The sequence below is a fragment of the Mustela putorius genome, unplaced genomic scaffold, assembly GCF_011764305.1.
Source record: "Mustela putorius furo isolate JIRA1106 unplaced genomic scaffold, ASM1176430v1.1 tig00000407_pilon_pilon_pilon, whole genome shotgun sequence".
Lineage (NCBI taxonomy): Eukaryota > Metazoa > Chordata > Mammalia > Carnivora > Mustelidae > Mustela > Mustela putorius.
In genome coordinates, this window is record NW_025421373.1 from 22,053,211 (window position 1) to 22,337,641 (window position 284,431).

Sequence of the window (284,431 nt, forward strand, 5' to 3'; positions counted from 1 at the left end):
TTATGCATTCGAAGGGGAAAAAAGTCACCACCAATAAAATGAAAAGGCAATTAATGGAATGGGAGAAAATATTTGCAAATCATGTATCTGATAAAGGGTTATTATCCAAAATATATTTTTTTAAAACCTCATACAACTCAATAGCAAACACACACACACACACACACACACAAACAAGATTCTGATTAAAAAATCAGCAAAGGAACAGAACAGATATTTTTCCAAAGACAGACATTTGGCCAACAGGTACATGAAAAGGTCCTCAACAACACTAATCATGAGATTAACACAAATCCAAAACCATAATGAGATATCACCTCACACCTGTTAGAATGGCTGTTAGCAAAAAGATAAGAGATAACAAGTGTTGGCAAGGATGTATAGAAAAAGAAGCTCTTGGGCACTGTTGGTGGGAATGTAAATTGGTACAGCCACTACAGAAAACAGTATGTAAGTTTCTCAACAAATTAAAAATAGAACTACCAGCAATATGATCCAGCAATTCCGCTTCTGGGTATTTACCTGAAGTAAATGAAATCCCTCCTTAGAGAGAGATCTACACCCCATGTTCACTGCAGAATTATTTACAAGAGCAAAGACGTGGAAACAACTTCAGTGTCCATGGGCAGATGACTGGATAAAGAAAACGAGAGGCATAAATATATATAAAGAAAATGTAAGATACATATGTGAGATATATATAAATAACAATATTAGCTAATGTACATATTTAAATATCTATTTTTTAATGGAATAATATTTAGCCATTAAAAAAGAAGGATATCCTGGGGCGCCTGGGTGGCTCAGTGGGTTCAGCCCCTGCCTTCGGCTAGGGTCATGGTCTCAGGGTCCTGGGATCGAGCCCCACATTGGGCTGTCTGCTTGGCAGGGAACCTGCCTCCCGCAGTCTCTCTCTGCCTGCCTCTCTGCTTACTTGTTGTCTCTCTCTCTCTCTGTCAAATAAATAAATAAAATCTTTAAAAAAAAAAAAAGAAGAAGCAGCAACATTTGTTGCAAATGGTCACTCAAAGAAAGACAAATACTGCACAATGTCACCTATGTGTGGAATCTACAAAAACCAAATTCATAGAAACAGAGAACAAATTGGTGGTTGCCAGAGGCAGGAGGAGGGGTGTAGGAGAAACGGGTGAAGGTGTTCAAACAATACATTCTTCCAGTTACAAGATAAGTAAGTCCTTGGGAAATGACACACAGCATGGTGACTATAATTAGCAACAATCTATTGTACATTCAAAAGTTGCCAAGAGAGTAGTTCTTAAAACTTCTCATCACAAGAAAGAAAATATTTAACTACCTGAGCCGATGGATGTTAACTGAGCTTATTATGGTAATCATTTTGCAATATATACATATAACACATCATTATGTTGTGCACCTAGAACTCATACAAAGTTATATGTCAATTATATCTCAATAAAGCTGGAAACGAAAGTAATAAAAGATAAAAGAATATAGGAACTGTGAGATTTAAATACGAACACATACTTATAAATACCTACTTTGTGGTGTAGGTGCTCTTGAAGGCACTAGGGATAGAGAAGTGAATAGAGCACAGACCGAGATCTGTGCTCCTGGGGAGCTTTCAGAGGAAGCATTACCAGCTCTAGCAAAGACCCACCTGGCAAATAGGTCCCTCTTGGAGACTCACCTACAGCCCTCGTCCAAGAGTTTCTTACCTCCCCACCCACTTTCTACTCCAGCCTCTGCATCAAGTCTCCCAGATGCCAGCTTTTGGGGTTTTATAACTAACCTTTTATTTCAGATTTTATATTTTCATGATGAGAAAATATATGGGCTTTTTATGTTATATGAATTCGCTGGAATTAATGTTCTGTCAACAAAGAAAAAAGCAAAGGGAAAAAAATAAAAAGAACTTTCTTTGAATCCTTACAACACTCCATCAAAGCTATATTAACATTATCCCCAGTTGAAAGACAAGGAAACAGGAGTCTGAGTCAGTGGCCCCAGGTGACCCAGCTGATAAGGCACAGCAGGGGTCGGGGTTCCAGCCTGGGCAGTGGGACTGCAGGGCTTCGTCCTTACCACTCTCGTTAGTGCTTGTCACTCTGGCAAGAAGAGCCAAGCAGAGTCTGTGGCCGGGTAGCCCTCAGAAGATGGCCGATTACCAGGCCACGCGTGGGGTTGGTGTTCTCCAGGCTTCCCTCTGCACAGATGCAAATCATGCCCTTGCCAAGGAGCAGGGGAGGAACTGGCTGCCGCAGCTCCGGGAAAGGTGGGGCTGCTGACCTGCTGACCGGGTAGAGGTCACCAGGGGCCGGCTCTGACCTCACCCGGGAGCAGCTGACGTTCTTTCAACATGTCAGTGTCCTATTTCTTGGCTCCCACATCCAACCTGGGGTCAAGGGAGGGCGACCGAAGCCTCACCCTGGAAGGCTGGCCGTGCAAGTGTCCGCTCCTAGTCATTCTCCTCCCAACCCAGTTTAAGGAGGAAGAAACTGAGGCTCAGAAAGAATGGATCATCTCTTCAACACTTTTAGGTAATTTTTTGGCAAAGCCTATATTAGAACTCAGACCTCAGGACCCTCAGTTCAGTGTGCTTCCATAGGATATGCTAACACTCACCAGCTCAGGTTTTAAAATTAGGTTCCCTAGTGAGCAGGCTGGGATAAGATGGTGTGTGTGTGTGTGTGTGTGTGTGTGCACGCATGTGAGTGTTTTGGCCAAGCGCAGGACATGAGCCCAGGACGGACACTCGCCAAGCTTGTGTTTCAGGGAGATTCAGGTTTGCAGTCTTCGGACCCAGTGAAAGGCATGGGAAGGACCGCCACCAGCGGTCCATGTCAGGTGTCTTTCCTGGGGACACCTGTATCTGGGCAAGAGGCCTGGGCAAGCAGCACGGCTGGACATAGTGCAAAACAGAAGGAACTTCGACACCATCCATATGGGATCCATCACACAACGGCGGTGTATTTAGTCAGTGGTGTGTGTCCAGATATCAGCCACGGGAAGATCCCCAAGGTATACTACGAGCAAAAAGTAAAGACACGTGCCTACAGTGTGAACCCATATATGTACAAAAGTAGACTATCTCTAGGACTTTGAATGTGTATGAAAGGAGCACATCAACCTGACAGTGGCTGTCCCTTTATTCACTCCACAGATGCTCCAAGTGCCCTCTCTGTGCCCTGGGACCTTTGCTGGGTAAGGGCGTCAGCAAGGGGAGCAGAGTCACCAACACCACAGCCTGCCCTTCTGTAGCCCAGTAGGGAGGGGGAACGGAAAGGAAAGCGCTCTCTTTTTTTAATGACTCTGTTACTTGAAATTTTTAACAACAGTAATTCACTTGTGAATTTGTAATTATAAAGGCGTAAATACAGAAATAAACAAAAGAAGAAGGTGTGGGGAGAAGAGAATTTCATGCTAAGTGCGGCGCGTGTAAGGCGCCTTAACCAGCAGGGGGCAGCACAGACAGAGTGTCTGCGCTCCTGGGACCATCCGCGGTGAGCTTTTTTATTCTTTGCAGGTACAGTGACCACAACTAACGGCCCATGATCATACAGGAGGTCCTTGCTTATAGAGCTCATCCAAAGTCATCGACTCCTTCCGTGCTCGCTCCGTGCCTGTGAAGCCCACTTCGTGTACGCGAGGAAAATATCCGCTGGTTTCTCTGAGGTCTGATTCCTATGATTCATAGGAATCATCCCACATACATCCCACAGCACAAACCTCACGTCCATCTTCATCAATTCTGCTGAATACTAAAGTCTCGATGCTTCTAACCTACCCAAAACCACTTTCCTGTAGTAGTGATGCAAACAAGCAAAACAGACTTATCATCCACACACGCTGATGCACCGACAGCAAAAGTGAGAGCGAGAGGACCTTTTACATGGAGAGGCGAGGTCTTATCAGTTCTTAAAGTGTATCTTAATACCAGAGCCTACTATTTCTCAAACATGAAAATGCCACCAAGCCACTTGGGGATCTTAATAAAATGCAGATTCTGATTCTGTAGGACTGAAGGAGGCCCCAAGTGTCTGCATTTTCTAGCAAGCTCCCCGGGGTTCGATGGCTGCTGGTCTACGGACCACACTGTAAGTTGTAAGGTCAGAGCCCCAGTCACCCACTGCCCTTTCTCTCCCGCCAGTTAGCATGAGATGGGAGCAAGGGAGCTCCCAACCCCAGTTCCCTGCCTTTCACTGTGTGAGCATCTCTCCCCACTGAGAGTAATTCCAGTGTTTTGTTTTGTTTTGTTTTGTCTTGCTTAATTCTAGTGCTTAAAGACACGTTTCACTCATACATGACTCTTAGACCAAGCCCATCAATTAACCTCAGCTTCACCTGAAGAAACCTATCATAGCTCCAGGCTCCCAAGTCACCCTAAGGATTACCTTCACCACTATGAGATTTTGAGGTTCGGTCCTGTGACATGATGCGAGTCCCATGAAGGCAACACTGCATTGAATTAAAGCCAAGAAAGAATTTTTGTTTTATTGTCCCTCGGTTCCCATGGTTCTTCTCCACCAGGGGCAATTTGCCTCCTGACAATGTTTGGTAATATCAGGAGACATTTTTGGTTGTAGCAACCGGCTACTACATTCTTGGGGGGTCAGAGGTCAGAGAGGCTATTGAACATCCTCCAATGCAGGACAGTCCCTACTACCAAGAATTATCCAGCCCAAATATCAATGGGTCAAGAAACCCAGCCCTATACAATCCACTCATACTGATCCTTATCTTTGGCAACTTCTTGAAGGATGCCTTGAATTCTGCCACAGATTCAGGGAAAGAAAAAGATCACAGGCGGCCTTTCATAATCGGACCTTTGAGGTCTTGCTCTCTATTACACCAGGAAGTTGAGTTCCTGTGGGGTCCCGGGTTGGCTTGCATTCCAGTTCTGCCACAGACAAGCTGGATAGAATGGAGTTACACAAAATCTCTCAGCTTTAACTCCCTCAGTTGTCAAACGACCAAAAGACTCATGAGGGCAGGGGTCTCTATAGAAGGGTCTCTATTTGGGATAGCAGAGTATATACATTCTCCTTGCATACACTAAGCCCTTGTATACTTCTTGAAGCAATGAATGATACCTGACCTGCTTATAACATAATCTTTTTTCAGAACTCTGATGTTGACTGCTACTTTTTCAATCTTGATGAGAGACTTGACTGTTAGGGATTACTATTATTAGCTGCACCTTCTCTTGGCAGAGCCAGACAGGTACTCCAGGATCCCATACTGTGTGCGGACAGCACTGGCAGTAGGAAAGACAGAGGCTTCTAGAATCAGACGGCCCAGGTGCAAATCTTAGCTCCCCTTCATGAGCTTAGACATTTGATCTACCCTCTCTATGCCTCAGTTTCTCCATTTAAAAAATGGAGGTGATAACGATTCCTACATCACAGGGCACTTGGAAGAATTAAAGTTAAATGAGCATAGCACCAGGCACCCAGGCACCTCTCCATAAAAGGAGTCTTTATCGTGCTTTTGGCCTCTTGCCTCCAAATCAAGGGCATCTGCTCAGTTACTTCTCCAAACAGAAGGAGAGACACTGCACTAAAATCAGAACCGGGCCCTAGAGACCAAGCTGACCCAGCTCCTTTCTGCTGCATGGAAAGTCAGGAGCTCAGCCTCCTCAGCTCCCATTCCACATGCCTGAATGAGGGGCTCTGGCACAAACATTCCCTACTCGTCTGCATGCCCACTTGGCCATGTTCAGAATACAGCCCAATGGCTAGACACACCACACTCTCATTCTGCTAAAAGGCCAAAGGACATTAACAAAGATGTCAAAGCTCAAAATTACTTGGAGAGTGAAGAACAAATGAGGAGAGAAAGCTACAGACTTTGATTCAATAATGAATTTTACATCACGGGCTCGGGATTACTTCTCACCAGAGACCACAGTACCACACACATGACATTCCATTTTTTATGAAAAAGGAAAATGGGGGGAGGGACACAAACTGATATTAAAGGCATATTAAAGAAAGTGTATTCAAGCATATATCTTGATTTGAGCCTGTGAACCCAAACCATCTATATTTTATAGCATAGTAAAAGCTTGGAGCCAGAAAGAAGCATGTAGTCCAATCTCTTGTCTTCTAGATGAGCAAATTAAACCATCTGGGTGTTAAGGAAAAGGCCTCACACTTTCAGCCTTGCAGCAGCTGACTTGAGAAGAAGACCCATGGGGTCTGTTCCTTCAGCCACTCCTGCCTTACTCAATGACTTGACTCTTGACTGGAAGGGACTGGAAGGAACCTTGGAATCCTTCTTCTCCCGGTGCACTGTTTTCACTGGGCTTGCAAAAGTCATACATTCATTCACATGCTTTTTACTGAGCACTTACTATATGCCACGTGCCATTCGTGGTTCTTGGGCTCCAGAGAAGGATAGGGCGGGTGCCCGCTCCCCAAGCACCTGCCTTCCAGGGAACCACACAGTTCATAAGAGTGCACAAATCAGTTAGACAACATAATTCTGGTGGTGTTTCCTGCTCTCAGAGAAGTAAAATAGCATGGATTGGTGGAGAAGAACTGACAGGGAGGGCACAACTCAGAAGAACCCTCTACGAGGCAGCATCACTGGAGAGGAGATCTGACTTCTGAGACGTAACCAGGCTTGTGAAAGTCAGAGGGAAGAGGGCTCTGATGGAAAGAAACAGCAACCACAAACACCAGAGGCAAGCGAGGGAGGCAGAGTGAGCAGACAGGAGGTCAGTGTGTCTAGAACAGAAGGAACAAGGAGGAGGTGGTAGGAGAGAGAGGTCAGAGCCTGCTGCGCTGCAAGCACTTGCCCAAGGACGCTGGGTGGTGGAAGCAGGACTGAGTTCAGACTGGAGGCTCCAGGCTCACAATTTTTATGGGTCTATGTTGACTATATGGCACAAACCTTTTCTGTCATGTTGAGTCACATTACAGGTCAGTTACAGGAGGAACCTGACCACGCTCTGCTCACACTCAGCACCTGGCATGGGACAGGCTTCCAAAGGCCAAAGGAGCCCCCCGGACCAGCCAGCACAGAGAAGGAAAGTGAACCTTCCTTCACCGTTAGGCACCGTGACTCATACACGTTTAATTAGTCATGAACCAGACAGCCCGGAGAAGGGGCTCAAGAGAGCCTAAGGCTAAATTTTTAAATCACTATTATTAATTTCTAATCACACAAGAACTCATGAATACATTTCCCTTATTTTATTTTTTTAAAGAATTTTTATCTCTTTATTTGACAAAGAGAAAGAGAGAGCACAAGCAGGCAGAGTAGCAGGTAGAGGGAGAGGCAGGTTCCCCAAAGAGCGAGGAGCCAGATATGGGGCTCGATCCCAGGACACCGGAAACATGATCCGAGCCAAAGGCAGTTGCCCAACCAAGGGAGCCCCCCAGGTACCCCCACTTCCCTTATTTTAAAAATATGAAATGAAACATGGTCCCCCTAGGACACCTCTCCCCCAATCCTGGCCATCTGTCAGCAGCCCATGTCTCTCCCACCCAGAGTTAAATACTATCATTATTCCAGACCACATCTAACGTCCTTAAATTTACTCCTAGGGAAGACAGGGACGTTCTAAGTGTTTGTTGTCATCACGTGTGGCGCAGAGTACGTGCGGGTCTGCAGCTTGCCCGGGCTCCCACCAGACACTAGGTCTCCGCAGCTCTGCAGGTTATGACATCATCGGCACCCACCCCATTTTGCTAATTGCTGCCTCCTATTCCTTAGGATGGCAGGCCCCTGTTCACGCTCCCTGCAGTGTCATTTACACTTTCTGATTCTCTTCCCATTACAAATACAATCCCAGGGCAATGCAACGTCTCCGCCCGCCTTGTGAGGATTCCTGAATGGCGGAAGGAGGCCTTCACTCTTAGATGCAATTTTATTTCTTTCTTTTTTTTTTTTTAAGATTTTTTATTTATTTATTTGACAGAGAGAGATGACAAGCAGGCAGAGAGGCAGGCAGAGAGAGAGAGGAGGAAGCAGGCTCCCTGCTGAGCAGAGAGCCCAATGCGGGGCTCGATCCAAGGACCCTGGGACCATGACCTGAGCCGAAGGCAGCGGCTTAACCCACTGAGCCACCCAGGCGCCCCTTAGATGCAATTTTCAAATGCAAGCAGAATGGGTCATGGGAATTTCTAAGCATCTGGTGATCCCCTAGACAGCCCCCTCCCCCAGACCTTGTTTTACCGTTACTGCCCTACCGTTACTGCCCCCACTGGGGCTCCGTGGGAGGGACTTCTCTTCAATAAGCTCCAATGCTAACGCATTAGGACAACCTAAAACACGGGATGCCCAAGAGTCCACGGTGGGATTCTCTCTCAAACAGAGGTTTGCTGCCATTTCAGGGGTCACCAGGTGTTTGCAGGAGGTGTGTAGATTGCAATGCCATGCCAAGAAGAGCAATGTCTATTAACGGTGTTCCCAGGGAAATGACGAGCACATCCATACCACAGCCTTCTGCTCGCCCTTTATTTACCATGGCCTTCCTGGGGATCGAGGGACAGGAGATTACCTCCTACAAATTCTGTGTAAATAACTGAGCTTGAATGGCTCATTTGTAACGAGATGAGGGAAAAATAATCACCACCTACTTTGCATAGACTTTCGTTCACAAAGCACACCGTTTTTCACTGCATTCCCAGAACAACCCTGAGGTAGACACAGGACGGGGACAGTTATAATATGTATTAGAATAATGTTTAAAGGCAACTGTTACTCCTGACTGAATAGCGGAGTAGATTCAGGCAACAAGAATTAATTGGTCGCTCAAGGTCACTTAGCGAGGAAGTGAGGGCAAACCCGAAACTCGTGTCCTCCAATTGCTGATGCTTTTCTCTTGCGCAGGACAGCTCTGGACGTTCCCGTTGCCCCACCATGAAGACCCACTCATAATTTTTAATACCTATGAAAGAGGTGCGCCCACAGCAGATCCTAAAGGATATACTGGAAGCTCATATCCAGAGATAGAAGTTAGGTCTTAAAGAGCCAAGAGAATAACAAGGGAAGCGAGCCAGCTCAGGGTAGGAGCGCATGGGAGTTAATTCAACTGAACTCTGAGATGAGTAAGTCCGTGTTGTCTGAGAGGCTTTCACTCCACCCATTAATTAAAGATTCTCTCGGGATACTTTAGCTAGCTGGTCATGCAAGGCTTCTCTAGGGAGGTAACAATTAAGCAAAGACCTAGAGGGAGAGGAGTTTCCAGCTTTGCAAAGTAACAGGGGCAGAGCAAAGCAGGTGTAGGGAACAGCCTGTGCAAAGTTCCAAGATGGACAATCTCACTGCAAGGCCAGGGACTCCTTCTGTGCAGGGGGCCCAATGGAGGGATGGGCAGAAGATACTGACTGGCCTGGGCGGTCAGTGCTCGAGGAGCTCAGAGGAGGGCTTCCAGGAGAAGACAGGGCTTGAGGGAATCCTGAAGAAATGACTGGCTGTTCGAGGAAGGCACAGCAGGGAGGGCGCTGGGAGGCAGAACTGTAGGCAGAAGAGAGATGATTGGTGAGTAATGAGTAAGGCAAGGTCTCTTACGTTGAGTAGGTTAGAAGACTTGCTGACCTCCCTTTTAAATTCCAATAAGGAAACTGAGCCCAGGGAAGCTTGACCAAGGGAACCGCAGGACTGAGTCCAGCTCCTGGGTCTCCCAGACTCCCAACCAGTGCTGGCCCCACCCCAGCTCCTGGCTTCTGCTGGCAGGTGCCCATCAGGAAAGAGGCTCGGGCTATGGTCGGATGTGAGTTCGAGGCCTCAGCAGAACCCTGTGGTGCGACCATGGGCCCTGGGCTCCCTGCAGTCAACACAGCAGCCCCCAACACTCTGATCTCGAAGCCAGTTCCTTTGTTCCTCCCCCCACCCCCCGCCCCAGAAGCTTCCCAAAGACCTCGGGAACTGCTTTGATTTTTTTAAAAAACATTTCTGTACAAAACAATGTAAGGAACAAGAAGAAAAGCATGGCTCCATCACCAACCTGTTTGGGCCAGAAAAACAGGCCTATCTCCTGCCAATTCCACCCGTTTGGGACACCCCCACCCCGCGCCCCAGGGAGGTAAGGGGCACAAACATGGAGTCAGGGAGCACCATGCAAAGCACCATTTCCTGGTGGGAAGTCTGTTCTTTGCTCAGGGCTGGGGGCTCTGCACAAACTCTAGTGGAACCCCTGGGGGATCAAAGGTCTCTACCTCAGCCGGGAACATGGTCAGATCTTCTGCCAGACTCCAACCACAGCACACCCAGACGCTTAGATCCAAGAACGCTAGAGTGAAAGGTACGGCCGGACTCACCTGGTCCAATCCTCCATTTCTAGATGTGGCAACGCGGGCCCAGACAGGCACCTCCAAGTTGGTCAGGTTCTCCCAAGGCAAACAATAGCCAAGTATATGAGCAACACTAGATGCCTGGCACAGGGTAAGCCCTTCCACCTGTCACCGCCCCTGATATAAACAGTAAGCTAGCCATTACTATGACCCCCGCTTTACATGCAAAGAACCTATGGCCGAGACAGCTTATGTCACTTGTCTGAGGTCACACTGCAATGAAGACTAGAGCTAGGACTCTAGTCCAGACCATTTTATCCCACTGTCTCAGGCTTCTTCACACCCCACTATGTCAGGATTGTAAGCAGGATCCCTCTCTTCCCAGGCGAGGAGGGCTTTCCCATCGCAGGTTCCTTCATCTAGAATGTGGTCTTGACCACCGGCACCCCCACTCAGCTCTTCACAAAGAAGCCTTTAGACTCATCATCTGCATCAGGTTCTGCCTCCCCTTGGACCTGTGGTTCTCTCTTTTGCCACTTAGTTCTGTACCCTCTCCTTCCCCAAGGCCCTATGCCAAATCAGGATGGTTGTTCCTTCTTCAGCTGAGCTCAAATGTCAACTGTTGAGAGAGACACCCCTCATTTTGTGTCAATTACTGCCCTTTCTTTGCTTGCTTTACACTGTAATCCTAGGTCTGTGTGTTTATTTATGTATTGTCTCCTCCCTTGTGTTTCTGGCAGGCAAAGCTCCTGGCATGGATAGACACTGCATTCAAAGTTGTAGAATAAATGAATGAATGAATGAACTAGAAAACAGAAGAATACCTCAGTTGTTCCTCAAATAAATGTGTGCCCAAAAGTTTACACTTGCCCAAGTGATTTTGTTAAAACTACATAATCCAAAACTTTACTTTGATCCAAGAGCCAGATACATGTATATGTGGTATCTCTATCTCTCTCCCACTTTGATTTAACTATTTTATATGATATGTATATTCTATATGGTCTCTATATTATATGATACATATGTACATTACCCCCAAAAAAATACTGATTATATTTTTCTGCGATTTTCTGATTTAACCACATGCCATGAATGTCTTTCCCTGCTACCACATGTCTTACGTTGTTAACAATTACATACTATTTTTCAAAAATAAAAATAAAAGTACTCACTCCTGGTGAGATACTCAAATAGTCGAGGGATGGCAAGCAGAAGCCATTGGATCACAAGTGCCTCTTCCCACCATTGCCACACCTCAGAGGCCAGAAGGATTTTGTGCCCAGATGAAGGCGAGTCAGGGGGTATTCCTGAATGGGCCGGGGGGCACAGGAGTGGGGTGGCGTGGGACAGGCTCCCGCAGAAGCAAGAAAAATGGGATGCAGCTGGATGGGCTGGAGAGGAAGGCAGCTGGGAGGAAAAGCCGGGGAGACTAAGGCTGGGTTAGTCAGGGAGAGCACTGAGAGGGTCAGAAAATGGAGACAAGAGCTAGAAAGCACCCCCGTCCGGGACCGGAAGTCAGGAGACTAGGGGCCTCTTGGAGCAGAAGAGAAGCATAAGGGAGGCAGCCCATTCACCCCTAGAAGAAGATGGAAAATCTGTCTCCCAATGGTTTTCCCACCTGGTTTTCCAACACCCAGGAGCATTTGCCTGTTTCCGAGTGAGACGTGTTTATCTCCCTTCTGGAGTCTCAAAGTTCAAAACAAACTTCCAAACAAAGGGACCCTCCGCTCTGCGGTTTTCAGCTTCATTCTCTTGCAAGGACAGAGCCAAGATTCTACTTTCCTGATGACTTTCACAGCCAGTTCCACCGAACATCCCACCCCCAGCTTCCTTCTGCGTCTTTCCTGGCTGCCTCCAATTGTTGTGGACATCCTCATGGGTATAGTTTTTTTAGCTCCTTTTAACTATTTTCTTCCTATCTTTATAATTATGCAGGGAAAATAAGATAATTTTCCCAAAAGATGTAATTTGGGGCTTTTAGAGTGGACCAAAGTTCTCTCCCAAGAGCTGAATTCATCAGCATCAAGCTGTAGATATTATTACAAAGAACCTTAGATGAGAAGAAGCTATCTGTTAAGCTAGCTGCAGTTGGAAAATTCTGAGACATATTTTTATGGCCATCACCCTACGGAAAAACCCACCAGATTTACATAAATAGAAAATGACAAGACTGTCTCTGAGGGTAGGTGTAAGTGAGGGATGATATTAACAATCTGCACACATCATCTTCTTTTGCTAAGCCTTACACTAAGTATTTTAATACACACAATAATCCATGAGGCAGGTACCATATTATACCCATTCTACAGATGAAGAATTTGAGGCTCATAGAGTATCTCACCCAAGGTCACACAGACACTAACTGATGGAGCTGAGACTGAAAACCAGCCAGGCTGCAAATAGCTTCTGGGATCTTAACCAAGCCACCACTGGGTTTCCCTAATTCATGTTTTGCTAACTCAATTCTTGTCTACCACTCCTTCCCCAAGTAGGAGTTACACTCCAGGAGAGCAGGTCCTTGTCTGTCCTGTTGTATCCCCAGCTGCCAGCACAGGACCTAGCCCAAAGTAGACCCTCATAAATGATTACTGAGTGAATGAATTAATGAATGAATTTTATGTTTTTATTGGACTATGTCCTGTAATCTGAAAAATTCTGAACACTGAGGTTTTGGGTGAGCTTAAATATGTTCATCCAACAGCCCTATTTCTTTTACCCATTTAACTTACTTGAGCTTTCTCCCAGAAAAAGAAATATCTCTTTCCAAGCATTAGAACCTAGCAAGTTACATGAAATGTAGGAATTGAGTAAGAAATCCCAATCTGAAAATGTAAAGAGAAAATGTAAATTTAAAGAGATCATTTGTTAATCACTTACAAAGCTGTTCTAGGCCCCTGCCTTTTTCAGTAGCCAAAGTGGTCTCTGAATCACCTGGGATACTTATTTAAAGGCAGAGCAAGGGCTCCTGGGTGGCTCAGTCGGTTAAGCATCTTCCTTCTGTTCAGGTCATGATCCCAGGGTCCTGGAATTGAGCCCCGCATTGGGCTTCCTGCTCAGCGGGGAGTCTGCTTCTCCCTCTCTCTCTGCTGCTGCTCCCCCTGCTCATGTGTGCTCTCTCTCTCACTCTATGTCAAATAAATAAATAAAGTGTTTAAGAAAAAAAAATGCAGAGCAAGAAAACCAAGAGCCTGGGAATCTACCTTGTGCAGTCATCTCCCTTGAAACAGAAACAAAACTTCAACGCCCACTGTGAGGAGGTGAAGGTTATTCCTGATCCACAAAAAAAAAAAAAAAAAAACAACCCTAACAAGCTATCAAAATGTGTTTCAGAACCAGTGACCCTCCCCTGTATCAGAGGATTCCTGAAGCCTGTCACATTTAGGGGTCATGAGCCATAGCTATTTTTTGAACCCTGTATAAGGCAGAAACATTGTATTTACCTATAAGATATTCTTTCCCTGTTTTTAAGAAGGTGGTTACCTGCCATGGCCCTACCATACCACCTGTGCACTGAGTCACTCTCATATCTGCCACGACACACGGTGTGTCCAAAGGCAGGCAGCTGGGCCTCTGTGACCAACTGTTTCCCTGTCCGGACGTCAAGGGTGGGAGCGTTCACAACATTTTGATTCTACGCGTGCTCAAACCAGAGTCATTCTAAGGGCAGGGATCATGGAATCTCTCGGTCTTGGGTTGCTATACTCAGAAGTCATGCTTCTGTGACCGTGAATTAGGTTCCGAAGGAGAGAGGATAAGTAGTCAGGAGCCCCACCCCACTGAATTCATCGTGACCAAAAGATCAGAATATAGGTTTCTGTAATACACACCTACAAGAACTAATTACAAAAATAATAATACTTTGGACAAGAGTCAGTCAGCCGGACGAAAACTGGATGAACCAGTGAGGGTGAGTCATGAGGCCATACACCAGCCTTTGCCTCAGTTGGGGAAATAGCTCAAGGTGGGGATTCCTAGACTTTCCACTCTGAGGGCGACACGATACTAGATCCACAGAAGACCTGGGGCATTCTATCAGCAATTGTTTATTGATACCTACTGTGTGCAAGGCACTGTTCTAGGTATGGGGGGCCCTGTGGTGAACCCTACTGAGGAGACCCATACTTTCACTGAGCCAGCGTTCTAACTGGTTAAGGAAATGAGAAACGATTGTCCCCAGTGAAGCAATGATAAGGGGTATAAAGAGGGAGGTAACGATTCAAGTGAGGATGCTAAAGGAACCCCTAACGTCTCACCCACTTGGTCCAGCAGCCACCTTAGACACATGAGGAAAATGAGGCAGAGACAGCAATGACCTGCTCAAGACCAGAGTAAAGGGCCCTGTTCAAAAGTAGAGTTGGAAGAGAGAATTGGCTTCCTGCAAAGCCCATCCTTCCCTCACAGGCCCTCCCGCTGACGGCTTTATCTACCTAAAACTGTTTAGCCCAGAGACCCCAGCACCGAGGGAGGGGAAAGCAGCGCTCGAGCACCCTCTGGCCGGCCCCTGGGCACAAGGGACCCCTCCGTCCCGCCATCACACCCCAGGACCCCGGGAGAAGCCCGGCGGGGCGGGGCCTGGCCACGCGCCGGCGCGTCCAGCAGGTGGCGGCAGCGAGCGGCCGCGCCCCCCGCGCTGCCACCCCGCGAGCCCGCATCATGGATGTCGAGCTCTCCTATTTCGCTTTGCTCGCCTTGGAATTCGAGACTCCAGACGAGGACCAGGATTCATGAGCCGGTCGCAGGGGCCCAGGCAGGGGCCTCTGGCTCCCGACGCCGGCCGAAAGGTGGGTCCCGGGGGCGGTGGCTGCTCCCGAGGCCGGGCGGGGACGCGCTGCCCCCGCCCTGCCTCCCCGTGGTCCACACCCCCTTTGGGCTCCGGAGCCGCGGGGCTGGAGTAGTCGGGGGTGCGCTTGGGCCGGCGCTGCCAGCCCCGCTTCTGCCGGGCACCGGGGGCCGAGGGGCCGCGGGACCCGGTGCGCGTGTCCTCCCGCCGCCGCCGCCTTCTCCCTGCTCTCACCTGCGCCTGTTAGTCCACTTGCCTTCAAGGCCGGTGGCTGCAGCCCAGACTGCCGAGTGGACGGCAGAGGGAGAGAGAGCACCTGAGGATACAGAGCTGGCACTGGACTGCCTTTTCGCCCCCCAGGTGATGAGTGAGGTCGGAAGATCGCAAGATTTAAAAAGCAACCGGGTCCTCCGTATCGAATGAAAGACCCAGTGCAAAGGCATCACCATGAACACGAGCAGTAAGTGGGTCCTCCTCTCCTTTGCCATGGGAACAGGGTGGGGGCGGGAGGTGCAGGAGCCTGCGCTGGGGCTGCCTGGAAGGAGGAAGGAAGCCTGGCATCGGGGTGGACACATGGCCTCCAGACTCCTTCTTGGTCCTTTCTGTGCTCCCCAGAAGAGGGATGGGGGGGTCCGGCTTTTCATGACAATTTTGCTCATGTTTTATTGGCAGCAACACTTGCCTCTGCAGGGAAGGCTGCTTGTCTCCTTCTAGCCATGTCTGGGAAGGCCTAGGAAGCACTAACGAACGTGGCCATTGTCTGACTGTGGGGGCTCTGAGGAGACCTCCCTGCACACAGCTGGAAAGCCGTGGACAGCCTGGCTTGTCCTGAAGCAGGGAGGAGGAGGCAGGCCAGCCCGGGCCGGTGGTGGGTGGGTGTGGGCAGGCAGTGGGCTGGAAGCGAGCAGTTTGATAAACAAATCATCAGGAAGCCACCTTTGGGTCTAGAGATTGTGAAATATCCTGATCTCATGCCTGCAGCCCCATGGGCCTGGGGCTGATTTCTCCACACACCTACAGGCTGTGTAGCCATCCTGAGAAGAGAGGAGAGGGACAAGCCCTTTGGCCAAGATCGCTAACAGGCCAGAGGCAGCAACTGCTGTGCAGAGACAGGACCAGACATTTTGCTGCTAGGCTGGGCCTTAGCTGCTGAGAAATGCAGGCAAAAATACAAGGAGGCCCCATTCGTTTCTCTTCAGTGTAGTCCCTTGGACCATGGGCACCCACTGTGACCACCACCCTGGAGAGGAGGTCTGGGTTCAAGTCTTCCCCCACCCCGCCCCCCTCTCCCGGCCTCCTCGTCAGCTCAGCTGGTCTGGGTCCTTTCAGTAGCAGGTGAGATGGTTGAAGCAGAGAACCCTAGGAACATTCCGTTCCCTGGGTCTGTGACTTTCCCATCACTCTCCTCTCTGGATCCCAGATTGCTGATCTGTAAAATGAGAACGGCTGGATCTAAATCTGTAAGTTTCTTCTTAAAAAGCTGGAGCTGAAAAGCAAGGCCAGAAAAATCAGCCCCTTCTGAGGCTGTGTCCAGACCAAAGCCACTGTTTCTCCAGCCTCCCTCCATTTCAAGGCTGTTGGCATGGAGGAGAGGAAAACAAAGCAAAGCCAGGGAGATGGAAATGAAATATATTTATTTACTATGTATTTGTATGACTCATCTCTCTGCTGTCTTCCTTTGTGTATTGCATAGCTCTGCTGAGCAAGGACGGCTGAACTCCCCCTGCCTCTTCCAGCCAGAGAATTTTGCCTCTTGGTTTTGACAGTCAGGAACAGTGCTTTGGCTTCATACCAGGCTCCAGAAAAAAGCCAAATTCCATAGACCTGGTCACCCAAGTGGGCGACATGTTTGCCTCTGACTGTTTTCAGAGAAGTAAAGATGTGAGCTGTCTGTCACTGTCTCTCACTGTCGCCAGGGGAAAGACATATTTATGGGAGTCCTTTCTCATCAAATGATAGGAGAGAAAGACGGCTCATCTATTTTTCAAGAAACTTAGAATTAAGTTCCCAAGCCGCTGGCCCTCTGCCCTTTTCTCTTGTCCCATTAGCAACACTGAATATTCCTGAAAAAAGGAAACAGCTTTTACTTTTTTTTTTTTTTTTTAAGAAATAACAACCAATAGAGTTGAATGCTGAGGACTAACAAAAATGTGATACCAGCTTCATATACTTTTTCTAAATAGGGAAAGTGTGTTTATTTTCTAGGAGTAGTGGAAAATAAACAGAGTAGAATGACTTGGGCAGCCACTGAGGGCCCTGTAAGAAGTGCCTCTCTATAAAAAAAAAAAAATTAAAATTAAAAAAAAAAAAGTGCTTCTCTAAGGGCTACCCCAGGGAACACTTTGGCCACTCCAGCTCAGGGCTCGGGGGAGGGGCTCCATCATCCCTGCGGCCGCTCCCAGCCCTGAGAGTCTGCGAGTAGAGAAGAGAAATCAGACTTCACATGAGTGAAGCCAAGGTCATAAGGTTACAGGCACTGGGCATTGGCAGAAGCCCTTGAGGTGACCCGATGTCAACAAAAATGCTCTCTCCCCTTTGGAATGTAAATTCCTTACTTAACCCTTGTGCCTGAAACTGAACCTAAGAGATAGTCTTACCCAGTTTTTCTCTCCCTTCCATGTTTTGGGTCCTCACCCTCTACCGGTCCCTGTGCCCAGCATCGCACCTGTATGATCTCCCCAACTGCTACCCTGACCCTGGGAGATGGCATGACTGCTCCAGTTTCATGGGGGATACCTTGTAGCTAATAACATTCACTAACGTCTTCAAGCCATGCGGTTAGCTTGGGGCTTATGAGAGGTGTTTGGACGCGTTGCGTTTTGATCGCTCGTTCGGATGGCCCCACTGAAGTGAGGTTAAAGTGGGATGAGAACAAAGGGCCGATCACTTCATCTGGGCAAGAGGAGTTCGAGGCCGAGGGCTTGGGGCAGCGGGTGAGAGCTGACAGAGCTCAGGCTCTGGGCTCAGCTGGTCCCAGGTTCTGGTCCTCGTGTTTTGCGTCTTAGCTGTGTGGTCTTCACCATGGTTGTCTCGCCTGCAAAGTGGAGATGATAGGACATACCTCATGTGGGATGGAAGGAAATAGTAACATGGCATTAACACGGCCAGAGTGTGGGGCCTGAGCCATTCGCAGGCCTCGTATCAGCAATGGCGGTCAGGCCATTCTTGTCACCACCGTGGTCATTGTGGTGGTTGTCGTGGGCTCCGTGTCGTCAGCCAGCAGGTCCCTCAGCCTCTCTGATGTCACACCGCGGTCATGAATAGAGGCTACCAGAAGGTTTTTGAGGATTAAGTGGGATCAGGAGAAAATGCTTTGTACACGTATGTGAACTGTTTTTATTCATAAATGAGACACGCGTGGCTCAGATGGTAACACCGGGGGACCTTAGGGCTCTGTTAGCGATCTCTCAATGCACGTCTAGTGTCTTCCGAATCCCTTCCTCCAAAATCTAGCTGAGCTCCTGTACACTGCAGAGCAGGAATTTGAAAGAAGGGGTAATTCCGGGGAGGATGGAGTCAGGTGGTGGTACCGACGTGGCGGACTGCCCTTACCAGCCCTGCAGCCAGGGGGGCGTCCCCCTGAGGTACGCTGTGGCTTTCAGAGGCCCAGAGCTGAACAGCAGCCCATGCTCCAGGTTGGGGGGCCTCATGAGCACCATACACAGTTAGGCCAAGAACCATCCTCCTTTAGCTCATTGGCAGTTCCTGTCCTCTGATCCTTTCCTTGGTCTCTGTCATGGAAAGGTTACAGTTTTGGAGCGGACTGTTTTGCTAAAAAGAGCATCGAAGATTCCTAGCGCCCATGTCATGAGATAAGCAGACACCATCCTGGGGCTGTAAGAACCAGCGCTCGGGGGTATGGATTCCTGACTTCAAATGCAGGATCTGCGGCGGACTCTGTGATCTCAGACCAGACAGCTTACGTCGTTGAACCTGAACTTTATCATGTATAAGAGGCGAACAGTAATGCTAAAGGGCAGGGTTGTCAAGAGGTTGAGAGAAGTAACGTGAGAGGCTCGCTGGCCTCGGGTCCTGGGGGATGAAGTCGAATCTGAAGTTGAATTGGCCACGGAGCAAAGTTCTGGAATGACAGGATCAGAAGAACCAAACCCTCTGGTGGAAAATGAGCATGTTTTGCTGCTGTGGTAGCTAGCACTAGGTCCTGTTCATAGGAAAGCCATAGCTTCCTGAAGGAAACCTCTGGGAAGATTATTAACCTGGTGTTGTATAGGGCATGGGTTGAAAAGTGCAAGACGGTAAGTTAGGATCCTAGCTGAGAGGCAATCACCCTAGTTCAGAAAAGGTCTGAGGGCCAGGATTTTGATGGTGGTAAGAATAAAAGTCAGGGGAAAGAGCTTTTAGAAAATAAAATCTGCATGGCCTCAAAGCTGTTGGATTATAGAGGAGATTATAATATAATTAAAGAGGAGGGAAGGTGTCTATTAGTTAGGGTCCTAGAAGGGAACACATGGGCAGTTTGAAGGTTAAATAGAAGTTAAAGTTAAATAGAGTTAAATAGAAAGAGTCTATGCGAGTGTGTGAGAAGGCTGTAGAGAAACAAACAAGAAGCCGGGATGGCCCAGTACTAGAAGGCTGGGAACTGCCTGACCGCCCTCTCCTCCCTTCCTCCATCTCCTACGATGCTCCCCATTGGCCCAATCCAACCAGGGACCAGAGGGCAGGGAGTGCAGTTGATGGGCCCATAATATTCAGCCTCTCACAGTGCAGAGTACAGAAGGCAGTAGAGTGGGTGTGGAGACGCATGGGAGCTCAGAATTGAAGACACCCAGCGTAAGGAGCGAGATGACCATCCTCTGCCAGGCCAGGAACTCCCAGAGTTCTTTACAAGAAGGATCCACTACAAACACTAACTTGGTAGGCTGCCCTCTAAAGCAATTTTACATTTGCAAAATTCAGATAAAATAGAGATGATTATATGCTTTATAAGGGTGGAGTTTTGTTTGTTTTTTTTTAAACCATGCTTCTCAAATGAATGAAGCAGTTGTCGACAAATGAATCTTGGAGGCTAGGAGCAGGGTTGAGGAATAACGTAAGGAACAATTTTAAAACCATCCGAAATGAGGGTGCCGGGGTGGCTGGGTCAGTTAAGCATCTGCCTTTGGCTTAGGTCATAATCCCAAGGTTCTGGGATGGAGACCCGCAGAGGGCTCCCTGCTCCACAGGGAGTCTGCTTCTCCTTTTTGCCTCTCCTCCCACGCATTGTCTCAATCTCTCTCTCTCAAATAAATGAATAAAAATCTGTAAAAAAAAAAAATCCAAAATGAGTATAACACAGCTCTGAAAATCACAATGTGATTTCAAGAGTATTTGTAGGGACGCCTGGGTGGCTCAGTGGGTTAAGCCGCTGCCTTCGGCTCAGGTCATGATCTCATGGTCCTGGGATCGAGCCCCGCATCCGGCTCTCTGCTCAGCAGGGAGCCTGCTTTCCTCTCTCTCTCTCTCTCTCTCTGCCTGCCTCTCCATCTACTTGTGATTTCTCTCTGTAAAAAGTAAATAAATAAAATCTTAAAAAAAAAAAAAAAGAGTATTTGTATTGCACAAAGGAAGTGATACCAATTCTGACCTCCAGCTTTCCTATCTGGCAAAGGCTTTATCTTGCTGAGATAACATCTGGCGTGGTGAATGGTCAGCCCCTGGCGGACCCCCAACAGTGGCCGGATACCATTGTACTAGAACAGAAAACAACCCAAAGTGTGGAAGCACCTCTGACTTTTTGAATATTTCGCCAGTGAAATCTTTCTCCTTTAGTCCTCACGGTACAGACTGGAACTTACCCTTTACTGGCTGTGTGTCCTTGAGCAAGTCGCTTACCTTCTCTGTACATCACTTCCTCCTCTGATCACAGGGGAGCTCATGATAGTTCCTGTCTCACAGAGCTATTGGAAAGAATACGTGAGCTAATAGCTCTGAATTGCTTTACAAGCTGCCCGGGCCATGCAAATGTTTATAAAACAAATAAAAACAGCGTGTATCAGTTTGCTAGAGCTGCCATAACAAAGCAGCACAGATTGGGGGTCTTAAATGACAGAAGTGTATTGTCTCCCAGTTCTGGAGGCTGAAAGTCCAAAATCAGGGTGTTGGCAGGGTGGGGTCCTTCTGAGGGCCTTGGAAACAATCTTTTCTAGCCTCTGTCCTTGGTTGTGAATGGCCGTCTTCTACCTGTGTCCTTCCTTCTGTCTGTCTCTGTGTCCAAATTTCCCCTTTTGATAAGGACACCAGTCACGTTGGATTGGGGCCCATTCTAATGACCTCACTGTAACTTGCTTACCTTTATAAAGACCATTATCTCCAGACAAGTCACATTCTGGGGAACTGGGGGGTAAGGAGTCTAACATAGGAACACAATCCATAATGCAGTGTTTGTTACTTAAATGACTCATTAAGAAGATTTTTCTTTGGGTGGGTTTCCCCTGAATATCATCCACTCCCCAGGGCTCATGGAGGAGGCTGACCTCTGACCAGCGGGAATGGAGCCTCTCCTTGAGAACTGGAACCATAACGCTCACACGTAGGCGGTCCCCAAAAGGGAAGACCAGGGCAACTTAGTATTCCACACTCCGTCTGTCTGCAGCAAACGCAACTCCCACTCCACCCCCTCTCCAGGTCATTATGCACAACAGTAGCATCTCGGTGGTGTAACAGAATTTATAGTCATGGTATTGGTTTTCAATTGACCTCGTTCCTGGGAATGTCCAACATGGGGAATAAGAATTGGATTGCTCATTTATTCACTCAACAAGTATTTACTGACCACCAACTCTGCACCAGGTGGGATGCTGGGGACATGGCAGTAAATCTAAAAGACAGTGGGGTTCTTGCCTTTGTGGGTCACACAGGCCCTGAAAGATGGGCCACCTGGTGACTAGCATAATAGGACAGGTTTTATTTGCCCTACATGAGGTTTTCAGTCAATTTGAATTTTTAGCCAACAGTGAGAAATGGGGAAATTGAGATATAAAAATGAGAATTTCTAGCTTCTCTTAAAAAGCTGGACAGTGGGGGTACCTGGGTGGCCCAGTCTTTAAGCATGTGCCTTCAGCTCAGGTCATGATCTCAGGGTCCTGGGGTGGAGCCCTGCCTTGGGAACTCCCTGCTCAGCGGGGAGTCTGCTTCCCCCTCTCCCTCTGCCCGGACCCCTGCTCATCTCTCTCTCTCTCTTTCTCTCTCTCTCTCTCTCTCTCATAAATAAATAAATAAACAATCTTAAAAAGTGGGGGTTGGGCAGGGAAGATTTTGCATCCCAGCTCCCGTTTTCCTGCATGACGACAGCACTAGGACTGCCCGCTTTCCGTGGGGCATGTTCTGGTCTCCAGGCTGCCCACTTGCAACACTGTCCTCGTAAACTGCACAAGGACAGCTTTGTATTTTTATGTTCCCTTGCTGCTGGAGGCATTTTAATTTTTAACCCCCAGTCTAGTAGATGATCAATATAACGTCAAACATGGGGAAGAGTGTTTACCCCGAGATGCAGAAACTGCAACGTTATCTGCTCGTTTTTACTGGAGAAAGTTCTATCTAGACTTAGCCACTGATTAACAGCGCCATGCTATAAAAGTCCTCTTGAAGTGAGCAGAATCCTGCTGCATAAATAAGGATTTCCCCAGCTGACCCGTTCCCAGAAGGGTGATATCATATCCTGTCTGATACAGTTGGGCAAACATGCCTGCCCCCGTCTCCTAGAGGTCAGTTTTGTTTCCAGGGGAACCTAGTTGTAGGGGGTGGGGCATAGACCAAAGGAAGGCAATTCTGGATAACTGATCCCAGCCCAGGGTTACTTTTTCTAGACCAAAGGAAGCTACTGTGCCAGACTGAACTGTTCCAGGGATTGTTCTGACCTATGGGGCACACCTGGCCCATTTGAGGACAACTGGTCAGCGGCATTAGCTCTGGGTTGGAAAGGTCGGTGTATCCCAGCTAAGGAGTGATTCATGAAAGGTAATCACTGAACTTGACCCCAGACAGCATTGATCCCATTTGGCTCTTCAAGATTTCTCCTCTATCAGTATGAGGTTCTCCTCCTTGGGAAAGATAGGTACGAGTGAGTGGATAATGTCAACTTAATTTCCACAGCTGGGAGAAGATTTTTCTTCATTCCTCTGGAAGAAATAGAGAGGCAGATAATTCACAAAAAGCAAAGCACATTGCCTAGCCCACTGTAGGTGCTCAGAAGATATTTGATGAATCCATTTGGACGAAAAACCTGCTCTCTTTGTCTTTATGATAAAGGTCTCTCTACTGAGCTCTAGGTTCATCTTTCTGACCATCTGTTAAGTTGCCCACTTGGATATCCCAGGGTATTTCAAATCCAACCCATTCTCCCTAAAAGAAAAAAAGAGAAAAATGACTTCAACTCTATGGTCCCAGTTGATGGCTAGAAGAGTCACTGAAGGTAGTCATTAGAAAGTAGTCCTCGTCTCCTTCACGCTTTTGTGTTCAGTCTGTGTCCACCTCTGGTCACCCCCATGTCCCAACTGGACCTCTTCCATTCCTCTGTTCCCATTACTTCCCTTTGTTCATGACACCAGGCATGGCGGCCACTGGAGTAGAAGGTTGGGGGAGGGGACACGTTGGTCTCAAGTTCAGTAGGAAGCAATGGAGCGATGCGGGTTGCTGGACAATGTAATTCTAGGTTGCGTGGACAGGCAAGGTCATAACATCGCTTCTCAGAACCCTGCTGAAGCTGCATCTAAAGTGTGGCATTCAGGCACCCTGGAGCGTGCCCAGGAAAGGGCAGCCAGAATAGTAGAGAAAGGGCATTAAAGGAGTAGTAGGGAGATGATGCAAGAGTCAGCCCCACACATTGGTTTTGTGTCCCCTAAAGAGTATGACCCCTTGACAATTTCACACAGCGCTGCTGGGATGTGCCCTGCCGCCCGGAAGTATCTAGCTTCTTTTCTATGTTTATCACCAGCCAGACAAGGGGTCTAGACAGACTGTACTTGGCAGTTCCCATTGCTCCTGGTGCTGTGGTTATGGCTGTGTGCTCCCGCAACCATCCCCACCCCCTCTCTTGGCAGAATTCCACTCTCTCCTGCCTGTATCACTTCCAGACCTTCTTCCTCGCATCTGCTTAATTTTGTGCAAAGCGCAGGTCTTTCTCCATGGGCTGTTATCTCTTGCCCTCACCAGCACCAGCAGGGCCAATGAAACAAGTGCTTTGCGATAGTCTGTCTAATGACACAGTTGATCTATTTTAAGCACCTGAAGCACACTCCACCAAGTGAGAATCTTCCCACAGCAAGCTGCTCTCAGCCTGTAGGGGAAGAGGCAGCCCGAGGTCTTCTCCTGCTCTTTGAAATCTGGGGAAACAGCCCAGGGATCCGGACTCTGCCCATGCAAGGATGATCTAAGGCAACCGTAAAATTAGATATTTTTACGGTCAGCATGAGTTATTCTGGAAGGAGAATTGTCTGTGATGCCAGGATTATATGGGGCAAGCACCTCAATTGAAGAAAAATCCCTCCTTCAAGGGGACAGAGACAGAGCCTGGACCCATCACACATGGGGAGAAGGGACCTAGGGAGGCAGCATTTCAGGAACAAAAAGAAGCCCAATGCCCATCAGAGATTTCTTAGCCCCTGACCACTTTTTTAATCTCCTTCCTAATCAAGATATGTTCTTTTCCAGATACAGCCTGAGTGCAAATCTTTTATATATACAATTTAGTTAATCCTTGCAACAGTCCTCCCTGAGCCTTCCCTGTATTCTGTACCTAAGACAGGTCCCTGTGTTATGTTGGCTCTCGCCATCCTCCATGGAACTTACCACAGTCAGTAATTGCTTCATCTGTGAGCACGTTTCCTTTGTTTCTGTCTCTTACTGTCTTTTGACTGTAAACCACATGATGACCATATGACAAGCTTGTCTGTTTCATTCACTGCCCAGTCCTCCAAACTCATCACAGTGCTTGACCCAGAGGGACGAAGGCTTAAAATGGTTCACGTTTGTTGAGCATTTACTATGTACCAGACACAGTGTTAAGTTCTTTGCAGACACAAGCTCACTTAATCTTCATGAAGGTTGTGGGAGATAGGTAGTAATAGTACCCTCATTTTCTAAAGGAGGAAACTAAGGCTCCAGGACTAGGTCATTGGCCACAAAGTTAGTCAACACTTCTTATCATCTGGGAAAGGCAAATGAAAGCCACCATGATCTATCACCTCTCCCTTCTCAGAATGGCTAGGATCAAAAAGATAGGAGATAGCAAGTGTTGGCTAGGATGTGAAGGAAAAGGAACACTCATGCACTGTTGGTGGGAATGTGGATACGGGCAGCCACTGCGAAAAACAGTGTGGCGGTCCCTCAACAGTTAGAAATATCATCTGATCCAGTAATTCCAAAGAAAACAAAAACACCAATTTGAAAAGATCCATGAGCCCCTATGTGTATTGAAGCATGCTTTATAATAGCCAAGATGTGGAAGCAAACTAAGTGTCCACTGATAGATGAATGGATAACGAAGATATGGCATACACACACACACACACACACATCTCTATATATGATGGCGTATTGCTCGGTCATAAAAAAGAATGTGATCTTGTCATTTGCAACAACATGGATCAACATACAGAGTATTATGTTAAATGAAACAAGTCAGACAGAGAAAGATAAATGCCATGTGGTTTCACTTATCTGTGGAATCTAAAAAACAAAAACAAACAACATTGAAAAAACAAAGACAAACAAACATTGAAAAAGCAGAAACAACCCCACAGATACCTCTGCTGGTTCCCAGAAAGGAGGGGGTTTGGGGGATGAGCGAAGTGGGTGAAGGGGAGTGGGAGGCGCTGGCTTCCCGTTATGCGATGGGTAGGTGACGGGGATGAAAGGCACAGCATGGGGAACATGGCCAATGACACGGTAACAGCGGTGTGTGGGGACAGATGGGAGCTACCCTCGTGCTGCGTGCGTACAGTGTAAGGCATAGAGTTGTTGAGTCGCTATTGTACGCCTGAGACTGATGTAACAGTGTGTGTCAGCTACACTGTAGTTTAAAAAAAAAAAGTAATGGAACCTTGAATGTATATGTGAATGGGTGGATTTAACGAGGAATATTTAATACTCCATTTTGCATGAAAGGGCACTGAGGTTCAAAGGCGAAGTCATCTGGCCACCCTCATACGAGCAGGAAGCTTCAGGCAGAAGTTCAAAACCATGTCCATGAGACTCTGAGCTCCTTTCACTCCTTCCTGCTCCCTTCTTTTTACCTTTTTTCCTCATTTTACACTGATGAACATCACAGTCCGTCTCCTGTTCGATGTCCCAGCACTGCTGTCCCCTTCACTGGGACCATGACACAAATCCGTGCTTTGGATTTGGCAGTGGACCAGGTGCCGTAGGACCGGAGTCACACCGGACAGAGAACGTGACCCCGGATTGCCTCCTTCTGGTGTGGCGGAGGAGTGGACACGAGATGTGGCTAAAATGCTGGAGAAGCCCATGAGTGTTGAGAGGGAAGGAGTGAAAGGGAAGCCAGGCCAAATTCCTCTGGAAGACCTGGGACCTTCTTTGTAGAGAGGACTTTGAGATGTGAATAAACTTTCGTTAGGCAGATCATAAGAGAAAGCTGGGGCATCCCAGATGGGCTTACTCAGTCCTTCTCCAGCAAGATTCCACAGTCCGCGTTGCACAACGCCTGCGTCCTGAGCCCTTGGCTAGAGTGAGGGTGAAATAAACAAATGCAGAGTATTCCGGGAAATATCAGGATGTCCAGTTGGTCTGTACTCTATAGAGCGTGACTAGGTGGCCAGTGAGGAAATATGGCTGGGCCGTTGGTGAGGATCAGATCTTGGAGAGTTTTAAAAGCCGTTCTGGAAGGTGTTTGTTACAGTCTATGGCCACTGAGAAGCTGTGAGAGGTTTTGAGCCAAGCAGTGATCCGACCAGAGCCGTGCATTATTTAGGACGATCTCCCTGGCAACACATACCTGATGGATGGGAGAGTCCAAGGACAGTGGGAGGCAGATTAAGGGCAGTGGTGTGGTGGGAGTGGCAGGGAGGGGAGGCGCGGGGAGCAGAGAGGGTGGCACCGGTTCTATATCCTGCGCTACGTTACTGTTCTTATACCCACAGGTGGACATGTTATCTGATTCTGATTTCTGGGACTGTGAACTGATACTTTGAAAACAAGGTTACTAACCAAATCGAGCTGCCTAGATAGTGTGTTCGATAAACTCTTGAGCTGTGGAGTCAGACAGCCTGGGTTCAAATTCCAGCCTGGCCACTCACTAGCTGTGCAGGTTTCAGTGCCTTGCTTTATCTCCAAAGTAGCATTTTTTTTCTCTCAAGATGGGAATATTGGGCAGTGGGTTAAAGCCTCTGCCTTTGGCTCAGGTCATGATCCCAGGGTCCTGGGATAGAGCTCCACATCGGACTCTCTGCTCAGCAAGGAGCCTGCTTCCTCCTCTCTCTGACTGCCTCTCTGCCTACTTGTGATCTCTGTCTGTCAAATAAATAAATAACATCTTTTTAAAAAGGGGGGGGGCGCCTGGGTGGCTCAGTGGGTTAAAGATGGGAATATTGGGGAAGCACTGAGTGAGGGAATGGATGTGTGATGCTGAATGCAGGGCCTGGCTCGTGAGAACACCCAGCAGTGGTTAATAACAGTGTAGTAATGAAATACAAATACATTGACTGTGTTAGGGAAACTCCCTTTAAATAAGAAATTAATCAACACATAATTAATTGTGTTGTTACAACACAGTCACCTCTTGGTCATTCCATTGGGAAAGGGGAACGGAAGTATATATTGATATCCCATCATTCTGTTTAGCTGACATTTAAGGAGTACGTTCTTGTACGTCAGACTACATTCTAAACTGTCCGTGGATTGTCTCTTTTCATCTTAGGCATGAGTCAGAAATAAAATTAATGTTGTAGAGGATAATCCTGACTGAGTAAGGAGCATGTCCTACTAGACCAGGGGTTGACACTTCTTCTGTAAAGGGCTGGGTGGTAAAAGATTTGGAGCTTTGTAGGTCCCACAGTCTCTGCAGCCTGAAAGGAGGCCCAGACAGTGTGTCATCAAATGGACAAGGCTTCAGCCCAGTCAAAACTGATTTACAAAAATAAAGATGGAGAATGATCTGACCCATGAGCCAGAGTTTGCTGCCCCCAATGCTACATGACCTCTACTGTCTCTTCCAGCTTTGACATTGCTCTCCAAAACGATGACACAGAAATGCCTAATCCTCAGTTAGTTCATCCTTTTAATTCCAAGAGGAATTTACTCCAAGTATGACAGACAAGATGCACTGGAAAGATAGACACAGAAAGGCCTGTACGCAGCTGTCTTCAGTCTTCATACTCCCTTCATACTCCTCTTCTCTATGGGCCACTAAACATCAGGCTGCCCAGGCTGCTCTGGGATCCGCTCAGTAATGGCTCTTGGGCTGCAGAGAATGACACTGGGGCAAGACACCCGGGTGATGTTCCATGTCCGTGCTTCATGTCTAAAGCAGAGTCCCCTCCTGCTTTGCTCCCCATTCACATTTCCTACTCAAAGCCCACGTTCCCTTGTAATGAAATACAGCAGCTGATGGTCTGCTCAATTATCATCCCTTCTCTGATTCTTTCCCACCAATACCACGTAGTACTAAGAGACTGTCATGTGTGGGGTTCTGCATCTCCCCCAAATGATCACCCATGACCTAGACTGGTTGGCCAGAGTTCTCATCTACTTTGGCCACAAGGATTGGTATCATGAGTTCCTGATATGAGACCCAAGAGAAGCCAACCAGAGTATTCCCTGAAATTGAATAAGGTGATGTTGGGAAGGAGAAGTGGTCATTTCATTGAGGTTGTGCAGCTGAGGAGATTCTGGGAGGGTCTAGGGATTCCAGTGGCCCTTCTTGTCCAATATGTGGAAGTAAGAAGCTGTCTGAAAAATAAAGAAAGTCATAGCTCTGACCCTGTAGCAAAGGCCCTGAATCTAGTCAAGACCTAAAGCCAGAGACTACCTACCATTCCCCCTCACAGACCCCGTCCTCACAAGAACCAACACATTTATTTTTTGCTCAAAGTAATTTCAGCTGGGTTTCCGTAAATTACAACCAAAAGGATCCTAACTAAGGCACCTCTTTTTTAACTGTTCTTCCCATTGGCAGCTACCCCCTACAATTATTCCCATCTGTCAAAATCCTAGTCATCTTTAGGCTACAAGACTCTTCCATTCCCCCTTCCTCTCATGTACTCTTGAAGTGATGTTACTCCCTCTTCTGAAGCCCCCGGCCCTTGATTTAAAAGGTCCTAAAGGTCATTTGCTCTAGGTCCACGTGGTTTATTTATGCGCATTTCCTAGCTTTCTTCTTAGATTATAAGCTCCTTGAGGACAGGAGCCATATGTCAGTAGGGTATATAGTATATTTGCTCCCTAACTACATGCCACAGACCAGTGGCGAGCCAGAGAAATCATGCCGGGGCTTGTAAACCCACGTGTGCTCTCAGCCTCGAATGCATAGCAGTCCGCCAAGTGCATGTGTTTGAGAAAATTCAATATGGCAAAAAGCAACTGTAACTATTACTTAACTGTGAGACTGATACAGAGAGGCTAGCAAATATTTCTGATATTAAGAACAAGTCCTCTGGGCTCCTGGGTGGCTCGGTCGGTTAAGCGTCTGGATGCATACGCGGATGGGCACGTATGTGAAAAACTTTTGAGTTTTACACTCAACATCTGTGCACTTCATGCGAGGCATGCCATGATAAAAAGTAAAACTAAAATAAAAGTAAAGGAGGGGCGCCTGGGTGGCTCCGTTGGTTGAGCGTCTGCCTTCGATTCAGGTCATGATCCCAAGGTCCTGGGATCCAGCCCCGCATCACATCCAGGTCCCTGCTCAGCAGGACACCATCTTCTCCCTCTGCCCCTCCCCCATCATGCTTGCTCACTCCCTCTCTCTCTCTCTCTCAAATAAATAAAATCTTTTTAAAAATTAAAAAAATAAATAAAAGTAAAGGAATCCTCATATTTGACAAACTTGTCCATCACTCGTCAATACACAAACATTCATCTGTAATAGGTCAGGGACCTAAATAAATTGAATGCCAAAACTTTACAGCTTCCAGAAGAAAATAGAGGGGAATATCTTATGACCTTGAGGTAGGCAATAACTTCTTAGAGCAGTGAAAGCAGCCAAAATGGGCAAGCAATTCTAACAGACTCTTCACAAAAGAGCATATACACATGGTCAGTCAGCACACAAAACATGTTCAACATCATTACTCATCAAGGAACTGCAAATTAAAACCACCAATTGACACCCACTAAAATGGCTAAAATTCCTCATACCTTATTGGTGGGAATAGAAACTAGAACTGGGGAAAACTGTGACTTTCATAAAAACCCAACCTACGCCTACCTACCATTCAGCACCTCCACCCCCTGGGTATTTATGGGTGAGAGAGGAAGACATGTATCTGCAGAGAGGTTTGTGCAGGAATGTTCCTGGCAGCTTGATTCGTACCATCCCAGAGCTGAAAACAACCCAAATGCTCATCTACAGGCAGATAGATAAGCAAATTGTGTTACATTTTACACAGTGGAATACTACGCACCAAAAAAAGTAAAAAAAAAAAAAAAACCAACAAGTGGTACAGGCCTCAGCACGAATGAATCTCAGAAGCCTTAGTCAAAAGCCGAGAAAAGGTAGCCAGGCATAAAAGAGCACATACTGGGGCGCCTGGGTGGCTCAGTGGGTTAAGCCGCTGCCTTCGGCTCAGGTCATGATCTCAGGGTCCTGGGATCGAGTCCTGCATCGGGCTCTCTGCTCGGTGGGGAGCCTGCTTCCCTCTCTCTCTCTCTCTCTCTCTCTGCCTGCCTCTCCATCTACTTGTGATTTCTCTCTGTCAAAGAAATAAATAAAATCTTTAAAATAAATAAATAAATAAATAAAAAATAAAAGAGCACATACTGTAGGATTCCATTATATGAACTTCAAGAACCTGCAAAACTAATCTGTGTGGGTAGAAATTATAATAGGGTTTGCCTCTGGTTGAGGGAAGAGTGACTGATTACAGATTATCAGAGGTGGTAGAAACCACCCTATCTTAATTGAGATGCTGTTTACACAGGTTTCTACGTTTGTCAAAACTCACTGTTTTTAAGATCCACATATTTCATTATTTATAATTCATACCCAATTTTCTATATATGCATATATATTTTATGCTCTATATTTCAGATATAAATAAATATGAGTATGTAACAGGTATATATGAGTATATAATAGGTATATAAATATATAGGTGTATAAATAAATAGATATAAATATAAATAGGTATATAAATATATAGGTGTATAATACTTATTATATATGTAAATATATAATTACATAAATACAACTTATACTTATATAGATAGCAAGAGGAGACCTTCTAAAAGATTCCTAAGCTTAGGAACAGAAGAACTGATGCCAAATCTCGGGTCTCCCACTAACTCTGTGATATCTGCTAGTGTCCTCATCAATTCAATGGACCCATCCTATCAGGCTCGCTTACTTCAAAGAGCTGTTTCAACTATAATAACTTCTGGGAAATGTTTGGAAATCTTTTAATTGTGTATTTTAAGAGCCTTCTCTCATGTAGCCCTCTCCCTGGCCCTGATGTTCTAGCTACACTTGCCCCCTTGAACTTGCCTTGTGTTTTCTAGCCTCAGGACCTTTGCACATGCTGCTTCTCTACCCACATGGTTCTTCTCCCTGGTCTTCCATGGCTGTCTTCCTTGAATTCTTGCAGCATCATCAGAAATGTGTTATGTATCCCCACGCCGTACTCATTTCCTTCATTCTACTTGTCCTACTTTGTAGTTATTTGTTTATTTACTTACCATCTATCTTTCCCATACAAACTTTCCCATATCTTTCACATACAAACTTGGGGAGTTTGTGAACTCCCGATGAATAGGAAACATACTGGTTTTATTCACTGATGTATCCCGAGTCCTTAGCACGTAGAAATTACCCATCCACAGAAGATGACACAAACTTGTTGCCAAATAAATGACTATACCAACAAACATGAGCTTTAGTGTGCGGACTTTAAAATCTGTTTGTGCTGACTTGGGACTTGGAGCCAGCTCTTCCCTGGGGCTTGGTGGGTGCCAGAAGAGTGACACCAGAATAATGCTAGTGTCACTATAGTGTGCTCATGTGGGAAAAGCTTTCTGTGTCAAAGAACTCGAGGAAACCTTAGGACATCTTGTCCTTAGGAAGGCTGAGACAGCCTCTCTTCTTAGTTATGCTTTATAGTCCATCTGTTGTGCTACAACTCAGGGTTCTGCATGCACCTTGTGTTCAGAAGAATCTGAACACAAATAAGCTAGTGATCCAACATGCAGGGATTGTCCTCCAACTCTAAGAGGACAACGTGGAGTGTGTCCTCCGCATCCCACACTCAGCACAGGGACCAGGAGAAAATGGAATGAATGCCTGTGTCCATCTCCTTTTTTGGCACTTTTCAGACCTCTGGTTTTTCTCCTGGGTCTTTTAGGCCTAATCCCCTCGCTCTCTCTCCCACTAATAATCGAACCACTATCTTCTTTCAGTTTTCCAGATCAGAATGCCATTGCTGTTACTGAGACCATCTCTCTTCCTGGATTTAGCCCCAAGCTGAGCGGGACACCCCCCAAGCCCAGGGCACCTGAGCATCACGCATAGCTAATCTGTCTGTAGAAACTCTCTGCGACCTTCTGTTTTACAACTGGAATGCATTGGCTGGCCCAGATTATTTTGGCTTCTGTGATATCAGTGCTATGGGGAAATGCTTGTTAGCCAGTTACAAAGTCCACGTGAGTGTATGAACATAGAGAAAGCTCTGCTAAAAATGTAGGCATTTTGAAATCGGGAAGAAGTCCTCCCTCTGCCCCCCACCTACTTTCTCTGTAGCCAAAATTCTACTTTCTCTCTGCCTAAGTCCCTTGAAATCTGTATTCTTTTCAACAGATAATGTCAATAAGCCCTTTATGTGAGTGGGATTTGGGGCTTCTCTGTTTCTCATCTGAGAATCTGTCCTGTGCCAATGAGTTTGGGCCTCTGGCCCACATGTTAATTATTGTACCAGGGTTCCTGGAGTCGACTGGGGACAGAATGGCTTTTTGGCTAGAAGAGAGGTAGTCCGGTAGGATTTTTTTTTTCCCTTAAAGCATTAATCTAGCTTAGAGAGGCTGAGAGAGTGAAAATGCTTGTTATGTTTCATTGATGTTTGCTCCTTCTTGTCTGAGCAACACATTTAACTGGGGTTTGAGAACCAAATGTGAATGAATCTCTAGGATTTCTTGAACTTATATTGATGATCATCATTTTTGCTGACGTTAATGCCAGGAAATTTTTAAAAAAGTATTATAAGATGCAAAAGGCGGGAAGGGAATCTAGCGGTGTGTGTGTGTGCGTGCGCGTGCTCCTGGGCACAAACACAGAAAAGAAACCTCACTGGACTAGGGTCAGAAGGCATGTGTAGAAGTCTGGGCACATCTCTCCAGTTCCCTAAGCCTCAAGTTTTTCATCCATAAAACAGGCTACATGACCCTCGCCTCTCCTAACTCCCATGTTGGGTGACTATCAAATGAAGCAGCGAATGAGAAAGCCTTTGAGTTAGCCTCTGTTTTGCTAGCTTCTTCCTTAGCTAGTCTTTGAAAGAGAAGCGAGCATATATTTGGCGTTTTTTTTATTATTATTATTGTTACTTTTGGTTGCTGGCCATGTTTCTTTTCATCATTAAAATTTAATACAATTCTGCACAGCAGTTGAGCACAAGGCAAATCGAGCTTTATTTGGGTTATAGGTAAATGGGGCAGGGTAAAAAGAGTCGGTCCATTGTGGGTCTAGTGTCCTTATGTACAACTGTCCTCATTGGAAATATTTCATCCCATTGTTAGACCACACATCCAACCGTGCATTTCGGTCTCTCATTCAGAAAGCACAGTCTCTGTAATTAAGTGATGATAAAAAGAGGACACAGGACAGTGAGCACAGGATAGAAGCTTTGCTCTTCTCTTTGTGTCTGGAAGGACAGTGGGCAAGCCAGACCAAAAAGAAAGAGCGCTTTCATCATGCCCATGAAAGCAGGTGACTTGTTTTGGCCAACAGGCTCAGAATTTCACCCTTTAGCTCCTTTTACAATTCCCAGGTGAGTGGTGACGCCCGGGTCTAGTTTGGGAAGGACATCCTGTGTCCATCTCTGTAGGCCTCACCTTTTACTGCACCCTCGCTTCAAGTTCTGACACTTTTCAGCTGCTCTTTGGACAATTTCTGCTGGTGACTAGGCTGACGAGGGCAGTGGGGCAAGAGTAGTGAAGACTTCTTCCTGCTGGAAGCCATCTGCCTCCAGACGCATTTTTCCAGGACCTGCCACCCGTTTGAATGTGGAAATGCCCCCTGGCATGTCCGTTTCCAACTGGAAAGTCTGGTGTGGAGAGAGCAGGATGCATTTGAGGAAAAGGAAAGCCAGCCAGGGTGGCTGTCAGGTGCTGCTGGAGGGGGCGAGGGGTCTGGGGTAAGATGGAAAGCTGGCAGGGACCAGGCCACACAGGGCTTTGCAGATCATGGCAAGGAGCCTGGCTTTATCCCAACAGCCAAGTGAAACCACTGAATGGCTTTAAATGCCATGGGTGGTGATGGGAGTCAAGGTTAAACATCGCCAGATTTGCATTTTGAAAACATCACTGTGGTTCCTGAGTAGAGAGTGAGTCAGGGAAAGGTCCAGTCTAGACCTACTAGCATCTTCCAGGCAAGAGATGTTAGGGCTCAGATGGTGCAAGGCATCTTCTCCTCCCAGGGCATTACATGGTCTTGATTCTCTGACAGCTTTTATACCCTTTAGACTATCTAAAATACTGCTTGCTTTGGAGCCTGAATTACTTTTCTAGGGCTACCATAACAAAACACTACACGTGAGTGGCTTAAGCAGAAGAAATTATTTTATGATAGTTCTGGAGGCTGGAAGTCTGAGATCAAGGGGTCATCAAGGTTAGATTCTTCCGAGACCTCTCTCCTTGGCTTATCGATGACAGTCTTCTCCCTGTGTCTTCACTCAGTCTTCTCTTAGGCATGCTTACGTCCTGATCTCCTCTTCTTATAAGGACATCAAGTCATATTAGATGAGAGCTCACACTGATAATGTCATTTTTAACTTCATCATTTCTTTAAAGTCCCTGACTTCAGATACAGCCACATTCTGATACCCAATGTACTTTTATTTTGGGATTCCTTATAAAGGGTACTGAGATAAACTTTAGTGTTTCTAGTATTTGTCATTGTTTGCCCCCCTCCCAGGGCCTCCCACACACACCCAGTAACCACATTGTGTATAAGAAGAGTTGTATAACCACTTGATGGATTCCATTTGGGTTTTGGTCTTCCACCAGAATATTGAACTTGACTATGTTGTGATTTCTGTTACAGCGTGGTTTAGCCACAGAAATTTCCTGTACTGGCTACAGGTTACTCCTTGGGAGCCAGTCTGTTGCATTTGCTTCTTTTGTGGGTTCCAGAAATACCTGTTGTAGGAAACAGCTGTCAAGTTCGTCCTGACCAGAAACGTAACTCCTCATCTCATTCCATGGGTCTGTCTAAACGTTTGTCCAGGGGACCCACAAGAATCCTCCAGACTGTAGCATTTCTCCTCAAGTAATTTCCAAGCTGCTGGGGGAAATAAAGCAAGCACAAAAGTGACGTGGTTATAGGGTAGAACATGGTCTGGGTCCGTGGTTCTCCCCACATCAGTAGCAGGAGCATCACGGGGAGATCTTGTTAGAAATGCAAATTCTCAGCCCCCAGCCCAGACCTATTCAATAGAAAATCCTGGGGGTGGGGCCCAGCAATCTGTTTTGACAAGACATTTAGGGATTCTGATGCAGGCTCAAGTTTGAGAACCACTGCTTAGTCATAAAAAGTACATGCCATGAGTTTTTAAAGAAGGGAGCTCATATTTAGAGGAGAGTGAGGGGAGAATCTGGAAATAGTTCTAAAAGTATGTTGCATACCAGATAGGCCTTGAGGAGTGGGTTGGATTTTTATATTTATATGTAGATGATCGTATTTACTACAATTGCCATCTGCATGTTTATGTATTTCTTTTACAAAAGTAATTAACAGCCTGGACTCTAACTGGAAAGATCTGCTAGCTGTCCCTTCCTTGCATTTTAACTGGCTCGCTTTGAATTGAAGCTTCCACCAACATATGCTCAGTTATAGAACTGGCAGTTACGATTGGAGGCATTTTGTTGGAGGATAATTTCCATTCCAAACATAGCTTGAATTGGAGGTGGAGATTCTACCTCTCTATCCTTGAGGTAAAATCAGGCCAAATGAGCCTTGAATCTCATAGTGGGTAGGGATCTTTTAAATCATCTAGTCTAAGACCCAGCCAGAGCGCCTCTGAGCTGGCCTAGAAAGATGGGCGGCATCAGGACACTGAGCACAGACACACACACTTCTGCTAGCCCGCTGAACGATTCTATATAGCAGGGCTGGGCAAATGAGGGCTCAAAAGTCAGCTCTGGCCCACTGCGTATCTTTGTAAATAAAGTATTATTGGAACACGGCCATGCCCATTCATTTACCTGTTGTCTCTGGCTTGCTTTTGCACTACAGTGGTGCAAAATTTTAATCCCCTTCTTAAGACTGTATCTGCAAGAACCCTTAGATTGCAAGTTCCAATTAGCTCAAGTTCAGCAGGAATCTGTTGGCTCCTGACCTTTGAGTGGCTGCTCACGAGATCCGAATGGACTGTGCTCTCTCTGTGAGCTGCTCCGGTCTGGTTGACTACACCCCCTATTGCCCCCCTGGTCAGCTTGACTCTCCTGCCAGTGCTGCCCATTTCCATTTCATTCCACCCAATCCATTCTCCTCTAAGTTCAGATCCTTTTCTTCTGGTGCAGCAGATCCTGCTACCGTAGTATGAGCACTAAACGTGGCACCAGAAGTCCTGAGTTCTGGTCCAAACTATGCTACTAAAAACAAAAACATGAGATAAGATGTCAAGATGCTGAAATGACTACCAGTGGGTAGGGTCAGGGGGATCGGGGAATGGCCCCTCCTTGAGATCGAGAAAAGATGTGTGGTAGGAAGGTCACGGAGGTCGTCTAGGTGAGAGAAGTTTATGGCTAGGATGGGGCTGGTAGAGATGGAGAGAAAAGGCTAAAGTGGGGAGCTCAGTAAGGGATCTATCTCTATGCCTTGATAATGGATGGACCATGTGAGTTTCAACAAACCCACGAATTTCAGGGTTCATCATGTGGAAGAATAGAGTCAGGTTTCAACAAATGACACCATCTGAAGCTGGCTCTGAGACCCCAAAGTGCATTCCTCAGAACACACTGGGAGAGAGAGGAAACCCCTTTGCTCATGTCTCTGCCCACACAACCACCACCGTTCATCTCTGCCTGGTGGGGGGTGGCTCTAATCACAGACCAGAAACAGCTCTTCCTAAAAGAAATGACAACTTGAGAAAAGAAAGGGGCTGAGTAAATTAAATGGATGTTTAATCTACTTGTATTAGGACATTATTTCATTGCCAGATGACTTAAACATTTGTGAAGATTGGCAAACACATCGGAAAAAATATACTTTGTAATGCTCAGAAGGATATTGGCATCAAGTCATCTGTGACAACACTTTTGATATGCACTACTATCAGATATCAAGATTTCTAAAATTCTCATCTTGATGCCAGAGAGTACATGTGTCTTCTAGTCATTAACCCAAGGGTTCTCAGCCTTTCATGAAGGAAAGACTCTTCAGAGGAGCTTGTTTTAAAATGTAAAGTCTGATTCAGCAGGTATGGGGGAAAGCCCAGGAATCTGCATTTTGACAATCCATAACAACCCCTCCCCCGGTGACTCTGAAGCAGGTGGTTAGCTGATCACTTTGAGAAACACTCAGACAGTAAAAAGCACCACCATGATGAAATTTGTTCCCATTTCACTTCCATCACTGACTTCCACTCTACAACCACCTTGTCTCACCCCACCTCTGCTCAGTTAACTTTTTCACCTCCAGAGTGGCTCCAGAAATTTTTTCCTGACTGCTTGGATGCTCCGTAGTATAGCCCTCTTGGCTACACAGAGTGTCCACAGCAATAAGTGACAGTGCCCCATCTAAAAGTAGCTTAAAGAGTGTAGCCATGTCTATTTCGTAGACTAGAAAAGCCAACGAGGAGCTGAACCAAGGCAGGTTGATTTGGAGGCTCAGCATCATCCTCAAGCACCTGGATTCTTTACAATTCCAGAATCCCTCAGAATCCATCATGGGCAGCAGGGCTGTGGTTCCAGCATCCAAAGTGAACAAAAACCTCCAAAGGCAGAGAAGAGCAAAAACAACCCTTCCCTTCTACCTGTCCTCCCTTTGTGTCTCCTTGGCAAGGAGTATATCACATGCCTTTGCCTAAGCCAGTCAGCTGGCAAAAGAATCTGTTTCCCCAATCAAGATTCCCTCCCCAGGTGAAGACTGGAAGACATGGCTGCTCAGGGAAGGTAAACAGAAGCAGGTTTCCTCCAGGAGAGAAAAGTTCTGTTAGCAGACAAAGAGAGGTATGGCTATGGAGCCAGCAACAGACTCCTCTTCCTCTCTTGGAGCGCTTTGCCTGCCATTTTCCAGGCTGGAGTGTGTCACATGAGGAGAGGGACCTGTCCACCTCATCTGTCCTTGTGTCTTCAGCTAGATGCTGTGAGTCGTGTTAGATCCATGAGGTCCAGCATGAAATGGTCCTGGAATGTGCTTAACTTAAATTGATAACAGATTATGATTTAAAAGGAAAACTGTGATTAATTAAGACATAAAGTAGTCAACTAAAAGTGACAAAACTACAACTCAAACTAACTCATATTTTTTTTAGAAAGGGACTGTGCTATATTTGTTCATATAATTTGGAAGTTCAAAAATGCCAGTGACTTCAGGCCCATATGGAGCCACAGACACAAGTGATGAGTTCAGCACCTGTTCATTCTCTTTTTCCATCTCTAGTAGGCTCTCCCAACATGGGAGTGGGGGGGGGGGGTTGGCCAAGATGGGCAAGATGGCAGCAGGAGCCCCAGACCACCTCCTCCCACCGTATCCACCCAGATGGCTCCTCCAAGAGCTCCTGTAGAAAAACCCCAGAGATGACATGGTCACGTGCCTGCCAAGCATGTGGAAGAGAATAGGGGTCCTCTGATTGGCCAGGCCCAGGCTGCTTTCCGAACCCGCGTTGGAAGAGGGTCAGCCCACCGGAACTCCACCGAGCGCGTGCCCCACGGGAAAAAGAAGTTGTGTTGCCAGAAGAAGCTGAGCAGATGCTGAGCAGGCAAAACAACAGATGTCCACTACACTTACGGATGGAAAAATCTGTTTGCAGGGCACTCTCCACAGGCCAAATGATAATTGAGAACTACTTGCTGATACACACAGAAAGCAAACATTTCCCCCTCATCCCCCAGATGAAACAGGTTCAGTTTTCAACCTGGGAACAATGGTTTATTTCCTGAAGGCAAAAAGCAGCTGTTGCCTGTTGATTTTGGGGTGGGGGGAGATCTTTATTTCTATAAAATCTTTTCTCTCCAGAGGAAGTGTAGTCTTCATCTTCCCTCCTAATTATCTGTTAGTCTTTTTATTCTCCTTCTTGGTTTTGTCTCACTTCTTGACTTCATCCCAGGTACCATGTGTTGACAGCCTACGGGCAAATACAAAATGGTGTCTCCTCCAGTTGTGTTCTTTGTCTCTCCTCCCCTTTTCCATTAGAAATAATTTGCTCGTGCCTGGTTGGCTCAGTCGGTTGAGGCAGGGACTCTTGATTTCCACTCAGGTCATAATCTCAGGGTCCCTGGATGGAGCCCCGCCTTGGGCACTGCACTCAGTGGGGAGTCTGCTTGTGAATTCTCTCTCCCTCTCCCTCAGCCCCTCCCCCCACTAGTGTTTTTTTCTCTCTCTCTCTCATAAATGAATCTCTAAAAAAAAAAAAAAAAGAATTCTTAAAAATGTTACTCCGTTTTTGGACCTCTCTGATTCTCTTACCAAACTCTCCCTGAGACTGTAGCACTTAGGGACTATGTGTTACCACTATTCATTCATTTGGCAAGTATGAATGAAGCACTTACTAGTCCCAGGACTGGGTGGAACATTAAAAAGGTAATTAAAAAAAAATCTTCCCTCCTCCATCCTGGAATTTCCTTTGGAGTGGGAGGTGTATTTAGTTTAGTCTTACATTGCCACAATAGTTAGCTTCATTTTGTTATCATTACTGCTGCTACCATTATCATGATCATGTCATTACAACGGGCTCAGGCTTAGCACTTGCACTTCCTTGAAGAAAGGCATTATATCGGGGCACCTGGGTGGTTCAGTCGGTTAAGCATCTGCCTTTAGCTCAGGTGATGATCCCAGCATCCTGGGATGGAGCCCTGCATCAGGCTTTGTGCTCAGAGGGGAGTCTCCTTCTCCCTTTCCCTCTCCCCCGCTTATGCTCTGCCTCTCTCAAATAAATAAATAAAACGTGAAAAAGTAAAGAAAAGCACTATGTGTACACCACTTCTGTCCCATGCAGAATTTCTAAAAGGCAAATATATTATTCCCATTTTACAGATCGGGAAGCTAAGGCCAGTGACATGGCATTCAGCTCAATCTCATACAGCCTATGAGAGAAAATATGGATTTGAGCCCAGATTTGACAGGTTCCATAACTGGTTCTCTCTCCAGTTCCCAGAACCCACTCCATAAATTTCATGGATGGCAGTGAAAATTTGCTTTTGTTTTTCTGTGAGGGTTAAGGTTCTGATCCACAACCTTGGGTGTAGACTGAAGGATGTGGCCTTTGAGTTGTGGGTCTTGTCATGAGGGGCCACTCTTCATCCTAATTCCTCTTGTGACATTGGCAGACATCTAGGAGGCTACAACCATTTGGCCCCAACCCTTTCATCCACAATTTCAAATGCATCTCTCTGAAGGGCCGTGGGCCTTGGTCTCCTCAGTGGCAAAACTGTGAGGCTTTTTGTAGATGAGGATGTCTAATAGAGTTTTCTGCACTAATGAAAATGTTTTATTTCTGCGCTATCCAATATAATTGCCACTTGCCACATGCTGGCCGTCGAGGTCTTGAAATGTGGCTAGTGAGATTGAGACATGGGATTTTTAATTTTACTTAATTTTAATTTGAATAGCCACATATAAAGAATGACGACTGTATGGGGCAGGGCAAACCTAGAAGGATCTTTATCATTCTTTCCCCTTTTGATCTTATACGTATCATTGGGTTGCAGACAACATTTTTTAATGAAATGGCATGAGCTATTAAAGAGAATAGAAATAGAAAAAATATCAGGACACATCATGCCTACTAAAAAGAAGTTTTGTCTGGGAAACTTTTGTTTCACGTATTAGTGTCCTGGGTCATTCTGCAAAATTAATTTCGCCTAGTGATTCATGGGGCGCCTGGGTGGCTCCGTGGGTTAAAGCCTCTGCCTTCGGCTCAGGTCACGATCCCAGGGTCCTGGGATCGAGCCCCGCATGGGGCTCTCTGCTCTGTGGGGAGCCTGCTAACTCCTCTCTCTCTCTGCCTGCCTCTCTGCCTACTTGTGATCTCTGTCTGTAAAATAAATAAATAAAAATCTTTAAAAAAAATAAAAAAAAAAAAAAAAACCTTGAAAACCTTTGCCTGTCCCTGAGTAATGTCACAGAGACCTTGAGAGTGACAGGCTTCTGTGGTGCTCCTTTATGCAGCCTGGGGCTCTGCAAGACCTCATTTTAGGAATATTCTATTCTTCCAGATCCTACAGGCATATGGTGAGCATGTGACTTCTCAGATGGTAATTGGACGTGACTTTGTGGTCATCTATCTGTCTGGATGCAGAAATCCCAAACTGGTGGCCCACGGGTAGAATATGCTCCCACAGACAAGCCTTTTGGGGACCTTAACGTGCCTTTGCAGGACAGAAATGCCCTGGGGCCCAGCAGCTTCCTCTTCCTTTAGGTGAGCCAGCCTCCTTAGTTTTGTCCCCTTGGATTGATTATACTAACATTACCTGCCTGGCCCCTGAAGGCATTTTGTGTCGCAACCTTGTTTAGTATGCATAGATTATTGGATCTGAAAGCAAAGTGAGAGATCCAAGAATGCAAGCCTTTTCCTTTGTAGGTAGGAAAACAGTGACCCAGGAATGGGGTGTGTCCTGCCTGAGGACTCCCACCTCCCTCTCTCAGGGAAGAGCCCAGGTTAACAGAAATCCTGGTAGGACAGAGGAGGGAAAGGAGGGGAGAAAGGGAAAAGGAAAGAGGGAGAGAGCAAGACAGAAGGAGGGAGGGAGGAGATGGGACACAGTGATACGATGTGAGCCATCCCGTCAGCCTGGGGAGAGGAGGACCTGACTGATAACGCTGATTTCGGGTTGGGGGGTGCTCTTGGAGCAGTCATGCCTGCAGGTGAATGGACAGGGCAAAGGTCATCCAGGAGATTCCCTATAGAACATGGAGCAATGGAACAAGCACTCTGGACACCAAAGAGGGATCTCTGGGGGACCTCTGCCCTCTGAGTGCTGAGGCTGCTTGGAATGACTTTGAGAGTTTCCTAACTTGTGTCACTTGGCCGTCGTTCTGGCGTCCTCTTAGGCAACCTGCCCAATCCGATCTGAAGCTAGAGCATTTCCCTCCTGGTCCTGGTGTGGCCAGCATGGCAGGGACGCTGAGCAGGTTCAGCCCCTCTCTGCACCTCAGGGCTGTAAAGGTGTGCTTGTGTGGGAGAGGGAGCTGGGGGCCAGCTTGGAAAGAGAGGGTCATAAGTAGGTCTGTATCAGGCCCTCCACCTCTTCAATTATAGAAGCTTTATGGGCCCCAGGTGGGGACCATGACACCCGTGCCTTCAGGTGCCTGGCTGTGAGGGAGAGCAGTTGGCCAGGGGTGAGGCAGAAAGGAAGAAGTAGGAACCATGGTGTTCTGGAAGGCTCAGGAACAAACACCAGGCTGCCCAAGTAAAGCGTGTCTGGGAGCCCCATGCAGTGCAAGCATCCGCTGGTCTGGCGGCGGTCCCCGAATGCCCACCAGGTGACCGGATGTTTGCATTCTGTGCATGGTTTACAATGGAATCTGTACAACCTGGAGGCCATTTCAGCATTTCAAGGAAACGTTTGAAGCTTCCAAAAAAACCAAAAAGGAAAACGAAAAAGAAACCTCTAGATGAGATGTTTTCTGTGTGTCTTCCGCTAAAAACCCATAAGTCAAGGGGAGCCGGGGTGACAGCTGATGCTTCTTGCATTTCTCAATGGTGTCTCAGAGCCTGATGGCCTGCCAGCCTTGGGAAGCAAATATTGTATAAGTGTTCAAACCTCCGGCTCACAGGCCAAGGGATGGAGTCACTCAGAGCACAGACAATCACTGGCTTCCTGGAGTCCCTCTACTTCCAACATGGCATCCAGGACCTCAGAAGAAACCCAAATTGTGTTCCCAAAAAGCTGTAGAGATGCTGGAAAAGGTGTGTCAAGGCCCCAGTGCAAGGCAGCCCCATGCTGCCTGCTGGCGCTGCTTGGGCAGGTCCCCCTCTTTCCCTCAGGATACACAGGGCAGAAGGAGGCCCAGCTGGAAATACCCCCTGGGAGGGAAAATCAAATCTCTTCTAGATCTACGGTGCCTGCCTCAACCCTAGCTCCAACCTTGACATGTGGTGGGACTTCAGGCAAATTAATGAACCTCCCTGGGCCTCAGATTGCCCATAGATAGAAGAGGGATCCCATGGTATCTGTCTCCTGGGGCTGAGAGAATTCAGTGAGTTGGGAGGTATGAAGCCCAAGGGGCAGGGCACAAATTGCCCAATTTGTGTTCGTGTTGGGCTCCTCTTATAGCCCCTCAGTGTCCCTGACTGGGGACTTGGTAAAGGTAGTGAGGAAGAGAGTCAGCAGTGTGGCAAGAGACTTGGTGTTTGCTGACAGGAGGCAACCCCGGTGGGAAAAATGCCAGATTCACTAGGGAGTTTCCCCTTCTCCGTCAGGGCTCAACAGACCCTCAGTCATTCGTACCGAGGTCTCTAGATTAGATTTTCAAAACTCATGGCCCCAGTGTAGCGAGATGATATTCTTGAAATATTAACTGGTATTTCCTTCAGCCGCCCGTCTTCATCCTTCCCCCTCTATTCAGGGAGGGAGGCCTCAGGGCCAGGATGGGCAGCAGAAGGCAGAGACAAAAAGAGGTCGCTTCCTGGCTTTTGAGTTTCAAGTCTGTGCCCTCCAAACAGGAAGGATCCATTACAAAGCTAAATATTCTAGAGAAAGTATAAATTAGATAGGGCAGAAAGGGCTCCTTTACCCCCAGCTAACAAAACATGATTCCCTGGCCCAGAGGTGGGGAAGAGAATCTCAGGGAACGAAATGAGAACACAGATCTATTTGAGTCCTTAGAAAAGAGGCCCGTGCTGCCCCCGCTGGGCTGAGCCCTGGACCAGACCCCCCGGTGAAGAGGGGAACAGAGGTGCAGACTGCCTGCCACTTAGTTTCTGCTTATCTTGAAAGAGGAACCACGCTGACTTATAGAATTGAGGGCTTTTCTTATTTTGTTTTGTTTTTAATCGTACAGTGTTTTATTGACTTCAATCAGAAGTCTCTTCTTTTTTTTCTTATCTTTTTTTTTTCTTTTTTTACAATCACAAGATGAACATAGAAATAAGGGGAAACCTAATTCTTTGACTCTGGATATGGGCCAGCTTTCTGAATTCACCAAATCAATAACAAGTATGCTGTTCCCATTTCAGTGAGGCACCACACTCTCACAGGAAGAATAACTTCCAGCCGCAGCTGCGGGTCAGGCCTCGCCCCTCCCTGCCCCTCCAGGGCCCTGGCTGTGCTAAGGGGCCCGGCTGGGTCTAGCAAGTCTGTCTGTTCGAGCCCTGCTGCCAGCCGCACTCCCTGACCGCGGAGCACGCTGCCGAGCCTGGCAGAGAGAGAGTCTGGGAAAGGGTTTCTGTGGCGGCGAAGGTTTGACAAGAGCGTCTTGGGGTCACAGGCTGTGTTACTGACGTTCCTGACCTGCTGACACCGGAAAGTGTGGCCAAGCCAGGCCACCTGAGCAGGAACCCGGGGATCCCCAGAGGGGTCCACCTCTGCCCGGCGCCAGCTGCTAGCACCTGCTGAGCTGCCCCTCCGGGGAGCCCCACACACACACCTGCCAGGCCGTCCGTCCTGAGCCACAGAAGTGGCTCCAGGTGGCCATCCCCTCGCCCTGGGGGCAGCCATCACGGCTCCTTCATCCACAGACGCTCAGTCACTGCGCCCAGTTTCCTGGTCTGTACCCCACAAACATCATTCCTCAACCTGTGTGGAATTTATGTACCTATCTTAAGTCAGCCAGGTAATGGATGGATGATTACTGGAGAGGGATAGTAGATCCCTTGTAGCCTCCCCCAAGCCCATTCCCTCCCCAGAGGGAACCCCTCTTGGCCCTTCTGCGTGGCCGGCAATAGGGCTTCATGGTGAGAGCTGCCTAAGTTCAGGTCCTTCTGCCATTTACTAATGATATGGCTGTGGGTAAGTGACCTCAGCTCTTTGGGTCTCCATTTCCCCATCTATAAAATAGGGATCATAATATCACCCCCTCCCCGAATTATGAGAACTCAATGAGACAGCATATGTACACTGCTGAGCCCAGTTCCTGACAGAGTAGTCACTCCGCAAATACGCTCTCTTAACCTTCCGGACCTTTCCGTGGGCATTCGACCCTGCTGTTTCTTCGTGCATGGCTTCATTCCGAGCTCCCTCCTCATCCTTCTGCATCTTGGACCTCGGACGCCCCACCCCCACTCCCAGCCCACCTAGGCTAATGCTAAGCCTCAGCATGACTCTAGATTGATGGAAGCATATTCTACTGTGAACTCCCTCCCCTACCTGTCTGTTCCCCTTGGGCCACGCTGCAGGTTGCGCTCTCTTTTATCCTGTTATCCTAGAACACACACCCTCAGACACTGACACGCGGCACACCTAAGTTCTCTCCATCTCCCTCCGGGCCTCAGCCTTCTCATTTCCTAAATGAAACCATGGGACTCATCTTACTCGCTCTTGTATTTACCCATCAAGTAGTTACTGAGCCTTTACAGACCTGGCACGGACAGTGCAGACAGGACACCGTGGTCCCTGCCCTCATGAGGCTCACAATCTCTGTATTAGGTGACCTCCCAGCCCAGGGAGCTCTGATGGGTTCCAGGGATTCGCACGATGAACATAGATGTCATGACACAATGAGATGATACATGCGGGGCCCTTAGGGGTTACCAAAAGCAGCTCTCACGGTCTCCCTAGCAGAGTTTTCAGAAAACAAATCACCCATCTCTTCTAAGTATGCACACACAACTGAAACGCCAACACATCCCCCTGGAAACAGCAGATGTGCCCAAAATACACCGCCCCAGGAAAACATAGATCATAGCCTCTGTTTCCCACAACAGGAAACACCCAATTCACACATTCCTCAGCAGGATACATCAAAAGCATGTCAGCCACCCACCTCTGCAGCCCACAGAAACCCATCAACAGAAAGCTCAAGGATGGGGGCAGAAAGAAGAGGTTGCTTTAAGGGGGGGAACCGGCTGCAGCTGGGGCTTCTCTTCCTGAGCGGCAGCAGGGAGGGACAACCAGAAAACCTTTGCCCAAGTTGGGCTGGCCCCAAAACGGATTTGACAATATTTGAGCCAAACCCGGGGCAAGTGGTAAGGGGCAATTCAGAAAGAATTCCTGCACTGAGTTGAGGTGGGGGTGCATGACTTCAGAGAGCCTTTAATATTAATTTTTGCTTACATTCGTTAAGCCCAAGCAGTGTCCCAAGCACTTTTATGTAACTGATGCGATTTAATACTCACAGCTGACCTGAGTTGTTCCCACTCTAGAGATGAGCAAACTGAGACAGGCGTCATCATGCACTTAACTTGTTCAAGGTCACACAGCCGGCAGGCAGTAGAGCTAGAATACCAACACAGCCCCCTGACTCCAGCATCCGCACCCCGAACCCCTGCACCCGGTGCCTATCAACGCAGGGATCCCCTGTCACTGCCGCCTTTTCCCAGGAGACGGGATCAGGGCTGCAGGCCCTGGTTCAACTCCAAAACCAAACTCAAGGTCATGTTGTAAAGGACCAGACTATTATCCACAGACCCCACCCTAACCTGTCAGGCAGACTGCTTTCTACCAGTGAAATGCCTGGATCCACAGTCGGGTCTCCTCCTCCGTGCTTAGGAAATACCTGTGAACACACTCAGGGTACTTTGGGCCCTAATGAAGCCGTGAGTTGCCGACGTGTGACAGCTGCGGCGCCCGGCTGCTTCCCGGGGCCCGGGGCGGTTGTGAGCTCATTTTGGAGTTGGTTGATTCTCTCTACTTGATGTTGCACTGTTCAGGCAGAAGCCGCACTGTTTCTATTACACTTCCAGCCATTTTTCACAGTGGTTTTGTTGTCTCCAAGAGAGCTTTGTCACTCTTTTAATTACGCCCCAGGACACCATAGGTGCTTCTACCTCCTAAAGACGAGTTTAAAGATGATGCGATTAGAATGGAGGCACGTCTCTTTCTACAAGGTCAGGCCACTCTCAGAGGGGGAAGGACCAACCGTGCAGGCACCACATCGGTGAGGGGAGCATAACTTAGGTCACGTTGTCTGTGAGAGGGGAAGCATGGCGTGACCGGCTCTTAAAAGAGAGTAATCTAATGGCAGCGCTGGGGAGTTGAAGAGTGAGACCGGTTAATGGAGAGAAGAGAGTGTGTAGAGGGCAGAAGAGGCACAGAGAAGGACACAAAGAGCCAGAACCAGCTTTTAATTGGAGGGGATTTCATAAATCATTTTGTCCCCTCTCCTCAGTGACTACAGAGGGAGGGTGCGTCCAAGATGGTCAAAGCAGGTAACAGCGGAGAGAGAACCGGAACTCAGGCCGCCTGGGGCTCGTGGATGAGAAACTCCTGAGACAGGAACAACAGCCCCCCGGAGAGGAGGAGGAAAGCGGGTGCGGGAATTGGGTGTCGAGCTTACTTCTAGCATCTCTGACTCACGCGCTCTCTTTAACTTACCGGGAGGCCAGCTGCCCCTCCCCTTCTAATTTGTGGCTGTGCTCCCACACTTTTAAATTATCTCTGTCACACTTGGGAAGAGCTTTACTTGCAAATTTAGTTGTGGAATTAAGTTGTATTTTCTCTTAGAACTAAAGGTCTGCTGGGTGTCTATTTCAGACCCTTCACTTTCCTTTTTTTTAACCTGCACAAATAACATTTTTATTTTTATTTTTTTAATTTTATTTTTTCAGTGTTCCAAGATTCATTGTTTCTGCACCACACCCAGTGCTCCATGCAATATGAGTCCTCCATAATACCCACCACCAGGCTCACCTAACACCCCCCTCCTCCCCTCGAAAACCCTCAGTTTGTTTCTCAGAGTCCACAGACTCTCATGGTTCATCTCCCCCTCTGATTTCCCCCAATTCACTTTTCCTGTCCTTCTCCCAATGTCCTCCGTGTTATTCCTTATGGTCCACAAGTAAGCGAAACCCTATGATAATTGACTCTCTCTGCTTGACTTATTTTATTCAGCATAATCTCTTCCAGTCCTGTCCATGTTGATACAAAAGTTGGGTATTCATCCTTTCTGATGGAGGCATAATACTCCATTGTATATATGGACCACATCTTCTTCATCCATTTGTCCGTTGAAGGGCATCTTGGTTCTTTCCAGTTTGGTGACTGTGGCCATTGCTGCTATGAACATTGGGGTTCAGATGACCCTTCTTTTCATTGCATCTGTATCTTTGGGGTAAATACCCATTAGTGCAATTGCAACCAACCCTTCATTTTTCATCTCAAAGGTGCTGACTGGGCTGATTTTCTGTCTTAAGAAAGTATACTGATAGCCATTGCCAATTGACCTCTTTGCTTCTAGTCTTGGAAAAATTAAGATTGTTCAGTCTCGCAGTACCTGGAAAATTGTGACTTTTTAAAAAATTAATATTTATCGCATTGCTCGGAATCTTTTGTTTCTAGGTCAAATTCAGGATGGGTGAATGTGTGTGTAATTGGTTCTGATTGCAAGCTGCTTTTGAGTACAACTTTAAAACTCTTCAAGGATGAAAAGGAATAATTTAAGTCTGAGGTGGTATACCCGAATTAATTTGCACATGTTATTTTTATTTAAGTAGGGTTCCAGCAGAGTTCATTTCTTCTTTCCCCAGTCTCAGTGCCTGGTTTTCTCTTTATGGATTTATAAAGTTGAAATGTCCAGTAATGGTACCACTAGCCACATGTGGCTACTTAAATGTAAATTTATATTAATTAAAATGAGATAAAATTAAAAATTCAGTCCCTCAGTCACACTAGCCATTTTTCGAATGTTCAGCAGCCACATAGGGCTAGTAATTATTATTTTGGACAGTGTAAATATTGAACATTTCTGTACTCAGATATCTGTTGGACAGCACTCCTTACAGACTGGATATTGCCAATGTCCCTCCTATGTGCCCTTTCCTGGCCATGTTTTAGAAACATATCCCATGATCCAGGTCTCTAAACTTTATAACTTCATGGATTATTTCACAAGTCATCCGAGCTAAAGTCCTTTGAGGCTCATGTCTTCTCTAAAATGTTGCTGTCAAGGACAGGTAGTTCAAAATACAAGTACAAGTCAATCTGGAATTAGACATTAGTACATAAGACAAATGTTATAAATCATGTGACTAGCTTCTAGTTCTTTCTGAGATTAAAATTCGTGGAAATAATAACCAGCAGAAAATCAGCAATAAAATACCAGTGCTTTGGGGGAGTGTGGGTAGAGATTGGTGGGAAGAAATGGCACCTTCCACACACACAGAGTATGGTTTGATTATGTCATTGACTTAATTACCCAAAGATACAAGATCTTGTTGGGAATGAGGTAGCTTTCAGGGCAAGAGCTGATATGGCACAGCTCAGCCTAACTTCCCCTGACCCCTAGAGCTCCTGTTGGCACTATCTAGAAAAGGAAAATCTTCACACGTCTGTAAACTCGAATCTTGCTACACTGCTGCCCTTTTATAATCACAGTTTACATCAGCAATCTGGAAGAACTCACACAAATGAGGCCTGCATTTCTATTTGTGGGATGATTTACAAACATCAGACGCTTGTGGGTTTCCAGCCATAGTCAGCAGCACCAAAAGAGCATCCTCATCCTGAGGAAAGCATCAGAGTTAGGGGTGGGGGGGTCATCACTAACTCTGCGCCCAGAAAACCCATTTTCCTAATCTGTCCCCTCCCCCAGATTTTACATCTTTTTATCTGAGTGGGTCAAAGACTGAGTCTTGGGGCATCTGGGTGGCTCAGTGGGTTAAGCCTCTGCCTTCAGCTCAGGCCATGATCCCAGGGTCCTGAGATCAAACCCCGAGTCGGGCTCTCTGCTCAGGGGGGAACCTGCTTCTTCCCCTGCCTCTCTGCCTACTTGTGATTTCTGTCTGTCAAATAAATAAATAAAATCTTATGAAAAAAAAAAAAAAAGACTGAATCTTGACTGAAAACCATGATCCCAAGTCAATTTCCCCCAGAAAATCAAATCAGGGGAAAATCTAATTGATCGTGGAAGTTGGTTCTCAAGCAATAAGGCAGGTTAAATTAGAAAAGGTAAATGAGAATTCGGGCAGTGATTCTGTGGGGGGGCTTTTGGGTACTTTTCAGACTTCTCATTGCTGTCGGTGATGATTATCCTGTTAGTTCTTACTTGATTTTCAGACTCACAGTTTTGTTTCCCTCAACAACTGTTGAGGCACACTGTTCGGATACCTTTCTCGCGAACTGGTGGAAGAGGGGAGAGTGAAATGTTTTCCAGGGGTGGTGTGCACAAAGCAAAGAAAGAAGAAGGGGAGATGGGATGAATGGTTATGGACCTTCTGGGGGTGGGGAAGGATTGCTCCGAGCTGTGGGGCAGGTATGATGGTCATGGTACCGGTGAACATTTGTGGAACACTTCATGCACTTTTTTAAATGCTTCGTGTGTATTAACCCATTTAGTGAGTTAATTAATGATTTAGTTAACTAGCTAGCTCACTACATTTTGTCTTAAATTTAAGACAGCAGAAAAGTTGAATAAGGGGCAGGGACTCCTCGAGACAAAGATTCTGAGAAGGATATTATTCTCCCGCCTCAGACAGCAAAGTTGTCAGATGCAACACTTTCAGGGCTCAGTAACCAGCTTCTTGCCCTATAGCACAAGGGGGATTCGGGAGACCTGTAAGTGGAAGATAATTGAAAGTCCATGGTGCCTGGGTGGCCCAGTCAGTTAAGTGTCTGCCTTCGGCTCAAGTCATGATCTCAGGGTCTTGGGATCAAGTTCCATATCCTGCTTCTCCCTCTGCCCCTCATCCCACTCGTTCTCTCAATCTCTCTCTCTCTCCCAAATAAATAAAATCCTTAAAAAAAAAAAAAAGAAAGAAAGAAAAAGGAAATCCTGCTTTCCTGTTACTTGTCTTTAAAAGGAGGAAGGCAGCTAAGATCAGTTTTGGAGGCCATCTTTGAGAATCTGAAGAGAGCTGTAGCATAATGCACATAATACCAAATTTTATATTTAATTAGAAATATTAGATCCCAGGCATATCCATCCAGATACGCTGTAGTAACAAGGTCATGACAACAAAAATTACTCCCTGCTCACCATAGATGTTCGTCCTGGGTTAGTCTTGGATCTGCACTCTAGGGCTCAATCAGGGATCTGAGCTGATGCACCCGGCACACCATCTGGGATATCCCTGGTTGCTGGGTTATGGAAAAGGCAATATGGCAGATCACAAACTGGCTGGCTCCGGTTGAAAATGACACACATGATTTCCACTCACTTTTCATTGCCAAGCAAGACACCATGTGCCATCCTTCCTTGTGCCTAGAATAAATGATTCAAATTTCAGTGAACACCCATTAACCATGACCACACAAGGTCAAGAAGCCCCGAAGCAAGTATTTTGTAAATTCCTTTGCAGTTCAAGGTTCATGTGAGTCCAGATTAATTTATAATAAGCTTATTCAAAATTTAGGTAGTAAGCCTGCATGTCTAAATGGTAAACATCAATCCCCCTCCAATCAGGTGGTCATCTTTATAGTCAGGACAAGAGTGAGCTTTCTCCTAATAGAGTATGAGCAAAAGATTTGGGACTGTTGCTGCAACTTGGAGAATTGAGGAATTGAGAAGATCTCTCCCGATCTCCCCAGGGGCTTCTTACAAGAGAGAAGATCTGGTTCCTCATTGGCAAAGTTATCTCAGTAGCTTATACATAATGAGGTTGGACCTGAGAGCTGGCAGTATCCCTCCCAACCCTGAATTTTTTTATTCTAAGCAGGTGCCTACTAATATTAAATACCAGAGGCCAGATTTTAGAGTGGCCAAGCAAAGTATATCTCAGGGACAGGAGTTCTGGAAACATGGCCATGGAGAGTCTGGGCAAGATCATAGATCTATAAGGTAGTAGCTCTATTCAGTATCGTCAAGTGCCCAACCTCCGTGACCGTAGGCCCTTCATAATCTCTACCAGATTTTTTTCTTAATTATATACTTTTGACATTTTCTCAGTGTTATGGAAAGTGCCACTCAGATGAGTCCTCTCACCAACCTCCTTCCAACTAGAGTGCCACCCTTTATGCCTCCTTTGTACAAAACCCATACTACCATTGACCACCCTCATTTTATAGATGTCAAAACTAGAGGCCCAGAGAGGGGAATGTCACTTGCTTTGCTCCAAGCCCGTTGGAGGTAGGGTCAGTCGCCCCTTTCTTTGAGACCCGTGTCAACTGCAAGAACCAAATTCTCTTGAGAAGTCTGGGACCTGAGAAGTCTGGCACCTTGAGAAGAAATTCTCTTGAGAAGTCCTGGTTTTGATCCAGAATCACCCAAGAACTGTTATTTCTGAATCATTTACCTTGAAATACTCTACTTCTTTTACTTTACTTTTAGTTCTTCTTTACTGTACTTTAGTACTTTACTTTGATTCTTCTATAAATTTGACCTCTATTATGGCAAGGAAAGCTTATGCTCACTCATAAGTCTTTGCCTGCTTAAGGAGATTCATGGACTCACATCTCCATGATGACTTAGCTTGGCATATGTGACCTGCTGATGTATTGAAGGTACTTGGCTAATTACCTGCACGTGTTCTACTTTTTCTCCCAGTTAGGATTATGATAATGTCTTGTAACAGAGTTTGTAAAGGAGACAAGCCTTCTAGAAAGTGATCTCTTTGTTTCTTCCTACAGTTCCTTATCAACAGAATCCTTACAATCCCCGAGGCAGCTCCAATGTCATCCAGTGCTACCGCTGTGGAGACACCTGCAAAGGAGAAGTGGTCCGTGTCCACAACAACCACTTTCACATCAGATGCTTCACCTGCCAAGGTAGGAAGCCCAGGCTCCCAGCTCCCTTGTCAGATGGCAGGACATGCACGGGGGAGACAGAAAAAACACAGGCAGTTAAGCTACTTCTATAGCCCTAGAGAAACTCTCCTTGAGCCTTTATGAGAATTCTCCCTTGGGCAGTATGGAGGGAAGTGGGAGGGAAAATTCTAGACGTGGGGGAGGGAGGGAAGCTGGGGACCTCAGAATGGCAGTGCTGACCCAGAAGGAAAAAGGCAATCCTGCAAGTTTTACCTAAACATCTGGAAAGACTCCTGGCTCGTGCCTCTAAACCAATTTGAGAATGAATGAAAGAGTGGGGCTCTGAGATGAGCCCCTCTTCTATGACCAGTCCTCAAACAGGGGAGAAGGTACATTATGACTTCACTGAGGTCTGTAATTTGGGAGCAGATGGATGTCGGGTTACCTCTTAAAAACTACAAGTTCCTAAACAAGCAGGATAACTAGCAGCAAGAAGAAAGTAGGACTCTGCTGAAAGAGCCTGGGAGCCCTCTGGCCTGGGCAGGGCAACCATCCCTCCGCCGTGGTCCCTGACAGATGCCTCTCCAGTGTCCACCTTGAACTCCTCATCCAGGCTTTCTCTTCCCTAGAGCAGCCATTTTGAGGTTGGATGGCCCCGTGGGTTTGGGAAATGTTTGAGCCCAAACCAGTAACTTGCACCTGCAGTTTCTAGATTTGTTCTCATGAAGTGTGATGAGTCCTTCATGTGTGCTGTTCCCTGGGGCTGGCGCTCACATATTTGCAGCCACGTCTCCCTGGCCCTGATGACCCTGTGGGTCCTCACCTTGAGCTTCATCTGAAATGATTCCAACTTGTATCATCTTGGAGTCTTCTTCCTTGATCCATTCTGGTCTGTCACTGTCATTCTTAAAGCATGGTGCCCAGAACAGACCACGGTTCTCAAAGTCTGGCAGACAGAGTAGGGACACTGTTTCTGTTAACACGATTGATGCTGAATTGACCTCCGGAGGAGTCGCTTCATGGCATTAACATATATTGGATTTAAGATCAATTGAAACCTCAGATCTTTTCATTTTAATAACTGTTTCCAACCTCAGTCTTATGTGTCTGAGATTGACTTCCCCTGCCACTGAGAAAAATTCTGGATTTCTTTCTCAGGATCTCAATAGACTCTGCATTGAGCAAATAAATGACATATTCATATGTCCTAATGTTTTTAGTGGAAGCATATATGGAATATATTTTAATTGATGTGATTTGAATTCCAGATTGAGGCTTGGCACACCACTTTAGTGTAAGCTGACTTGCAAAAGTGTCCTGGCGAGTGACCATTTCTACATCCCCAGAAGCTGGGGCAGGACAAAGGGTAAAAACAGTAAAATTGTTCTAAGGAGGCCTGAGCTAGGACTGTATGATCATATTCTTAAGGAATTCTATTAGTTACCCTTTGCTTAGACCAAAATTTAATAGTTTTAGGTAATTTTTTGTTTAGCTCATGATTCTCTGGGTTGGCAGGGCAGCTCTCCCAGGCTAAGCTGGCTCTCCTTGTCTCCACTCGCCTCATCATGATGCTATTGCTGGGTCAGCTGGCAGTGGTTTGCAGGCTGTCAGGCTGAGTGTCTGCATCTGGCTTCTCATCCTCCAGTAGCCTGGCTTGGACTCATTTGCATGGTGGTCTCAGAGTTCCAAGCATAACCAGGGAGCAAGCTTCGGAAAGCAAGACCTTTTTAAGCCTCAGCTTATGTCATACCTGCCAATGTCCCATTGGCCAAAATGAGTCAAGGGGCCGACCCAGGTTCAAGATCATGGAGAAATAAACCTTGCCCTGGGTGGGAGGATTTGCAGACTTCAAGGGTGTGAATACAGAGAAAGGAAGAATTTGGACATTTTGACAATCAACCACAAGGAGGTTGGAAAACATCTTTTCACAGAGATTTTAAGGGAAAAAAATAGATTTACTTTTCTGACTGTTTTCAATGTCAACTTGCTTAGAAGTGAAAGAAATGAAAGAATTTTTTTTCCAAGCAGTAACAGTTATAGTTACCTTAAATAGCTTCATTTGAAAAAGTTAAAATCTCTATGACTATTTCTTACAGTTCTTTTACCATGCACTACTGTGCTGACATGAAATGAAAGAACCTGCAGAGGTAAAAAAAAAAAACAAAAGTAAAAGCAGAAATCCTTGTGTGCCTGCCAGCACAAGATTTAATCCTGATGGTTTATGCTCAACCTTGGCAACCTTGAGCTTTTGCCTTGATGGCTGCATAGATGACGGAGACATAGGAAGTAGAGGCTAGAGCCTGGTCTAAGTAGGAATCTAATAGGAGACCTCTGAGTAAAGCTGAGATTTTCCCCTATGAAAATCTTACTTTCAATGTATGGATGGGTGAGAAATAAACTGGAGGAGGAGACCGCAAGGAACCTTTTCTGTACCAACTTTGGCACTTGTATCAAAATGTCTACCCATAATCCACCCTTAACATGGATTCACGTTCTATATTCATGCTATATATTTGGCATAAATATTTAAAAAGGTGAAACAGAATTTAAAAGAAAGTCATCTTATACTTGGCAAATGGCAGAAACAAGTGATATTCCTCTTTGGAGGAATTCAGCTTTACTCCAGGACTCAAAGAACTCCCACAGGTAACATTATTAGCCAGATGAGTAACTCACAGTCAAAAACACACAAATCATACTGGGGGTAGAACGCCACAAAAACAAAGAAGAGAAGAATCAGAACCTCAAAGACTTCATAAGTTGGCATTTTCTGACATTATATAATGACTACATACAATACATTTAAATAAGTAAGAAGAGCCATTTTAAAAAAAGAACAAGAACAGAAACATTATAGCAAGTAGCACAGCAGATTTGAAAAAGAAACAAAATTTTAGAAATAAAAATAAATAATATTTGAAATTTAAAAGTCAGTGTATGGATTATATAGCAGATTAGATGTTACTGAAGAAAGAATTAATGAACTGTAGGATTTAGCCAAGAAATAGATATATACATTTGGTTCAGAAATATAAGAAGGAGGTAAAAATAAAAGAGAAATTTATGCATGGAGAAAATAGTGGAAAGGTTTGACATATATTCAATCAGAGTTCTAGAGATATGTAATTGAATACATGAGTGGGAGGATATTTGGAGACATGACAGCTGTGAATGTTCTAGAACCACTCAAAGACACAAATCATTGGATCCAGAAACTTAATAAATCCCAGTAGAAAAATATAAAAGAACTCCACTTATATACATCATCAGAGTGAAACCGCAGATCACCAAAGACAAAAGACAATTTTAAGAACAGCCAGAGAGAAGAAATAGATCATCTGCCTATGAATGGTAAGTAGATTGACCGCTGACATGTTAGTAGCAACAAGGAAGCCAGAGACGAGTGGGGTAATAGCTGTATATACTAAAAGAAATAACTGTAAATTTAGAATTATGTGTTCAGCAAAAATATTTCTCAAGAACCAAACAAACCTATAGCTAACATCATATTTAATGGTGAAAGACTGCCTGCCTGCCTGCCTGCCTGCCTTCCTGTAAAGTCAAAAGTAGCAAAAGGATGTTTGCTCTTACTACTTCCATTCAACTCTGTACCATAGGCTTCTATTGGGTCAGTTACACAAGAAAATGAAGTGAAAGACATCCATATTGAAAAAGTAAGAGGAAAGTTATTTCTATATGCACATGACATGATCTCATAAATAGCAAATCCTAAGGAATGCACTAAAAAGCTATTAGAAATAACAACTAAGTTCATCAGGGTTTGGGGATGAAATATCAATTGAATTTCTATACATTTACAATGAATGATCTGAAAATAAAATTAGAAATGATTTATTTGTAATAGCATCAAAAATAAAATACATAGGAATAAATTTAACAAAAGTATAAAATTTATACTCTGAAAAGAAATATTAAAGAAGATCTAAATAAATGAAATCTCGTGTTCATGGATCGGAAGTCTTAATATTGTCAAGATGGCAGTATTCTTCAGACTAACCCACAGATCTGATGCTCTCTTACTCAGCTCAGGTTTCCACAGTAAAATACTATAAGTTGAGTGGCTTAAACAGAAATTTATCTTGTCACAGTTCCAGAGGCCGGAAGTCCAAGATCAAGGTGCCAGCATGGTTGGGTTCTGGTGAGAGCTCCCTTCTTGGCTTGCAGATAGCCATCTTCTTTCTGTGCTCTCACATGTCAGAAAGAGAGAGAGAGAGATGGCAAGCTGGCTGGTGTCTCTTCTAAAAAGGGCACTAATCTCATAATAAGGGTCCCACCCTTATAACCTCATCTAAACCTAAGTATCTCTTCAAGGCTCCTACACAAATACCATGACACTGGGAGTTAGGGCTTCAAAATACAAATCTGGGGCAGAATAATATTCTGTTCATAGCGAATACAATGCCCATAAAAATCCCAGCTGACTTCCTTGAAGAAATTGACAAGCTGATTGTGAGATTAATATGGAATTGCAGAAGACATAGAATAGCCAAAACATTTCTGGGGAAAAAAAAAAAAAAGAACAAAGCTGGAGGACTCAAACTTCCCATTTTCAAAACTTACTACAAAGCTACAGTAGATAAGACAATATGGTATTAGCACATGAATAGACATATAGATCAATAGAATTGAGAGAGCAGAAATAAACCCTTAGGTTTATGGTCAGGTGATTGTCAGCAAAGCTACCAAGACAATTCTATGGGGAAAGAAGAGTCTTCAACAAATGGTGCTAGGAAAACTGGACATACATATGCAAAAAAACAACCAAAAAACATGAAGTTGGACTCCTTCCTCACACCATACATAATAATTAGCTCAAAATAAGTCAAAAAACCTACCTGTAAGAGCAGAAACTATAAAACTTTCAGGAGAAAATACAAGAGTAAGTCTTTGTGACCTTGAGTTAGTCAAAGACTTCTTGGCGTGGATACCAGAAGTACAAACAACAGAAGAAAAATAGATGAATTAGGTGTCATCAAAATTAAACACTTCCCTGTGCTTCAAATATACCATCAAGAATGTAAAAAGGCAACCCACTGAATGGGAAAGGAAATTTGCAAAACATACATCTGGTAAAGAACTTGTATCTAAACTATATAAAATATTCTTACAACTTACAAATAATCCGATTTTGAAATGGGCAAAGGATCCAAAGAGACTTTTCTCCAAAGAAGTTCTACACACGTCCAGCAAACACATGGGAAAAATGCTCGATATCATTAGCCATCTGAGAATGCACATCAAACCACAAGGAGGCACATGTCATACCCACAAGATCGGCCATCTTCAAAAAGACAGAATCCGGCAAGTGTTGTCAAGAATGTGGAGAAATTGGAACCCTCACCCGCTGCGGGTGGGAATGCAAAGTGCACAGCTGCTGTGGAAAACCGTCTTGCAGTTCCTCTAGGAGTTCAATGTAGAGTAACCCTATGACTTAACAATTTCAAAGTCATAAGATGTATGCTTAAGAGAAATGAAAACATATGTCCACGCAAACACTTGTGCATGACTGTTCACGGCACTATTATTCATCAAGTCAAAAATTGGAAACAAATCAAATATCCATCAACCAATGAACAGATAAATAAAATACAGTGGAATATTTTGTAGCAATACATCTGCATAGATGAACCCTGAAAACACAAATGGCCCATAAACATATAAGAAGATTCTCAATTTCATTAATAAGCAGGGAAGTGAAATTTAAAATCACAATAAGATGGGGAGCCTGGGTGACTCAGTCAGTTGAGCGGCTGACTCTTGATTTCAGCTTGGGTCATGGTCTCAGAGTCGTGAGATTGAGCCCCAAGTAGGGCTCGCACTAGGCATGGAGGCTGCTTGGGTTTCTCTCTTTCCCTCTCCCTCTTTCCCTACCTTCGCCCCCTGGCACCCTGCTTGTGCACATGCACACAAGTGTGCTCCCACTTGGAAGGAAGGAAGGAAGGAAAGGAGGGAGAGAGAGAGAGAAAGAAAAGAAGAAAAGGAAAGGGAAGGGGAGGGGAGGGGAGGGAGAAAAGAAAGAGTGTGTTTTTAAAAATTAATTAATTAATTACATAAAATCACAATAAGATGACATTTTACAGCCACTATGTCAACGCATATATTATCAGCTTCCAATGGTGATATGGATCGGTGGAAACTGCTGGTGGGAAAGCAAATGGGAAAAACTCTTTGGAAAACTACGAGGCTTCACCTCACAGGTACAAGAATGCCCAAAGCAGCATTTCCATAAAAGAAAAAAAAATTGCAAACAGCTCAAATGTCCTTCGGCAGTGGAGTAGATCGCTTGTGATACAGACCGTAGGATACAGCAGAAAAACCCAGTTACGGGCGTCGACCTGGACGCATCTCCAGCACATCATCCTCAAAGTACGAAGCAAGCGCAGAAGAATAAATGCAGTGGGGTTCCACGAACATAAAGTTCAAAAAAGGCAAAACTAAACAAGGCATTATTTGTGGATACATCAGAGGTGGTTAAAGTAGAAAGAAAAGCAAGAGAATAACAAACAACAGTTAGGGACAACATGGGGAAGGGAATGCTTTCGGGAGATGCAAACAGGCTTCCGAGGCACCGGGAATGTTCTGTTTCATCGAGTGGGAAGCGGGTAGCTGGGAGTGTATTTTATTCTTCTTCTTTAAACCGTGTTTGTATATTTACTCCTTTTTCTGTATGTATAATGTAGTTCACATTTAAACATTTAAATGTTAAATAGATCGCCCTCAGGAACCCTTCTAAAGCTTGGGTTTTGAAAACTCTGTCTTGTTTGCAAAGTTGAAAACCAACAGAATCCTATGGGAAACCCGTGTACTCACAGGTCTCCGTGCGTTCTCAGTTTCTTCTTCATTTCACAAATGAGGCAGCTGAGCTTGAAAGAGGTAGGGTAACCTTTTCAAAGCCACACGGCACCTGAGTGGTAGAACAGAAACATGGACCCCGGTCCAGTGACCCGCAACACAGTCAGTCCATTTTCCCCTGAAATGCACTATGACTGTGGGCAAGGTCTCTTTCTGGGCATCTTTTAACAATGAGCACTCATTCTAGATTTTCTCAAAGTGATTCTAACTTCTCATATTCCGTCCCACTGTCAAACCCATTGATCTGCTTTTTTTTTTTTTCTCGTTAATAGACTTCACTTTTTTGATTCACAGAATAACGTCTGCCCTGAGTGTGTTCACTTCCGCAGCAGTTGCATGCTGCGGACCCTCTCCAAGGCCTTTCCTGTTATTTGGATGTCAGGCTCTGCTCAGCCTCAGACACATCTGTCGTGCTGTCCAGCTTGCCTTCCATCCCCGTGCTCCCCACTGTATTTCCAGGAACCCCCTGAGATTCTTATCAACCTTTACATCCTTTCTACCAAAAACTTCCTCCTGCAGCTCCTTGGGGGAAATGGAGGAACCGATTGTTCCAAGTTTTCTTACCGCCTCCTGGGTTTGTCCACTGGGAGAGGTGGCTCTAGGGGTGGAGCTGACGGGGGAAACAAAGGGGAGAAAAGAAGGAAAAAAACAGGAGCTGTTTCCAATGAGGTCGTAGGCCATGACCTCACTAATTCCACAGCCGTGAAGTCAATCGATCTGCCACCTGCACGCCCCAGAACGCCCTGTACTCTGGCCTGGCCTGCTCTTGAGGCATTGTTTGCTGTGATGAATTTTCACGAAGCCTGGTAGAAGATCAACCCTCCCGCCATCAACTACCACCACCCCCTGTGCGAATAGGCCCTGCTTCTCTGCAGGCAGGGGTGGGCTCCAGGGCCCGCCAGCCCCACCTCGTACTGAGTTTAAAATGTTTAGGACCCTGGTAGACCCCGAATGGAGCAATGCTTCTCCTAGACTCATGGCATGCTGGTGTCAGAAGAAAAGCTCAGGTCACTTTTTAATCCACCTTCTTCATTATACATGCATGTGAACAGGGACCAAGTTCATTGTCAGCCAGAGAGTTAGCGGCAGTGACAAACCCAGAGCCCAGGTGGTCCAGTTCACAGACTATCATGACTCCCACTGTGCTACACGGTCCCCCCAATGCTGTGACCTCTGGGGCTGCCCTCTGGCTCACTCATCCTGGCCCCATAAGCCTGCCTCTGGCCTGCAAGATGAACACACACTTGTGCCATGTGTCTCTCTTTAAACTGACTGCTTTTGCATGACAAGTTTCCCTATGAGCAAGGAGACAGTATTTGCTGGGATAGCCTCACCCAATCCAAGCCAGGTCCCCACAATTACAGGCTTGGAATTCTTATCTTATTGGTTTCCACACCATTGATCATGCCTCAGAAAGCTGATCCATGCTCACCAAGACCTCAGGAAACCAATGTATAAAATCAGAGTGCCCTTTTATTGATGGAAGGATGTCATTCTCTGTTATAGTAGTTTGCATTGCCCTGACCAGCTTCTTCTCTCCCAAAAGTCTACCTAGTAAGTCAAACTGTAAGTCACATAGTGAATACAGACTCAGAACAAGGGGGCTGGTCAAAGGGTTGGAATGGGCTCCCCAATGGCCTTCCCTTGATGGCTGGTCAGCCTCTTGTGGGCTGCCACCCCTGCTTTAGCCAGATCAATACATTCAGCAGTTCTGGTGGCCCTAAGAGCCATTTGATCTCTTGGAAGAAACTTTGCCTCTTTCTGTCTTTCCCATTAGGTGTGGATTTTGTAACTTAACCCTTGGAGGGAAATCTCACTTCCCACGTTTCTAAGTCCTTTGGAGGTAGGGAGTCCCACATGATTCGGTCGTTAAAGCACCTATAACTACCTCTACCTACTCCTCTGTTATCGGCCCTATGCATCTTTGTATTGTCCGCAAGGATATCCCATAAGACCTGGTGACATACGTTGTCTGTCTGTGCAAAAGCTAGCAATGCAATTAGTCATTTTTGCAACTGAGTGATGGGACATCCTTATAACCTTCTCTCTTCTTTTGGTTATGTCAGAGAGTTTCAAAATATTTTTTTAAGGTTTTAAAAAACTAGGAGAAAAACCATCCATGGCTCCTCAATATCCCACAAAGCCTAAACTTCTTAAGCTGGACTCAGGCTCTCCTCCAACTGGCCTGTCAATGTCTTCCTGTTATTACTGCCCTTCACACCCTAAAAATACCATACCACCACACAGATATCACTTGCAACTTCCTGCTTGTGTGCTTTAGCTCATTTTCCACCTTCAGGGTTCAACTTAAGTGCCGCCTCCTCCAAGAAGCCTACCATGATCCCTCCCCCACAACTTTGCTCCCTTTTCCTCCCCACTCCTGGCACTTGCTACCCACTCCAGCCCATGGCCTGTTGTCCATGATGTATGTTCTATAAGGTCGTCTTTGGGCGTATACTGTTAGCTCTTCATGGTTCAGGGATTGTGTTTTATCATTCTTGCCTTGGAACAGACCAACTCTTTATGTCTATGGTGAGAGCAGATTATAAATTTCCAACCATTCATCCCATTTCCATCCTAAATTGTCTTCACCTTGCACAGAATCATACACAGGGAAAGTACCCAGGGACATTTTTACTGATCTTATCCAATTCATGAGATAGTATGGCCTTGTGTGGGCCACGCAGCCCTAAACTTCCATCCATGCATGAGAGGGGGGTACGACGTCAGTGGTCTCATCTGAATCAGCTGGGGAGTGCACCAAAATGCAAATCCCTGGGGCCTTGCCCCCAGGGGGTCTGATTCAGGCCCAGGCATCAGCATCTTAAGGAGCCTGTGGTTGCTTCCAATGCAAAGGGTCTTCAGGACACACTTTAAGGAACACTAGCCCCCACAAGGTCCTATGTGCCACCATTTTGGGGCCACTTATGACCAAGTCACATGCCAGCCTTGTCCCCTGCGAGAACCTCATGCTGGTCAACCTTCCCTGGACTCACCCTGCCCTCGATCTTCTCCTTGTGCCCCGCAGTATGTGGCTGCGGCCTGGCCCAGTCGGGCTTCTTCTTCAAGAACCAGGAGTACATCTGCACCCAGGACTACCAGCAGCTCTACGGCACCCGCTGCGACAGCTGTAGGGACTTCATCACCGGCGAGGTCATCTCCGCCCTGGGCCGCACCTACCATCCCAAGTGCTTCGTGTGCAGCTTGTGCAGGTGAGCAGGTGGGGGAGGCCAGCCCCTCCACCTGGGCCCCGTGGCGATCTGGGGGCTCCCAGGGCTGGATGCTGGACACTTGGATTTCTAGACTGTCCTGGGCAGAAGGATGTGACAGCAGCCGCCGAATCCCGTCTGTCAAAGGTGATCTCCTGCGAAACACTAGTTTGCCTAGAGATCCAGACAGAGCGAGGACCTGAGCCCCCGCCCTCAGCCTCCCATTTCCCATCAGAAGTCCTCAGAGGAACTACCGAGTACCCTGAACCCATTCTGGAAATGGGGCAACTGGGCCAGCTCCTACCCCCTCAGCCACATGTAGTGTAGAGATATGTTTGTAGCCTTCCCCCATGACCCTGACAAGTGATGCCCTCTCTGTAAGCCTCAGCATTTTCATCAGTAAAACGGGCATCAAAACCACTGCCGCATTATTGGCTTTTCTTGAAAAATGATGAGATGGTATTTGCAAAGACTGTAGCTCAGTAACGGGGATGTAATTGTGTCTGCTTTTGCTGTTCTTGTCATTATATGACAACCATCTAGCCTCTCAGGCAAGCTGGTAGGCGATGGGAAGTTCACCCTTCCCTCCCCCTCATGCCCTGGGCCCCGGTTCCTTGTTACCTCAGCAGACATGTGTGAAGGGTCTACCGTGTGCCAAGCACTGCATTAAGGAGATGCAAAAAATAAAGGAGGCCTCAGCCTTGCCCACAAATGCATTAAAATTTAATGGACTGTTCTGATTAAGTCATATGTAGAAACGTGGTTTGGAATAAATGTATGCTTTTTTTAATTAGGAAAGGAATTTATGGATTATTCTCCCCATAGAATAACTACCTGTTAGTTACCAGTTAGGGTTCCTGCTGAGACTAATGACACAGTGTACAAGAAAATAAAATCACCCAGTGGGATCCATTCACTCATCCATCTCCTAAAACCTGGGTGCTGGGTCCCAGAATCCCAGACCCACTCAAGGCTAGCACAGTAAGGTCCATATGTTGGGGTTTTTTTTGTTTTGGTTTTGGTTTTTTTTGAGGAATTTATTTAGTTATTTGACAGACAGAGAGAGAGAGGAAGGAGAAAGAGGCTCCCCACTGAGCAGGGAGCCCGATGTAGGACTCAATCCCAGGACCCCGAGATCATGACCTGAACCAAATGCAGTTGCTTAACCAACTGAGCCACCCAGGTCTCCCAGGTCCAGACAGTTTAGAGTGAAGTTTCTGTCAAGCCCCACACAGAGGCAGTGCCTCCCCCAGCATCATGCTGTGTCCTTTACCAGAAGTCAGTGTCTGGGCCTCGATGAGAACCCAGCTCCCCCAAATCACCCCAGCACTCCCTCCCATGCCCCACGTTGCAAATACAAGGGCCGGGGAGCCCCCGGAAGCCTATGTCCAGGGCTGCCCTCAAAGTCTGTGTAATGGGGTCTCCCAGACTTCATGCGTGAGAGCCCCTGAACAATGGACTCGACGTTGCCAGGGACTCGATGTACAGTTCATCTTTGTTAGTGAGGCAGGACACGGACAAGTTCAAGACCTCTGAACTCTGAAACCCAAACTGCACAATGGCAGAGGAGAGGAAGAGGTTATTGGTGGCTTTCTAAAGGTCCTGGCCAGTGAAAGGAAGACATTTTGGTGAATTTAGGAGTTGAATGAGTTCTTCTTGATATTGGGGGATAGAGGAGATTGGGATGGAAAAAGTCTTTCTGGGAAGAAGGGGAAACTCTGGGAGGAATTATTAACCAATTCGTTCACAGATGAGAAATGTGAGCTTCACGAAGTGTCACGATTGGCCTGGTGTTCGTCATACCAGTGGTCCAAGTGGGCCTCCAGTTCCAGTCGTGGTCCCAACTGAGTTGATTCAGCCAGTCTGGCACTGTGAACAGCACTTGAATTTACCTTGTCTAATAGAAGGCAGGCTGCGTGTGGTGCCAGTGAGCTTCGAACCCATCTTCTGTCAGCTCACCAATAGACATGGAATCCCTCAAAAGAAGAGGTGTTGAATTTCTCTTCTATCTCCCTTGCAGGAAGCCTTTCCCCATTGGAGACAAGGTGACCTTCAGCGGGAAGGAATGCGTGTGTCAAACATGCTCCCAGTCCATGACCAGCAGTAAGCCCATCAAGATCCGTGGACCAAGCCGTGAGTGCTCCCCCCAGGCACCTCCGTCTCTGCGGGCCATGCGTCCTAGGGCTCCCTGTCCCGGCTCCGGCATCCGTTCCTGCAGGCCTGGAGGGAAGTGGGGGAGGTTTCCACACTGGAGGACTCCTGAAGCCTGACCCAGTTGGCATTCAGCCCAGACTCACCAGCTTCCTTAAGCAGAAATGCAGGGAAAGCAGGCTGTTGACTAGAAACAGTGACAGCCTGTACCATGCTTGGCCACTTGGGTGGGGCTCTTCTGGGATGAGCTAGGCTCCCCATCTCATCTCCCTTCTGGATCTGTGTTCCTCAGGGCACCCGAACAGGGCTGAAGAAGCCACCAAGGGTTCTCAATTTCTATAAATGCCACTAAAAAGTATACACAGACACATCTTAAAAAGGAGAAATATGGGAGCAAACCACAAGGGATGGGCTAGTGTCTCTTAGAAAGTGTCCCAGGGAAACCTTCACTGCATAATGCTAAACATACAAATTTTTAGGCCCACTTTGGACTTCTTTTTTTTAATTTTCTTTAATCTTTTTTTTAAGATTTTATTTATTTACTTGACAGAGAGCAAGAGAGAGAGAGAGAGAGAGAGCATGAGCCGGGGCAGGGGGGTAGGGAGGGGCAGAGGGAAAAGCAGAAAAGCAGACTCCCTGCTGAGCAGGGAACCTGATGTGGGGCTCGCCCCCAGGCCTCTGAGATCATGACCTGAACTGAAGACAGACCTTAACCCACTGAGCCACCCAGGCAACCCCTCCGCACTTTGGACTTCTAAGAAAGGAACCTAGAAGTCTGCATTCTTAATAAGCTTCCTGGGTGATGCACATTTGCTGCTCCTAAGACTGAGAACCAGTGTTTAGAGATGAAGCGAACATCTATAACACCAGAGTGAATATAATATTTCATCACCAAACTGGAGATTTGGGGGGAAACTGAGGCTCAGGAGTACACTTCGGAACAGTCATTTGAATTCGTGGAACATCCATTCCACTCAAGTGTATCTAGTGGTAAGATGTCTAAATCACTGGTCCCAGATGCCCTCGATGGGCTGCTGACAGCAGGTGCCCACCCACACAAGCCCCTGGATCCGGGGGCTTGCTGCAAGCCACACTGGGCTCAGGGGTTCTTTCCCATTACATGACAGCCCAACCGGCCCCACAGCAAAATCAATGAAAGTCCATTAACTGCCTGCATGCGGCCGCGGGCACCGAGAGAGTCAGCAGGCCGGGGCTGCATCCTTCCAAGGGGCTGAGACAGAACACCCTGAGTCAGCAGGGCTGGGCCCCAAGGGGCTCCATCAGAGCCTGCCATGGGAAACTGGGGAGAAAGACGATGGGAAGGCTTCCTCCTTCGCCATTCCTTCCTCCCAATCTAATCAGATCTGCTTGCAAAATACACAGAACACTTCCTTCGGTGTCCTTGGTGACATTCAAGAAGACTTTGCTGGTCTGAGCAGGTTCCCATCTCAAGGTGCCTGAGTGCACACACTGTTCTACTTCATGATTCCTTGAAAGCCTAGTGCAGGATGACAGCAGGGCTGGAGGGCTGGGATGGGGGGCCACGACCCTGTGACTGATGCTGTGAAGGCCCCCAGAGACCAGCAGGATGGCGTGTGAGGCAGTAGAGAGAGGCAGGCTGGGGCCGGGAGCGTGAGACTTTCCCAGCTCTGTGGAAAGCAAATGTGTCAGTATCCAGGAGCCAGACTAGCATACGCCGTGGTGTGTAATATGTTCTCTGAATATAAAGTGAGGATGCTGTGGACTTGGAGATTTAATCTGGAAAGCACACCAAAGAGAGAGTATGATTCCTGAATCTGTTACTTCTCTTGGCTCGTGCGCGTTACTACACGCATCAGGGACCTCGGAGAGGTAGGACAGTTCCTTGGCTGAGTGTGGGAATCCTGTATGCGAGCGTGTCCTTGAGGAGAGGTGCTAAATGTCTCCACCATAATTCTGCAAGTCCAAAAACAGAGGAAGGTGAAGAAGAGTGAATAATGAGAAGCAAGTATGCAAATAAGCAGTCTCCACGTGGAGGGCCCGGGATCGTGGCTCATCTTGTTACTCACAAAGCAAAGACTGCAAAGTGTGGATCTATGGGGAATATGTTTCATGGAAGTGTTTTCTCCCGAAAGGTGGTCACCGTCCATGTTAAAGATAACTAGAGAGGTTGCTGGGAGGTGTGCTGAGTTCCCAAAGGAGAGACGGAACCAAAACCAGATTCAAAAGAGGACTGAGATGAAGAATGTATCATGGAAAAAGAAAAAAGAGGAAGAAAAAACCTGATGTATTTTTATCTATAGGGGTGTGACCTTTCACTCCTGGAGGGTGAATAAAGACGTTCTGGAACAGCAGGAGCAGTTATCTACTCAAAATAGATCAAGAAGAAGACTCGGGAACTATCAAGAGAAAAAATAACTTTTTATAAAAATAAGTGTTTCCTCACCATCCTCACTAAGAGGAATCAACAGTGGGAACAACATCAGCTTCACGGTCACAACTGTCACCACCACCACCATCACCACTGTCACCATCACCAATGTCACCACCATCACTCCCAACACCAACACTACCATCACAGTTGTCACCACCACCACAACCATCAACATCACCGCTGTCACCACCATCATTACCAACACCAACACCACCATCAACATCACAACTGTCAACACCACTACCACCATCCCCATCACCACCACCACCATCACAACTGTCACCACCATCACCACCAACACCAACACCACCATCATAATTGTCACCATCACTACCAACACCACCATTACCATCACAGCTGTCACCATCATCACCACCTCTACCATCACAACTGTCATCATCACCACCACCATCATCATCACAACTGTAATCACCATCACTACGAACCATCACCACTGTCACCATCACCATCACAACTGTCACTATCACCACCACCATCACCATCACAACTGTCACCACCATCACCACCACCACCATCACCATCACTCCCAACACCAACAGTACCATCACAATCAAGAGAAAAAATAACTTTTTATAAAAATAAGTGTTTCCTCACCATCCTCCATGGTGTCACCACCACCACCACCATCACCATCACATCTGTCACTGCCATTACCACCACCACCACCAATACCACCATCACCATCATCACCACTGCTAACACTGATTGACTATTACTATTGTCAGGCAATGCATTAAGTTTTCTGTACATAATGTCTATACATAATATCTCATTATACTTCGATGAGGGAGAGAAAAGTAATTGTTTTATAGATGAGAAAACTGAGACCCAAAGAGTGTAAATGACTTTCCCAGAGTCACACAAATAGTAAGTAATGAAACCGGAATGTGGGACCAGGCATTCTGGCCATGGGGCCTCTTCCCTTCACACCCTGTACCAGAGATATGACTGGCTAACAGGGAAGGGTCATGTCTTCCTGGACTCGTTATCTAAAGCAAGGAATGCTTTGACTTGCTATGACTCACAAAACCCACTCGTTTTCATTGATCTAGATGGAATGTATGACACAGTCAAGAAAAGCTAAAAATGACTGCCTGCAGTCTCTAGAGACCTCAGGAGACTGAGGGACTTGGGGGAACAGGTGGTGGACTCCCACTTTCTGCCAGCTGAAGGTTGTAATCTTGGAAGAGAGAGGAGCATACGAGGAGCGGACAGCTGGCTGCACAGCAACCACCTCGGGGCAGGGGGTCGCTCTCCTGACTGTGCCTGTTTGTTGTACCAGACTCACGGGCTCCCGACTGGCGCCTGAAGCTCCACCGGGGGTCAAGGCTCAGAGGAGGAGGAAGAAGAAGGAGAAAAGGGTCTTGATCAATCTGAGGACCCGAGGTATAACATGAAAAGGAAAACCACCTAGAGGAGGCATCCCAGAATCCTCAGGGAATCCACAGGCCTTTCCGGCAACAGGAAAATTCTCCTGGCCTCAGACCAGAGACAGGACCGAGCACAGAATATGGGTTAGAAACATAAGAACATCAAGTAAGGATGACAGCGACCATTCGTCGAGCTCGCGTGTTGAGTCCTTACAGGCCCGAAAGTAGCACATCTTCACACCAGTGCGGTAAGGGAGCCGGTCAGATGAGGAAGCCCGGGCTTTGAGGTCACACAACCAGTCCGTGAGGGGGCTGGGCTTGTGCCCTCAGGCCGCCTCTCACCATTCACTCTGTCCTCCTGGCCCAGCCTCTAACCACGCCCCCGCGCGGCCTCCTGAATTTTGACTCAAGGTACCACGTCCATTGCAGACACATCACAGCAACTTAAGGAGATGGGACTCGGGACTAGAATGCGGCCACATAGGATGCGTATTCAAATGAGATCTATTGGAGAGGCGGGGCTTTGTGTTGTTGGCTCTAATACACCAAGTCCATGGAGTCAACAATGAAGTTGGTGGGAGAATGACCCCATCAAGCAAGGAAAAGTGAGGTGTAAGGAAGGAGGGAGAAGAGAGAAACTGCAGTTGTCTCTAAATATTTGAAGGTGATGTCAGGAGGCAAAGGAGGTAGTTCTTATTGCATAAAATAAGGGACATCAGAAAGAGTCAGGTCTCAGCTCCATATAAAGAAGGCAGTCATGGGGCCCTTGCATGGCTCTGTCAGTTAAGGTCTGGCTCTTCTTTTCAGCTCAAGCCATGATTTCAGGGCTGTGAGCTCAAATCCCATACCCAGCATGGAACTTGCTTGGGATTCTCTCTCCCTTTCCCTCTAACCCTCCCCCACACCCACACATGCTCTCTCTCACTCTCTCTCTCTCTAAAAAAAAAAAAAGGGCAGTCAGGACAAGAAATGACAAGTGTTGGTGAGGATGTGGATTGGTGCAGCTCGTGTGGGAAACAGTATGAAGGTTCCTAAAAAAAAAAAAAAACTAAAAATAGGGGCGCCTGGGTGGCTCGGTGGGTTAAAGCCTCTGCCTTTGGCTCTGGTCAAGATCCCAGGGTCCTGGGATAGAGCCCCACATTGGGCTCTCTGCTCAGTGGGGAGCCTGCTTCCCCCTCTCTCTCCCTCTGCCTGCCTCTCTGCCTACTTGTGATCTCTGTCTGTCAAATAAATAAATAAAATCTTAAAAAAAAAATAGATATGTCATATAATCCAGTAATTCCACTGTTGGGCATTTTCCCAAAGAAAACAAAAATCCTAATTTAAAAAGACATAGGCACCCGTATGTTTATTGCAGTATTGTTTACAATAGCCAAGATATTGAAATGACCCAAATACCTATCAATTGATGAATGGATAAAGATGTGGCAGATATATACACTGGAATATTACTCAGTCAGGAATTATGCTAAGTGAAATAAGTCAGACAGAGAGAGAAAAATACTGCATGATTTCCCATATATGCAGAATCTCAAAAACAAAATAAATGAACAAACAAACCAAAAAAAAAAAAAACAGAAACAGGCCCACAAATACAGAGAACGGACTGATGGTTGCCAGAGGTGAAGGGGAGGAGGGATGGGCAAAAATGGGTGAAGGGGAGTGGGAGGCGCAGGCTTCCAGTTATGCGATGGGTAGGTGATGGGGATGAAAGGCACAGCATGGGGAACGTGGCCAGTGACACGGTAACAGTGGTGTCTGGGGGCAGATGGGAGCTACCCTTATGCTGAGTACAGTGTAAGGTGTAGAGTTTTGGAGTCACTATCGTATGCCTGAGACTGATGTAATAGTGTATGTCAGCGACACTTCAGTTAAAAAAAAAAGTCAAATAGGAAATTAAAAATGGAGTTACAAAACAAAACAAAAAAGAGTAAGCCTTTATAGGATACATATTTTTAAAAATGAAAATGAAAAAAAATAAAGAATGCACTTGTGACTATTTTGTCTGTCCAAAGACAAAGGAAGCTTCCTCCATAGGGGGTGAGCTTCCTACCCCTGGAGGCGGTTAAGCAGAGGACGGTGCCCGCCTGTCAAGAATGCTGTAGGTTCCTGCATTAGGTGGGACTGTGACTAAGGGTTCTGTGAACACTGTGCCCCTGTGGAATTATCTAAGTCTATCAAGGAGGCCCTGGACACAGGTTCAGTATGCAGGGTTCAGTCCTTGACCCCTGAGCCCTCCAGTTCTTCGGTGCTGAGCATGCACGAGTCATGTCTATAAAAGGAGAGGGGGTGCCTGATAATCTCTAAACGATTACATTCTAAAGGCTGCGATTATTGGGATGCAGGTGGGTAGACTTTTTCCGGAGGAGTGAGGAAGGAAAAGAAATCCCAAAGCTGTTCTCCCAGCCCCCATCTGAAGGCCTGGGGCTCGAAGCATTTTGCAATGGGAGCCCCTCCCGCCCAGCCTGTGCTAAGGGATGTTCAAAAGGTGCTAGGGAGGGGTGCCTGGGTGGCTCAGTGGTTAAACCACTACCTTTAGCCTGGGTCGTGATCCCAGGGTCCTAGGATCAAACCCTGCGTGGGAGAGCCTGCTTCTCCCTCTCCCTCTGCCTGTTGCTCTGCCTACTTGTACCCTTTCTCTGTCTGTCAAATAAATAATAAAGTGTTTTTTAAGAAAAGAAAGAAAGGCTAGGGAGCCAAGGGGCGGGAACCATGGGAGCTGCCTCCTCCAAGCACTTCAGTGGGGCTCAGACCCTCCCCGCAGTCAGCTGGGCACACCCCCTTCCTCGATAGGCCCCTTCATCTTCTCTCCCAGGCCTGGCTCCCAGCTGGACACGAGGGCTTCTGGCCAGCCTCTCCCAACTTGATCTGCAGTTTCTCTTCCCCCCACCGCTCCGAAGTACGCATCTGTCTGGTGGTGCCAATAGAGAGGCTCGTCCTCTGGTAAACTTTGTCCCATGACCCTTACCCCCTCCAGAGTGGGCCTGCATTCCCAGCATCTCCCAAACACCTTGGATGCTGACTCCCTTTCCTGCCCCCGCAGACAGGGCTTGAGCAACAGGCAGAGGGCCAGCCGCCACGTTCTGGGGCCCTGGCGCGCGTTCCAGGGTGATGAGGATGGGGAGTGAGAACAGCCCCTGGTTGGGGTCAGTCTTACCAGACTCTAACCCTTGGCGAGGGGAATGTTCCGCATACTATAAGCATGTTGGGGGAGGGGCAGGCACAGGAAGCTCTGTCCTCCTGGGCCTACGAGGTCCTCTCCTTCATGCTCATCCAGCTCCTACTATGTGTTGAGCACAGCACAGAGAGTGCATTTACGCACAATACACAGACAGGGTCCTTGTCATGGAGCATCCGGTCCAAGAGCAGGAAAAAATTAAGATACTGAGCTTATCCCCTGCAGCTGTGCTGCTCGACTTGACTCTGCTTGGAGACCTTCAGTAGGTCTGCAGGCTCCCAGGTGCTGCTGATGCGACCGGTGCCCAGGCCACAAACTAAGTGCACTTAGTTAGCTGTTTGAGGGCAGGCCAGACGCGGGACAGGGTCTCTCTGTGAGGGATGAAGAGCGGCCAGGATGACAGAGAGCTTTCTGGAGGAATCCTAGCATGTCTTTCTTTCTCCCTCACATCCAGTCCTCCTGTCCGGCAGCCCGGGCTCCGGGGTCCTTGCTTCCACCTGGTAGAGCTCGGGCAGGTGCCCGGGCCAAGCTGGGAGCTGCTATGGGAAGGCCAATTTTCAGGGAGGGGCTTCCATCCCCGGGACTGAGAGGACAGCAGAGGTCAGGGGCCCTGGGATGTTCTTCTCCGTGGCGTCCCCTTGTCTTTGCAGACTGCGCTGGGTGCAAAGAGGAGATCAAGCATGGCCAGTCACTCCTGGCGCTGGACAAGCAATGGCACGTCAGCTGCTTCAAGTGCCAGACCTGCGGCGTGATCCTTACCGGGGAGTACATCAGCAAGTGGGTGTCTCCCCCTCCCCCATCCCTGCCGGGCTTCCAGGACCCCTGCATTCCACCGGCCTGCCCCAGGGGACCTTCACCTGGATCTCCCGGGCCACCTCCTTCCACTTGGCCTCCAGCCACCACACTCCCACAGCCACAAAGAACAGCTCTCCAGCCTGCGGGCCCTTCCCTGCCGCCTCCTCTCCCTGAGATGCTCTTCTTGCCGAGTTCGCTCCTCCCCTCCCTCTGGTCTCTGTCTGCAGCCATCCGCTTCCCCGGAGATCTCCTACGGTCCCCGCTGCCTCCGCTCCCCCAACCCCAGCCTTCCCGGGCTCTGTTCCCTTCACGCAGGCTCACACCGTTGGCAATCATACTCTCATCCATGTTAACTTCTGACAATGACGATAACCCTAGCTACCGTTCACCAAGGTTTTATGACGTACAAAGGATATGCTAATGGCCGTGGAAGGGTTATCACATTAAACCCCACAACTCCCCCCATGAGGCGTCTGCCCCCATTTCCCCATTTTAAAAACGATAAAAGCAGAGGCTTGAGGAAGTAAGTAACTTGCTCTGTGATGATATTTAATGTCATCCTCGCCTAGGCGGGGTGTGTCTTTTTTACTGCTGTTGCCTTTAGCGCAATGCCCGTCCCCTGGCCAACAATACAGTTGTTGAATGAATTGAATTGAGATGAGATACAGGGGACATGGGAAGCTATCAGCAGAGAGGACCCCACCCCCAGGGGCCGCACTGGGTCCCACAGGAGGAGCCCCGCCCCACCCCCTTACCTCCAGACTCTAATGACCACATTCCCAAAATCAGGCACCGGAAAGAAGTTGATGGCCACAGCCCCTCACAGCGCTGATGTTGTCTGAGCCAGACACTGCTGGGGTGCGGGCTGACCCACTGCCAGGATAGGGCAAGCACGTAAAACCGTAGCGTGTCTGGGTTTCTCCGTCAGGAGAGCTATTGTCTAACAAGGGAGATAAACTAGATACATAAAAAAATGACGGCACCAGGACTTAGGTGATGGGGAGCTCAAGAGTTTTGTTCTTTTAGACCCTTTGGATTATAAGCAACAGAAAACCCAGTTCAAACCCACTTAAGCAAAAATGAGTTTATTGGCTCAGAAATGGGAAGGCCAGAGGCCTGCTAACTTCCAGCACAGCTGAATTTAGGGGCTTAAAGATGTTACTGGCACTACGGCGGTCTCTTTCTCTCTCACCCCCCTCCTACCCCCCCTCAGCTCTCCCTTCCTCTGTGTTGGATTTATTCTCAATAAGCCCTCTCCCAAGGGTATTAAAGAGGATCACCGGCATCTCAGGGCTTCATTCTACCAGCGTAGCAAGCCCAGCGGAGAGACGGAGGCCCCTTTCCCAAGGACCCTAGCAAGAGTCCCATGGTTGTCCCTGATGTGGCCACCCTTGGGTCATACTCCCATTCCTGACCAATCACTGGCCAGGAGGACGTGACTCCTAGAGCCAGAGAGTAGCCCTCTGTGACTCACAGTAACTGTGAGTGGAAGGGAAAACCAGGAGAGGCTATGGGCAGAAAGGGGACACTGTCAGTCAGCACTGTCTGGGTCAGAGGTCCAAGTGACAGTCTCAGATTATTCTGAGAAAGAAAGGAGCACTTCTAACTAGCAAGGAGTGAAATCTGGAATCTGGGAGAGCTTCATGGAAGACAGCATTCTTTGAGCCAGACCTTGAAAACGAGGGTAAGATTTGAAAACACACAGAAGGAAAGCTTGTAGGCGGAATGCCCAGCCTGGGCAAGGGCGGGCTGGTGCCTGACACACCCATTGTGTCTGCCCGGAGCTCCAACGTGTGCGCAGGTGCACCATGGTCCCAGGCTGCAGAGGGGAGCTGAGGTCACGGCACCGAGAGCTTTGAAGGCCATGCTAGGAGGAGGTTGGCATCTCGCTCCGTGCCTGCCAAGTAAGAAGTGCCCTTACTGAGTCTCCGGCCTGGAGTCCTTGAGTCTGTGAGCCTCAGCCAGAGGTGTGGGGTTCATGCAGAGCTCCTCTCAAGAAGGCCCAGCACTCCTAAGGCCTCTGCAGCCTGGCGCTGGGCTCCTCATCTGGCTGCTGGCATGGTGGCAGGCACCAGAGAGACACCGCCTCCGGGTTTGATGCCTGGGTCAGCAGCCCGGCCTGGGTGATCTTGGAAAGGGACTTAACCCTTTGGAGTCTGTTTCCTCATTTATAAAAACAGGGATAGGAAGACCTACCTCACAGGGTGGTGCCAAGGCTGAGACAGAGACAGCAGCCTTATAAGTGTCTAGTGAATACGAATTGGACCATCTCCGTCTTTTTAGAATCAGGGCTATTTCAAATTCCCCAAGGTCTCCTGACCCCGGGTCCAAACAAGGCAGGATTGGCATGCATACACAAATTTTGCTGGCTCATTGTACCCACCTCCTGACCAATGACTTTCTCCCTGAGCCGAGTCACCCTCCCACACCCACGGAGGGCAGAGGATTGGCAGGGGTGGGAGGAGGCTTGTCTCGGGGGCCTTCAAACAACAGTCTGACCACTGGCCTTTGCAGGGCCCTCTCCTTCAGGAGAACACACGCTCCCTGCCTCTTGGGGTGGCCTCCAGCAATCCCATCATGGCAACAACTTAGAGATAAAACAAGGACATGTCTGTCCTTCGGGCGTCTCTGAGTCAGCCAGTTCTGTTACACCCAAAAGTGGGGGAAGCGTCCCTCTCTCTTCAGGGACGCGTTAGCACCACAGAACCGTGTCGTCAGATCCAGTCCTTAGAGTCAGGCAGGGCCCAGAGCTGGGGTGAGCTGTCTGATGCCCCCAGCTACCTCCACGTCCACCTTGAAGGCCCCTCTCTGCCATCGCGGGGGTTCTTCTGGCAGCCATTTGGTGTGTGGTCATGACAGGCCGGGCCCTGAGCCTGAGCGTGAGCCCCGGGGCATATGGCAGCCGTGTCCTTCAGGCCATATGACCACCTGGGGGTGGGGGAGGGGGGGAACAGAGTGCCTGGGTTTGAATCCAGCTTTAGGTCCTCTGAGTTGAGTTTTCTCATCAACACGATAGAGGGAGAGGGATAGTTCTGACCTCCCAGGGCCGTGACAATTCAATGAAATAATCTATGTAAAACCTCATCCGAGGGCCCGCCATACACCTGACCATCCATGTCAGTGGCTGTTAGTAGCAGGGGGCAGTGTAAGAATGACTCACAATAATCTTATTACTGCTTGATAAGCACATGGGAAGGGGTTAGGGTAGGTTCCTCTTATCTCCTGACCCGGAGCAGTCAGATGATTCACTACAGGCAAAATTTTTTTTATCAGGTGAGGAGCCCTGAAGGCTATGCCCAAAATTTGACCCCATCGATGACCTCCTGGAAGGGGCTGGGAAGAGGGAGAAGACTTCTCCCTTTATGTCTTTATAAGGTGCCAAATGCAAATACTACCTATTCTACATAAAATAAAACATCATCCATTTTTACAATGCATTTTAAAAAGAGTCCTTGGAGATAAAGAGAAGAAAGTGGATATGAAGAACTTATGGGAGAGAAATAGAAGGGGACTAGAAGAGAGATCTTCTAGTCTTCTAGATCTTCTAGATCTTCTTCTGCCTTCTAGAAGGCAGATTCCTGGGCCCCCTCCCAAGGGTTCTGATTCCATAGATCTGAGGGGTATCTGGGGAGTTTGCATTTTTAACAAGCTCCCCCAGTTTTTCTAATCTCGATCCAGTCATCACTGGCTGCAGGTCCAGGAACTTGCCTGTGACACCCCCCATGGACCACCCCCCCAGCCTCCTCTCCCTGTGTGCATTTCCTCTCGCAGGGATGGCGTTCCGTACTGCGAGTCCGACTACCATTCCCAGTTTGGCATCAAATGCGAGACTTGTGACCGGTACATCAGCGGCAGGGTCTTGGAGGTGAGTGGGTTCAAGTAACTGGGAAGGTGTTTGTGCGGGATGGCCTATGACTCCAAAAGGTCATCACTGAGGACGCCTCCTTCAGTAGCCTACCCCACCCCCGCTGCCATGACCTCAGCTGAGTTTACTCCCTGACTTGAATAGATAGTTTTGCCTCTCTGGGCACCCCCAAAATGAGAAGCTGGACAAAATTATTCCTGGATCCAAAAATGCTGTGCTGGGACTATCAGTGTCGTCTCTGGACTCAGACCCAAATAGATCACCACGGAGGGACAATTGTGGTTTTCTTCCCAGCCCTTCTAAAGGGTGGAAGCCATTTTTAAGTTTTAAGCATTTGGTAAGGTGCTGATCTAAGAACCAGCTTGTCTAGCGGTTGGCTCCTTAGCTGGTCCATTGCCATGACAACGGCTGTCCCCTGCCTCTGATGACCAGCTCGCTCTGCCTTTAACAGGAGACGCGCAGCTGAGCCCCTGCCCTGGACCCCTGTCTGCTGCCCTTCCAGGCCTTCCTTCCACACCCTGTGGGTCCAGAAAGCTTCCTATGCTTTGGGACCACCTATCTTGAGGAATTAAAAACAGGAAAGAGTTTGATACAACAGACGAACAATAGCCTAAGAGCAGGAACAATTGGGGTTGGATATTGACTCAAGGGCTAACTCATGCTCAGATTCACAGTGAGTGTCTTTGCCTCTCCAGGCCTCAGTGTTCCCTTCTGGCTGGTGGTGGCTGGGGGACGGCAGACTGGGACAGCTCTTGTGGGGGGGCTCATCAATCATGTTACAGCTGGCCAGTTGATGGCGGTCACCTGCAGTAAGCCCTGTGTTGAGAAGGATTCTGCAGTCACCTCTGGGCCCAGCAGGAGAGAGTGTCACAACCAGGGAAGGAGTTGCCCAGGAGATGCACTGAAGCTGAGCCCCAAGGACGAGAAGGAGACTGTCTGGTGATGCGCTAGGAAAAGAATAGAACTTGACCCCTTCGGGGAACAGAGAAAAAAGCCAGTGTGGCTGAATTATGTAAACTGAGGCTCAGGAAGGTTGGTCTAGCACACGGGGCTTACCCCATAGGGCTTTGCAGCCGTTTAGGAGTTGGATTTTGTAGTAAGTGCAATGAAAAGGTATTGGAGAGTTTGCAACCGAGGAGCAACAGTGTTAAGATTGTAGGGATTCCGGGGTGCCTGGGTGGCTCAGTGTGTTAAAGCCTCTGCCTTCGGCTCAGGTCATGATCCCAGGGTCCTAGGATCGAGCCCCGAGTCGGGCTCTCTGCTCAGCAGGGAGCCTGCTTCCTCCTCTCTCTCTGCCTGCCTCTCTGCCTACTTGTGATCTATCTGTCAAATAAAATAAATAAAATCTTAAAAAAAAAAAAAAGATTGTAGGGATTCTGAATAAGATAAAGGCACAGAGCTGATAAACCATGAAAGCTTCCCAGGGAGCAGTAGGAGTGCGGAGTGGAGGAGAAAGCAAGCTACAGGAGCACAGCTAAGGTGTTGGCCCCGGTTTCCCAGGGCCCCATTCCAGGGTGAGGAGTTTGTTTGGAATTCACTGGGCAACAGAGTGTGTGGAAAGACTGAGCTGCTCCTCAGAGGGGGATGGTGTGATAGACAGAGGTTACCTTTGGAGGAAAGAACCCGGAAGTGGGAGACCAGCGAGAAGGCCATGACGCCGCGGGCAGGACTGGAGACCTGTAGTGGCAGCAGACAGAGAACTCACCTGCCTCCCGCGTGATGGCAGTGGGATTCCCACAGCTTTGCTCTGGGGCCACCAAGTAGACATGGGGTCTGAAGGAAAAGAAGTCAAAAGTTGTACCAGAGCATCAAGCCTGGATGGGAGGAAGCCTGGTGCTGCCCCCTGGGGAACTGGGGGCGGCCAGGAAAGGAGCTGATCTGGACAGAAACATCGAGTTCCATCGGAGACAAGTTGTGATTGAAATTCCAGGAAACCTTCGAGAAGGCGGTCAGAAATGTGGAGCAGCAGAGCTCAGGAACACAGCTCAGGCGTGGATGGCATAATCTCAGGCTAGGATTTGAGGAAGCGGCAGCACCAGGGGAGTCACCCAGGATTGAGAGGGAAACAGAGAGGAAGGGAGAGAGGAGTGAGCTGAAGGCACCCTGGGGAACAGGTGGCACAAGGAAGCCGAGGGGTTGTCAGAGAAAGAGGAAGAGCAGTCAGGGCTGTGGGGTGAGAATGGGGGCCAGGCCACAAGTGCTTCAGAAAGGAGGGCAAGGTCCACCAGCCTTGGCCAGATTCTGTGGAGCAGGTGAGGTCTATGTGGGCTGAGGAAAAGCCAGGAAGGGGGGAGGCCTTCCAGAAAGTTTCAAGTCTGCAGGATTAGAGAGGAGAGGCATCTACACCGTAGTGGGGGTAAAGGGTCTATGGGATGAGAGGTCATAAAAGAAGACTTTTTTTTAAGATTTTATTTATTTGAGAGAAAGAGAGAGAAAATGAGCAGCTCCCTGCTGAGCAGGGAGCCCCAGGCAGGACTTGGTGGAACTTGATCCTGGGACTCTGGGATCATGACCTGAGCCCAAGGCAGATGCCCAACAGACTGAGCCACCCAGGCGCCCCAAAGCAGACTCTTCTTTGGAAAAGGAGGAAATCTGGATTACATGCAGGGCTCCAGACGAGAATTCATCGTGGCATTTCCAGGTGGCTTTGAAACTATGTCTGCAGTGGCTGTCCTCTCCCTCATGTTATTGGGTTTAGCATCATGGGAGCCTCCTCTCGGGCTACTGTTGTAACCAGCTTTTGATTGATTCCATTTGTATGAGGCTCCATTAGCATCGTGGACTTATTGATTTTTTTTTCCTTAGCGCTGGAAGAGACTTTTAGCTATCAGCTAGTTAACCCTCCTCGTTTTACAGATGAGAAAAGTGAGCCCTAAGACCTGTGATGTTATTCCAAGGTCATACACAGCGTTTCTGGTAAAGCAAAAACGAAAAATCTAGAACTCGAGATTCCTATATCCCATGACACGTGCCCACAGCTCTCAGCCACTCAGGAGTTGGTCTTTGAGGTTCCATGATGTCATGAGATACATGGTTGGAATGAAACAGGTTTGGATTCCAATTTCACCACTTCTAGCCATGAAACCGGAAGCAAGTCACTTTCTCTGAGACTTAGAGTCTTTCTCTATCCTGTCAAATTCTACTGTCATTCAACTTCTCACGGATATGTTAATGTGAAATAATAGAAAGTAAAGCTATTGGTCTCTGTCCCCAGTTCGTGGCACAGCACTCCTAAAATCTCTGCAATTTCCTAAGTGTTAAGAGCACTAGGAGCATCTATTGTTTTAAAATTAGTCTTTGACCCTGGTTCCTGATGCAGAGTTCCTAAATCTCCTGGAATTTCCTGGGTGGGTGGTGATAGGAGTGTCTTTTGTGAATGAGGTGGCTGGATGGGGTCCTGGAGAGATTCAAGATGGGAGCTGGTCACCAGGAAGACCAAGCCATGATTGGAAGCTTGGAACTTCCAGCCCCATCTCCCATCTTCCAGGAGGGGCAGAGGGAGGGGCTGGAGCCTGAGGTAAAGGGGGATCACGCCTATGTGATGAAGCCTCCGTAGCAGTCCCCAAAGGATGGGGTCTGGAGAGCTTCCGGGTGGCGGAACCTGTGGAGGTTCTGGGAGAGTGGTGGGTCAGGAGGGGACATGGAAGCTCCGAGCCTCTTCCCACACACCCTGTCCTACGAATCTCCTCCAGCTGGATGCTCATCTCTAACCTTTATTGTAGGTAAATGTGTTTCCCTGAGTTCCATGAGCTATTCTAGTGAATTATTGAACCCAGCTTGGGGGGCATGGGGACCCCAATTTATAGCCAGTTGGTCAGAAGCAACCTGGGTCTGACAACCTGGGACTTGGGTTGGCATCTGAAGAGGCAGCCTCGTGAGACTGAGGGCTTAACCTGTGGGGTCTGACGATCTTTCCAGGTAAATAGTTTCAGAACTGAAGTAAGCTGTAGGACACCCAGCTGATGTCTCAGAGAATTGCTTGGTGTGGAAATTCAGCCCCCAACACACATCTAGTGTCAGATGTCTTGTGAGTAGGGTAGTCATGTGAGAGTAAAGGACACATACAGGAGTATCTTTATAGGTAGTCAGAACCTTTTTGGTTGCAAGTGCAGAAATTATACTGAAATGGCTCAAGCCAAAACAGAAATTTATCAGCTCCCATAATAAAACACCCAGATGGAGGGCTTGCTTCAGGCCCAGCTGAATCCAGGCCTCAGATGAATGCATTTGGAGTATCCTGCCATCCTGGCTCCACTTCGTCCTGTGTTGGTTTTATTCTCAGGAAGGCTGTCCTTCCTGATGGGAGAGCTGGACACCAGCTGCTTTAGGATATAAGTCTATCAGACAGCATCTCCAGGGGAAGGAGAGCTTCTCTTTTCTCATAGCTCAGCTTGGGACTGGTTCTCCCTGGACAATCTCAGAGGAATCGGCAAACCAATAGCTGTGACCATAGAATTGGAATATAGTTATTGGTGGGGTCAGCCCTGCTTAACCACATGGACTGATGTGAGGAATATGTAGGACCACCTGGGTAAACCCTGGTGTTGTTTCTGGAAGAAGAGGAAAGAATATTGGCCAGGCAAAAAACACTTGCCCACTACAGGGTCCAGGGCATTTGTAGAGACACAACAGTACGTAAGGAAATTTCATTTCCCCTTTCCCATTTCCTCCCTAGACCACCCCACCAGCCCTTCCTCAGTGACAGAGCTCAACACGCTGAATGACAGTCACACTCCCTCCTTCCTTGTCTGTGTCCTCTCCAAGGAGAGCCAGACTGCCCAGAACAGCCTCTCCTGACCTTGCTCTGATTCTCAGCCTCTCCGATATGCCCCGTTTTTCTGCACTATTTTCTTGATTTCTGTTTCTTAACAGATTGTCCCATCTTAACCTCACTGACTTGGTTTCCCTTAATCTGGTGCCAGCTGGTCTGGCAGCCTCCCTCCCAACTTGCTTCCAAGTTGTCACTGTGATAGTGCACAGCGTCTCTCGGCCTGGATGGAGTGATGGGGCGCGACATTGAGGAAGATGCCAAGCTCGGTTTTGCCAAGGCGCTGTTGCCTCCCTGGAAAACAGGTCTATAATTGAAATGAAAAAGAGACACAAAGTAGGAAGAGGCTACTAATTAAACCGATTGTCCTTGTCATGGTAGGAGAGGTTCAGTCCCATGACATACCAGCTTGGGAAAATAGCAGGCTCCTCCCAGAGTTTGAACACAGTTTGCTTTGGTGATGATAAGGGCATTTCATCATTGCTGGAAGCCACACAAACCAGAGCAAATAAGGAACACTGGAGATTTTTTTTTTCCTTTTTGAAAAGGAACTTGCTAAGTTTTTAGAATAAATCAAGTATTTTTCAGAATAGAGAAGCCCAGGCCTACCCATCAACCACCCCCTCAAAAAAGATTCAGAAATAAGCCTTTGGCGTTATTCAATTATAATTTTTGAACTGGAAAAGGAACCCATTAGCATCCCACCAGACTGGGAAGGGGCCTATAACAATTTTCCAATATCCATTAATTTTCTGCAGGCATATCCCACCCCCCCCAAATTAACCTTGCCCTAACATGCAGAATATACACTTGACTCTTAAACAACACGGGGTTAGGAGCACTGACCCCACACAGCTGAAAACCCACGTAGCCTTTTGACTCTCCAAAAACTTAACTACTAATAGCCTACTGTTGACTGGAAACCTCACCCATCACATAACATCGATTAGCACGTATTTGTGTGAGGTATGTGTGGTATACAGTATTCTTAAAATAAAGTAAGCTAGGGAGAAGAAAATGCTATTAAGAAAATCATAAGGAAAAGAAAGTACAATTACAATGCTGTCTATAGAAAAATATAGTCACCTGTAAATGGACCTATGCAGTTCAAATCCATGCTGTACAAGGGTCAGGTGTACCTTCAAAACAGGCCCCGCCTTCCCACCCCATCGCTGAGCTGAATTCCTCCATATGAAGAGTCTGGAACCACCACTGAAGGACCCCTACATGCCAAGTCCTCTGGGCTTGGATTGTAGTATCAGAACAGTCAGCACAGAAGCGAGTGCTACACGGGGGACCTGCACCCCAACACCCCCACCTCCATGACCTCTCTTCCTGGGGCCAGTATTTTTTTTTTTTTAAGATTTTATTTATTTATTTGACAGACAGAGATCACAAGTAGGCAGAGAGGCAGGCAGAGAGAGAGGAGGGAGCAGGTTCCCTGCTGAGCAGAGAGCCCGATGCGGAGCTTGATCCCAGGACCCTGGGATCATGACCTGAGTCAAAGGCAGAGGCTTTAACCCACTGAGCCACCCAGGCACCCCTGGGGCCAGTATTGATACCAGTTTCCAGTGACACTTAGAGATGTAACCTTCTCTGAGGCTCTTTCTTCCCCCATAGAAGAATTTGCACTGCTATGGTTGGAGGGGAGCGCCTGGGTGGCTCAGTGGGTTGAGCCTCTGCCTTCCGCTCAGGTCATGATCCCGGGGTCCTGGGATCGAGCCCTGCATCGGGCTCTCTGCTGAGCAGGGAGCCTGCTTCCTCCTCTCCCTCTGCCTGCCTCTCTGCCTACTTGTGATCTCTGTCTGTCAAATGGATAAATAAAATCTTAAAAAAATTTTTTTTAATAAAGTAGTTGGAGGAAAGGAAAGTGGGGATAGTCAAGGGGGCGCACCAAAACAAGACTGGGGTGAGCTGGGGGATGGGGCAGAGACACTGGGGTGCAGCCGTCACAGGCCTGGAGCCTCAGTGTCAGCAGGTCCTGCCTTTGTGGGGCCCATTATTTGTCCACTGAGCCCTAAAAGCCTGTCCTTCATGTGCCACTCTCAGAAGTTTTGCCATGTCTAGGGACCTTACCTAATACTTCCTTACCTAATATTTTCATTGGCTTTAAGTTGGCTCACTTACAAATAATAAATAAATAAACAAACAAACATGCTATAGGAAAACCAAGATCGCTTCCTATAGTGCCAGTAACCAAAATAAATATATATATAATATATATGTATATATATATATCCTCTATTCTCTCTCTCTCTCTCTCTCACACACATACACCCACACCCACACACACTCACACAGCTCTAACTGGATTCTACCGCTTATGGAGGTGCCAAGCCTCAAACCTATTCTCATTCTGAGAAAGGTAGGTTAGTAAGTTTCCGACAAATGTTAAAGACACAGTAGCACCAACTGGTTCTCTCGATTCCGCTGACTCGGTTAGAAAAGCATATGACTTGATCTCAGGGTTGTGAATCCATGCCCCATGTTGGGTGTCGAGATTGCCTAAGTAAATTCAATTTTTTAAAAAATGGAAGCATTGAAAAAGGATTGAAAAGAGGTCCTGTTCTTCATTGATCCAATGTAGGTCCCAGGTCCCTGTACCACTCAGAGTCACTCAGGTACAGCCAGTGATAAGGGCCCCATTCTTGGGGAAGTAATGAGATGTCCTCCAAACAAGATTGTTTCCTCATCTAGAAATGAGGAGGTGGGACCAGTGGACTCCAAGGGGTCCTTCCACTGCCAAAATAGAAGTGCGGGTGTCCGGGGAAGTCCCCTGAACTACCTTCGGGGTCCCACGCATAGAATCACCAAGCTTCCTGGGTGGGTGTTTAGATGGTTCTGGGCTCCTCTGGGTAGACTCCCAACCAACCTTAGAGTCACAAAGGCACCAACAATGCTAATGTGCCTAGGAGATGTTCAAATCCGACCTGCCCTGTGGACAGCAGCCCCAGCTCTGACCTCCTCTTTCCTCTCTCGATCTCCACAGGCAGGAGGGAAGCACTACCACCCTACGTGTGCCCGGTGTGTCCGCTGCCACCAGATGTTCACGGAAGGCGAGGAGATGTACCTCACAGGTAAGAAAACCAGACCTTCTGGAAGCCATCCCTGTCCAGCCATGTTTGTAAAGGAGAGACCATCTCCTTCATTTCGGTGTTATCTTTGTTTTTGGCTTGTCCTCAAGACTGCAATTAATTCGCCCCACTCTGGGTGGTTTGGGAGAGTTGCCCTTGTGGCTAATGTGAAGTGACATGTAATCTGCCTTCCGTCCCTGTGCGCCTCCACCCGCTGCTCAGCTGGCCTGCTTCCCGGGACTGTGCTCTGAGCAGACTCTCCTGGCTCCGCCCGGGGGGCGGGAGCGGGAGCAGAACCAGGCTGAAGGGTCAGAGAACCCCACAAAGATGGCTGTGTTGTGGGACATCTGCAGCATCACGGCCTCTCCCCCCTACCTCCCTCTCCTGCCCCGCACAACTCAGAGCACCACAGCAGACTGCCTGGGGCTTCCCGCAGACTCTCGGGGTACACCAAAAGGAATGGAAAGGAACCAGCAGTCTCCAAGAAGTAAAGAGGGACTGGTCCCCCTCTGCCCCCTTCCAAGGCCTAGCCCTCTGGCCCCAGGCTTCTTGCAAGTCGGCCTGTTAGTCCCCAGGCTCTGTTTTCTGCTCCAGCCTCAGCCCGGTCCATCCTCCCAGAATCTCGTAGTGTTCTCGGCAGATCCCTGTCTTCAGGGCCCCTTGCTGCCCACCACTGCAGGTACCCTCTCACCGAGGTCTTGGACTGCCTTTCCACTTCTAGCCCTGAATAAACCCAACACGTCGGCTGCGAGAGCCCACCTGCAAGTGCTTCTCTGTCCACTCAGCAACCATTTCCTGAGACGCTACCGTGCACGGGCTCTGCCCCAGGGCCCCTAGCGAGTTCCAGCCCCAGCCCCTTGCAGCAGAAGGGGCCACAGTCAGGAATCCCACAGATAACCGACCATGGCGATAAGCTTCATGAAGAGGGGAGGTACGGGACTCTGAGAGCCCTAATGTGTGGAGTGGGCATTGGGGAAGATGCCCTGAAGAAGGGCCAGGAGCTGGGACCCAAAGGATGTGGAGCTAAGAATCGCCCCGTGAGGGGACAGAATCTGCCAGGCTCTAAGGCAGGTAAAGAAAGCACAGGTGTGGGGGCCATAGCGGGGGCGGGGGGTGAGGCCCAGTGGGGGGCAGAGGCAGACAGGGAGCCCATTCCAGGCTGCATCCTCATCCTCATTGCTGCGCTTTGCTCTCCTGCCTGCTGGCTCACTCCAGTCTCCCACGCCCTCCTCTGGAAGTCCTGCCATTCTAGGCTGAGGTGGGTCACTCTGGACTTCAGGACCCCCTCTGGTGCCCCCGACGCCGCCCACAACTTACACACTCCCTCCTTCCTGGTCCCTCCAGCTTCCGGTGGAGTCTGTTTGCTCCTGGAGCCTTCTCCAGGAGACTGTTTGCTCCTGACATGGACCCCACTAAGTCCTCACTCTACAGGGGATCATTGTTGGCTGATGCGTGGGCTAGGAGAGCCCTTCCTCCACATTTCCCCTCAAAGCAGGACTGAGGCCAGGGAAGCAGTCACAGAGCGTGTGTCTTCCTGTCACGCTAGGCAGTGCATGCTTTGCCTAGAACAGGGTTTCTCAACCTTTGCACTGTTGACACTTTGGGCCAGTAAAGTCTTTGGCGTAGGGACTGTCCTAGGCCATGCACGGTGTTTAGAGGCACACCTGACCTCTACTCGCTCAATCCCAACAACATACTCCTTCCGGTTGTGACAACCCAAAATATCCCAGACATCTGCCCTGGGGAGGCAAAACTGTTCTCGGTTGAGAACCTCTGGCCCAAAGATAGTCAAGAGAATCTCATATCTTCTACTGGGAATGCTGGAGCAGGAATTCTTGGTTGGGTTGGACTAGGTGTCCATTTCTAAGATGCTATGAGCTTACAACTACCTACTTATATGTACAGTCAGAGAGGTAGCACAGATGGAAGGTCCCAGAGGTCACTCTAGACTAGTCGAACAGCCCTCCTTGTATAAATAGGAGCTATGAGGCGCAGAGGAGTGTAGAGCATGTAGGGGCCGACTGGCTTTATGATGCCCCCCCCCAGGGGCTCTTTCCACCTCACCTCCTGGGACCCAGGCTCTGCCTGCTACTTAGGTCCCAACAAGGACTGGGCCTTCCTCTTCCATCAGTGCTGATCCCTAGTGCTTCCTGCTGCAGGACACTGGGTTACGTGCGGGGAGTCCCCCTGAGTCTCAGAATCCTGCATGATGTCTTTGTGCACCCCGACCACCAGGAATCTGGACTGTGCACTTAGTTTGGAAATTCTTTGCATGGTGTTCCTCTCCCCCTTTCCTGGTAAGCACATTTCCTAGTGTTGGAACTGCTCTCTCACTCACATCTCTAGAATCATCAACATCTTTTTCTACCTGCCCGAATTCCCAATCCTGATCTCCCCATTGAATGGCTGGCTGCACTGCTTACCAAGTTTTTGACCTTGGGCAGGTCTCTTCACACTGAACCTCAGTTACCTAGCCTGTAAAATAGGCTAATAACAGTCCCTATAACATATGGTAGGTTTGTGACACATGGAAAGTTCTTAGTTCTTTCATTCATTCAGTAAATATCTATTGAGCACTGCCTGTGTGTGCCCAGTGCTCCCTTAACAACTGGAGATGTAGCAGCGAGCAGGTCTGATAAGTTCACTGCCCTCACGGAGCTCACGTCCTCGTGTATCCAGAATCTCCAAGCCTTGCTTCTGGCCAGAACGTCACAGAATGCTGAAAGGGTTAAGTGATGAGGGGAACAGTTTGGTGATCATTCGAGAGAATGTGCAATCAAACCTACGAGAGAGAGAGGCCTGCGGGAGGTGGGAGATATTTTTGGTGATGAAGAAGGGCCTGTCACCCTCCTCCTTAATTATCTCCATTCCTACCCTCCTGGCTCCTAGGAGAGTGGGAGTAATTGCAGGGCGTTCAAGGACCTGCCTCAAGGGATGCTGTGTGATTGTACAGTGAGGGGGGCCAGGCCTTCCCATGCTGGAGTCATGCTGACTCTGGCTGTGGGAGTCTTAGGGGATGCTGCCACCTGGAGGTTCTGCTACCCCTGAGAGCCCCGGGCCTCTGATTGTCTAGGACATCCGCCCCGGGGGCCGTGGGAGGGGTAACTAGCCCTCAGAATGATATTCCCCAGAAATGGCAAGAAAACTCTCCGCATAGACAGCACAGAAGTGAAGAGAGCTGGGAGTCCTGGGTTCAAGGACCAACACGTCTGCAGATGGGCTGTGACCTTGAGAAATGACTTCCTTCTCTGGGTCTCTTCCCTCACCTGCAAAATGAGAATAATTGTTCTCCCTCGTTCATACATTCAAACCGGGGCCATGCTATGTGCCAGGCTCTCTGTGATGTGCTGGGAGCTCAGACATGAGCAAAGCAGCAGTGCTTGCTTCCTCGGGGGAGTGTGTTCTCAGGAGGGGAGTCTGACTTCAGTCAAATAGAAGCATAGATATAACGACCAGCTGTGATAAATGCAGAGAAGGGAAAGTTTGGGAGCCATGGGAGTGTGCTTAGAAGGCTCCTGATCTAGTCTGGGAGGTCAGAGAAGGCTCTGCTGAAGCGGGGAAATTTCAAGCCAAGATCTTGGAAATGAGTAGGAGGTGGGAGGGTGAAGAGGGGAGGAACGATGGTGGAGGCGGGGGGAGCAGCAGGTGCAAAGGCCCGCTGTGGGAGGAAGCATCCTGTGGTAGAGAAACTGAGGCAGGCTCCCACACCCCCCTCCCACCCGCCTACAGAGAGCAGGTGTGCTCCACAAGGCCCTCATGAATATCAGAGACTGAATGCAAAAGTGCAAAGTGCCCCGTGCAGAAGCAACATACGAGACAGAAACAGAGAGCAAGCGAGCGAGCATTAGGAAGGTTGCAAAGTTTAAAAACCCAGTCTCGTCAGTTCTGGAGCGGCACACAACGAGGCATTGGCAGCGGGCCTCAGGAGGTTCTTCCGGTCAGTTTGTTTGTGTTTTAATTACGGTGTGATGGCTTTCTGATGAGCTCTAATTGGGAGAAGGCTGACGTCTGTTGAGGGGAGAACTTCTGGGGTCCCCCCGGAAACCAAAGCACGTTTTCTTCTATTTGTTTTAAGTTTTGTTGTGCATTCAGTCTTTTAACTGCTTCTGTAAAGATGCCAGATTTCTAAACTGTTTGTTGTCCAAACCCTTCATTTGGGTTTCACCAGGAAATCACGTCATTGATTTCGTGCAGCGGAATAATAGCCAAGATGCTACAGGTTCAGGCAAAACACACCAAAATCACAAAGCTTACAGCTGCTGGGTTGGCAGGAGTTTTTCTAAACCCAAAATGTGGCTCATCAGATAGAATCTGGCTTTATTCTGAAAACATCTGGACCAGGGGAAAAGGAGAGATAGACTTTGTTCCTGTCCGTCTTTCTACACTGCATACACCCCTGCTCTGAGGGTCTGAGAGAGAAGGACGCTGGGAACCCAGGAGCTCGGCTGCGGAGTTTTAAACGGGTCTCTGTTATCATTCGTATAGTGAACTACACAGGCAGGAAATCCTGACAAACCTGGCTCTGCTAAAGGAAGAAATGTAACAAATTGTAGGTCCTGCTAATAATAATAATGGCCCATCAGCTGATACTGGTGGAGTACTTAGTATGTGCCAAGCACCGTACTATAAGTTTTAAATGCAGTCTCCTGTTGTATCCTCCCAACAGCTCTGTGAGTTAAGAGCCATGAATATCCCCCACGTAGAGAAGAAGAAGGTTAGAGAGGTTACGTCCCTGGGCCAAGGTTAGCTGGCCTATCTTCCTAGGCTTTGTTTAAGGCACTTTCTCCCATTTCTTTTCAGAATCCTTTTCTTTTTAAAGATTTTATTTATTTATTTATTTGAGAGAGAGAGAGAACGAGCAGAGGGAGGGACAGAGGGAGAAGGAGAGGAAGAGGAACAAGCAGACTCTCCCGAACTCAAACTCGGGGCTCAATCCCAAGACCCCGAGATCACGACCTGAGCTGAAGTCAGACCCTGAATTGACTGAGCCGCCCAGGAGCCCCCATTTTCAGAATTATTAACCTGTAGTTTGTAGTTGGCCTTCTGAATCCAATGAATCTCTTAGAAATTGCTTGCTGAAGTTTGCATGTAGGTATATTTCTTGAAGGAGAGGGTCTGTAGCTTTTCTCAAATTTTCAGAGCTGTCCAGGGCCCAACATCAAGTCACGAGTCCCAGTTCTGTGTTAACGCAAATCCAAAACAGAACCCTGAATGCTTGCTTTGGTAATTACCCCCAAACCTTCTCTTCTATAAGGTAGTCTATTTCAGATCACTTTTTTTTTAGTTCAGATGATAGAAGGTTCTGGCACCAGGAGGTGTGTATTTCTGGCACAGCTGGGGATGCCACTGACATATAGAAGGGCTTCTTTTTCCTCTGACAAGTACCTTAAAAGAGGTGCATGGAGCAAACAGATGTTCAGGGCAGGTGCCTCCCATTATTATGGCTTTGGAGAACACCAGCCCTCTGTCATATCTACGTGTCTCATCAAACCACACTTTAAAAGGCACCAACGTACTATTGGTTGCTATAAGCTAGTAGTTTAGCATTGTTACTTTAAATTGGATCTCTCTACTGACAGCTTAGCTTGTAGGAGTAATGCTTCAAAACTTTAAATCTCATGTTTCCCCAATCCTGCTACATAATTTTAGACTCTTCAAACATATCCTGTTACTGTACTAAATTGATACCTCCTAACGTCTGAATCTACTAAGCCTATTTCACTTGAAATAGACTACATTTTCATTTTGGATGAGCTGCGATTTTTTTTTTTAGACTTTTAGGGTTACCAAACATCTTGCAGCCTATAGAAAATATTATAGCGTAGTAGTTTGAAGTTGATATTTTAAAGTCTGTTTGCAACTTGCTTCTTCTCTCCGGTAACCTCAAACTCGAGACGATGTGGCTATTTTCTCGAGAGTTACATGTCACATCTACTTCTCCAGCCAATTTGTCCGTGTTGGTCAGAATTAGGTCCTGAGTAGCAATTTCCCTGGCGGCTTCCTCTATTTCCTGAGAAACAAAATTGCCCGCTGGGCAAGTCAAGAACTTGTCAGATACTCGGGTTTTCACTCAATGAGAAATTTTATTAGTCTGGACTTTTTAGGTGGCAGAAACAACATTAGGTAAAAGGGGATTGATCATCCCACAGAACTGAGAAACATCTAGAAGCAGCACGATGGGGTTTAGGAGCCCAGAGGGGTCGGCAGGTGGTTCTGCTCCTTGCTTCCTTCAGCGCGCGACCACCCAGTGTCCAGCCCTGCACCGGCTGCCTCGGTGTCAGGGAAGGAGGGCTCCGTGACCCCAGAGGGGCAGTATTCCATGCCAAGTTCAGCACAGAAGTCCCAGAGAGACTCTGTGGAGCCTGAGTCGGTCATATGTGCCTACCCAGGTCAGGGCGAGGACACCATGCTGGACAGAGCGAGACACCCCAATGTCCCCATCTGAAAACAGGGATAGCACTAGGCCCACCTCCCCAGGCTGTGGGATTAAGTGAGCCAACTGCAGGAGGAAGGCTTTGCACTGAGCCTGGCCCTCCCAGGTCCGCCCATCTGAGCTCATGTAAACATCCGGGAATGTAGAAATGGCCACGCCCCTGACGCATGCGCTCAAAAATGCCGGCTATCGTCAACATTACCGTCCTTAGTAATAACCCTTAGCGTACGGCTTAGCCTGTATGGTCAGTAAACGTTAATTATCGTGGTGGGCCTTGACTTAAGTACCACTGTTCTAAGGTATGTAGCGTAAGGCCTGGCATAGGCGCTTTCTCAATGTTAGTTATAATACTAACAATAAGGAAGCTTAGTGGGTGACCCGTAGTAAGCACTCCTTGCAGTGCAATTGCCAGCCTCGCGCTCGTGATCAGCAGTTAGTATTTCCCGGGAGCCTCTGCACCTGGGTGCTGCCACACTCCTTCCTTCATCCCGCCTCCTAGCCGGCATGCTAACCAGCTTCCTGGGAGCTGAGCACTTTCTCCCTCCACCTCTTTATTAAGCGTCAAGCCCACTTGATCCTCTCAGCGCGAGGCAAATGAGGCTTTTGCATGTCTCCTGAGCTGCCCTCGTCCCTGGGCCCAAGCCCAGGCTCCCCGAGGGGTGTGCTGGCAGCCAAGCCCGGCTTCTGTTCACTCCACCCACACAGCCAGCCCTGTGCTTGCGGCAGGCCCCTCACTCCCCCGGGGCCAAGGTTCCCCGGAGTAGAAGAGTGAACTCTACACACCCTGCCCTCAGGTGTCTCCGGTACTCCTTTCCCCTTCCCCACACTGGATCCTGGCAAAGAGGGATTTTTGGTAGGGGAGGGTAGATGATGGTAATTACAACAGCTAACACTTGCATGGTACCCACGCTAACAGACCTTGTGCTATGTGCTCTAGGAACATGAACTCACTAAAGCTCACAACAGACAGGCAGATAGTGTTATCATTCCCATTTTATCAGTGGGGAGACTGAGGCACAGAGAAGTAACTGGCTTGCTCTAGACGAGGCAGGTAAGCAGTGACGTAACTGGCCTTCAGACCCCAGAAGAATATTATGACAAACAAGGCATAGATTGCCCAATACACGGTAAAGACTTACCAGGGCCCAAGATTATACTTGGGCTGTTATTGTGAGTCAGATTTGACAGAAAGGCTCACTTGTCTCCCTATTGCGGAGTTTGGGACCCTTCAGTAATAAGTGAAGAGTCAAGTATCCTGTGGTCTACAGAAGCCATCCACCTGCTGGGGGCAGGGAGTGGAGATTTTCAGGTTCGAGGTAAAATTCATGTATCATAAAAGTAACCATTTTCCAGTGTAACAGTTCAGTAGCTTTTAGGATATTGACAAGGCTGTACAACGACCTCCTCTATCTAGTTACAAAACATTTTTACCTCAAAAGGAAACGCATACCCACTGAACACTTCCCATTCCCACTCCCGCTAGAGCCTGGCAACTACGAATGTGCCATCTGTCTCTATAGTTTACCTATTTGAGCAATTTCATGTAGACGGAATCCTACAATACATAGGCTTTTATGTCTGGCTTCTTTCACTTAGCACAGCATTTTTTCTAAATCCATCCGTGTTGTCACACGTATCAGTGTTTCCTTCCTTTTTATGGCTGAATGCTATTCCACTGTGTGGATACAGCATGTCTGTGTGTCCAGACAGGGATTTTAAAAGAGCCATTCCATATGGTGAGTGCTGTGAAATGTGTAAACCTGGTGATTCACAGACCTGTACCCCTGGGGATAAAAATACATTATATATTTATTTTAAAAATTAAAAAATTAAAAAAAAAAAAAAGAGCCAGTCTGAGTCACAGAGGTTGTCCGGCTGACATACAGGCAGAACTTTGAGAAACCTCATCCTGCAACGCTCAAGAGAAGTCCGGGGAAGAAAGCTGCTGTGAGAGTACATCCTGGCTTGGATCCAGGCTTGAAAATCTAACCGCCTACTGAAATGGAAGAGAAGTGCCAGGAGGCAGACAGCAGGGAGGGTCACTGACCACCTGCCAGGTCGAAAAGCATTCAGATACCGAAAAACAAAAAAACGCTGTGCTGGGCAAATAGAACCTTTGGGTGAGCTGGGTTCCTTCACTGCTCTGTTCATAAGCCTGACTGGGTGGTCTGGAAGACTATGGGACCAGGTCTGGCTTGGGCCTTAAAATCTCCACTAATGCAGAGAAAAAAAAAAAGAAGTTTGGCAAATTGCATTTCAATGTCCCGCGGAGAGACGGGTGGGTTCCCAAACGTTAAGTAACCCAAAAGAATAACCCAAATGTGGGGTGTGCCATCACCGGTTGGAGAGACAAGGCTGATGTTTCCTGTTCTGGGGATTAGGAAGAGCCTTACCATCGGCCGAGGGACAGCTTTGGAGATTCCAATCTTGGCCTCTGAGTCAGCTCACAAGGAAATAGCTAATCCCTCCACTCTGTAACTTCTACACGAGGTTTGAACTGCAGGACCTGTACTGTCTGGGACAGTGTCTGAGGACAAGGGTATGACTCATGGAACCAGGAGTCTAACCAGCAAAAGGTGTTAACTTCCTACAAGAAGTCAAGACATTCCTCTGTCTTATACAACTGGTTCTTTATCCCATCACATTCCAAAGGAACAGAGTTGGAGTGTCAAGGAGTACTCAGCCCTATGGTTCTCCACTTTGGAATCCTAAATTCCTGGGGAGCTTGTCACAGATTATCAGGCCCCACCCCCAGGAGCTGACTTCAGGGGCCTCCCGGGAGCCCAGGAATCTGCATTTTACCAGGCTTCTGGACAACTGGGCCACAGCTCCCTCTTGGGCAAACCCCAGTCTAGTGAGTATTCTGATAGAAACTCACTCTGGAATTGTAGCTGTCAAATCAGAGTCTAAATTATACTGTTTGTCTAAATCTTGGAGCCCAGTTTGGAGAACTTAACTGGCCTAAAACAGAATAATATGTTTCTTTTGTTTTATTAATTCACTCCATGAGTATTTAATGAGACTCTGCAGTCCCTGCAGCTGTATCTACAGATAAGACAGATGTGAATCCCGCTCCTGGTAGAACTTACATTCCAGTCTACTTCACTGGATAGGAGCAAATAATTCATTTTTTCTATACAGAGAAATCTGTGAAGATGAAAACACAGACTCCCCAAGGGATGGGAGGGAAAGTAAACATCCACTAGGGTAACTACCTCATTATATGTCTCCTCTATAATATCCTTGCTGAGCATGTACCCACCCAATGTGTACTTACATACTTCTAGGGACAGGGAACTCACACTCAGAATGGACCCATTCAGTCCTCAGACAATGGATTTTCTTTCCCTGAAACTTCTGCCCTTGGTCCTTGTTCTACGTTACAAGACGTGCAGAACAAGTTCATTGCTCTTCATTAAAATACTCAAAACTCTTTTCCACCATTCTGCTAAGTCTTCTCTTCTCCACAAGGAAGACCCTGCCTTATGGCCTAATTTTGGGTCCCCTCTCTGTCCTGGTTACCATCATCTTCGGGGTGCCTTTCATCCTGTGTCTCATTTTAAAACACAGAGGTGGGGGCACCTGAGTGGCTCAGTCTGTTAAGCATCTGACTCGGTTTCAGCTTGGGTCATGATCTCATGGTCGTGAGATCGAGCCCCACATCAGGCTCCATGCTAGTGCAGAGTCTGCCTGAGACTCTCTCTCTCTCTCTCAAATAAATAAATAAAATACTAAAATAATAATAATAATAAAATAAAATAGAGAGGTGGAATCCAACCAGTCATTCATTTATGTCTTTATGAAACACACATGAGCCAGGTGCTGTTTTAAGCCCTGGGGAGAAAGCCCATGGAAGAGAGTAATGGCCTTCTTCACTCAGGATGCTGTCTTTCTGTCTGTATCACGTCATTGAGCTCAGCCAACCACCACTTCCTAGGGGTCTTCATGAACAGATCACTTTTCTTACTATAATTTACCTAAGTCTGTTGCTCACAACCAACAAATATCTTCCCTCTTTAGATGCTATCTCGCCAACTCCCAAACTTCTGATTCCTTTCCATCTCTAATATTTCCTTTCTCCCTTTTGATTCTCCCCTTTCACTTCTTCTAAAAACCAGCTTTCCTATGAGATGAATACTGAAGTCATTTGTGGCTCAGCTCTATTTCAGAACAGATTATGTGAGCGACGTGGAGAGACCATTGAGTCTAACCTCCTCTCTTAACTCATCATTGCCCCCCCCTTAAGGACTTCTGCCCGACCTTTTCCCTTCATATGCCTCTTTCCCTTCATCTCACCACCTTCTGAGACATCCGTATCCCCCTCACCCATTTCCTGCAGTGACCTGTGACATAGGCTTCCTGCCGGAGCCCCAGGGGTAAACAGCTCCTAGTGGATTCCACAGTATCCCAGGACCGGAAATGCTCTCTTGAATAACTCCCCAAAGCAAGCATCCCCACCCACCACTGGCAGCAGACACACCCTGTGATGACCAGGCTTGGTTGAGCCACAGACCGGGAGTCCCTCTACTGGGCTCCAGGAGCCATTGCACCTTACGTTAGCAAGAATTAAACGGCTATTGAATTACTAAGAACCCACAAGAAAAATCAGCAAACGAAACTGAAAGATCCTGATCTATCTCATAAATAACAAACTGGGCCTAGAATGAAAAGCTTGGAGATGAAAACAATCTCCAGAACCATCCAAATCTCACCTCATTGTTATATTCCGATGAAGAAACCGGAAGGGAAGAGAGAACGTGTTAGGAGCCAAGCAGAGACAAGAATCCAGGCTGAGAAACAAGATCCCAGGATCCTTACCTCAGGCCTATCCTCTCTCCATTTGGGGGGCTAATTTTTCAACTTCACACCACCCGCCTGTCGCTTGGCCAGCATTCCAGTCCTGGGGGTTCCAGGCAACAAACCATAATGGAAAGCGTATCCTAAAAACAAAGTCAGACAAACAAATGCCATCTGGGTGCCCAGGAATCCAGCTATTTGCTGGCCCCCTTCCTTTCTGGGCTGGTGATAAGAGCAATGGCACCAGAGGGATAATATGTTCCTACTTTTCCTTCTAATCCACGACACCTGTTTCTTCTTTGGGGAATGTGTAATATTTGGGGCTTCTTCTCAACATGTGACAAGCCACCTGTTGTTCATGCCTTTCCAAATTGGCCTCTCGAGTTTGGGGCTGGCCAACTGGACAGCCCCCCACACAATAAAATGCAGGCATTTGCAATATACTAAATTTGCAGAGTCTGGGGCCTCTTAGGAATTAGCAGCCATCCTCCAAAGCCAACTCCGCGTCACGGCCCCACCCCCCCACTTCCGGCGATAGCTCTCAGACCCTGTCCGATGTCTTTGAAGACAAAGGAAGGTTGGAGGTCACCATGGTCGGCGCTTTATTTCACCTCCACTGCCATTCATTCATTCAACGAGTATTCACCGAGCACCTGCTGTGTGTCACTCACTGCCAATCATGCACTCACCCGTTCACCCCGCAAACATGGATGGGGCCTCTGCCGAGAGCTAGATCCCATGCTGCCTGCTGCAGGAGGGCCAGCAATGAATAAAACTGAGCCCTGCCCGGAAGCGCTTCTAATTTAGTTAGGGCCCTGAATGCACAGGCCACTGTGATTTGAGGTCGTGTGTGTTAGGAAAGATACCAGGAACTATGGACCGAAACGAAGAGAGAAGTCAGTCCCAGCTGGCAGGTAAGAAAGTTTGCAAGAAGATGCTGTGTGAGACCTGGACCTTGAGGCATGGGTAGGATTTGGACAGGTGGAAAGAGTGGGAGTGGCTGATCCATGGAGCTGCAAAGAGCCTGGTTCCCCAGGGGGTCCTCCTGCCTGCTGCGTAGGGGAGGTGTGCTGCCAACAAAATAAAGGGAGGTGAGGGGTGGCAAGAGAACTCAAGGGGTGAAAGGTCTGAACCTTTGTTATTTTGTTGGTCCCCTTAGGTTCTGAGGTTTGGCACCCCATCTGCAAACAGGCAGCCCGGGCAGAGAAGAAGTTAAAGGTAAGCAAGCTGGTAGAAATACCAGACCACACTTCCTGCCTCTGGTTGGGGGCACTGTACTTTAGAGGGGGTCTTTCCTTAATACGCACCCTCCCAGATGCATGCCTATATCACTAGATTTCCTTCATGGGAACACCTGCCTCATGGCGCATTTGAGGGGATAAAGACATGGGAGGTGAGAGCACTTTGAAAACTGTCAAATTGTGAGGTTTTAGCATTTCTGGGGCCAGGCCTTCGACTTAGCATTGCTCATCAGGACAGTGGCCTTGTTGAAGCCAGCGTGGAGACATGCTGGGGGTTTTCCCCAGCCTCAGGTCATGTATTAGGAAGAATAGAGTTGACAGGGCGCCTGGGGGCTCAGTGGGTTAAGCCGCAGCCTTCGGCTCAGGTCATGATCTCAGGGTCCTGGGATGGAGTCCCGCATCGGGCTCTCTGCTCAGCAGGGAGCCTGTTTCCTCCTCTCTCTCTCTCTCTGCCTGCCTCTCTGCCTACTTGTGATCTCTCTCTGTCAAATAAATAAATAAAATCTTTAAAAAAATAAAAAAGAATAGAGTTGACAGTGGGAACTGACAGTTTGTAAAGCATCTTCACAGCCACTGTCTGATTTGCTTCCTTTAACCCTGTGGATCAGACGGCACAAGGCATTGTATGTTCTCTTTGCTGGTATGAAAGTCACAGTCTAACAAGGGTGGTGGTTTGCCCATAGTAACGCAGCAGGCAGAAACACTGCCAGTGTCCCCAGGCACGCGCCAGGCCACCTGCGGTCCTATGTCCCTCTGAATTACTGTGCTCTGACTAGTCCCAGGAAGTCCTGTGAATTCGGGGTTCTTGATCCAAGGAACGTAGGGAGGAACCCAGCTCCTGAGTCCTTGATGCTGTGGGGCAGAAAGCCGGGTGCATGCTGGGGGACAGGCACTTGACGACATCAGAAGTGCCTCTACCTTTTGCACTTTTTGCACATCAATAGATGTGCAAATTATACATCAATAGATGTATAATTGATGTATAATTGGGTCTCAGCCGTATGTTTTTTCCCCCTGTTTCTTCCAAATCCTCTCCATTGAAGATGTAAAAAGACCTAACTGCCCTTTCCTTCCTCAATTTCCTTCCTACCTTTTTGGTGGCATTTCTCAAATTCCGTTATCTTTCTATAACCCCGATGCTTTTGCTACATCCGTGCACCACCTGTATCATTACAGACTTAATATTCTTCCTGAAATCAACCCACCACTCTTCACTTAAAGGAGCTTATTTTAATGTAAATCTTGATATCGCCAAGTGGAAACCCAGTATTACTTACTCTAAATAGAAGGTAACCATAAAATACCTCCCATGAAAATAAAATGTTTTTTAAAAACAAATCTTAGAAATTCCAGCTGGATGGTGTTGCCTCTACTCTCTTTGTTTAAAAAAAAAAAAAAAAGGGAAATGAACAACAGTGGAGACAGTTGCTGAAATACATCAGCACTAAGTTAAGACCTCCTCCTTGATGTGCGGAAGATGAATGAAATACAATTTTACATTTTACTCTCCCATTCTGCAACTCAGTATCATCAAATGCTCCCCCTAAATTCATCTTGCCAGAGTCACCACCCGTTCAGGAGGCAGTTTGGGAGACGCTGCTGTAAAGCCCCAGGTAGAATGCTTCCATTCTAAACTGTGGCCTGAGACATCTGGCAGGCAATGTTGCAGTCCCTCAGACCAGCCCCTTCATGTTACAGATCTCGAATCTGGGATCTCTGAAATCACATAGTTCATTCACTAGGGACTCAGTTCCCCATCTGTTTTTGTTTGTTTGTTTGTTTTTTAATTTTTAATGATTATTCCGTAATTTTTTTATGTTCTGTTCATCCCCATACAGTACATCATTAGTATTTGATGTAGTGACTACATCATAGCCCCTCCTTCTGCCGAGGGAGCCATTAACACCTCATTGTCTTTGTTCAGGGAAAGATTTTTTTAAGCTTATCACTAAGGCTGATGTCAGTTTGCAATGGATACACTGTGAAGAATCAGTACTTTCTGCAAATTACAGGAAGTTGAACGTGCTTGTACATTTCACATAAACAAACTCCTAAGGAATGAGTCCCAACCAATTTTATTCAGTTAAAGTAAATACAATATTGGCAGGATAACCCCAAATGAAAAGTTTTATGAATAAATACTTACCTAAAAGGTCAATTACAAATATGTTTAAAAAAAAATACACAAATCCAAATTCTGTCCAGCAGCCTGAAGTCCTGCACATTTCCCATTTCATGCACACTCAGACATTGATTACAAAGGCAGAAAATAAAGAGAAAGTACAGAAAGCTGGCAAGTGTATTTAACCGCGTTGTTGCTGTTCCCTAAAGAGCAGCCTTCTTCCTCCCTGCCCGTCCTCCCCTCCCCACTGGTGGGAGATGAGGCTTCTCACTCCTTCTATATCATCTCTCCCACAGCATAGGCGGACGTCCGAAACTTCCATCTCACCCCCCGGATCCAGCATTGGGTCACCCAACCGAGTCATCTGCGTACGTATCGCTTTTCAGCCCCCCAGAGGTCTTTGTTATCCGCAGGTCTGGTAATCTAAAGAGTTTCTAAGGATAGCCGAAGACAGCTGTCAGGTTTTCATCCAACTAACATCTCGTGTGCACCTGTCATGTGCTAGAGACTCTGTGCTAGGTCCCGAGACACAGCAGGGCACAGGGAGGGCCTTGCCGGCATGGAGCACAGAGCCTAGTAAACACAGTGTTATGGGGGATAAGGTCAACTTCAGCTGGAGCACAGGAAAGTCAAAGACAGAAGAGCCCTTGGTGAGCTCTAAAACCACCACAGTGGCCTCCTTCCCCACTGCTTAAGTGAGCTAAGAGTGGGACAAAAATCTGGGGTCAGAGTGGTATGCAGAGTGGGGAGTAGGGGGAGATATGGCTGTGTGATAAGGAGGCAAGCACAAGCAGGCATCTGTACCCCCCATCCTCAGAGACACTGAAACAGAGACACTCATCATTGCAGAGACATGGAAGAAAGGACAAGAGTGGAGGTAGATGATGTCAGAGGTCCTTTGGCTATATCATTCATCCATTCAATCATTCATTCATTCATTCATTCAACAAATGTGTGCTAAGTGTCTCCTCTGGGCTAAATTCTGGCTTCTGTGCTGGAAAACCGTGGTGAACCGCACCAACCTGATGCCCATCCTCATGACCTTGAATATATAACCCCAAGGAGAAGCAGTCGCAGTTCTGGTATGTGCTAGGAAGGAAAAGTACAGGGTGCTCTAATGATGCTGCAGAGGGACAGAGGGACAGAAGGACAGGCCATCTAGGGCCACCTGGAAAAAGAGGAAGAAACATTTAAGTTCAGGCCTGACAGAGAAACAGAAGTAACTTAAAGCAGGTGAGGGAGGCAGGGCCAGAGAGGACAGAGACGAGCCAAGGAGATGAGCCATCTGACTGTGGACTGTTCCAGCCTTCCCCAAGCCCCCAAGTTGGAAGGGCCAAGAAGACCAAAGCTGGGGAGAGAGGATGGAGGGAGAAGAATGATCTAGAGCAGGAAGACGGCTCCTGATTAAAAGTTTTAGATACAGTCCCCAAACCAGCCAGCTCTGGGTGGGCCCTGACCACCATCGCTCCATTATTATTTTACCCCAAATCCACATCTAGTTTCCTCCTTGATCCCTGGATAATGCTCACTAATGGAGCTGTTTCCTTTCTTCCTCTGTTCAAATGAAAATCAGACATAAGAGTTATCACTGACAGCAACTTCCATGTGGTCAATACTGCCTTGCGGCTCCCACAGAAGAAAATCTCTTTGATCACAGGCCGTCCTCATTGAAGATTCCTGTCCAGAACAAGACAGATGATTATCGCTCCCCCTCCCGACCCGGTGCTATGAATGGGGCCAGACACAGCAGGATTAATGAGCTAGATTTCAGGGTCTACACAGTGGAGAAGGTTATTAACAAACTGATCGTGTCTCCAGGAGAGTTACTAGGATATGCAAACTTGGGAGATATAGATAGATGATGATAGATAGATAGATAGATAGATAGATATGGCAGGTCTCTAAGATCAGCTCCATAGAGACGAACAAGGGCAGCCGAGCACACCTGCCACTGGGCCGTCCATCTGGGGCTCGCACACCAAGCTCAGCGACCCGCGCATGCGGGCAGAGGCATGCGTCTCCCCTCTCATACTCTCCTTTCTTGCCTGTTATAACGCCTCACCTTCAGCCGCTCTGGGGAATGACCCCACAGGTCACGGGGGCCGTATTTTAAATCAAACCATTCTAAAGGTGGCTTCCCAACTCAGGGAAGAAACCAACCGACCACTTTCGGGGCACGCAATAACAGGCAAAGAGAGAGAGTGTGTGTGTGTGTGTGTGTGTGTGTGTGTGTGTGTGTCTGATTTTCATAAATGCTGAGGTTTGGTGTTAAAATAGAATCATCAGTGAATGGGGTGGGGGGCAGGTCTCTCAGACTTTGCCCCACCCCCCACTGATGGCTAGAACCATCTTCGGGAGGTCTGACCTCGACCAGTTCCACGTGTTCTCTTCCTTCCTGCCTGCCTAATTATGTCAGGAAGCCTCTGTCCAGTCATTATGCCTCCAAACCTGAGGCTCATTTATAACCCCATGAACACAGTGGCTATAAGAGGAAATATAAATATAGTATTTGAGAGGTTTGGACTGAAGCGCCTGAGATGACTATTGATGGGTCAAGACAAGTTTGCAAGATGCTAAGAGCTCTCAAGGTCAAGATCTAACATCCCACGACAAAAGGCAGCAAGGGGACCATCCTAATAAAGCTCCCTTGACCCACACACCCCCAAATTGGCACAGACATGATGTCTAACCCGGGCAGGCTCTGGCAGAAATGAGATAGCACCCTTCTAAGGGTTTTACTGAAGATGGTTTTGTGAGGCGACCACTTACAGAGGTGTAGGTAGGGTTAGGGGACCCACAAGACATCGTGTGGCATCCAGAGTCTACAAAAGCAGGAGCTGTCACCACCCTAGGCCTAAAGAGAATGTCCAGTGAAAGCCGGAGCTGTGAAAGGCAGCCCCGGATGGGAGCTATGCCCACCGTAGCTGCTGACGGCAGGACAGTGTAAGGGGACATTGTCTCTCTCTATCACTCCCAGTATGCAGGTGCTCCCCACTGGCCCAGCCCAGCAGAAAGCCAGGGAGCCTCTGAAGCAGTCCATGGGGCCTCAGAGCCCAAATCAGGGAGAGGAGGAATGGATGGTGGATCTAGGAGCAACGGAGAATGAGCATCACAGTGTCTAAACAACAGGGGGCTGGGACAGGGACAGAATGGTGGAAGGACCTTGGAATATGTTTCGAATAGCAATGCTTGTAAGGGCTTTATGAAAGTTACTCTCTCTACAGTAGTTTTGGACTTGAGACTCACCTGAGCCCCCACGCACCGGAAGAATGTTATTTGGATAAATACAGTTTCCTTGGAGTCTCTGTCTAGTGGCCTCTCAGTTTCTCTCACATCAAGATCTTGAAAGTCACAGCAGTGGCGACAGATCCTGGCTGACCACAGCAGAAGCCAGGCACAGCAGGAGCAGCTGGAGGGTGCTGACATGGAAAGGACAGGGCTTCGGGAGCCCTGAGAAGTGGTCTGCCCCATGCAAGGGAAACTGTCTCTTAATCCATGCTATTCTAGAGGACTGGGCTCAGCCAAGGTCAGGTAAAACAGCTAGAGGCTTGTCTCAGTTCGATATAGGGTCTGCTTTCTGAGGGCAGCCCTCTGCCAGCTGTAGACAGTGAGCTCCCCACCCTGTAAAGCCAACAGAGGCAGCTGGGAAGGCAAGTCCTAAGGCTAGACGGGCTGGGCTTGAATTCTGATTTTGCTACTTATTAGTTATGTAACTATGGGCAAGTTCATTGACTTCTCTGTGCCTGTTTCCTTATTCAGAAAAGAAAATGGTATTAGTGCCTGCTAGTGGCACTGTGAGTTATATGAGCTAAGGGAGTTAAGCCCTACCAGGGACTTCAGAGTCTGGCTCATCATAAGTGCTCACCAAACATGAGCTCAGGTTTCACTCTCTGTCTTCACCATCACCTTCAAGGAGCTGTGAGTGAGGATGTCCTCCCCACATGGGTTCGGAAGGCAGTCCCCACCAAGGCTGGGTAGGTTCAGACAGATTCAGACCTACTGGCTAAGGGGCACCAAGCCCAGAACCGTCTGAGCTTCACCTGGAAAACAGTAATAACATTGACACGGACCTCACCAGAGCCATCAGGACACTTGGAGGAGATAATTCCTGCAAAGTGCAGGGTCTCACACATAAAATGCACTCAACCAGTGTGAGCCCCCTTGGAAAGGAGGGCCTCTAAGACCTGCCGGGTTCTAATATTCTGTGCCTCTTCCATCCTAATATTCTGTTTTTAGTGGAAACTGGAGAAGCTTGTTTCCCCTGTGCCTGGTTTTTGTTTCCTCTCCTTTCCCTCTTATCTCTCTGCCTCTTTCCTGTACCTCTCCTCCTCCCCAGGCTAAAGTGGATAATGAGATCCTTAATTACAAAGACCTGGCAGCTCTCCCCAAGGTTAAGTCCATCTACGAGGTACAACGCCCCGACCTCATTTCCTACGAGCCTCATTCCAGATACACGTCCGACGAGATGCTGGAGAGATGTGGCTATGGAGAGGTATGGCGTCTCGCCCCTCTCTCCGGGGCGGTTGGAGGAGAGAAGGCCCACACGGTCCCCATCACTCCATCACACACACTTTGGCCTCCACAGTGTCAGCCCCTGCACTCTTTTAAACAGGAAGTTAGAGTCATCATTTAAAAATCGAGTGATTTCATCCAAAAATCTGGCTTTTCTTAAAAAATCAGAGCAGGTGTCTTTCCATTATTTGGAGTGGGGGGAAGAGCGCCTCCTATAGGCAGGAAATGGGCTCCCCATTTCTCCCTAGTTGCCACCACCCCGAGAACCCCAGCATTGAAGCCACAAACCTGTGACTGCTTATCCCTTGAATTACTGTTTGTCTCCTAGTGGAGTAATTTTATACGTGGCCCACGGCTTTCATCCCTGACAGGCTCAGTGGCCACTTAGGTTTATAATCCCTGGTGCGTAGGTTCTCTGGGTTTTGCACCTGGCCTTAAGCCCCTATGCTCAAAGCAACAGATGCTTTTTAAGAACTCAGCAGTTCTGAGTTCTTCTGAGTTGTCAAAAGCCACCTTTTGAAAGAACTACGTGGTTGATGGACAAGAGAAAGTGTTCTTTGGAGAAGGCAGGTGACCATTACCCTGAAGGTCCTGGCAGGCTATATCACAGGTGAGTCCTCACCCCATTCAGGGCCCCGGAGCAGAGACTGATGAGAGAGGAGCCCTGGCCTGGGGAGCAGGGACCTGGGTTCTTTTCCCCACTCCACCGCTGTCCCCTTCCTTTCTAAAGGAGTTAGCATTCTTTTGGTTGGAGAGCCCAAGGCTGAGAGTCTCGGGGCTCTGGCCCCTGAAATAGACCAGGGACGGGGGACCAGCTAGAGACTGATGTCCCTGAAGCCAGAAATGGCACAGTGGGCCCACAGGCCAAAGCCAACTCCCAGATTTGTTTTGTTTCACTATCTTTTCTTTCAAAAATGTAAATTTTTGTAAATCTTTTCTTTCAAAAATGTAAATTAGTTGCCAACATTTAAACATGCAGAGATTTCACATAAGAACCTGCATTTCTCACTTGTCTTGGAAACGGAAAGAGTGGGGTTAACATGGGGGGCTGAGCAGCCACTGCCCTCTGCAGACAGGATGCTCCACCTCCAGCCCACCACACCGCCCACTGGCCCAACTCCCACGTGGAAGGCAGCAGCCCAGACCTTGGTTGGCCCAACCTTTGTGTCCCCAGCCCTGCACGTTGTCCTCATGAACCACAGAGTAGTCACGAACTGGTAGACAGGACAGGATCACGAAATGGGTTTGTGATAGATAATATGAGTTTGTGATAGATAATCCTGGGTCCAAGTGGAGACCCCACCACATTGTACCCAAGAGTCCCCAAGACACCCCGTTCCCTCTCTGGGCTTCGGTTTCCCATTGGTACATGAAGGGTGTGATTTCAGGTCTCCCTGCTACGTGTCAGCACTGCTGGTGTTCCAGCACGCTCAGCGCGACTGCTGTCTGGGGAGGGAGGCCCCAAGCAGCTGCTGGCCCATCTCCGCTCGGCTGCCTAACCCCTCTTCCTCTCTCCCTCCTCTCTCTCCTCTGCTCCTTTCACGATGGCCTTCCAACTCTTCGCTTCTTAAGTCGCTGGGAACATTATCTCCCTACTCCCAGGTAACTGGATTAGTTTGGGGAGGGCTTTTCTATACTTGGGTCCCTTTAGGCAGACCGAGCAGACCCCCAGTTTCACTGCTCCCACCAAGCGCCCCAGGGTGCTCCTGACCAGGTCACAGACAGCAGAATTAGGAGCATAACCTGGAGGAAGTAGCTGTAACATAAACAAACGGTAGAGGAAGTGCCTTTTCTACCCAAAGGGATCCTCCCTGGCGCTCCTGGAATCCTTGACCCACGGGTTCTATTCAAGAGACTCGGAGTGATGGGCGAAGGCCCCAAAACTTGTCTGCAGCTTTCCTCGGGCTATGTGTGTAACCCAGGGAGGGGGCCTTGGTATTCGGAAAGGCAGCACCATGAATTTTGGATCCTCAGCCCCCCTGAATCCTGGATTCCACATCACTGTCCCACCTGCCTGCTAGACACTTGGGCCACAGGCTTGCTTAATTGCCGGCCTGGCTCATGGCCCACTTCTCTCCCAGGACATCTACGAGAACCTGGACCTCCGACAGAGAAGGGCCTCCAGCCCAGGATACATCGACTCTCCCACCTACAGCCGGCAGGGCATGTCCCCCACCTTTTCCCGCTCGCCTCACCACTACTACCGCTCCGGTAAGGAAGGGGGAAGCCCCCAAAGGAACAAGAGGAACCAGGGGGACCATGCAGTGGCTGACTGTTGCCCACAGCAGAGACAGCCCAGGGCTTCCCCCAGGATCTCCATCACAGCTCGGCCCTTTGGAGGCCGGTGACCACCCAGATGACCAGTCAGGCCTAACTGACATGCCCCTGGCGGGGGGAGAGAAGGGGCACCTGGAGTTGAGAAGCAGCAGGAAGGTGGGCGGTAAGCAGCCAGGAGAGGAGAGTGGCGGACAGCCCAGCAGCCCTGGCTGGAAGAAGCCTCCTCTGTCCTTGTCCCTTGGTCTGTCCCATCCAGAGGGCTGGAGGACTGGGCACAGGCCCAGCCTTAGCCCATTTGGTCAGGTCCTCCACAGCCACATGGAGGTCAGGGGTGAAGCAGGTGTTTGGGTGGAGGAAAGAAGCAATTGAAGGGGGTAGGGGAGCCAAGGGGTCCAAAGGCACCTTCCTGAAGCCCAGTGGAGTAAACGCTTATGGCCCACGAGCACTGACTTTTGGGGTGAGGCCAAAAAAGAAGGTCGAGCTTGTATCCGCAGACATGGTGCATGAGAGCACAGCCCCTCCCTGCCATCCCTGCTGTCATCACGTCACTGCTGCCTTAACTGCCACCGCGGTAATGCCTGTTTTCTCTGTGCCTCTGTTCTCTCTGGGGACCACTGCCTGCGCGCTCCAGGGCCCGAGAGTGGCCGGAGCTCTCCATACCATAGCCAGTTAGATGTGAGGTCCTCCACTCCGACCTCTTACCAGGCTCCCAAGCACTTTCACATCCCAGGTAGGCTGTCAGCCCGCAATTCCCGGCATGGGTGCATGCTAAATGGGGTCGCCGGGTGCCGGCACCGGCAGCGAGGAGAAGCCAGTTCCTGGGACCCTCCCTAACCAGTCTCCCACACTAACCCTCCCCTCGGTCCCCACGCCCATGGGCTTTAGTCTACCCACTTGACACAGCCAGCCCTGACCAAGCCTGCCAGGAAGCAGCCAGAGAAGGGCCTTGAATGTCTGAAAGCCTTGATGGGACGCAGCAGTAACCATGCTGAAAGTCACGTACTTTTGCATCAAAACTCTTGGGACAAAATCCCCATTCCCCCACTTGGAAGCCTGCGACCTTAAGGAATTCCTTAAATTCCCTGAGGCTTTCTGTTCTCTCTGTATAGCCCAGCACTGTTCTGGGTCCTGAGGCTGCAAATGTGCTCAGACTAGCCCAGATCCCTGCCTTCATGGTGTTTACACATCGGGAGAAAGTTAATAAATGAGTACACAAACAAGTAAAAGGGTAATTTCAGGTAAATGATGTGGGCAGTAAATATAACAAAACAAGGCATGTGATAGAGTGATTGGGGTGGGGAGGCTGGGCTAGGCAGGGTGGTCAGGAAGGGCTTCTTGGAGGAGGTGACATTGAGGCGGAAAGATGAGAAGGAGCCAGCCATGTGAAGATCCTGGGAAAACATCCTGGACAGAGGGCATATCAAGGGCAAAGGCCCTGGAACACTGAGCTGGTAGCAATCCAGCATGGCTGGAAGTGGTGAGCAGGAGGGCTGGTGATAGGAGAGAAGGGAAAGGCAGGAGCTCAGTGACACTGTAGATGGTCTGGACAAGGTCTCACCCTGAGTTCACTAGAGCTGGGTCTGGAACCTGGTCTTCCAACTCTGAGCTCAGAATTTCACTCCCCACTCACTTTTCCCCAGGATGGCATCCTGCTGTTTCATCCGTACCTTTCTCAACTGCCCCAGAAAGGTCCCATCCTGTCTGTTTTTGAGGGAGGGGGCGGCGGATCATGCGGAATGGGCGGCTGCAGCATTCTGGGGACTTCCTTGTGGAATGAGGCGTGGCTGCTGGGTGGAAGCAGGGGGCACCTTCGTGCATGGGGTCCTGCTGAGCGCGCACCTCCTCGTGCATGCATGCCCACCATTCACGCCCGAGTCCCTTCCTCATCACAGTTAGAAGCCATCCATTCCTCTCCCCTCACCTTTCTTAGAACCTCACGTGTTGAGGTGGGAAGTTGAGTTTTGGAAGAGCGTGTCCACCAAGGAAAATAGTGGACCCTCGGGAAAGATGGGGACAGCCTCTCTTTCTGAGATCAGCTGACCAACTCCTGTCTCCTTCCTCTTCTCTCTCTCTGTTCCTCTCTGTCTCCTCCCCATCGTCAATTCCTTGCCTGCCTGGCAGCTGGAGAAAGTAACATCTACCGGAAACCCCCGATCTACAAACGGCATGGTACGGTCTGGGCAGAGAGGGCGTGGCCAGACAGGGGGCGGGGCCATTAGCCACCTGTGCGGATGGTCAGCTGGGGTCACCAAGAGGGACGCCTGCAAGGCTGCAATTATGTCTCTCTTGGGGGCTCTGCCCCAATCACTTGAGGTGACACTGGAGAGGCGTTTGGTGTCACTTCAAAGGAGCAAGGAAGGCCTCGTGTCCCCTAAATGTTTCCCCACCTCCTTTCCAACTGCCCTTCCCTGCTGTCTGGTGTCCTAAATTCCAGGTGCAGAGCAACACGTGTCAAATGCGCGGACCACTGGGAGCACTCCCAGGCGTGGCTGCTCAAACTTTGATGGTCTTTGGAATCATGTGGGATGCGTACAGGTTCCTGCGCCCCAGCCCAGACCTACTGAATTGCAATTTTGTGTTTGTAACAGTTTCTCCGTGTGATTCCAAAGCCCGCCCCGGCTTGGAAACCGCTGCTTTAAGCTATTCTCAGTCACAGTGTCCTGAGAATAAATGAAGGCTTGGGAAGGAGACATGGATAAGAAAGGAGTGGGGCTTCGATAAGGGTGCCTTCATTCTTCCATTCATTCATTCAGTGTTTCGTCGAGAATGGTCTATCGACCCCCTGTACCTGAGAGACTTAAAAAGCAGGTGCCCTGGCCCCTGCTCTGCCCTAGACTTTCATATTAGAAATACTGGGAGTGTGAGCTAGGAATCTACACGGGAACTGGCCTCATTCATGATTCCTACCTGCACTCCATATGAGAAGCACCAAGTCAGGCAGCACCAAGACCCCTGGTTCCTTCTTGCAAAGGCACTTACTGAGCCTCAGCAGACAAAGCACACCCCTTGCCTCTGGGATGCAGAGAGGCGGGGGCTACCCTGTGTTGCCCTCCCTGCAGGTTACCTGGGCAACCAAGGGGAGCACACAATGGGAGAAGCACAGAAACACGGGTGGAAACAGTCCAGGACTGGGATCTGAGCTCACTGAGCTGATTTGGGGGGGTGGGGGGGGAGTTCTACCAATATAAATGATGGCTCTGGCTTAAGACCTGACAATTTAGACAAACGTCCTCAGTTTCAGAGGGGCCCAGGCTGGGCTCCAGGTGAGTCTGTGAGCACATGCATATCTCTGTGTGGCTGTGGGGTACAAGCCATGCACCCCGAGGGGTCACAGAAAGGTACTGACCCTGACAAAGCCAATTTGTCCCGGAGAAGCCCCCCAGGTCTGCTACGCCTCAGGAATGTGTGTGAATTCTCCAGATGGGCTCTGAGGGGCAGCACCGGAGCAGGCTCAGGACAAGTTTGGAGTGGGGGTAGACTGCATGGATCAGTGGGCACATGAAAAGGCTGAATGGCATCCATTGGGGTGGGCAGAACCACCCAAGACCCCGGTCTAAGAGAATCTGCAAGCTCTAGAAGTTTTGGAAGCCAGTGCTGCAGGGGAAGGGTGCAGAGGCAGGAGCTGGCAAAGGGCCAAACCCAGACCCCTCTGCTGCTCTGGCAGTACAGGGTGTGGGACTGTCACTTCTCTCCTGAGAAACGTCAGGGGCCTGCTTGTTTCCCCAGCCCTCTCTCAGCCCTAGTCATCCTCTTGCCTGGCTTTGGGCAGGGCTAAAGTCGCTGCCCTGTCAAGATTGTGTCTGCACTAGGCCTGATGGTCCATGTGGTGGAAGCTTGAAGCTGGGTGGCACCGGATCCAGCAGGCCGGTTCAGACACTTACAGATAAGGAAACTGAGGCCGAGAAGGGTGGGATGTGTCCAGTGTTACAACCAAGTTCAGTGGCAGAGCAGGGGCCAGAACCCAGCACTGCTGATTCCCTGTCCAATGCTCCTTTCTTTGGGACGTATTGTCTCCCTAGGCAAGGTCTGGCATTTCAGTGTGAGGAGAAAGTTGAGAGGCCACATGGCTCTCCTTGGCAGTTTCCACCCTAGGTACTGCTCAAATCCCAGACGAGGCAGGCTTTTAGAGGCTGAGGAAGCTAAGGGCCCAGGATCACCTGGGACCCATCCCATCTTACTTAGAGGAGCCATGGCCCTAATGTTCATTGGGAACAGACCTGGGAGTCCATGGGATGTGGTAGCAGGAGCCCTGAGCTGGGGTCTCATTCAAGTCTCGTCTACTTGCTGTGTGGGCTTCAGCAAGCCCCTACCCCTCTCTGGCAACCAGAGTCCCAGCTGTAACATGAGGGGCTGGGCCTCGGGGCTTTTCCAGCCCTGATGCTCTGAGGCCCCAAAGTGTCCTCACCCCCCTGCGCCACAGCTTGGCCGGGACAGTTAAACAGTGTTCAGCACGCTTTTCTAGGACACTCTGCTTCCCTGAAGCTCTTCCCTTGTTTCCTTTGCAGGTGATCTGTCAATAGCAACCAAGAGCAAAACGAGTGAAGACGTCAGCCAGGCCTCCAAGTACAGTCCAGCCTACTCCCCGGACCCCTACTATGCTGCAGAGTCCGAGTACTGGACCTACCATGGGTCCCCCAAAGGTAACGTGCCCCACAGAGGAGCCTGGACCCGAGCCTTGTCACCCACGCCAGGGACACAGGGTTAGGACGGCAGCCCCCTCCTTCCACGATCATTGATTTATTCATTCATTTAGCAAACATGTACTGAGGGCCAGCCTTGGGCTCTAGGGAATCACTCGAAAGCAAAATAGACCAGGTCCCTGCCCTTGTGGAGGAGATCTAGGTTCCGGCTGGAGAGGGAGGTAAGGTGCCGGAAGGAGGTGACACACGAGAGGTGGGAGACGATGGCAGGGGCGTGCTGTCTAGCCTGCAATGTGCCGAAAGCTTCTCAAAGTAGAGACTCAGCTGTCCCAGGAAGAGTGGTGCAGAGGTAGGTCAGCAGAGGACAGAATCACACCTGCAAAGCCCCCAGGTGGGAGGGTAGCTTCCCCTGGAGGAAGGAAAGACTGTCAGCTTAACAGGGGGCCAGAGAGAGGGGGAAGCAGGTGAGGGATAAGGGGCCAGATCCCACGAGGCTTCGTGCCCTAAAGCAAGGATTTGGGTCTCTCTCCTGAACAGTAGGAAGCCACTGAAGGTGACAGGGTCAGGTGTGGGGGTTTAAGACCTCACTTTGGCCATGGGGTGGAAAGCGGTTTGGAAGATAGAAAAGGCAGTTTGTATGAATGGAAGACTTTCGTAGACACCCTGCTGGGGTCTTCATGGTCCTTGGGAGGCCATCCCACCCAGTTGGGCATCTCGAGCTGCTTCTTTCAAGCACAGGGAGTGCATTTCCATCAAGCTCCTTTTTGATTCAGCACAAAACCCTTCCTAAATGAATGTTCATTCTGAGCAAATCTTCACAGGAGCTCAGAGACGGTCCCTTCCTTGCCCTCAGAAGAGTCTGCATTGGGAAAAGGAGCTAAGACACAAGCACAGCTACCCCCGAGGTAGACAGTCTGTCCCTGGGGTGGCTCCTTTCTCAGCCTGGCCCTGCCCCAGTCATGGCAAGATGAGCTCCAGCCCATCTAGGCTTCTGTCTTACCTAGGACAAAAAGAGGACGTCTCTATCCCACCAGCAGCAGCCAGAGGCCCAACATCGAAACTCATGAGCCATGTTGGGGCAATCAGTTTCACCTGCTCCTCACACCCAAGAATGGGAAGGGCTGCTGGGCCCCTCCATACAGGCAACCCAGGCAGAGGGGTGGTTCCCCAAAGTACACTCGTTCAGGGCCACTCGGCTAGAAGGGAAGCCCCCACCTGTAGAGGCTCAGCGTCCCTCTGTGCCCTCTCTCGGGGGCAGGCTGAATGAGGAGCACAAACAGGAGCTGATCCTAGCTGTCCTTTGGCAGCGGCCCGAGCCAGAAGGTTCTCATCTGGAGGAGAGGAGGAGGACTTTGACCGCAGCATGCACAAGGTAAGCAAGCTTCACCTGGACGAGATGAGGGTCTGATGATCACTTGCTGGTGACTGAAACCAAATTCAAACCCACTTACGGTAGAAAAAAGAAACATGTAGCTTTGCATAACCAGAAAGTCAAACAGTAGGAGGAGTTTCAGGTATGGCTGGATCCAGCTGCTCAGCAAACTGCCTTAGGAAAGCTGTCTCTCTCTTCTCCTGGGCTGGCTCACTGCTTCGTTGGCCTCACGCAGGCTCTCCATGCTGGCAAGTGGCTGCCGGCAGCTTTCGTGCACTGCTGGTTAGGAGTGGAAAGTGGTATGGTTTGGAGGGTCCTCAGAAAGTTAAACACAGAACTACCCTATGACCCAGCCATTGCCCTCCTGGGGATTTACCTGGAAGAACTGAAAACCAGGCCTCAAACAAGCACATGTCCTTGATCTCCCCAGAGGCACTAGTCACACGGGCCAAAAGGGGGAAGCGCTTAAATGTCCATCCGCCCACAAATGGAGACGCAAAATGCAGTACATCCGTATAATGGACTGTTAGCCAGGCATAAAAAGGAATGAAGGATGGGTACAGGCCACAGTGTGGACAAACCTTGAAGACATTATGTTGAGGGAGAGAAGTCAGACACAAAAGACCACATATGGGATGATTCCATTTATATGAGATGCATGCACAGAATAGGCAAAGCCACAGAGCCAGACATAGACTGGTGACTACCAAGGCCTGGGAGGGGAGGGAGAGAGGGAATGACAGTTTACTGGGTCCAGGGTTAATTTGGGGGGGCGGGTGGCTTAAAACTGTTTGGAACTAGACAGAGATGATGTTTGCACCAAATGCAACTGAAGTGTTTAGTCCAAAGTGGTTAATTGTATCTGATGTGAATTTCACTTCAATAAAAAATGTTTTTAAAAAGATGTGTGCTAGGAACAACAGCTAGAGTCCCAAGGAAGACCCCCCCAGGCACTGCTGGAACCTTCTGCCCACCTGCCATGAGGCACTCAGGCTTTGGGTGCCCTCCACCAGACCCACCTCCCCTCCCCAGCCCACAGGACCACTTGTGGAAGAGAGGCGAAGTCCCAAAGGAAGCTGTGAGGCCATAGGGAGGGAAGGACGCTGGGAAGGCAAGAATGACAGAGGTTCCCCGGAATCTGGCCACCCAGCCTTTGTCCTTAGCCTGTTCTGTTTCATGTTCTCTGCTTCCTTCCCACTTCCTCTTGTTCCTCCCGCATGTCCAGCTCCAGAGCGGAATCGGCCGCCTCATTCTGAAGGAGGAAATGAAGGCCCGGTCCAGCTCCTACGCGGATCCCTGGACCCCACCCCGGAGCTCCACCAGCAGCCGGGAGGCCCTGCACACGGCTGGCTATGAGATGTCCCTCAATGGCTGTAAGCTCCACCCTGGAAGTCTGCCGGGCTGGGGGCACTTCCTCTCAACTCCCTCAAAGAGTCTGAACTCCTATGGCCTTGCTTGGGTCTAGCATATGGACTTGGTGAGGTGCTATATGGGGCACTAAGTAAGACCATATTCTGCCAAGAGCAGGCACTTGTTTCTTTGGGGCATCTGAAAGCTGTGACTTGAAGTCAGGTTCGGTGCAAAGGAAAATGTCTTCTAATTGTCTGAATGGCTCAAAGATATAAGGGACTGGCTCCTGAGGTAGTGAGCCCCTCATCACAGGAAGTAAACAAGCGGAAGCTTGGTACAAGAACTCTGCCCAGAGATCCTCTCATTTGTAAACGTCTCCCTGTTTCTGGACAAACACACGCTTCCCTCCTTTTCTTAACCCTGTGAGAGTCAGTCCTGCTGGGAAATCCTATCTCAACTCCATGAGATAGATAATCCTTATTACTCTTGGTCCTCACAAAGACTGGCAAGTAGAGGGATTATTATCACCCACTTTATAGACGAGAGACCGGAGTTTACTACTTGTCCGGGGTCAAAATCTGGTAAATGACAGAGCCAGGATCAGGTCCAAGTCAGAGGGACTCCAAGGCCATAAGCATTTCCCTCTTTACTGTACTGCATCTTGACTTGAGCTGAGACGGAAGATGATGGTGATGGTAAAGAAAACAAAGCCAGTTTCACTGAGGGTTTTGTATGTTGTCGAACACTGTGCTAATACCTCATGGTGCTATGTGTCTTACATTCTTTTCAATAACCCTATAAAGGAGACACCATCCCTCTCTGTTTTACTATGAGAAAAACCAAATCATGATTAAGTTATGTATAGAAGTTATGGCAGAGCCAGGCTAAATTGATGAGCCTGTTTCCCTGTTTGACCACTGAGGCATGCTGTTTTCAGTCCCTGGCTCTGGCCTCTGTGCAGTGCACCAAGGCAGCTCAAAGTCCAGTTCTGTTCAATGGCATCTGTATAGCAAATACCAGAGAGCACCTGCTTGCTTTGCACCAGGTGCTCGAGACAGGGGAGAGAGGATGCAGTACAGGTGCGGCAACTGGAAACTGACCAGTGAGAAAGGTGGTAGTGAAGGAGGCTCCTCCTCTCCACCAGCTAGGGTAGCCCAGCAATGGGAGCCACGTCTGTTTGTCCCCATGAACTTTCCACCATGTCCATCTGTCCCCCTGAAAGCTGATCTCTGGCTTTTTTCTCTTGCAGCCCCTCGATCCCACTACCTTGCTGACAGCGGTACGTTCCGCCTGCCCTACCTACAGCCTCTCACGTCCTGTGACAGCCAGAGCCGAGCTGGTTGCAGGTCCCCTGTAGCTGAGATGTCCCAACACAGTCCTGATCTCATATGGTCCACTCCATTGTGTTTGTCAGATCTGGGCCTCCATCTTTGGCCCTGGAGCCAGGGTTGCCATACCCAATAGATCCCAGAGAGAAAGAACATGTATCTCTTCCACCCACCTGACAGTCTGCCTGTTTGGGCTCTGAGACCAACTCCAAATCCAGGGCCTTTGTCGAGCCACCTGTGGCCAGGACACAGGGGTTCATCACAGGACTATAGATATGTACAGGGTGAGGCCAGGAGACTGTAGGCATGGGCTTTGGGCGGGCCTGGAGTTCTGCCCCAGCGAGGCATCCCTGAGATGGTCAGTTGTTTGTAGAGCAGGGGGAAGAGCCTGTGGACTCTGCCCCTTCTAACTTCCCACAGAGTCGGGGAACAGTACTGGCCATGTGCAGCTGGACAGCCTCCGGGAAAGGGACCCCTGGCTTGGGACTCCTGGGAATTGTTTGGCTATTTCTTTTCAGACCCCCTCATCTCCAAATCCGCCTCCCTGCCTGCCTACCGAAGGAACGGGCTGCACAGGGTAAGAGAGGCTGTGCTGAGACGTCGCTCCCAAGATGTTGGCAATGCCGGCATTAGCTCCACACGCTCAGAGCCTAGACATGACTTTGGCTCACGCAACAGATATTTGTTGAAAGCTTTCATATACTCCGGGTACTTGGAATACATCAGTGACCCCTGCCCCTTGGAGCTTCTATTCTTGTAGAGAGAAACAAAAAGGAGGTAGTAAATAGTATGCAAGTCACACTAGAGAGACTGTAGAAGATAATAATGTGCTAAGGAAAGAAAAAAGAAAGAAAGCAGGATAAGGATTGGCAGTTTTGGGCAGGGGGGCAACTTAAAATTTTATTTATTTATTTATTTTTAAAGATTTTATTTATTTATTGGAGTGAAAGCATGCAGGAGCAGGGAGGAGGGGCAGAGGGAAAGGAAGAAACAGGCTCCCTGTTGAGCAGAGAGTCTGATGCAGGGCTCCATCCCAGGACCCTGAAATCATGACCTGAGCCGAAGGCAGCGGCTTAACCGACTTAGCCACCCTGGTGGCCCTTGTGATTTTAAATGGAGCTGCCAGGGCAGTTTTCATAGGAAAAGTGGTACTAGAGTAGCAAAAGAAAGCATGAAATGTAGTTCACCAAGAAATGACTATTTATTGAGTCCCAAATGCATGCCAGCCCTAGGCACCAGGGATGTGGCCGCGAGTAAGTTCACCCTGACTTGAGACCGAGGCTGCTCTGAGCAGGACCACATCCCATCCATCCCGGGGCCATATACGGGAGGTGGGGGAGTGCTTCAGGGAGGCAGCTGTGAGCTTGCTCAGGCCAGCCCTGGCTCTGTCTCCCCTGCAGACACCCAGCGCAGACCTCTTCCATTATGACAGCATGAACGCCGTCAACTGGGGCATGCGAGGTGAGTGCCAGCCTCTCCTGGGACTCGCAGCAGCTTTGGGCGCCCTGCTCATAACTGTGGCTTGACCTTCCACCAATAGTCACTACAGATTCTGGCCCCCATGCTGGGCTCCGTCCAAACCCCCCGAGTTCCCACACTCCCTTTCACTTCCCATTCCCTCCCTTTTCCCCTCCTCTTCCCTCATCCTCTCGAGTCCCTGGCCTTGGGTGATCTCCAGGCCATCTGTCCCATCTGGGTTCCCAGAGCCATTGCAGAGTCGTACTGCCGAGCTAGAGTTGCCTGCCAGCCCCGGGCGGAGGGAAACACTCAGAGCCAAATGCACATTGTTCCCGGCAAACGTTCCATGAGCTTCATGCTCTCTGCCAGTGACACTCCCCTGCCGGCCTCCCCGCCAGCTCCTACAAGCAGGCTCAGGCAGGAGGACAAGCTTACATCAAAACACGGGGGGACTCCTCCGGAGGATGGAAGACCTTGCCCAAGTGCTTCACAATCTCAGAGTCTTCTTATTTCTATTCTAATTACCTCAAAAGTCATTTTTGTTCTAAAACCCTGTATCTGGCTCAGCCCAACCCCTCTCTCCAGCCATCCGCTGTGCTCCTCCCAGGCGTGATTCAGGGTGAATTCGACAAGGAACCTCTAAGACCAAGACTAGTGTTGTGATGCAAAGCAAAAAGCCAATGTATTTCCATTTTGTGTGTCTCTCTTTTCTCTCTGCAGAGTACAAGGTAAAGGAGACACAGAGACACTGGGGGTCCCACCACAGATGCTGCTACACTGGGACCCAGCAGGAAGATGTCAGCACTATCTACTCAGGGAAGGGATATCAAATAAATAACCTCAAGGTTTCTCTTCAGGCCAGCATTTCCAGCCCCTCTTTGGCCTCCTTTCCCTGAATTCTGCCCTATCTTTCTTGCCCACTAAAATCAGACAATTCCCAGTGGGCCTCATAGACTTTCTGGAGGCTTGCCAGTCATCAGACATTAGACATTTACAATTATGAGGCCTTATGCCACGTTAATGTCAAATACCACCAAGCTCATTCCTGGCAGTATTACGGGACTCGGGTTTTCCCTTTGGAGAGAGGGTGCCTTGAGGTCGCCAGGCAACCCCAAGGAGAACAGACACAGCCCTTCCTTCAGACTTTCATTTCTGGCCCTCTCTGGGGAAGGGATGATGCCCAGACACAAAATGTGGCTGGAGGGACCAGCCCACCGCCTTCAGCCAGCCTGGTGCCCCACCCCCACCCCATCCTCTCTCCTCAGATCTACCCTTATGAACTGCTGCTGGTGACCACGAGAGGAAGAAATCGGCTGCCCAAGGATGTGGACCGGACGCGTTTAGAGGTGAGTCTAGAAAACTCAGCAGGAACCTTTGGGTTTGAAGGGATTCTAGAAGTTACCTGATGTAACCCAGCTCGGGAGGTCCAGCAGAATGAAGAGCTTTAAGGTCATGTAGCTTGTGGAAAAGAGCAGAGATGCCAACCTGGTGTCTTTAGCCTAAGACTAAACATTGCTGTGCTGCCTTCTCAATTCAATTAGCGTCTGTGGCACACAGCTATGTCCTGTCCTACCTGATGCATCTATAGACAGAAGACAAGAGCTGGTTTTGGTCCCTGCCCATGGGGGCCTGCAGGCTGGTGGATAAGAAAAACACAGCCCTGGTTTCCTGCAGAATGGTACAGAAAGCTGGTGCTCCTCGTGGGGATCATGGGGTAGTCAGCACTGTATACAAGATAAAAGCATAAGATAATCTCACAGCAGAGCCCAGTCCAGCCCTGGTCCTGCCATCCCTAGGCAGTCAGCTGAGCCCAGTAACAACCTCTCCAAACCGTAATTCTTTCCTCTATGGAGAGGGGCAGTTGTGTTCCTTCAAGCTGCCAGTGAAGTAAATGAGACACTAGCCACAGAGCCCTTGGTACAGAGTCTTGTGTTCTCCTGGGTGCACAGACTTCGAAGGAGCAGGTTTGGGGTGGAGAGGGGAAGGAGAGCATCATGATGAGCAGGACAGCATCAATCAAGCACAGAGGGAGGGCTGAACATGGCATGGGGCTTTCCAGCAGTCCACTCCACTTGGCCTGGAGTTCCAGGCCCTGGGCCCCTGATCCTAGAACACACTCTGCCCTTTCTACCATGCCTCTCCCTGCCTGTCCCTCTCTTAGAAGACCCTTCCCAACTTGCCAGCCTCCTCATTCCTCAGGGCCCCCCTGCAGAGATGCCTGTGTCCCAGAGCCCCCCAGACCTTCTTCCCAGGAAGCGTCCCTCACCCCTCCTCCAGCCTCGCTCAGCCCTGTCTTGGGAGTGGAGATCAAGCACCTCTTGTCCTTCCTTTGTATCAGATCACTGGGCTATCCACTTCCTCTGTGTGACAAAGATGGTCAGTCCTCTACCATGAGGCCTGAACCAGGGGAAGTACTGGAAAATGTTAAGTTGAATGCAGGTTTCTAAGAGAGGAGGTTCAGCACCCCTTGGGATGAGCATATCAACCACCGTTCACCTGGCTGCTAAGAATTTGTCCAGAATAAAGGGTTGGGGCTGAGGGAAGGGAATGTAAGCAAGCCAGGAAGCTCTGTGAGTCCTTCCAGGTCTAGCATGCTGGGTTAGCAGCCTAGCAAGTGGGTGATTATCCCCACATTTATAACAAGGGTCTCCCTCACCGTCTAGCAGTGAGAAGCTGCCGGTGCTGAAGGGGACAGCTCCCAGGGCAGCTCAGTGGAACCTGCATTGAGGGATGGAAACCTGTTTGTTTGATTCTGGAGGACCAATCGCCCTCTTACATCCTCCAGGACTCCCAGAAGCTCTGGCCAGGGAAGGGTAACATCCCCTAAGAATCAGAAGCCTCCTAAAAATACCAGTACTGCGCCTCAGCCTAGACCAGTGAAACTGCAATCTGGGGAAGGAGCTCAGGCACTGACTGGTATTTTTCAGAAGCTCCCAGGGATGTCTAACAGGGAGCCTGAGCTGAGACCACACGCCTACAAACACTGCTCAAGGACGGGACTGAAGAGCTCCTCAGGGAGCTAAGAGTGTAGATTGTCTTCACCCAAAAGATATGGATTAGAAGCCTGTTATATAGACCAGGTCCTGTTCTAGGTGCTTACAGAACATCAGCGAATAAAGTAAGGTGCCTTCTCACTTGAGAAGACAGACCCCAAATGACACAAATCTTCTAGAACATGGAACCTAGTAGGGCTGAGGGGAGAAGTAAAAGGAGAGCAGAGAATTGGAGGTTAGATGGAGAGGTAAGTGGCCGTGTCAAATCAGGTGGTCAGAGCAGATCTCCCTGCCTGACCAAACAAAGACTCAAAATAGGAAAGGGAGTTAGCCATGCTTATATAAGGAGGAAGAGCACCCCAGGCAGAGGGAACAGCCACTGTGAAGGCCCTAGCAAGTGGTGAGTGTGGCTGGGTCAGTGAGCACAGGGAAGAGGTTGAGGGGGGAAATGAAATCAAAGGAAATGAGGACCAGACTCCACCATGGGACAGATACATAAGATCGTTACAGGGGTGAGAGTGAACAGCCTCTGAGTGCTTCCCGAATCTGGGCCATTGTCCATGACCCGCACTATCTCATTCACCCTCGATGTATCCAGGAGGTAGGTGCTAGGATGTTCCCACGTTCCGGAAGGGGAAATCGAGGCTCAGTGGGGTAAAGTAACTTATCCAAGGTCACACACCCATATTTGCCTGGCTTTAAAGCCTGTGTACTTCACCTTTATGCTTTCAAGTCTGTGTAGAATGTCAAAGGGAAAGTGCTGGCATTGGGTGCTTTAAACTCACAAGAGAAAGGAGGATCCAGGTGGCCCTCCACAGAGGGAGAGCAGAAGTGCCCCGGCCTCCTCCAGGGTGAGGACACCATCCAAAGGTTGAGTCAGCCATTCCTTGGCAACAAAACTCATGAAAAAGATTTTTGGGCACAGCAGAGAAAATGACCTAGAGAATCAATAGGAACCCCATCACCCTCCAATAAAAAAAAGAACAGATGAGACTAACTGACAGTTACCCTCAGTCTTTACGGTGGAAGGAGCCGAGAACAGAACTTGCCCGTGTCCACAGCATTTCTCAGCCCTCGCTTGAGAGCAAGCGAGACAAATACAGACACGGCCACAGCGTGAATGAAGGAAGGCACTGTCTGGCCTGGCAGGGGCTGAAGGGGTCCAACAACCAAATGTGATATGTAGATGCTGTTTGAAGCCTTATTCAAACAGCCAAATCATAAAAAGACATTTTTGAGACAATGAAAGGCATTTTATTATGAGCAGGTATTAGGTAATTGTGAGGAATTATTGTCAGTTGTTTTTAAGTTTGCTCATGCCCTCATGTCTACCTAAGAAAATATCCAGTAAGGTCTGCTATCTCTGGGGGAGACATGTAGGACACTAGAGAGGCAGGAATCCACACAATGTCTAAAGTGTGCTTTGAAATACTTCAGAAAAATACAAAAGGTGAAGGAAATGTGACAGACTCTTGGTAACTACTGAATCTGGGTAATGGGCATGGGTGTACACTGTGCTATTTTCTCCTCTTTGAGTATTTTTGAAATTTTTCATAATAGAAAGATTTACTTATGAATTTTTAATGGGATTGGCCAAGGGGGCAAACAGAGTGCACTGTGTTTGCAAGCCGAAGGCCTGGCCTTTGGTCTCAGCTCTGCTACTCACCCAGGCCCCTTTCTTCCCTCCCTCTTGGTTAAGTTAGTCATTTTAACTCTTTGACTTTTGGTTTTCTCATCTTTTTTTTTAAGGATTTTATTTATTTATTTGACAGAGATTACAAATAGGCAGAGAGGCAGGCATAGAGTGAGGGGGAAGCAAGCCCTCTGCTGAGCAGAGAGCCCCATGTGGGGCTCGATCCCAGAACCCTGAGATCATGACCTAAGTCAAAGGCAGAGGCTTTTACGCACTGAGCCACCCAGGCACTCCGGTTTTCTCATCTTTTAATTAGAGAGAAATAATGTCCGATTTTCAGAAGGGTTGGAAAGTTTAACTGAGAAAATGGGGGCAACCATACAGTCATGGGCATGGCAGAAAAGCAATGCAAGGAATTGCTGGTGTTATTAAACGCTCTCAGGTATTGAAAAACCAGCTCAAAGCCTCCAGCAACCAAGGATATCTATCAAAAGTATCAAAGTTACCTTTGCTTCAAGATCCGGAAATGTGACCAAAATATTAGTTCACACAGGTGAGAGAATTGGCTCATTATGGTGTGGCCATATACCTAATTCTCAGGAAATCTCCTTCAATATTCAATGAGCTAACGTGATTGCTACCAACAGATCATCTCAGGGATTCCCGTAGGTTTTCAGGGAGGATATATACCCTATATATCTCTCTTCAAACAGAATTTAAATTTTTATTTTGAAGAATTTCAGACCTCCAGAAAAGTTGCAAGAAGAGTGAAATGAACATCCTTCCACCCTTGGCCTAAATGCGAATTGTTAACATTTTGCCACATTTCAGGTGCCATATATTTCTAACTGGGAGAGCTTTTGACAATGTATCAACCTTAAAGACTGTTTGAAAGGGCAGGAGGAAGAACAGGCAGAAAGGAGGGGGGAAACCTGCCAAGGAAGGCAGAACGATGTTTCATTATATGGTATATTTGTTTTCATGTAAGATAGATATGAAAGGACATTTCAGTGGGTAGAAAGTAGGAACAGCAGGTTTTTTTTTTCATTGACTGGAAAAAGGAAGGAATAACCTTCCAGCTCATTTGTAAAAAATAGTAACAAGAGGAAGTACACCCTAAAATCGTGGCCACACCCCCTTTTACTCCCAAAGTTAGGATGTGGACCGGTGAGGTCCGCCAGGATGCATCGAGAGGCACTTAGGTGAAGCCAAATTCCCACCTAAGTCCGGGCAGGGGAGGCCCCCATAGACCAGCTACAGAGGCCCCTCCCGGGAAACATCTTTGCACACAGTCTCGCATTCACCAACTACTCATCCCACGCGTCCGCGGGTCTGTGCCAAGCACGGCACAGCCAGAGGAAACACCCAAGGTCCCCTTCTGCCAGCACCTGCCCCCAGTCTCCACCTGTCGTCCTCACGCTGTTCCCTCTCTGTGCTCTCCCACCTCTCTTCAGCGCCACCTGTCGCAGGAGGAGTTCTACCAGGTCTTCGGCATGACCATCTCGGAGTTTGACCGGCTGGCCCTCTGGAAGAGGAATGAACTGAAGAAGCAAGCCCGGCTGTTCTAGGCAGAGGCTCTATAAATATATATGCATTTATATAAAGATACATGTAAAATCTCTATACTGAAGCTCGGTATAATCCTCTCTTGTGTAATGGGACACACTGCCAGCCATGAGACTTGCTTTTCTGTACTGTCAGGCAAGCCCACGTCATCGAGATATTTTTATGCTCCTTACTTTCTCTTTTCTAAGTGCTCTGGGGTTCGGGAAGGGATTTGAGGAGACTCCCATCCTTTTACTGGGGATCCTTTTTATACTGAAACATCTGTCCTAACCTGAGTCCCCCAAGGTCCAACTCTCTTTCCTAAAGGAGGTGCCTGAAGAAGTCTCTCTTCTCTCTGCTTCTCGGCTCTCTCCCCAGTCTCCAGGGTGGATGCTGACCAGGCAGTTTCCACACCTTACTGGCCCCAGAGGGGCCCTCCCACGGGAAGATCCACAGTGATCTCCCAAAGTCACCGAGCACCATGGAGAGCCCGTGAAGAATTCTCCCATCTCCCCCATTTAGGAGTTCGGTGCCCTCTGGGGGTGATGCCCTTAGCTGTGTGGGCCTTGGATCTACTCACTACAGCAGCAAATGAAGTGGTTCGGGCCTGGGCCTCTCTGCAGCTTCTCAGTCCTCCTCCTCCTGCCCTTGGCCCTAACTTCAACCCAAGTCACATGGTAGGAGGAGAAAAGTCATTTCCCTTCCCTCCAACACCTCCAACTGGTCCCTTTGCCTGGCCCCGATGTGGAGATGAGAGGGAAAGCGTGGGAGCCGGCCACAGGAGCCGGAGCAGGGCACCTGTTGGAACTGGAGCTGCAGGACCTTTTGCAACCCTCCTCTCACCCTCACTGCCCCCAGCACCTCCTAACCCTTCCCCCCTTCAGAGGAGAGGCCCATTATTACGCCTTACTACGATCTATGTGCCTGACAACTCAACACACCACAGGGCTAACTTTCCCATCACAGTTCCAACAGAACAGCTAGACAACCTCTAACTCCCCTCCAAACATAATACAGGCCATGTCCCAAAGAAAGCCGCCTGGTCTACATCTGCAGGCCCCTGGGCTAGAAGGGCAACCGAAGCTGTCCCTCACCAGTCAGTCATTGGCTCCCACTGCAAAGTTGGCCATGTTTCCTAGGGGAAGCCTTTGGAAGAATGGCTGCTTATGGAATTCCAAAATGAAGCATTTGCCAACAGTGCGCATGACCACCCTGGATTTCCCCAGCGGCTGCCTTTCCTGCCCTCTGGCCTTCTTGAACAGCGATGAAAGCTTGACTTTAACTTCTCTCCTCCCTTCCCCCAAACCTTTGAACCCCGGCCCCCAGTTGGCTATGTGTGGTGGGGTCTGTTCCTCCCTGGAGATGCCTTGATGTAGATCATGTTGAGGTCACGGAGGGAAGACGAAGAAGTGGAAATAACCATTATGACTCTCAAGAGGCTGGTGTCGTGACCTGGCAAATAGAGAACTGACTCCAATCCAGCGAACCCTCACTGAGCCCCTGCTAACGCTGAGCACCTGCTGTATCCTGAGCACCGAGGGGGGAGGGAGGTGGGGACACTGAGATGATCAGCACGGGATCTGGACTGGGGGGCACGCCTGCTAGCACTGGGTGTCGTCGGACATGGACTCGCATGTGATGGACGTAAGGCAGGAAGTGATGGAGATGGCATGAGAACGTGTTTGTGGGATTACCGAGAGGGCAGATGCAAGTTGGTGCAGACCAAGGAACTTTCTGGAAGAGATTGCATTTGAGCGACATTCAGGAAGGATCTCTGTAAACTGAGAGGAGACTGTAACTTGAAAGGGTGACAGGGTGAGGGGTCAGAAGGGGGTCTAATATTCTCTCACTTAAAACATCAACCCTCTCTGCAACTCTCCTTTTGGCCAGTGTCTTTCAACTGTCCTGACCCTTTAGAAATGTCCCCAGCCAGACGCAATCATTGAAACTGCCTCATTATCACCGGTTGAGAACTTGGCAAGATGAAGGGCTTTTGTTATTGTTGTTGGGTATTTTTGTTTCCCATAAAAGCACATAATTCCAACCCAGACCCGTGTCCTTCTGTTGTTTCTGGTATGAGTGGAAATGCGTGATATGGGAAGAGGCTGAACCATGCACATTTTCCAGAATAAAAAAGTCTAGGGAGCAGCTCTCTCTTGGCCTCAGTTTCTTCTTCTGTAAATTAAGAAAATGTGACAAGGTAAGCATCACCCAGAGTGTGTCCTGCAGAACGCAGGGTTCTGCAAGACCGTGGAGGACATGCCAACAAATATGGCTGTGATCCAGAAACTCACCAGAATAACAGTAGTTTGCTACTAAGTACTGACAGTGTGCCGAGCTCTCCACTGAAGACTTGGCACCCATCGTGTCATGTCAGCATCTGTAACAACCAAGAGGGAGGAAATAAGAATAATTCTTTGTATCTCACGGATGAGGAAACAGCTTTCAGGAGAACTTATAATTACCATGATGGAGCCAGAAGCCAACTCTAGCCTGTATGGGCTTAGAGAGACCAGCTTAGCCCCTCTTAGCAGTCAGGATGCTATCAGCTGCAAGGAGCACCTTCTTAAGAGTGATTAAACAAAGAGAGTTCATATTGTCCTGCACAACTGGGAATCCAAGTGCAGGGCTAATCAATTCAGGAGTTCAGGGATGCCATTGGGGGCCCAGGCTCTCCATATCTCTCCATTCCCCCATCCTTGGCTTTTGTCCCAAGATGGGACACCTCATGTTTGCAAAAATGGTGCCATGGCTCCAGGCATTGTGTCTTCACACCACAGCAAAATGCAGGAAAGAAATTTCCCTTTATGGGTCTCTTTTGACCAGTAAACTATCCCAGAAGACCTCAGTAGACTTCTCAGGTCGTACCAGCGCAGCTAGAGAACAGGTTCATGCCCTTGCTTGCACAGAAGGCTGGGAAGTTGTGTATTTGGCATTTTGAGCCTTGATAGTGGGTGGCAAGTGCTGTGCAGAGAAAGAAAAGAGACGGGAAGACAAGGAAGGGCCTCTGGATAAGTGAATCACAGTGTCCCTGCCACAGTCACTGTCCCTGTCCTTAGAGACCCACAATGTACATTGCCAAAATGTCCCACAAAGCTCTATAGTAGCTTTGTTTAATCCAAAGTTTCACAAACTCATTGGACATAACTCTAAGAAATGTGAGACTTACTCTATTTCTACTGTATGTCCTATTTCTATCCTAAGATAAACACTTATCTTCTGACATCTTTGAAGATGAGATGTGGCTTAAAAGTATCTCCTTTCCTGACCTCCCATCATATGAGTCTTCTAAGAATTATCCCCAACATGGCCCCTCCACCCAGGTGGCTCAAATGTATAAAAGGACACTAAAGAATGCTCCTTTGCTCCCTGCCTACACACACACCCAGCAAATACTTACTGAGCCTCTGGTGGGGGAGGCAGGAGCACTGAAGATTCACCAGGGTGTAAGGCAGTATGTGCTCTGGCCTAGAGGAGGGAGCAGACTGTAGGTAAGCAACAGCAAAGGAGATGACACAGAAAGATAACAGCTGCACAGACAACAAATGGAGCACCAGAGAGGGGAGCAGAAAGGACAGGCTTCACATACTCACTGAAGGATGAAAACGAAGTATGGAAGGGAAAAGTACGGGTGGGGGCACTCTGAGCCCAGAGAGAGCATGTGCAAAGGCACTGTGGTTGGTGAGAGTTTGGTGTATTTGAGGAACTGAATCCTCCAGAGAAGACAGGGAGGAGTGAGTGAAGGGGAGAATGAGACTGGAATAAGGGAGGAGGGGAGGGGAGCCTGGTTGGCTCAGTTAAGTCGGGGGTGGGGGAGAGGAGAAGTAGTGAGGAGGGAGGCAGGGTCCAGAACATGCAGGGAGACTGAATGCCTCTCATTCAATCAGGCTTTGTGGACATTGTCTGGATTGCACTGTGGTTGCTAACCCCCCAGATGCAGGAAAAATTGCCCTGAGCCTTGTTCCTTTGGCTGTGATCCCGAACCAGCTGCCGTGGAGTCCCCTTGGGAGTTTGTGAGAAATGCTGAATCTCAGGCCGCACCCCTGACTTACTCGATCCACATCTGTATTGTACTAAGACTGCTGGGTGATTCACACACATAGTGAGGTTAGGGAAGTGCTGCTCTAAACCCTCCTCCTTTTATGGACAAGTTGCCAACACCTTGGAGCCAGCCTTCCTGAAGTTGGAGAAGGGAACCTTTTCGCCCTGCACATGACCTTTTTGAACCACTGGGGGGCAACCTCACATTAATAAAGCAGAACATAAGGGGGAGAGTGCAGAAATCACAGAATGTGAGAGCTTAAAGTCAATACAATGGCCGCTTTTCGCAGCCGCGGAAGCAGGCTCCCTGAGCATCTGAGCAGAGGAGAACAAGCAGCCAGCTCGCCTGCACTGGGGCCCGTCATCCTCACCAGGCCCCTGGAGCAGAAACGTGGGGCTAGCTGCGGAAGGGGTCAGCAGCTGCTGCTGGCCACTGAACAGAGCCACACATGGAGAAGAAGGGCTTGAAGTTCAAGGAAGGGAAAGCCTTCTTGCTAAAATCCATAGCAATGAACTTCACAGAACCATGCCAACTCCGTGAATACCCCATGTGGAATTAAGTTGCTTCATTAAATGCTTCATTTCACATCAAACTTCAAGGTGCTCAAAATCTTGCCTCCACAATGACAAATACCTACTTATATACTGAGCCAAGAGCTGCTGCCAACCCATGCAAGAGCCCTGGAGTGAGACTTTCAATAAATAAAACCCTGAAGCTATGAAGACGAGGGCCAGCCTCTCATTATCCCCAACCCCAGGAACCCACACCCTCTTCACCTGCCCTGATCCAAGATAGTGGGCAAAGGAACACAGACGGGAAAGAGTAAAGGCTTGCCGTCTCTCTCTCTCTCTCTCTCTCTCTCACACACACACACACACACTCACACGGTTAGTCCTCAGGGCAAATTAAGGCCAAGTGTGCAGAAGAATTAGGTCAAAAGTAAGGGGACATCTATGCCCATGACCAAAAGTGTTTCCCAAATTTTGGTTGCTCAAACACAACCTTCTCAGCTGTCATCAGATTCTGGTCTTAATGGCTATTTGCCTGATATTTTTCTTTCCATTGACTCATACCTGATATCTCTATTTTAAAGCAATATCAGGGAAAGTATGGATTTATAAGGACCAGGGATGCGCTTTTAACACAAATGCAAATCAATTGGTAACTCCTCAGATATGGTGGCCCGTGTAACACCAAAATCCATCCCACATTTCCAGCAAGAGTCTGAATTCTGTACTTTGGGAATTTCTCTGACAGAAGTGGGAGGGGAGAAGCTTTGTATTCCCTCAGTGTCTTCAGGCTGACTGGGCTTTAAGGAGCGGAAGGGAAAACAATCAGAAGATGCTGCACAGAGAAGAAACCACAAGCTACTTTGACAATCAAGCAGGGTCTGACTGACCCCTGCCCACCTCAGAGAGCCAGCCAAGACTCTCGTACCGCTGGCTGCTTCCCAGGGGTTGGGCAGGTAGGAGGTCCCCGGACCTTGAAAAGTGTTCATTGGATAGAGTTCCTTCCCTGCCACCCCAGGCTGTAGAGCCTTTGTTTTTGTGGGTGCCATGATGAGCTTCAGCAGGGACATCATATCTCCCTGAGTGCTACTCCCAGCCTCCCCATTTACTGTGTGTGGGTTGTGGGCTACCCTGTGTCACCCCAAAATTCCTATGTTGAAGCCTTAACACTCAGTACCTCAAAATGTGTCTGTATTTAGAAGGAGAGCCTTTACGTGAGGTGCCTAGGGCAGCCCCTACTCCAACTAGCCTGGTAACCCTATAAGAACAGGAGATTGGGACACACAGAGACACCAGGTGACAGAAAGCCCATGTGAAGAAGCAGCAGGAGGGTGGCCTTGGAGGACACCTTGAACTTGGGCTTCCAGCCTCCAGATCTGTGAGAAAATAAATTTCCATGGTTTAAGCCCCTCTCCCCGCCCCCCACCCTTCCTCCAGTCTGTGGGATTTTTTGGACAGCCCTAGCACACTAATATACCACGTGAAATCAGCTTGCAAAATAGGAATGAAAAACCCTACCCCTGGGTAGGGTTCATGGCAACACTGTGCCGGGGTGGACTTACTTCACAGGACGGTAAGGGTGGAATGGTGTACTTCAGGTTCTGTACCTGACTGCGAGGCAAGGGGCCTCCTGACCGCTGGGCATCTGCCGCTTTCCTAGATCAGGTTGTTTACCCGGACTACAGTGCCCCCTCTGGCCAGTTCTGGAACTGCAGGAAAAGAGGACTGACTCACCAACGCACTCTGTCCCTCTAAGGACTGGCAGGCCTTCAGCAGCGTGACCTCCTCTGCCACAGACTGGGACAGACCACCTGAAGGCGAAGATGAAGCAGAGGAAGGACAAGTCAGGAGCTGGAGACAAAGTGGAGACTGCTCTGTTTGCCAGCCTCATCCCTTAGGCTCCCCAGTTACCCTCTGAGTGAATGAATTCCTTTTTTGGTTTAAGCTGGCTTGAGGTGTGATTCTGTCACTTGCCACCAGAGCAGTTGTGACCAGTACGCCGGCTCCTAGAGGAAATTAACCCTCACAGGGGAGTCTCAAGTGAAGTCTCCCACACCTTCTTGTGGATAAAGAATGTATTGTCCGTCTAACTCAGAGACAGGGTCTTTACTCACCTGGACCAAGAGAAACTGTCCTGAGCAATTTGTCCTTTGAACAAAATAGCACACTGTTTACCTTTTTAAAAATATACACACAAAATTCTACTGTGTGTAACAGTAGCTGGAAGCTCTGTTAGCCTTCTATTTAAGAATACAAGGTGTTGGGGTAGTTGGGTGGCTCAGTGGGTTAGAGCCTCTGCCTTCAGCTCAGGTCATGATCCCAGAGTCCTGGGATCGAGCCCCGAATTGGGCTCTCTGCTCAGCGGGGAGCCTGCATCCCCCTCTCTCTCTGCCTGCCAAACAAATTAAAAAAAAAAAAAAAAGAATACGAGGTGTTCTTGCAGGGAAGGCAAAAAATCTGGCAGGATCTCTTTTCCAATGTTTTGATTTACATTAGACCCCCTGCAGGGGGCAGCCTGGGCATGTGGCTGTGATTTCAGTATCCCCTCGATTTCCAGCAGCATCTGACCACCTCTGCAGAGGAAACCCATGTTGATTACAAGAATAACTCACACTGACAATGGGGCAGGCACCGGATTGGGCCCCTGACTTATCTCATTTAAGCTTCTGGCTACTTCTTTTACCCTCCTGTTACAGATGAGGAAATTGAGCTCTAGATAAGTAACTCTCTCAAGGTTTCACAACTGTACATCGCAAAGCCTGAACCTGAACTCAGGGATGTCTCACCCTGAAGCCCATGATTTGGCCACTGTACAACAAATCCCTCCCTCAACAGAGTGAGAGCTGAATTTGGAGGACACTTCTCTGGGCCAGGCCAGGCACCAAGCACGTTACGTACACAGGTTCACAAGCCCCATGAGGAAGCTATTGTTAGCCCCCAACTTTTCGATGAGCCATGAGGGTTCAGAGAGGTTGAAGATTGTGTCTTGGATCTTGCTCTTCCCCAGTGTGTCCCACAAATGGCAGAGAATGACGTTATGGAGGCAGGAATGTGGCTCCCGTGACATCACGTCTGGAGTCCTGGGCACCACCCCTGGACCTGCCTCTTGGGCCTTGTGTGCTTTGGGTTGTAGTTTCCGTAACTGACCAACGAAGAGACCATCTCAGCTAACATTTCTGGTTCCTCTCTGCTCTAAAGTTTTTCTGGATTTCCAGGATTCAGAAATTCCCTTTGGACTTCTGCAGCCTGGTCTCATCTTGCAGCATGGATGTGAAGATGGGGCACACAGGGCAGCCTTTCAGAATAGAGGCAGCCCCTGCGGCAGTGTTAGGGGCTGGGCCTTACCTTGGGCCGTCGGGGTGGACGCACCCAGCTGGACAGACTCCCTGGAAGTCTTCATGAAGCCATACTCTGCCTCGAGGTTCCACAAAGGTAGCTGTGGGCGCCATGAAGACCAGCTCACAATGTTTTCAAGCAACTGTAATTCATTACCAACCTTTTTAAATCAAGAGATTTTACACTAAAATCTGGATTTCTGGGTTTTCCAGAAAGGTTTAAAAGGGTGGCCTCTTGGGACCCATGTTCCTGCTGGCCACACTGGCCCACACAGCTGGCTATTGGCCCTTCTGAAAGCACAACAGGGCTCTCCTTGGCCATGGACCCAGCGCTCCCCCGACCCCTCACACATGCCTGTCCCCGGGCTGGCCTTTCAGGCTTTTCAGGATGGGAACCTCACAAATGGAGCCAAGAGAGCTCTTGTTTTTAAGAAAGGACCTGGAGAGAGGGGACAGGTTTCACTCAGCCTTTGGGCATAAAAACAAAAGCTCTTTTCCTCCAAACATAGCCAGAGCACTGGGCTCTGTTCACCACTGAAGCCGAACCTGGTGGCCCGGGTACAGGTAGGAAACCGGTTCCAGGGAACGGGAACCAGAATGTGTGACGGAAGGAGGGATTTTTAGCCATGAAACTCCTTCTCTTTCTCGCAACAGCCACCACCCAGATCTCTATCTGCTTTCCGGGGCCCGGGGCCCGGGGTGGACCAGCAGACATGTGTCATTTCCCTGGGTAGGGGCCATAATGGCAACATTGTGCCGAGTGGAACAAGAGAAGTTTTCATCCAGCCACCAGCCCTGGGCAGACACTCGAGCAGGGGGCTCTGTGGCTCACTCTGCACAAAGGAGCTGGGGAGAGGGGCCCCAGGCCCAGGAGAAGCTCAGTGGGCTGGGCTGCCTGCCTCCAGCAGCACGCAGTAAGGCAGGGACGCAGAGACCAAGGGCTTGCAGAACACCTCACTGCGATCTCATCTCCCCCTGCAAATAAGTGAGCAAACAAACACTCCCAGAGGATCAAAAGCACCCTCCAGGACGTGTGCATTCAAGGAAGCCCAGGAGCCCTTGAGCAATTACTCACGGACTCACTTGCCAGTACTTACTATCACTCACTAGGTGCCAAGAACTGCACTAGGCTGTAGGGGTTTAGTGGGAAATAAAACACAGCACCCATCCTCGTGCTGCTTGCAATCTGGGGGACCAGGAAGAGGCAAAGAGAGAAGCAAGAAGGAAATGAAACATTGGTGACCCAACCAAGAACTGAGATGCACAGAGCAACAGAGTCGGTTTAAGAACCCAGGTCTGAACACCCGACCTGTGGTTTTTCTGACTCTTCCCAGGGTCTCCTGAGCTGCTTCTCTGTAATGAAAAAGGGGGTCCGTGAAGAAGGCACCCAGAACACCAAAATAAGGAACTTGTGTCTACACTGAGGGCAGAGGGGGCCAACACATCTTTTTACAGGGGATCTGATTGGAGTCGTGGAACATTCACTTTGGTATCCGTGGTGCAAACAGACCTAGAGGCAAGGTGACAGGGTAGAAGGTGAGAGTATGTTTCTTTTGCTGGGACGCAGAATCTTTAGCCTCCAAATTTTTCATTCCCAGGTCTTCCCAGCTCCACCTGATAAGCTGAGAATGAGACTGGGGAGTATCATTTGTTTTCATAAGACTGGGAGCATGGGGGAGTTGAAAGCTTTCTTCCTGCTATTGTTCCCAGGATCAAATTTGATATCTTTTTACAGAGCCTGGAGCTCTCCACACAGAACGCTTTAGACAGCACCAGACAAATCTAGTACAGAGAGAAAAAAAAAATCCTCTCTGAGGGTCGCAGTCATGCAGAGACATGGGAAGGGAAGGAGGAAACAGAGCATCTACAACCTCCGTCCCAGTCCTTCACCGGCACTTACCACCCCACACCCCCCAATCACGACAAACCAAACGGCTTTGCAGGCACGTCTTGCTATCTTCCATCTCTGTGGCTCTGCTCCTACTGTTTGCTCTGCCTGTCATGTAATCCCCCACTGTGGGCTCACCCAAATATCAGCCATCCAGCGCTGCCTCCATAATTAGCAAGAAGTCCTCACCTTGTCTTGATGAACTTGAAGAGCACTTTATCTCTCCTCTGGCCCTTTTCACATAATAATCTGTTGCTCATTCATTTTGTACATATTTATCTCCTCTACGGGACTGTAGATTCCTTGAGGATAGAGCCCCTTCCTACTTCGTGTTAATTCTCCCTAAAAGAACTTGCCCAGAAAGCAACACATATTCCTAAGTGAACTGATGAAACGTGGTATTGTTTTTATGGTGATGACAGAGAAAAATATATATATTAGAAATATATATATATGTTATATATATATATATTATATATATGTTATATATATATATTTTTCTAATATATATATATTTTTTCTCTGTCCCTTTAATTTAATGGGAGAAAAATATATATATATTAGAAATATATATATGTTAGAAATATATATATATATTTTTCTCTGTCCCTTTAATTTAATGGGGTCTGTCATCACCATAAAAACAACACCACGTTTCATCAGTTCACTTAGGAATATATATATATATATATGTATGTATATAGTATATATATATATGTATGTATATAGTCATTCCTTGCCTGGGGAACCCAAAACAGGATTTCTCATTCCATCATCCTGACTGCAACCAAGCTGTAGTCAACTTAGTCAACAGTGCCACCCAGTGGGCATTATGAGTAATTATCTAAACCAGAACCACCCTCCTCCACAGACCATTCTTTTCCTTACTCCTTAGCAGAACTGCACATGAACTGTGTTCCTCCACCTATACATTTTCTCCAGTTCACAGCTCAGTTAATCCTACTCCATAAATTATTCCACAGATCCATATAAGTTATCCTTATCTCTTTTTACTTTTCTGTCCCAATTCTCTGAGGAACCTCCAAGGTCCTTGAAAGTGTCTGAAATTTCTTTTAAAAATCTACCAGACTCCATCTCTCTTGCCAATTGTTATATCTTATATTATTTTATTCTTTCAAGTGAAATATTGTGTTTTTAAAAGTATTAATGGGCTGGCCTAGGAACTTAACTGCCATTTACAGCCTTGTTTTCAAGGGTTTCAGAGTTCCAACAGTGAACTTAGGGAACTTAATCCACTTGTAAATTGTCGGTTGTCTGCTTTAGAATTTAAACTGACCTTTTCAAATTGGAAAAGTAGGCAGGAACAAAGAGGAACTTGGAAAATAATAATGGCTCACATTTTTATAGCTATTTATGGTTTATAAAGTGGGTTTGTATCATCATTTCATCTGCCCTCTCAACAGCCCTACGAGGTCAATAAGAGGTCTCCCCAAGCACAAATGAGCAAGCCAGGCTTACGCACTTTATAGAGCAAGACCTCACACACAAGTTTTCAGACTCAAATCCTATTGTTTTATTCAGTACACCACATTTCCTCTGCATGTTCACACATACACACTACAGACAACACACACAATTTCTTGAAGACAGCATTAATTACAACTTGCCCATAAAAGCCATGGAGAAAAGACACCCAGGCCAGGAAGTTGCAGGATTCTCTTTCCCAAGCTGTTCCTCCTCTGTCTGCCTCTGCAAAGGCATTCCCAATGCCAGGAAGTTCTAAGTCAAAGGAGTTCCCTAATCAAAACTGAAAACAGAAGACTTGGCCCATCTTGGGGAGGAAGGTTGTCTAGGAGGACAACTGGGCTTGGACTTCACATTATAAAAGGTCTTCAATTTAGACATTTGATATAGTCTGTAAATGAGTTGTACCTGCTTTCACAGAGATAACACTAATAGGATGAAAGAAGTCGACATTCTTCATACACACTTAAACTTAAATCCCACTCCTGGCCCAGCCACACTGGCCACAGCAGTATTTATTCTATATGCTCCAATAATTTTTGGAAAGAGCACACTTATATTGCACTAGCATACAAAAGTGTGCTGAACGCATTCACTTCCACACGGCTGTACCCCTCCGTTTTGATATTTCTTCACCGTTAATACACAAAAGTTCCAGAAGTTGGAAATATCCCAAGCTCTGCCCACCTTTTAATCGTCTCTGTCCTTGTCTTTGGCGATCTTCCTTTTTGCAGATCTTTATTATTCCGCTCTTCTCTCACACCATTATTGACGCTGCACCCGCCTAGTGCCCTGTCCACTATCAGCACTAGAAAGCGCTCAAGTAAGACCTGTCGAGTAGAGACCATAAACCCAGAGTCAGGAAATGAGGGGCAGCTGCAAGGAGAGGTTTTGATTCCCCTGGGGGTGGAGGGACGGGGGACAAGTTCTAACAGTCTGGGCAGTCTGCGGATGGAATGGGATGGAAGGTGCGACAGACAGTAAGCCCCCCCATCCGCAGCCCAGCGCAAGCAGAGCGCAAGACCGCGCGGGCCGGGCAGGGGTGGGCCGCTCCGGAGAGAGAGCTCGTGAACCTGGCAGTGGCTCCCCGGCCCACCGCGGGAGGGGCGCGGGGGCGTGCGCGAGGCAGGGCGTGGCGTGGGTGTGTGCGGGACCCGGGACACCGGCCGGCCCCCCGACCAGGGGGCGAGGCGTGCTCCGGGTCTATTCCGGGAGCGGCGTGAGGGCGGGCGCGGGCGGGCGCGCGCGGGCGGGGGGGCGCCGGGCGGGCATCCTGTCTGGGGGAGGGGACGTGCGCGGAGGGCGCTCCCGCGGGGCCGGACCGGAGAGCGCAGCGCCGGCCGCTACCAGCCCCAACCGAGCAGCTGCGCCCTGCTCGGCGCGCCCGGGGACCGCCGCCGGCGCCATGGACCGAGGCCGGGGTAAGAGGAGCCGCGGCAGCCGCATTGGCTGCCGCGCGGGGCGGGGAGGAGAACGGCAATCCAGGGGCCCGAGGGGAGGAGGAGGTGGTAGAGGGGTGGGGGGCGGAGGAGGGGTCGGAGCCGGCGCGGGGTCGGGGGTGGGAGGCCCGGGGCAGAGTGGACAGGTGCCTCCTTCCGCCGGGGCAGCACGGGTGTAGATAAGTCCCTCGCGTCCCGGGTCGGAGTGGCATCCTGTGTGTAAGACCAGTTTCCTACACTCAGAGTCAACTCCATTAGAGAATGCCCCCACGGGATTCCTGAGGACAGCGAGCTCCTCCCACCCCATTCCCCTCTGGAAGGGTAAGATGGGGTTGGCAGGTACACTCCCAAAACTCCCCCACCGTGCCCCCCCACCAAGAGACGCCCCTGGAGACCGGAGTTTACGGCTGCCTAAGGCATTGAGAGCAGGGACAGGCGAGCCTGCCTCTGTGCGCGTGGGTATCTGAGCCCGGACTCTGCCTTTGCCAGGCTGTGTGACCTTCACCCAATCCTTCTACCTCTCTGGACTAGTGACAAAGTTACATTGTGGTCTCTGCAAGGCCCCTTCTGGCTCCCACCCTTTTTCAGGAATTGAGTTTGTTTGATAAAAGTTTCAGAGATTGGAGAGAGCGTGTGTACATTGACGTGAGAAAAGTTAGCAGCCCTTGAGGGGTGCCCTGCCCAAGAAAAGGCCTAGACTCTTCAAAGACATGTGTCTGCGAAGAAGTAGTGGCCTGCTTGGATATGGGGGCAGTGTCGAACGCTGGGGATCGGAACGCCAGGGTTCCAGCCACCCACCTCTGCCAGGCTGAGTGATCACAGGAGGGAATGCGCTTGGTAAACTGGTCAATGCTGTGCCGACATGAGAAGCATTATTATTGTTGTTGTTGTTATTATTAATGGAAAATTCCTCTACCTCCTTAATAATCTCACACCTTTCATCCATCTGTTTGTTTTCTGTGCTGAGGCCCCCAAGGCAGGGAGTGGGGGGCGGGAAGAGTGACCGGGTGGGTGTGGAAGCGGTTAGGAGAGCACTAGGGTCAGGGATGAGTGCGTGAGGTTTCCTGATAAGCTGGCCTGCACTCCCAGTACAGGACAGCCAGTCTTAAGGACTTCCCAGGGGCTCTAGGAAACCCCAGCAGCTTCCAGTTCAAGATGCTGGGGAAAACCTTTCCACCCACCTGCTCTCAGCACAAAATACCGCTACACCTCCTTTCATGCTTGGAAGGGCATGCAGGAAATGGGCGGGGCTTCTGATCCGCGTTTTGGAGACAGAGATTGTGATCCCAAAAGCAGTGCTCACCTGTTAGCCGACTCCTGGATAGGTTTACAGAGAGTATACACACTCACCGGGGAGGAAAAGTAGAGAGAAGAGGCACCTCTAATGTCCCTCAGCCCTCCCTTCCCACCTCCCACGTGGTACATCTAAACCAAAGAGCCCCCACCCCCACCCCGGAGATAGAGAAAGTTGTCACATATCACCCTGTCTGGTCCCCAGTACAAAAATCCCTATCTAGTCTGCTCAGAATTGTGGGAGGACTATGTCGTCCTTAGACTGACCAAGGGTGACAATAATTCAGTTAGCTTTAAATGCTTAGTAACTGACACCTCACTTAAGAAGGCTGTCTCCAGAGCACTACTGCTCGGAAGCTGGACTTCCTGGGGCTCTGTTAGTACTCAGAATGTTCTAGAACTCTCTCCCATGCTGCAGGCTCTCCCCACCTACTCTCCTTCTCCTTCTCTCCTTCGCAACTCTTATCTCATTATGCTGTTACTCTAAGAGTTAGTTCTCGGGCTGTATGCTTTGTGCCTACCTTCCCTGCCCAGATGGAAGCTTCTGGAAGGCAGGGAGTGGATCTCTCTTCCTGCTCCTGTAAGGACATCAGTCCTATCAGGCCCACCCCTTATGATCTCATTTTGCCTTAATTACCTCCCTAAAGGCCCTGTCTCCAAATACAGTCATATTGGAAGGTTGGGGCTTCAACATATGGATTGGGGGGGGAGGGGGGAGTAGAGGGGGATACACTCCTGTCCAGAGCAGCAAGGTTGGGTCATTGACATGAACTTGCCCAATCACTTGCTGTGTAAGGGACAGAGCTAGGTTTGAACCAAAGTCGATCTTCAGCTTACTGCTGATTGCCTCCACGGTGGCAGGTGACCTGCCCAAGCCCTGGAGCCAGGCTTGGATGCCACGTCTTCCTGCCAGCTCCAGGGGCCTCTTCCACACCTCACCTGTGCTGCTCAGATCTTCAGCAGCCATGACAACACAAAAGCTCAGCACCAAAGTCAACCGCCTTGAGAATGAAAACAAACCTGGGAATTAGGATTTCTCTACTAACACAATGTGTGTCTTTCTGTGAGTAGAGCAAGATTTGTAGGACACCAGAACAGAGAAACCGCTTATAATGAAATCTCTTCCAGTAGGAATTCCCGATTCATGAACATCATACAAAGAGAATCATAGACTGATGTCCATAGACACCACCTTCCACAGGACAAATTAACTAACTCTCTGTCTTCATAGGAGGCTAAAAAAATATATATATGGATACTGATAATAGCTATTTCTTGGGGTTGTTGTAAATATTAAATGCATGGAAGATACTCCAACCAATGCCTAGCATGTTGGACCCACTCAATAAATGCTATTGTAATTACAGTCTTTTTTCATTAGACTCTGCATAATAAAATTGCTTTATAAAGCTTCACTTGGTCCTTCCACAAGCTAGTCTGACTCTGATGACAGATTTTTGAGTCCCTACTCTGTTTTAAGAACTGAGCTAGACAGTTTTGTGCACATCAAGGACAGGGCCTGTGTCATAACCTACCTACTCTGTGTCCTGGAGCTCCTTTGTGCTGCTTATCTCTTGAAAATCCATCTCTGACCTTCAGTAATTGCACCACCATCCAACTGACATCGCTGAGTGACTGATAAAATATTAATACACATGCCAATGTCTCCACTTTCCCTTATTTATCCTATTTATTCCTGCCTACTGACTGGCTGTTTCTTTATGTAAGTTTGCCTCTGCAAACTTCCCAGTCTTCTCAAGTCATTCTCTCTTTGAAGACTTTGGTCTAATATTTTCCTGATTTTGTCATTTGCCTTCTTAATGTCCAAGGTGTTGTCTGATCTGCCTGCCTCATGGAAGTCACTGATTTCCCCCAAGGTTCTTTTCCTTTCCACTTCACAACTAGTTCTTTTTCATCAAGCTGAATTCAACCCAAGATGGGAATTTCTTTTGCAGTCTGTATTCTTTGGGAGAGCAGGTTGTCTTCTGGGCAACTCAAGGAATAATCTGAAACTCTGCCTTTCATTAAATGAGATTTTTATTGTTCAAGAGATGGTAGAAGAACCCATTCTAACTATCATTCCACTGTTGGACCAGCTTTGAGATATATATTAGGAAAGCCACATCTTCCTTATCCAGCTTTCATGGGCCAAGCAACCTGTAGCTGCTCCTAGAATGAGCTCTCCACGGTGACTCACCACCCAACTTCCACCACGAAGGCCATGAATTGCCGTTCAGACATACCTCTTCCCTGACATGCAAGTTCATTGTCTACTCCTGTCCATTACTGGCCTTCTGAAAGGAATACTCAACCATATTAATCTTTTCCATCCAAATAGGTTTTGCGACATCCTCTTTGTCAGCCTGGAGACTCAGTAAAGCTGAAATGGTTCAGAGAATGGATAAATGTGGGTTTGAGGTGTTTTGGTTTGTTAAGTAGGTTCCATGCCCAATGTGGGGCTTGAACTCATGACCTTGGGATCAAGAGTTGCATGCTCTACCAACTGAACAACCAGATGCCCCAAGGGTTTGAGTTTGCGCTGCAACTTTCAAGCTGTATGATCTTGTATGAGTTAGATAAATAAATTTCTCTGACCTTCAGTTTCATTTCATTTGCAGTGTCATAGGGAAGGGTAATACATGTAGGCTAGCTCTTAAGAAACATTCAGGAGGGATAGCTATTATATTTATCAAATACAGTTGCTTGGATTTCAGCCACTCTTGGCAATGAGTGTATGTGGTCCCATGGGGCCATGAGATTTGAACTTACTCTCTTCCATGTAGAGGATTCTGCTATCATTGGGCACTGCTTCCATGTCCTTATCCCACTCAGCCTCCATGGTGTTTGGCTTCTCCATTGTAGTCAAGGTTTTTTCTGCCTCTCCCTCAAATATCAGTTTCAAACCCCCCTTCTCACATGGGTGAGAACCCTGCCAAGTAAGTTCCTCCCTCCCTAACCTCTGCCAGAAGCCTATCATTACTCCATTCTGATCTTTGCTTGGGAAAAACAATCCTGTGTTTGGATACCATCCGCTTCTCATACTTCTCTTACCCTTCTAAAAAAAAACATGCAACTGAACAAAAAATTAAACTCCCTGCCCACGCGCGCACATGCACACACGCCATCTACCCCTAAGTGTTTTCCTCCTTCCTTTCCCGGCCAAACTTCTCAAGTACACAGTCAGCATGTCAGCCTCCAGCCCCGTCCCCCACACCCTGTGTGCTGCCTGCCCTCTCCCTTCCAATCACACCTTCTGCAGAAAGACCGCTCTTCTGGGTCACAAATCGTTCCATGTTGTTTCATCTGAGTCCCATCCCCTGGACTTCTCTGTAGTGTTATTGACCCACTATGGACTCCTCTAAATGTATTCTGCTACTTGGTGGAGATGAAGAAAGCATGCATTTTGGAATCAAGTAAGTCTCCATTAAATAACCACTGCTCCAACCCTCCTAGTGTCTCTTGCGTCTCTTCCTGTCCCTCAATCCCACTGCTATCAGTGCTCACAGCCTCTGGACTTCTCCACCCCTCAGGCAAGTTAACCAACTAAGCCTTGTCGCCTCAGTCTGCAAAGCTGGAAGAATGACACCCAGAACTGGGAAACTGGACCGTGGTATTATTTGCACAGTGCCCAGCACCCGGCCCATGGCAGGTGCTCACGAATTGCTATTCTCCGTGTTGCCCTCTGGCTCACTTGCTTTTTCTTCTTTAAAGACCCTTGCCCCTCCCTCCCCACACTCTCAGCTCTCTCCCTATACTCCCTTGTGTAGAGAGCCACACCTCCTCCCGGGTGATGCTCAGGGTCCATCTTCAGCCATGAGTTGGGTCCAATCCTGCATTATTTACCTCCTGCCTATGGTGCATTTCCATCCAGAAGTCATCTCGACCTCCAAGTGACCCGGTTTTGAACTCCTCTTATTCACCACCAAATCAGATCACCTTTCCTGTTTCTCTTTTTCTGTTAACAACACAACCACGTGAGGAGATATTGGAGGAAATGGGGCTGTTTGTGAACAAGACCGATTTGAAAGGGGGACACAGGATCAGTCCGGTAGAAGAGATAATAGAACCACCCTCCAGAAGGCTGTACAGGAGCTCAAAGAGAGGCTGGTTTGGGCTTGATCTAGGAGAAGCACATAAATGAGAATTATCCGCTACGAGAACTGAAGTTGGCCAGGGACATAGGAAGCAGAGGCTGAGTGGCCACAGATCAGGGAATCACGGAATGCTTCCTATGGGGACCATAGTAACATATAAACTAAGAACAGCCGTCACCAGGACGCCTGGGTGGCTCAGTTGGTTAAGCAGCTGCCTTCAGCTCAGGTCATGATCCCAGCGTCCTGGGATTGAGTCCCACATCGGGCTCCTTGCTCGGCAGGGAGCCTGCTTCTCCCTCTGCCTCTGCCTGCCATTCTGTCTGCCTGTGCTCGCTCTCTCTTCCTCTCTCTGACAAATAAATAAAATCTTAAAAAAAAAAAAAAACAACCGTCACCTAATATTCAAGTGACTTCTCTAGGCATGGCCCCTTTGTGAACTGTAGAGAATGGGACTTCCGCCTGAAGTATCCACCTTTTATTTAAACCACACTTTGTCAAGGCACCTGGGTGGCTCAGTGGGTTAAGCCTCTGCCTTCATCAGGGTCCTGGGATCAAACCCCACATTGGGCTCTCTGCTCAGCAGGGAGCCTGCTTCCCCCTCTCTCTCTGCCTGCCTCTCTGCCTACTTGTGATCTTTGTCTGTCAAATAAGTAAATAAAGTCTTTTAAAAATAAAAAAATTAATAAAGAATAAACTGCACTTTATCATAACTTTTAATGGGTCTTATAAATTACACTCAAGGATTGAATTCAGAAAGGAGAGGACCTGATGCCATTAAAGACAGTCATTTAAACTATAGATCCGATCACGTTTCAATCCTTCTCACTGGATTCTCAGTGTTTTTAAGATATAAACGAAAATCTCCATGACGGTCCTCAGGATGCTGCCGTGTCTGTCACCTGCTTGCTTTGTGCCCTGTCCATCTCTGGCTGCGGGGTCTCCACACACTGGGCTTTGTAGCTCTGCCTGCTCAGTCCTGCTCATCCTTTGCTGTCTGCTCAAACCTGACTTCCTCAAGGCCATCTATCCCAATCTCCCAGGCAGGGGCCCTCCTTCCTCCTTGGCTGCTATTTTCATAATTAGAATCAGTCGTGGGATTGAATTAGCTGTGAACGTGAGCTCTGTGGGGGCAGGGCCCCTCTTACCTGTGTTCACAGCTCTTTCCCTAGCACCCAGAGTTCATGCTTGGCACGTAGTAAATGCTCGAAAAGCCTCTGTTGAGATGCTGAGTAAATGAATGAAAAAATACAAAATTTATAACATAGAAGTTGGATATGACCACTTTCAACTCCAGGATTCTCCATTTCAATGAGTCTCACCTTAGGGACGCAGAAACGGAGGCTTCATCGTTACTCATTGCTTCCTTTGCTTTCATCCTTCATCCAAGAAGACCTTAAATCCTGTTGACTCTTCTTGAAAAATGTCTATGGCTTCTTCTCCTCCACCGCATGAGAGCTTCCTGTTTCTGCTCTCACCTTCTCCAGCCTGCCCCGAGGACCGCTCTCGGTTTGTCTGACCCCAGCTGGGATCAGAATCCCCTCCCGTGGGGCCCACTGAAAATAAGCCCCCAGAGATCTGATCAGTGGGTCTGGAGTGAGGCTTGGGTTTGTGTGAGTTTGCACAGCTCCCAGGTGAGTCTGATGAGCTCACTGTTTTAAGCAGTGACCTGCTTTTATCATGACCCTTGACCCTGCCCAAACACCTGCCAGGATTCCCTGCTGCTGTCTCAAACACAGTCTTGTGTACTTTTCAGCCAAGTGGGACTCTAGGGTCTGGATCTTTTATCCAAAGTAGTCTTCTGAAATGTCTCATTTTATCTTTAAAACGCCAAGCAATTTTTCTATTGTAGTCCATAATAAATCTGAATACACCCCCCCACACCCAACAACAAGTCTGTGCCCAGTGGACTTTTAGGCATGCCAGTGTTCACCTCGGGGCCTCTCGTTCCCTACCCCACCCTGCCCTCTGCTGTGGGCTCTCAGGGTGTGTAAGCTCTAGCCCGAGGAGATCCATCTCCAATAAATGGCTCAGCACACAGTTTAGAGTAGACATGAGTCTGGACATGGAAGCAGGATCCCACAGCCTCGCCTTGGCTCAGCCACTCACTCGGCAACACGAGAACATATATTTTTACAACACTTAAAACTTTTAGAAGAATTTCTACATTTACCAGTCGTGTCCGCTGCAGCACAGTGTTGGGATGGTGAGCACGGCGAAGGCTTCGTTCAGAGCCTTTGCAGCCTCTTGTAACCATACCCACTCTCTCTCCACAGTCATACACTCGGGGGTTGCCATGGACAAGAAGGAACCTGTGTCATAGGGATATTCAGACAAAAATGACCACTAAACGCCTTTCTCTGCAAACCCCTGCAGCCTGAGTTTCTCTTCTGTGGTTTCTCTCAACCCTGGTAAAAGCCCTGTGGAGTGGACAGCTGAGTCCCCATCGGACAGATGCAAACACTGGGTCTCAGAAAGATGTCTCTGCTGTCCCCCCACCCCCATCCAAAAAGAGACCAGCTCAGCATCACCCCATTGTGCAAACATCTCTGTCACATCCCCTTCCACCTCCTCTCTGACTTGGGGTGACCGCTGCCCTCCTCAGTCTTGGCTTTTAGAAGATTTTATTGCACTAACTAAAATGCCCCTTCTAGTTATCTGCGAGTCCTGTGGTCTGGGACGGTCTTGTCTTCTCATGGCCAGTGTTTCACACAGAACGAATGTTCAGTAGAAGAGCCCACTGAGCATTCACTGGGAGTCAGGGCATCTACATTTGACAAGGGGTCCTCTCATGCTCGCACTACCGCGAGTTTGATGTATTTTAGCCTTTCTGTACAGCAAACATGTCGTTTGTTTCATTGTTTCATTTGGATGGAAAATTCCATCCCAAACTGCTGCCTATGGCTATGGTTAAGACTATCTGTACCGCATGTAGCTAGGGCATGTGTGTGAATTATAAAAATATGAATATGATTTTGTATTACAAGTTTACAGCAGGGACGAGTGGGTGGCTCCGTCGGTTGAGCGTCTGTCTTCTGCTCAGGTCATAATCCCAGGGTCCTGGGATCGAGCCCCACATCAGGCTCCCTGCTCAGTAGTGAACCTGCTTCTCTCTTTCCTTCTGCTGCTCCCCCTGCTTGTGATCTCTCTCTCTGTGTCAAATAAATAAATAAATTCTTTAAAAAAAGAAAAACAAAAACAAGTTTATGGCAAAATGTAGATCTGCAGTAGGCCATTAAGTGTGTTCCCAAGAAGGAACGTGGCTCATGTCAGTGTGCGAACGTGTGGACAATGTTTGGTATATTTGTGATTCTTACCTTTTTTGAGCAGTGCCATCTCACCTGCCAAGGGAATTCAGTAAGAATGTGTATCGTAACTTTGCCCTCTGTTGGATTTTAAAGTTATTTCCCGTAATTTACTTTTGATAGATAACTGAAAGTTTATTGCACATATTTTTAAGTATCCCCATTTTACAGATGAAGAAACTGAGCCTTAGAAAGGTCCTTCTATTTACGCAGCCCTGCCTACCTCCAAACCTCAGTTTTTCACTCAAAGCTGGAGGGTCATCCCCAAGTCAGTTATAAGGAGGACTTGCTAGGTAAGCTACAAGGATTTACTAGGTCCGGATTTCAAGGCCGGGGCAGAGAGGGTGCTGAGAACCGGGGGAGAGAAAGGGAGCACCTTCCATCAGTGAGTGATATGGCCAGGCAGCTGGCATAAGATCTTATCTCTTACCCTTTCCCCTCCTCCCACTGTGGCCCTCAGAGTTCTAGTGTTCAGGATTCAAGAAGCTCTCATCCTCCTGGAACGAAGAAAGAGGCCCCAGGCAGGACTTGTCCTCCATCTAAAATTCCATTTGGGGAATCCCAGCCTCGCCCCAGATGAGGGTGGAGGTACAGAGCCCGTCCGGCGTGATTCTCCTCCCCGGAGCAGCTGTCGGGCCGCAGCGGGGACAGAATGTAGCACCACATTGCAGTCATTCCAGCTCTGGGGAATTTGTCGACAGCCCGCTCGGTGGCTTTTTATAGCCCTCTTAGAGCCTCGGGGAAAACTGATCTCTTGAGAGAGAGAAGTGGGGCACGTGTCTTTTCTAGGCACCATGCCCTCAAAAGTGTAGCCCGTAGTTGAAATCGGGCTAAGAGTCACGGCTACATGAGCCGTGTGGGGTCATGGAAGCAGGTCCGCTGTCTGGGAGACAGGGATCCCAAGCAAACCCAGTTCCTAGAACCCCTTCCATAGGCTTCAGTTTCTTCGTCTTTCTGGTCGAAGTATTAGTATTATGAGGCAGGGATCTGTGCACCTTGTCCTGCGAGCCAAATCCAGCCCATCACCAGCTTTTGTAAATAAAGTTTTATTGGAACACAGACACACTCATTCCTTATGCATTGTCTATGACTTTCTCACTACAAGAGCAGAGTGGAGTACTTGTAACAGAGGTCATATGTGGTTGGTAAAGCCTAAAATACATACTATTTTGTCCTTCATAGAAAAAGTTTGCCAACCCTTGGATTAGACTACAAAGAGTTTGGGAGTATCGACCCAGAGCACTGTGCTAAGAAGGATTCTGACGGTGTCCAGACTAAGAAAGGAAGCTCTATCCTTTAGACCATACAAGAGTATGTATTCAAGAGTAGTGTTGGAAGGACCCCAGAAGGCCATTTACTCATGTTTTTCAAAGTACTTTTGGTCCCAGAATCCTTCTGCAAACAAAATGTTAAGCAATAGAACTGTTCAGAGTGAAGTGGGAGTGAGAACGCAGTACAGTCCATTCCAGCCCTCCTACGCCCAAGGCTGCCCTGAAGGAAGCTCCACAGTTCCCGTAACTCCATTAGAAGAACATTTGAAGACCACCTATCTTACGCTATGACTCTTGTTTTACATCTGGGGAAACTGAGGTTCAAGGGGCAGTGTCTTGCCTCAGGTTCTATGATGGGCTCCAACGGGCTTTCCATGGGACCACCAGCATGGTCGTGAGGTATCTGCAAGCTCAGACGAAATCTCTGCTGGGAAGAAATCATGTCCATTGGCTTTGGGGGCCTCAGAGCTGCCATTAGCGCATGGGTGGCCATGCTGTACCCGCACTGACCCAGCAGCCCACAGTGCTAAACAGCACTGCAAGGGGGCCAAGACACTTGCTGATAACCTGCCATGTCTCACAGTAGTTAAGCAAGGCTTGGGAGCTTTTTTTTCTGATAATACCAGAGCCAAAAAAAAAAAAAAAAAAGAGAATTGAATTGGACCATATTTAGAAAAAAAAAAATTAACTGATACTGAGATACTTTTTTTTTAAAAATAGAACATGTCTCACAACTGATATATCAATTAGTTCATTTTTCTGTTTTTCCTCCCAAAAGCTGTTATTAGGCAGATAAAACATCTTTAAATCGATGCCATCTTAGAATGGAGAAATTATGATAATTTATACGGCAGCTTTCTTTTGAAGATGGAATCAGATATATTCGTTTGTAGAATAAATATTTATTCTTCCTGCCCATTCTTGTTGAAGGGTTTGCTGAGAGCAGATGCAGCTGATATGAAACCAAGGGGGATTTTTTTTAGCTCCACTTGAACCCAGAAGAAAACTGATCTAGGAGTGTGCTGGGAAGCCGGAAAGACAGATCGCGTTTCCTCATGGCCAGCAACCAGGTGCAGCTCTGAGGGGTGGCGGAGGGGAAGCTCAGAGTCCCTGTACCCGAGTCTCCCAGCAAGGCCCCCATGCCTGTGACATGTCCATTCCCATGCCCATTCCCTGTCCATCAGGGAATACAGAGCATTGAAGGGGCATTTTCTAGCCAGGAACCTCAGATACCCTGGGGAGGCAGCATCTAGGTAGAGAAAGAGCCAGAGTGAAAAGAAGAAAGCCCCAGAAGTGCGCTCAGTGTGCAGCGGGGTGGGCGTGCCTACAGCCCAGAAGATCAGGTAGAGGTCTTCCTTCGATAGAGTAGGGCTTTATCCTCCAGGTCCCCAGCTGGACGTGTGCCAGTCCCTGAGAAGCCGGGTTGCTGGGATTTGTAACTAATGACAGAGGCAGCATAATGGGAGAGCTCCATGCACTGGCTGTGGTTTCAAGTTGCCCAGGGTTTGAATCCTAGCTCCCCTCATCCACTTAATCCCCCAGGGTCTCAGTTTCCTCAACTAAAAATGGAGATCACAATCTCCTGTCTCCCTAAGGGGTCATTGGCTTCATGCAAGGAAGGCACTCAGCACACAGGAAGCATTTAGTTAAAGAAAATAATAATAATAAAATAATGCCTAGTACTTAAAATACAGGTTTGTAAATGATCACTTCTCTTAATGAATGAGGTTGGGATCCAAGTTCCCCCTGTAGCCGTTTTCCCTCTAGATTCTGCCTATCCTGGGAAGGGATGAAACGACAGAGGAATCGGGGATTAGCCATAGGGAGCACATGGGAAGGTCTTCGGGCATCTATGTCACATCTATGTCACAGAGGAAACTGGTGTCGGGGGCCCTGGGGAGCTGTCAATCGGGCCGGTGTGAGCAGGAGGGGGTCCTCGAAAGTGTTGCCATTGGGGGAAATCGTTAGAGGCAGCAGTGAGCTCACGTGACAGTGGGAAGGTTGAGTCTGGAAGGAGGTGACCAGTTCGGAGCGGCACACAAACAGCAGACTGGGAAACATTAGCTCACCTCTGTGTTTCGGTTAAGAACAGAGAAACTTAAAACTTCAGAGTCTATCCATTTTCAAATAGAGTTAGTTGTGTAGATCTGATGTGGAAACAGACATGTTTGTCTCGAGCTCTCTGCAATTCAAGTCCCCCATCCCCAGGACCTTCTGTCATCACTTTTTTGGAGTCTTGCCCTAGCCCTGGGGACAGGAATCCGCCTGGGGGTCCCCCGGGGCCTGCCCCAGGATGGCTGCACTCCTCCCTGCAGCCTGGAGTCCTGGGCACCTGGTGGGCACCATTCCAGAGCTGGCAGTGGGAGGTTTCTGCAGGCAAGGAGGGGAAGGGGAGGAGGGAAGGAGCGAGAGAGGAAGGGAGGGAACAGCTAGGCTGACCTCCCTTTCCACTTACCACAACCTCTGAGGGGAGCACTCTCATGACCTCTGTGTCACAGATGACAAAACTAAGGTGACATCTCCTACATTGGGTCTCCAAGCTAGGAAAGGCAAATCCCAGGCGTTACTCTGGGTGCCCGTGTCTCACCTCCCCATTGTACTGACTTTTTCCACCTCCCTGGGAAAGAGCTGTCCCCTGGGGCTCTGCCCCTCTTGGAAGGGACATCTGCCTCTCTTCTTAGTTCAGATTTCCTTAAGTTGGTGTGGTCTTGAGCTACCGCGCAGCTCTATCTTCCAGTGCCCCCGGTACCCCCAGGGGACAAGTTTGCTCCCCCTCTTTGCCTCCCTCACCCCCTCCATGAGCCCTTCTGCTCTTGGAGACCGTTGTCCTAGGTAGGATTTACCTGGTCTTCTCCCTAGTCCGTGGTCCTTCTCTGAGTTCTGGGTTGTCAGTCAATCTGTCCCCAGTGCACCTGCTGTGTACCCTTTACTGTGCTAGGCACTGGACACCAGAGGCAGACACTAAATCAGACCACACAGTATTTGGCAGCAGTTAGAGGAGAACAAGCCATGCAGAGGAAATACCATGAACAAAGAGCTGGAGTGGGCTGTCAGATAGTGAAAATAGGTAAGACATAGTAAAAAGTGACTTAAAAAAAAACAAACCATCAAACATAACAAAGATAAGTACAGCGTATGTTCCTAAGAGTTCAGCCTGAGGCATTTACTGATGATTTTCTGGTTCTTTTATCACACTGAGGTTTCTGTGAGCTCATTGTCAACCTAATCCTTTGCATTTCTGAATGGGAGCGCTGTTCTTCCGACTCATCTCCTGAGTCCTGCAGAGGCTGTGTGGTTCGTTGGGGGAGAGGCGGAACGGATGATATATATACGAATAATCACACTTCACTGATCTGCAAAGCTTCAGTGGAGCACTGAAGGGCAGCCACCATCACTCCTCTTTAATCTTAAGGAAATTGAGGCCCAGAGACATGCAGCAACTAGTCCAAGGTCACACAGCCATTAAGTGTGGAGCTGGGACTTGAGCCCTGAGCTTTTGGCTCTAGAGCCAGTGTTTTTTCCTCTACACTAAAACACGGTGGAATGAGAAACCGGAATGTTTCAAACTTGGCACGTGGGACCTCCAGAAATTCCGTTAGTCTCTCTAGGCCTCAGTTTCTTGTCAGTAGAATGGGGATAAGAAGAGCTCCTTTGGAGCTACTGCAAAGATTAGGTGAAGTATAGTAGGCACAGAGTGGCGGCCACAGAGACTATTCCAGTAATGGACTGTCGTAGAACACAATGAGTGACCACAATGAGTGACCACAATGATAGACAGCGATGTGGGTGGATCTTGGCAGGATAATAGTAAAGAAAAAGTCACCAAGATTACCTATAGCATTGTATGCCCTCTTAATAAAGTTAGAAACAACTATAGGTTTTTAAAAAGTTTTTGTGGCTATGTCTAGTTGCAATGGCACTATATATAAGGGAAAACAGGGTGTGACAAACAGCATTCAGGATGGCCGTTAGGCTGGGTTTCAGCGCCAAGAAGCACGGGATCGTAGTTAGATGTAAGATATCATCTGAACCCCGGCTTTTGCTTTGAATGGCAGATTTGTGGGTCCTTACTACATTAGCAAAAATAACTGATCATATAAACAAATAAGTAAATACAAGTGGAGAATGTCTGAAAGAGTGAAGACAGTGTCTCCTGAAGCAAGGGTCAGGATTAACTCAATTCTTATCCACCCGAAGTTCTACTTATTGTTTTTTTTTTAAGATTTTATCTACTTATTTTAGAGGCCAGGGGAGCATGCATGAATGGGAGAAGGGAGAAAGGGAGAGAATCTTTAAGAAGACTTTCTACCCAGCATGAAGCCCAGAGCCTGATGGTGGGCTCTATTTGGGGCCTGATCCCACAACCCATGAGATCGTGACTCGAGCAGAAACCAAGAGTCGGATGCCGGACTGAGCCACCCAGGCGCCCCCTGAAGTTCTATCCTGGGTGGCTCAGTGGGTTAGGCCGCTGCCTTCAGCTCAGGTCATGGTCTCAGGGTCCTGGGATCAAGCCCCGTATCAGGCTCTCTGCTCCACGGGGAGCCTGCTTCCCTATCTCTCTGCCTGCCTCTCTGCCTACTTGTGATCTCTCTCTCTGTCAAATAAATAAATAAATTAAATATTTAAAAAAAAGAAAAGAAAAGAAATCAAAGTGTCAGGCACGGTGCCCAGCTCATGGGAAGCATTCAATAAATGCTCACTGTCATTCTTGGATATCTTTATTATTATCTGCACACACTTACCCAGATGTTTTCAGTGTCTGCCCCAGGGTATTGGTGGGATGGGTCCTCAAACTCAAACTTCTCAGAAGCAGAAAGCCCTGTTCCATCTAGACCTCAGGCCCGGAACCTGTGAATGGACAGCAGTGGGGAAAGTCCTGAGGCGCTCACTGCTGGTTCTAGCAAGCTTTGGGGGTAAAGCACCCCCGTTAGAAGAAGAAGGCCAGAAGCTCTTATAATGCAGCAATTGGGAGCTTATGCTCTAGAGTTAAGTCTAGGTTTGAATCTGGGTTCTGCTGGCTGTGTGCCTTTAGGCAAATGACTGGGCATCTCTGAGCTTCACGAGTCAGGTGTAAAACAATATCTACCTCACAGCATCATTATGAGAATTAAGTGAGGTCATCTAGACAAAATGCTTAGCACAACATCTGGAACATCACTTAACAGCTTAAAAAATACTACCTGCTTTTATCATTGGGTATCCCGGGCCACTCTCTGGACTGCTTCTGCCCCACTCTGGTGAAGGACATGGTGCAGACTGCCTTGGACGGAAGCAGCCGCCATCTTGTGCAGGGGACGAGCATGTGTGGGTCACAGTTTTCCACTTCCTCCTGGAACCATTTCCTTTGTGAGCTAAACAGGGAGGAATCTGCAGACAAAGGAACAATTCTGGGAGAGCCCAGTCCCACAGCCAAAAGCTATTTCCTCGGAAGTCAGTGGCTTGCCCCACCCCCTCCTGTCTGGAAATGGCTTCCCTGGTGGCCCAGGGCTGGGACACCAGATGCCCAGAGTGAGGGTGCTGCTGGTGGATGGGGGAGCCTGGGCAGAGCGGCTGCTAGAAAAGCCATTTAAGATTCGGAGGTTCCCTGAGCCTGTCACCCTGGCCTGAATCCTACCAAGAGAGTCCCATAAAAGGCCCCTATGACCTGCTTCCCAACTAACCTGTGACCTCCCTGACCTCTGGCCTCCCTGTCTTCCTGAAATAACAGATCAGAGAAGTGTGCTCCCCTAACATCCCTAATAATGATCCACGGTTTAAAACCCTTTCTCTCCTCACACGAACTGACACCTGGACCTCCTGAGCCCCTCCTTACAGAGCGGAAGTGGATGCTCGGACGGTTGAGTGACTTACCCCAAATTCCTCCCTAGCAGATGCGTGGCCCCAAACCAGTACTCTCATACGAACCCCCAAGTCCTCCCCCTCTCTCTTCCCTCCTCCCTCCCTTAGGATTCTGCGCTTCTGGCTTGTGGAGTCAAACCTGTACTATTCTCTTCAGCATAAAGGATATTGTGTTTCCTGCACCAGCTGTAATGAACATGCACAAAGCCCTCCAAGGTGACCCTCCCTGGCCCTCCTTCACTCAGGGGCTATATTTAACTCCTGGAAAGCAGTCCGTGCCAAGACATTGGCTTTGCAGCTGGGTTTCTCTGCTGCTCCTTTTTCATTCTTTTCCAGCCCACATGACCCATGGTCTTCCCCAAACACTCTGGGACAACAGGAAGTGTTTGTTTTAGTGACCAATAATGCTGGTCCAACCAGCGCAGTTCCCTCTGCCATTGTGCCCACTATTTGGCCTTCACCTGGGCTCCAAGAGAAGGGCTTATGAATTCAGAGGAAGTGAGGTGTCCCTGTGGTAGATTTGGAGCAACTTGGAAGAGACTGTGGGCAGGAGAAGGAGAGATGTCTGCACCCACAAATTAAGGGAGAATTCTGTAGGCATTTGGTGTGCATTTAGCCCAGAGCTGGGCAGCCAGAAGTACTGCCATGAGGGACCGCTGGGGCGGGCATCCCTGAGGAGCTCCTCCTTGTTCTTCCCACTCTGGAATCTGGAGTTCCCACACCTGCAAAATGGGGCTAGCCCATCTTATCATAAGAATTAAATTGTGTGAATAATACAAGTAAATCGTTTAAAGCAGAGGGTAACACAGAATAACAATGCGAGATTAATATAAACAGAGAGTAATATAAACATTTATTGAGAACCTACTATGTGCCAGGCACCATAGTAGGCACATTTCCATGCATTAGGGCTCATTCCCACAGATGAGGTACATAGGTTCATAGGTCTCTGGTGATGTACATGAGACACATGTAGTAATTTAAGTGTCCCAAAGGTGCACAGCGAGGCCGTAGGGGGTGGGGTGGAGGAGATAGGACTTGAACTTAAGTAGTTTGGGTCGCTTAATATATGTTAGTCATTATTATTTCCCAATTCCTACGTTAGGATTAAAATCCACCAACTATAAAATGTGCATCACTGAATCTGTTGGCAGCCGTATTCACACGAGGGATATAAGCTCAACCAAATAGGGTTTGGGGAGTTTAGCCAAGTAGGAAAATGAACCTCTGCTTTCTTCTGCTCCCGGGACTATTATTACCTGATTTTTTTTTTCTTTTTTTAAGCATCTTTTTATGATGCCGACCCACTATTAAAGACACGGTTTTTCAATCACATTAACTACTAGACTAGCAACTCTTAAGTTTGCATCAAGAATTCATTGATTCCACAAATAACTTAAGCATGTACTCTGTGTCAGGTACTAGCAAAAGCTGGTGCTATTCCTGCCCTCAAGGCATTCAGGCTCAAGTTGTGGGAGCTGATGTTAATTGAAGAAATGCATACTTAAATGTAACATTTCACCATGGCACATACCAGAGAGAGAGTGATGCTATCATACTATAAAATAGGGGGACAGATGTGGTGGAGAAGACAGGGGAAACTTCCCTGAAGCAGTCACGAGTGAGCAGAGAGTGGAGAAGGGCATCACTGGTTGGCAGGAGAAGGGAGTTCTGACAAGCAGAAGGAACAGCGTATGCACAGGCCCTGGATTAAGAGGCTGAGGAAAGGAGCATGAAGGCACAACCTAGAGGAAAGTTTTTCTGGAAAGGCCTGCAGAACTGGAAGTCCACAGGAAAGGGTTTCTCTTCCTTCCCTTCCCCCTACCCAAACATTGAAGTCACACCTGCTAAGTAGACTGCTTGCCTTTTCAGGGTGCCTTGCCTCCCCACCCCCACAGTGGAGTCAGACCTCATGAATGTGCTAGCTTATTGTAGCACTGGATACAGAAAGTCATCTCTCAGATCATGACCAAAAATTTTTAAAGTAACACATTGGTCCCTTCTCCAGCTCAGGAGCTGGAAATTGGGTTATTTTGCTGTTTGGAAAATGAGAAAGAAAATTTGAGTAAACAAATAAAACAGGTATGCCCTTTGTAAACACCACATACTGACAACTTTCCTGTTTTCCATTTTTGAATCATGCTTGTTGCATGTTCTCTGACTTTGAAGACAAAGAAGGATGAGTTATCTTTGTCCCAGAGAGGCTTGTCAAAAAAGGAGATGGGGAAAAGAGAAATTGTATTTCCTCCCACTGCTTTGCATTTAATGGCGTTGTAACTTGCAAGCTGTTTCCAAGCATTTTTGTAAATTCCATAGTCTGAAAATTGCCCAGGAATGAGATCAAAAGTGAGGGCGCCCACTAGGTGATTGCCAAAACAGGGTTATTATTCCTGTGGTTTGCAGAAGGTTAATTATTCACTTCTCTTTTGTTTCGGAAATTAGACTCTTTTACCTTTGAGATCTCTATATAATTCCAGCCTTTGCCATAGAACACTTACCAGCTATGATAAAGACCTTTGGATTGAAAACTTCATTCATAGTGCATGGGGGTACAGTCCTGGGAGCAAGCAACAGTGCTTTCTGCCTGTGGCTTATTTTCTGCTCTGCACCATCTCATTTTGATTTAAATGAAGTGGTGAGGGTGGAAGAGTGGAGAGAAAATTGATCTTAGTTGGGTACTCACCAATAACAAGTAAACACTTAGTGGTCTAATCTTAAATATTTTAAAATAGTTCCTGATTTTATTTGGCAATTTTTTTTGAAACCTAATGAACAATTATCACCCATCTTGGGTTTCCGAGTCTGTCTGTCCACTTAGTGAAAGATTGAAGTTTTATAAACAATGATTAAACCATTTCTTCCTGTTGTTTTTTTTTTCCCCCTCGCTGGAATTCACTGTACCTCCCTAAGGCTCAGCTAAACCAAACAAGATCAATGAAATGTATTCGCGGTTCTAAATAAACTTTAGACACAAAAGATAATGCTGTCCTGATGCCCTAGTCTGTCCTCAGAAAGCAGGCAAGACCTGGACCAGGAGTGAAGATGGGAGGGGGCCGGTTAGGAATTGGTGAAGGAGATTGTTCCTGACTAGGGACCCTCCAAATGAAAGATGTCCCCTCATCTGGAATGGGGGATGTTCTTAAGGTAGGTAGGAGCCCCCTGAGGAAAGGGGCTCCAGCCCTTCCTACTGCCACAGCTACCCTAAGCTCAGTGTCAGGCTCAGAGCTATGAACTGTCATTGTGGCAAGGCTTGCAGAGTCCCCGTGTCCTCTTGTCCCCGGACACCCCCTTCCTCCCCTCCCTTGTGCCCCAGCACCCGAAACTCTCTGGAAGTCACACGTAAATGGCCAGGCACCTGTCCAGAGCACTGAGCCCCCGTGCATGGCTTCCTTTCATCTTTACAATGACTGCGTGAAGCAGTTACTGTGATGACCCCCGGGGTCTGCAGATAGAGAACTGGAAGCTTGGACGAGTTAGGAAATTTCCCCGGGGGGCCACCACTGGAAAGCAGCCAAGCGAGGAGGGGCCAGATGGTGCACGGCCCGTGCTCTCGCTCACTCTTTGATGACTCCGCCAAGTCGCAAGCTTTGTGTGACTTTAACACTAGGGACTTTGATTTTCATTTCATTGTGGTGCCCTACCTAAGTCAAAGAACCTCTCGGACCTCCACTTGTCACGTCTTTAAAATGAGAAGGTTGGACTAGGTCATCAAAATGCCACGTTGGCTAAACAAATGCTTATCCGACAGCTACTGTGACCGAGACACGGTCCCTGTCCTGATGGAGCTTGGTACCCAACTACGGCAGATCTGTGGCCAGACAGCACCTGAGCAGTGCTCGGGAGCCAGCACAGTTCAGAGGTGGTCAGGAGATAGCAGCCCTCGCGGCAGCAGGGCCCCGACTGAGTGCAGGCTCCAGGCACCGAAGACCGAGCACTGCACACACTCAGCTGCCTTGCTTGGCAGGGGTCGGTCGGCACTTGGCCTCGCCTTGCCGTCAGGGTGACAGACAGAAGGCCAGGGCGCGGAGCTCCCCAGCGTGCCATCTTGCTGTCGCTTGGAAGCAGTAGCTGGAGAATTGCAGGGTGCCGGGTCTGACCGCAAGGGCCCATGCACGGTGCTCCTCTCCGCCAGACTCCCTGCTCTGGCTAGTTATAATCTGTGGGAGCTCCTGTTCCCACCTGGACTTGGGGTTTTTCTTTTTTTTTTTTTTTTTTTTTTTTTTTTTTAAGATTTTAGTTATTTATTTGACAGAGAGAGATCACAAATAGAGAGGCAGGCAGAGAGAGAGAGGGAAGCAGGCTCCTTGCTGAGCAGAGAGCCCGATGCAGGACTCGATCCCAGGACCCAGAGATCATGACCTGAGCCGAAGGCAGCGGCTTATCCCACTGAGCTACCCAGGCACCCTGGACTTGCAGTTTTTCTAAGGTGAGGTCTGATGATAACTTGGGAGCAAAGGAGAAACACCTTCCCATGTTCCTTGGGTTCACAAACGTGCCTTGCAGTGTGGGTTTTCTGGCGGAGTAGCTTTCATGGGTTGAACCTCGGAACCACCTGGAGTGCTTATTAAAATGCAGGTTCTGGGGCGCCCAGGTGGCTCAGCTGGTTAAGCGGCTGCCTTGGGCTCAGGTCGTGATCCCGGAGTCCTGGGATCGAGTCCCACATCCTGAGCAGAGAGCCTGCTTTTCCCTCTGCCTCCCACTCCCTCTGCCTGCGCTCTCGCTTTCTCGCTCTCTGGTAAAAAAAGAAATAAGATCTTTTAAATAAAAAGAATAGATAATAAAGTGAAATAAAATGCAGCTTCTTGGTTCTCAGTAGAGGGTCTGCAGAACCAGAAAGCCCAGGGAGGAGATCCAAGAATCAGCCTTTCCAGCAACGCCCCTGGGAGAGTCTCCTTCTTGCTAAAATTTGAGGCTGCTGTCCTGGCCGTCTGTTTGAGGCCTGGCAGAACCCCTCACCATATGCACTATGCACATACGATTTCTCTCCACATTCAATTCTGCCATCACTTAAATCCCTGTGGTTTCAGTTCTCTGGCACTAAAGACGAAGCTGCCACGGAAGGCACTGCCACAGTCGTTGCCCCTGAAAGCCAGTTTTTGGAAGGAGAGCTCGGGACTGCCTTTGAAGAGCCGAGCACCCACTGAAAACCCTTTTGTGCCCAGGAGGTATAAGGGGCTCCCTGGGATGAGATCCTGCTGTTGAAGCCAGGTAGATGATTTGAGAAGCTTGTTTTGCTTCTCTGAGATCTCGAGAGTGAGGGCTCTGAAGTACACAAACAGGCCCAGAGCAAAGAGATGGACTGAGCAAGAATTTCAGCCCCCCAGTAAGGGTTATGGTCCCCAGGTCGGGAACCCAAATGAAGTCATGGCCCAGAGCCCTCAGCAGGAGGGTTTTAAAGGGTTACTTGCCTCTTCCCTGCCCCAGCCTGGCCTCCACTGCTGTGAGCCCACATTTTCTGATGGAAGATTCCAGCACAGGATGTACACTGTGACGTTGGACAGACCTGGGCTCCAGGGCTGCCCTTACCAATTACTAGCAGCGTGGCCTCGATTCTCCGAGCCTCTGTTCCCTCCCTCGTTGGGGCACAGAGCCCCACACTACATCCCTCCTTGTGCAGCTTATGAGGCTGAAATGAGAAGGTGAGCCTTAAGTGCCCAGCACACAGTCACTGCTCTGCCTTGGGGAAGGGTTCTCGCCCATTTGCCCGCTGCAGGCTGAGACGCCGCCTGTGGCTCACGCTCCCTCCGCCAACCAACTCTGGAAATGATGGGGGACTGTCCCTCAGCCACCTGCTCCTTGCCAGGTCCTTTCAGGCTACAGAAGCTGCCACAGGTCCTGGGCAGCTCCTCACTGCCCATAGGCTTCTCCCAGGTTCACTCAGTTTCCTCCTTCTCCTTTGCTCTATTTGGACTTTTGTGATCACGTCTCCATTCAACAAGAACACTTAGAAGTCAGAGTCCCATGTTAAGAATCCCATTAACAATCAGGGAAAAGAATTTAAAGAGCCGTTAACAAAGCTTAGGTATTAAAACTCCCCCACCTTTCCGTGCAGAGAACTCACTCGGAACCTAATTGTTCTTACTTTGGAAACAATTGCAACAAACCTCAAATTAGTAGCAGGAGAGCTTTTAGAAGCAGGAATCTAAGCTTTGGCACATAAACTTTGGCTGATAAGAGCAGGAAGAAATCGTCGGGACCCCAGAGTGAGATGAGAGGCAGAAAGGGCGGGAGGGAGTTGGGGAGAGAGGGAGGGAGGAGTGGACACAGGGGCAAGATTTAGCAATCCAAGGTCATTCATTGAAGGGCCACGATTCTCAGAAAGGTGTGATTGGGGATGCTTCCTGGGAGTCCGCAAGGTCAAACCTACTTTTCTATGATACTCAGACGCAGTATGCCTTTTTTCACTCCCATTCTCTCGAGGTTTACTGTGGAGTTTTCCAGAGGTTGTGTTGTGTGATGACACAGTAGCTCTGAAGGCTAATGGGATATGTGCTGGTGTGTTCTTGTGGTTTAAAATTTCCTCAGCCTTAATTGTGAATACAGTCGATATTGGTAACTGTAAGGCACATAGGACAAAAGTTCTCTGGCGCCTTGATAATTTCCTAACGTGCAAAGGAATCCCAAAGCCAAAAAGTTTCAGAGGGATAGTCACTGTATCCCATAGCCTTGACTTTCCCACGTAATATCAGAGCAATGTCATGAATTTTCAAATAGGAACTATGGCTGCAGGCCATGAGAAAGCTACCATGGTCCCCCGTGGTGCCTTCCTGGGAGTGTTTACCATGGCCTCCCTCATGAGTAATTAGGGGTGTGTGTGTGTGTGTGTGTGTATGTGTGTGTGTGTGTGTGTGGAGCATACCCACTGAAACAATCTTACTCATTTTCTCAATCCCCTGAGTGGCACACAATTAGTGCTCAGTCAATATCTTAGAACTGAGTTAACCGACTTTCAGTATGTCTACTGAAGGTGCCCGAGAAGTCTGTGATTCCATTTGTAAAGATTTCCTTTGCCACAGCTAAAATCTACCTAAGATGTTCTTCTGATTTTAAGTGGTTTCCTACTTTGAGGAAGGAAATCTTCCCATCAGAAGCCTTGCTCAGGGGGCACTGCCAGGGCTGGGGCCGTGGAGAGAGCAGGGCCTCTGGGTCCCTTGCACTTGGGCTGCAAAGCAAGTGGAGCCCCCTGGCGTTGTGCGACTCCACAGCTCTAGGAATCACGTGTGTGACCATCCCGCAGCCTCTCTTGGTCTTGGTCCTCTTCTGGAACAAAGGTACCCCAGCAGGACCTGCTTACAGATGAGACAGGGCAGTCACATCCCCTATCTCAGTGCCCAGCAGCAGAGAGGAGCTCACACAGTGGCCGCTGACAGCATCAGCTCTTAGCTCCTTTCCAGCAGGTTTAAGGTGATGACGGAATGCTACAGAGAGATGGCCACATCCCATTTTTTCCAACAACTGCCACTATCTGTGTGTACAATTCTAGTTTTTAAAAATCCTGGCGTAGTCATCCGCTCATGCTCTCTCTCATGAAACACATATGGAGAGCCGGCACTGAGCAGACCCCAGACTAGATGCCGAGGAAGCTGAGATTCCTAGGGCGGTCTGCCCTATCTAGAGCCTCCCAGCCTGCTGGGGAAGCAGACAGCTCTAAAGACCCACCCAGCATAGACCAGCATGCTAAACACTGACAACGGCAACAGCTGAGTTGGCATGAGATTTACTCTCTATAGGGCAAGGCACTCCTCATGCATAACCTAATTATCTTCCCAGGAACGCTCTAAGACAAGTGCTATTATTACTCCTGCATAGAGGAAGAAACTGAGTCACAGGCTAAGTACCTTTCGCAGGTCTCACCATAATGAATGGAGTCTAAACTTGAACCCAGCAGATTGGCTCCAGCAGTTATTCACGAGGTTATAGCCCCTCTAACACACCCAGACCCTATAACTGTAAGTCGGAGTCTGGTTGTTTCTTTAGGAGGGTCCAGGGTGGAGAGAAGCCCATGGGGCTGGGAGCCCAGAGACTATAAGCCAGAGGCCTGGCTCTTCGGTGACCTCTGTGTGACTGCAAGCAAGACACCGCTCTTCTCTGAGACTTGGTTTCTTCTTCTAAAAAGGAGGTGTGCTCGTGGGACCGATCTCAAAACTCGTTGGTATGGTTGTATGCAGTCCTGCAAGGCAGTCTAGTGCCATGGTTAGAAGGGAGGGAGCTAAGGCCAGATGAAGTGTCATTGGCTGTGTGACCCTGGAGGAGTTACTTAACCACTCTGAGCCATAAAATGCTCAATAGTAAATTTAAATGCAATTATAAGTATGGAAGGCCTAGTACAGCTCATGAGAATTGTTCAACACGCTTAGCTTTTAGTATTCTGCACAAGTGACTAGCAAGTCACAAAGCAGGACAGTACTACTACTGTACAAAGCTGGTCTAAGGCGAACCAAGTCCCAAGTTACTGTTAGGGACAGGGACACATCAATGACATCATGGTTGCGGTATGCTCTGGTCTTAAAGGACTGTGTGTTGTGGGGCTTGCCACTCGGTGTGGTCTCAACCAGCGACGTCAGCGTCAGCCCGGAGCTCGCTGGCAGTGCAGAATCTCGGGTCCTGTCCCAGACCTGAGCCCGCCTCTGCATTTTGATGAGCTCCCCAGGTAATTCCTCTATACCCTGAAGTTTGAAAAACACTGGTAAAGCACTGAAAGACTGGTGACAACGGTTTGGGGCCTGGGATGGGAAGGGTTAATGTTTAGTTTGGCTCCCACCAAGGCACCGGAAACAGAAGGTTCCAGAGATTGAAGCATATGAACTGATGGGACAGGAAGGCTCCCTTCCTGCCTGTGTCCTGGATGGCCAGGGGCTCCAGCCCGGGACCTGCACTGAGCCCCGAGCTGCAGCGAGGAAGGAGACCTGGGCCTGGACAGCCGAGGGCATGCTGGGACAAGGGCAGGCCGAGAGCCTCTATTCAGCTTACCTGGGCTCACCAGGCCTAAGCTGGGAGCATGTGTCCTCAGGCCAAGGCCGTAGGAGGTCTGAGGGAGAGTGGGAGGCGCAGCGGAACGTCATGGTTAACTGAGCAGGGCTCTCCCTCGGGAGGTGAGTGGACAGCCCGGGGACAGCTGTGGGAGGGCTTCTGAGGTCTCCCTGTCACACCCGCCCTGCCTTTGGCCTGGGCTGCCCTGGCCTCTGGTGGATGAGGGCAGAGCTGGGATCCTGACCCCAAGCCTCCCTCCCCCGTGCTTCCTTCTAGTGCTGGAGCAGCTGCTGCCTGAGCTCACGGGGCTGCTCAGCCTCCTGGACCATGAGTACCTCAGTGACACCGCCCTGGAGAAGAAGATGGCTGTGGCCTCCATCCTGCAGAGCCTGCAGCCCCTCCCAGGTCAGCCACCGACCCTCTGCCCCCAGCTCCTCAAGAACCTTCAGGAACTCCCCAGGACCAAAGCCTCACAGCGTGCCACCAAACACTTTCAGGGCCTGACCGGTGTCCTCAGCCACTTTGTTCCTTCTCCATCCTGGCTCTTCATACCCCTCCCAACTTGACCCACTAATGCTCATGTACACAACACAGCTGCCACACACACTCACACACACACCATGCTCACTCGTGTGTACAACACAGTCTCACCGACACAGGACACCCATAGCAAATATGCTGTCCCGTGACACATGCCCCACACGCACCAGCAGCACGCTCTCCCCGACGCAGTTCACGCGATATACGACACACAGCACACCCAGGTACACCTCGTGTACCCCACGTACTCTCATGCACGACACTCACACACAGCACACACATTGCACACACACCCTCCGCGAGCTGTACCTGGCCCTGTGGCTTCCCTCATGCCCCTCCAGGAACCCCATGGCTTCTCTGCCCCACCGTCGCTCTGCAGCAAGGGCTCCCCATCCACTCCTGCCTGTGCTCAATGCCCCAGGTCAGCCCCGCACTCAGTAAACTCTGACAAGCCATAGTGTGCCCATACAGTGTTGTGGGGGTCTGAGGATTGAGGGCATGGGCATCACTCCTGGGTGACTCTCTGAGCCTGTCCTCCAGGGACAAAACAGGCTGATGTCATCGGCAGGCCTCACAGGACTGTGGGAGGGTGGGAGGGGCGGTGGTCTGCCAGCCATGCTTGGCCCTGGCCCTGCCCCTGGCCCTCCCCAGAGCAGCCTTACGTTCTGTTTTCTGTACCGTGCTCTGAGCATCCTTTCCTTTGGAGAAGGAGACGCTCAGGAAAGAGCTAAAAATCAGAACAAATGTTTGAAAACCAGGGAACTCATTTAGGTTGTGCACGTGCTTTGTCAAAGGGGCCGAGTCCTGAGTGGGCTTGTGTCCCGGTGGCGGGAGGGGGGGACCCGGCCGTCCTCAGAGTGGGCAGCAGCAGACCACAGCCCCCTCACCGCAGCTGGGCTCTCCCACTCCTCACAGCCAAGGAAGTCTCCTACCTGTATGTGAACACAGCAGACCTCCACTCTGGGCCCAGCTTCGTGGAGTCCCTCTTTGAAGAGTTCGGTAAGCGGCCGTCTCCCAACCCCAGCCGGGAGCTGTCCTCTCCCTGCGTGTGCGAGCCCCCTGGCCCCGTCTCTGGAAGGGCCCTCGGATTGGGTGGGAGTCTGACTCTTAACGTCGCAGCACTGAGTCACAATGGGCAAGTCCCTTGGCCTCTCTGGGCCCTGCCCAGTCTGAAAATCCAGTCAGAATCTCTGTGGTCACCGGAAGTCATCCCCAGGATTTTAAGAAAGATAGGGAGGAACGCATAGGCCACAGAAGACGCTGTCGCTCTGCTGCTCAGAGCCGCTGGTGGTGGCCGCCTGAACTCTGGGCTGAGCCTCCCTGCCCCCCAGCAGAAAGGAGAGCTGCCAGGGGGCATGGGAGCAGCCACGCCGGGCTGTGGGCAGGACGTGTCCCAGCCCTGCTCCCTCCCAAGGGAAGATAGCACTATTCCTCTTTGAGAAAGTTGCAGGTCAGGTGAAAGTTTCAGGGATGGAGAGACTGAGGGAAGACACAGGGCCTTCATGACCTACTTCTTGAAAATCCCCAAAGCACCACACCAGATACCATCTCTTTTGGTCCTCTTGGTAACCTTGGCAGACAGACAAGGCAAGGGATTATTGAGACCGGTGTACAGAGGAGAAGACCAAGTCTCAGAGTGATGGGGTCGCTTGCCGAGGGTTTCTAACGAAGGAGGTGATAGAGGCCTCCAGACCCCAGGTCCAGGCTTCCTCCCATTCTACTGAGCTCATCCCTGGCTTCCTCTGCCCCCATGGCCTGGCCCTTGGTAGACTGTGACCTGAGCGACCTCCGGGACATGCCAGAGGATGACGGGGAGCCCTGCAAAGGAGCCAGCCCTGAGCCAGCCAAGAGCCCGTCTCTGAGACACGTGAGTCATGGCCTGGGTTCCCAAACCCTCTGGCCCTCTGTCCCTCTGAAGTGGCCAGGAAAGCTCTCCGGCCAATGCCTAGGACCCCCCGGCTGTGCAGGACCCTGTTCTAAGGGGAGAAACGGGCAGTGGGAACATTTCAGTGACCCATGGTGTGCTCACCACGCCCACACTGAACAGGGATAATGTGGTAAACTGCCCTGTCCCTTCAGGCACAGAGGACACCCCCCCCCCCAACTTCTGACTGCCATAATAAACGTGGAGTGAGTGTAGGGAAAGTTCTGGGTTAGGGCTTGGTGGCCTCTGCCCTCCTCCTGCTGCCATGTGGTCTTAGATGAGCCACCTCCCCTTTCTGAGCCTGTTTTTCACTTGCAAAATAAAGTTTTGGTTCATACCTGGGGTTCCCTGCCTTCGTCCTTGGAACTAAGGCAAGGGGCTCATAATCACATTGAACACTGCGTTGACTGCATAACTCACTATCCTCATCGCCATCCAATGGTACCAACTGTTGACCCCTCACTGCGTCCTTTTCATGCTCACAATAACTGAACAAGGTTGGCACCGTTGGTATCCCCATTTTACAGATAAGGCTTAGCGTGAGTAAACATGTCAGTGCCCACAACTTGTGAGCTACAGAGCTTAATCCCGGTGAAGTGGGGGTGCCCTGGCCTCAGGGCCTAAGCTCTTAACCATGAGGCCGTGCCACCTCACTGAGTATTGTGTCTTCCACATGCTTGTCGTGCTTCCTCACAGGTGTGCAGACATGTTTGCAGAGCACTGCCGAACTCTGGCGGTTTTTTATCATTCCACATGGGCTTACTTCATCAAAAGCCTAATGACATCTGTGTGACCTTCCACAAAACTTTTAGAACCTCTCAAGAAGTCCCGATGCTGAAATGAGTCGGACAAGAAATAGAGGACCAGGTGGCCTCTCAGGGTTCCCACCTCTGCCCTCTGCCCCTCTGTCGGAAGTTCCTGCTTCACATCTGCATCCCCCCTCCACCTCCTTGGGGCTCCCGCCTCTCTCTGTCCCAGCCTCCTCTCCATCACCCCACCGACTCTGTCCGCTCTCCTGGCCTTCCTGGTCTTACCTGCCTCCTTTGTCCCCCTTCAGTCAGCCGACCTGCCTCCACCGCTTCCCCAACGGCCCCCACCAGAGGACTACTATGAAGAGGCCCTACCCCTGGGACCAGGCAAGTCCCCTGAGTACATCAGCTCCCACAGTAAGTTTCTGGTCTCCCCACCCCCTACAAACTGGGACTCCTCTCCTAAAGCTCCCGTGTGTCCTGCCAGGGCTGGAGCTCCAAGCCCAGCACCTGCCCAGTCCTCCATACAACCGGGGTAAAAGCTGCCTGAGCCCCCAGCCTCTCTAAGGGGAGGAGGCCAGTGGTCCTAGTCCCAGTGATCAGGGACTTGTTTACAGCCCCAGTTCTGTCCAGCCTTGGACATTCCCCTTCCCTATCCTGAAAATAAGAAGGGGGCTGGATAACATGCCTGTAATCGTGCAGGGACGGAGGTCCACAGCCGGGCACTGTGTCCCAGTTCCAAGAACTGAAGCCGGGGCTCGCTATGTGCTCCTCCTTGGTGTACCCCATGAGCTGGTTCATACTTCAGCCCCACCATGTCTTGGGGGCAGATTGAGTTATTAAGTTAACTCGGAGGATAAAAAAGCATGTGACCGAAATCAAAAGGTCTCTGAATAGAATGTGGGCACCCCAGGGAATTCACGAATTGATAAAGGAACAAGGACTAGAAGCCTTCCTGACATTTAGCTCAACACTCCTTTCTAAAATTTCTATATGAATGTTTTGGAGTTCTAACATTTATAATCTAATAATAGCATAAGCCTGTAAGCAGTCTATCCACACACATATAATGGACCCATGCATACATGGAAGTACATTACATGGTTACTTTTTTACTGGTAGGTGAACACAATAAAATGAAATAATTTAGAGGGCACTGGTACAAATGGCCTCTGAAAAATCTCTTAAATCAGCCACAACAGACTGTCATCTTTCCATGGGTTTCCTCCAGCCTGGAAATGAATGGCTGTTTCTTTGCGGATCAGCTAATCCACTGGCTGGGATGGAGCAAGCCAACAATACATACCAAGAAACTATACTACGGTTTTTGGATGACCCAACATTTGTAGTTGAACTTCTAGAATGTAATGTTTATGTGGTGTTCCACTCTCACTCAGTAGCACAGTGGATTATACTCCAACTGCAAAAAAAAAAAAAAAAAGAAAGAAAGAAACAGGTCTGTCTGTGCTGATCAGAACTGAATTCCAAGATACCTTCATTAATCAAAACCTCAAACACAGAATACTACCTATTATAGGATTCCATTTGTTCCTGAATGGGGTACGCATGCACTTACGCATGCATTTTAGCAATTTTGCTAGGATGTGCAAGGAACCGTGAACAGTATTCCCCTGTGGGAAATGAATAGACACCTGGGGGAAGGGAACATAATATTTTCCCATTCATCCTCTTTTATACTGATCGTGCTTATCACCATGGGCCTATTTTTTTATTGTAACAAAATATACGTAACATAAATGGACCATTTCAACTACTTTAAAGTGTCCAATCAGGTGCATTTAGTAGTACACTCACCGTGTTGGGCAGCATCAGCTCTACCTCGTTCCCAAACATTGCCTCACTCAGGGAGGAAAGCAAGTACCCATTAAGCAGTCACTCTCATTGTCCTTTTCCCCTGAGCCCTTGGCAACCACCAATCTGCTTTTTGTCTCGGTGGATTGGCTAATTTTGAATCTTTTATATAAATAGAACCGTACAATGTGGGGCCTCTGGTGCCTGGCTTATTTCCCCTTAGTATACTGTTTTTGAGCTTAACCCGCATCACCACGTGAATCGGTACTCCTCTCCTTTCTATGGGCATGTCGTGTTCCATTGTACGGATAGTTGTTCAGTCCTTTGTCAGTTGGTGGATATTTGGGTTTTTTCCACCTGGGGCTACTGTGGCATGTTATTTTTAGGATGAATTAACTAGTGAAAACAAAGTGGAAGGGTGGGCTTAGACCAGGTGGTCAGTGGTTCTCTTTGGCCTTGAAAGTCTTGCAGTCTGTGTTGCTCCAAGAGGCTATTTGGATCCAAAGCAGGTGACTTTGTTCTATTTTATCCACTTGAGGACAGGAGAGGAAGGTGAGGACAAAGTGCTGAAGTTCAGATCAAGGCCCTCCACTGAGCGAGGTTCCTCTACCTTCCCCAGGAGCTGACACTCCTCTCCACTGGGGCAGCGGGGATCCTGGGGCAGGAGGGAAGGGCGGGCCTCAGGAAGGGCCAGGGAGCTTGACCAGGGAGAGGGTGCCAAGCCTGTCGGGGAATATCCTTCCTCTGACACAGTGACCAGCCCTGCCAGGTGTTCAAGTGTGCTGCCTGCGTGTCCCCTCCCTCTTTCCCATTGCGCCCCGCCCGCCCCCCTCCATCTCACAGGATGTCGCTGGCATCTGAGGCCGCAGAGGACCTGCTGGGAAAGGCAGGCTCTGATCATCACTAGGGAGATAGCACTAGGTCTCCCAGTTGCTGGGAATTTGAGTGCTGCTGTCCTCAGGAAACAGATGGATGGCAGGGGCCAGGAGCCCAGAGCAGCACTTTGAAGAACAGTGTGGTGTGAGAGCCAGTTGGACTGCATGAAGGAAGTCTTCCTGGAAGAGGGGATGTGCATCTATTCCCTAAGCTGACAACCTCAGTTCTCATGCAGCCTTTGGCCCTAGCAAACAGTGTATGGCCCCAGCATCCCCATCTGTAAAATGGGCCTCATACCTACCTCCCTGCATTGTAGGAGTCAAAGGAAATGGTAATAATCATGACATCTGGCATCTGTCTAGTGCTTTTTATGTGCCAGGCATTGTGCCAAGAGCTTGTATGCATTGTATCACTAGTCCAAAGTGGGAACTGCTCCCCTTACTGTAAGGTGAAGAACCTGAAATGCAGAGAAACTGAGACTTTTATGACCAATAAATGGTGGTGACAGATTCATCTCAAATCTGGTCAAACCCAAAGCACATGCCTTTAACCCACCGATCTTCAGAGTGTGCCCCAGGGACCATCTGCATCAAAATAACCTTAACTGTTTAAAAAAAAATCTGATTTCTTGGCGTTCCATATAGTTTCTATTTGTACAGATTTTTAATGTCCTATTAAGTAGGTCTTTTTTTTTAAGATTTTATTTATTTATCAGAGAGAGAGAGGGAGAGAGAGCGAGCATAGGCAGACAGAATGGCAGGCAGAGGCAGAGGGAGAAGCAGGCTCCCTGGAGCCCGATATGGGACTCGATCCCAGGACACTGGGATCATGACCTGAGCCGAAGGCAGCTGCTTAACCAACTGAGCCACCCAGGCATCCCTTATTAAGTAGGTTTTTTTTAAATGTCAATTGATCAGTTCGGTCCCCACCGGTGAATCAGAATCTCTAGGGAGATAGCCCAGGGATCTGCATTTTAAAGAGACCCCAAGTAAATCTGAGCAGAATACAATGCCACATAGCCCCTCCCCTGCACTGTGCTCCCCCCTGAGTGGGAATGTGCTGGGAACATTCCATGGAACATTCCAGCTGTTGTGTTCACTATTGTATGCGCTTCCATTACCTCCTCTAGTCCAGTTCCTGCCCATAGTCACAAAGGTTTGGGAGAATCACTGTCACAAGAGAGAGCATATGTATAAGGAAGGGAGCAGAAGGACCGAGGTGGCAGAAGATGAGGGGGTGCTGAGCCCAGACAGCTAGAACAATGTAGAGGGAGAGGGGTGTGACCAAGACACACACACACACACACACACAAACATACACACACACAACAGTGCTGTGGGATCACTGAGGAGATGCTGACCATTCTTTGTCTGAGAAGGTCAGAAGAAGGATCTTTGAGTTGGGTATTGAAGGATGAGTAGGAGTTCTCTAGCAGAAGCTAAGAGAGCACACAGAATAGCATGAACACAGCCCTAGAGGTGTGACAGGGCCCAAAAGGGCAGCTCCTGGTGATAGGAGCACAGAGAGCTTGTGGGGAGCTAGAGCAGATGACATACAGAGAGGAGGCCCCTTATCCTGGCAAGGGAGCTGTACTCTATCTTCCCCAAGGAGGGGCAGGGTGTCTGGAGTCTTCCCCTGAAGCCTGCCTGTCTTTCTCCAAGGTGCCGCTCCTTCCACCAACCCCACAGATGGCTGCAGCCCAGCCCACTCCATCATGGATGGCTACTACGAGGATGCAGACAGCAGCTACCCCGCGACCAGGATGAATGGGGAGCTAAAGAACTCCTGTAAGTACTGGGAAGTTGTTCTGAATGGCCCTAACCTCAGAGAACAGGCCTTGACCTGACCGTTGGCATGCACGTGCACACCAGCCCCTCTGGGTCACCACAGAGGCCCCAAGCCCTTGTACTCAGTGATTCCAGGGTTCAGTGGAAAGACCACCAGCATGGGAGTCAAGAGCCCTGGATCTAGCCCTTGCCCTGACCCTTGGTGACTGACCTTGAATGAGTCTTATTCTCTTCGAGCCTCCAGTTGCCTTCAGTATAAAATAGGCATTTGCTGGGTGCTATGAGAGTCACCTGAAACTAAGGACATGACGATGACGGGGTATGACAGTAGCTGATGTTAGCGGAGCACTCACTGAGTGCCAGATACTGGGCTGAATGCCCTGTGGTCACTGATCCTAATAGCCTGATGAGGGAGATAGTGTCATTGACCGTGACTGTCTCTCTGATAAGAAAACTGAAACTCGGAGAAGTCACCGAGGTCACAAAGCCACCGGTAAATCTGTACAACACAGTGCCCATGTAGGGGTGTAGAGATCACCACGATCACACTTCATGTCCACCCCCTCCTGGTCCCCGAATCCCAGGGCAAGGGCGCCTACAGAAAGGTAAGAAGGTGCCTCCCAGGCAAGAACGCAGTAACGGGTCCTTTCCTGTGGCTCCCGCAGACAATGACTCGGACCCGATGAGCAGCTCCTACGAGTCCTATGACGAGGAGGAGGAGGAAGGCAAAGGGCCGCAGCCCACACACCAGTGGCCCTCAGAGGAAGCCTCCATGCACCTGGTGAGGGACTGCAGGATATGCGCCTTCCTGCTGCGGAAAAAGCGCTTCGGGCAGTGGGCCAAGCAGCTGACCGTCATCAAGGAGGACCAGCTCCTGGTGAGTGGCCGCGGAAGTGTGCCTCTAGGCCTCACATGGACTGCGCGTGTGTGTGTGACTGTCTGTGTGTGTGTGTGTGTGTGTGTGTACAGGTGTGTCTGCCTTTTCCTCTGGGCTTGCTTTGTGCACACAGGCTCAGTACTTCTGAGATCAGGGCTCTCCCACTGGAGCAGAATGAAAACACACACACACACACACTCAAAGACCTGATACAGACTTTGCCAAGTTTTTGTTTCACCGGGAATGAATTTTTAATCTGTTTAAAACAATGTTTATTGTCTTCATTATGCAACTAAATGTGTTTATGTATAAATCTAGAGAAAAACGTAATGAAATTATTTTTAAAGCCACCTAAAATCCCATTGACCAAAAGCCAACCATTGGTAAGTTTAATATCCAGGTTTCCACTCTCATTTTTTCCATGCACTTGCCTTTTCTAAAACTGAACCCGTGAAACATTTACTATAGAACTTGTTTTCTTAGATTTTTTTTTGCCTTTTCTAAAACTGAACCCGTGAAACACTTACTAAAGAACTTGGTTTCTTAGATTTTTTTTCTCATCACCATAATTTCATAGAAGAAAAATGTACCTTTAATTCCAGAGTAGGAATATAGATATTTAAGAAAAAAAAACTAATAGTTCTTTACCCCCAAATCCATAGAGAAGCCTTGTCCAGCCTATAACCATTTGAAACATTTTTTTTCTCATCCTGGAGCAGTGAAAAGCTCACCCCAGGCCAGAACCACTCCAAAGGTCATGACTTACTTCTTCCCACTCCTTATGCCATTTTTTCTTCTTGGCATATTGCATTGGTTAGGATCTCCAACACAATGTAAATAGAAGCGGTGAGAGCAGGCGTCCTTCTCACAGTCCAAAGCTCAAAGGAAAGCTGCAGTAATTCACTATTAAGGCTGATGTTTGCTGTGGGCGGTTTGTAGAAGCTCCTTATCACATTAAGGCAGTCCCCTCTATATGTCTATTTTGCTAAGAGTTTATATTACAAACAGGTAGAAAATTTTACCAAATGCCTTTTCTGTTTTTATTGACATATGTGGCTTTTCTCCTTATTTTCTATTAATATGATGAATTATAGGGTTGGTTTTTGAAGGCTGATGCATTCTTGAAATCCTAGAATAAGCCCTATTCGGTCTTGATACAATATGCTTTCGTATGTGTCTGGATTCTATTTGCTGGTGGGTTTTTTAAGGGCTTTTGCAACCATATTGAGATCAGCCTATGATTTTCCCTTTTTGTAATGTCATTGTCAGGTCCTGGTATCAAGATTACCTTGATGCTGGTTTCATAATAATAATTGGAAAGTGAGAATCATTATTGATAAATAACTGACTTCCTAAGCCCAGCACTCCATCTCTGCTAGGATTCTCTCTGCTGCATTCCTGCTAGGTAACTCATTAGTAGCAGGGAGCTGGTTCCCTTCCGAGCCAGGTTGTTTCTTCTCTGGTTCTTTAGACTAGAATGGTCTTCCTAGGATTGTGCTAAATTCTGTCTCTTCCTAATAGATGGCTGTGCCCCTCGCTGGCTCTTGAGATCTAAAGTGTGTCCAAAGGCTCCCCCCTTCCAGGCTTCTCTTCTCTGGGGTGAATAACCACAGCCCCTGTCTTCATGCAGTGCCCACAGTTGGGCTGGGTGTGGGGGGATAGGTCGAGCTCTCCCAAGCCTTTGCGGGAAGGCATCTCCCTCCCCTGCCCTCCAGTCCAGAAGGGTGACCCCTTCTCTTCCTGTCCAGTGTTACAAAAGCTCCAAGGACCGGCAGCCGCATCTGAGGCTGGCGTTGGATGTCTGCAGCGTCACCTACGTGCCCAAGGACAGCCGGCACAAGAGGCACGAGCTGCGTTTCTCCCAGGGGGCTACCGAAGTCTTGGTGCTGGCCCTGCAGAGCCGGGAGCAAGCCGAGGAGTGGCTGAAGGTACATGGCACCCGCCCTTCCTTCACCCCCTTCCCCAGGCCTAGCTTTCAGTCAGGTGAGCTCCAGTGCCTGGAAAAACAGGCCTTGCTGGGGGTTGGGGGGGGGGGTGGCGATCAGAGTCCTGTGCACAGCTATAACTGGCCTGTGGAGGTGGGCTTCAGACATCTCCAGGAGACAGACCTCAGGCTGGAGTACTGCCTTCCTTCTAGTGCTCTGAAGCCTCTTTCTAACATCCTTACTGTGGGCTTGTCCAGCCTGGAATATGCCTCCTGGAATGGGGAGCTTAATATCTTCAAAGGAAACACATTTTATCGTTAGATAAGCTAATCCTTTAAAAAAAATAAAAAAGGAAAATTCCTTCCTGTCTCAGGTGAAGTGTGTATCCTTGTAACACCCAGCTGTGGTCCAGCTTCCACATCTTGCTTCTGACTGCAGAGCAGTGAGTTACCGTGTGCTGAGCACGTATCTTGTGCCACGCATCGTGCTAAGAGAGTTATATACTTGACCTCATTTACTCTTGGCAGTGGGACTGTTATCCTTCCCCTTCTACAGATGAGGAAGCTGAGGCCCAGGAATCTTCTGTGACTTGCCAAATGTCACCCGACAAAGTCGCTGGGGGCAAGATTAGGAGCTACCAAGGAAATCTACTCCAAAGGCCATAGGCAGGGTGGCACAGTGATGACAAGGGAGGACTTTGGTGGCATAGACTTGAGTTCAGGTCTCAGGCCTAAATGGCACTTACTGGCTAGGTGACCTTCTGCAAATGACTTTGCCTACCCTTGCCTCAGTTTCCTCTTCCGTAAAATGGTTCTTGTAAAGATTCTGGAGACCATTTGATATAGTGCCTGCCAGACAGTAAATCCTCAGTAAGTGGATAAGTGATCATCTTGCGATAGAGGTGGGGCTGCCCTCCCCAGTCCCTTACCTCCAGCCGGCCAGGGCCAGCTGTGTCCCTGCACCCTGTCCCGCTCCCCCACTGACACCTTTCTCCCTCCTCCTCTGATCTTCCTGCTGGAACAAAGGAACCAGACCCCTCCTTCCCTCGCCATCCTCCCTTCCTTCCTGTGATAACCAGCTCTCGCCTTGGGAGGCTTAGTGCTCTTTATCTCTGTCTCAGGAGGGGAAGGAAGGGAGAGAACCTGCCTGCTGGGGGAGCCTCTGCCCTCCAAGGGCCGGGTGAGTCAGAAGAAGGAGCTCTAGACCGGAGCCTGAGACTGGAGTCAAGCCTGGACTGGAGACTGTTGACATCTGATATGGGGGGAGGGGGGGTCGTTAACCCAGAGGTTCAGGGCAGCCAACCATGGCTTCAGTTCTCAGAGCCCCATTATCCTGGTCTGTGACGTAGAGATCACAGTCGTCTCAGCACCTCGAGGCCGCTGTGGGGATACAGCAGGGCAATCCCTGTAAAACTGCAGGTGGGTGAGCAACAGGGATGGCTGCCATTATTCATGGTCTGGGTGCTTCTGCGGTGTGAGCGCGCCCGGAGTCTCCGCGTCCACGTCTTTGAAACGGTGGGGGTAGCCCGGTGGTCTGCAGGCTGTTGCCAAGGTTCCACACCGTCCCAGAAGCCCGTCTCTTGTGCTTGCACGGGGCGTCTTGGGTCACATGCCCCTTTACACCCATGATTTCACTGGTCCTCAGGCACCCCAAGGACGAAAGCAGAGGATAGTATTATCCCCATGTGACACACAGGGAAACCAAGGCCCACAGGGGGAATGTGGCTTTCACAAGACCATGCAACTGATCAGCAACGGAGCCCAGTCTAGAAGCCGTGCCTCTTGCTCCCCAGCCCCCTTCTCTTTTCAAGGGGCAGATGCAGGAGAAAGCCTATTCAAACCCCGATGTGCAGGAGGCCACATCAACCCCTCCCTTCTGCTCAGGGATCCCATCCCTGCTTCTTGATGGCCCTGACCACAGACTTCGTTCTTCCTTCTGCCTCCACAGTAGCCCTGTCCCCCTGCTCACAGCCATGCCCCCTCTCCGCAGGTCATCCGAGAGGTGAGCAGGCCTGCCGGGGCAACGGAGGGCACAGACGTGCCCAGATCCCCCGTCCTCCTGTGCAAGCTGGACCTAGACAAGGTACATCCATCTCCTCCAGGTCTCCTCTGTGCTGGGCGGCAGGGACTCTGCCCCAGGGAATCCACAGGTGGGTGGTAAAGCCAGGCACCGGCCTCATGCAAGCCGTGAGCGCCCCACGTGGAGCTGGCACGAGAGCAGCCATGAATTAAAGCGTGCAGGACTGAATGAATGCCCGCGTACAAGGCACAGTGTGAGCCGGAGGAGGGAGTAAGTAACCCTTCCAGGACAGGAGGAGGGCACCGTTGAATGGAGCCATGAAAAGCAAATTGGAAACCAGCAGAGGAGTGTGCTGCACTGGGACCGGAGTGACGTGGTCCTTGCTCAGGCAGCCGGAAATCCTATGTGCTGGTCCCCTTCGCTTTGCCAGGTGTAGCTGGGTGACCAAGGGACTCAGCCCCAAACCTACACACATGTAATAAAGGTTAGTGTTTCTAGAATAAGACTGTGTGGCCGGCATTGTCCTGTAGGCTTCACACGTATTACCTACTTTTATTCCTATGGTGACTCTTCAACGAATTCCATTGTCAGGTGAGGAAGCTGGGACAGAGCGGCTAACCCCGAGTCCCATCGTCCGTATGAAGGAGGGCAAGAATATATACCCAGACACCTGGCTCTTGATGACTTTGCCATCCCATCTCTCAAGGGGGGTAGGGGCGAGCTGAGCTCTGCTTGGCAAGTGGTTCCTGAGCCTAGAGTACCAGGCGTTGTGCTGGGCACGTAGGCGCAATGCCAACAGAAGCACCGTGCCCCGCCTCCCGCTGGGGGGCGCTGCGTGCGCTCTAGGAGTGGAAAGTACCAGGTACCCTGGGAGCAACTGTCAGGGGTCAGCTTTTGTCCCAGGCATCTGGGAAGGTTCTCTGAGAGAGGGTATTCATGATGAGGGCGAATAACTCGTAAGGAAGGGGAAGACAAGGGAGCAGGCCCCGGAGCAGGGGGAAAGCACAGAATGGAAGGTGGCCAGTGTGGCTGGACTCAGACAGAAGGGGGCTCCCTGGCCTATTAGAGTGGCCCTTTCCATGACCTTTCTGGCAGCCCTGAAGGGGACAGGGGTTCACGCTGGCTGGAGGGGCAGTGGAGGAGGGGGAGGGAAGATGGCACCTGTATTAAGCTTTGAAGAACAGGTGAGACTGCATGGGGGCAGAGGTGGGCCAAGGGGCAGGGGCTGCAAGGCAGCAGCAGAAGCAAAGGCGTGGGGTCAACAGAGAGTCACTGGGAGAGGACGGGTAGAGGGCTCTCCTGCCAGGCAGAGGCTGGGGAAGATCAATCCTACCTTCACTTGGCCCTTGCCATTTGTAGGGACTGAAGGAACGCAACCTGGACAGTGTGCACGTGTGTGCATGTGGACAGTGTCTACCTGTGTGCACCTGCACACACCCGCAGGCCATGCCGTGGTGAGGCCCAGGTGTGTGTGGAGGACGGGGAGGCGAGCCCGTGCAGAGGACACTTCCTACACTCAGTGTCCTGGGGAGAGTTGCTCAAAGGTTGAGGGTAGGATTTTGGAAGTGAGTGGGATTGGGAGCAGTGGGTCTCCATGGACTCCTGTATGCGAAGCCCATTCCAGTGGGTTCAGAGTGTGTTTCGTATCTGTGCTCTGGCTTGATGAAAAGCTTGCCATTCCTATACCGCTGCAGGACGGATAGAACCATACATTGTCTCACAATTTACAGGGGAGATCACTTATACTAACAGATCTATCCCAATTCGGACAGTGGCCATGTTTCCAGCCTTTGGAAATTGAGGGGAGCCCAAGGCCTCTCCTGTCTCTCCAGGCCCCCAAATGTCATGCTTAGAGCAAAGCATCCTTGAGCCTGGTCCGGGAAGTCCTTGGCAGGAATGGTGGAGAGCCCTCAGAGCTCCGTTCTTCTACTGTTCAAGTGGGTTGGTGGCATTTTAAGCCTGTCCCAAGTCTGACTGGCACCGTTTAGCTTTTAAAGCGAGGTGGCAGCACAGCCCGCAGGTGTGGGAGAGGAGACCATCTGTTGGCTCCCTGGGAAAGGGTGTGATTCAAGTGAGAAGACCAAGCTTCAACGAGAGGAAAGGATGTTCCTGCATTCCCGCGACTAACAGGTGGTACCAGGGACAGAGTCTTCTCCAAGATCCATCTGACCCTGCCCTACCACCTCCACAGTACCTGGTAGGCACTTAACTGACCTTGTCTGAATGAGCGAATGAACAAACAGACAGATGAGCGATGGGTCCAGAGGTGGTGGACAAGTAAAGCTGCTTTGGCTGCCGTGGAGTTGCTGTCATGACGCATGTCCGCGTCTTCACTGCCCTCTTTACCGAGTCAGGGATATGACGACCCCTCCGTTGTCACCACTCACACTTCCCGGTCACCAGGTCTGGCCATAACTATTCTGAACACGCCAACTCATCCCTTTTTTCTACACCTTGTCGTCTTAGCTCCTCCCTTAACCACGTCTCACCTTGCCGAGGATGACACTCTTTTTTTTTTATTTATTTATTTACCTGAGAGAGGAGAGAGAGAGTGAGGGAGCATGAGAGGGGAGAGGGTCAGAGGGAGAAGCCAACTCCCCGCCGAGCAGGGAGCCCGATGCGGGACTCGATCCCAGGACTCCAGGATCATGACCTGAGCCGAAGGCAGTCGCCTAACCAACTGAGCCACCCAGGTGCCCCAAGGATGACACTCTTTAATGTGGTTCTTTTGCTGACAGTCTGTCCCTACGGAGGTCACCTAAACCCAACCTAAGCATGACATTAGGATCCCACCTAAATATCTCCCCAGACCCTGTCACCTACTGAATATGGGAAATCCTAGGAACTTATTACAGCACGTTACAACAAGGTGCCCGGCTCCCCAAACGGACAATAAGAGATTAGAAGGCACAGCTGCCCTAAGTCAGCGTGTCCTCCCCAGACCTGGAGTAGAGTCAGACCCTGGAGAGGTGCTGACAAACATTTGTTAGGTGATCATTGTGTGCAGAGGTTGGGAGGATTGAACCAACAAAGGGCGACTTCTGAGTGTGCCCTCTGACAAGAGGCTGTCTGTGTTCCTCCCCAGAGACTGTCCCAAGAGAAGCAAACTTCAGACTCGGACAGCCTGGGCATGGGTGACAACTGTTCTACTCTGGGCCGCAGGGAGGCCTGCGACCAAGGTAGGAGCCTCTGGGGGCTCAGGCTGGAGAATGTCAGAGCTGGGAGGGCCTTGCCAGGGGACACGGTGCAGAGCAGGTCCCAAGGGCTCTGGAGATCTGGGGAAGGTCACCTAACCTCTTCAGACCTGCAGCAGCCATCAGGCCCCAGGTGCAGGCTGAACGGGCCGTGGGGAAGGCTGGGGTAGGTGGGTCTGGGACGTGGGGCTCCCTCCCTTCACCTCACCCATCTCCATGGCAACAGGCAAAGCGAAGAAGAGCAGTCTGGCAGAGCTGAAGGGCTCCGTGAGCAGGGCTGCCGGCCGCAAGATCACCCGCATCATCAGCTTCTCCAAGAAGAAGCCACTGGCTGACGACCCGCAGATGCCCTGCTCCGAGGAGGAGGTCCCATGCTGCGGTGGGTCCTGGGCACCGGCAGGAGGACAGTCACACCCTGGTGCTGTGGGCCCCTGGGCTAAGCAGGAAAACCCTCTAGGCCTCTTCACCTTGCTCCCAGGGCAGAGGAGAGAATCCCCACCCAGCCCCCACTCCATCAACAATCCATGCCTTTCCATCACTTGTCTCCGGTGAGGCCCTAACACTCAGGAAAAGGAGAAGTCACCTGACTCCTCTCTGCGTTCCCTGTGACCTCAGCTCCAGTCACTGCCCATCTGCGGGCCCCAGTTTCTTCCACTGTGATGAGAGGAGAGCCTCTTATCTCCTCTCAGCACATAACAGGCCAGGTGTGTAAGTTACAACCCAGTCTCATAGGGAAATTTCTCGGATAAAAATATTTAAGTACCAACAGAGGCAATCAGTGTGAGTTAAACATGGTTATAAATGCCTTCAATGGAAGTTTAATATGGCTTAGAAGGGACGATATATTATTCTGTTCTCGTTAATGTAGTGTTCTGCATACTGGACTCCAATAGAAAATTCTGTATTTGGGGTATGTAGTGATGTTTCCTTAAACCAGAAAAAATATTATAAAACCACATGGCTATAAAGAATTATTTTGTAACCAGTGAATCAGGGCATGTCGTAGGAAAAATTATTTAAGTCTAAAAATGTTGAGAGTGAATTCTAAACCCGTTGGTCATCAGCGTTGCTCATTTTAGAATTCTTTCTCTTGGCGAGATGCTTTTGTTCCCGCCTGCTGCCACCAGGTGTCAGCATCACCCATTATTTTCTGCCTCACTAATCGGTTCAGTATTTGGGGAGGAGGAAAGGCAAAAGGGATAGTGTCTTCTTTGGCTGACCTCTACAGTAGTCTCCTGCCCTTTTCACCAAGCTGGGTGTGGTAATAGACTTGTAGCAATATAGGAGTGTGCTGGTCGTCCCCATTTTAGATAAGGAAATGAAACTCAGGGAGAAGAGGGTGCCAGAGGCCGCAGGCCCAGACAGAGTGAGCTGATCCAGGACCCAGAAGGCCTCTTTCCAGCTGGAGAATGAGGGTTGTCCAGGCCCTTGTCCCTAAGGTGTAGACTCATGCAGTTTCATAGTCCCCACCTTGGGTTTCCCCAGGGCCGGGCTGTCAGGAGGTCACCCCGATGGTCTCCCCCTCCCAGGCTACCTGAACGTGTTGGTGAACCAGGGCTGGAAGGAACGCTGGTGCCGCCTGAAATGCAACACTTTGTACTTCCACAAGGATCACACAGACCTAAGGACCCACGTGAATGCCATTGCTCTCCGCGGCTGTGAGGTGGCCCCAGGCTTTGGGCCCAGACATCCATTTGCTTTCAGGATTCTGCGCAACCGGCAGGAGGTTGCCATCTTGGAGGTGAGAGGAGAGAATCCAGGGGGTTCCTGGTAGTGTTGGCTGAGGAGTTTTGGCCTGAGTGTGGGCTTTTGTCTTGGGGACCCTGCTAATGGACATTACAGGGCCTGAAGAAAAGGGAAAGTAAGCCCACGGGCTGCCAAGTGACCAAGAATGACTACCAGTTAAAAAAAAAAAAAAAACAGGACACCCACTTAAATTTGAATTTCATATAAACGACAATGGTTTTAATGCAAGTATATCCCATGCGATATTTGGGATATACCTATACTGAAAAAGTATGCATTGTTTATCTGAAAGTTGAATTTAACAGAGCATTCTGCATTTTTATTAGTTCGATCTGGCAACCCTAGAACCAAAGTTTGTTTACTCTCCCTTGTCTTAAAATACCAAGCCCAAAAGGCATCTAGTCTGATCTAACCTAGATCTGAATCGGAACCCCCCGAAAACCTTTCCACCAGTGGCCAGCCGCTTCAGATAAACCCCTGCCCTTCAAGGCAGCCTTCCCCACCTGTCAAGCGGCTACATTTTTAGAAAGGTGTTCTCCATACTGAGTTGAAATCTTTGAGCTCTGGGAAGGCAGTAACCATGCCTGTTCTACATACTTTCGGTTTTACCAGAAGTCAGCATGATGCCCAGCCCATACTAAGGGCTCAGTTACTATTTGTGGAACAAATGGCCGAATGAAAACGTGATTTCAATCCACCCATTCATGGTCATTCCTACCCAGCAGCCCTCACCCTCCTCTCTGAGGTCCTGCACCCATGCATGGAGCTTCTCCTCCACATGGCCCTCATTTAGCTTTTTAGGATTTAAAATATAAACCCTGGAATGAAAATTAAAGAACTACCCCCTCACATTACAAACAGGGAAACTGAGGCCAGGGCAGCCAGGTGCTTTGTCCAAGGGTCCAAGGATCCAAGGATGTCAGCAGCCTCTTGTTCTGATCCTAGAATGAAAATCTGGCCTCTTGATCTTGTTTGCTTTGTCCAGTACCCACTGCCTCACCCAGTTCTTAAATATGGAGAAATATTGCCTCTGTCACTCACTTTTACTTTTGATAGGTTGATAAAGGTCTCTTATTTCTCTTATATTAAACACAGAGCTTTCTGGAAGAAGCATGCTTCCCTCATACAAGTCTAGCATTTGTGTGCCTAGTTGATTTTATAAGAATGCTCTTTAAATGAGAACTACCTAGAACTATGGGTTCAGTTAACCAGCAACTTCTTGGCTGTTTTCCTGTATACTAGTACTGCAAATAACTGCAAATAATTGGCAGTTGTAAGGGAGAAATTTCTATTGGATTATGTGAGAAATAGTTTCCTCTAGTAAAAAAAAATAAATATTTTTTTAAAAATTCAGGAAACACCCAAATGCTGTTTTCACATCTAAATGGTCATGAAGGCTCTGAGGATTGTGAGTGAGGGTGTGTGTCTTAGAGAGGTGGTCAGGGAGGGCGTCTCTGAGGAGGAGGCATTAGAGCCAAAACCTGAATAAAGAAGGGGTAGAAGCCACTTGGATTTCTGGATGTGTGTTGGAGCCCTAAGTATTGGCTACACAGCAGGTCTGATCTAACCTAGATCTGAATCGGAACCCCCCGAAAACCTTTCCACCAGTGGCCAGCAGATACTGTACAAATGCGGGTTTGGCTGAAGTGAGCAGGTAGCCTGAGGTCCTAACATCAGCCGGTGCTTCTCTCCCGCAGGCAAACTGCTCCGAGGACATGGGCCGATGGCTTGGGCTGTTGCTGGTGGAGATGGGCTCCAAAGTCACTCCCGAGGCGCTGCACTATGACTACGTGGATGTGGAGACCTTAACCAGCATCGTCAGTGCTGGGCGCAACTCCTTCCTGTGAGGGCCAGCACCCCGCAGCCCCCCCGCAGCCTCTCAGAGCCCTGGGCGCTGGGAGGGAAGGGAGGAGGAGCTGAGGAGGGCTCTTCTTCCTTGGGAAGTCAGAGGGGGGTGCCTTCCTCCTCCAGCAGGCAGGCATGAGCTGGCTAACGGGGGGAGCCCCGGGTAGGAGGTGGGGTGGGTGCTGGGCAGACAGTGAGCAAAAGAGCAGAGAAGCCAGGCTGTGGTCATGACAGGGCTTGGCTTTCATGCCTGGGAACCTCAGGGTCTCACACCCTTGGCCATCGGGGCTGGTACATGGCCTGTAAGAGCCGGGTTCAAGTCATGACTCTCACGACCAACAGCTTGGGGCAGCCCTTGCCAGCTTGAATTCTGAGTTCTCACTTATGGAATGGAGGTGATGAGTCACTCACCTCTTGGTTGCTGCAAGAATCATGCACCTCCTGCCTCTGAGGCCCTGAGCATAGCAATGGCCCCAAGCTGCCTGGCTCATCACAGAATCAAAGGAGGGTAGACAGACAGCTCTGTAAGCCACAAAGTGTCATCATCACTGCCATCATCATGACACCTTGTATTTTCTAGATATGCAAGATCCTGCCAGGATCAGTGGCCTGAGCCCCGTGTGTACGATGATGTCCCTTATGAAAAGATACAGGTGCGCTCCCTTGGGAGGGCTGGGAACGTGGCAAAGGCCACTGATTAGCTCTTTCTCTTTCTTTCTCTCTCTCTGCCACTACTTCTTTTTTCCTGTATTCAGAGATAATTCTCATTGAACCATCTGCTGGAAGGGGAGGGAGGACCCTTCTTATCATAGATCATGGCTCAGTACGGAATCCTCTGACAGAGAAGGCAGAGTGGTACAGCAAAGAGTCCCAGCTCAAGAAGAAGATAGGATTTGATGACCGCAAAGCACTATGCTGGTCCAAGCAAGGTGTTGGGCTCTCCACCGGCTCACTGCTCTGTGAACTGATGCTGCTGACTCAGGGGTGCCTGGGCGGGCGGGGCGGGGGGCTGGCCACTAACTGGGTGGCCACTCCCAAAGACCTTCACTTGGTGGCATCCACAGTCTGGCCTTCAGCTCCCAGGACAGAGTCTCCCCATTTGCTCACTAAATCAAGGAGATGCCAGTGTGGCCTCGGTAGCCATCACATGAACAGACTGCTTCTGGCAGCGTGTCCCATGTCTTTTCCTCCCATGGGAGAGCAAGACAGCCACCTTCTGATCAGACACTGGTGGGTGGGTCAGGCCTCACAGCTGGGGGAGAAAGAGGGAATTAAGCTGTCAAGGAAAGTAGACATTTCTACACGCCAGTCCCCCTGCCTTGGACACAGCTGGATGACCCCTAACTCTCACCTCTAAGGCTCCCTTTTCTACAAAGTTCTCCAGCCATCCTTCTTCTGCTTATATGGTCTTTCTTCAGATTCAGATGAATCAGCGGATGCAGCCTGAGATCTTTCTCAGCTGCATAGATTAGTAGCCAGACAGCTTAGTACCTGATGGCATGAACTTTGGATTTGGGGCTGAATCTGGGTGACCTTGGCCTTCACCTCACTAATCCTCATTTCCTGGCTTCAGATGAATACTATAAAACCTACCTGGTTGGATGACTGTGAGAACCAAATGAAATACTGTATAGAAAGACTTTAGCAGCACATAGACATCAGAAGGTCTCACACTGAGTAAAGTACTACTGTTATCAATATCATTATTATGTTACATTATATTCCACTCATGATTCCCTGAGCTCTGACCAGATTCTGAGTGCCCATAATATTCTACATGCACAAATGTATAACTCATTTAGTGGTGCCTGCATGGCTCAGTCAGTTAAGCATCTGCCTTTAGCTCAGGTCCTGATCTCAGGGTCCTGGGATCAAGCCCCAGGTCTGGCTCCTCACTCAGCAGAGTCTGCTTTTCCCTCACCCTTTGGCCCTCGCCCTGTTCACACACTCTCCTCTCTCTCTCTCTCTTAAATAAATAAAATCTTTTTTAAAATGCAGAGCCAGTTTATTAGGTTATATAACGTCCACCATTGGCCTTCTGATCTTAATTGGGAACTCTACATTTAGTGATTTCAGAAAATGTGAAGGATACTTCCAAATGACGTGAAGACAGAAGTGTCTATGATGAATCAAATATGCTCACCCAGAGCCCCCTGAGTCTTCCAGATTTTCCTCTCACCAGATATTCCAGTTTAGGGGTGCCTTCTGCGGCCCTCGACCCAATCGCGTGATACATACTAGTAGAAGAAATCTAGAAACTGCTGAGTGTGGCCCCAGTCTAAAAATGTAAGGCCACGATCTCAGAGGTCCTGCAGGGCTCAGCCCCTCCACTCAGAGCAGAATACCCCTGCCTGGGTATTTTGAGGGCTCTGAGCCGAACTGCTCTTCACCTCCTTTCTCATCTCCCCCAGGACGAGGAGCCCAAGCGTCCCGCGGGCACCCAGGTGAAACGCCATGCCTCCTCCTGCAGCGAGAAGTCCCATCGAGTGGATCCACAGGTCAAAGTCAAGCGCCATGCCTCCAGTGAGTTTTGGGTGGGAGCAAGGAAGGGAATGAAACCATCCACGGGGTCAGGGATCTCCAATCAGATTCCCCCAGGCAGCAGACATGTGAATTAATGAGCGAAGTGAGATATTAAGAAAACACTCTACTGTAAGAAAAATGACAGCACAAGCCACGTGATAGAGGGCAGTGGCCTCCAGAGGGCAGGCAAGAGGGGATGGGGCGGGGAAAAAGACTGCAGGAATCTGGAGCTCGCAAGCTCCATCTAGAGGGCACGCTGCTACTCAGCTCCAGCCAGAGGCTTCCACACAGTGGGGCAGCCCAGCCCAGCTTCAAAGATCATTCAAGAACAGAAACCTGGGTGCCTGGGTGGCTCATTGGTTTAAGCCACTGCCTTTGGCTCAGATCATGATCTCAGGGTCCTGGGATCAAGTCCTACATTGGGCTCTCTGCTTGGCCTGACACAAGCCTGCTTCCCTGTCTCTCTGCCTACTTATGATCTCTGTCTTGTCAAATAAATAAAAAATATTAAAAAAAAAAAAACAACCTTGCCTTCCTAGGAAATCTACTGACTTCTTAATATCAGCAACTAATTTTCAAAAATTTTAACACTAAGTAAGGCCAAATGTGTTTTTATGCTGCAATGTTGCATATATATGAATACACACATACACATATAAAATTCATCCTCAAGTTCTGTCTGTTCCGAAGTCTAAAAATATTTACAAATTCTGATCTGGGGGAGTATATGGAGAAAGGAACCCCTCCCAATTCCCTCAGGGCAGCTGCCATGAAAGGCACGGCTCACCTCCGTGTCCCAGCCCACACTCTCCCAACACCCCATAGATGAGCTGCGTGAATTTTGCCCGATTGCCACACTGCACAATAAAGGCTAAGTATGCCAGACTCTGGTCAGTTCTGTTTGACTTCCAGCACTAATCTCTGCTCCTGTGTGATTCACAAGCCAGCCAGCTTCCTGTAGGACAACATATTCCAAGAACCTTTTCCGTTACTGCTTTATAGTGCTTCCCCCTGCCCCTGAACAGAGTCAAGTTCTATTCCTTGCTTTTTTTTTTTTAAAGATTTTATTTATTTATTTGACAGAAATCACAAGTAGATGGAGAGACAGGCAGAGAGAGAGAGAGAGAGGGAAGCAGGCTCCCTGCTGAGCAGAGAGCCTGATGCGGGACTCGATCCCAGGACCCTGAGATCGAGCCGAAGGCAGCGGCTTAACCCACTGAGCCACCCAGGCGCCCTATTCCTTGCTTTTTGAAGATTCATTTTTAAAATACTTTTCTTTATTAGATCTCCACTTTAGTAATGTAGATTATCTCTTCTGGGGGTCAGAAGACCTGCATTCTGTTCCCCCACTTGATCATTAAATTACTAACTAACTTTGGAAAAGTCCCTTCTTTGTGGTTGTGTCACATTCCTTACACTATGCTCTCTTTGGCACTGGAAGTACAGGCCTTTATGGAATGCCCATTTTCAAATGGAAAAGTAGGGTTGCCTGGGTGGCTCAGTCCGTTAAATGTCTGACTCTTGATTTTGGTTCAGGTTGTGTTCTCAGGATCCGAGATCAAGCACCACGTAGGGCTCTGCACTGAGCCTGGAGTCTACTTATGATTCTCTCTCCCTCTCTGCCCACACCCCCCACTTATGTTCATGCTCACTCTCTCTCCAAAAAATAAAAATAAAAATAATAAAATAAAATAAAATGGAAAAGTAAATTGAAATAACCACATAAGATTAAAGAAATCATAAAACATTCAAACAACAACAAAGATCACAAAACATGTATTCTTTCCTCAAATGAAATGTTATATTGAGTGATATAAAAAAGAGATATAAAATACTGGAAATGACAGATGGTGGTCGGGGGTTTTAAAGTCCTTATCTGATACAACATAACACTGACAACACTTTGCTGTTTTATGCATTTATTTTTAGCTTACCAGGCTATAAAATCCAAACATCTGGGAAAAAATTCCCCTGGGATGCCACTGGGTACCTGGGAGGTTGGGGGAACTATGGGTCCCCTTCTGTGCCCTCCATGCTTTGTTTGTGATCAGGCTCGAACTGCAGGGTAGTTGACACAGGAATTGATCTTTGCATGCGTCACCGGGTGGCCATTGAAGTCCCTACAAGAGCTAGAGAGACAAGACCCCAATTATCAGTAAACCAAGGGAATCATTCCTAATTCCACACCCCACCAGCTTAAAATGACTGTGAATGACTGTCTGAAACAAAAACATAAATAAATAAAAATTTCCCTGTAACAATGGACTATGGCATAACCCCCCCACACACAGCAGTAATGCATGGCATGGAGCCCGGAGTAGACACACATGGGCTCAAACTGGGCTCTGCCATCATTAGCGTTGAGATCCAACCTCTCTGTGCCTCAGTTTCCCCAGCAACAAAACAGAGCTAACCATAGCAAAGTTTTATGAAGACTAAGTGCATATAATGGCATATAGGCATGTAAATGGCCTAGCATATAGTACAAGCTTGATAAATTTTTGCCAAAATTATCTATAATCGTCCACCATAATGTGGAGCCTGGAATGGATTCCTGGGCTCCTCTCTCCCTCCACCCATTTTCCAAGAATAAAATGGGCAATGCCTGAGTTTAGCCCAAGGTCTTGATTCTCTGCGGCCCTGAGTTATATATCCTGGGATCCAGCTGTGCGTTAGCTCTCTGCTGAGCGGGGAGCCAGCTTCTCCTTCTTTCTCTCCCTCTGTGCTCTCTCTCTCAAGTAAATGGATAAAATCTTTAAAAACAAAACAAAAACTTACCACAATGCTAAAGAGGTAAATTTGATCAGTGTCCGCATTTACAAACGAGGAAACCAAGGCCTGGGGTGAGGCACAGAAACACCACTAATCACTGTTGCCCGATGTCACCCAACCAGCAAAAGGTAAAAGAGGATACAAACCTTGGTCGGCCTCATTCCAAAGCCCTTGTTCCTAGTCCCCATGCTCTGCTGCCTCCCTTTTGCTCCTGTTTCCTTGGAGAATTTATACAGTAAGGATATAGATCTGAGTGTTCCCATTTTATAGATGGAGAAGTTGAGGCTGAGAAAGACGCTAAGGCCGTGCAAGTACTTTTACAAGAGATCAGAAGTGGGGGGCCTTCACCTGCCTTTTATCTCTGCAGGTGCCAATCAATACAAGTACGGCAAGAACCGAGCTGAGGAAGATGCCCGGAGGTACCTGGTAGAAAAAGAGAAGCTGGAAAAAGAGAAGGAGACAATCCGGACAGAGCTGATGGCACTGAGGCAGGAGAAGAGGGAGCTGAAGGAAGCCATCCGGAATAATCCAGGTACCTACATGGGCGTGTCCTGGGCACTCAAGTTGGGGGGGAGGGGAGCACGGGCTCAGCCCTGACACTTCCCATGGCAGAGGTCAGCTGCTTCTCCAGGACAGTGTGCTTCTCCACCCCATCTTCCTCCTCCTCCTCCTCTTCCTCAACTTCATTGTCATCATCCTTCCTGAGTAATTAAAGTGCTGTCACTCTAGTAACTGCTCTTGGGTAAGGGGAAGAAAAGGCATCACAAAAACGTGTACACTTAATGTAGTAAAATTCAATCTGATTTTAGAAATGTTAAAATGTGGAAAACAGAGTGTGCCTTAGAATCAAGGAAATAAGAGACATCATTTTGAACCTCCCATTAAGTCACTCATTCACAGAAGTGCTGAGCACACAACCATGTGAGACACTGGTCCTGGTGCTGGGAATGATGAACAGAGACATCCTCTTCCAATATCCATGGCCATGACCTCTGCAGGCCCAGCCTGCTCCGAGTTCCTCTCACCCCACCTTCTGCTCTTTCCTCCGAGTTCTCTCTATAGCTGGAGTTTGGCACACTTTCAGCTTGAGGTTTGCCCACATGCTTGAAGGAACAGAGGCCTTGTCCTTTATAAAATACATCCAAGGTAACACAGCCCTGTGAGAATCTAATGGAACCTATGGATCCTTTTCCCAAGGGGAAAAAAAAACCCCACAATTCACAATGTTGTGGACAGTTTCAGCAGCCAGGGCTCGTGTGCCCTCAGAGCTCACCCACAGAGTGCCTAGGAATCCATGAACCTAACAGAGAACTTCTAGATTAAAAGATAAGGCTTCTTCTGTGTAGCCAAGAACCAGAATCTGTGGGAGGGAAGCATAAGAAGGCAGTTTGGTCTCAATATACAGAACTTTCTAAGAGTCAAAACAGGGTTTGGAACAGGCTATCTTCCTTTTCCTGCTCAACTTTTTTATATAGCACATCACTTTGTAACATTTGATTATTTATTATGTTTATCATTTTTATTGTTTTTTTCTCTCTCTCTCTCTCTCTCTCTCTCACACACACACACACACACACACACACAAATATGAGCTCTATAAGATAAAGGATCTTGGCCTGTTTTGTTCACTGATCTATCCCAAGGATCCAGAACAGCACCCAGTACAAAGCAAGGGCTTAGCACCCAATAAGTATTTACTGGATAGATGAATGAATGAATAAATCAATGAATGAAAGAGAGAAAGAAACTAACTTTTAAACCTGGTAAGACCCAACACACCTCTTGTGCATGAAAAGATACTAATATAGGTTTGTTCATTTAGATTGAAAAGCAACAAAATCCCAGTAGGAGCCCATGGTCGATGTAAAACCCTGTATTATAACTCAGTTACAAGTAAGAGAAACCAAAGTCAAATTGGCTTAGAAATGAAAAGGAGGGCACCGGGATGGCTCAGCCAGTTGAGGGTTAGACTCTTAATTTCAGCTCAGGTCCTGATTTCAGGGCTATGAGATTGAGCCCAGAGCTCTGCCTAGCATTGGGCTTCACGTGCAGCAGGGCATCTGCTTCTCTCCCTCTCCCTTTATCCCCTCCCCCTGCTCCCTCTCTCTCTAAAATAAATAAACCTTTTAAAAAAGGAAAAAAGCAATTCCAAAAAAAAAAGAAATGAGAGGAAAAACATAGGGGTGCCTGGCTTGCTCAGTTAGTAGAACATAGGGTCATGAGTTCAAGCCCTTATTGGGTTTAGACCTTACTTTAAAAAAAAGAAAAGAAAAAAAAATTTAATAGGAAAACTGAGCAATCAGGTATAGCAAGTTCCAGGAATTGGAACGATGTCACCAGGAAGTAGAATTCTGTCTTCTGCCATCCTCTGTGTTGGCTTCATTCTCTGCCCCTCGTGGTGGCATAATGGCTGCACAGCTCTAGCCCTCACCTAATCCTTTCAACCACCCCTGCAGAGAAAACTTCTCTTCCCAATGGACCCCACAGAAGCCTCAGGATTCACTCTGATTGGACCAACTTTAATCTCTAAAACCAACCACTGTGACCAGAAAATGGAGACAGGATTATGGGCCAGGTCTAAGTCATGTACCAACGCCTTGAACTTAAAGTGAGGTCAGCTCCATCCAAACTAAAGGGAATTGGAGGAGAAAGGTGGTTTCCCAGGGGAAAATCAGGGTTCTGGATCCAGAAGGTGGGAAAACAGATACAGGGCAGGTAAAAATGACACAACCCAGCCTGGAGCTGGAATCCCAGGTCCCAAGTCCTTCTCTGAATTGGGACTGAGGGCTTGGAAAAGCCCCCTGAGAGGGACGGACTAGAACCTGATGTCCTGCCGAATTCCCTGAGGCTTCAGGCCAGGCTCAGCTGTTTCTCTGCCATGTCTCTGGACACAGGAACGAAGTTAAAGGCTCTGGAGGAGGCCGTGGCTGCCCTGGAAGCTCAGTGTCGGGCAAAGGAGGAGCGCCGGATCGACCTGGAGCTACGGCTTGTGGCTGTGAAGGAGCGACTACAGCAGTCCCTGGCAGGGGGCCCGACGCTGGGGCTCTCCGTGAGCAGCAAGAACAAGAGTGGGGTGAGTCCACGCTCATCTGGGCCAGGGTAGCTGCTTCTAAATCCCCTCATGTGCTATAGATCTTCATGGTTACTCTTTGCGGGTAGAAATGATGGTCGTTTACAGATGAGCAAGTAGATGCCCAAAGAGGAGAGGGAACATGCCAGAAGACAGCCTGCCAAAGAGCAGCTGGCACTGCTAGGGAGGGGACCGTCAGAGCAAGCTCTGGCCTTTGTTGTCTCCCCCAAAGCCCTGCCATTTGACTTTTTATCCTGAATGTGGTCCTAGAAGTAGCCTTTGTGTTACTGGTAAGTGTAACTACGGTATGTTAAATAACAAGTGTGTGTTGAACAATAACTGTGTTGTAGGTCAATAACTATACTATAGGTCAGTACAGCCTTTAACTCCTGTTATCTTACCCGACCTTCACGGCAGTCCCAGGAGGTGGGACACTAGATGTGTTGGCGCCACTGAACGGACAAGGAAACGGAGGTCAGAGGTGCTGAGGGACTTACACCAGGTCACTCAGTTAAGTAAGTGGGAGGCAGGATTCGCAACGCTGGAAGACTGACTCCAGAGCCCGGCCTTAGCCATAGTGCTTGTGCCCTGTCTTAGGGTCCTCAGTGTACCAGGTGGTCCTCTGGGCTTTGCACAGCCATGATCTCCAGGGCTCTAAGCACCCCTGCAAGGTAGATCCTCTCGCCCCGAATGAGAGCTCCTCAGGGAGAACTTGGCTGACCTCCGTCTCCATCTAAATGTCTCAACCTCAGCACTACTGATATTTGGGGCCGATAATTCTTTTTATAGGGGACTGCCAGGTACATGTAGGATGTTTATCAGCGTTGCAAGCTTCTGCCTGCTAGATGCCAGTAGTTCCACACCCACCTGACAACCAGAAATGCCTCCAGAAATTGCCAGATGTCCCCTGAAAAGGCAAAATCGCCCCTATTTGGGAACAACTGGTCTAAATTGCGAAGAGTCCAATGTGTTATTCTTTCTTATAGCACTTAGCCACAATTTCTGTATACGTGTGTGTGTGTGTGTGTGTGTGTGTGTGTGTGTGTATTTTTGTGTCCTTCCTGGTCTAATATCTATCTCCCGCACTGGGTTGTATAGTTTTATTAAAAATGGACTATGCCTGTTTTATCATTATAACCTTAGCCCTTCTACAGAGTCCGCAAAATAGGAATGCAACAAATGTTTGCTGAATGAATAAAACTCAATGCCTGCTTTCAGAAAAGAACAGGGAGATTCAGACAGATGAAATAGCTTGTCGGATAAGTTTTGAGTTGCCACCGCCTGATCAGACCACACCCCACGTCTCCTAGCCAGGCTGTTCCTTCTGCCGTGTGCTTCCTCTCCTTGGGGCTTTCCAACCTCATTTACAGATGAAGAGCCTAAGAAAACAAAGGCAAACCCACAGAGGGCTGGAGGAGGAGCTAGAAGTGGTTTCACTCATCCCAGCTGCTTCTTCCCACCAATATGCTCTGAAATTCACATTCCAGATAGCTCTTCCCAAGACTCCTGAACCTTTCTGAAGGCCTTTGGAGAGAAGGAGATGTCTTCTCTAAATTCCCTGCAGACTTAGCCGTTAATATGCCACACTTAAAGAACTACATCCAGTAATGTACTGCGCAACTATCTGGAAAAGTTAAGGGGTGAGGGCACTGTAGAAGAGAAGGAATATGGGAGAGATGAAGAGAGAGGGCGGTAGGGTTTGAATCCCAGCTCTCCCACTCACCAACTATGTGACCTTGAGCAGTGACTTGACCTTCCCATTTGGCTCATCTGTAAAACAGGGTGACTAATAATGGTACCTACTTCATAGACTTGGAAAGTCTAAATGAGCTAATCCATGCAAAGCCTGGTGCATAATGAGGGCTCCGTAATTTTAGAGGTCATTACTTTCATTTCAAGGCCCTCAAGGGGCCTTCCTCCCCTCACCCTGTTTGGTGCTGGCCTAACAGTATTTGCATTCTTTGGAGGGCAAGCCAGGTGTGGGAAGCCAGCATTAGGCCTCACCTATGTAACGATTTTTCCTCATCAACAGGAAACTGCAAATAAACCCCAGAACAACGCCCCAGAGCAACCTCTCCCTGTCAACTGTGTTTCTGAGCTGAGGAAGAGAAGCCCATCCATCGTAACCTCCAACCAAGGAAGGGTGCTACAGAAAGCCAAGGTATTGCAATAGCTCAGCAAATCAAAATTCAGAGATCTGGCAGCCCCCTTCCTACAGAACTCCACCGAGAGGTTCTTGGCCCCACCTCTTCCGGTTCTAGGTCCCAGGCTCGCTCCGTGATACTGGCCCACAGTCCAGTCCTCTCAGGGCCAGCTGTGTTCCAGAACTTTGAGGATTTTAGAAAGTTAATATGGTACATATACTGTGTATGATGAAAAACCCCAGCAAGTTCTCAGGAAGCACTGTGAAAGCAAACATGTTAAGTATTCTACAAGAAGTCACATGAATATTCACACCATGTGGAGTAGATTATAAACAGCCTCACATCAGCTCAGGTCAGGTTTTGCACCAATTGTGTTTGTGTCGAAATGCTTGATTCAAAAATTTGGTTTTAGGGTTTTCTGGATTGCAGAATTGGGAATAAGAAATTGTGGACTTGAGGGGCACCTGGGTGGCTCAGCCGGCTCAGCTGAAAGATCTGCCTTCAGCTCAGGTCATGATCCCAGGGTTCTTTCAAGCTCCATGCTCAGCCGGGAAACCTGTTTCTCTCTCTCCCCTTGCTCCTCCCCCCTGCCCATGCTCTCTCTCTCTTTCTATCTCAAATGAATAAATAAAATCTTAAAAGGAAAGAAGGAAGAAAGAAAGAAAGGAAGGAAAGAGAAAAGAAATTATAGACTTGAGAAACTAACACCTGAGCATAAGGACATGAGATTAGAGAAGTAAACAGCCAAAGGCTAGATCACCTAGACTAGACATCAGCAAACTGTAAAGGTAAATATTTGTGAGCTTGTGGACCACAGAGCTTCTTTCAGAATGACTCAGCTCTGCCACTGCAGCAGGAAAGTAGACAACCTGTAAACAAATGATGGAATGACTGTGTCCCAATAAAACTTTATTTATGGGCACTGAGATTTGAATTTCATAAAATTTTCACATGTCAAGAAACAAATTTTTTTTTAAGATTTTATTTATTTATTTGTCAAAGCAGGGGCAACTGCGGGCAGAGGGAGAAGCAGGCTCCCTGCCGAGCAAGGAGGCCGATGCAGGACTCGATGCCGGGACCTTGGTTGGGATCATGACCTGAGCCAAAGGCAGACATTTAACTGACTAAGCCACCCAAGCTCCCCCAAAATTATTATTCTTTTGATTTGTTTTCAAACATTTAGAAATGTAAAAACCATTAGTTTTTGATGAACACGTTCTTAGTTGAAAACACACAGTGGGCCAGATGGGCCTGTGGGCCAATTTGTTTCTCTCTGATCCTTGTAGGACATCGGAAGAACTGTAAATTTTGTTCTAACATAATGGAAAGTCATTGGCAAGTTTTGAGCAAAAAATTTGTGGATATGAATTACATTTTTAAAAGATCATTCTGGGAACACCTGGGTGGCTAAGTTGGTTAAGCATCTGCCTTTGGCTCAGGTCATGATCCCAGAGTCCTGGCATCATGTCCTGCAATGGGCTCCTTGCTCAGCAGGGAGCCTTATTTCTCCTTCTGCCTGCTGCTCCCACTGCTTGTGCTCTGTCTCTCTCTGACAAAATCTTTTAAAAAAATTTTTTAATAAAAAATAAATATTTAAATAATAAAACATAAAATAAATAAAAAATGAAAAGATATTCTGGGGGTGCCTGGGTGGCTCATTTGATTAAGTGTCAGACTCTTGATTTTGGCTCAGGTCGTGATCTCAGGGTCATGATCTCAGGGTTGTGAGGTCGAGCCCTGCATCGGACTCCACACTGGACATGAAGCCTACTTAAGATTCTCTCCCTCCCTCTGCCCCTGCCTCACACGTGCTCTCTCTTTAAAAAAACAAAAGCACACAAAACAAAACAAAACCATTCTGGAACAATGTTGAGAACTGATATGAAGACAGAGGAGACCAGTTAGGAGTCATCCAGATGAGAGATGAAAAAGGCGTAGTAGGGTGATTTGAAGTGGCTGGCTTTGGAGGTAGAGCCAAAGGATTTGCTGATGGGGATGTAAAGGATAAGGAGAAAGGAACCAAGGATGACTCAAAGTCGTTTCCCTGAGCAGCTGCGGTTTAGATGGTGAAGACTGTGAGAAGAGCAGCAGGCTGGGAGTGGGGAAACCTCCCAGCAAGAATGTTCTTCCAACCCTCCCATGTAACCCTGGTTTACACCATCACCTCCAGAGCTGGCAGGAAACCCTATGCATCACTTGTGGGTAAAAAGCCACTTTACCCATCACTTGTGGGTAAAAAAGCCACTTCAGTATCCCTCCCAGATGAAGTCCTGCATGGCTCCAGGGGAAACAAGAGAGCCCAGTGGGCCGCCTGCGTTCACCCTTCCTTACCAAACTGCTTTGTCTTTTCTTTCATCAGTCTCCTACCTCACCCCACCCCAGCATTAGAGCCAAGCATAGACTGGCTTCAGTTTCCTTGTCTGAGAAAGACAAACTTTGTGACATTTGAGCCCCCATAAAACTCCCCACTCCCCAGAGTGCAGAAAGGACTTACCCATGGCTACCGAAGGAGGGTGAGACTAGGAACCGTGGCTCTCTGGCCAGTGGAGATCTTTATGTAATCGGGTGCAGTGGAATGTTTTTATCCTGTAAGTCACACTAGAATGTTCAGCAACCTGATTTGTCTTATCTTTCTGGACTTCAGGAATGGGAAATGAAGAAGACCTAGAAGGAGGATGAAGATTTCATTCCAAAGGAAATACAAGATTGTATTGGAAACACTTTTTTCACAAGGAGATGCCAGGACACTGGAAGTAGCCCCCACTGGAAGTAGCCTCTCCAGGGCACCCAGAAGACCAGCTTTTACATGATTTGCATGATGACAGGGGAAACGGGGAGGGAAGAAATGGAAGGGAGGAAGGACATGGAGGGCGTCCTTTTAACTTCCCAGAGGGTGGAAAACAGGGATGGAGGGAGTCAGAAATCTGCACCACTGTAAAGGTTTTGTTAAATGTCTTTGCCCTCATTTCTGAAGAAATGAAAGCCCACGTGAATAAGCCATTCCATCCCATTCTAGCATCCCACTCCCAGGCTATAGGGCAAAGGAAGACAGTGCTGAAGCATCAGTAGGTAGTACAGTACAAAGAGCCAAGCTTTGATCATCTGATCACACTTGTGCCAAGTGGATTCATGTGGGGCATCACTGACAACCTCTGGGCAACATAAAGAGGCTGAAAAATCAATAGAATCTCCCTGCCTGCGTGAACGTGAACAAAAGCTACAGACAACACACAAATTCTGCAGTCATTCCTTCTGTGCTTCAGAGCTGGGTGGGTGCGGCTACCAGAACCCTGCATTTGAGGTGCTTTCAAATTAGAGGTCTGCTATGCAGCAGGCGAGGGGAGGCTCAGCCGGGGACTTGTTTTCAGCCCACAGTGATAGTGACAGGAACATGGATTCCTAATGTCCACAGTATGGTGCAGGAATTGTAGGGTGGGGTCATTTGTAGCCAGTCAAGTCCTTTACCTATTTCATTTGACACTCGGGCTCCAGGAGCTAGGGCTAGAGAACCAAGTGACGCTCTGTATGTCTTTATCCTGAGTTTGCACTTAAAGGCTCTCCAGTCTGCACTTCTGTACCTGCTGTCAAGGAAAACTATCACGGAGAATCAAAGGATGGTGGCTCATTTCTGCTGGGAGTGCTTTTTACTAACACTTGATACTTTTATAGGGGAGCAGGACTTCAAGTCTTGGGCAGTCTCCTTACTCTGCCACTCACTGCTTTCTCAACACTGTAGACACTTTTTAGTTTTTTAGGTCTTTATATCTCCTTCCAAAAAAAGATAAAACCAGTTAACTGTTAAGAGCTCAAAGGCTAGCTCCAGAGAGAGAAACACAGACACACACACACACACACACACACACAATAACCTTTGGACACTTTACCCTACCTAGGGTTTTACATACTTCTGCCTTATCCAAACTTTACCACTCTTTAAGGTAGCTGAGGACCAGAGCAGGGAAAATAGCCTGACCAAAATCACCTAGCTGGTCCGTGGCAGAGGAAGAGACTTAGGGCCTGTGAGCCTGGATCCAGACAGAGTTGGATTTGAGCCTCACCTCTGCCACTGCCCAGCTGGTTAAGTCTGGGAAAGTCACCTGACCTCTCATTCTTTTCTTTATCTACAAAACCCAGGTTAACAGTTCCATTTCCTCCCCCCACCCCCAAGACTATTGGGGAAATTCAGTGAGATAGCACAGGGGAAGCATCTTGCACCGTCTGAGAAAGAGGAAATGCTCAGTCAATAGTGGCCCTTATTATTAGCTAGATAAGAAACGTCTGACTAAAAACCCTGTGTTCTTTCCACTGAAGAAATGATGTTTATATGATAATCACAGCCATCAAAAAGCTAAAAAGCAACTAATCCATAACTGACAGTTTTCATCCAGATTCCACTTATCTTCAATGAAAAAGGAGCTCACATAATCTACATTGTTAATGTTCTTTTTTTTAAAATGTGGATCCTGGAACGACACCCAACACCCCAACTCTGTCCTCGGTGTGTATTCTTTCTCATGCGGTTATTCTGCAGTTGAGCATTTTTCCCCACTGAAAGACCTTGGGAATACTGGAGAGGGGGTACAGTGAGCACTCCACGAATCAGGTACTGCGTTAGCCAAAGTTCACAGGCACGCAACCTGTGCAGTCACAAAGATTAGTGGGGCCCTGACCTTGGTTTAGGGCTCTGCTATTAACCCTCTTAGTAATTTTTGAACAAGGGGCATCACATTTCCCTTTTGCCCTTTAAATTGCATAGCCAGTCCTGGTGCTAACTGCTAATCACTTTCCCAGACATTTTCCCTAAAACTCTGTGACACAGGCTCAATTACCCAGTTTTTAGTTTGGGAAACTGAAGTCCAGGGCGGTTATGTAACTTGCACGACCCAAAGTGGTTATGTAACTCACACGACCCACAGTTAGTAGGTGATGGAGCCAGCCGCCCTTCCTCTTAGTCCAAAGTTCCATTTCATCCACATCTTACCCCACCACCCGTCTTGCACTGCAGCATTCAGAAGAACACTAGCACTTCATAAACAGACTAATGAAAGATGTACATATGCAGCACATTTGGTATAGACTATTTAGCTAAGAGAAGTGCAAACAAAATGGCTAAAGCATAGATGCCAGTCCTCATCTGTTAAAATGCCTTGTTTGTTTTGTTTTCAAGGTATAGACTCATGGGTCTAGGGGGATTTGAAGCTCCATCCTTTCCGACACTGCCAAGTGTTGGGACTATTGGGATTTCTGGTGTCCCTGAATCCTCAGTGGGGGACCCTGAGCAGATGTACCAACCTCTCTGAGCCTCACTTTTCATATATGTAAAAGTGGATCATAATCCCTCCTTAACCCATGTTGCTCTTCTCCCGAGGCCAAAAGAAAACATCAGGTGTTGGTTACAACACATTTGGACTGGGCCTTGGATAGAATTAAAAGATGCAAAAGTCTCCAGCTCTGGCCTCAGGGAACTCACAGACAAGTAGAGAGAAAACCTGACCCACATAGCTACAGTGTAAGTAAGCCATGCTACAGTGAGGATTTAGAATGATGAGAACACACTTCCCATTTCTTAAAAAAAATATATATATATATATATTTATTTATTTATTTATTTTTAACCTTAGGGAGGAACTAGTCTGGCAATTCCAAGTGCCCTCAACCCCAATCGTCAATCTACCCTCACTTCCTGACAGATTTCCACACTAAATCTCTCTACAATTCATCCACTTCATCCTATCTCCACTGACATCAACCATTAATTCATTCAACATATATTCGTTAAGGACCTACTATGGATACCTACCTACTGTACTAGATGTCAGAAATAACCACTGTGAACAAGACAGACACCCTCTTGCTCAAACTCTAGTTGGGAGAACAAAAAGAAAACAAAACAAAATACAAATATGGAAACAGAAATTGCAGGACACACCTAAAATAGTAGCTACTTTAGGTAGGGTGTTATAAAGATCTTCAAGGGGTCTCCAGGACAGAGTACAGTCCTCCCCTTGCGTGGACTAGTACGACAGCCTGTCTCCCTGCCTCTTTGCAGGAGTCAAAGCGACCCGTTAAACATGTAAAGGTTTTGTAACATGTTCGCATTGCAATCAGTAAGACTCACGTTCATGGAGCAAAAAAATTGGGGTACTACATTAGGAAACTGTTCCATCGTTCATTGGCAATAACCGACTCATCTCTGCCCTAATGGAGCTCACATAGTGAGAAAACACACATTTAAAAAAAAATAGCGAAGTCAGAAAACAAGGGAACTGGAACAAAAAAGCAGGTAAAAAAGTAATGGCGGAGTCGGGCTTTAAGTTTTTTCAAACCCCTCGCGGGACCCGTTCCGCTCATTGTGTTGTGTTGCCGGCCCCCGTTCCCTCCAATAGGTCGGCGCCTTACTCGAAATACACTCTCCCGCTTGACTGGGATTTTGCAGATGCTGTTTACCTCTACCTGAACTACTTTCCTCCTCCTTTCATCTACTCATTCTTCAGCTCCCTGTCAATTGTCTCCTCTGGGAAAACTGCCGACACTCGGCCACAACGTATTCTAGGCTTCCGCGGCACCGCGGCCCTAGTTAAACACCGGTCATATTTTGACTTTAAGTCGCGTTTGCATTCACTTATTGTTTACGATTTCACGTAACCTACTTGAGGGTACAGCTGCGATCCCCTCTGGTGACCGCGGATTTCGCGGAGCCTAACTCCCGCCACAGGAACCCGCCCGGCGCACCCAACTCGCTGGGGACCGGAAGTGTCGCATTTCGTCGGGGACACCGGATAGGCACGAGCACCGCGCGCGCCAGGGACAACCGGAAGTGTGGCGTACAGGTTCGGGGTCCTGGAATGGGAGCGCCCGCGAAGGCTGCCGGGAAGCGTGGTATCTCGCGCATCTCGTCATTTGGAGCAATTGCGCGTGCGCTGCCTCCGTCCGCCGAGATCGGGAATATGGCCGCGCGGTCCGTATGGGCGGTCCGGCGGCTGGTGCAACGCCTTCTGGCCTCGAGTGCCGCGTCCGAAGGCAGGTGAGCGAGGCAGGCCGCGGGTCGCGGGTTGAGGGTAGTGCGAGACAAGCAAGCTGGAAGGGCGGTTGTGGGCTGGAGGGCGCGAGATGACTCACCAGACCTCTCAGCTGTCCGATTCGGCACTCACGGCCCCATTTTACAGATAAGGAAACTGAGGCACACAGCTGCGTTTCCTTGCCAGGCCAAGAAAGAGCCGAGATCACGTTCCTTGGAGGTGGGAACTCTTGAGCCCCGAGCATCGACTGAATTGGGGATGTACATCTCCGGGCCCCTTTTCCTCCGTCTGGGGTGTCTGCAGTTAACATTGAATTCTCCCCGCCGACTCCCTGTGTGACCCTAGGCCAGTTCCTTCCACATTATCTCGGCTTCACTTTACCTCTCGGTAAAAGGAGGGCGGTCGACTTGGTCTCCAAACGGCTCTTCCACCTGAGTCTGTGAAGTTGCATTTGCTGCTCTTCACCATCGGCTGCGGCACCATTTTTTGTTTACTTATCATGCCGACTGTAGAACTTTATGGGTAGTTCTTTTTTTTCTCCGGTTCAATCGAGAAAACTGAGGTTTAAGAAAGTTCAGTAACTTTTCCAAATTCAGGGCTCTAGAATTGGCTCTTAATTAGTGAACAACGTTAATTATCCTCAGGGCGACTCCGTGTTTGACTGTGTGTTCCTCAGAAAGAATAAAAATGAGTGAACTGTGGGGTGGGTAAGGTTGGACTTCTGAAGTGTAAATTAAGCTGCGGGGAATCTGGGAATCTCGCAAAACTGTTTGCCACCTTTTAATCTTTACACACTTGACCTAACACCCTACCCTAGCACCTGGGTGCGAGATTGAATTCTGTTGAATTCTGGGTTTCGGGCTTAAAAGTCTTTTTGGCAGTTTGTGATGTAGGGAAGTGACTAGAAGAAAAAAGTTAGCTTCTGATAAAATTTCCCCTCACTCCAGTTCTGGAGCAGAAGGAATTGAAGGGATCAGCCTCAACTCTCCGCTTCAGACTTGGGCTTTGGCCGTTTTCTCTTTAAACTGGCCCTTGGGAGTATTATGACCTACTTTCAGTTGAATAAATGTAGTTTGTTCGTTGAGGAGGAAGGAGGTATTTCACCCTGTGTGATTTGCCCCAAATCTATGGTGACCATATTTTGTGAACCAGAAATGTGGAACCTTTTACAGTCTGAAACCAGATTGTAATAACTGCGTTCAGGGCTGGCCTGGAAAGTCTAGGACGTAAAAGTCATCTTGCCGATAGCTTTCTACTGACTGTTCCGTCTCCCTTGCAAAAAGCAAACATTTTTTACCCCTTTTAAATCTTTGCATGGATGTCACCTCAATGACTGCTCTTCGATGTATGCCGGTTCATATGAGTAAATTATTTGTTTTAAAGACCTTTTGTACTCACAGATTGATTTTGTTGATTTAACTTCAAGTTATGAGAATCCAGAAAGAGTAATGGAAACTTCCTTGAAGGAGTGAGATCTGCTACAATCCAAGATTTGTAAAGTAGGCCCTGCTCTAAAGTTCTTCCTTTGTAAACAACTATACGTCAGACATTTGAGCTGTATGAAATTCTGGATTACAAACATGTTTGAATACAAAGATCCATTTTATTCACCTGTTTATAGTTCATAGCCTGGAACGTATAGTGTTTTATAAGTGTTTAACCGACTTGATTTTACACAGACGTGAGTTCCCAAGTCAGGATTTCTCTTAACACAGGTGCTCTTTCATAAGAGCCTAACTTAGGAGCTTGTGGTCAAGAAAGCTTTAGAATTCTAGGCCTGACTCCAGTTTGACACAGTCCCTTTACTGGGCTTCATTTTCCCCATGTGTAAAATGAAGGATTGAATCAGAAATATATGGCTTTGTGTTTTGATTTCCCACTTCTGATATTGCTCTGCTGGTTCTGGGCATAAGAACTCGGTTTTCTCTTGCTGACTTTTGCGTCCCCACTTCTAGCTATTTCTGCTGCCTTGTGTTCAGTATCCTGATTCAACACAATACTGATTGTGTGGTCCTATGCCAGTCATAAGCCTCTCTGAGCTTCAGTTTTCTCATTTATAAAATTGAGATGATAGGGAAGCCTGGGCGGCTCAGTTGGTTAAGTGTCTGCCTACCGGTCAGGTCATGATCTCAGGGTCCTGGCGTCCCGCTCCTTCTCCCTCTCCCTCTGCCCCTTCCCACCACTCGTGTTCTGTCTCAAATAAATCAATAAAATCTTTAAAAGAAAAATTGATAATATAATTTCTCTCACACACTGTGAGATGAAAAGATCATTTACATAAAACCTGACAGTGGTGTCTGACACTTAGTAACTTTATATTTTATAAGTGTTGGTGGTGTTACTGTGACCGCGAGCAGTTTGGCTCTGTGTGATGGCATTTCTTCATGTGCCCCCTCCCTCTCACTTTAGGGGATGGCCGCGTCCCTTCAGCACTGCCACCCAGAGAACTGCTGGTGAGGCCTGCAGTTCTGAGGACCCTCCCGATGAGCTTGGGCCCTCTCTTGCAGAACGAGCCTTAAAGCTTAAAGCTGTGAAACTGGAGAAGGAAGTCCAGGACTTAACAGTGAGTAGATTTTGTCTGTTCCTCACATCCCCTCTCTGGTTGATATATCCACACAGTTTTTGTGTCCGTTTTTTTTTGTTTTTTGTTTTTTTTTTTGTTTTTTTAATTAAATTTCCTCTCGTGGGCTCTTTACCTCCCACCCCATCTCTACTCTCCTGCTAGGTATTATTAGGCAAAGTAGTCTATCATCGTTAGAAACATGCTGTCACAGTACTTACATACCTAATGTTGTGGTAGCTTCAGAGGAGGCCCAGGGCCTGGCATGTAGTAAAAGCTCTGTAGATATTTGTTGAATGAGTGTGTCTCTTATCACTGTTCTCTGCTAGTCAGACTACATCTGGCATAATCTGCCTACCAGGGTTGACAGACACGTGTTGAGGGCGGTAATTAGTTAGTTCCAAAGCAAGACTACCCAGAATGGTAAGGAGGTAGGAAAGCATGTCTTGTGAAGGCAATTAAAGGAATCAAGGATTATAAGAATGAAAGAGGAAAAGATTAAAGGAGCTAAACTAACTGCCTTCAAATAGAAGACACACTTTTAAAACTTATTGTTTGTTGTCCTGGAGTTCAGTTCAATGGAAGAAAGAGGGTGGCATTATTGGCTGCCTGTGAAAAAGGAAGCTTTCTCTCAAGATAATGAGCTTGAAAACACCTTGTTAAGTCTTCAGAGTAGGAAGCTAAATGACAGCCTATCGGGGTTGCTCTACAAAGTAGGTTCCTGCTTTGATGCGGGATTTCTAGTAGCTGATCTAAGATTCCTGCGGCTCCTCATTTTTTTTTTTTTTAAATAAAAACCTATCACAAGGTTGAAGTTTGTAAAGTAAGGAAAAACGTTTCTTGGGAATGTGGGTGGCTCAGTTGGTTAAGCAACTGCCTTCAGCTCAGGTCATGATCCTGGAGTTCCAGGATCCAGTGTCTCATCGGGCTCCCTGCTCAGCGGGGAGTCTCCTTCTCCCTCTGACCCTTCCCCCTCTCATGAGTGTTTTCTCTCTCTCTCTCTCTCTCATTCTTTCTCAAATAAATAAATAAAATCTTTTTAGAAAAAATTCTTTTCCACTAGCAAGCATGTATTTTCTGATCATTTTGACTTTGCTTTTGGTGTCAGATGAGATACCAGAGAGCGGTAGCCGATGGTGAAAACATAAGGCGGCGAACCCAGAGATGTGTAGAAGATGCCAAGATATTTGGTGAGAGATTTATTCATGATAAAAATTAAACTACCTTTTAGTTTGGGGCATCTGGGTGGCTCATTTGGTTAAGCATGAGACTCTTGATTTTGGCTCTGGTCATGATCTTCATTGGGAGGTTGAGCCCCATGTTGGGATCTGCACTGGGCATGGTGCCTGCTTGGGATTCTCTCTTTCCCTCTGCCCCTCCCCTCCTTTTGTACAGGTGTGTTCTCTCTTTCTCTTTCTCTCAAGAAAAAAAAATACCTTTTAGTTTAAGGATACTGACAGTATCCTTACAAACTGAACATAGTAAAAAACACATCTAGGTCCTAAACCAATCCTACTCTGCCCTTCCACTCTTGCCATATGTCTTGTGAGATTTTTATTGGGAATGTTGCCAAGTGAACTATTTACTAAAATAATACTTGCCTTTGTTTTGACCAAAACTTTTGTTACTTAATTTTTCAAGCACGTACACTTAACATTCTAGTGCTTACGCAGCCAATTCTGTTTAACTCATTAAAAAACAAGTGAATCATTAAGATGTTCAGAGGAAAATCCAAAGAGCGAGACGCATGGGCAATCAGGAATACTAAAATTTGCTTCGTAGAGCAAACTAGTATGTAACCATAGTGCAGTAATCAACTGTGTCTCCACCAGACAGTTTTCACTACTGTGGACAAAAATCACTTGCATTACTAACAGTGTTTACAACTTAATAAGTTAGCAAATAACTCAAAGACAAAGCCCCAGACCATATGGGAACAGGTAATTCTGGAAGTTGTACTAGATCATATCTGTTTTTTCAATGATGACTGAATAATCTTCTTGGTCTTTCAATCTTTGAAGTCTTTCAGGCTGGCTTAGTCAGTGGACCATGAAACTTGATCTCTAGTTAAGTGTTTGAGCCACACGTTGGGTGTAGAGATTACTTAAAAATAAAATCTTAAATATATATATACATTTGAAGTCCACACATTTAAAAAAAATAATAAAAAATAAAAATAAAGTCTTTCACAGATATTTCTCTGAACACACAACAACTCGTTCCAAATGTCTTCATGTAAATGTTAGTAATAGATTGAAGGGTAGAAGGCAGATCTGTGATTACTCGCCTTACTCACAGTTTCGTTAAGAGGATTATACTTTCATTGCACATAGAATGAAGGGGCTTCAGTAGCCCTTGGATTGTATGTAGTCCAGTCTTCTTTTACAAATGAGCTGGAAAAAGTTAATTGGTGACAGATAGAGACGTAAGTCCGTTAGCTCCTGACCCCCAGTCTATTATTCTTTCCCCCATGTCACACTAGTCCCTGTTCTCTGGGTTTTATCTGCTGTTTGTGCATAGAATTCACTTCATTCCTGTCCTGTCCAGCCCCAGTGCTTTGGCGTAGCCTTCTGCTTTGCATTCAGTGCTAGAGATACCACGTTTCAGGGCTACAATATCAGCTAAGTACTGACCCCCAAATTGTATTACTGATGTTTCATCCAAGTTTTAATGTCTTTATTTCCAACCGTCAGGACAGAGCTTTGCAAACTACAGCCTATGTGTAAGTCCATAAACAGCTTTGAATTTTATTATTAAAAATTTGTAGAAATTGGAGTGCCTGGGTGGCTCAGTGGGTTAAAGCCTCTGCCTTTGGCCCGGTCATGATCCCAGGGTCCTGGGATCCAGCCCCAAATCCGGCACTCTGCTCAGCACGGGAAGCCTGCTTCATTCTCTCTCTCTGCCTGACTCTCTGCCTACTTATGATCTCTGTCAAGTAAATAAATAAATAAATCTTTAAATTAATTAAGTAAGTAAGTAAAAATAAAAATTTGTAGAAATAATCACCTGCATAAGATCCTTGATTTTTGCCTCATCTCACAAAACCTAAAATATTTACTATATGGCTCTTAATAGGAAAAGTTTGCTAACCTTTGAGCTACAAGGAATTGTGTAGCAAGTAAACCAACTTGGTACCTGGGAAAGACTTTCCTGCTTGAGGGGAGCAGGGTAAATTGGCTTATTAGAAGTCAGGCTTTGATGGGTTATATCACTTATATCAGTTCCCTCAAGAATTGATAAGGTTCCCAGGAACAGAATACTAGCTAAGCTCAAAAATAATTTGATAATTTAATTTATTCATTTAGAGAGCAAAATGTGTCTAGCAGTATGCCACTTAAGTCATTTGCTTGAGTCATTTCTTTTTAGTGGCCAGTAATACTTTGAAAAATTGAAGATTGGTCAGGGAGCATGGGGTTAGAAAAAAAAACAGAAAGCTTTTATTATTTAATTAATATGTAATATAGCATGATGACTCTCCTTCCAGGGAAGGTTTTGTCTCAGTAACTCATCTACTCTTAAACAGGTCATAAAGATTCTCCCCCACCCCCACTCCCAAGAAATGGCTCAGACACCTACTTCCTATTGAAGTAACAGTAATTAGAATAGAATCAGAGACTGAACCACTCGCTATACAAACAAGAGAACCTGAGCTTCTTTTTACCCAAATTCATACAACTTGACTGGACAGAAGTCAGGGTTCTTTGTACCATGGCAATGTACAAGTCTGCCCAGAAGCCTGCCGCTTTCAAAATTCTGTTGGAGTATATGTCTTCTTTTAGTAGCCAGGAGAATCTGCCTTTAGTACTCCCTGGTTGATCTTTATGAGACATTCTTGTCTCTTGGGTGGAGTTTTGATCTAATCAGCATACTTCTCAAGCCTGAGGCAAATCTTTTCTACTTTTTCAGCTGATTACATTAATAGCCATTAATATTTATGGCCACCATCCCCAGTAGAGGTGGGGAAGGTATCTCGTGGAACTTCGTTCACACCAGGTCTGGTTCCCTGGAGATGCCTGCTGGTATTGCTCTTTCTTCTCCTTGACCTCCTCTCCCACACCAGATCTCTCCCACATTATACCAGCATTCCTTCACTTGGTTCTTCTGTTTCTTCTGATATCTTCTCTTCCTGCCCATCTGTCATGCCCTGGCACCCCAAATCCATTATGTACATTATTATTAGACTAATTTGAATCCTATTACACTTGTTTGCTCAAGATGCTATAAATGGACTCTGTCACCCAGAAGTTAAAGATAGAATTCCTACCTCTGTCAGTTGTTCCTTCCAGAATCTAGGCAGCCAGTCTAGGAAATTTCTTCTCTGTCATCTCTTTTATTGCCTCCCTGTGGATGATCTTCCTTTTTACCTCTGAATACAGTTAAGGTGGCTCCCTATTTTGATGCATAGCCTTAAAACTGTCCTTGGATTGGGGTGCCCAGAATCAGTTAAGTGACTGACTTCGGCTCAGGTCATGATCCCGTGGTCCTGGGATCAGACCCCACATCAGGCTTCCTGCTTAGCAGGGAGTCTGCTTCTCCTTCTCCCTCTGTCCCTCATCCCACTCATGGGTGCACTCCCCCCCCCCACCATGAATAAATAAAATCTTTTTTTAAAAACTGTCCCTGGATTAAAACCAGATGAACAAAGTCCTTCATCGTTCACTAGTTCCCACCAGGGCTTTGCTGTTACCATCGATATCTATAATGATGACATTCTTAACATTTCTGTAAGAACAATCAAGATGCTACATTGGGAGTAATGAGATTACTCAACAATTGAGTTTACTTTTAGAACAGTTCATAAAACTAAAAAGATTTTAGAAGTTTTGTGGCCCATCTCCAGCAAGTATATGTATGTACATATATGTGTAACTTTGGAGCAGGCAGTTGGAGACTCACCTCCTCTATGGAGCATATTACTTCCCTACCCCGGTTGAACCAGTCCTCAAGAATAAACCTTCCTGAATCTCCCTTAGCATGGTGTTCTCAACTAACTTCTGTATTACTGTCCCCTACCCCATGAAATACCAATATCTTATCCCTATTGAGAGTGCATGTCTTAGCAAAATTAAGACATACAAGAATTTTCAAAACTGTACATAAGTCAGTACTAAAAGTGAATAGCCATAAAAATACAAGAAACAATGATCCCGTTTTTTTTTTTTTTTTTTTTTTTTTTTTTTTAAGATTTTATGTATTTATTAGAGAGGGAGAATGAGAGCAAGCATGAGAAGAGGGAAGGTCAGAGGGAGAAGCAGACCCCCAGCTGAGCAGGGAGCCCAATGTGGGACCCAATCCTGGACCCAGCTTAGGATCATGACCTAAGCTGATGGCAGTTGCTCAACCAGCTGAACCACCCAGGCACCTAATGATCGAGTTTTTAAAGCACGGGTTTCTGACATCCTGCATTCAGCCTTACCTAGTCCTTAGGTTCTAACCGTCTTCCCCTTTTCCTAATAGGCTTCCCAGTCATATGCCTTCCAAGAGAAACCCTGATTTGTCAGTTGGATTAAGGTGGTAATCATTGATGACGATCCCTGGGTCCTGTGTGTCAGTCTTCCCACTTCCTGGGGTATCCAGTATACTCGCCACTCCCCTAGGCATTCCCCATACTCCTCCCCTAGGAGCAAAGTGATTTTTCTTCACAAACAATAAAAGTGTCTGGTTTCTCTAGGAATTCAGAGTTTCTGTAAGGACTTGGTAGAAGTGGCAGACATTTTGGAGAAGACTACAGAGTACATTTCTGAAGAAACAGAGTCTGGGGACCAGAAGCTCACTTTGGAGAAGATCTTCCGAGGGTTATCACTTTTAGAAGCAAAGCTGAAAAGTGTATTTGCCAAACATGGCCTAGAGAAGATGACACCCATTGGTGACAAATATGACCCTCATGAGCATGAACTCATCTGTCATGTGCCAGCAGGTGTTGGGGTACAGCCTGGCACCGTGGCATTAGTAAGGCAAGATGGCTACAAGCTTCACGGCCGAACCATTAGACTTGCCAGGGTGGAAGTGGCAGTGGAGTCTCAGAGAAGACTATGAATGGGCCATGAAGAACTGAATGTTCTCCCAGAGTACAGCCACCTGTGTTTCCTTTATTTATTAAACTAGGTTCGTATTGTACATGAGGTACTTCATGTAATCTGTTTTGGATTTAGTCATATTGGCTTTATTTCTAAGATACTCTGCTGATGAATGTGACCTATTTGGTCTCATCAGAAGTCTTGCCATTGGGCATTTGAACAATGTGACAAGTGATCCTATGGCCTTTGTCCAAATATGTTTAAGAAAATTATTTTAAAATTGGTACTCTGATGACTGTCAATTGAAAATCTTTTTAAAAGTGGAAATGAGTATATGTTTATGTATTTTCAACTGAATGTTTCTTTCTAATGGTCCCTACAACAGGAATCTTGTATTTCATGGGGAAAGGAGATGGTAGGGATTGGTTCAACATCTGGGTACTTAGATGATAAAGCTTTAGGTTACATGAATTTAGATCATTTGGGTTGGTTTTTATACACCTAGATTTTTAGGACTTCCCCTTTTTACTATTTTCCTTTTAGCCATCTTCTGTCCTTGTAGCCCCCGCCAGGTATATTCACACTCATTGACCCATTTACAAGGGCTAATTAAGGCCCAGGCAAGACTTGGAAGGCAGGGAGTATCAAGAAATTCAAGATACCAGGTTCCTTTCAAGCAAATATGACCAAGAAACCTTGTGCTTTCCTGAGTTACCTTACAATTATTTTCAGCCTCCCTAGGTATATAATCATTTCAGGGAAACCAAGGCAGCACCAATAGCTAGTGACCCAAATCAGTCTGTGTAGGTAATTTACCTACAGCTTTTCTCTCCACTAGCCCCTAAATCTTCCACTTTGTAAAATTTGCCATCATCCTTTATTAGATTATGCAGGGGTTCAGGGCAAAAATGTTAGGTTCCTACGATTTCTCATTTCATTTAGTTAATGCTGATTTTTTTTTTTAATTTGGTACTCACAAATCACTACCTCTCATGCTGATAAGCTTTATTTTCCAGTTTTTGTATCTGCCTTATATTACATATATTAACATCTAGCTGTTTATTTGTTTATATGTTTATTTTTTATTTTTTTCAGTCTTGCTTATGGCTGGTGTTCTGTAAAGATTTGTTCAATAAAGGAGCAAGTGAATGACCTATCAATCGAACTTTAGAAAGGAGGTCAGTTACGGAGATTTTAATGTTAGAAGAGGCCTTAGTGATGAGCTCATCTCCCCCCTTTCAGCTTCTTAAGCATGAAGACGTTTTTTTAGGACCGGACTCAAAATGTCTGAAACTAGTAAACTACATTTCAGTGAGAACTTGAATAAGGAACAACTAGATATTATCTTTAATCATTTAAGATCCAGCAGTTCTGTAATGAACATGCAAATGTGTCCCCAGCGGACAAAGATTATTAGACATCCAGCTTGCATAGGTAGGTTCAGGCTTTTTAAATTAGTTATCCATAAAGTAGATCCGTTTCTACTGGAATTTTATGACCCCATTCTGTGGAGTGTTACAAGTTACCCTCTTAGACATCATAGATAGTTCCAGCACACTCCACATATGTATCAATAAAACCATCCCCCAGTGGGCCCTGCCATCTCCACCAGAATTAGATACTCAAAAAAAAAAAAAAAAAGTGCTATTAAGAAGCAAACGAAACACTGGTGGTAAGATTTTAAAACCAAAACCTCTTTGGACTTTCCAGTAAGTGCATACTGTAAATTTAATGTGCAGTCAGATTTCACAATAGGAATTTGTCTTTTTTTTGCCTTCATTCCTTTGAGATTGACAGATGGTGACAACAAGAAAAGGAGCCAATTACCTATGTGTTACTTGAATTACTAGCTGTCGTCATCAGTGAATTAGAACAACCATAGTTTTAGGTATGAAATGTTCGAGTACTTGAAGAGTCTTCTAATATTCCTTGCAACCTCCTGTTTTAGCAAGTAGATTAAGAATAATTTTATGTTTTTATTATTCAGTAGTTATGCAGACTTAAAAGTGTAAATTTAGAAGATGGAGCTATAATGATAAGAATCTCAAAAGTTAGGCTTTTGAGAGCCAGAGCAGCATAACAGAGCATAGGCTGTGGAGGCATAGACTTGAACATAAATCCCAGCCCAGTCACCTGTGTGATCTGGGGCCCCAGTCATTTCACCCTTCTGAGCCTACTTCCTTGTTTGTACAATGATTATAATTCCCTCACAATATTGTGAGGATTAAATGAAATGTGTAAATTGTCTACTACAGTAGGCCCTCAAATATTTATTTTTATTACTTTCTATTATACATGTTATTTTGCCTATGTTTTTAATAGCTGTCTAAAGTCTAGGCATAGGGGAAAACTGTTTAAGTGGTGCTTCTATTTAAAAAAAAAAAAAAATTGTAATTTAATCTATCAGTGACTTATTTTCCTTCCAGCTTCTGGTTTTTTTCTGTGTGTGTGTGTTGTTGTTGTTTCAACTGTAATGCAAGAAATCCACACTTTCAGACTGGAGGAGCAAGAAAATTGTGTCTGCTCTTCATTACTTTAATCTTGTTGGTAAAGTGAAATGTTGTAGGCCTGCAGATATGTAAGGAAGCTTTGGCTCACTTGATGAGGGGATCCTGGTGTTTTAATACATGGATTCTACAAACCTTTCACAGATTTTCTTCACTGTCATAAGGGAATTAGTTTGATACTGATAAGTTAATTGGTGCTCTTTCATGGCAAAGGATCTGATAAGTGAAGAAAGGTTCTTGTACACTAAAGCAAATCAAATAGGGAAGACTAAGGATGAAATAGAATATTCAGAAGCAACTTCAATAAAACCTGAATTGACATAACTAGTTCCTGTGTTTAGTGTTTTTGTCTGCCTGTATATTGACATTATTGTCACTTCATTGACTCCTGACCCATCTTGTCAACACTCAGCAGAGGTACCTTGAGATCTCACAGCAGCCCAGCCAAATGGATGTGGTGTAGACGTTCATTCTACACCCTGCCTTGGGGTTGAAGTCTTGTCTGTTCTCCTACCTCCTTGGCCTTGCTTCATTCTGATTCTTACGTATTTCTTAGATCTGGACTTATATTTTTGCCTTCCTCTCTGGCATTGCCTTATTTTCTTACACTTGTTTCTTCGTTCTAGTTGTCTTGTCTGCTTCAGTCACGTCACTTGAACTCCTGGATTTCTGATCCTCTCAGCCAGATCACTGACATGTGGCCTTACACAGATCTTCAGCTTCCGTGAGTCCGTGTCAAGCTCTGCCTGGCTTTGTCTATACATCTGCTTAACTGGCTGCCAAATACCCAGCCTCCTGGAGCCTCCCTCTTTGGAGCCAGCCTTTTCAGCAGTTCGGCCTTGGATTTCATTACTCTTCTAATCTTGTCTCAATATCCTGGCTCCCCAATCCATTGCTTCCCATATTCCCAGTGCTAGGAAGTATATTCTTACTTCTATCCGCTCAGACCATCCACATGGTCAAGTTTGCTGTGGAGGTTTCAAACATTGCTCCAAATCTCCTTGAATCTGGACTTTGTGGTTGACCAATAGAATGTAGTAGAAGTGACTGCTGGTTTCCAGACCCAAACTATCCTATCTCTGGATGCTCACCCTTACAACAACTCAGCCTTCAATTGACAGCAAACTGAAACAGCCTGTGGAGTGGAACTAGGCCCTAGCTGAGATTTCAACTGATAGCCAACACCATCTTGCCAGCCTCTCGAGTCATTTAGAAATTGGATCCTCCAGCCCCTAGTGGAACAGCCCCCATCCAACACCATATGGAACAGAAATGAGTTGATCTCACAGAGCCGTGCCCAAAGCCCAGATTTATGGGCAAAGTAAATGATTGTTACTTGTAGCCACTAAGTTTTGAGGTAGTTTGTTATGCAGCAATAGGTAACTAATAGAGTCACCCAGCTTCACTCCTGGTCTCCTAGTGTCAACATTACCACTACCTGAATGATAGACATGTTTTATTGGGAAAATGATTTTTCTCTGTTCCTATGCTTCTGCACCAGTGGGTTGGTTCAGTAATAAATATGTGAGGCCTTTTGTTTGGGGGGAGAAAAGGAGGAATTTTAGAGTTAATACAATTTACCCTTCAAAAAGCTACAAGAATCAGATTAAGTCAGCGCATAAGAGAACTTGGCACAAAGTAATTGATGAATGCTTATATAACAAAAAAATTTAAGGAATTATCTTGAGTCAAGGGAATGAACTTAAGGAGTTTTACATTCTGACATAAACATTACCAAAAAGATTATTTTTTAAGATCATAAGAAATGCATAGTTTGTCTACTACTTTACTAGCAACCAGCTTGGCCCTTCTGTGACTCAGAGCTGACTTGGAATCTCAGCTACATGCTCTTTTACTAGCGTCTGAATCCTTTCAGTTTCTTCTCTTAGCCATCATCTGACCAAATTAAATATGGGTGTTCCTTATTTATCCTGAAGCTCATGCCCAGCTTTATTTTCTGCCAGAGGAATCTGTCCTTCGCCGTGTAATGAACTAAGCGCACTGAGCTGCTCTTCTTTTCTGAGGGTGAAAATGGGAGCTTACTCTTCCCTTCCTACCTCTCCTCCCTGAGAAGAGACTGGATGAAACCCTTCTCTTTTGGTTAAGTAGAAGGCAGAGACACAAAGTGCATGTAGAATCTGCAAGCACACGTCGGTGAAAACAGTCTCGAAAGCAGCTGGCCTTGCTTCCACGCGCGCGCAGGGGAGAGCCTCGCCCCCACGCCTGCACACGCTTGGTCAGCAATCTGCTGCGCTTGCAGATCCTGCCGGACGGTATCAAGTCTCTGATCTCACGTGACTGTCAAAACCACCCAGAAAGGGAGCGGGAGAGAAGGGAAACCGAAGCAGACACGGAGACGACCCGTTAGAGAGCTAGGAAACCGCAGGGGGTGGACTGGGACCGAGGACGCCCGCCTCTCCCGTCGATCTCCCCTCGGCGCGGCCCTGGTCCTGATGCTGAGCACCCGGAGCGCGCACACCTGCGCGGGGGCAGGACGAGCCAGCCAATGGAGAACTCGCGTCCAGGAGGCGGGACGGGGAAGCCTCGACCGACCCCGCCTGCCCGAGAGGGATGCAGCTAATGAGCGCCTCATGCTGGAGAGAGACGGCGGCTCGACCAATGAGAGGCGGAGGCCCGCCGGGCTGAAGGTGGAACAGCCAGTGGGGCGCCGGGGCGGGGCGGCGAGACCAGCGCCAACCCGCCAGCGCCGAGCGCCGGCGTGCTGTCCAGATCGCCGCCCGCCATGGCCCGCGCTGCCCGGCTCCTCGCCGCGCTGGCCGCGCTCCTGGCCGCCGCCGCCACAGGCGGAGACGCCCGGCCCAGCAAAATCGGTGCGGGAAGGACGGGGTGGGGGGCTGCGCGGGGGAGGGCTGTGAGGGAAAAGGGATCGTAGCCGGCAGCTACCGGGTGGGGGAAGGGGAAGGAAGCTGGGCGAGGGAGGGGTCTTCGGGAGAGGAACGGGCTGGAGAAGAGGCGAGGGACCGAGACTGGGCGAGGAAGGGGACCGGTGGGAGGCAAGGTGCTGATGCCGGACGGCATGGGCTTGTGGCGACGGCTGCCTGGGGCGGAAAAGAGGCTTGGGACCGAACTGGCCACTGATCTCACCAGAAGGGCCAGGAGCATTGAGCATCTGCGGTGGACCTGGCTCTTTGCCAGGTGCCCCGATGGCTGACAGAGAGGCCCGGGACTGGGTGATGTCATTCATAAAGGTTTATTGAGGGCCGTCTGTGAAGCAGGCACAGTGCTCCATAGTTCCTGTCTGGAGGCGAGACTGCACAATACAGGGAAGTCAGTGGTAAGGCTGAGAAGGTACCCCGATGGGAAGAGCACTTCGTCCATCTTCCAGGCTCCGGGAGGGCTCTGGAGGGCTTCCTAGAAGGAACATCTAAGCCAAAACCTCAGAGAGAATAGGAGAGAGAAAGCAGGAATGTCTGCTGGAGATCAATTTGCTGAATGACAGTGGAGAACTTTTAACAGCAGTCATCTTGGGTTTTATTAAAATATTTTATTTACAAAATTTTCAGATGTACAGCAGAGTTGAAAGAACTGGATACACAGTGGTCAACTGTGTACTCACCACCTAGATTCTGCCCTTAGCAAACTGCTCCTGTACTTGCATTATTACATAACTATCTTCCCCTCCCTCCATGAATTCAACTTACATCTTAATGCCTTTCAAAATAAACTGCAGGCATCAGGACATTTGCTAAATACTTCTTCCTGCATCTCATTGACGAGAGCTCCATATTTGTTTGCTCTTTCTATTGACAATTGTCAATTTTAACTCGACAGGGCTCTTAACGATATTCCAGTCCCTCACATATAAAATTCCCAGAGGCAGAGATGCTAGTCTTCTAGCATCTGTTGGGGGACAGAGTCCCCACTCCACTAAGTTGCCCTCTCTGCCCCCTTATTGGCAGGGAAACCTGTCCCTTGAAAGCACCACAGACTTATTGGGCTAGTACAGTGCTAAGGCTTCTTTGGATTACAAAACTGCAGCTCAGGCCATAAAGGGTTAAGACAGATGAGCCTGCCAGAAATCAGTTTGGGACTGAGAGTCTAGGGTTTTCAGGGGAGAGAGAATCCTGAGAGCTAGAGCAGACAGAGAAGACCTCAGGGAGAAGGTGGATTTTGGCTCCGAAGGATGGGGAAGTTAGGCACCCTCTGTCTGGAAGGGCAGGGCACTCCTTTCATCTCCCAAAAAATGGGGAACCAGGCAAGACATTTCACACTGGCCCCTGGGAAGGGGCAGGGCCTCCTCCCAGCACTCCTGTTTCCAGCAGTACATGGCTGGTTGCCTGCCAGGTCCCTGCCTACCTGGCCCAGTGGTCACCCGGGGCAGGACACTTGGCAATGCCAAGATGCTTGGTAGCTTTTCTGATTGTCCTCATCTTGGTGGTTTGGATTCTACACATGAGATTGTGGAGCTTTCCTGTGAGGATGGCTTCACCCCCAGACTGCTGCAGGGTCAAATCTGAATACCTCTGTGTGACATTGGACTCTTTACCCCCACCCCCACAGTTCCACACACCACCCTGTTCGTGCTGTTCTCTCCAGGGAGAATGTGCTTCTGCTGCCAGGCAAAGCCGATCGTCCTCCAGGGCCCTGGTCAGACGTTACTTCCCCTGCGAGGCCTGTGTCTCCATGTGCTCATGCACAATACGTTGCTTCCTCCTCAGGATTCCCAGGAACCCTGTTGTCGCACGGGTCACACGTTGTCATAGCTTGCAGTGCTCGAGTCTGTCTGCCCACTCCCTGCCTGAGCTCAGGAGGACAAAAGCCATGCTTGATTCTCTTGGGCCCTACCGTGTCTTATCATGGACCAGGGAGTGGGTGTCGGTTTGTGGGCATTGAATGCGCTGCTTCTCAATGAGGTGAGCTCTTCTGCTTCCCCAGAGCCCTGTGGGCAGCTTTGAGGCCTCATGATATTAGTTCCTCTGAAAAATGGATATCTTGGGGCTCTGTCACAGACAGGAAGGGAGCGCACTGGTTGAAAAAGGTTAAGGGCACTCTTAGAAATGGCTTTGTAAACACTGAAAAGGAGGAAGTGTTTGGGTTTTTTTTGTTTGTTTGTTTGTTTTTTGTTTTATTTTTCCAAGATGCAACAAATACTTAGCTTTACTGCCTGCCAGGGTCTGGGGGGCCTAGGGAGCTGCTCTCAGTCCTTAAATGGACCAGTGAAGGATAGTGTGCAAGAATAAGGCCCTGGGGAAGGAGCATGTGCTGGAGGAATATGTGGGAGTGACACCTGACTTGTCTTAGGTGAGTGAGGCAAGCAAAACTTTAATTGCATGCGGCGGCCCTAGAAGCAGCGAGGCAAAAGGCGACAGCGTTCCCAAAAAAAGGAAGCAACATAGGCCAAAACACAAGTGTGAGAGAGCAAAGTCATGGGCTCCACAGCCAAAGAAGTCGAGGCAAATAAGGGGGAGAGGTGGAGGTGGGGCAGGGAGTGCCCAAGTAAATGGAGGCCAGATCAAAAAGACCTTTGCCTTCTTGACAGGACCTAGGCGGTCTGTCATGGGTCCAACAGGGGTCTGGGAAGGAAAAATCAACGCCAAATTTACCTCCTTTTCTATTTAAACAGACTGCCAGATGGGAGGAAGGCTGGGTCCCAAATTGTGGGAGGTGTGGCTGTCCAGTTCAGTAGCTCCATAGCTGCCCTGCTGTCTTGGCACAGTGCTGTTATGAGTATCTAGATTAGGCTGTCTGGACAGTGGTGCCTGGTAACCCACAGAGCCCACATTGCCAGTGAAACATTTTACCAGTGACTTGGATGAGAGCACCCACAGCTTATGAACCAAGTTTACAAATAGCAGGAAAGCAGGAGGCACAGTGAAGACAGTAGATGATGAGATCCCCAAAGACATCAAAGCTGAAACTTTAGAACAAGAGTCCAAACCGGCATAGGGTGCCCTGCACAGTAGTGAGAGGCCCGTCCCAGGGTACATTCCAGTCTTGGCAAACAGCAAATGTAGAAGTGATTAAAGTGTCAGGTGGTAGGTTGCCCTAGACCAAGGGTTGGCGGACTTCTTCAGTAAAGGGCCAGGGAGTAAACACCTGAGGCTTTGCAGGCCATAGGGTCTCTGTGGCAAGTACTCTTCTCTGCCACCGTAGTGTGAAAGCAGCCATAAGTAGGCTCCAGAAGGAGGGTGTCCCAGTAGAACTCTGTTTGCAAAAACAGCTGTGGCCTAGAATTGGCCCGCAGGCTATAGTTTGCTGACCCCTGGATTAAGGAGTCCTTTCCAAACACTGATCTTGCCTAACAGTACCTGCAGTGACCAGGTTTTCACCAATTCAGAATGAAATAAAAATAGGGACAATGTAGTGAGTTTGTATAAAACTAAATGTATTCTCTTTACATGATCATCCAGAATGTTGAGATTCTTTCCTGCTAACGTGTCTTTTTCATTATAAAATGAGCGTTACAGTAGGTGACAATTTTCAGGTTGTCCTTTGCTCTCTGCAAATAGCTTTACTAAAAAACCAGCCTGCAGATTTCCTTTTTGAGAGGTGATAAGTAGATGAAATGCAGGGGCCTGGGAACCACCTCCCAGGGGGTGTCAGCGTGGGACCTGCGGCCTTACCACCCCCTGCACTGTCTCTCCCCTCTCTGCCGCCCTGGCCTGCTGACAGCCGTGGTTGGGGCCGGAATCGGGGGCTCCGCCGTAGCCCATTTCCTCCAGCAACACTTCGGGCCCCGGGTACAGATCGACGTATTTGAGAAGGGGACTGTGGGTGGCCGCCTGGCCACCATCTCCGTCAACAAGCAGCACTACGAGAGCGGGGCCGCCTCCTTCCACTCCCTGAGCCTGCACATGCAGGACTTCGTCAAGCAGCTGGGTGAGTGCGTTGCACCAAAGTCCTCTCCCCCCCACCCCACCCCCCGTGTGTCTTGCCCAGGGCTGGTGGCAACCACTGGGCTTTTCCCAGATGGCCCTGGAGGTCAGGGCCAGAGGGTCATGTAGCCCCATCTCCTCGTTTTACAGATGGAGCATCTGAGACCAGAGAGGGGAAGGAACTTGCCTGAGGTTACACAGTGAGTTAGTTGCAGAGCGGGGATTAGAACCCAAGCCAGTTTCTTTCCCTTTTGACTTGCTGCCTCTCGGTAGCCATAATTATAATGTCTTCCATGTGCTGTGTGCTTGCCAGGTACCTGGCATCCTTCCAGGTGGGATGTAGGCATTCCGGCCTCCCTACCCAGCCACCCTCCTGTAAGGCAGGTGTTAGGTCTCCTGAGGAAAGGAAGGCTCAGAGGGTTTCCACACCTTTGCTGCGGCCCCACAAGGAGTAAGAGCCGAATTCAACGCCAGCAGCAACTAGTGAAACCACAGACACCAGTCCTGTTTGACACACAAGCTCTGCTTCTCAGAAGGGACCAGGTGTACTAAAGAGAGCTAAGTGGCAAACACACACAGTTACTCATCGCAGCGTTGCTGGAGGTAGCAGAAGGTTGAAAACATCCCACCTGCCCCCGCCCCCCACTGGGATCTGAGAGTAAATACTGTTGAAGTGCACAGCAGCCAGACTGGGGAAGTCCTTCAGGCCTAGTGTAGAGCACTTGCAGAGACACAGCGTGTCAGTAGGATGCAGAGCTGCAGATAGTATGTGGGGGCGGAGGAGGAGTGACTCCTGGCTATACCCATCCTTAGGAGTGTTGGCAGAAAATCTCTGGAAGGATGCCGAAGGAATGTGGCCTCCGCAATGGGGAACTTGGTGGCTCAGGGACAGGAATGGGGGGGAAGAAACAGAAGCCTGTGACTTGGGGCAGGTCCTAGAAGCTAAGCCTCGGTTTCTACATCTTTAACTGGGGGCTGCTGTCACCTGTTCTGCCTCTTCCCAGGCTGAGAAAGGATGAAGCGAGATGCTGAAGTCCCGGTGCTCTGTAGGCTGTCGCGTGTGGACGGTTGAAAAGAGCCGGGACTCTGCCCAGATGGTCTTGGAGCTGGGGCTTGCCATCCAAGAGCCAGCAGTCAGTCCCTGGCCATTCCAGGATGACAGCTGAATTCCCTGCACTCGTGACTGAGTGCATCCCTGTTCAAAAAAACCACTGTAAACTGGTACATTACTTTAAATCTCACATCTTTATCAACTAGCCTTCTCTGGGCATGTGTTGACTGTTCCAAACAAGCAGCACAGAGGAGCAGACCGTAGTGGCTGGCTCTTCCCTTTAACGGAGCCAGTCCATTTGCATCCTTCAGGAGGACCCTAAATGTCGCTCAGGCACTGCTAGATCTCCTGGGGGTGAGGGGCGCTCTGAGAGGGACCTGAGGGGCTCCTGCCTGTCCCCTCAGGCCTGAGGCACCGGCGAGAGGTGGTGGGCAGGAGCGCCATCTTCAGCGGGGAGCACTTCGTGCTGGAGGAGACAGACTGGTACCTGCTGAACCTCTTCCGCCTCTGGTGGCACTACGGCATCAGCTTCCTGCGGCTGCAGATGTGGGTGGAGGAGGTCATGGAGAAGTTCATGAGGTACGCCAGGCGGGGCTTGCAAACGCCACCACCTACAAGGACACCCCCGGCGTGTGCGGAAGTGGAGGCAGCTGGTGGGAGAGGAGAGCGGGCAGTGGGCTGCCCCGAAGAGCAGGGCCCTGTCTGAAAGGGGTGGCTAGCACTCTGCCCTGTGGGAATGCCGATCTCCTGTGGCTAGGTCTTCCGGTTTTCTAGAAGATGCCAGAAATCCAGAGTGATGTGTGAAATCTCCTGGTTTTTCAGTATATGTAACCCATTCATCTTAGAAATAAGCCAAATGAAGCACATCTAGAGGCCTTTTACAGCGGCAGGCTGTGCCCTTCTAAGCCCAACTGACCCCCGGTTTTCCCATGTAGAACAAACTCCTTTTTCACCACTTCCCTCCTCCTTGGGCCCCAGCCTCCTCCCCGACTCCTTCATATGATGAGGACAAGTGGTCCGATGTCACTGTGTCTGCTTCTCACCGTTCGCCCACTCGCCACCTGGCACGCCAGCTCTCCCCTGAGGGGCCTCCTCGCTTCCTGGCCCAGAGGCAGACATTCAGGATGGCCTCCCGGCCTCCTTGTGCTTTGCCCCCCTTCTCGCCTCCACACCTGTGCCCTTCATGGCATCCCTACCTGTTACTTACCAGGAATCCCCCAGACGTAATGTCCTGACCCTTCTGACGTCTTTCCCCCTTGTCCATTTTACTCAAACCTACAATGCTGATTTTCTTTCATGGAGAGGAACTCCATCTGGATGTCCCGTTATGACCAGACTCAGCACGTTGACAAAGCAGCCCAGGTAGAGGCAGCATTTCAAAGACCAGTGCCTCCAGAACTCCATCAGCTAGTCAGTCCCTGAGACTGGGGCTGCTGTGGAGGGGCGAGACGGGAGCCCGCTGGGGTGCAGGGGAGCCCCGTCGGATGAGGCTGGGAGGGAGGCCAGGCTGGGCTAGCACCAAACATGACAACACTGGTGTATGAGGCCAGTCCCACCGGGTCCACCATGGCCCTAGAAGCCAGCGCAGAGCACATGCTGCTGAAGCGAGCAGTGTGACAGTGGGGGTGGACTGTGGCCCCCTGCCTGGCAGTCCCCTGTGGGTGAGAAGAGGACTGTACCCTCAGGCAGGACAGTTCAGACACCTTAATTGTCCTTTAGCAGCGCCGTGGGGAAACCAGGTCTAGTGGGGCTCCAGACAGTTTGCCCTGCCCCCCTGCACTGTCCCTATAGTTGGGGGAGGCCCACCAGCGTCAGCAGACAGGCCAAGAAACCAGCCTCCTCTCTCACCCTCCTCGTGGAAAGGCAGGGCGGCCCTGCTGGGCCGCCCAGGTGGTGGGAGCCAGGGCTGGCTGGTCAGCTGGCACACGGGCTCCAGCTCTGCGTGTCTTCCAGGATCTATAAGTACCAGGCCCATGGTTACGCTTTCTCGGGCGTGGAGGAGCTGCTGTACTCGCTGGGGGAGTCTGCCTTCGTCAACATGACCCAGCGCTCTGTGGCCGAGTCCCTGCTCCAAGTGGGCGTCACTCAGCGCTTTATCGACGATGTCGTCTCCGCTGTCCTGCGGGCCAGCTATGGCCAGTCTGCAGCAATGCCTGCCTTCGCTGGTGAGCCTCTGCCCTCGGGCTGCCTCCTGCCCTTCCCTGGCCCACAGCACCCAGGATGGGTCGCCACCCCCACCCCCACCCCCCGCCAGTGTCAACCCCACACCCACCAGGCTCAGTCCAGCTGTCTAAGCACATTCCTGCCTCAACCCTCCAGGCTGCCAGGAAATGATGTTCACCCCATTTCTCAGATGGTGGAAGCAAAGCTCAGCTCTTAGTTCCAGTGTGTTTCCACCGCTCCTGCTGGGGCTGGTTTCAGGACCTGGCCTGCTGGGGCCAGCGGGCGTGTACATAACCTGCCACCCTCCAGCTCAGGCCAGGGCCCTTCTCTCCTCCCCGCCTCCTAACGTGGAAGGTGCAAGCTCAGTCCTTGATCCGCGTCTCAACCACTCACACTTCCACCCACCAACTCCCAAGCACGCCTTCCAGCCCAGACCTCCCTTCAGGACTGCAGACTCACGTGTCCAGTGCTACCCTTACGTCTCCACTGGTGGGCCTGGTGGGTTTGCCAAGGTGGCCAAACCTGAGCTCTTGACCTTCCCCTCAAGCCCGCCTCTCTGAGAGTCTTCCACAGCTCCTTCCATTGCCCCAGCCAAAACCCGGACTGGCGCCTTCTCTGATATCCATCACATACGATATCCATCACTTACCATATCTCATCTGCAAAGGAAGGAAGGAGGGAAGGGAGGGAGGGAGGGAAAGAAAGAGGAGAGGAAGGAAAGGAAACAAAAAAGGGAAGCAAAGGAATCTGCTTTGCCTTCCACTTAGAGCCAGAATCTGACCGCTTCCCAGCACTGCTTCCTCCCTGGTCCAAGCTCAGCACCCCTCACCCAGATTACTGCAGGTCTCCTGCCAGGCCCCCCTCCCCCACCCCTCGTCCCCTTCCCCCTGCAGGCTATTCTTAACACATCAGCTGGTTGAGCCTTTTAAAACAAAGACACATCAGATCAGACCTAGGTTGACCTATGTTGTAAGGTCTATAAGGGCTCCCACTTGCCTTCAGATAAAAGCCAAGAGTCGTTCCAGTGGCCTGCAAGGCCACCATGGTCCAGGCCCCACCACCTCCCTGCTCCCTCCCCCCAGCCCAGCCACTCTGGACCCCTTTGCATGTCTCCTGCATTCCAGATGCACTCCTACCTTGGAGCTTCTGGGCAGCCATTCCTCCACCCGGAACATTCTTCCCTGAGACACAGTCATGGTAAACTCTTATTCCCTAAAATGTCTTTATGCAAATGTTCCTTTTCATTGCCGCTGTCCCATCACCCAGCTTTCAGTCCCATGGAAACCTCCTCTTACCCCCTGCAGTGCCAGTCCCCTACCCGGCGGCATCATTTACTTCTTTCGTCTCTTCCCCCTAGAATGTCAGCTTCCCAAGGGCAAGAAGCTCTGTCTCCTTTGCTCACCGACGTACCCCCAACCCTTAGAAAAGGGCCTGGACCCGTGGAGGCACTCAGCCCATTTTTGTTGAATAAATGAATGAAAAGGTGTATATTTGACAAGCATCTTCCTAGTGTCCAGGATGCTATCCCTCTCGCTGCTGGCGTGGCTGGCTCCCTTCCAGCCATGAGGTCCCGCCAGGTGTCCCCTCAGCGAGGCTCTCCTGATCACTCTTCCAGTAGCTTGTGTGTATCCTTGAAAATACAATTCATATACCACACAATTGACCCATTGGTATTTTTAAAGATTTTATCTTTAAGTAATCCCTATACCCAACAACCCAGCGCAGAGCTCGAACTCACAACCCTGAGACCACAAGTCGCACCTTCCACTGACTGCGTCAGCCAGGTGCCCCCAATTCACCGATGTAAAGTGAATTTGAGTTGTGCATCCATTATCACAATCAATTTTAGAGTATTCTCAATGCCTCCAGAATCCCACATACCTGTAGCCATCACCTCCTGGACAACCCGCCGCCTTCTAGCCCTGGGCAACCATAAATCCACTCTGCTTCTAGGGATTTGCCACTTCTGGGCAGTCTGTACAAACAGAATCTTACCATCTGTGATCTTTTATACATGGTCCTGGCACTGAGCGTGTTTTCAGTTGATAGCCTTGTGAATTTTGCTGTATTTGTGCATATGTTGTCTCTCCATGCCCGCGTTGGGGGATTCTTGGCCTGACGGGGGGAGGCCCAGCAGGTAGGATGGTGCTGGACTCTGCAGCCTCACAGCCCAGTGATTCTGAGAACCCACTGGCCACTCTCCCCCCTCCCAGGAGCCATGTCACTAGCTGGGGCCCAGGGCAGCCTGTGGTCTGTGGAGGGAGGCAACAAGCTGGTTTGCTCCGGCCTGCTGAAGCTCACCAAGGCCAACGTGATCCACGCCACAGTGACCTCTGTGACCCTGCAAAATACCGGTGAGTGAGCAGAGCAGCGTGCATGGCCACTCTGTTTCCTAGACCAGGGGTGCTTCCACCAGCCTGTCCCTAAACCCTGCTCTGGGAAAGGCCGCCGACTGGTTCCAAAAAACCGGTGGGAAGCTCCAGCACTGCCAAGTGACACCAGAGGGCACTGTCGTCCCGGTTCTAATGTCAGGGTCTCAGAAGGCTGAGACTCCCCTCCAGCCGGCCCCATTCATTTGACTTTGAGCCTCAGCCTTGCCCCAGTCCCTCCAGCGACTGAGCCGCAGAGCTAGAGCAAAAGCTCCAGACTCCTGACTCCCAGTCCAATGCTTCCTCTGCAGCCACACCAGTGTGGAAAGCCCAGGACCCAGCATCCGGAGGGTCCTGCTACACCCAAAGCCTCGTATCCTCAACTCTGGGCCCCAGGTGGACATCAATGGGTAGTGGCGAGAAGTAAATTGACTTTTGTGCTCTATTATCTCTCCTTCCAGAAGGGAAACCCTTGTACTATGTGGAGTACGAGAACGAGGTGGGCAACGGGTCTGACTTCTATGACATAGTGGTCATCGCCACGCCCCTGCACCTGGATAACAGCAGCAGCTCCATCACCTTTGAGGGCTTTGACCCACCCATCGATGCTGCCCAGGGCTCTTTCCAGCCCACCGTGGTCTCCTTGGTCCACGGCTACCTCAACTCTTCCTACTTCGGTTTCCCCGACCCCAAGCTCTTCCCCTTCGCCAGCATCCTCACCACAGACTACCCCAACTTCTTCTGCGCCCTGGACAACATCTGTCCGGTCAACATCTCGGCCAACTTCCGGCGGAAGCAGCCCCAGGAGGCCGCCGTCTGGCGTGTCCAGTCCCCCAAGCCCCTCCTCCGGTCCCAGCTGAAGACCCTCTTCCGCTCCTACTACTCGGTGCAGACCGCCGAGTGGCGGGCCCACCCCGTGTATGGCTCCCCCGGCACCCTCCCACGCTTCGCCCTCCACGACCAGCTCTTCCACCTCAATGCCCTGGAGTGGGCGGCCAGCTCGGTGGAGGTGATGGCAGTGGCTGCCAAGAACGTGGCCCTGCTGGCCTACAACCGCTGGTACCAGGACCTGGACAAGATCGACCAAAAGGACCTGATGCACAAGGTGAAAACCGAGCTGTGAGGGGTCCGGGGAGAGCCGGGGAGCGCCCGACCCCCGCGGAAGATGGTTCACCTCCACAGCAGCCCAGGCTGGGCAGGCTGCGCTGGCCACCAGGCCTCGTGTGGCAAGCCGCTGCCCCTGCCGACCTGGTCCCTGCAGCCCACTCTCTGCCTTTCTCTCTTAAGGACTTTCACAGTGTTTGCTTCTTGTTAAGGGGAGACTAAGAGAGGGAAGGAAATTCAAGCCTGTGTATTCATTTTATTTATTTTTTTTTTTAAGAAGAAATAAAAATCCATCTCTCCAGCTGCTTCTAATTTGGTTTCCTAAGGGGAAGATGGGAGTGACTGGGGAGGAAATAAGGGGCAGAGAATGCCGAGTCACATTTCTTTATTGCTTCTCATTGCCTACTCCCAAAATGTATGTGAGGCAGCACCTACAATGAAACCGGGGTGCCTGGATGGCTCAGTTGGTTGAGCAGCTGGCTCTTGTTTTCAGCTCAGGTCATGATTCAGGGTCCTGGGATCAAAGCCCTGCCTCAGGCTCTGGGCTCTGTGTTCAGCAGGGAGTCTGCGTAAGATTCTCTCTTGCCCCTCTCCCTGCTTGTTCTCTCTTTCTTTCTCTTGCCTCGTCTCTCTCGAATAACTAAATCTTTAATAAAAACCAAGACATGTACCAGATGGTTACAAATAAAGTAGAAGACCAGAAAACATAAGACATGGTAATAGCTCCTATTTCCTGTGTGCTTGCTAGATATGAGGTACCTAGTTAAATACTAGGATACTAGGTACTAGGTACCTAGACACCACCTCTCAACAAGCCTCTTAACAACACTGAGTATTAGGAGAGATGACTGTGGTAGGACCCAAGGAAGAGATGGTTACTGAGATATTCACCTCAGTGAAACTGTTAGTATACCTCTGAGCTTCCTGGCAACAAGGGGGAAAAGGGGAATACACCAGGCCATGGGGGGAAAAAAGCTTTTCCTTGGCACCTGGAAGAGTTGACCATTCTGTCTGTTATGCAAGGGTTGAAGAGTAACACAGTGGATCTTTCTTGCAAGAATACAAGTTCCCGGGGCGCCTGGGTGGCTCGGTGGATTAAGCCACTGCCTTCGGCTCAGGTCATGATCTCGGGGTCCTGGGATCGAGTCCCACATCAGACTCTGCTCGGCGGAGAGCCTGCTTCCTCCTCTCTCTCTCTCTGCCTGCCTCTCTGCCTACTTGTGATTTTTCTCTGTCAAATAAATAAATTCTTTAAAAAAAAAAATACAAGTTCCCAGATGGGGGAGGGCAGCCCTACCTTACCCACAAACATTCACCCCAGCAGAAGAAAGAATGAAAAGCTGTCAGAAGGAGTTCTGAGATGAAGCTGAGTCTGATGCCCAGCTCCCACCCAGACCTGCTAATCTGGCTCTGGGGGAGGGCCCAGAAACCATGAGGACACGACACAGCCAAACAGCACTGATACTGTGCTTTCCTAACAGGAATGGCTCCCAAGGTCATCCTGCAAACTTCCCTCTTTCTGTAAAGATGGTGACAACAGCACAGCATGAGGAAATTACTCACCCAAGGTCTCTTGGTGAGTTCAGGGGGCTTAAATCTGGAGCGTCTCCCTAAAAATAATTAAATTCAGGGGCACCTGGGTGGCTCAGTGGGTTAAAGCCTCTGCCTTCAGCTCAGGTCATGATCCCAGGGTCCTGGAATAAAGCCCCGCATTGGGCTCTCTGCTCGCCAGGGAGCCTGCTTTCCTTCCTCTCTCTCTGCCTGCCTCTGCCTGCTTGTGATCTCTCTGTCAAATAAATAAATAAAATATTTTTTAAAAATAATAATTAAATTCAGGAGTGCCTGGGTGGCTCAGTCAGTTAAGCCTCTGACTCTTGGTTTCAGCTCAGGTCTTGCTCTCAGCGTCATGGGATCTCACCCTGCCCGGGACTCTGTGCTCTATGTGCTCTGCTTGAGATTCTTTCCTCCTCCCTCTCCCTCCCCTTCTGCCCCCCCCTCCCTTGCTGGTGTGCTGGTTCCTGCACATACTCTCTCGCTCTTTTGAAAATAAATAAATTATAAATAAAATCTTTAAAAAATATTTTTTTTAAAATTCAGCGTGGACCAAAATACCCTGCACCCCCAAACTGGCCTCGAAGTTGTTTTTGCTGCTCTGGGATGACAGTGGTGGAAGTGAAGAATGCCTTTGAAGCGCACCCAGTACTTACCCGTCGGTTATTATAGGATTTACAAAGCCGGCACATCGGTGAGAATGCTTTGGCTTGCAGTAGTAAAAAAAAAAACAGCCTTACGCTGACCTAAGCAACAGAAAGGTCTTACTGGTAATGAGAGTCCAGGCACAGGGCAAGCGTCAGCTCTGTGCCGTGCCAGACCCATTTCTTCTCTCGTGGTCAAGGATGGCTGCCAACAGCACCCAGGGCAAGAGGTCTCTCAGACCCACTCTGCACCAGCGGGGGGGCCCGGCTGACCAAATTAGAATTCGAGGTGACCAAGCAAACACCCCGCGTGCTGATTGGCTTACTGCTCTGCTACACGGCTCGTCAGCTCGGCAGGACACGGGAAGAAATGAAGTCCATTGGCTTAGAACAGTCAAGTCCCTCTCCCGGAGCAGAGTGGGGTCTCATCCAAACTACCAATCTGGAGAAGTGGAAAGGGTGTTAGAGAGACCAACCACATGCAGGATGGGGCTGTGCCCTCGCCCTCTCCTCAAGGCCAGTGGAATCAATATGTAACGACATCCGTTCATGGTTTGTGTTTAAAATGAAGATGCCGCGGGCTGTCATGTTGTCTTTGATGAGCGTTGGTATTGGGCCAGAGAGAGCCAAGGCCAATTTCAAACTGGTCCCTGATAACCATCCCTCCCTTGCATTCCTAAGGCTGTGCGTACAGAAGAGGCAAACGAGGACAGTTCCACCTGATCCCCAGTCCTCAGCGGGGGCTTTGTTTGGCTCCACGCCCCAGCCTCAATGCCGTAGAGCAGGCTCGTCCTTCAGGAACTTCCTTTGTCTGGGTAGACAGGCCTAAACAGCTCAGAACCAACGCGGGCCAAAATGCCCACACTTCTTGCTGGACCGCTTCCCCAAGCCCCCACCTGGGAGCTGGATCTCACCCCCTCTGTGCCTGCAAGGAAAATCCAGAGATTCCTGAAGACAGCAGAAGGGAGCATGGGGACGGGCAGGAAACCTTGGCCCCAGGGCCCAGCCTAGCCTTCTCAGACCAGGACAGGAAGCCCCAAGGACCCACTGCCCTCCGGGAGAAGAGAAAGCAGTTACTGGGACATAGAGAGAGCCCTATAATCTGCCAAACAAGGAAGGAAGGAGGCCACCCTCGTCCACAATAGTCATGGAGTGGTGTGGTGGACATTTAAAACTCTTCGCAGGGACTCCACTCTCAGAGCAGGTGACCTGAGTGAAACTTCAACACTTGGAGGTAGGGGAGGTTGTGGAGGGTAGAGTTGGGGACGACTAAGGATTGGCAGGGGCAGAGAGGAATGCCTTTAGCTCTTGATCCACCTTTGAAGGAGCAACAGAAGCTGGGGCAGATCTTGAGCTCCCCCTAGAGGCCTCCATGCATGAGTGCATGCATGCATTCATTCACCAAGCCCTGCAGCCGGTTTAGCACTGGACCCAGAGCTAGTGCTGGAGATGCCTCGCTGAAGGAGGCAGATACGGCTCCTATTCTCATGGAAGGGCCAGTTTCTCGCCAGGCAGTGCAAAACATAAAACACACATAGACTCAAACCAAAGGAGGTTCCTGGGCACAATATAGACCCAGTGCTTTCCCTGGACCTCCAAAGGTCCTGAGCAATTTGCTGCTACCCTTTAGACCAGGGGGGCTGAGAAGGACCAGCTGTTAGTCCAGGCTCACGAGGCCAAGTTCCTAAGCTGCAGAATGGTAACATTGGAAAAGACCCCAAAGATCCTAAATCCCATCTGCTCATTTCACAGACGAGAATACTGAAGCCCAGACAGAGGAAAAGGCAGCATCCGTATAAAACTAACCAGCGTTTATTGAGGATGTCTGTGTGTCTGATGGCCTGGTAGGAGTAGGACAGTCTGTTCCGCCAAGATGAGGAGTTTCCCGGCCCAATCCCTATGCCCCAGGGAACCCAGGGTATCCCAGGACTAGAGCCACTTTCCTGCAGCTTAGCTCTTCCCACGCCCTCACCCCACAGCCAGGCTTGAAGGCTATGTCCTAAGGCCCAGAGAGCAGGCTGTGGGGGCCTCAGCGATGAACCACCCCGGGGAGGAGGAACGGCTGCTGAGGGCATCAGCCCGGGGTTGGCACATGAAGTCTATTTTCCATGTGTCTGGAACCAGGCCAAAGCTTCCTGGGGTAATTTTAACCAGTATCCACTCTAGAACAATACCAAAAAAGGTAAGTTGCTTACCACCCCAGGCAGGCGCATACCTAATCATTGCCCTTTCATGAATTCGACTCTGAAAGCATTCAGAGCGAAAACTGCAGGTAGAGGAGCCAAGCAAAGTATCCTCATGTTGGCTGTTGGCCCTCTTATTGAAATTACCCCTGAAGTGCCAGCTATTCTTACCCTCAGAAAATAGCCTCAGCCCCTCAGCTGTCTTGGGGGTAGGGAAGGTATTTTTAGACCCTAGAACAGCTGATTTAGGCTTGCTGTGGGGACTAAGAGGTCGGGGGAGGATTGAATTGCAAGGAGCTAATGGGGGGAGCAGGGAGTTATCCAGGGGGCAGGAACAAACAGGGGCTTTACAACAAGTCAGTCCAGTGCCTTTTTGATCAGCAGAGTGTCTTGATCTAAGCCAATGGTTCTCACCTGAGAGTTGATGGGGGGAGGGGATGGGCAAGACGGTGGTGGGCATTAAGGAAAGCTCTTGTTATGATGGGCACTGGGTGTGTATGAAAGTGATGGATCACGAAATTCTACTCCTGACGCCAATATTGCACTGTATGTTAACTAGAATTTAAATAAAAAAAAAAAAAAAAAAAACAGTGGTTCTCAAAGTGTAACAAACAATATCAGTGTCATCTGGGAATCACTGCATTGGAAATGCCAAATTTCTGGGGCGCCTGGTGGCTCCGTCGGTGAAGCATCTGCCTTCTGCCCAGGTCATGATCTTGGAGTCCTAGGAACAAACCTCACCAAGTTGGGGTGGGGAGTGGTTCCTGCTCAGCAGGGAGTCTGCTTCTCCTTCTCCCACTGCCCTTCCAGGCCACTCGTGCTCTCTCTCTCTCTCAAATAAATAAATAAAATCTTTTAAAAAAAAACGAAAGAAAGAAAGAGCCAAGTTTCAGCTCCCACCTGGAAAATACTGAGAGCCACAGCATGTGGGGCCTAGCACTCTGTGTTTTAAGGAGCCCTTCAAATGATTCTGGTGCTAGCTAAGGTTTGAGAAGCACTGAGATCAGCAAACCATCTAGCCAGATCTCCTTTCTTCCTGGAGGAAAGAATGATCTACACTGGTGCTTCTCGATTCTCCCTTTGCTCAAAGCGAGTGAGCCCAGCTGGGAAAAATGCCATGTCCACGTGGAAGTTTCAGGGGGTGGCTGGCCCAGGTGAAAAACCCCCACTCTTCAGCAACCCAGAGGCTCTGCTCTTTTCTGGGTCTAAGGCTGTCCTGCAGAGAATCTTGGAGCTGAAAGAGACCTTAGAGGTCACTTAGTCCAACCAGACCTGAAATTTGCTGCACAGTATCCACAGAGCCTCAGCATTAGCTGGGCCCTACCAGAAACTGGGAGCCCGCTGCTTCCTAAGAGCTTGTTTGCAATTGTCCTTGACTGACTTGGGGAGAGCTAGGGCTTACTCACTCCTATATAGGTTTAGACCAATGTAGAAATGAATGTGATAATTTTAAAATAACCCATCTCAGTGCTGTAGAACTCTGGATGATGGGATATCCTCCTTCACATTGGTCTAAAGTCTACCACCCCGCAGCCTCCCATCCCCACCCTGGTTTCAACTTCGGAGCCATAAGGAGCAAATCCAAGATCTTGCTTAATGAAAGACAGTGTTTACTGCTCACAGGCCTCACTTGGAGTGGAAGCACCAGGAGGGCGGTCTCTGGCTCCCCGCAGCCTCCGGTTCAGAAGATGCAGGTGCAGCCCACGGCGATGGTCTCCATGACCGCACGCTGGCGGCACGGCCCAGTGCGGGGCGGCAGCGGGCAGAGGCGGCGGCGCACGGGCACCTGGCTGAACACGGGCACGCTCACCATGCTGCGGTCCTCCTGCATGGTGAAGGGGTTCACGCAGCCCAGGCACAGGCATTGCGCCTCCGGCAGGTCTGCGGGAATGCGGCTCGGGTCATGGTTGATGCTGCAGGAAGGCAGGAGAGAGCCCCGAGTGGCAGGTGTTCAGGACAGGGCACCCATCCCCCACACCCCTACCTTTCCTAACCCGGGTGTTGATCCCTGCAGCAAGACTGTGCTCTGCTGGAGGATGGGCAGTGATTAACTCTGGGTTCCGGGTGAGAAAACTGAAGATCTTGGAAGGCAAGCCAGCCCCAAGGTTATCCAGACTCAAGGGCACCAGTCAGTCACCCAGTTCCCTTCTCTCATCCCCAAGTTGCCCATCTCTGCACTAGATTGTACTGTGGGATCACAAGGAAGCTAAAGCTTTCTGTGTCTCATGCCTCCTCCCCATCATGTTTTTATATTCTTGGGAAATTTCATCCACAGGAAATGATATAGGAACATATTGATGTCTAATCCTCTCCAGAAGAGGAGTCAGGAGGCCCGGGTTCTATGCTGACTGCATTTCTCTTCATTCAAGACCTACTTTCAGGGGCGCCTGGGTGGCTCAGTGGTTTGGGCTGCTGCCTTCGGCTCGGGTCATGATCTCAGGGTCCTGGGATCGAGCCCCGCATCGGGCTCTGTGCTCTGCAGGAAGCCTGCTTCCCTCTTTCTCTCTCTCTCTCTCTCTGCCTGCCTCTCTGCCTACTTGTGATCTCTGTCTGTCAAATAAATAAATAAAATCTTAAAAAAAAAAAAAAAAAGACCTACTTTCACACACCCACCACGTGAGTGACTCTGTCCTAGACATGAGGTGTTCACTGATGGACAACACACCGCTTCCCTCGTAGAGCTGACAGTATGGGGGCTTGCTTTGTGACCACGCCTTCCTTGTGCCTCAGCTTTCTCATCTGCTAAATGGGTGAGAGGGAGTCTGTGGACCTGGAACATCTGTAGCACCCAGGAGCTTATTAGAAATGCAAAATCTCGGGGCATCTGGGTGGCTCAGTGGGTTGAGCCTCTGCCTTCGGCCCAGGTCGTGATCTCAGGGTCCTGGGACCGAGCCCCATATCGGGCTCTCTGCTTGGTGGGTAAACTGCTTCCCCCTCCTTCTGTCTGCCTCTCTGCCTCTCTCTCTGTCTCTGTCCAATAAATAAAAAAAGAAATGCAAAATCTCAGGGCGCCTGGGTGGCTCAGTGGTTGAGTGTCTGCCTTTGGCTCAGGTCATGATCCCAGAGTCCTGGGATCGAGCCTCACGTTGGGCTCCTGCTCAGCAGAGAGTCTGCTTCTCCCTCTCCCTCTGCCTGCCGCTCCCCCTGCTTGTGCTCTCTCTGTGCCAAATAAATAAATTAAATCTTGAAAAAAAATACAAAATCTCATCTCTATCACAGATCTCCTGAGTCAGAACCTGCATTTTTATAAGCTCCCCCTACCCCGCAAAAAAATCAAGGGCACAGTAAAGTTTGAAGCCCAGCTTTGCAGGATTTTAATGGACCTTCCCGATTGCCATATTCCAGATATGGTAGCCACTAGCCACATGTGGCTACTTAAATTTAACTCAATCAAAATTAGTCAACTATACTTAAATAAAATAAATGAAATAAGCAAAATGAGTTCCTCAGTTGCAGTAGCTACATCTCAAGTGCTCCACAGTTACATGAAGCTAGTGCCTACCATATTAGATTGTCCACCATCACAGAAAGTTCTATTGAACATGCCCTTCTTGGGTCTCGGGACCTAAGGTGTGCAGCTAAAAAATATTTGGCCCTGGGGGCACCTGGATGGCTCAGTTGGTTAAGCATCAGACTCTTGGTTTTGGCTCAGGTCATGATCTCAGGGTTGTGAGATCGAGCCCCACGTTAGGCTCCACAGCAGAGTCTGCTTGAGTGTCTCTTCCCTCTCCCTCAGTCCCTCTCCCTGCTCATGCACACACACTCTCTGTCTCAAATAAATCTTTAAAAAAAATATATATATATATATTTGGCCTGATTTGTGAGTGAGGACCCTTACAGGTTAGTCTATTTCTTCATTATTCACTCAACACACGTACATTTGGCCCCTTCTACATGCCAGGGTCTGGGCTTAGAAGGAGAGCTACAGCCAAGGTGAGATACCGGCCCCATCATGCAGGCATAGCAGGTCTTAACTCACAAACCTAACCACACACCCTAATCACGAGAAGATATATAAAATATTGTTTTCTGGGCCTCTTCCTTGTTGAGTGGGCCACGAGCATCCTTACATGACTCTGATGGAGGCCCTGGGAAGATGCCAGGCGGACATGACACCCAGGCAGACACAGCAACTCAGTGCCGCCTGCAAGACCTGTAACTGGGAGGAAGTGAGAACCTGGCCGGTGCCTTAGCAGGGACATGAACCATGATCCCTGGGCTCTGCCTCCATAGCTCATTTAATAACAAGCCTATAAAACCTATGAGGTGCGACTCTTCACTATGGGAAAGAAACTGAGGGTCAATGGATGGGAGTTGGTGGGGGATGGGGTAGCCGGGTGATAGGCATTAAGGACGGCCGGTGATGTCTCGAGCCCTGGGTGTTACGTGCAGCCGATGAATCACTGAGCGCTACCTCTGAAATGAATGATGAACTATATGTTGGCTAATTGTATTTCGATTTTTTGAAATGGAAAAAAAAACCCAATACCTATGACTATAAACCCGTATCACCACCACTTGCACTGAGGAACCTGGAGCTCAGAGAGGCTAAGCTTGCCCTAAGCCACGCAGCCAGTGAGAAGCAGAGCTGGGATTCAAACCAGGCATTCAGGTCTCTGAATCCAAGGTCTGCGTGCAACAGTGATGGGGACAGTGGGGTGTACAGTTCGCCCCCAGTTGCCCAGCCCGGCCTACCTGTAGCCCCAGGGTGACAGGCTCCTCTTGTTGGACAGCCACAGCTGCAGGTTGACCTCACACTTCCTTCTGGCCGGCTCAGAGCTGTTCCTCAGCTGGGCCACCATCTCCCTGAGGTTCCTCTCGTATTCCTCCATGCGGGCATATGGCTTCGCCTGGGACACCAGGTCCAGTGGCACCTGGTGAGGCCCTGGAGCCAGGGTTCCAGGCCGCCCTGGCCCCTTCCTCTTGCCTTTGGGGTTCCTGGGCTGGCCCAGTCCCAGGAAGATGGAGAGGGTGAGAAGGAGCAGCTGGGGAAGAAGGCCACATGTCAAAGGTGGGAGATCCAGGTGTCACTCTGGGCCAAGACTCAAGGCCCAGGAAGGAGAGAGCGAAGAGAGGCTCTGTGGGGACCACCCTCTCCTGCCATGCCTGGCCTGGTCCCGCCAGGCCATGACACGTGTACCACACACGTGTGTATGTACCACAGTCATCAGTAACTCCTGCCTGTAGTACCTCTTAAACATCTCCCCACACTCCCACTTCTCTGTCTGGGCAACTATCCTCACTTCCCTCAAAAGCCTCCTGCCTGGGCTCCCCACATCCTCCCTGGCTCCTTCAATCCAGTCTCCATACCATGGCCAAGGATAGATGTTTGAAAGGCAAATGTGATCATGTCACCCTCCAGCTTAACCGTTCACCCTCAGGGTAACGACACCCCGACTCTGCCCCACGGTCTGACCGCTGCTGAGCTCTGCCTCCTCAGATTGCCCCCGACCTCCTCTCACACCTGTGCTCTGGTCTTCTCTGGCCTTCTCTGAAACCCTTTTTCCCACCATGCTCCTTCCTGCCACAGGGACTTTGCACCAGCTTCTACCTGCAGAGTCCTGCCTCCCCTCACCTTCTAAATACTCCTACCCCTTGTGTCTCAGCCCAGTGTCATGCCCTTAGGGATGCCTCAGTAAACTTTCTTGGGCTCCCAACACCACACGCACCTTGTGTGACTATAGATTTACAGTTTGTGTGTGGGTATGGCTCTTTTATACGTCCAGACTTCGTGTGGGCAGATATTGCAGCAGTTTCCACATAGTGGCTCACCGCCATGACTGGGTCAGTGAACGGCTATCCCCACCCCAGCCCGTCTGTAGCTCCCAGTCTGGGACCGGGAGCACACAGTGGACAAGGAACAATCCCCTAATCTCTTGGGGCTTGTTTTGATGACAAGGAGGCGGGCTGCTTGTGGCTAGAGGTCAGGGCCACCTGCTTCATCTGGTGGCAATGGATTGGCCCTGCAAGGCCTTTCTGGGGAGCAGGCACGTAGGTGAGGTTTGAAGCATGAGAGTGAGGCAGATGTGGGCAGAGGGAGTCTAAATATCTCGGGGCGGGGCCGTGTAAAAGGAGGTTTGAGTCAGTGAAGAGCTGTGCTCGGGACACCACGAGGCTGAAATAGAGGGTGCAGAGGAAGGAAGGGGATGAAGGTGGGGAGACAGGCGGGTCCCGGCTGAGGCTCCTTGTGGGGCGCCATGACCCCTATGCTCCCCTCCTTTGTGCCCAACCCTCTGCCTGCAGCCCACCATCCACACCTCACCCACCTGCATCCAACATCACCGACCATCGTCCCCCTCTTCCCACAGAACTGGAATTGTCAGGAAAGGCTCTGGCTTGCTCGAGAGAAGCCCCGGGGGGCCTGACAGAAGCCAGACTCCTCAGCAGGCCCGGGAGACAAGGACCAGAACTTGAATGGGGCTCGGTGCTCGCCAGAAAGGAGGAACTTTCCAGAGGGTTTCATCTGGTCTCTGAATCTAAGCAGGCTCCTACCTGCCCTGAGTCACTCACGTCACCACCTGCAGGGCCCACACCTGAACTACCCAGGCTCCCCAGCAAGTCTGGACCCTGGGAAACAAGTTTCAGCAGAGCCCCTTCTGGCAGCACGCTGCCTGGTGCCAGAGACTCAGGGCGCTAAATTCTTCCCTTTTGGTCCTGGATTCCAGTGCAGAAAATTGTCTCCTTAACCGCTGACTTTCTCATCTGAGCGTCTTACGTGGCGTTCTGAAACTCTGGCTCTCCACTCAGAGAAACCGCCCCCCCCCCCCACCGAACAAAATCAAAGTCTGCCTTCCTGGGAGCCAGAAACAAAAAGGACTTGCCCAAGGTCACACAGCAGGGGATCTCAGGACCCCAGCGGGGGTGGGGGGGGCAGGACACAGACACCCTTTGGAAAAACCCCCGATAACAGAGCTGGCCAGGGTCTCCCCTGACGGCTTTGGCCTGAAAGGGCCTCACTGTGAATGAGCTGAGCCCAGGTCAGGAGCCGGAGCTGTTGGCCATGGCTGCGGGCTCTGAGACCAGTCTCTGTTTCTTTCTCACCCTGGGGGAGACGGCAGAGAGAGAAGTTGCCTCCGCAGATTCCAAGCCAAACAGAGGCGGCCATTAATCAATAGGAAAGAAGTTAACGAAACAGTCAGGCCCTAAAGTGGGGTGGGGGTGGGGTGGGGTGGGGAAGCGCCACGTACCAGGCTGTGCGGCCAGTCCATCCCCGCGAGGCTGGTCTGCAGCTGCCGCCGGCCTGGAACCCCAGGTGCCTCCGCCAAGAGAATGGCAGCAGCAGGATGGAGTGAAGCAATTATAGCTCGTCAGGGGGCTGCTGGGGGTGGCTGGGTGGGCTCGTCATCAGCTGGGAGCCTCGGGCCCCCAGCTGGCTGGGCCTGGCGCAGGGGCAGGCAGCGGCGAGGGGCATGGGGGCGGGCCAGGAGCCGGGCCGAGGTGCCCAGGGGCTGTTGACTGAGGGGACAATGCCCTGTGTGTCTGGCGGGGCTCTGGCGGGTGGCACCTCCGCCTGTGGCCTGCGGCTAGCCACCCGGCCAGCACCCACAGGGCCAGCTAAGACAATCAGCTTCGTTTGCTTTGGGGATGGCGAGGGGGTGAGGGCGGAGGAGGGACGGGCTGTCCGTTGGTCAGGAGAGCAAATGTTCTCGAGTGTGCCGGCCAGGAGCGGGACATAAGCCCCATCTCCCAGGAAAATAGCCTCAGGCACCCTGGGCTCAGCCAGCCTCAGGTGAGTTTCGTGGCACCCCCCACCTTGGGGGTTGGAGTCCCACCCACTTAGTTCGCGGGCAGGGAAACTGAGGCCAGAGCAAGGAAGGAACCTGTCTGGGATGATGCAATGGGTTAGAGATGACAGAACTGGGATTCATACCTGGTCCCGGTGCAGGGCTCTATCCCCCACCCCATGCTGTTTGTCTTGGGATATTTTCTGCAGGGTTCCGGCCTGCCGCGGACATGTTTCTGAATGGGTGCTCTCACGCAGGCCGAGTTGCAGATCGTGGGGACTTCTGGCTGATTGTTCGGGCCTTCCCAACGTAGTGCTCCCCACCCCGTGGAGAGGGTCTTCACCCCAGGGGCCTGTGCCTGTGTGGCTGTCTGTGACTTTGACTCTTCTCGGTTTCCTTCTCTGGAAAATGGGAGTCATGCCCAGGAATCAACAGTGGCCTGGCCCCTTTCTTCCTGAAATGTCTCCGAGTCTCCCTTTCCACCTCTCTAGAATGGTAGGGTCATCGTAGTGGCCACTGCTCGGGGCTGTTAAAAGGGGTAAAGGAAATACGCCGTGTTGAACAGCTGCCACGCTACCTGGCATGTAGTAAGTGCTCAGTAAATACTTAGCTGTTAATGATGAAAACGATGATGATGAAATAATCATAAAATTGTTACTATAAACCTTAGCTGTTCTAATTAGCATCGGTTCTCACTGCTCAGCCAACTCTCCTTCCTTACCCCTCGGGCCTACCCTCCTAAGAGAGCTCTGGGCTTCTCAGGCTCTGGCCACAATGTGGTGAGCTCGGGTGACCCCAAGGTCTACAAGGCCTGGAATCCCATGCTGAACTGACCAGCCCCGCGGGTGGAGGTCTCTCACCTCAATCGAACAGCCCAGCCCTACGACAGGAGCGAGCCGGTCCACCCAGGGAGGCAGACGGGGGTTGGGAGGGAGCACACAGAGGACGGGGAAGGACACCGTGAGCAAACATCTAGGACGGCCCCGTCCTGCTGAGGGCCACTCCTGGCCATTTACAGGAATCGGCTGAGGAGGAGAACACAGAGTGCGACGAGCTCCCGAATGTCACAAGATTAATCTGTCCGGGGCAGGTTTCCACAGCATAACTGAGAAACCGGCTGGGGCTGGAGCTCTTCGAGAGATACCACCATATTTGGTCAAATACTAGACAGGCCTCTATTCTATCACTGGAAACTCTGGAGGGAGGGGGACTCTGAAAATACCTCCTCAGGCAGCAAGGGCCCCCACTCCCATCCCTGGCAGCCCCAGCCCCACCACCACTGTCCTCGGAACAAGCGTGAGAGGCCAGGGATGGGGCAGCCTCCTTGATCCCCCTCTGCTGCTGCTGGAAGGGGGGTCCAACCGGCACACAGCTGGGGGGACCCCACCCCCACTTGGGCACCCACAAAATGTGAAATTAAAAGGCAGGGACCTGGCTGCCTGGGGGTTCCTCTGTTTCCCAGGACCCCTGAAACCACCACACTCTCCTACCTGCTGGCCCACACACACCCTCGCCTCTATAGCCCCAAGTCAGGACTTAGCTTCCCGGCTTCCAGCTTCAGGGCTTGTCCATATAGATTCTAGGCTCCCAGCCTCAGAGCTCTGACGATGCAGGCCCCGGGGAATCCACACCTAACAAGGGGCCAGTCTGGGAGCTAGAGGAGTCCTTACCCGTCCTCTTCTGGTTCCCCCACCCCACCACCACTTTAGCACAGGAGACAGAGGCCCAGGAGGGGTAGGCCTCATGCAGGCCCACAGGCCTGTTGGTGCCAGAGCCGGGAGAGGCTAGGTAGAGCACACCTTAGTCTCCTAACTCTTACTGTTCTTCCCCAAAGTTTACACCTACAGCTCCGGGCCAGGCTGGGACTCCAGAGAGGGGGGGGGGGAGACTCCTCCCAGTGGGGAGGTGGATCTGTGAGGTACCCAGACAGGTGCTTGGGGAGTCATGGATGGGCCCAGTGACCATCACTGGGTGTCCCATTCCTGGGCCATCTCGGGCCTGGAAGGCAGTCCTTTCCTCCAGCCTAGGTTTCTAGAAACCACTGAAGGTCATCTGTGGTCAGGGATGTCCTAAGTGTGAATCCTGGCCCACCATGCTGGCTGACCGCTGCAGAACTCAACCCAGGCCTGAGGGGGAGGCGTAAGAACTTGGGCTTCAGGGCCTTCTGCCCCACAGCAAAGCTGGGGTCGTCAGCACTCATAAATGAGGGAAGGGGCAGATGCACTGGAGAGGCAGAGGCAGCGGGCTGGCTAGCTCAGAGCCACCAGAGCCCTCGGCGGCAGGCCTACCATGAGCAGTGCCCTTCTCGCCACCAGGGGGCGCCACCAGAAAGCCAGACAGCCCTGCAGAGCGCAGCAAGCCCAAGGGAACTTTGAGCTGCCCTTCCCCCCTTTCCCTGGAATGGGCCCTGGAGCTGCAAATGAGGGGACCAGGTGGTGAGGCATGGGTCCCGTGCCTGCTCTTGACTGCCTGAGTGACCCTACTGTTAGGGTCCAGCTCCAGGGACAGCTCTCACATCAGAGCAGGAACGGCACAGCTACCAAGAGTGAGAGGGTGTGATGGGGGCCGGGCGCCTCTGTCTGCTTCCTGAGTGATTCCTTGCACATGGAGCATCTCCCAGGTGCTAGGCCCTAGGCACCGTCAACTAGATATCATAATTTTGAGAAAAGAACAATGAGTAATAATAACAGCTACTGCTTAATATCTACTCGTTGACTGCCGGCACTGTGCTAAGTCCTTCACATGCACTGTCTCATTAAACTCTCCCAGGCACCCTGGAGTGAGGTCCTAATTTTATTCTTCATCTATGAATGGGGAAACTGAGGCTCAGGGAACCCAAAGTCACGGAGTCAAAGCAAGTCTGTCTGATTTCTGTCCATGCTGTCCCCTGCTGTGGGGGAAGGAGAGGAGGGGCGATGCCTCACCTGTCACCGAGAAAGGGCTATGCTTGCCTAAGCCTCACACTGACATCCTCAAACGACCCGGACCGTGAATGCTGGGGAGGTCACTGAGCCCAGGCCCAAACCAGAGTCCTCTAGGGATCTGAGAACTCCCAGGCTGTGAGCACGGCACCTAGCAATGTTCCTGGCAACTAGTGAATGCCTGGTAGGCATTCACAAGATATTAGACACCTTGACGCAAACCACTGTCTGTACTATGGAGTGTTACTGCTGGAATGGAGAATGGGAGGCCAGAGCAGCAGGGACCTGGAGGACAAGGGATTGTCCAGGACTAAGGGTTCAGACTCTAGAGATTGACAGACCTGAGTTTTTGAGTATCACCTCTCCCAAGCCACAGCTCTGTGACCTTGGGACAGTCACTTGACTTCTCAGAGCCCTAGTTTCTTCAGCACAGTGGAGAAAATAACTTGGCCTGGCTAGCACGTTGTGAGGCTCCAAAGAGATAATGCATGTGAAAGCAGTTAGCAGAGCGCCTGACAAAAGTAAATGCTCGATTAAAGGGGCTGCAGTTGTCACCGTTCTTGTGAAAACACATTTTGATTTGGGCCTTTAAGGATGCTTCTGGAATGTTCTTAGGTGGGGAGGACGTTGTGAGGTGGGAACAAGGATAGAATGTGCAGAAGAACGCAATGGCCCCGTTTCCAGTGGGCCCACCCTGGAGCCAGGAGGACCTGGGGGATGCAGTTAAAGACTTGCCCGAGTGGGCCCAGTAAGGTCTGGGGAGGCGGGAGACTAAGAGGCGCCTCCACTCCAAGATGGAGGGGGGCTGTGGCCAGGACGCATCCTCCACAGGAGGTCTTGGCTCTCCTGCCATGCGGCCCACCCCGCCAGCCACCCTCCTGGGTAGGAGTCTTTCTCCCAGGCCCATATTTGCACAAATGCCTGCCTCACTGCTCACTCCAGAGCCCCAGCCAAGAGGCACTATTTTAAGCTCCCTGGACGGGAACACTGTTGGTGGGAACAGACCCAGCCAGCAAGCTCCCAGTTCTCAAAAAAGGGAAAGGCCTGGGTGAACAGGCGGCCCCTGAGATGCGCTGAGGGGCAGCCACGTCCTCAGGATCCTCTGCCCAGGCCAGGTGCCAATGCTTCCTCCCCTGCTGGGGGCAGTCAAGGGAATGGGAGTTGGGGCAGGACTCTAAGAGGTGGGCTTGTGCTCTGGGACTGGGTGTCTGCCCAGCAGCCAGCCTTGAAGACACCAAGTTCACATTTCCGAATTACAGATGAACTCTACTCCGACCCCGGACCTCGTCTCTTGTTAGCGCTCAGCACCCACAGACCCTCGAGCTGGGGGATGTCTTGTGTAGCTCCTACCTGCGTAGAATCTCCGTTTAAAACATCTTAGCAGGACACCTTCGTAGCAGCAAGATGATTTCTCTCTGAGGACGCACATCATATTCTCTAAAGCTCTCATGGTTGAAAATAATAATTATAATTATGAAAGTTTTCTCTTTCATTATGCGGCAGTCGCCTCCTACAATGCAATATGGTGTAGTGGGAGATGGCTGCCTTCAGAAATGGTCGGACGCTCACCCGGCCCCTCAGATGTGGCCACATCCTCTCCACCTAACATCAGAAAGACCCAGTAACTTTCTAGGGTGGTTTCAGTGGATTCATCATAAAAATTATGATTTGCCGGGATGTCTGGGTGGCTCAGTCAGTTAAGTGGCTGCCTTCAGCTCAGGTCATGATCTCAGGGTCCTAGGATCAAGCCCCACATCAGGCTCCTTGCTGGGATCCTGCTTCTCCCTCTCCCCCTGCCTGCCACTCTATTTGTGTGCTCTCTCTCTCTCTCTCACACACACTTTCTCATATAAATAAAATAAATTTTAAAATAAATATTTTAAAAAATTATGATTTTCCTGGCCTACAATTGTTACTTAATATTTGGCGAATTTTGGCTGTTTTTATTGTCATTTGGTTGGTTTTGTGTGTGCCTATGTCTTGTGTATGGTATTTTTGTGGGTGTGTATGCTATATTTGCTTTTTGATGGTGAAAAAGCAGTATAGACTAATATTTAAAGCATGGGCTTTGAACCAGAGTGACCTGAACCCCTAGCCCTGGTACACAACAGCTGGGTTCCCTTGGGCAAGTGATTTAACTTCTCTGAGCCTGTGTGTGTCCTCCTGGAAAGGAGGGGGGTTAACAAGATAATGCAGGTAACGTACCTGGCACAGCGTCGTGCTCAGTGAACTGCCCCGCTATCATTCTGTTGTATATTCTGTTATTCTTTGTTCTTGCTTCGTCCATTTCACAAAGAACAATTCTGGTCAGCTCTTCTAGAACTTTTTAACTGTCAGAGTCCCAGTCATAAAATGAACTTCCCTGGGAAAAAGTGAGCTCCCCATCGGCAGAGTTGTTTTTAGTAGAGGGCCAAAGACCTCTACTATGGGAGTGGTATGAGGGAGATTTAAGAAGAGGAGAAGGTGGGGGGTGCTTGGCTGGCTTAGTCAGTAGACTGTGCAACTCTTGATCTCATGGTCATAAGCCCCAGCCCCACACTGGGGCAAGGAGTCTACTTAAAAAAAAAATAAAATAAAAAGTGGAAAGGCCTGGGCTTGTTGATTTTTAGAAGTTCCCCTCCAGCCCTGAGAGGTCTGAGTCTCCTATGTCCAAGGCCCCGGGTTCCCAGGTGGGGTTGTCCTGCCTGCCTCCGCTTGTCCAGACCTGGAACAGGAAGGAGCCCGAAGAGGCCTGTGAGAAATATGGACTAAACAGCCTGTCCCCGGGGCAGACAGAGGCGCCGGGCCCCCTGCCCACCAGCACATCCTCCCCTCACGTCCCAGGGGATGTTTATCCTTTTGGTCAGAGTTTATAGGACGTCTGGACTTACAAGATCCAGAGTCCTGACTTTTCCCTGAAAGCTGTCAGGCCCTCCTCCTGCGGGTTGGGGCTGTGTCTGTTTTGGGTGGGAGGCCCCATCCTCCAACAGAAGCAGGAAAAGCATACAGCATGAGAAATGTTCTCTTCAGACCCCCAGGACCCAGAGCTGGTAGCGGAAGAAGGCTTGGGGGGAGGTGGGAAAGAAAGAGGTTGGTGTCTCCTGGCTGTTTATACAAGAGGAATCCTCCAGGGGACGCAGGGTGGAGAGGGGAATTCCTTCATAGCTTAAGGTCAAAGGCCTGCTCCCCAAACACAGCTGAAAGACATGGTACTTATCAGAGTCTGTCTCACATACTGGCTTCTGTCACTGGCTCAAAGAGCCATGTTTTCATTGTGTTTGTTTTGGTGTCTGTGTGAGTGCGACTTTGTAGATGGGCTCTTACATGTGCGTGTTCTGGAGTCATCAAGTGGGAGCCCCCTGCAGACTGCGAATGTGGCCTACTCACCCACATGCTTCTCAGGGCCTGATTCAGGAGCCTGAGGGCAGCTGTGACCAGGGCAGGACTTACGGAGGCACAAGAGGAACTCCGAGAGCTCCCCAGTACCCACCACTTTGGGGAACAGGCGGTGAGGCCTGTCCCACTGCCCTTCAGCAAGCAAGGAGCCTTACTGGCTGTAGCCAAGGCCTCTGTCCCCAGCCTGCCTCCCCACCCAGAAACCAGCCTCAGAAATGTACAGGCTCCTAGGGCTCCTGCAGAAGGAGGTCTGAACCTCCCGTCTGTGTGGTAGGAACCTATTCCTGAGGATAATGAGAAACTGCCCCAGGTGGGAGTTTGAATATTGTGCCCAGGATGCTCTAGAAGTTTCTATGAGCTGTGACCTTACGGTAGGGGCCGTAAGGAGCCTTGAGAGCCTTTGAAGAGGGTCCACTCCCTTCTTGACAAATACGTAATGTGGCAGACACCGTGCTCAGCACTGGGCATATAGCGCTGAACAGCCAAGATGGTTCCCGAGCTCATGTTCTGAAAGAGGATGGTGGATACAACAATACTGAGATTTCAGGACCAGGCTAAGGGACTGTGTCTGGGTGCCCCTCCTCTCAGTCTCCTATAACTCCTGCATCTGCGAGCATGGCTGGAGCCCATGACCTCAGCTCTCAGAGCATGTGGAAGAAGGTACAAGGTCTCCAGAATGTAACATCTTGCCAAATTTCTGTTGAAAGTTCGGTTCTCATAAAAATTGTATTTGTGAGGGAAGAAGAAATGACTGGTGGGGAATCCAACCACGTCCAAAGTCTGGTTCCCAGGAAAGAAGTCTTCCTAACTGTTCTAATGTTAGAAGAGAATGTCAAGGGGCACCTGGCTGGCTCAATCAGAAGAGAGTGCGACTCTTGATCTCAGGGTCATGAGTTCGAGTCCCATGTTGGGTATAGAGCTTACTAGAAAAATAAGTAAACTTTAAAAAAAATGTTTTTAAGACAAATTATTAACATAAACCCAAGGCCAGGTTTCTGGCCCCAGGAGGTGGTGGTGATGCAGCCTTAGGATCCAGTCAGAAGCTGCCGATAATTGCCTGGTGGTAAGAGTGATAGCTTTTGTGTGTAAATAGTACTCTCCAGTTTACAAAGCCCTTTATATCCTTGACTTTATTTATTCCCTTATATCAACCCCATGTTAATATAAAGATTTTTATAGAAGAGGAAACTGAGGCCCAGGGAAGGGAAGCATAGAGAAAAAAGGCAGAGCTTAGGATGAAGGCCTGGATCCCCAAGGCCACTTTTGACCACCAGCCTAACCTTTGCCCCAGTTTAGGGCATGAGCTTTGGAACAAGGCAGTGGTTAGAGGTGGGCCCCCCAGGTCAGTAGGAGTATACACAGAGCACCAAAGTCCACCCAAATTCTCTCTGACGTGGCCAGGCTGTGCTCTGTGAAGAAGCCTACCTTGAAGGGAGATGTGTCTGGTGAGAGGGCTTAGTGCCAGGAGGACATGTTTTCTGAGTCAGCTCTGGAGAGAATTCTAGGGTGGGGCTGACCCCAGTCTCTCTCTCTCCCAGTAGGGCGCTCTTGGAAAAACTGGAATTGTTTGGCTCCTCAGTCTGGTGATTACATAGCTATGTCCACAGTGTTTGTCTTCCATATTGGGATTCCATTGCATTCTATCCCATTATCTCAACCCCAGGCCTAGCTCTGACACTATCTTTCCAGAATTCCCTACAAACCTTTGCATGTTTTAGACTGTTTCTTCAAACCTCAGGATCAGCAGGATTTTTACAGTCCTTTTGCTGGCTTCTCAAGGATACTCCTAGCAAATGTTCCCAAGTCTCTTATTAGGCTTTGCTTGATTTAAATGTCAAACCCCCGCCCCACTCCCTCCATCTGCTGATGGCAAATTTGTTCTTTGAGAACATACAGAACAAAGCTGCTCCTTCTGCCCTATGACAAGCAGTGTCAGTCAGGATGTGCCACATTGTGCTACAGTAACAAGCAACCCTCAGACCTTGGAGGCTCACTCCAGCAAAGGTGTCCTTCTCGCCTCTGTCACAAGTTCCACGTAGGCTGTCAGAGTGTGCTCTGCTCTTCAGAATCTCTCAGTGACCCAGAGCAATGGATGCTTCCACAAGTACCCCAACAGGATCAGAGGTTTGGAGGCCATGCATTGATAGGAGTCAAGAATAGGTTCTGGAGTCTTTGCAACCATTTATTTTCTAAGTGTCAGTTTCTTTTCTTTTCTTTTCTTTTTTTTTTTTTTTTGAGATTTTATTTATTTATTTGACAGAGAAAGAGCACAAGCAGGGGGAAGGGCAGGCAGAGGAAGAAACAGGCTCTCCGGGTCCATTCAAGGACCCTGGGATCATGACCTGAGCCAGAGGAAGACGCTTAACCAGCTGAGCCACCCAGGTGCCCCTAAGTGTCAGTTTCTTATCTGTAAAATAAAGACAATGATAAAACTCCTACCTCACAGATTTGCTGTGAGGTTAACTGAGAGGATTGATGTAAGCCCTCAGCACGGAGTCTGGTTCATGGCAAGAACTCCAAGAATGTCAGCTGTTATGACGTTACCGTAATAAGTTGTTAACTAGTGGCTACCATCTCCAGACAGTGCAACCCCTGTTCTTTCCACTGTTCCCCATCTTGGCCAGTGTGAATTCCTTGGAAGAGTTGAAGAGTTCTTTTTCCTTCCACAGGTCATTTTCACATTTTTTGTCATGCATTTCACTTCCTGAGGGAGGAGCTTGAGGGTTCAAAGCTGAGGCAGAAAAGGTATATCTACAAGTCTTGCCAATCCCAAACTAGATTTATTCTCTTCCCAAGGTTCATTATACCAAGACCTTTTGGAAAGTCCAGAGAAGGGAGGTCAAATTTGCTTCAGATAAAACCCAATGGTGGAGAGACATGGAAATCAAACCGTAGACTATCCAAGTTAGAAGAGATGTAGAATAAGCAAGCCTCGTCAGCTCCTCCTCTCTTTTATAGATGGGGAAACACAAGTTCAGAGACGGAAGAAGACTGACACAAGGTCACACAGCCATTCAGTGTCAGAGTTGAGTTCTGAACCCACTGCCCTGAGTCCCAGTCTTGGGCCTTTCCACACACCACAGAACAGGACGAGGGGACAACATTCCTCACTGCTGGGATGGAGGGGTGGTGAGCGTAGAATCTCCTTGGAATTACGGCTTGTCCTCATTTCATGGAGTTGTGCTCCAGCAGAGCTGTGAAGTTAACTTTATAAACATTACCTTATTAAGGCTTCTTGAAAACCCAAAGTCACAGCTCCTCTGGATCATGGGACTTGCGTTGAGCATCCAGTGAACAAACAAAGGGTAACTTACATTTTTCACTTCGTTTAGGAAACCTGGCTTCTAATTATAGGATTTGTTTAACAGTCCTGAATGGTTTACGAAGGCTTGGATCAGCCTCCGCCCGGAGGAGTGTCAGCCGGGGAGACAGAGGCAGGGTGGAGGCCAGGAGGCAGGGAGAGGCCTCAGTGGCAGAGGGAGAGATGACAAGCAAGGTCAATTTAAGCCAAGGCCTAAGGGCATTAATTTTTCCCTAATCCCCCCAGCCAGGTTGCTCCCAGTTGAAAATTATCTCCAATAACCATTACCATAACCCTTTCATACAGGGACTACGAATATGAATGAGCTCAAGGGCAAGCAGGTGGAACAGGGGTCCCATTACTGTTGGGTGCTCTGTCAAACTGAACCCCTGCAACAGCAGGTCATTCTTAGCACTCTTAGCCGGGGGACAAGGGCTAGAGGCTGGCTCGAGCTCCTTGCTTATATGAATAAATAACCTTTCAGTAAGTTATTTTTTTAAATAAATCTTTATAAATTCGGTAAAATACTATTATATGAATATATTTATTCCCTTAACACAGATAGAAATTAGCAAAGATAGAGGTAAAAGAGAAGTCCCTCATGTTATATTTAACTAATAATATAATATAATATAATATAATATAATATGTAACTAGGTCCCTCTGATTAAGCTCACCATCTAAGGAGGCAAGGGGGTTATCGAAGGAGGCTCTGGGGGTGGGGAAAGGGAAAGTCCCCCCACCACTAATGCAGCCCAAGTCGGGGTACAGGGATCTTGCCATGCTGCTCCCAGGCCAAGACACGAAATGTCCAGCCCACCTACCATATAGACACACTTTCCTCCTCACTCAGGCCTCCATTGCAAGCGCAGCCCAGGCCCCCACCAAGCAGGAAACCCCCCAAACTCTCACCTTGCCCAAATGTCTCAGTGCCTCAGTTCTGAGTTAGCATACGTGCTCATGCGCGTGCATGTGTGTGAGCGCGCACACACACACACCCCTTTCTAAGTCCCCTGGACAGCCCAGGCCTGTGCTTTCTTAAAGCTAGATTCATGGTTGGGTGCCTGGGTGGCTCAGTGGGTTAAGCCACTGCCTTTGGCTCAGGTCATGATCTCAGGGTCCTGGGATGGAGTCCCGTGTCGGGCTCTCTGCTCAGCAGGGAGCCTGCTTCCTCCTCTCTCTCTGTGCCCGCCTCTCTGCCTACTTGTGATCTCTATCTGTCAAATAAAATAAATAAAATCTTACCAAAAAAGCTAGGTTCATGGTTTCCACCATGGAGAGTCATTCAAAGCTCAGGGAAAATATTAGAGTCTTCTATTTTTACTTCTCTCTCCTCTCATTTCTGTTTTTTATTTCTAAGAGAATATGATATATTCGTAAAATAGTAATTCACAGAATTTATAGATATTTATCTTTAAAAAACAACTTACTTGAGGTGCACCTGGGCGGCTCTGTCAGTTAAGCACCCAACTCTTGATTTCAGCTCAGGTCACGATCTCAGGGTCATGAGATTGAGCCCGGCATCGGGCTCCCAGCTCAGCAGGGAGTCTGCTTCACATTCTCTCTCCCCCTCTCCCTCTGCCATTCTCCCTGTGCTCTCTCACTTGCTGTCTCTTTCTCTCTCTGAAATAAGTAAATAAATCTTTGAAAAATGACTTATAAAATAAAATACATTTATTTTTTTTTAAACTATTGTTTACTTCTAGGGTATTATGATAAAAAATGTTGAGTTGCCCTGGACCCAGACCTGGAACTTAGTGCTCCTCAACTCTGGGTAGAGTAAGGGGACCCCCAGCCTCCAGGATTTTGACTCCTGCTTGCTCTTCTGAGTTGGGAAACAAAAGTACCTCTCATTCTTTCCGATTTTTCCACATTCTGAGCAGCTTAAACATTTAGACACACGAAGATAGCAAGTAAATAGTAAATTCATTCTTTTAAAAAAGATTTTATTTATTTATTTATTTGACAGAGAGAGAGAGATCACAAGTAGGCAGAGGTGGGCAGAGAGAGAGGGGGAAGCAGGCTCCTCATTGAGCAGAGAGCCCGATGCAGGGCTCGATCCCAGGACCCTGAGATCATGACCTGAGCTGAAGGAAGAGGCTTAATCCACTGAGCTACCCAGGCACCACTAAATTCATTATTAAACTATAGTAAATCCTGGATTCAAACCCAGGTCCAATGGGTTCCAGAGCTGTGCTGGTTTCCAAACACTGTGGTGTGACAGAGTTGAGTGACATAGAGTTGTCCCTACTTCCAGCCCCTCACTCAGTACTTTTGCACAGAATAACCATCAGACACATTTACAGAACACTTAACAGCATGACCCAGCCCTGTGGGACTTGCTGTTGGTCATATGGGGTCAACAGCATGAAAGGCGCAGAGGGCCAGTCCACCGTCTATGTCTCCTAATGTCCCCTTAGTCAGCCCACCACCTCTGGGGTCCTGTTGGTGTGAGAGAGCTCAGGCTTTGCTTCTTCGCACATCCCCTCCTGGAGGCAGGAAGTTCCCTGAGGCAATGCTGGGGGGCAGGAAGCACCTCCTTGGGAGGCTGCTCTCTAGACCCCAGGTTTACTCCTCTGCAAAGTGGGGCAAAAAGTCCCACCTGTCTGCCTGCCTTGGGGATCTTTGGGAGGATCCACAGAGTACAGGACAGAGTCGAGGGCAGGGGCTGTTGGGGGCAGGTGGTCTGGTAAAAAATAGTGCTGGGGAAGGAGTGTTGTTCCAATGGTCTCAGACCCCGGCGAGCTGGGTCCAGCATCTCTACTGCCCAAGTCAAAAGATGAGCTGGTGATGGACCAGCAGCAGGGAAGCACCCCCACCACCACCACCATCACCAAACACTTCAGGAGTACCTCCTTTCTCATGTCCCCCAGAAACCAAGGTCAAATTGCTTACTCATGCCCTTTCAAAACAGGAAGGCAAGGGAAGGAGACACTGCAGTTCTAGCGGACTGAGAACAACAGGGAGAGAGGGGGACACCACCCAGTCTTAGAGGTGCTGAGAACGTCAGTCACTGGGCGCATCAGCCAAGTCCATGTCCACTGTCACTTTTCTTTTTTCTTTGTATAGATTTTATTTATTTATTTGATAGAAGGAGAGCACAAGTAGGCAGAGCAGCAGACCAAGGAGCAGGCAGAGGGAGAGGAGAAGCAGGCTCCCTGCTGAGCAGAGAGCCCAATGTGGGGCTCGATCCCAGGACCCTGGGATCATGACCTGAGCCAAAGGCAGACACTTAACTGACTGAACCACCCAGGCACCACAGTGTCACTTCTCTTTAATGTCCAGATCCAGTGGCTTCAGCTCCCTCCCCATATTTCTGACAGGTGTAGGGAATTCTCCCTCCTCCACTGAGTGTTAGGGGCACTTAAGTTCCTCCCAAATTAATCCTCACTTGGCACACCTGCTTCTCCAAGGCACCGGCTCCTAACTTTAGCTCCTGTCCACACACACACACACACACACACGCACGCACACACCGGCGCCCATTCCCTTCGTCACCTGAGCACCATTCCTGGAAATGCAAGGCTGCAATGGTAAGCAGGCCTTTCACTGAACTGTTGGTGGGGGGCAACTGACAGGGTTCACACACCTCACCCCTGGCTTTTCAAGCCCCTGTGTCACTGTCATTACCCCAGGGACTTCTCACCGGCCCTGTGTCTCCTCGGATTCCAGATTTCACCCCCTTGGGGGCTGGACCTGAGCTCCTCCCCAGCGTCGCATACCCCCCTACCCCCACCCCAGGCTATCTGCAGGAAGGACAGACCAGTTACCGCTTCTATGGGGGGCATGGGGGACTCGAGCAATATGTGGGAACCACCAACACATAAGACCTTGGCTCAACCACAGCTCCTCTAGGCCTTCTTGTGACAGAGAATCCCCCCCACCACGCAAAAACACCCCGCGTACCAGGACAGGCTTTGCAGCATTGTTGATGCTATCAAAGGACTGCAAACCTTCAAAAGGCTCAGCCCTACATTCACACAGGACTAATGGCCTGCAGCAGGGCCCATCCACGAAGTGCCCCTCTCCAGCCATTGAAAAAACAAGGCAGCCCTCTCCGAAACAATAGGCTGCAGTATCCGAGATACGCGATTAAGGAAAGGAAGGCAGGTGCCCAGCAGTGTGAATAGTGTGCTCCTATGTGTATACAACATGCCAGGGCTGGGATGCATGTGTGGCGGGGGAGCTTGCTAGCATCTGCATAGACCATGGCCACCACGATGAGCAAAACCCAGTAACAGATTTGCTCTGGGGAGGGAAGCTGGGGGGTGGGGTGAGAAGGTGGGCTTGGGAAGGTACCTAGAGCTTTCCGATGGTCACGATGGTCACGACGTGCAGATATCCCCTATTCAAACACTAAATACTGGTTACTGCGGATGTGTGTCCTTTCACCCCCTCCCTCGCCTCTGGGCTGGGCCCCAGGGGTGTGGCCTTCAGGAAGCTAGGGAAGCCACCTGAAGTGAGTCAGGCCTCACCCAGCAGAGGGAGGAGCAGCCCCAACCAGCACAAGTCATTCTTTCCCCCTTCCCTACCTCCATAGTAAATTGTCCAAGCCCTTTACTGTGCGAAGAGAAAACCTGAGGCCCAGCTTGGGAAAGTCGTGTGGCCAGTGCCACCCAGTAAGTCAGCCTCCGTGCAGTTCTGAACCCAGCCCCAGTGCCTTTGTTCATGCTGTTCCTTCTGTTCCAAATGCCCTTTCCTGTTTTCACTCTTCCAGTCCGACGGCCTGCTTCCGAGAAGCTCCCCAGATTCCCAGACCAGCTATGACCTTCAAGCGTGCCTTGTGCACAGTCCTGTCCAAATTCCCTGTCTTCTCCATTGGCCAGTGTGAGCTTCTTGAGAGCCCCAGGCCTGGCCCAGTGTGAAGCCCAGCATGGGAGTTTAGTGCTGACGACCTGGATGATTGAGTAAAAGCCCATAAGAATGCTTTCATTCATCCCTCTTCTGAAATCCTCCCGTGCTTCACCGAGACCTCTCCTATCACTCAGCAGCATGTCCTCTACAGCATCATTATTTCTGGGCACATTCGCAGCACCCGTCTGTTGCCAGCACACCATGAAAGTGCACGTACAAGTTGTGTCTTCTTTCCACAATGTCAGCTTTATTCAGTCATAAAGCAAGGTTAGCACAATGATAAGCAGGTTAGGATTCCAAACTCAGTGACATTCCACTACGTGTTTAACTTGGCTTTTTACACGTTACACAAAACAAAACACGATCCAAAGTCTCGCAACAGACAAGATGCAACAAGGAAGTTAACGAACCGAATGGGAAGTCAGCCTGTGAGTGCACGGCAGGGATGAGGCCTCCATCTGCCCAGGGCAGCTCTCAGCGCGTGCTGCTTACTATGTCTGAGCAGTGGAGGATCTCGGGTCTGCTCAGACCTCAACTGGGCAGAGCCCTTGGCGGCAGCTGCTTTTTTGATGTGGTCAGATGTGAAAGGGTCAGCATCTTGAACGTCTAATGGTTAGCTGCAAAAATTCTTCCTTTTTAAAAGGATTCAATCAGTGTTGAGCCTTTGCAGACCTCCCCTGGTTCTGAGGGTCAGAGGTTCGGAGTGTGGTCAGCCTGTGCTGGTTTTGGCGTATCCGGTTTTAGCTACAACGCCCTTGGCTGCTTGGGTCACTGCTTGACGTAAGTGACTCCATCTTGCTCTGTACTCCACCTTTCTTGCTCGATTCCTCCCTTCCTCCCTTTTCCAGGATCCATCCTCAGAATGAGAGAGTTTCCAGGAATATTGTTTGAGTCCCCGGATCCAGCCATGCCTAAAGCTGATCTATCTGTGGATTTTTAGTCACATGCACCAATGAATTCCTGTTTGTTTTGAAGCCACTAGAGTTGAGTTTTTTTCATCCCTCGCCATAAAAGAGTGTTGTGTGAGAACACCCTCAACTGTACCACACATGGTCTGGTTCCCTTTCCACAACATTTTGGATACAATAGTTACCTATATTTGCATGAGAACAGAAAGCGCCAGACACAGACCCAGACCCTGAGGCTAGGGATGGAACAGAGCAGTCCCACACACCACAGTCCCTCCTCTAAAGCTCTGGGGACCCTGCTGAAGTTCTGCCAGGTGGGCAGATAGTAATGACCCTGCTTACAAGTGGAGAAACTGGGGTCCGAGTCGCCCAGCGAGTTAGTGGCACGGCTTGGAGGAGAACTTGACCTCCTGCCTCCACTGCCTTCTAGATCATTTACCCGTCATCAAAGGAGAATGTTGGGCTTGGCCTGCGCACACACACAATAACCAGGGCCCAAAAAGGAAAAATGGTGGTGGCGGGAAATCGGTCATGGTTGAGAATAGAGACAATTATCTTTGTTTAAAAATCTCAGGATAGAAAGAATAAAGAAGCAAATTTGAGTGGGATAGTCTTGTAGCATAAAGAATTACCAGTGTATGGCCCGAGATTCTAGAGTGTGGTGATGACTGTGAACCCTGCAGTGTTTGTTGGGTGAATTGTGGATGGTGGTAGGTTTTGGTTAGCTCTGGCTGTCACCCAACAAGTCAGTAAGGCCAGGGTCTGACTCCCATCTCCTGGTTTCTAAAGATAGTACTGTTTTCAGTACCCCAGGTTCATGGGCTCAGTGATGTGAATTTTGCCAGTTGCAAAATGACCAGGACTGAGAATTCAGGTGGAGGATCTTGGATTTAGGTGGGGGATATGGTGGGCTGGCCAAGCAGCATTCCAACCTACCCCCAGAGTACCTTCATTAATGCAGAACCTAATAGGCTGAAACAGTTCCCAGACCTCCTAAAGTTCTAGATGAATGTCCTATCTCTGCTTCTTCATTGTAGCTGAAGCCAAGTTCCACTCTATGGGTTTTCCACAGCAATTTTCTATCACGGATGCGCTGAGCTGTGACCCCCCGAAATCCATAGGTTTGAGTTTTAACCCCCAATGTGGCAGAATTTGACCTTCTCTGGCAATTGTGGATGTAATTAGTCAAGATGAGGTCATACTGGAGTAGAGTGAACCTTAATCCAATTCGACTGGTGTCCTTATGAAAAGGTGGAATTTGGAGACAGACACCCACAGGGAGAATGTCACGTGAACATAAAGGCAGACAGTGGGCTGATGCATCTCAAGCCAAGGAACATGAAAGACAGCCAGCAAACCACCAGAACCTCTAAGAGAAGCCGGGAACAGATTGTCCCTTTCAGCCTCCAGAAGGAGCCAGCCCTGCCAGCACCTTGCTCTTGGACTTCTAGCCTCCCAGGCTTGGAGACAGTACGCTGTAGAGCCACTACAATATGTATTGTAGAGCCACCCGGCTCTAGTACTTTCTTACGGCAGCCCTAAGAAAAGAATACAGGCATTGCACCCAATAGGCCCGTGGATCTGTCTCTTGCTTCAACAGTATTTGGACAGAACAAACCCAAGTGTGCCGCTTCTTCAGCCTCCTACCACCCTCCAACCTCTTTTCCAGCCACAATCTTTGGGACCATCTTCACAGTCATCCTCTGCCTCTGGGACCAGCCAACACTGTATTTCGAGCTTAACTCCTTATTGCCAATGAGCCATGAGCTTCCCAGAATGTTCCACTAAGACAGGGGCCTCCATCAACTGCTGGGTCAATATGCACCTGCAGGCCTCCTACACCCACCTCTCTCTGGGCTTCGGCTTCGAACCCTGACGATGTGGCTCTGGACACGGGCCACTACTTCCATGAGCTGGCCTAGAAAAAGTACAAGGTCACCAAGCTCTTGAAGATACAAAGTCAGCTCACTGGCTGTGCCCTCTTCTGGGACCTGCAGGAGACTTTCCAACATGCAAGGACACCACGGTGGCCCGCATGGTCCTGGAAAAGAACCTGACACAGGCCCTTCCGGAGCTGCATGCCATGGGCTCTGCTTCAAAAACCACCATTTCTGTGACCCGAAGAACCACCTCCCGGGTGGGGAGGTGAAACTCCTCAGGAAGATGGTGACCACCTCACCCACCTGTGCAGGCTGACCAGCCCCCCAGGAGCTGCCCTTTCGGAGCTTGGCACTTCCAACAGCAGCAGGAGGGACAGCCCTGTGGTGTCGTCAGCTGAGTCCTTTTTCCAGGGCCTGCTGGAAGCTTCTTCAGTCTTCCTAACTGCAGGAGCACCTAATTCCCTGTGGTGAGTTCCTTTCTGCTGGAATGAGCAGGAGTGGTTTCCCTGACTCGTCCTAATCTCCTGGGTGACTCACACCCTGTTCAATTTTTGATTTTGCCCAGTCGGCATTTGTTAAGTTGTAACACAAAATACATTGGTGAAGGCTTGTGCGCCTTTTTTTTTAAACTGAAGTATCGCTGACATACAACGGGACATTAGTTCAAAAGTCCAACAGTGATTCAGCTGCGCCCACCTCGGGAGGAGCTACTATCTGTCCCCGCACATCGCACACCACTGCTAGAATGCCATAGGCTCACTCCCTCTGCTGTGCCTTTTGTCCCCATGACTTATTCACTCCCTGACTGGAAGCCTGTATCTCCCACTCCTCTTGGCCCATTTGGCTCACCCTCCCCCCCACCCTGCCCAGCTAGCAGCCATCCGTTTGTTCTCTAGACTTATGAGTCTGTTTCCCCTGTTTGTTTATTCGTTTGTTTTGCTTTTTTTAGATTCCATGCTTAGGGGAAATCATATGGCTTTTGTCTTTCTCAGACTGGCTTATTTCACTTAGCATGCTTCTAGGTCCCTGCCTGTTGTTGCAAATGACAAGCTCTCATTCTTCTTTTATGGCTGAGTAATACTCCATTGTGTAAATGTACCACTTCTTTATTCATTCATCTATGGAGGGACCCTTGGGTTGCTTCTGTATCTTGGCTCTTGTAGCTAATGCTGCCCTAAACATAGGGGTGCATGTATCTTTTCCAATTAGTGTTTTCTTTTTCTTTGGATAAATACCAGTAGTGGAATTACTCAATCGAATGGTATTTCTATTTTTAATTTTTTGCAGGATCTCCATGTTGTATGCCTTTTAAAAAGTGATAATTCCCCTTTTTTCCTAGGGAAAAACAATAAATGCTCAGTATAAATCAGGGAAATCTTAAATACAGAAAACAATAATGAAGTAAGGCAAAATCACTCAAATTCCTACATTCTCTCAGACATTAACCGTGCCTTTTCACACACACGTGCAATCACATGCACACTCACACATGTTATGGAGGGGTTCCTTTGCATGGTTCAAGGTCTGATTGATCAGTGTGACCCAACTGATCCCAAGGGTTCAAATGTCCAAGACCCAAAGGATGGTAATGGCAAGAGATCAGATGAGCAGCAGAGCTGATCTCCCCCAAGGCTCTCACCACCTTCTTCACATGTGTCCAGGGGCTCCAAGTCCTTACAGGTGTCTCGGGCAGGTATGCAGACTGGGGTAGAAAGACATGAATATCCAGCAGGAGCTGGTGTCGGTGAGTCATATCTAAGTTGTGCATGAAGTCCACACTCCCAAAGCAGCCACAAAGGTAGAAGCTGATGTTCTCCCAGACCAGGGAAGGGCTCCAAGCCAAGGACCCAGGGCCCATCAACACAAGCCTCTCCCACATCCCGTCAACATTCATGTGCCATGAATGGCAGAGGGTTTGCAGAATGGCTGGGGGTTGCAGAGGTTTGGAAGGATTGTGTGACATGGCCATTCCCTCCCCACAACTGTTTTTCCCAGGTGATCCAAACAAGAGGTTGGGTATTTCCTTCTCCTAGGACAATGGGAATCTTACCCTCCTTCCTCTCCCAGAGACATGCTTCTCAGGCACTCCTCAGTGACTTTCTGTCCGAGGTCTGTCCTCAGAGACAGACAAAACACAAATTTAGCCTCCAGCGGGCACCTTGCTACATTCACTCTTATCCCCAACAACGGACACATCATTTATTTTATTCTGGTAAAATATGTATAGCATAAAACTGGCCATTTGAACCATTTTTCAGTACATAATTAAATATATTCACGGTGTTGTACAACGATCACCACTACCCATTTCCAGAACTTTTCTCATCATCCCAAGCAGAGAATCTACACCCGTTATGCAGTAAATCCGCATTGCCCTCTGGCGGGCTCCAGGCAACCACGATTCTACTTTCCGTCTCAATGAATTTGTCTATTCTAGGAATCTCATGGAAGTGGAGTCACACCACATTTGTCCTTTTGGATCTGAGCTATTTCACATAGCATAATGTGTTCAAGGTTCATCCATGCTGCTGCAAGTACCAGAATTTTGTTCTTTTTAACCGCGGAATAATACTCCATTGTGTGTATGTGCCATGTTTTAGTCATCCTTTCATCCACTGGTGGACATGTGGGTTGTTTTCACATTTTGGCTGTTATGAATAATGCCGCTGTGAACATCAGTGCACATGTATGGAAGTATCTAGGGGCTATTATCATTATTATTATTGCCAAACTAACAGGTGTGAAGTGATATCCCATTGTAGTACATAATTTTACTAAAATGGGATTATACCATATATTTTCTTCTGTGCCAGGATTTTTAACCTCAGTAATACCCTGGGGACAGCTGTCTATGAAATGATGTTTTTGAGAAATTGACTTAATTACAATTCTAAGCATTTCTTCACTAACTAGTACTTTCCTCTCAGAATCAAACTCAATCAATGGCACAAAAGTCTTATGCTCACCAAAGAAAACATCTGAACCTTGATTTTGAACTCAGAGGTTATGGCCCTTTTCAATCCATGATTATCTCCTAACCAATCACCTCTGAGACGTGCCTTTTGGGTCAGATGAACATGAAGTCAGGACTGGGGGGGGATGAAGAAAGGTTGGGGGTCAGAGGATCTCCGGGATGTTAGAGACTTGCCATCCAGTCTCTGCTTCCATTCTTCTAGTGACAGAGAACTCATCCCTTTACCAAGACAGCTTATTAGCCCATTCCATCCTTGGGTACTTCCACTGACTTAAAAAGTCCTTCCTATGTAGATACAAACCCAATCTCCCCGAAGCTCCCCATTGTAGCACCTCAATCTCATCCTTGGTCACCTGTAGAGATAAGGCAGCTCTTCCAATTCCCATGAGTCTCCGGTCTAAGTCTAAACCCTTCACTATCCTGGCTGGGATTCCCCTCACCCCTAGCTGCATCCCCCACTCTGAGGACAGCAAACTCACCAAGCACACTCTCACACCCACCTCCTAACAAGAAGCCCCCTTCCCCTCCCAGGACGCCTTACTCACATACACCAAACCCGAGTCTCGTTGACCTATTTCCTCTGGGAGTGCAGGGATTTCAAGACTGCTTTCCACAGTCTGGAAAGAAAAGCCACTTCACAGAGTGGTTAATACACATAAAGCACTCATAACTCCCAAGAGAGTGTATGTGAGGAAATAGAAACAGGCTTCAAAATGTCTGAGACAGATTTATAGGGATTGAGTCACCAACGGCTGCCTTTAGTTAGCCTTCTAAAATATTGCGGTGCTGGGACACCTCCTGTCCCAGGATCTGTCTCCAGGTCACTTCAATTCCTTGTCCTGACCCCTGGTGATGGACTTCCTAGTAACAGGGCCTGCTGGCTCACAGGCAGCCAACTCCCTGCTCAGCTAGGCCTGGGGTTCTCGGGTTTTGAAATGGTGGGTCTCTCTGCCTCTTACACTGGTAGTTTTACTGTTTTTCTTTCCTGTATTGAAAAAAAATCTTTGATCCTTATACAGTAGCAGGATGAACAGAAGTATAACTTGAGTTTCACAGTCTTCAAAGAGGATTTTCCCTAATTTTGATAGTTCTATTGGGCTGCTTTTAGCTTTACCCTGGGATCTGTTGGTGGTGCTTTGGAGCGCTGAACTCAAACAGTGAGCAGGGTGGGGAGGGAGGGTCACAAGCCCTTCCCTGTCCGAGATCTTCCCTGTCCAGGGATGGGCTCATGAATGGAACCCGTGTGCTTGGTTCGGGAAGGAAAGGGATGATGGCGGGTCTGCCATGTGTTGGGTCTGGCATCATAACCCTTAATAAATAGTATCTAAGATCTACTGAGCCCTCACTCACAAGCTGGCAACTGGCCTAACACCTTCCTAGCAGGGTATCGTTTTGTCTTCACACCAACCCTGGGAGTTAGGGAGGGACTGTTTCTTGCTCCATTCTACAAAGGAGGAAAGCAAAGTTCACAGATAGGAATAACTTTCCCAGGCCCACCCCCAACCACCCTCTCCAGAAACAGCAAAGGTGGTGCTGAGCATAGTCTAAGTCTGATTCCAGAGCCTGGCCTGTCCTGTTCCCTAGGCCTGCAGGTGCCCCCCTCCTCCACCTGACCCCCATGGCAACACCACAAGGCAGGCTTGACCCATTTCACAGAGGAGGAAAGGGAGGTTCAGAGCAGCAGTTAGAAAACTGTGCCCAGACCTCCCAGCTAGGATGTGGCAAAGCCGGCAGCAAGTGCACGGGCCTCCTGACATGAAGCGAATTCTTCCCTCGGAAGGAACGAGGCAGGGGTGAAGATTTTCCTACCAGATTAGGAGCCTTTGAAGGTCACGGCTAGTGTCAGGTTCAGCACCCCACCCACCTCAGGGACACTCAGCCACCCCCCACGGGGTGGCACAAGGCCATGTGCTGGAAGGAATCCTGGCCCCGAGGAAGGAGACGGGATGGGTACAGGCCAGGGGTCTGGGAGACTGAAGGAGAATGTGAACAGAGGTAGTTGGGGTCCAGCCGGCCTGGCCACGGACGGGAAAGCTCTGAGCAACAAAGGCAGGGACGAGGTGGCAGTGCTCAACACGGGGCACAGCTGGCCACTGGCAGGAGGCCTCCACGGGCCTCAGAGAAGCTCTTTTCATGTTATGATGGCCGCCGCCCCTTGGAGGACAGTTGTCTTGCCATTCTCCAAGGGCACTGTGGGCCGCCTACACCAAGAAATGTATAAAATCAGCCTGCAAGGCAACAAGCGAGGCGAGTGGTAGAGGGTACCGCAGTGAGCAGCGAAGCCTCTCCCAGAGGTGACTTTAAGCTGAGACCAGATGCTGGAGAAGGAGTCAGCTATGGGAAATTCTGGGGAGAGGGCGTTTTTGGCAGAAAGAACTGCAAGTGCAAAGACCCCGGGCAGGAAAAATGCTAAGGAATCTACGGGAAGCATAATGAGAAAGGGGCCGTAGGGTGAGAGATGGCCATTTCTCACCACTGGGACAGTGCCCCAGCGGGGAGAGCCAGATCCAAGGTCCTACACCATCATGGCCTCCTGTGTGATGGGACAGGCAGGCCCTTTCAGTCTGGGGCCCTGGGCCTCCTTTGCACAATGATGAAGGTTTGGTCTATCGGGGTGCCAGCTTTCCCGAGAGGCAATTTAATTCCTCATGGTCTCCCGTCCCCTGCCATTCCCACCAGACCACAGGACTTCAGGAGCTAGTGTCTTCCCCACTGGGGGTTCCCAGAAAGTCTCAGAACTTCTTCTCCTGTCCTGGGACACTAGGGTTGGGAAAGAGGAAGGAAATTCTCACACACAGCAAACTCCCAGGGAGTTTGCTCATGTTCCCAGGCTGACAACTGGCAACCCTCAGAACTCCGTCCCCCCCCCTCCTCCTCCTCCTCCTCCTCCTCCTCCTCCTCCTCCTCCTCCTCTCCCTCTCTGTCTCCCTCTCTCCCCCCGCCCCCCTTCTCTGGCTTAATGACTTCCACATGGGCCTCTGGCAGCTGGAGCCAAGCCTCCCAGCATTGTCTGAAATCTCCAAATTTAGAAGAAATATGAAAATTGTCAACCACTCCTTCCTTAGGGGGTAAAAGCAACATTCGGCACCGGGGGCAGGTCAAGGCGAGGCGGTCACGTGGCGGGCGCTCGGGCCAATGGGGGGCCACGGGAGGACTCAGCACCCGCCTCACCCCAACACCAGGCTGGCCTCTTCAGCTCATATAAGGTAAAAGACAGAGGGGCGTCTGCGGCCAAGGAGCAACAAGCAAGGAGCTAAGAGGAGGGGGGCCCCGTGCCAGCCGTTTAAAAATGCCCCGTGGCAATGAGGGGTGCCAGAGGCCCGGTCAAGTTAGTTGAGAAGCTATGACACCCCCACAACAATCCCCTAAATGGGCTGGCCCCCGCATCCAGGCTGCAAGGAGCCACACCTGGAACAGATCCCCGGAGAGGTAAGAACCAGTGGCAGACACGGGGTCTGCAAATGTGGGGGGGCATCTGGGGCATCTTCCCCAGGGGGATGCAATATCCAGGGGTCTGGTCCTTGCTCTCTTGCTAACATGCACTGTGCTTCCACCTTTCTGGGCCTCAGTTTCCCCATCTGTACAGGGGCTGGACTGGATGATCTCTAAGTGCCCATCCCGCCCTGACCTGCAGTCCCATTGGCCGGGAGGACTCCTGGTGGCTGTGATTACATGGCGGTGGAGGCGGAGGGAGCGGTGGGTGGTAATGTCCCGCCGTCCCCAGCTTCACAGCCATGCCCGGGTCTGTGCCCCGTCTCCTGGCTTCTGCAGAGACACTGCTTCTTCCCTTTTCTGTGAGGTTTGATTTCACAGCTCTGAGAGCCTGGGGCTTCTGGCAAGGAAACCTGTTTTCAAATAATGGTTTCAAGAAGCAAAGCGGGAGGCAAAGCTATGTCAGCTCAGCCTCTGGCAGACAGGCAGAGAGGCAGGAAGGTGAGGGTGCTGGCCGCGGGACGGGGACGTGGGCTCCAGTCCCGCTCGGCCTCTTGCTGCCTGGCCCTGCGGCCTTGGAGAGGCACCCGAGCCTCTCTGGGCCATCTGTATCATGAAACCTTTGGACAATAAGGTCTCCATGCAGGATGTGGCTTCTTGAGTCCTTCTGGAGCCTAAGAGACAGCTGGTGGCAGGAAGTTTCCCCCAGAGTCCCTGAGCTGAGTCTGCCCTTTGACCAGAGACTTAGAGCCCAACCAGATGCCTGAAGCCCACGGAAGCTCTTGGAGGCTGAGCCTCAAGTGACAGAAAGGAGCTAAATGTTCTCTGACTAGGGCCTTGGCCAGGGAAGAACCAGCCCACAGGTCTGAGGCCTCAAGATGAGCCTGTCCCACCCCTGACCCTGCCACAGCCTCTGGTGGGGAAGGGACCGATCAGGGAGTGCAGGACCTCAGAGTGGGATGAAGAGAGACGGACAGCAGAGGTTTCAGGAGGGGTGATGCGGTGTGGTGGGGGCCTCCGAGGCCGGCAGGAGACGTGGGAGGCAGGCTGTGTGGGGTCAGAGGCCTGGGATCCACACTGGGAGGCATGCAGGCAACACAGCTCTTGTGAATATGCTCTGGCCACATCTAGGGCCCAGAGTGGACACAATCCTCCAGCACCAGCCCACCCAACACCCTCACCTGCCCCACTCTGGTCACATAAGGCCTGAGGCCATAATGGTCCAAAAAATGGTCTGGAATCCAAACACCAGGGTCCAGTTCTGGCTTGTTTATCTACCAGACAAGTGGCCTTGGGCAAGTCACTTGCCATCTCTGAGCCTTAGCTTCCTCCTCTATAAAATGGGTCTGGTCTTGGTTCTAGCATCACTCGGTTGTCATGGAGAGTGAGGGACATAGGCATGCAAGGGCAGGGTAAATAGGGTGGGTGTTTGGCTACCGCCAGACTACTCCTCCTGAGGGGCAAGATGACCTTAGCCATGTTTAGAGGAAAGTGGGAATGAGACCCAGACAGAGAGTGCTCAGAGTTGCTAAAGGGAGAATGGGGTCTGGAAAGAGGCAGGAGGCATGAGTTCAAAGGTCAGAGGTGAAGGCACACAAAGTGGAATCAGCTTGAGATGCCTACGAGGCTCGGTGAGGTCTCCTTTCCCGCATTTATAGCACATGGTGTGGGCAATGTGTCCCTCAGTGTGGCGTCTGAACCACAGTACCCTCATTCACTGACAGGGAGTCAGAGTGGGGTCCCAGAAATCTGCATTTTCATTTCCAGCTCCCAGGAGAATTCCCACACAGACCTAGTTTTGGGAATGCTAGGCTGTCGAGCAGCCTGGGTCCTTCCCAGACATAGCTGAAGCAACTGCATCCCTGATCAGAGAGCACTGCTCTGGGTCCCTCAGAGAGCGGATGCCTCGGCTGGGATGGAAGCAGCCGCTCCGCCAGGCCCTGTGCACCACAGTGGTACAGAGAGCATTCTCTCGCGATTATCCCTTTCTGGGCAATCCCGAAGGCCTTTACGGAAATTCCTTCACTTAGTCATCACAATGACCCTGTGACGTGGGTGTAATCATGATCCCCATGGTACAGGTGAGGGAACCAAGGTGAACTGGCTTGACTAATGTCACACTGTCTTGTGCCAGCTGCCTCCGGCAACCCCCCCTCCGCCCCCGCTCTCTCTCCAGGGCTCTCCCACCCCCTGCCCTGCTCCTCAATCACTCCATCCCAGAACTGCCTGCAGACCCTCCAACATTACTCGTGAACGTACACAGAAGATTTCCTGGGAGCCAGGTATCAGGCTGAAGGGCTGGTGGTCTCATTCCATCTTCCTAGGATTACAGAGAGGCAGGAATCCGCATCGTTCCCTTATCCCTAATTTATAGAGAATTTCCTGAGGTCACACGATGAAAACGTGACAGAGGGGATTTGAACCCAGTCTGCAACTCCAGAATGTTTGCTCTTAGCCGGCCCAGCCCAGCCCCTCTGAGAGCAGTGACGAGGAACCCCACTTGAGAGAGGAGACAAGGCTAAGAGCGTGACCTCGCCGGAAGTTGTACCCCCATGTTGTATTAGTTCAAAGCCACTGCTCTCTCTTCAGTCCCGCTGCTGCTGAAGGAAGGAAAGGACCTTGCTTGTCGCTGGTCTCTAAGAACCACCCTGCAGCTCTTTGAGCAAAATCAGCCCTTACCCAGACTGGCCAGTTGTGGGGAATTGCTGGTACGCATAGCCCTGAGGAGTAGAAAGTTCAGGCCCAGAGCTACAATGGACCCTTGGGGCTGTATCTGATTCCCCATGTGAGCCTCAAGGAGCTACAGAGATGGTCGCTGAGGTCCTCCCCACTGGGCTACACCTGGGTCCTGCCTCAGTCACAGCTTTCCAAGAGAACAGTCTCCAGGGCTCAGGCCCATGGGATCATGCAAAAACCGTGATAAAGGCTTTTCCGGATTATTGTCATTATGACAATTTTTGTCTATGTCTCCCGGGGCCCAGGAACCCAAGTTTCTCTGGAATTGATACCTAGAGAGCTTGCTGGGTTCCGGGGTACCTGCCTGTCAGTTTATTTTCCAAAGTGGCTAAGCCAAGTTACACTCTTACCGGCCGCATGTGAGTGTCCCTGTCTTTGGCCACACGTAACATTGTCAGATTCCTTGAAGTATATACATCAATATGTATGTTTTATTTTGTCTCTTTCCAATTTGTATAATAAAGCATGACAGGAGGGTGCCTGGCTGGCCCAGTCAGTCAGGCATGCAACTTTTGATCTCAGGGTTGTGAGTTCAAGCCCCCTTTTGGGCCTAGAGATTACTTAAAAAAAAAAAGGTAAGAAAGTACAATGCTGCTCACTACGGTCCATGTGGGTATCTAGAAATGCACACAGCATGCCCCAAGTGACAAAACATCCAGAAGGCTCTGGGGGCAGGAGCGGGGCACTGCCTGTGTGGCCTATCCCCAGCCTGAGAGTACACAATATGTCCCAAGTAGAGGCCGCCAGCCAGATCATCCACTGGAATTCAGGGGAAAGAGCCCATGGTGGCTGCCGTATCCTAACGGCCTGTCTAGACAGGCCCCATGGGCCTTCACCACGCATGCAAGAGCCCACAGAGACGGCCCCCACCCCGTTGCAAAAGAGGCTTGTGGACAGCCAGGCTTCTCCACCAGAAACCTTGTGTCCAGTTCAGAACATGCCTTTGTGCACAGCACCAGTCTCCCATTCTCATGGCCCATGAAGACCGACTCATCCAGCCCCCTTTTTGTCCAGATGAGGAAACTGAGGCCGACCCCTGAGCCAGCGGGCTTTCAGAGGTCCGGTGAAACTCTGCGCCTAGGTAAAGAGGGGACCGGGGTGGCAGGCCAGAGAGTTGCCAGAGCAGAGCTAAGACACAAGAGGCTGGTGGTTGAATTCTAGATGATCCTCATAGCACCTGTGATGTCGGACATACTGAGAATGCCTGAGTCGTCAGGGATTGGGGTTGTCTGGATTGAATGGGTTAAGACTCCTGAGACCCTCAGAATAGGGGCTAGCACAGGAAGTGCTCCACAACCACTAGTTGCTAAAACATGATAACTGGGGTCCCCCGTCAGCCACATGGGACAAGTCTTGAGACCCCCAGTGGACGCCTGAAACCACACTTAGGACTGGGTCCTAGGCGTACCATGCTTTTCCCCATCCACGCAAACTGATGATAGGGTTTCATTTACACATGCGTCCCAGTAAGACATCAACAATAACTAATAATATAATAGAACAATTACAACAATCCACTGTGATAAAACTTATAGGAACGTGGTCTCTCTCTCAAAATCCCCTACTGAGCTGCACTCATTTTCCATGTGATGCTTCCTGGGAGAGAAAGTGCCTGTGTCACCATGTCGGCACCGTGACATAGCGTTGGGCCACCCCTGACTTTCTGAAGCTAATGCAGAAGGTGGGTCATCTGCTTCTGGGCAACAGCCGTCCATGAGAACCAGAGCTGGGGAGAAGCAGGGACTGCTGTACTACAGGCAGCTTCTTCGGGAGGGAAGGAGGTGCCGTAGTGAGCTTCCACTCTTCTTTCCTCCAGGAGGATAAATTACCCTTGTCCCCTCAAAAATAACAATTGCCATATACCAAGTCTTCCCAAGGGTTGGGCCCTTTGCCCAGTGCTGTCTGAGGTAAGTACCATCCCCTCTCTGGGGACCCAGAGGCTGAGAGATTTAGTCGTTTGTGCAAAGTCACAGAGCTTGTTAGAGAACAAGCCAGAGCTCAAACCCAGGTGTGGCTGACCCCGGAACCCATGCCCTTACTTACACCCCAGCACGGGCCCAGGGACTCTGTGAGCGAGAACTGGTCCTGGTTCCTAGTGGTCTAATAGGACCAACTCTTAGCATTTAGAAAGGGCACCGTTGGAAGCCTGGTGCCTCCTTCTTGACTAAGTATTGTTATGGTAAGGGGATAGATAGAGCCTTCCCTCCCCACACTTGCTCAAAATTGTAACCTCAATCAAACAGTACTTCTTGCCAATGAGCGCCCCTTAGTCTGGGCTGAGTGCCTTTGGGGGCCCCATCAGTCCTGGGTGCCCCCGACCCAGCACAGCCCATCAGAGATTTGAGGAGGGGGCAGTAAGCTAGACCAAGGCTGGAAGAAGCAGCCTCCCCCGACTCCTCGTCAAGTGCCCAATAACGGCCACAAGCCTAGGTTCCCTCCTGAATGGCCCATCTCTGCCCCACGCCATGCTCCAAGGCAGATGGAAAAGCCCCAAACTGGAAAATATACTGTGAGTTTAACAGGGACACAGCTCAGCTGCACTAGCTGCCGCCCCATACCATCCTCCTCCTCGTCCTCATTCAGGCAAACGGGGAAGGAGGCAAAGTATCCCAGAGGGAGGCTGGCATCGCAGGATGGCGTCAGAGTGGCCATGGCACCCACCCCCAGCTGGTCTACTAGGGTCAGAGGGCACTTACCAGTCTTCCCAGAGACTGCCAGACCTCGAGCATATGACCCAACAACCTCATGGAGTCCCAGGGTGTCCGCTGAGATAAGCTCGAACAAGATGGGGAGAAAGGGAAAAACTCAGGCTAAGACTCTGACCCCAGTTCTGCAGCCAACACACTCGGGTAAGTTCCTCTGTCCCTGTGGGCCTGTCGGGCTGTGATGGTCCATGATTTGGGATGGAAGGGAGAGAGTTCGGGTCATCCCACGTGTGACGGTGGTTCCCCAGACTCTCAGGGCAAGAAAATCTGGGGTGGAGGCAGTCAGAGCAACAGAGGTGTGCTTTGGATAGAGAGAGAAGAAAGCAGAAGGCTTTTCAGGTAGAGAGTTCTGTGTACAAAGGTGTGGAGGCGGGACTGGAAGGACATTTCAGAACAGCAAACGATCCTGTTTGGCTGGAACAGGGTAGGTTTAGCAGCTCAGTGAGGTTTGAGGCTGGCAAAGTAGGGGAAGATTTGGCCCTGGAGTGACTTGAATAGCCTGCAACCAAGCTCCATAGACTGGTGGAAGTCCCCGCTGGCGCCTGTCTCTGGGAGGGAGGCCCTTTCTTTACTTAGCCTGTTTATCCCTGGGCCTCCATACCACCAGGCCAAGAGCCCCAGTGCAGGGGAGAGACCTGGGGACTTGGGATTGGTGACTCTGAGATGTCAAATCACGGGACAGGAGACCTCGGGGTGGGGTCAAGAGGGATAGGAAGCCCAAGGACTGTAGTCACCATCTGTTAACCTCAGAAGAGTTTTCTAGGTAACAGGATCTTGTTCCTTGTAGCCCTAAAGGACGGGTCATGCAGCCCCAGAGAGGCTGATGGCAGTGGGATATTAGGAAGGAGTCTCCAATCCTGTGTTGAAAGAAAGATAAGGTGATTGGGAAGCAGTGAGCTCCCCATCACCAGAGTTATACAAGCTTAGCACAGATACTGTGGAGACAAATCAAACATTAGAGGAGTCGGGGCCTCATGGCCTTTCCCACCACCAGCCTGGGTCTTCGCATCACAGCCCTAGCTGTCTTGGGACAATCCTTAAGGACTGAGTTCCCCTGCCATTGGGATGTCAGATTCCCAGCTAGGGATTACATCAGTTCTGCCCTGACTTCACAAGGGCCCTCGGGGGACCCTCCTCTCTCCCACTTCCTTTCACCCCACTGCTGTGTTTTGCCCTTCCCAGGGAGTGCCAGCACTGACCAGGGAGCCCTGGAGCCTGGTTGTAAGACTGGATCCCTGGGGGACACTCAGCCGATGGCCTTCCACCCGAGCAGGAGTGAGGCAGAGGGGGCCGGGGTCCTTGGGAGTTCTGTTCACACGCCCCAGAGAGTCTACATGGAAATTCCAGGAGGGTCACAGGAAAACTTCCAATTTAGAACAAGATGCTTTATTTTTGGTCCCCCTTTCTTTCCTGTCCCTCCTCTTCCCCAGCAGTGGGTGGGGGTGTCGCGGGAGGCTGGGAGAGGAAAGCAAGCCTCTTCTTTGGGCTGAGTCACAGAAAGAATGAGTGTGGAGAGACGGGATGTGGGCAGACGGGAAGAGGAACCATACAGGGCCTGGGGAGGTAGACGGCCATGAGGGAAAGAGTCAAGGGGATAGCCAGGCCCAGGCGGTGTCCTGGGCAGTGAGCATGAGGGATGCCTGGACACTCAAGACCAGAGCTCCGTGAACTATGGGTTCAAGCTGGGGTCAGAGAATCAGCCTGGGTTCCCAGAATAGACAGAAGGTCTCCGGATGGGGGCTCCCAGGAGTCTCGGGCTCTGGGTCCCCATCTCAAGGGACTATAAAGCTACAGAGCAGTACTAAACCCATCTCATTCTCCCTGGTGATCTGGGTAGGTGTTTAGTAACCATTCCTGGCATGGAATTTTAAACTCCTCCTGTCATAATCCTGTTAGAGCCAAAAGGCACCTTCAAGAACATCAGGTCCCTGTCCTCAGGTGATAGATGCAAACAAAACCTTGAGGCCGATGGCAGGGAGGGCCTGGCCCAAGATCACACTGCCCGAGTGGCTGCCCAGCCCTGTACATCCTTCCCTGCCTCTTCCCTGCCTCTCTCCAGAAATAGAAACGATGGTATGGTCCTCAAAGCCAAGGAAAGGGATCAGGGGAGAGGGAGGTGCCCTGCCAGGATATAACTATCTCCAAAAAGTAGGCAAAGGGTGATGGTGTGTTTGAGCTCTGGCAGCTTTGCCCAGGAAGGCCCTTTTGCTGGCCAGAGAGAATCCCCCAAACTGTTGGCTGCTGCAGAGGGAGGCCTCCTGCAGAGGAAAGAGCCCAAGGCTGGGAGGGGAAGCCCTGGGTTCTATTCTTGGCTCTGCCCCAACCCTCCACATAACCTTGAGCATGACCATGAGCCTGAGGCCTTTCCTAGTCTTAATGTGTCTGGGGAAGGGCTGGCCCCAACCAGCTTAAACAGTCAGAGGATCCATTCGTGATCTACCTCAGTCTCCAGTGAGGCCTCGTCTCTGTCTCCGTCCATCTGAGCTTTGGCCCCAGCGGAGGAAAGTAGGTCAGGCCCAGGAAGAAAACAACAGCCTACAGATTCCCCTCTACCTGGGACAGCGTATTCTATGCCCAAGCTCTGCCATCCAGCCTTGTAATTCCCAGAGAGGCCAAAAGCTAAGAAGGCCCTTCAGATTACTCCAGTGAGAAGACCTGAGACCAGAGCGGTTCAGCAGATCACTCAAGGTCACACAGCAAACTGTGTGCAAACAGGGAAGTGGGTCTTGGGTCTCCTGATGCCCAGGCCAGTGCTCTCTCCACTAACCACACTGCCTGTTAGAATAATGGGCTTGTGAGCCTGGGATCTATTTACCTTGACACCTCAATTGTCCCCATAGGGAACCTGCAGTCTCTTACCTTCTCTGGGATACAGTTTCTTCTAAAAACAGGGAGATGGGGTAGACCAGATATCTATGAGCCCTTCCACCCCCATCACTAGGGCTACACCAGGACCCCGGGCTTTCCAGGGCAATCACCTCAGCCCTTGCTTCACAGGGGATGGAGCTACCCAGGCCAGGACATCCTACCAAATCACAACCCCCACCCAGACTGTCCCACTCCAGACCCCAGGGCTGGGCTTTGTCCAGAACTACAGGCTCTGGCCCAGCTCCCCCTCTGAGGATCTGAATTTTTCTTACCATAAAAGGGCAAGCGTGCCTCTCTCCCGTTCCCTGCTGCCAGCCCCGCTGGGGGAAAGGCTGAGCTATTTTTAGAAAACTCAAGGGTTTGCTCCTGAACTCAAGATGGAGTCTGTCTGAGCCTTTAGCCGGAGAGCCCCTTCCCCATCTCCTCCGCCCACCTTCTCTCCCTCCTCCCCTCTCCCCGCCCCTCACCCCCTCTTCCCTCCCTGCTTCTCTCCCTCTTGCCCTCACTCTCGGTCAATCTCCCCTCCTTTATTCTCCTCTTCTCCTCTCTCTTCCTCCCTCTCACTTCGCTCTTCTCCCCAGTATCAGAGCCAGCTCCCCTCCCCCAACTCCCTCCTCCAGATCTTGCTTTGGGAGGATGGAGAAAGTAAGACATCTGCACCCCCATCCCCTTCTTAAACACTATTTACAACATAAATTCCAAACATCCGCCATCTGGTTCTAGGAAGGGCCAAAAGATATTTAGAAAAGGAAGTCATGATTATTCCATCTTCAAAGCCAAAGGAACTTAAAGGCCCCCTCTCTCCCGCCTTCCTCCCAGGGCCCCTTTGCTAAGATCTAACTGATTAGACTCCCTCGGTGAGTAGAAAGGGTCAGTCCCAGCTGGGCCTTTGCTTGAGTCCCTTTGAGCTGGTTGCTTCTCCTCTCCGAACCTCAGTTTCCCTGTCTGAGCAATGGGTGCGTGACTAGAGAGCCTGCAGCACTAACGTCCTAAGACTGAGTCCTGCTGCAGAAAACCCACCTGGTCCAGGTCCCTGGGGCCTGCTCTGGGCTGAGCCGTGGGGTGGGAAAGGGGGAAAGGAAGAGGCAACTGCGCCAGTCTCCACCCTGAGGCTCCTTCTCTCTCATTCCATAAGATCATGGAACATCGATGCAGAGTTTCCTTCATGCTGACACTAACCCTGAAGGGATGGCCTGGTCGAGCCTTCCCCCTACCTATCTATCCATGGAGCCCAGACCCTTCCCACCACATCACAGTGAGGCCCAGAGAGGGGAAGGCACTTGTCTACAATCACACACAATCACTTGTCTACAATTACAGGTGACCTGGTGTCTAACCTGCTGCTTTTTCCAGCACATTCCAGAAGAAACCAGCATTTGTATTATCCAAAAAGCATCACTCAGTCTCAGCAAACTGGGACCCTGGAGGTTCCAGTTCTTTGGGAAGTAGACAGGACAGAAGGGAAAACTATTCCCTTTGTTAGGTTTCTTTGTGTGTGTGTTTTTTTAAACAGACAGCATGCTAGGGGGAAGTACTGTGGACAACAGGCACAACAAAGACCAAAATGAGAAGTCTCCTTGCTTCTGGAGATGCACAGCCTTGCCAGGACCCACACGCCTCCATCTACACTGAAAAATGCTTTCTCTGCTCACAACCGCCTTTCCGTAAAAAAGAACACAGGCCTGACACAATGCCATGAGACACTGACTCAGGTTGTCCTTCTGTAAAAAAGGTAGCAGGAATAGTCGGTCTCACAGGGGAGCCGTGGAAATGTGTGTTGGGCTTGCCACATGACCTTGAAGGCATGTTGTAACCTCTGCTGGCCTCAGTCTCTTCATCTGTAAAATGGGAATGACAATGGTAGCTAACTCCTGAGGGACTGTGCAAAATCCTCTGTACAAGAAAGTACTTGGCAAGTGTTTAGCACCTTGAAAGCTATTGTTATGATTACAGCATGTCCCAGTGTAAGTCACGATATGATGGCTATTGTCACTGTCACTATGTGTCCCTGTTTTTGGTCTCACTGAAAGGTCAGGGTGTAGGAGAGACATGGGGATCCTCTGCCTGCACCACCCCTGCCCCAGAGTCTGAGCATCTCGAGGCAGCCCTGATCTTCTGGGCCAGGCAGGTGGGGGCCCCTTTCCTCTCCCTGTCCTCCTTTTCCTCCAGGACTCTCCATTCAGCCTCCAACTGCATTCCCAGGGTTGGCTCAAAAGTCCCCAGCAGCCGCCTTCCCTGGGGAGGAAGTAGGGAGCGTGTGAGGCTAGTGAACTTAGCTGGGGTGTCGAGGGGGTGGGAGGGCGTCCTGGGAACAGAGGCCCAGAGAAGCCACATAACAGAGGGGCCATGGAACGGGGCCCCACACGGTAGCTCCCACCCCCAGCTTCCACATCTTCTCTGGATGCCTCTCTGGACCTTTGCCCTCATCCTTCCTGCTTTCCTTTCTCCCGTGCCTATGTCTCGCTGCGGGCCCAGCCCTGGGCTCATAATGGAAATCGCAGCCACGTAAGTGGGCTCACGGTGTGCCACCCACTGAACTTACGCTTGACGTTGACTTTATCTGACGTTCACAGACAAGCCTGAGGTTGGGGCCCAAGTTCAGAGAGGTGAAGCCACCGGCTCTCAACCACACAGCTTGAAAGAGCTGGGGGCGAGATTCAGGGCAGATCCGCCTGGCTCTGGGGCCTGTCTTCTCTGCTCTTTGCAAGTAAATGGCAGAAACCCCAGGACCCTTGAGCCCAAGGAGAGCACGGGCTGTAGGACATGCACACGCATAAGGGAGCCAAGGAAGGGGAGCTGAGGGCAGGGAGCCCTCTCCCGAGGGAGCCGATATGGGCACAGGTTCGTGAGCCTGCACGGAGCCCTGACCTTAGCCCTCTCCCACTGTGGTGCCATCTGGCTCGCAGATGTGGCCCATTCCCAGGCCCTTGTGTTCCCTGGAAATGAGCAAGGCCAGCAGAGGGCACAGCGGCTTTTGCAATGACCGTAACGATGTGAGTTTTGTTTCAGGGTCAACCAGCCGGCTGCCCCTCTGGCTCCAGAGACAGCTGGAGGGAGCATGAGCAGCCCCAGGGTCAAGCTTGCCTCTGGTTCTCACTAGCAGTGACGAGCCTGGGCACGTTGCAGGGCGTCTCGGAAGCCCAGTTAAGCGGGGAAGTTAGTCCTACCTCTGGCCATGGTTGCGAGCACACCTGCGGTTATGGAAGGAGGCCTTTGCAGGGTGAGAGCCTCGTGCAGCTGGAAGTGGTCACAGGTGGCCCCAGGGCTGTCCTTTCGGCCTTGGCCATGGTATTAACCCCAAGTTTTGACCTGTCCCTAATTGGCTCCTTTCTGACGTGTGAGGCTGGAGGTGGAGCCATTTGTCAAAGGCCTGCCGGGAAACTTCCTTCCAGAACCCTCTTTCATGATGGGGCCTTAGTGTGCAGGGAAGGGAAAGTGGCCCCTCTTGTTCTCAGGGCTTCTTGCCCCTCACAAGACACCCACTGAAAACCAGGCAAGCAAAGTGGCACCGTGGCTGCCTAGGGCCCGGGGAGCAGGCTCTTTGGGGCCTGGAAGTTCCCAGCACTTTCAGCCTGCGGCTTCTGAGGACCCAACTTAAGGCCAGGCCCATCCTCAGGTCCTTGGGGCCCGGAGGCCCAGTCAGGACCCCCAAAGGGTAGGCTTTGGCCAGAGGGCACCCCAGCATCCTTCTAAAAGGCCATCAGTGTCTTTGTTTCTCACAGGCAAGGCGCTGGCTGGAGGGAGCCACTGCTACGACCCTGCGGAGAGGGCCCTCCTGAGGCCCAGAGAGGAGGGCAGCAGCAGGGGTTCCCAAGAATAGAACCGTGAGTGTCTCCCCCGCCCCCACCCTGCGCCCACACCCCCTCTACAGCCCCACCCCTGCCGCTGGAGGCCCAGGCAGGAGCCCTGCCTCTTAGGACACGCTCCCTATCCCAGCCCTCAGAATGACCGAGAAACCAGGTCTTGGGAATGGGAAGACTTGAAGGAAGGCCCCTGCTGGTGGAGGGGGTGCTGGCAATTCAAGGTGGCTAGGCGTGGGTTGTGGGCGAAAAGAAATGGAATCAAAGAAGGGAAAACAAACCAGGAGGCAAAAGTCCACCCCATCCCAGGCTCCCAACCAACTAGCAAGGCAAAGCCTGTGTGCTACAGAGAACAGATTTGGGGGCCACATGGAGAATGACAGCAAGTATCCCTGGGAAGGAGTAGACAGGGCCAGGCTCTAGGACCAGGTGAACCCAAGGTCGGTCAGCCTGGTGATAACAGAACCAGCTCCCGGAGGTTAGGAAGGGTCCAGGAGCTCAGGCTGGAGCCTGGGGTGTGTAGCGCTGGGCAACAGTGAGGCTCAAGAAACCAGAGCAGTAGCCCCCCCCACAACAATCCATCACATTCTTCTACACTTGCCAGTTTCAGACCTTGGCACGTGGAGCAGGCAGGGTGAGGTACAGTCTCCGTAGGACAGGTAGAGAAACTGAGGCACGGGGAAGTAAGTGAAGGAACTCTCACAGACAGTCAGTTGCAGTGAGGGGTTCCGGCACCAGATCTCCTGAGGGTGGAAAGAGTGGACAACAGGATCTGGGAGTAGGAGGAGGACACATGGCTCTGGCAAGAAGCTGACCCTGTAGGACAGGTGAAGAGGCCCAGGCCTGGCTTACATAATGCAGCACACCTGTTCACCTCGGCACGGCCCATACCTGCGAGCAAGCGGGTGCTCCAAGCACAGCGCGCACACGCGGCGCTCCCTCCCTAGCCAGCACGCCTCAGAGCCTGGGTCTAAACAAATTAGATTAAGAGGGCTGCAGGCACCTTGCCGCCATCCCCCACCCCCTGCCCCCACTGTCCAGCCCCGACACTGAGCAGGCGTGCGAGCTGCCAGCTGCGGTCTCTCGGCCACGCTGACAGCCCGGCCTCAGCCCCGGAGACCTGCCCCCAGGCCCCAGGAAGAGGGCCTCGGGTCGGACAGGATGCCAGGATGATGGATGAGCTAGCTCAAGAGCACACAGGATGTCGGTGCTTGTGCAAGGCTCGTTTCTGAGCTGTTCCCAGCAACCTACCCCTACCTCCCCTCCCGCAGCCCCTCCCGAGATCTTGGCCGCCAGGGCCCAGAGCCCAGGCCCTGAGCAGATCCACCCTCCTCCCTCAGCCCTGCAGCTGGGCAAGAGAGAATGGCTCAGGTTGGGAGACACTGGCCTGGGGATGAGACAAGGCAGGCACTTCACAGCGAAAAGGGACTTATGAACAGACAATGCCAATTATAAAAGAGACATCTCCGTGCTTTCCCATCCATTGTTTTGCTCAATCCTCAGAGTGGATGTGGCAGTTGGGAGATGATGCCCATAGCACAGTTCTGACTACTGAGGTCTGCTATTAAATGATTCCACGACTTCCCTTTCCTGAGCTGAGTCTGCTGTCCAGCCCTGTGTGAGGTGCGGGGGACACCAAAACAGGACAGCCTCCTTAGGGCCGGGGCCCTGGGCACTGGGGCCCCCTGGTCTCCTATGACACATGTAAGCGTCTGAGTGTTATCACTTAGAGCAGCCTCAGCAATCAGCCTATCAGAACACAGACCCCAAAGTTCAAACCCTGCCTTGCTCCCTTTCTAGCTGGATAGCTGTGGTCCAGCTGGCCTCTCCAAGCCTGTTTTCCCTTCTGTGAGATGGAGTACAAAACTCCCCCTTCGTGGGGCTGACTGTGAGGATTAATGAGTATTTTTCCATACCCCCTTTCGACACGGGGAGAAACAGAGGTAGAAGTGGGAGAGGGCTTGGCCAAGGTCACACAGTGAGTTGGGGATGAAGTCAGGACCAGGTTGAGACCCCCCCCCGCCCCCCTCCCCCATCCTCCCATATAAATCCTCCCCACTGGCCCCACCCCAAGTAACCCAGAGGCCAGGCCAGACTATATAGGCGACTCTGGGGACATGTCCTGGGATCCACCCAACACCTTCAACCCTGCCCTGACCTCTGCAGCACCAGAGTCCCAGGTGACCAGCCGTGGCCCCCAGCCCTCAGTGGTGGTGGAGGTGGGGAAGCACAGGGACGGGCTCCCAGCCCAGAGCGGCCTGGCCATATAAGGGAAGAAGCCAAGGAGGCCTCCTCACTCAGGCCTGGCGAGAAAACCCAGACAGCCACTGTTTATTTTCTCCTTCCCAGCCTCCCGGAGCTTCCCAGGAAGGCAGAGGTTCCCCTGTCTCGGCTTCACGATATTTCCTGAAGACAGTGGAGAGAAGGGAGGGCAAATTGGCCCATTCTCTGGGAGCAACCCTCCCAGCCTGCCACCAGCCAGCACCAGGTAAGAATCTGCCCTATAAGAGACCAAGGCCACCTGTTCGACCATCTCCTTTGACAGAGGGGATATGGAGCCACAGAGAGGGGAAGTACCTGGGAGAAGTGACCACACCAGCTGGTGATAGAGCTCAGGTCTCCCAAGTGGCCCCCCATCTCCTAACTGGGGACCAGGAGCCTCTCGTGGGGCAAGTGGAATAGGAGGGCTACCGACCAAGAAGACCAGGGGTCAGGGCCAGCACTGTCTGCCTGCTGGGCACGTAAGAAAGACTCAAAGAAAGAGTTCCCAGGGCAAAGAGAGCCAAGAGGGCACCCTTCCTGCATCTCTGCCTCCCCTCCCAACCCACCAGCTCCTCCTCCGGGAAGCCCTCCCAGTTTCCCCCTGGGACAGGAAACTCTTTGTCCTCTAAGACCTTGGCAGTCCTTTCTCAGGCTCTCTCTTGTGCCACTTGGGTCTGCCCCCTATTGACCTTGCGAGGGATGTTTTCCTTCCATCTCAGCCTGATTGCGTTCCTCCAGGGCAAGGACCCAGTCGGGTTCAGTCCCACCTCCCCTTGGCAGGTAGAAGATGCCCTAAGTTGGCTGAATGTCCCAGTGAAATATTTAGACCCTGTCCCAAACCCAAAGGATTGCTGACGTGGCTGGGGGAGGAGACATTCAGCATAGAGGTTAAAATGAGGGCGCCGAGGGTGGCTGTTCTGAGTTAGGAACCCAGCTCAGCTCCTAACTCCATGGCCTTGGAAAATTCCCTTCCCACAGAGACTTGGAGACACGGGATTAGCACAATTAAAACAGTCAATAAATGACTGTTTTTATAACAGTCAACATCCCCAGATTTTTCTAGATACAAGGGAACAGGACGGTGCAGCCTATAGCCAGAGGAGAGGGAGGTAAATAATATTCTCCCGGTCAAAGTTTGCTCATGGAGCCCCTCTCCCTGCATCAGAGTTTCTCCCACTGGACCGTGGGGTTGCCTCCCCCATCTACTTCCCATCGCCATAACCAGGAGAGGCGCCATCTTTGCTACAACATTGGGAGCCTAGTGGGGTATGCAGGAAACAGCCCTCAACTCCCCTGCTTCAAACCGGGCTGTGACAGTGGCACCATCTCCCCTCCACCTCGGTCCTCCACGTGGAGGTGACAACACTGCCCCAGCAGCCTCCCTGGCTGAGCTGAAGGCTAAACGCAGCGGGGCACGGTTTCCCCAACCGCCACCTCTCAGACACCGGCTTCAGTATTTTTCCCCTCTCTGCAAATGGTCTTAGTATCTGTACATTTAACAACTTTTTTTTTTTTTTTAAGATTTTATTTACTTATTTGACACAGAGAGAGAGAGAGATCACAAGTAGGCAGAGAGGCAGGCAGAGAGAGGGGGAAGCAGGCTCCCCGCTGAGCAGAGAGCCCAATGCAGGGCTCGATCCCAGGATCCTGGGATCATGACCTGAGCCAAAGGCAGAGGCTTTAACCCACCAAGCCACCCAGGCACCCCAGTACCTGTACATTTAAGATGAGTCATTTGTACTGCCCATGAAAACCTGTAACACTGCCCATCATGAGGAGATGAAGGTTAGAGGAAACAGAGCGAAAATGGAACGGTATTAACCCACTTCCCCTGGTCCAGGGCCTTGGAAGTCCCTGAGCCTGAGGCCTAAGGCCTGAGAGGAAGAAGCAGGAGCGAGCAAAGTGTCAGAGACAGGAAAGCACCAAACAGGCTTTGTCCCCAGGGTAAACGGAAAAGCAAACTGACAGGTAGTAACTCGGATCACTGTCTTCCACAGGCAGTGAGTGCGGAGCCCCACCCCACGTACCCCACAGAGCTGTTCCCTCTCCGTGACCCCGTCTGCCGGTGCTGGAGATGGGGGAGGCCAAAGTCAGGCTGAGAAAGGCTTTGGAGACCGTTGTGCACCAAGGAATGCAGGACTAGCTTTATCAGCTCTGTTCCTGGTCATGAAAGTTCACTTTGTTGGGACGACCCCCAACCCCGGCTTCTTACTGAAACCTCCGAGTGGGGCAGGCTGAGCATTTTTTCTCACGGGGCTGTTGGTGGGGGCCATCCGAGAGTGGAGTGGACAGGCTGTGGGCCTGGTGGGTCCCGACTAGAACCACTCTCCAGACAGATGCAGTTTGGAAAGATTTCCTACAAGAGAATTCCATATTAGAGAAAGGCATTTCTTTGGCTGGGATTACCTCAGGAAGGGGCTGTCTCGCTCAGGGGGCACATGGGGACTGACCTGCCCCAAATGGCAGACCTGAAAGAGAGACACTCTTCGGATCAAGGCCAGATTTCAGATTTCTGGTAGAGGCCTAAGAGACACTTTCTTTTTAAGAGGGTGTTTTTTTTGGTTTTGTTTTTTGTTTTTTGTTTTTGCTTTCTTCCAGCCCTAGGGAAAGTCTACACACCCCTCCTTGGGCCTTCAGATATCTTTGAAAGTATCTGTCATCTGTTATCAAGGCCATAGCAGTAAACACCCAGCAAAGCAGGAAGGTCCTCCGGGGGGTGCCCTGGGAGCTTGGTGGGGCGGGAGGAGCAGAGGGAGTTCTGCTCGCTCACTCAGAGGTTCCCACACAAGCCAGGTCTCAAGAGGAAAATGAATTATCTACATGGACCATTCAGTCATCCACCAAAAGGCATTCCCTTGGGCCCATTACCATGTACAAAGACCTCAGCAAGCCCCAAGGATACCCCCAAATTAACAAATGTGGGCGCTATCCCCAGGGAAATGCATACTAGCCAAGACAGGCCTGGATACGGCTGGAAGCTGCTTTCAGGGGTGAGCACAGCCAGCAGCCGGGTCCCTTCCCTCCCAGGGGGGTCATGCAGCCCACAGGTGTAGTGCAGGATTAGAAAGAGAGCTCAGCATGCATGAGGACATGGACCAGGGTGTCCCGATGTCTGAGGAAGTCAAGGAGGGCTTCCCAGAAAAAGTGACCTTTTGAGTAGACACTGAGCTCACAAAGAGACGGGCAGGGGGCACAAGGGGGAACAGCACAGCCCCTGAGAGCCCAGAGGCAGGGGTACGGGGGAAGAGGAAGAGGCATCGGGGTTTTTGGTGAGAGTTTCAGAAATGAACCAGAAGGAGGAGGAGCACTTTCACGATCTTACTTACGCATGGAAGAGAAATGACCATACTTACATTTGAAAACTCACTCTGGAAGGGTGTCTGGGAAGTTGGGGAGGGGGGAGTGGAAGCAGGGAGAACAGGTAGGAGGCCAAGGCTAATGTTTGATGGTGTAAACTATCAAGCACTGTGAACGTGATGTTTGGCTCGAGTGTACAGAGCATAAAGGTGGGGCACGGGGTCACCATATTGGGTGAGTCCATTTATTGGAATGTCTAGAACAGGCTGCTCTTGAGACAGAAAGCGGTCTGCCCAGAGCCAAGGGTGGTGGGGGTGAGGGGCGGATGGGAGATGGGAGGGGCTGAATGATAAGAGGTCTCTGGCTGGGGTGATGAAGTGTTCTCAAACTGATTGTGGCGGTGTTCGCACAAGTGGTGAATGTATGAAAAACTGTCTCATTGTACACTTTGAGGGGGGTGGTTACCTCTCCATAAAGCAAAAGAAAAGAAACGGAAGGTGGAGGGCTGGTCCCAGAGGGCTGGGAAGCCAAACTGAGCATGAGAGGGAGACACTGTGGGGACAGTCACAGCAGTCTTGGGAAGAATGGGGCTGCGGCCCCGCTGACACCCCATCTCCTGCCTAGGGTGGAACCCCGCCGCCAGCAGCTCCCGGCTCTGAGCCGCGCCCTGTCTCCCAGCCTGAGGTGCAGTGCTGCATCTCTGGTCAGTTGGGAGTCTGAGATGAAGCACTGTAGCTCGGGAAGGGAGAAGTTGGTCTGCCACCATCACCCTGGATGTGGTAAGTGGTGACGCTGCTTGGGGATATCGGGAAGGATAGAAGCGTTTCCAGTTTCTGTGCCACCGCCGGCCGCTCATGCCGAGGAAGTTTCTGGACTCAAGGCTGACCCATGCCATGATTGGCTTCATGATTCTGACCGAATCCTGACTCCTCTGGGCACCCCAGTGGGTCCATCTGTAACTGAGGTGTTGGGGGACTCTGCGGGGGCCGGTACGCGACATCCTGCCTCTGCTTTCTCTTTCCGAGCCCATGGTGGACCCTGTCCATCAGTCATGGCATCCTTTCTAGAAGAGTTCAGAGGCGCCTCTGGAATCCTCCTCGACACTAAGTCGTGGAGAGCTGCTGTTAATGATTCAGAACTGAAAGCCATTCGTCATTTGTGGATTGGACAATTCCTAAAAACACTTGCGTCCCTAAAGACAAAAGTCCTGAGCTTTGAGTCAGGCTCCTCATTCTTCGGGTGCTTAATCTTGGCTCCAGGTTATTGCCTGAGCCAGTCCTGACATTACACAAATGACCGGCCTGTCTCAGAGGCTTCCGACAAGCAAGGAATAGCAGAGAATCACCAGGCTAAGTGCCATCTTCTTTAACCTCCCTATGAGCTTGGGAGGTGGCCAGTGTTATTGACCCATTTTACAGATGAGGAGACTGAGGCTCAGTTAAGCCATTCTCCCAAAGCTATTATGGTTGTGTCAGCCAGGGTTATAGCCTAACCTGCCTGCTTTCAGGTTTGTGTTCTTACCCAGTCCAGCGCATATGATTTTAGAACTGGGGAGGGGGGAGAGCGGGAAGAGAACATACTAAAGAAATCTGGTCTTCTCCTTTCATCTTGGGTCGCTTTTCACAAAGACCGATCTAGGGAGTTTCCACTAATCCCATGGACGGCCTTACTCCTATCCCTCGTCCCAGACTGCATCTGTCACACCTTATCCGGGAGGTCCTTTCCTCTCCCATTTGACAGCTGAGGAAAGCTGAGACTAGAGACTTGCTGGAGATCCCCAGGGAGGAATCTGCTGGATACTGCGAACTGATCTGCCCAGGGTTTAGACTCAAACCCTCCCTCTGGCTGGTGACTCCAGAACATACACAGTCCCGGCAGTCATGGGAGGGATACGGGGGGCTGGGATGCCACCAGATGGTTTCTGGTCAACAACACGGCCTCTGACTACAGGAAAGGTACTTTCCAGGGCGCTTGAAGTTCCAGTCAGTGCTCCTGCTGGAGCAATCAGACGGTCTTGCACCCCATGGCGTCCACACTGACTCCTGCAGATGGGGCTGGGCGCAGAAGAAGACTGTCGCCAGTCCTTAGGGACTCGGCAGTGCCTTGGTGCTGAAGGCCCCTCTCTCACCTTGTCCTCACGGTCCAGTTTTCCCAGGAATCCCTTAGATGCTAAGATGGGGATTCCTGGAAATACTGTTCTTGAGGTCATGGTTTAGCAGCTGGATTCACCTGCCCCCCACCCGAGCTGTCCCCGTGGGACCTCCGCTCAAGCTTGGGATGAGGCTCAAACAGAGGCCATGCACTGGAGGTAAGAGGGCTTGCACACGGTGTTCTTGACCTTTAAGCTGCTTTTTCTTTCCATTTTGTCCATTTCATAACATTCCTATGAGACTGGATGAGGGAACCTCACCATGGCTGTACTCTTGGGAAATCTGTGCAGGCACTCAGAAGAGGCGTGGTTGAACCAGGTCACCATAAAGTATGTGCTTCCCCCTGTCCCCACCCCTGTCCCTCACCCCACTTCCCAGCATGCCTTGCGATGGGGGACAGTATATGGTATCTACATTATTGATAAACTAATAAACACACATGAGTTTATTTTAGTAGTTTATTAAAGCAGTTAGATAAACTAAAACCCATAAGTCTTAGCTCAATTTGCAAAGCAACCACAAAAAAATGAAAATAACTTTTTTCATCAAAGCCCCAAGACAAAAAAAGGTCAGAGCGCCCTCTTGTGGTGACACCTGCCTCTACTTCCTTCCCGGAGCCCCGCAGCCTCTCTGACACACACAGCAGACACACACACCCCATTCCCCTTGCCCCGGGCACTTTGCGCCCGTGAACGCGGTCTCCCACCCACCATCTCATTACCTATGATGCCTCCATCACTTAGAGTTCAGTCCGGCTTCTATAGCCTGGCTCTGTCCTCACAGCTGTCAGTGTGGTTGGTGAGGCTGAGAGGTGACTTGACCACCTCAGGGTCACCCAGGCAACCAAAGGCAGAGCCAGAATTGATTCCAAGTTCAGCGGCCTGTGGCAATTCCTTAGCCAAAAGCAAAAACTACAAAACAAACAAACAAACAAACTATCTGAATAGACACAAGGAGTGCTGACAACTCGATGCCACAGGCCGAGGTCCTGCCGTTGAACTAGACCTTCTCGAAAACCCTTCCTAGTGCTTTCATGGAGCTGGTAGGCGGCTCCGCCTTCATGGTAGGCGGGTGCCACAGCCCCAGAATGCTCACCTGCAGGTCTGCTCCCCATACTCCGAAGGACAAGACGGCTCTCACATGGGGCTCTAGCTGTTCTCCTAACAGACCATACTGAGGACCTTAATGAAGGATGAGGTCCCTGCCTCCTCCTTCTATATACAGTGGAGCTGGCCTGACCACGAAGACAGCTGACTTGCTCTCCATAATAATATTAACAATAATAATAATAATAATAATAATAATGGCGTCCATTTGTTCAGCGTTTACAATTTCCCAGGCACTATGTTAGACATTTCCCAGGCACCATCTCATTCAGTCCTCACCACAGCCCAGCAAGGGAGCTGCCATCACTCACTCCACTTCAAAGACGAGGAAGCCAAGGCACAGAGAGGTTCAGAGACTTGCCAGGTCACCCACCTAATAATAAGCTGGAATCACATCAAGTCTGTGTTTATGCTTTTAACCTGAGGCCTTCATGCCCTCCCTCCCATGGGCCTGGCACCAGCACAGGCTGAGGAGCCCCTGGGAACCTGCCCTCCTCTTCTGTGGAGCCGGATGTCCCTGTGGCCGCTTGAGAGCCGCAGGGAGGAGGTGGGAGAAGCAGGCCGAGGACGAGCCCCTGTTGCTGTGCACTCCACTCCCCTCATCCCTACCATACACCCCCAGTTTGTTCACTTTAGAAACAGGACCCAGTCAGATGCTCACTGGCCTTGTCCTTGGGGCAGGTCCTTCTAGAACTCGCACAGCACCCCCTGAGGAACTTATCGCCAAGCAGTCTTACCTGCAGGCAGTCTGCCTGGGGCTTCCCGTGGGGGAGAGGGTAAAACAATCCCTCACTGAGACCCAAGTGGTCCATCCTGTGCCCTGTGGTTCTAATAAAGTGATGGACCTTTGCCTTGTGTCCTGTTTCTTCCTGGGAACATTGGGGAAGGGGGAGGAGGAGAAGGCAGGGGAGAACCCAACAGCCTGTTTTAGTTTGTTTGGCCCGTTGCCAAAGTACCACAGACCGGGGGCTTAAACCGGAGACGTACATTTTCCTACACTTCTGGAGGCCAGAAGTCTAAAATCAAGGTGTCAGCAAGGTTGAGAACTCTCTCTCTTTCTCTGGCTTGTAAATGGCTGTGTTCTCTCTGTGTTCTCACTCGGTTTTGTGTCTGTGGCCTAAACCTCCTCCTCTTGTGAGCCAGTCCTATAGGATCAGGGATCGCCCAATGACCTCATGTAACCTTGGTTACCTCTAAGGACTCTCTCTCCAAACACAACCATACTCTGAGTTACTGGGAATTAGGATTTCAACATGAATTGGGTGAGGGAGGACACAATTCAGCCCAGAACGAAACCCCAGCTGAGATAATCCCCAAGTGCCTTCACTTTGCCAGCCATTTCCAGGGGCCAGCAGAGATACCAATCAGGACCCGCATCAGGGCAGTCAGAAGCCCCAGGAAGCTTTCATGCCACGTCTAGGAACACCCGGCTATGGCCGGTTAGGGAAGGAAAGAGTCCCATGAGGTAAGATCCATTGGGGTGGGACCAAGGCATCAGCCGAGGAGCCTAGCCATGCGGCAACCTGTCCCCTTGAGTCCCAAAGGTGTGACTGAGCAGGTCAAATAGGAAATCACACCCCATAGAAGTGTTAGTGTTCAGAGTGAACTCCGGACTCCAGCTGTACTGGGCATCATCGCCAACACTTGGCGTCGTTCTAAATGCAGTCGCTTCCCCTTTAGCACAATCCTCCAAGCTCTGCTACATTTGGAGGGGAAAACAAGTCCAACCACCTGGCAAACAACCAGTTACCTGACAATTCCCAGACGCACACGGCCTCTTCATGTCTCTCCTTTGCCCTCCAGCACAGGCTGGGAGGAGCGCCTGCACGTCTGCCCTCCTCTTCTGAGGAGCCGGATGTCCCTGTGGCCACTTGAGAGCCATAGGGAGTTGGGGGGAGAGGCAGGCCGAGGGTGAGCCCCTGTCGCTGTGCACTCCACTCTCCCCATCCCTACCCCCAGTTTGTTCACTTTGAAACAGGACCCAGTCAGATGCTCACTGGCCTTGTCCTTGGGGTGGGTCCTTCTAGAACTCCCACAGCACCCCCTGGGGAACTTATCGCCAGCTAAGGTGGGCCTTCCTGACAGGGTTGCACACTGTGGGCTGAGGTGGCCGGGCGCTGGGGGTGCGTAGGAGTAACAGCAAGTATCCAACAGAAGGACGACCCTCTCTGTTCACCTCAGTGAACTCTGCCGGCCTTCCCTGGGAGACCCCGTATGTGCATCGGGCGCGGGGTCTACAGCAGCCAACAAGGCAACCAGAGGACTCCCATGTTGTGAGTCTCCCATGTTGAGACTCCACCACACACACACAGAAGCATGAGATCCCGCCTTCTCTCGCCGAAGGTCAGTGCTGAGACCACTTCTGAACACTACCCTCAAGCAGCAACAGCTTTTAACGCATCCCTAAATGCCACAGGCCTCCATCCTGTGAGGAGACGGAATTGGCACCCCTGGGAACAAGTCTGGTGACATATCCCAAGGACTATAAGCTCAGGCTCTTCTGGCAGGACAGTGTACACCTCCTTTTCCTGCTGGGAAGCCTGGACCTGGTCCCTCCTGGAGGAGAGGCTGAGGGGACATGACTGGGGCAAGAGAGAGACGGTGCCCCCTCGTGGCCTACCCTGGAAAGACAGGCCTCCTTGCTTAGAAGGACTTCTGTTACTAATTCTCACTGACCATTAGCTCAATTATCAGTGACACATTTACGTCGGATTTTGCATTTCAAAATGCACTTTCCATTCCATGACCTCATTTGATCCTTGCAATGAGGTGCATGTTGTCATCTCACTTTCACAGAGGCCCAAAGAGTTTAAGCAATACTTATTAAAAGAGTACTATTACTAACAATAATAAGAATAATAGTGCCTGGTTTATTGAGCTCTTACTCTGTGCGGGTCCCTGTGAATTTGTTTTATACTGTGTTGTCACATCTGTGAGTTTGTGATGGTCCCTTACAGTACAGTCACAGAACAGGTTTCAAGCATTAGACATGTGTACAGAGCCCCATAGCCAGGAAAGAGCTCGGTCAGGACCTGGGACCCTCTAGCACCTGCCCCACAGCCAGGCCAATCATTTCTTATATAACCTTGGAGAGAGGAGTGTCCAATCTGGTCTTCCAGCTCCCAGCTGCCTCACGGTGAGAAGAAAGCGCTGGGAGACTTTGCCCACCAGGACTGACCCTGCTACAGATCCCAACATGCTATTGGTTCCAAGGGCATCCTGTTGACTTTTTTTTTTTTTTTTAAGATTATTTATTTATTTATTTGACAGAGAAAGATCACAAGTAGGCAGAGAGGCAGGCAGAGAGAGAGAAGCAGTCTCCCCGCTGAGCAGGGAGCCCAATGCGGGGCTCCATCCCAGGACCCCGAGATCATGACCTGAGTCGAAGGCAGCGGCTTACCCCACTGAGCCACCGGGGCGCCCCATCATCCTGTTGACCTTGAAGCCAAGAGCCCTTCTTGTAGCACCATATCATCTGCCTTCTGGTGTGCCCTGAAGAAAATGACCTTTGGCTCCACAAAGAGAGATTTTACATCCTGCTTGGAGAAGGGATCCCTGGCTCCCTGAGAGCTGCTTCTCTCCTATGGAGACAACAGAAAGTCACCCCGAAATTGCTGCAGGAGGTGATCGGATGATCAAGACAAAGGAAGTGAAATGGAATGCTCTGGTCCCAAATGAAAGGGCTTGAAAGAAAGCTGCTGACCCTGAGGGAGACTGAAGGAGCTTGAGGAACCCCAGAGGAGGACAGTCTGGGCTGCAGGGGATAACACACCCCAGCAGTCCTGTGATCCTGGCTGGCAGCCTATACAGGCCAAGGTCATTGCTGTGAAAAGAGCACCTAGGCCTGTCTCTGCATTTCAGATCCAGACAGTCCCTCTCAGGGTCATGGGACCAGGCACAGTGGACACCAACTTATGGAATATAGGGATGTCACTAAGGTGGCTCACTCTGGGATATGCAGGGGCATGTCCGTTGCACTCCAGCTTGTGGAAGGCTAGAAGGAACCACAGCGACATTAATTTAGAGACTTTCCCCTCTGACTCAAGCCATCTGCCACTCCTGCATCCCAGAACTGTGTGTTTCCTTGGCCTGCTCATCCCAGAACAATTTCTGACAAAAGGGTATACACATCTGCTTGCATACCTCCAGTGTCAAGAACCTCATTACTTTAACAGTCAGCCCTAAGTCAGCTTTGACTGTCAGAAGGGCCTTCCCTTGTTGGGGAGAAATTCTTATTTCTCCAAGCTTCTTCACTGCCTACAGAGATTCACAAACAATGGAGCTGGCTTCCTTGGGCTTCTATCCTCTAGACTAAACATGCCCAGGGCTCCCAGTGGACCTTGGCAGCTGAATTTAACTTTGTTTTTCTTCCTGCACAATCAAGCCCTGACTTTAAGACCCCCTTCACATCTTTGGGATCAGGACCCCTTCAAGAATCTAATAAAAGCTGTCAAACCATCTCCATGGAAAATAATGCACACCCACACAAAATATTAAGTATTATGTTAGGGGTTCCATGGACTCTAAGAACCCTTTCCTTAATGTCATAGTTTCTAGAAAGTGGTTGGCCTTCAGGGTTAATATATGTATTTCACAAATGTTTAGGGAGGGCCTACTATGTGGCAAGCATCGCTCCAGGGGCCCAGAATGGAAGTGTGAACACACCAAATCACAGCTCCAAGAACTTCCCGTCTAGAGCAGAAGATAGACAAAAACAAGAAAGCCAACACAGTCAATTTTATATTGTGACAAATTCAAGGAAGAAAATGAAATGGAGTGGTATAATAAGAAGTGGCAGGATGAGGACTGCCAAAGAGGGCGTGGGGGGCGGGGCATGACATTTGAATAGAGGTCAGATGACACTGGGGACAGAAGGGCCTAGGGGTTAGGCAGGGGCAAGGATGGGTGTGAAGACCCTGAGGCAGAACAAGGTGGGATCTTCACACCTGGAGACCAGGAAGGCTGCAGCCTGGAGGGGAGGGGGGGCGTGAGATGGGGTTCAAGGGGCATGGTGGGGGTGTGGCCACTGCACCTAAATGCAGTGAGTGACACAGCCAGATACATTATGAAAGGTCACTCTTAAATGCTTAAATGGGGAGGTGGGGAGAGGGATCAAAATGCATTCCCCTTTCCCACTTCCTTTTTCTTTTTTTTTTTTTAAGCACTAGATTCAGAGTCACGTGTTCCACGGACAGAGCCGGCCAGGCGCCCCTCCCCTTTCACAGAGTTCTGTCTTTATGAAGAAATCCTAGGAAAATAGAAAAGAAACTAGGAACAGGGGTTACCTAGAAAAGCAAAGCAAGACCCCCCCCAGCATTTACATTTTATACTATTGTAACCACAGGTGTGTATCACCTGGCTTCCTGCAGTGACAGGTGGCAGCAAACCAGGAGGCCCACTGCAATGGAAGTGTCCTCCCGCCTTGTTCCAGAGGCCAGAAATCTGAAATAAAGGCTACAGCAGAGCCCCGATCCATCTGAAGACACTAGAGAAGCTCCTGTTCCTTGCTTCTTCTGTCTTCTGGTGGTTTTCTTGGCCAGAGGCCACATCACTCCAATCTCTGCCCAATATTGCCTCCTCCTCTTTCTCTGTCCAATCTCCGCTGCACATGCTTGTCTCTTGTCAGGGTATTTATCACTGAATCAGGGCCCATCCGGAAAACTCAGGATAAGTTCTTCATCTCAAGATCCTTAACTTGGGGGTGACTGGGTGGCTCAGTCAGTCAGCTGTCTGTCTTTGGCTCAGGTCACAATCCCAGAGTCCCAAGATCGAGCCCTGCATCTGGCTCCCTGTTCAACAGAAGTCTGCTTCTCCCTCTGCCTGCTGCTCCCCCTGCTTGTGCTCATTCTCTCTGTCAAATACAAAATTTTTTAAATCTTAAAAAAAAAAAAAAAAGATCCTAACTTAATCACATCTGCAAAACCCCTTTTTTTGAATAAGTTCCTATTCACAGATTTTTTTTTTTAAGATTTTATTTGTTTATTTGAAAGAGAGTATACAGGTAAAGTAAGGGGTAGAGGGAGAGGGAGAACCAGGCTCCCCTCAGAGCAAGGAGCCTGATGCAGGGCTCCATGCGGGGCTCAATCCCAGGACCTGGGATCATGACCCGATCCGAAGGCAGATGCTTA

At 49.4% G+C, this 284,431-nt stretch overlaps 5 protein-coding genes and 2 long non-coding RNA genes across 16 annotated transcripts; 5 read left to right on the forward strand and 2 right to left on the reverse strand.

The window, feature by feature from the left end:
- The first annotated feature begins 14,823 nt into the window (after positions 1-14,823).
- ABLIM3 (actin binding LIM protein family member 3) lies at positions 14,824-124,785 on the forward strand. 7 transcript variants are annotated; one of them, XM_004737874.3, is made up of 24 exons: positions 14,824-15,007; positions 15,367-15,466; positions 53,203-53,340; positions 63,221-63,404; positions 65,422-65,534; positions 73,185-73,311; positions 77,101-77,194; positions 84,952-85,039; positions 97,426-97,484; positions 99,926-99,997; positions 103,966-104,121; positions 105,714-105,743; positions 106,223-106,352; positions 107,050-107,148; positions 108,540-108,587; positions 110,924-111,058; positions 112,366-112,430; positions 113,656-113,803; positions 115,030-115,059; positions 115,627-115,685; positions 116,509-116,569; positions 117,287-117,294; positions 117,832-117,912; positions 122,647-124,785. In XM_004737874.3, exons 2-24 carry the CDS (start codon positions 15,454-15,456, stop codon positions 122,758-122,760), a joined length of 2,052 nt encoding a protein of 683 aa, XP_004737931.1. In that variant the 5' UTR covers positions 14,824-15,007; positions 15,367-15,453; the 3' UTR covers positions 122,761-124,785. The 7 variants fall into 7 exon arrangements, with proteins under 7 accessions (XP_004737931.1, XP_012906628.1, XP_012906632.1 ...); XM_013051174.2 differs by lacking the exon at positions 115,030-115,059; XM_013051178.2 differs by lacking the exon at positions 107,050-107,148 and having other exon boundaries at positions 14,825-15,007.
- Positions 124,786-124,822: 37 nt separating this feature from the next.
- Positions 124,823-135,239, reverse strand: LOC106004790. Its single transcript, XR_001177838.2, has 5 exons — positions 134,684-135,239; positions 130,634-130,724; positions 129,023-129,099; positions 125,032-125,117; positions 124,823-124,912 (listed from the first exon to the last, which is right to left on the reverse strand). It is a non-coding gene; the product is annotated as an uncharacterized LOC106004790 (long non-coding RNA).
- On the forward strand, positions 135,080-193,188 carry AFAP1L1 (actin filament associated protein 1 like 1). Of its 3 annotated transcripts, none has more exons than XM_045079557.1 (19): positions 135,080-135,417; positions 160,480-160,608; positions 161,659-161,742; positions 162,513-162,610; positions 163,725-163,833; positions 167,766-167,891; positions 168,557-168,768; positions 170,517-170,696; positions 172,683-172,775; positions 175,798-175,891; positions 176,133-176,285; positions 177,436-177,647; positions 179,350-179,495; positions 180,078-180,150; positions 181,909-182,020; positions 185,160-185,324; positions 187,687-187,865; positions 189,895-190,023; positions 192,651-193,188. In XM_045079557.1, the coding sequence occupies exons 1-19, from the start codon at positions 135,402-135,404 to the stop codon at positions 192,672-192,674; spliced, it is 2,334 nt and encodes a 777-aa protein (XP_044935492.1). In that variant the 5' UTR covers positions 135,080-135,401; the 3' UTR covers positions 192,675-193,188. The 3 variants fall into 3 exon arrangements, with proteins under 3 accessions (XP_044935492.1, XP_004737928.1, XP_004737929.2); XM_004737871.3 differs by lacking the exon at positions 135,080-135,417 and adding an exon at positions 156,032-160,325; XM_004737872.3 differs by lacking the exon at positions 135,080-135,417 and having other exon boundaries at positions 160,519-160,608; positions 161,636-161,742.
- Positions 193,189-196,844: 3,656 nt separating this feature from the next.
- On the forward strand, positions 196,845-208,436 carry GRPEL2 (GrpE like 2, mitochondrial). The gene is made up of 4 exons (XM_004737870.3): positions 196,845-197,030; positions 199,435-199,588; positions 200,694-200,775; positions 205,257-208,436. The coding sequence occupies exons 1-4, from the start codon at positions 196,852-196,854 to the stop codon at positions 205,619-205,621; spliced, it is 780 nt and encodes a 259-aa protein (XP_004737927.1). The 5' UTR covers positions 196,845-196,851; the 3' UTR covers positions 205,622-208,436.
- A 2,347-nt stretch (positions 208,437-210,783) lies between these two features.
- PCYOX1L (prenylcysteine oxidase 1 like) lies at positions 210,784-221,933 on the forward strand. Its single transcript, XM_004737869.3, has 6 exons — positions 210,784-210,940; positions 214,743-214,949; positions 216,401-216,575; positions 217,950-218,161; positions 220,373-220,513; positions 220,990-221,933. Exons 1-6 carry the CDS (start codon positions 210,853-210,855, stop codon positions 221,649-221,651), a joined length of 1,485 nt encoding a protein of 494 aa, XP_004737926.1. The 5' UTR covers positions 210,784-210,852; the 3' UTR covers positions 221,652-221,933.
- A 5,664-nt stretch (positions 221,934-227,597) lies between these two features.
- On the reverse strand, positions 227,598-234,343 carry IL17B (interleukin 17B). Its single transcript, XM_004737866.3, has 3 exons — positions 233,198-234,343; positions 230,706-230,995; positions 227,598-227,923 (listed from the first exon to the last, which is right to left on the reverse strand). The coding sequence occupies exons 1-3, from the start codon at positions 233,216-233,218 to the stop codon at positions 227,692-227,694; spliced, it is 543 nt and encodes a 180-aa protein (XP_004737923.1). The 5' UTR covers positions 233,219-234,343; the 3' UTR covers positions 227,598-227,691.
- A 22,783-nt stretch (positions 234,344-257,126) lies between these two features.
- LOC106004784 lies at positions 257,127-279,152 on the forward strand. 2 transcript variants are annotated; one of them, XR_001177826.2, is made up of 4 exons: positions 257,129-257,376; positions 269,411-269,512; positions 271,838-271,976; positions 275,672-279,152. It is a non-coding gene; the product is annotated as an uncharacterized LOC106004784 (long non-coding RNA). The 2 variants fall into 2 exon arrangements; XR_006606612.1 differs by lacking the exon at positions 275,672-279,152 and having other exon boundaries at positions 257,127-257,376; positions 271,838-273,337.
- The last annotated feature ends 5,279 nt before the right edge of the window (positions 279,153-284,431 follow it).

What these genes read in the sequence shown, in the direction of transcription:
- ABLIM3 (XM_004737874.3), top strand. An exon ending in AGAGATGTGGCTATGGAGAG is followed by an intron (nt 104,122 to 105,713) that starts GTATGGCGTCTC and finishes TCGCTTCTTAAG; the next exon opens with TCGCTGGGAACATTATCTCC. An exon ending in TCACCACTACTACCGCTCCG is followed by an intron (nt 106,353 to 107,049) that starts GTAAGGAAGGGG and finishes TGCGCGCTCCAG; the next exon opens with GGCCCGAGAGTGGCCGGAGC.
- AFAP1L1 (XM_004737871.3), top strand. Translation starts at nt 160,232, where the DNA reads ATGTGTCCTCAGGCCAAGGCCGTAGGAGGTCTGAGGGAGAGTGGGAGG. An exon ending in AGAGCCCGTCTCTGAGACAC is followed by an intron (nt 162,611 to 163,724) that starts GTGAGTCATGGC and finishes GTCCCCCTTCAG; the next exon opens with TCAGCCGACCTGCCTCCACC. An exon ending in TCCCTTATGAAAAGATACAG is followed by an intron (nt 180,151 to 181,908) that starts GTGCGCTCCCTT and finishes CATCTCCCCCAG; the next exon opens with GACGAGGAGCCCAAGCGTCC.
- GRPEL2 (XM_004737870.3), top strand. Translation starts at nt 196,852, where the DNA reads ATGGGAGCGCCCGCGAAGGCTGCCGGGAAGCGTGGTATCTCGCGCATC. An exon ending in AGTGCCGCGTCCGAAGGCAG is followed by an intron (nt 197,031 to 199,434) that starts GTGAGCGAGGCA and finishes CTCTCACTTTAG; the next exon opens with GGGATGGCCGCGTCCCTTCA. An exon ending in AGAAGATGCCAAGATATTTG is followed by an intron (nt 200,776 to 205,256) that starts GTGAGAGATTTA and finishes TGGTTTCTCTAG; the next exon opens with GAATTCAGAGTTTCTGTAAG.
- PCYOX1L (XM_004737869.3), top strand. Translation starts at nt 210,853, where the DNA reads ATGGCCCGCGCTGCCCGGCTCCTCGCCGCGCTGGCCGCGCTCCTGGCC. An exon ending in GGACTTCGTCAAGCAGCTGG is followed by an intron (nt 214,950 to 216,400) that starts GTGAGTGCGTTG and finishes CTGTCCCCTCAG; the next exon opens with GCCTGAGGCACCGGCGAGAG. An exon ending in TGTGACCCTGCAAAATACCG is followed by an intron (nt 220,514 to 220,989) that starts GTGAGTGAGCAG and finishes CTCTCCTTCCAG; the next exon opens with AAGGGAAACCCTTGTACTAT.
- IL17B (XM_004737866.3), bottom strand. Translation starts at nt 233,218, where the DNA reads ATGGACTGGCCGCACAGCCTG. An exon ending in TGGACTGGCCGCACAGCCTG is followed by an intron (nt 230,996 to 233,197) that starts GTACGTGGCGCT and finishes CTTCTTCCCCAG; the next exon opens with CTGCTCCTTCTCACCCTCTC. An exon ending in CTGTCACCCTGGGGCTACAG is followed by an intron (nt 227,924 to 230,705) that starts GTAGGCCGGGCT and finishes GCCTTCCTGCAG; the next exon opens with CATCAACCATGACCCGAGCC.